Here is a 288,358-nt window from a genome sequence, read left to right as displayed (position 1 = left end):
TTTTAGAAGTTTTAAAATAGCATTTCCTCTATTGGCTAGATAAGTGCTTGTCCTTTGTTTGACAGATTGCGGTCACAGAATATCCACTGCCAATGGAGCTGATATAAAAAAATTTCTGCAAAATAGATTAAAAAAAATAAGAAAACAACATACCTGCCTACTGAAATATTAGGCTCGTTAGGTAGGAAATTGGAAAGTAAGGATAAATGCTTGGTTTGCGCTACAAAGTACAACCTTAGATGCTTGTAAGTAAGCCTACCGAGAAATAATGTTGAACAGGTGACTTGTATTGCATTTTTGCCCTTTGAATAAGCACGATAAGATTTTTGACAGGTACTTATTTGATAGAGGCTGATAGAACTCATACAGTGAATACAAACCAAAAAGAAAGGAGCTAGATATCGTCAAGTCTGAGGGCTGTGTAAGCTTGTTTTTGAGTTGATATTGCAAGACAAGTCTTAAAGAAACTCAAATAAAATACTAGTTAGCAATGACAAAACCAATGAAAGACTTTTCTCAACACTTAGTTTTTGTCATGAAAAAACTGCACTTCAGAGTTGAGTGCTATTGATAGAATAACTGGGGTCTATTGAGAATGTTTTCAAATAAGGACATCTTTCAAAGCTGTTGCATGTAGCTACTCCAAGCTGCTTACAATTTTCAAGTGTGTTAGATCATGTTTAGAAGCAGCTTTTCCTGCTGAGGAGGCTAATTCCCTGGCCAAAGCATTTCTATACTAGCAAGTATATATCCTTCCTGTGCTTTAAGCTGTACGGCTAATCTCCTAAAACATACCATATTTTGTTAGAATAGTAAATCAGATTTTGATTACCACAAAAAAACCCACCCAAAACCCATAGCTTCAGCTAGCAAAGGCTGCTATCTCTCAGATTTCAGCACGTCTAGTCTGTGTTGCTAAGGCAGTGACACAGCAGATATGTGAGTTGCCATTTTAAGGGTCAGCTATTAAAATATGCAGGGTGTATTTTATAGATCCTTAATGTGTCATCTAGTCTTGTTCCTTCTCAAAACTTCATTGTAGTATTTTACTAGGTCATTAACAATAACAGCCCAGTTTAGTTTTTGATGACATTATGCACAGAAACCTTGGAAATTAATTAGGGGATTTTTGGTTTTCTTGTATCTGGGAAGGTGGAGTCCAAATATGCTCTGTGCGTGTTGTAGGAACAGGCAGTGTTTCAGCAACAGTGATGATTGCTCTTTCAGAAGAAAATAATTTTAACTCTCCAAGTGCTTGGCATCTGTTTGCAATGCAATAGCTTTTTAAAGTAAACCTTCAAATAAATGGAGAGACTTGATTTTGTATTTCTGTGAATTATGCAGAAAACTTCTTACTATTCACTTTGTTCAGCTTCATTATGCTATTTTGAATTGGATTGGAACTTCAGTTTCATTTGCTGGTCCCACCTACGTGATCCCTTTTCTTTGTTGTAAAGCCACTTTGGTCATGAGGGATAAATGCCCCTCAAATCTCTGTTGTTCTCTCTTCTCATTGGGCAATACGGAGAAATGTTTGTCAGCACATTGAGGGCCTGAATGGTCAGTTATGTAGGACACTAGTACTAGATTAATATTTGTTTTGGTAAAGATCTTAGGTGTTCTCCCTCCTGTACTTGTCATGAAAATGCACTGAAACTAGTATGAGGACTTCCTGGGTTTAAATTTTAGTGTAAGATGATATAGAATAAGACCTGGTCAGAGAAGTGATAAGCTACAAGAAAGGTAGCCTTGTGCAGATCTGTGATACCTGAATTAAGGAGACCTGGAAACTGCTTCTGACTCTGATACTAAATGTGCCTCTTGCACATCGTCTCTGAACTTGTGCCTCTCGTTCATCACCTGTGGAATGGACATAATGATACTGATCCCCTTTGTAAAGCACTCTATATAAGTGCTAGGTGACGCTACTATCAGTTTAACTTTACACACACACACACATATATATAAACAGGCAAGACAGTAGCAGATGCCAGACAGAATGGTGGAAGGGAACATTGCTGAATAAAAGACAGATGTGGGTGCTGAAAATAAAATGTAAATATCCAAAGGAAGGAAACTAGCTTTTGGGATTTTTGTCCTGAGATAAAGGACTGCATAGTAGAAGACTTACCAATGTATGGAAAACTTTGTGGTTTTGGCAACACAAAAATTATATTTATAAGTAGTGCATGCCAAACAGTTGAGCCTGCTTAATTGAAAATAAAAGCTTAACTCCACAATTAAATTTGAAAAGACCGGGCAGATATCTCTACTGGCTGAGTCTAAGCAATTTGCACATAGACAGAGGCAGCAACACCTGGTCTGTAAAGCTTGAGGCAATATGTGCATGCCATTCTGCTGTAAAAGAAATTATTCCTTTTTTGGGGAAAGAAGGGGGACCCACCAGGCTTTTGCGTGACCTTCAAGGGCTCCTTTCCACAATTAGTGCTTGATAAGAATTATTCTGCAAAATGCTGTTTTCTCAGTCATTGCTGATTCATTAAAACACCTATCGTTGATCTTCATTAAACTTTTTTTGTCTAGGTTTTGTTCAGAGAGCAAACAACCCAAACCAGCTAATGACTGATGGATATGCATTAAAATAAGATGTAAGATACACAGGTCTAACATCTGTTCTGAATTAGGCAGACCCCTGGGTTCTGGTGATATCGCTCTTTCCAGTCTAATAAATATTTATTTATAGAAACGAAAATGTCTGTAAGTGTCAAGAGAGCTAAGGATGTATATTTCCAATTCATGTGCCAATAGCTCAGGTAAGAGGAGCATGGAAAGAAGGGCACCTTATGAGTGATTAAAAGTAGCCCCCACAATTAACCTGTATTGTTTTCTGACTCCCAGTATAATTTAGAATCCACTTCAGTTTAATCTTCCTTAGACCTATATGCTGGCATGTAACTTTGATTCCTGCATTCATCCTTTGAATGGTTAAAAAAAAAAAAAACCCACAAAAAAACCAAACCCAAACAACTAAGGATGCATGTAATATGTAAATAAAACAAGCTAGTATGCTAAACTCAGCACCTAAATTTAATGTTAGACATATTTGAATTCCAACAGCATATTTTCTTGACCTTTCTTGAATGGCTTATACAGTAAACTGTGTGTTTCTGTGTGTTCCTATTGGGTGTTAATTGCTGATGGAGTGTTAGTGGGTTTTTTGTATTATTCTTATAAACTGACTAGTACCTCATGGTTTTAACTAATCCTTAATAAGTTCAGACTCTGGACAGCAATTACCTAATCAAATGTATGAAGATAAAATAAGGTTCTGAGAAACATTCCTTGGTTTGTCTGGTGCTTTCGTTGGTACGGGAGAACCACAGGGAAGGCAGAGGTTGTAGAGAACCTGAACAAACCTTCAGTCTGTGAAATGGTATTTCCCCCCTCTACATTCGACCTGAAAATTATATGTTCTGATAGTGAAATTTGATAGCATTTGGAGACATGAAAAATGCTGGTCTGGCAGGACTCAGCATTTTAATTTTATTTTATTTTTTTAGCAATATTTTCCTAGACTGGAGAAGGCCTCAGGGATTATAATTAGCCTGTCTTGGGCTGATTAGTGTTGGGTACTTGAAGATCCTTGATCAACAAAATAACATATCCTGACAGCCTAGTGGAAGCAAGTCCAGCATTTCACTCCTCCCTGCAGGGAGCTGAGAAAAGAATCGGTTTGGTAGGTTAAATCCTTTTGTGAGGAAAAAATGCTGGATGTATTGAATACTTAGAGGTGGTTATCTCCTGGGCCAGGATGCACTGGAGGCTTTATTCCAGCCTTTCAAAGCATTTTCCTGAAAGTGAGGAAAGTATGATCTGTGCCATAAGACTCCGTTTAAGCCCTCTTTATCTTATTGATGCCCTCTTTATCTTATTGATGCTTCATAACTGTTAGCTGCGCCATAAGCAAAATTTAGCTTTTTCTAAAACAAAATCAGATATCTTTACCTCTGCAACTTAAACTATACACAGAAACGTACTGATGATTAAAAGGCTATATAGATCTTTTCTGCTGAATAGAGGCCATATAGATCTTTTCATAGCTCTATGATCGCACAAATTGTAAACAAGTATTTCAGTTTTAATTACATAGATTTTAAATCTAACTTCATAAATGAGTTTATATTATTTGCTAAAATAGAAATGCAGCTGTCTGTGTTCAACAAAGACTAGAGAATGAGTAATTAAATGGAATGTAGAATGTGTATATTAAAAATGGTTCAAATTTCTTTCTGAAATTTTTTCAAGTAATCCTAAAAGATCTTCACACAGAGAACTACAATACTCAGTAATGTACTATTGCAGCAAGACTATTTTTGCAAACTAAATCTCTATGAATAGTTGCATTGTTTGTAATCAAAAAACTTCAGAGTTGGTTATACTATCGGACATCATTTGATACAGTTTGCAGCATTTTAACAATATCTTCTAAGACATAAGTGTAAAATATCACAGAATCAAAGTTAGATTCAAATGGGATGAAACAGGCAATACTCCAATAACAAACAAAATTCCATTCAGTGACCCTTTAGAAGACTGGTAAAGATGTAGATATAGGTCAGATTACCAGCCATTTGACATAAAATTTATGAATCTAGCAGCAACTCTGTGGTGCTGAGAGTAGAAGAAAGTCCAATAATGTTTCCCCATCATTGTCAATTGTACTAGGGCCTAGTATTACACTTTTTGGGTGGTAATGAAATACAAATAATTTCCTTTTTTTAAGGGGAGGAAAAATATTGTTCTTTAAGATTAAAGAGATTAGAGTAGAAGAAGAACGGAGGTGGGAACGGAAATTGATATCTAAACATTCACTTCACTAGCTCAAGTGTGTGCACCAGGGACATTAACTTTGAATCCAAGAAACAAATCTAGAACATATTGAAACACAGCAGGGAAAACTTGATTAACAAATGCACAAATAAAATGTGAGCTTCTGAGAGTGAGTTTTTTGTTTTTAAATAAGAGTGAGGGAGCTAAAAGGGTATAATGGTACTTTAATGGCTCCCAGGCTTTGCAATGAGATAATTGCTGCTGCAGTGACAAGGAGGAAGACTGTCAGAGTTCCCTTGAGAGCAGTGCAGAGGCTGGGAGGAGCAGGGTCTGCAGCACAGCAGCAGTGGGTGCACTGCTGCTCAGAGTGGGGTTTAGTCTAGTTATTACCTGTAATGATCATGCATGCTTATAAATTATGTCTTGGAGCAGCCCAGAAACATCAGCACAAGGTTAGTCTTGAAGCTACCTTAAGACTTCTTTCTTTTCATGACCATGTCTCTCCTGCTATTAGAGGCATACCAGTGAAACTTGCCTCAGGAGGTGTTTAGATCTTGTTCAGGTCTGACTCTGTTACAACTGATTTCTCATGTTTCACTTCTAATGGAAATATAAACCTGTGGGTCTTATTCAAGGCTTACAGGAGTCATTAATAAGCTTCAGGCCCAGTATCTTCCCATGTTGTGGTTTATTTTATTATATCCACCCCACCCCCCCACCCCACCGTTTCTGTGATTTCCCCAAGGAAAGTGTCATGTGGTAAATTGAATGAAGCCAAGTAGAATACTTGGAAGCAGCAAAACCATTTGAAATGTGTGTGCCTCATTTGAGAATCAAAGGCTTGAAAAAAGGCTGTATGACTAAAGAGTTGGGAATAATCTTGCTCCTCAGTTTCCTGCCAAATAAAGAAAATGTTATTGGTATCATCTGTGAAATTCAGGTTGCTGTTAGAGTATTGTGGAGTGCTAAAGTATTTTTTTGTGTGCTGGAAAGCTGATTAAGATCGGAGCACGAGTAATATTAGGCAGGTGGGGTTTAGATTCATTTTTCAAGAAGCTAACATGAATTCTTTGCCTTCCTGAGTGGTGATAAAATATCTTGCCAAATTTGAAGGGTTTTATCCTGGCTACAATTTTCGAAATATAGTATCAAGCTTCAAAATGGTAAAGAAGCCAAAATTTTCAGGAATGCATCAAGAGCTTTAGAGATGTGTGGCTTTATTTTCTAAAAGGCCAAGTAAGATATCCATGGCCTGAAAGTAAAATTAAAAAATTCATTGATTTTTATGTCAGGAGGGCTACACTGCTTGATATTGGCTTATAGTTTCATTGGCTTTGCTCTTATCTGAAATGTGAAAAATTCCCAATACTGAATCTCAGAATAAAAGATTCTTGTTGTACAGGAAACAGTTTCAGGTAGTGATTTCTTTGAACTAAAGCATAATTGCAAACTTAAAACATGAATTTACAGGAATTATTTATGATAGCCCCAGGGAACAAAGTCCTATTTAATGAAAAAGCAGGGATCATAGTGACAAAGTGCATGAGCACTAAGAACATTAGTTTCAAGATCCACAACTCCATCCGCTAATGTAGTTCAATGCAATTTTGGAAAAATCAACAGTAGGTACAGTAGATGCCAGTTGTTTTTGTAGATTCTAAAAACAAGAAACCTAAGCACAGTACTGTGATCTGTTTTGGCATTAGTGTTATATTTCTATGGTTATTGTTGTTGTTATTGTTAATGTTGTCAGAAAGAGAGACTTAGCATGTGAAGTCATGCGCAGATGCACACACAAGTCCCGAGTATCTCCTCCCCACCCCAAAAACACATACTGTGTGAGTCTGAGAGCAGGCCTGCAAAGGAACGTACCAGGAACATGGCAAGTATGTGAGAAGATATTAAAGATTTTTGACATGAGCTCCTACATGACATATAACAACCCTGTTAGGTACTCCCTCCATCACTTATTGACAGGTCAGATTTTTTTTTTTTTAAGAAGTGATTCTTGCTGCTAAAAATATGTGGGGAGTGCTAAGCAAGAGAGTCAATAGTATCCTTTTGGGGTGCTTGGTCAGACAGGGAAGGGACTTGAGAGGAAGAAAAGAATATGCCCAGGGTGTGCTTGTGGTATCAGGGTGCACAAGGAGATACAGAGAGGCAGCCAGGACCAGCCCAGCTGGTGAGAGTCAGAGTCTGGAGAAAGCCCCTTAGAGAAGGGTCACAGAGCAGGAAGAAAGAGTTTGGTAAGAGCTACCTAAAGCAAAAGAGGGGAGAAATCTGGCTGCTACAGGCTGAATGAGTTTGCTGTGGGCTGTAACAAGCTGAGGGAGAATGAGGTAACAGCTGATATAAGCAGGCCAGAAGTTAACTGGTGTTTAAAGACTCCACAGGCTCCTACTCCTATGCAGCTCCTGTCAAAATAACATGAACGCTGCAAACTCCTCTGTGGCCATCTAATGGGTATGATGCACTATTTCTAGTCGTATTGGGAATAAGTCTAAGAAGTTTAAAGTACAATGTGCAACCAAATATATCTAATGGCATTATCCAGTATGGTTACAGCATGCAGAAAATGAATCAGCAGCAATTTAAGAACATAATAATAAATTTAACTTCGGCTAAGCAAGCTCATTTTTTAAATCCTTGGAGACTCTGCAGGATGTTTTAATGGGTCTTTTGTGATGTGGATATTTCCTTAGTTTAAAAACTGGACTAAATAGGTTCATTTTGCATAACTTGGGAAGGAGCCTTCATACGGTAATGATTTTAGGTCACTGCTAAGCTAGACCAGATGTGGATGAATGGCTTAACAGTGAAATGCTGCATATCCCATTACAAAGCTTTTTAGGCCTATATACTTACCCTCTTGGCAATAAGCTTGCAATTAATGAGTAAGTCCTTAATACTTAGTTATATGTCAAAAAAGGTAATAATAGTTCCACCACAGTTCTCGATGATTTTGGGGAACCTTTGAAGCCAGTTATTGGCAGAATAAATTGATGGAGCTATCTGTAATTAGGAAGAAGTTAATTTGTGTGTCATTGCCACCCAGAAAGATATTGTCTCCCTCTGTGTTATAGAGGTTAGCAAAGAACCATATTGAAACCATAAACAAAACCTATTTTCTGGGTGAAAAGACGGAAATGGTGTGATGTAGAAAGCTGCTAAATAAGGAATGAACTTTCTGAAGCACAAGCTGTAGTCTTTAAGATATGAACAGTTGTCTCCTAAAAAGAAGACATTATTGACTTGCAGAGATCCAGAAAAAGTTAACTTTCTGTTCTCTGAAATATCAAAAATAACAAAAGATAATTTACTGACCTTCCTTCGTGTTAATATTTAATATAGAATAGAATAGTTCAGATGGAAGGGACCTACAACAATCACCTAGTCCAATTGCCTGACCACTTCAGGGCTGACCAAAAGTTAGAGCATGTTATTAAGGCCAGTATCCAAATGCCTCTTAAACACTGACAGGCTTGGGGCATTGACCAACTCTCTAGGAAGCCTGTTCCAGTGTTTAACCACCCTCTTTGTAATGAAATGTTTCCTAATGTCAAGCCTGAACCTCCCGTGACACAGCTTTGAACTGTTCCCATGCGTCCTGTCACTGGATCCCAAGGAGAAGAGACCAGCACCTCCCTCTCTACTTCCCCCTCCTCAGGAAGCTGTAGAGAGCAATGAGGTCGCACCTTAGCCTCCTTTTCTCCAAAGTAGACAATCCCAAAGTCCTTAGCCGCTCCTTATAGGACATGCCTTCCAGTCCTTTCACCAGCTTTGTTGCCCTCCTCTGGATGCATTTAAGGATCTTCACATCCTTCTTAAATCGTGGGGCCCTGAACTGCACACAGTATTCAAGGTGAGCCTGCACCAACACTGAATACAGTGGGATAATCACCTCTTTCGACGGGCTGGTTATACTGTGTTTGATGCACCACAGGATGCGATTTGCCCTCTTGGCTGCCAGGGTACACTGTTGCCTTGTATTGAACCCACTGTTGACCAGCACCCCGGATCCCTTTCTGCAGGGCTGCTCTCCAGCCACTCCTCTCCCAATTTATACTTGTGTCCAGCATTACCCAGCTTTATATTATATTTTAATATAATATAAAGGTAGATGTGAAATGGTTAAAATGATTGGGCTCACAAGCTCAAATAGTGTTGAAAGCTTGGTTGCATTTGGTTCCTAGTCCTCTATTCTTGATTCAATTGTAGCTGTCCTCTTTTTTTTGTTTAGACAGGTGTTTTGCAGTCAGAAATGTCATCTGAACCCTTTGACAATGATGGATCTTCCACTAAGTGTTATGGAGGTCCTCAGTCAATTCACTAATGAAGCCTTTATTGCATCTGTTTTTTCCACCATTAATTTTGTCTATATGTCAATGCTTTGTCATAGAAGAATAAAATATTGTCATAGAAGAATAAAATAAAATTTAAGTAAAGAGATACAAATATAATTAAAATCCATGTTTCTGTAGAACCTTTATATCTTTACTTAAAAGTAATTATCAGTGTATTGGTCTATATCATGAGACAATAGATCTATCCTGCAGTTACTTCAGCATCAGTCCACATAGAAAAATGTTTTTTAAAGATGTGTGCTGTGATTTTAAAATGAAGAACTGAGGGCCGGATGGAGAGAAATGTGTTTACTGACTCTGCAATATCTGAAATATTAAAAGTAAAGAATAAGCTACTTCCCTCTGCAAAACAACAAACTATTAATACAAATAGTTTTGTTACTTTCTGAAAATAATAGCTACGTCCTTCTGGCATTGAGCTCAATTTAATCAATGCTGACTTTTCATCCAGAATTTGTTTCCCTGGACTAGTAGTTCACAATACTGAATGATGATTTGCTTAATAAATCCAAGCATAATAAAACTACATCTTTAAAACAGCAGTTGAGGACTTAAATTAAAATTCTGGCATACATGACATTTTCTGTGTGTGAAACTAAATGAGAGCCACAATTTTGTATTTTTTTTACATCTGGAGCATATAGGTTAGGCATATATTTTTCAGCAAATTTTGTAGGTGAGCTTAATAGGCAAGTGATTTTCTTTTGTCTGGGAAATAATGCATTTTCTTCAACAGTTTGAAGACTGCTCGTCATTTTAAAAGTGTCTAAGAGGACATGTACTGACCTAGTACCATAGGTCACTAGCAGAACTATCCAAAGACTGAAGTGAGACCCAGGAAATTTTTTTCAGTGCATTTATGTGGGCCAGAATTTAAAGTTCCTTATGCCTCCCAAGGTAAGAAAAATTGCTTGGAACAAGACTGAAAAACCCAGTTTGGTTCCCATCATTTAAATTTTTCTATGACGAGATTACTGCAGCTTGTTCATTAAGAAACATGTACCATAACTAAATTAACTTAGTGCATTTTATAGAATTTATTTTTTTCCTTTTGGAAGTAAGAGATGGAAGTGATTCATGATTCTTTTTGTTTTTCATGAAATTGATGGGAACAGGTATTTCCATTGAATTTCCTGTCTTGATGAGTTTATTCCTAAGACTTTTTAAAAGATATTTACTTTCATATATGTATATGAAATCACTAAGAATGATTACATTGTAAAGCATCATAAAAATTGTTGATAAAATAATAGGCAAATGAAAAAAAAGAATAATTTTGTTGTAGAGCTTTTCCTTGTTTCAAAATTTTACAACCTTTTAGAAACTGATTCTGAAAAGATATTTTGGTTCTAGAACTTCATCTACTTTATTCTGAGAAATGTAGGTACAAAGCTAATATAACATTTTGGAGCTGTTTTTTGAACAGTCTTGCTCCCCAGTACGCTGACTTACAGTTAAAAGTTTACAAATAGTTTTTAAAGAATGAGGGAGAAGAATTTGAAATTCCAGTGATGTTTTCTGACCTTCATGAGAGAAATTTCTGATTAGTGCTGAAAAGACTAAAACATTGTAACAAGTCAGAAGTTAATGGATGATGAGATATTAAGAACCTAAAAGCAGCAAAACCTGTGTAACACTGACAATATATTTACAACCCCTTTCACACATGTTTTCTAATCTTTCAGGAAAAAAAATCTCCCTAATCACATTAATTCAGAATCATCTGTGGTTCTAGGAGTATAAAGTTTTCAGAATAAAGATTTTTCAGATTAAAAAAATGAATAGTAATATTAAAAATAAAGGTAGTAGTAAAGCTGGTACCCATTCCAGTCTCTTTCACTGACCGTTTCCTAAAGAAAAATGTATTATATGTAATAATAGAATTAAAAGCTAAGTAAGAAATTGAAGTGCAGCTAAAAATAGATAGCTTTGAAGTCTGCAGCTTTAACATATAGCAAAAGATACTGGCCTTTCCAAACTATTTGGTCTTCTCAAGCTATTCGGCCTTCTCAAAAGGGAAAAGAAGCATTCCTGTGGCTAATATATGGATTAGCCTAAATGCTTGTTTGGGCCTCAAAACAATTTGCGATGTGAATTTCTGGGAGGTTTTGTCCTACTTTGCTCTCTGTTTACTTCTTTCTGCATTTGGAAATTCTGAAGTACTATGGGAACACATTCTTGTGGTGGTGTTTCTGACCTGATCCAAACACAAAATTAAATACTAGAAAACACTGTTACACTTGTGGTGTCTGCTGCTATCTATTGCCTCTGTGAGATTCACTACCATCATAACTTTCTAAGTCAATGAAACTAGTTACCTTAGGAAACATTATTCTGGCTACCGAGCATAAGAAGGAGTGTTTCTAATTTTATGCACACTCGAGGCTTAGATGAGACTCTGGTGTTCACTGAACTTCAATTCTGCTAAAATCTAAGTAGCAGACATAAATTCTGAAGTCTAAATCTGTAAGTCATCTAGAACTTGATAACTTTTGTTATTGTCAATGGAACAAATGCAAGTTTAGGTGCATTGCTTTTTATGAAGGTTTTATAAAGGGTGAAATCCTTTAGGAAAGTTGGAGAACTAGATCAGCAGGGACTGTCCTTTAATAGTTTGTTCCTAAATTGTACAAATGTTGAGCTTGATTCCTGCAAAATTGATAATGCTGACAACTCTGAACAGGCCCATATTCAAGCTTTGGCTGGTTAGAGCTTGGAAAATCTATATTGGACTAAAAAGGTGCTGGGTGTTTTAGCACACTTTTGAAAGATGCACGTCAGTGACTACCAGGCTATGAACAAGTAAAGTTACGATAATGCCCCACAATTCCTAAAAGCTGGAATGCATATATTAAATCTCTTTGCAAGAGTCCCAGGACAAGTCGGGCGCTGGCAGTTCTATAATGAAATGCACTATTTTGAAACACTGAGATAACAGTAAATGAACTTGATAGCTTTGCACCATATAGCACATTGATACAGAGAGCTCAGGCCACTAAAGCAGTAAGGCCACATTAGTGGAGTACTCTACCTGAGGCAGTAAATTTATCAATCAACTGGACTGATTACTAACAGAATATGGCTACTTTTCAAGTAATCAAATGCATAAGCTTGAGAAGCCCCTCACTGCATCCTGCTGTGTGGCAGGGATGATCACAGTGTCCACCTCACACACAGCCTTACCTAGTGTCACAAGCAACTAAAGTAATGATGAAAGGGAATCCTGAAAACTGGCTAATAACTTCAGGTGAATATTCACTGTGGAAGAATTGGCATTAACATAGCATGACTGATAGAAGACTTATATGAAACCCTAATGTATGCACGTACACATACATATGTATACACATCCATGTGTTACATAATGAGCTCTGGAATACTAACAAGCTTTCCTTTAAAAATCTTTGCTTGATGACTCAGTTCATCCTAATTTCAGGAGGTCTCTTTCTGTCTTCTCATAGAGGGGTGACGATTCTTCACCACCTGCAGTTTGGTCACTGGCAGATGGGAAATGGGTCAAACCCTCTCAGAAGCCATATGTTTACTCCCAGCGGGGAGGTGAAGGAAGAAAGGATTGATTTAATCCTTATTACTTCAAGAGCAGCCATGTGGAAAGTGGATTTCTCTTAGGACCTTAAAAATTAATTCTAATTAAGGTAGAAAGTGAATTGGAAGAGCAATAGAATAACTCTGTGTACATGCATTTCTGTTTCATTCTGTTTTCATGGGTGCTTTCTGCTGCTGCCTGTTTGCTGCCAAGCAGCTGCTTCAGCATTTTCCTGGCTTGCTGTTTCCTCAGCTGTTATCAGCAACCACCTTTCCTCCTCCCCTTCTCCTTACTGAGATAATGGGCAATGGAGTTTGCTATAACCTCCTGCAGCACCCGCTCAGCTGCAGACCAGCCCTGGCTGTTGTGCTACTCTAGAAGCTGGTTTGACTTGTTGGCAGTTCTCTTTGTAGCTCCTGCAGCAGCTTGCCTCCAGCCATTTCTCTTTTCTTAAAGGATTCTTGTTCCTTTTGCTGACACACATTCACTCCTTTGGACATGTCTTGTTTGGACTGGAGCAGAGTTTTGTGAAAAGCAGTGTAACAGTACTTTATTATTCTGTCTGGAGGTGGAGGAGAATTTTTTCCCCTTGATGTTACTGAGTCCCAGCAAAGAGGAAATGCTAGCTCTTTATTTACTTGAGGTACAGGCTTAGATTCTTTGCTCAGTTGGTAACCAGTTTAACCGCAGAACAGGATAAGAATTGATAAACAGAAATTAGGAACAACTAATCTGGCAGCAGGGCAGGGACCTTGCGGTAGCTATAGATGATCTTAGCAGTAACAGGCATCAATTGCACTAGAATGTGATCAAAGTGCCACATTCTGCAAGGTCCAGACTGGAAGAAGAAAGAGGCTTTTCAGGCATTTCTTTTGAAGTGTTCTGTATTTTCTGATGACTTATACAGCGATTAAGCTCTAAGAAGTCTTGTAATAAAAAAAAGCGTAAAAGAACCACAGATGAATCGTTCTGTCTTGTCCTGTCAACATTTGGTAGTTTTTCAGACCTGCAATACCGAGAAGATTTAAAAAATTCCTGATTTAAATAGTGACATAGATGATAGTGGCCTTTATAGGTTAGCTTTTTCTTAAAATTCCTCTGTGCTGGCATTGATGGCAGAAAGTGCACATAGTGAAAGCTTAGATAAACATGTATGCCTGTATTTGTACATTATGCTAGTTGTTGCACGTGGTGCTGCCGAACGGAATAGTCTGCTGTTTCTATGCTTTTTCTCCCAGCTTCAATTCAAGAGAGGAATGTCTGGGAGGCAAGAGTGGAAAACCACAATTCTTCAAGCTTTAATTTCAAGAGCAAAATGAGATTATAACAGAAGCATGATTTGCTTTAATTTATAATTTAACTCCTAATGTACTTACCTGCTTCTTCCCTTGCTGCAGTAATTAATGCTTTCTGATTTTTCTCCCTGCCACAGTATTCTTAAAAAATTCTGAGCCATGAATCTCTCAGCAGAGTGGGTGTGGGCACCAGCCCCACATCTTTGTCTTCACTTGTTCTTAGAGCTGCTATTTCTTTACTACCTCTCCTTTCTCACCCTCTTCCCTATAGCCAGTGAGAAAGGGAAAGGGTCAAACTCCTCTTAGTAAATCCATGTCATATTCCTTTGAATTTATGAGCCATAGCTTTTTCATGTGCATTCTCAAAAACTTTGATTTTTTTTTTTTTTTTTTCTTTTTTCTCCCCTTGGGCTCAAAGGGGCATCCTCTGATAACCATCTGCTGTTGCTTGAAATTTTTGTGGTGGAACTTCTGCATCCTGATGCCTCTCCAAAGTCAGGAGTTCTACTGGTATTCCCTTTACCAGATTCTCCCGAATCTTTATATAACTTTTTTTTTTTTGCTAGTGGGTGGCATGTCAGGATGAGGACTTGTTAGGTCAAGCCTTCCTGTTGAAATGCTGCGTATGCAGAAATATGGCTGAATAGCCCAGGAAGTGAAAATCAAGCCAGTGTAAGACATTTCTAATAAAAAAGGGCAGAAAGAGGAAAGAGGAGAATGTAGCTGAGCTGGAGGGAAGCCTCAGTGAATGCACTGAAGGGCTGTCAACTCCTATGCTTACATTCTCAGAGCTGAATCATGAACCTGTGCTGAAGTAAACTGAGGTCGAATTTCTGTCTTTCAGACTTACCTGTTGGTTGAAGTTTCCTAGGGCTTGGATCAGAGAGTTTTTGTGGGCTGGCAGAGAAGTTAGAGAGAAAACTTGTAAAAACCATAATTACCTTGCAGTGAAAATTTATTTTAGGGATACTAGACGTGTTCTTTATCCCAAGCTTTATTTATTTCACATTTTTTATTTTCCTCACTAATGCAGCTCTGATCATAATGACATTTATAGGAACATTGGTGTAGACCAGCTACTAGCGCTTTAATCACTGTGACATGTATGTACAACTTGCACTAGTCTAGAAACCAAACTGGTGAAAAAGCTGGCAGCATACATATATTTCTAGTCCTGTTTGATAGCTATGTGTACCACCATGGCAATCCCAGGATGCTTTTTCTATGCTTAAAATGTGCTGTAATTCCATAACGTTCAAATTGCAGGCTGGATACCACCCAAAGCAGTGATCTCTGACTTATCAAAAGAACCAAGTGCAGATGATTGTCTGTGTAGGGTTGAATTTGCAGCTAGAGCTGTGAGACAGAATTGAGAACCAGGTATATGTGAATATTATGATGGGATTGGAAAACTTAAAAGATCAGCACCACTAAGACTAAGAAATGAGATGAGGGTAATTCTTCACTGTACCGGGAGAAGTATCCAGAAGCATTCTAGCGGCAGCAGGGTGATGCATGTTCTTCACTGTAGATTTAACTAGGAATAAGGTACAATTAGGACCAAGGCTCAGCTAGGAACAAGGTTCAATATGTTTCTTTTGCATATTTGAACCCACAGACTTGAACCAGTTCTGCAAGTGGAGCAGATCAGTGTAACTCTATTAACCTAATTGGGTCTGAGGATCAACCTCAAGGGGCTTATGCTGTTTGTTTTGAGATTATTCCTTTTCTCCCACTCATAAGTTTTTCCCTCTACATTTAGTTTGTAGGCGTTGCAAAATTTGATGCAAAGACTGCTTAACTTTCCTTCATCCAGTGTCTATTTTGTGATTGTGAAGAGTAGGAATAAGCAGGTCACAGCAAAATACTTAGGATGCAGAAAGTATTGCAGCTATGTAAATTGTGCCCATTCAAGCAAAAATACAATCTATATACTAGACAAGGTAAGATATTGTCCTGTACAAGATCTATTTATTTGTGCCTGGATGGTCACATAAAGATATAAATGCATTTATATTTATATGCAGGCAATTTTTTTCTTTATATCTGTGTAAAGTGGTGTGTAAAACCTTGATGAATGTTTACCATTTGACATGAAGTTTTCCAGATGGATAAATCCCTCAGGCTGAATTTTCTTTGGATTTCTTTTAGGAGAGGGAGATGGCATTTTTGAAAAATATGAGAGAAAATACAGATTTGCTAGTATTAATAAAAAAAAAAAAAAAAGGAGCAAACAAACCATGAGAATTTCTTTAAGATGCTTTAGTATCTTTAAAATACTTAAAAATGACACTTAAAAAGCATACTGTAAAGCACTTGCTATTGGCAGGAGGCTTATCCTCAGGTCTTGCATGCTTTTTTGCTTCCACAGTCAGTCAGGCAATATGGTCTTGAAAAAACATTCTTCATGTGGGTGAGATTTACGGTTGCTTGCAGTTTACCATGCATTACTCCTTGATATTTCCAAGGGTAATTCTTGTACTCAGTATGAAAATGAGAGCAGGAACATAGTTTTCCTCTGTTTTTGATGATCTCTTTGCAGTTTTGCAAGCAGTGAAGAGCTAGAAGTGATCTACAGGGTCACAAAAACTGCAAGATTTCCCATATCACAAAACAGTGTTCTGGCTTCAGACTGCATGCATCTTGACAGAACATTTCTTTTTCAAGTATTTAACAAGTTCAAAATTATTTGTTAATTATAGAGTTAAAAACCCTCTTATGACTATAGATTGCTTAATTTCCCCAAAAGCACCTTAAATAGAAAATACAGCCAAAATGAGTTTTACGTGCTGTATTTCATTCTCTACTTCCAACAGATTTCCAAAATTCATATCCATTAAACATTAGTTAAGCATGACGTGTAGATATTCTAGGTAATCCTGTGTAGCCTGAGCACCAGCATCTATATTGCAATAAAACTGATTATATAATGGGTGTTGCTGGAGTTGCTCTGCGAGCAACTGCTCTTACTTGAGTAAGCTCCAGGAGTTTGGGCTAACTTCATTTGTTGGACCTTAACCGTTTCCCTTTTTCTTTACATCCTGTTATTAATATCATAATCTCTTTGCATTTCTTTCATGGGCTTACAGTAACTTGTACATGGTGCATAACTACAAATCCACTCCAGAAATTTTCCAAAACTGTGAAAGATAATCAGTAACTGTTAACTTGTTATACTTCATATGTTTTACTTTGTCTGAATCTGATGTTAAAATAACCAAGCCACAGAAACAATAAAGATAACTTTCTAGTACCAGTTTTTGGTAGATCTATAACCCCAGGGTAAATGATTTTCCACTTCTTTTTTTTTCATAATGATGTTTAGTTATTTAAAAAAAAAATAATAATCATGTCGCATCATGTCATTGGAGTTTATAGGTCTTTTAGAGGCACATGCATTTTGGAAAAAGCTGTAAGGCAAGGCATGAAAGAGATGAGAAAGGGAGGAGACTTCAAAACTGTAGCAATTTGGATTTTCAGTTTACATAGAGCTAATAACTGGAATATGAATATATTTAGAAAACTAAAAAGCCTGTAAAACTTTAGTTTCCTTGCCCATGATATTGTTCAAAACAAATGGTAGTTAATTTGGTTAATCATACTTACAGAAGTGGTCCCATTTTTTAGAATTATGCGGTGCCTACGAGAAGCCATGGAGATCTGTTCCTTTCTTTGTCATATTAAAGTGTATCAGAGAACTTCTTTGCCTACCAACTGTTATTTACCTAATTAACATTACAATGTAGTGTTCTAGTTCCATGTGCATTACATAAATCTTCCCCCAAAGACCCCAAATCAGTTCATTAGCCTTGTTTGGTTACTGCTCATTATGATGCTCATAGAAGGAGCCATCCTTATTATTGCTTTGAATTTAAGTTGCACATGTGCAGGTTTCTTCTCCTTGGTTTCATTTGACTCTGATTGCTGTAAACTACTTGAACACAAATTATAAAGATAAGGTGCAGTGGCATCAAAGCATGCCTTATTCATGCCTGAGTGAAGCCAAATGTTGCTCATTTGGGGGTTTGTTTTTTCTTTCTTCTTTGGTATGTTTACCATGTGTTATGGTGGCATATCATCATCTCTCATCTGACAGGAGTGCATTTCAAAGGAAGACAGCTGAGACTTTTAAGAGATCATGCGTTTTTGAAGAGCATGGTGTGCACAAAATTTACCAGCTATGCAAAGTCTCGTATGTTTTCTCCGTAAAGATTTACTGCAAACATAGTCCAGCGTGATGCTGGTTTTGTGTGCATTTGAATACACTTATGAAAAGTTTTGTCAAAACTATGTTAGTCAATCTTCTGTTAATCTAAACAAACAGGTTTGTCTTTTTATTTTTACTTGGAAAGAAACAATTTGGCATCTTTTAATGTGTTCTATATGAACAAACATTAAGTTAATGCATGCAAAATATTTGCACAGATGGCTCTTTTCTCCTTTTCCTTTCTTTGTGATATACCCCATCACTCATCGCTTGTAAAATTCTGTTACAGAGCAGCAAGACGCACTGCAGAGAATGCTCCATTCTGACGCACTGTGGCCTCGTGTTCAGCCTGTATTTCAGTTTCTTCCATGAATTTAGAAAAAAGCATATATGTATATTTAAGAGAGCATTCCCTATGCAGAAATATGAGGAACACAAAAATTCTTACCTGGCCTTCACAGCTGGGTTACAAGACCGAGGACCAACACCACATGTTATTACTTTTGAGACTTGTACTTGCAGGAAACAACTTCCAGCCGTTTCCTCCCTGCTCCCTGCGGACTTCTGCCTGCAGGCGGTCTGTCCCTGAGTTAGTGAGGGTCATGGTAGAGCAGTTAAAGCTACTCTTCTGTGCGATTGTGATCTCTTTTCCTTCTCCCCATGAAATCCTGATCTGTCCCAAACAGCGGCTCCTATGGTTCCTTATCTGCAGCTTGAGACAGCTGACAGCTGGGTTTTTATCCTTATCAGAAGAGAGCTTTCTGAACAGTGTCTGGCCCCGTTTCCAGGTTGCCTGCTATTACTATTCCTTTACAGATTTTTCCACAACAAATGAATGTCACCTTTGCTTCCATTGTGCTCTAGCCCATGCAGAATCTCTTGCATGTACTTAGTGTCAAAGGACGGCAGTTTAGTTTACATCAGGGTGTTACCTGCTGCAGGTTATAGCTGAAGCTGCAAGGCAATCTGGAGAAGTAACAATCCAGGAAGCTGTTGCAGTTTCTTATTTTTAGATGTAAAGGAGCTATATCATTTTGCCTTGAACCTCCTAGAAAATTCACTGTCTATGAGCAACTAGTCCAAGCTTTTAAAATCGGGTGCCTTTTTTTAACTTGTTTGTATTTATGTGGCCATTATGATTCTATTCAGAAAGAAAGATCTTTTTCTTCCACTGAAAATCATCTGTATGGTACACTGCTCTCTTCTATTTAGCCTTTCAGCTATTGCATTTTTACTGGTGTTTATGAGAGGATAAAAAAGAAGCAGACATCAAAATAAATAAATAAAAAAATCGGAGAAAATATTACCACCTGGTCTATACTGGTGGATATTCCTCTTGTAAACAAAAAGCCAGTGATTTTTAAAACAAATCAATCTGCAGGCAGATGCGTATAGTTATGGTACTTCTGCAGGATTAATGAGTAGTTAAGCAAGAAACCCTGACTGAGTAAAGATTACAAAACCGAACCTTTTACAGGGTCAGAGAACAGGCCAAAGAAGGCAGAGCTTCAGTTCAGGGAGGCTGTTGTGACTTGGCCAGGTCCCCAGATGCTGTCTGGGTTACCTGTTCTGGGGATTGAAGATGCCTTCCAGTGTAAGGACTCAGAAATGCAAAAGTAGATTAAAGTAATTTTTACTTCTTGTTCCTCCTGAGTTATGAGTTCTTGTGTTTATCTTGAGGACAGACAGCAGGTAGCTTCACCATATAGCCGTATGAAGGCAGACAGAAAACAGTTCCAGATAGTATTGTATTTGTTCAGATGTAACTAAAGTGGTATCCTTGGAGAGCTAGCTTATCTCATATTGTATTTCTCTTACTTTCCAATCTTTACCTTTTAAAAAAGCAACCACCCTTCACCCCACACTTGCATAAATCCTACACATGGAACTTCTGTTGATATAGGTGTATGTTAACTGTGGAGAGCAGAAATAAAAGATCACAAACCCAAGCCAGTTTTCTCACCAGACCATATCTCTGTTATAGTATATTTTTATTCTGTGAACAACCTGCGAAAAAATCTAGGCCTAACTCCTTGAAAACAAGCTGATAAGTCCAGTGAAATCTTTTAAAGGAGTAAGAGATTCTTTGGAAGGCCCATATGTTGGAGGGATAGGCTATAGCTGCAGCTTCGGAAAAGGTGGTGTGTTCAGGATTTTTATTTTTCCTTGCTGTGGACCAGTAAGTATTCTTTTCTTAAGATTTTGTGAAATGTGCATTTGTTGCCTTAGCAGCATGCTCATAATTAGGGTTGTCATCTCATCATATGAACTTTCTTAGTCATATTCACACCTGTCATGAGTTATTAACAGATTCTTCTCACTTATGTCCTTGTCTGCCTATGTTTAAAATGTACTCTTTCGTTTTACCCATTTCATAGAAAATCCTGAGATTTTTTTGTTTGTCTCCATACAAAGCAAGGTAAGTACTGTAGAGAAAGAAATTCTTGCCTTAGTCCACATTTATAACCTGAAAGTATAAAGAGAAGTCTCTTAGAGCCAAGTTCTAGCTTCAGAGTATTTGATTAAATAGTAATAATGACTGACTCTGGCCTTGAAAGGAGTGTTTAAATACGTATTTTTTCACCCTGGAAGTTTCACATTTTGTGCAAGGCACACAGAGTTCTGGCAGATATGAGCATCCTTGAATGTAACGTTGGGTGGGTTTTGGGAAAGACAAAATGTATCCACTGTTTTTGAAAAGGGTAATAGTAAACCAACGTAGCATTTTACAGCATTATCAGGAGCAAGGAAAGGAGCAGGGCAGTATTGCTCAAGTTCAGTATGCCACTTCTAAGGACTTCCTACCCTGTAGAATTACTTATTTCAAATTAAATTCCAGGCACATGGAGGAATAAAATGTATTTGATGGAGTCCACCATATTGAACAAGAAGCTTCTTAAACTAAAAAAAAAACCAAAAAAAACTTCAAAACAAACCCAATATGACATATAGCAAGCTATAATTTAAACATGACCTCAAACTCCTTCCCCCAGCTCAGAGTTAGATGTTTATCCCCTCAGAGACTCATGGCTTTGCATTTAAACAGAATTATTTTTCTGTCTTGGAATAAGGGGTGATGACTTCACGCCATGTGCAGATAGTCAGAGTGGAGAAATAGTTGGAGTCAGTCTCCCAGGAAAATGTCCTAAGCATGAAGCTGTAAGGAGTAAGCTAAAAGATTTCATGATGCAATCTACTCCTTTTTGTTTAAGGTATCAATTGCACCTTGGGAATGAAATACAAATCTTCAGTCTCCTATGAGAGTTGTTTAAACCTTTAGCTGGAGAGGTGTTCTTGTGCATTGTATAGCTCAGTGTGTATTTAATTATTACAGCCAGGTGAAACAGCTCAAGAAGAGGAATTCAGACTGCAAGCTTGGTAACTTAGAGGATAAGCTATCTCTTGGGAAGTTGGAGATCTGGTTTCAAATCCCTTCTCCATTGTAGGCATTTAAACCTGTCTCACTTCCCAAGAAAACAACTCGAATCAACTTTTCCTAACGCAAGCTTTGATTAAAATAGCCCTCAGTTAGGTCTCTGAAAGTTTGGCCATATTTTGACCACATCCACTGGAGTAGGTTCTGTATGGAGGACATTGGGAAATTTATGCATCCTGTTGGGGTCCAAGCATGAGATGACCAGTGACTCTTGTACAGATTTAGGTGGCTATATACACGGTCACAGACAGGAATGTAGCTGCCTCGGAGATTTTACTGGATGGTAAGATTCCAGACTTGTCTAGAGCTGGGTTAGTTTGATGATGGAAAGTAGCAGTTAGTTGTTAGAATTTGGCAACTGAATAAACATCCACCTCTAAACTAATGTATGCAAAGTACTTTGCTCTGAATCTTATAAACTTCCAAGGGATTTGGAATAGTTTTGGATAATGTTAATGATTGTGTGGTTTTCCTATAACTTCGTGGTCTCTGGCAATCACAAGCGAGTCATCAAAATGCTATTACAGCCAGAAGCAGGTATGATAATCTCATTTTATTGGCTTATTGACCTATCCTTTTTTGTCTATGTAGGTGATATCTAACCTCTTCTTATCACTGTCCAGGGACACAAACTGTTGTAAGGACATACTATTAATAATGCGCTGTCAGTATTGAAGTAAGATTGCATTGATAATCCATCTAGCACTACACAGTATGACAGCTTAGAATGTATTAACTTCTCTAAACTTACTGATGCCTCTGTATTTTGTTTTTGCTTCTGTGCTTTACATCCAATGGCATTCATGAATGAGCATTTAAATATGTAGTGGGACATTGATCCTAAACATTTTAGTGTAGAACACAGGTGGCATGATAATAAAAATTTGAAAGGAAACTGTTGAAACAGCAGAAGGTTAAAATACAAAATAGAGGAAAATATTACTATATAAAGATATTCAGATGTGATTTTGCCACAACAGGAGTTCCTGCAATAACTACATAAACAGTGGTTTGCAGGTAAGAACACAAACCTTAGTCTGTTTTTAAAAAAATAAAAAATACCAACTGTCCTGCCCCCCCATTCCCCTGCCCATGAACTTACTTTATATTGCAACATAAAGTTTAACTCTTTGTAATGATGTGGGTGATGAGATAAGCCACAAGAATAACATATGAATGATGGAGTTGGTAGCTGACAGAACCCACCTGTGAATGAGTTTAATCTGACCTCTGATTTTCTAATATAACTATATATAGTTATAAATATATAGTAATATAATGTTATTAAAAGTAACTGCTAAAGAAATGTACTGACTTTCAATTTTTTTTTTTGCAATTCTTTTCTACTGTGCAGTATGCCAGTGAACTTTTGAATGAAAGTTAAATTATTTCTCATAACTGCTGTTGCTTGTTTTACTCAGATTGTAGTATGTAGGCAAACTGAATTTCTGTTTTCTTTAGTTCATGTTATCATATAAGAACCCATTGATTCATTGTATTTTCTTAATAGCCAGAAATGGTTTGTTTGCAAAACTGAGCAAAATTAGACCTTTGGCATCTGTGTTTTTCTTCACATCTGTTGTAGCTAATCATTTATATAGCAACATTTGCTCTAGAACTTTAATGTTTGGTTAGGGAAAATCTCATTTGGTGAACTGTAGTCCAATGCATAAAAATATTTTGGCATATAAATTTCACCCACACTTTTAAAAATTGGATTTTTTTTATCTTAATCTGATAAGCTTTACAAATAAAAGTTGAGTGCAGGTCAAAATTTGTAGATGGATTTTGAACATAATGAAGTTCAGTCTTTGGATCTCCGTCTTCTTGAAAGACAGGAAACAGTGATATTCTCAAATGCCCAACTCAAATTACTGACATTGTTTCAAATATTCTGTAGTTTCATCTTTCCGCGTACAATATCTTTGTTCTAACCATGAGCAATCAAACAAGAATGTCACGTTCAAAACCAGGATAGTAGTTTGGCCCTTACCAGTATGGAAATCTCATGCAAATGCGGTTCTCTAGAATATGAACAAATGCCATCATTGTTAATACCTTCTGGGAAAGAGGAAAAAAAGCTGAGTGTTAATATCAGATTTTTAAATGAAAAGAATTAAAAAAAATTGAGCTCCTTATGTTTTTTGGAACAAGTACAAAATAAAATGAAAATCCATTTGAGAAGTGACTTGCCCCAAACTCATATCTTGGTTTATACACATGAAATGTATGCTGTACTATATGTTTTTCCCGATTGTGTTTATCATTACATACAGCTACTGTTATACAGAAAAAAGGGAAAACCACAGTTAAGTGTTTATGATGGCAAAGAAAATTATTAGCAGTCTGGAGGAAGGATGGAAGACCAACTTTTACTGTAGATCAAGGTATTGAACTGTGGAAATACTGAAAAGGTCATGTCTGAGGTAGAAGGAGTAAAGGGAAACAAAGAGAACTGTAACCTGGACACAAGAACAAACACAAATATGCACATATACACATTATAGAAGTGTACGCATATCTAGATGAATACATGAAAAAGAGACAGTCTAATTCATGTTGTTAGTATATAATACAAAGTAGCTTATGCTCACCCTATTCATGTGGCTTTTCTATCAGTTTCATCTTCAGACGTGTTATGTAGAACTATAGCTTGCTAGTTTACAATTTACTATTTTCGATACATCTGTTTTTATATACTGATTTTGCAAAATTACCTTGATATATACATTGCACTACAAATCAAACTATATAAGGTGGATAATTTACCTACCATATTATATCCTAAGGAATGGAGCTTATTCAGACCAGTACAGAAAATGGTTATTTTTTAGTATATGCAGCATCAATCTATCTATAGTGAGATTTATGCTAATTTTGTGAAGTACCAACTGCCGAATTAGTGCTTTCCCGATTTCCTTTTCAAACAAACTTTGTAGGAGTAACAATCTAGGGGAGAGTCCATAGATATCTGAGATGTACACAGATGAGCACCTGTCCAGATTTTCCAATTTTTCTGATGCTTTTTTAAATGAATATAAATGCAAATTTTCAAGACTGTTTGCAACATCTGTTTCTTAGAGGAGATGCATTTTTATGAATCTTTGCTTTACTAACAAGCCACATATGCAGACAGGAACTATTGCATAGATTTTTAGGAAAGACATTTTTTAAGAAAAACATTGGAGGGGAAAAAAGTAGTGATTAATAAGTTTGTGGCCTTAAGGGCAGTTTTTAGTTGAACATAGTAAAAATGGTTGCATTGTGCTAAAGAGGTATAATACATCATGAACTTTAAAATGTGCAAATGAGGTGATAAAGAGAACTCGTGTTAATGGCCCGTAACATAACGATGTAATAAAAGTGATAGCTGAAGAGCTGACAACTGTGATTATAAAGGACCTGCAAAGAAAATGATACTAATGCTGTAGAAAAACCCAGCAAATCTGTTATGCCGTTTCAAAGTAATGTGAGTTGGTGGAAAATTTAGGTTTTTGAAAGCAGAGTCTGCACTAGGCGTGCAATCTCAACTGCCAGGGCCTGCACAGGTGGAAGTGCGAAGAGTGCACCTCTGGAGTTAGGGAAGCCAGGTATTGGGTAGTAGTAGGTTTACATAGCCCTTGCCACATAGCTGTCCTCACTGGCAGCATTGTAGCTTGAGCTTTCAGCTTTGTACACAGTAACATCAGACTGCAAAACACCCACAATGCCCTCATCAGCCCACCTGCTGCCCAGCCTATGGACTATCCCATGTTTGTATGGCATAGGATGTACACAATTATTTTTTCCTAAACTGGACTGGAGAAGAGTTTTGTGAAATGCAGTGTAACAATACTTGATTGTTCTGTCTGGAGGTAAAGGAGAAATTTCCCCCCTTGTTGTTGCTGTGTTCTGGAGGAAATGCTGGAGCAGGGTTTCCAGCGGGCGAGCAGCCTGTGATCAGCTGTCCACTGGCTCCACCAGCTGCTCCCTGTCACTGTCCCTCCTAAAAGGATCTTGGACTTTGGGCTGCTGCTTTTGTGACTTGCTCAAGCAACTGACCGTATGGCCCCCAGGAGCCTCTCAGGCATGATGTATCAGTTCACAAGATCGTGAGGTATGTATGTGCAGCCAACTGTGTCACTGGCAAAAATTCAGTTGCACAATAGGGCACAGGTATGCGCACCCAGGTATGTGGCAGGAATGCCTGGGGAAGGCTGTGGCTCAGTGCCCTCAGGAGGGTGAGCAGCTCTGCTATGAAAAACTGCTGACAATATGAGATGCAAAACTTCTGAGCTTGGAATGCAAAATGCATCAGGACTGTTTATACCTACTGCAAACAGCCATTGACAGCTCCATATCACATATTATACAAACAAAAGCTGTGGTAAAGGCAGCTGATATAAATTCTTACTGTTTAGCCATGCCAATGTTCTCTTGCTTGGTGTCAGCTCAGATCTTGTAGAGATTATGTGTACTTTTTGCCCAAGACAGGGTCATATTTTTTTCAAGGCTATGAGTCATGCTTTGCTATTCTTTTACTCTGAAGCTCAATGGAAAAGATCCAATGTGCAGTTTGTGGAGTGCAGAAGTGAAGGTATAAATCCCTCATTCTGAAATGGATTAAAGTGAGTCTATGGTATACATGATGGCTGTGGTTTGACAACAATCACATGGCGTGTCATAGCAGTTTTACAGGAACTGCAGGCAGACTTGCTGTTCCTAGAATCGTATTTATATAAACAAGTCTGCAGCTCTTCAAAGATGGAGCAGTTCTGTGAGTCAGTGAATTTTCAGTTGCTTCGACGTCAAATGAAAAAACGTCTAGCAGAACGAAACCTTCAGTAATACAGACTACAGCTATATACAAGATTGCTGTAATTACAGAATATATTGCAATGCCTTTGAAATGATTATGAATGTAAGTACAGAACTTCCAGAGTCTGTTCAGGAATGTTCTGAATTAAACAGAAGCATTCCATGAGTATGTCTTATATGGGAGGAAAAAAAAAGAAAAGAAAAAAAGGATATACATTAAGTATAACTGTAGTTCCTTATTTACAGAATCATTGTTGAGGCTATGTTCTGCGAAGTTCAATACAAATGATTTTCCTCTCCTTTTATAGACCTGTTTCTTCACTCTTAAAGAAAGAGGTGAAAAGAAGCCAAAGAGGAGGTTTATTTCCCTCCTTCTGTCACACTGTGTTTGCAGGGGATGTAATATACAGACTAACTATTCCTGACTCTCTGACTCTGCACTTTTGGAAGCAGAGCTATTCTCTGCAATTTATAATAAACACCTCTTTTTTTTGAAACTTATTTTCAGTGTCAGAAACTTACATTACCGACAGGCTGAATCAAACCAGCATGATACACTGAGTAATACAGTCTAAATGAAGGCACCTAGAATAAGCTCACTGCATTATCAATCATGTTTCTTCAGCTCTGCTTCAGGAAAGAGTATTTCAAGGCTATCCTGAAGATGGTACTTTCATTGTCTATTTTCTGAAGTTCTGGAAAAAATAGTGTTTGGAAGTTTATTGGACTATTTTATTTACTGGATCCAAGGAAAATTCTTAATCCAAATTTGTGTTTTTTTAATTGGATTTGGCCACACAGCATTTTCTAACTGTACAAATATAGAAAGATACAGAGAAAGAAAAAAAAAAACATAAGTACTAAAAAGTGTTTTCAATGTAAATATTCTTTCATTTCAATCTCTTTTCCCTTCATAAATGCTTTGAAATGAAATTTTCTTTTTCCCACGAAAGAAAAGATTTCAGAAATGCTAGCAGATGGTAAAATCCATTATTTACAAACCAACATATGTTTACTAATGAAGCTTTTCACTTGGTGGGGGAGAAGGGTTATAGTGTTAGATATTCAGAACAATAATGACAATAAAACAAGAATTCCTTAGAGCATGATCAGAAGGAGTCAGATGCTTATTTTCGTGATAGTTCAGCAATCTTTACTATAGTGTTGTGAAATGTAGTATGGCCTAAGGGTCTGAATACTGACTACAGAAATCCTCATTTCTGTTCCAGCAGTCTTTTATGACAGTTTTCTTTCCTGAACAGTTTCTAGGTTTTCAAGTTGTTAGATTTTTGCATGTGTTTGGGCCCAGTAACTTTCATTTGGCCAACTGATATTTTCCTTTCATGATCAGCAACAGGCAGACAATCCATCTTTTTTTTTTTTTTTTTCTCAGCAATTTGATTATCATGATTAAGTGCCCTTATTGCTGGAGCCTTCTTTCATAATTTGAACTGGTCTGGCTTCAACTTTCACACCTGAGTTTTCCTCTGCTTTTCAATAGGAAACATATTCCTCTTTGGCGGTTCATGTGTTCTCCAGGGAAAATGTCCCTCAGTTTTCCTGTTGATACATTAGACAGATAAAGCTTTTTATGCCTTCCAGTATTAAGCATCTCTCTCTCATTATTTCAATGACTTTTGCCACACACATTCCAGTTTTTCAACATTTTTTTTGAATGTGTATACCGCACCTCCACACAGCATTCCATTCTTACTATTACTTATATTCAGAGGTAGTGCCAGTTTTTTTCCTACTGTTCCCAGCTCCTGGTTTGTTCCAGAAATCGTATTAACTCAGGTGATCACAATGTACCATGTAGCGCTCATTTTCAGTTTGCCCTTAACAATCCTTAATTTCTTTCCTGAGTCAGGATTCCCCCATATGTTAGTCACTGATTTCATTCCTTGATCTTTGATTTAGATTAAAATGCATTTTATTTATTGGCCTGGTTTTCAAAAAGCCACCAGTGGGGCTCCTCTGGAAAAGCAGGGGAGGCTTCTTGCTGTAGCAGACCTGGACTGATCATTCTTTAGCTTTTCACTAGTCTGTCTATCTGCAAACATTGCGAGCAGTGTTTTTATATTTGCTTCCAGATTACTGGTGAAAATGTCAAATAGCATTGGGCCTTGCTAATCCCTGTGGAATCTCACTCAAAACAGCCTTGTTTGATTCTCCACCAAATGCTTCTTTCCAAGATCCCTGAGCTAGCCAGCCACTTCTTAATTCTTTTTGGTATATGCTTTTTTTCTATTGAAAAAACACTGTGTTTTATCAGTGTCTACCTCTCCTCACTGTAAGCGTAATCTTGGGGTTAACAGGCCCTCATTCTTGCCATGGGAAACCCTGCCTATGTGCCTAAATAGAAGTAATCAGCTCAGAAAGTGGGTAAATTGTTATGGGAAAACTTGCATTATTTCAGCTTGTTTCTTTTTTCCTCGCTGGAGAAATGAATTTCCTATCTCCAAGCCTGTTTTACTTGTATCTTTTAAAGATGACTAGATTTGTTCAACCAGAAAGAAACTCGGGGCAGCAGAGGGATGGCAAAGACTGTCACTGCATATTACTCTAAAGAGCTACTGTTTCAATTAACTTTTTAAGTTAATATTCAGTGCTGTCCTCTATCTCTGTTCTCTGGTAGGCAAAAAGCTGGTTTCTATTCTGACTATAGCTGTTTGGTAACATCAGAATAAAGTGAGATCTTTAGTGTTACAGAATAGAATGCCGTTTGCTATCATGCTATGTTAATGCATAAGGATGCTTTCACAAACAAAGATGCTTGAAACAAGATAGGCATTAAAACTCCTACAGGGAGCACTAGCAAATGCCAAAGTTCACCTCTTCCTTTGGCATTGCTACATCCTTCTGATTGTTTAACGTCTATTTATATTTAAAGAATGAAAGTTACATGATGCTCATATAACACTGTTCATCCAGATACTCCTACACACACAAAAAAATTTTACTAGTTCATTATATCTTTTTATTTCATCTATGTGTTTCTGTTACATGGTGGCACATAAACTATGCGAGTGAATTATTCCAGATTTCAGAATATTCTGTGAGAATATTCACTCAGAAAGAATTGTGTGTCTTGAATATGTTGGCATTTGGAATTACTTTTTGATATATGGGATGAGACTCCATAGCACTGTATGACAGTTTCTTACTGATGAAGTAGTAAGATGAAACTTGGGGCATTTTTGTAGGGTAACTATTCAACTGTATTCAGTTAATGTTGTTATTTAATGAACAACCAGGAGGCAGTGAATCCGAACAGTTTGATATCACAAAATATTTGTAACTAAAATAATTTAAAAACTACTCCTGTAATTTATCAATTGGAAGATTTCATTGTCAAATGCTTTCACATTCTCCTTCCTGCCTTGTTTGTGTTTTTAACAGCAGCAGAATTAGTTCCCTCGCTTCTCTTTAACGTTCTTTCTTTCCACTGGTGACCCACTTTACCCCCAGGATCAGTGTGTAACTCATCTGGAAGCTTTTGCTATTCAAGGAAAAGATATTGAAGTCATCATGAAAATGGTCTTCACCGTACATTCAACAGCTTTGTAATATAAAGTAAATCTTCTCAAGTTTATTTTAAAATTTATTACTCAATTTCCAATGCATTCTACTGTACTTTTCATCTTTTTGAATAATATTTCAGACTGAATTTAGTTGAAAAGTGTTTCTGTGTTCATTTTGACCTTCTTTAATACTGTATGTGCAATCAGATATGCAATACTATGAACAGAATAGCATATCTATTTTGAAGAGGCAGCAAATCCCTTAACAAAAAGTGAAAGTAATGATAGAGAATAAGAAATTTAAGACTGACAGCTGAAATATGACAGAATTTCTCTACTGTGAACCTGTCCATTAGCGCAGAATATTTAATTGTTAATAAAGTAATATACATTATTTCAGAGGAATATGTATTTCTCATAGATTGCTGAAAAAATAGTCCTTCTAAGTTTTGAAGAAGATTTCCAGCTGGACTTAGAATTTACAAGGAAGATGCTTTTTTGTCCTGAGTAGAAAGAGACTCGGGACATAATGCTGTGGGGTCTTAGAGTGTGATTCTATTAGGGCATATACTTTGAACAAAATTAGAGACCAAAGGTAGATGAGCAGATGAAAACATGCTCTAATGAGAGGTGTTAGGAAGACAAGGTGAGCCAGCCATAACATGGACTGTTTGGCTTTGATTCGGTTGGCAATAAGTATTTGAGATGCCCCAAGGCAGTGGCAGGTCTAACACTTTTAGCTGGTGGGGATCTCAGCAGACAAGGCCACCATGCTTCCTCTCTTGGCATGTACTGCTGCTTCTGGTGAGCTGTGCAAGGCTTGATCCTGGCACGTGTGCAATTCCTACTTAGTGTGAGAGGGGAAATAGAGTTGTAATATGGATTGTAAAGGTCTGGTGGAGTGGGACTGTCTCCAAGGTAAGAGCTGCACCATTCTAGAATATTCTGCCTGGCCTCTGGCTGGAAGATCACAGTTTTCCCGTAGCTCCTGTGTCATAGCTACCAGTCCCGTGCAAATATCTTAGATATTGAGTCTTAGGTGCTGATGTTAGAACAAACGAGTTGAGATCTCTCGTATCTAATGGGTTGATACAGGTAGGGAAAATGGTTGGAACTTAAGAATTACTGGATATGACATTGTTTTGTAGGTGAGTTTAAGAAGAACCTGTGATAAACTACTTTTAGGAGTGAGAAGTTAATTCAAATAGAAATGAGCATCAAAACGAGGGAAGGGATAGAAGGCTATTTAGTCATAGATGTTTAATGACACTGCAAACTGTCTAAACAAATTGTTGATGTCACTGCTGCAAGCAATGCCTGAACTTGCGTGAAATCACATGGAGAATTCTCAAAATAATTACAAACAAAATAAATTTAAACTATGTATGTGGACTGAAACTTTACATATCTGGTATGCTTTCTAAATAAATACGGTATATAATTTATTGCTATGAAAACTAACTGATCAAAGTTACAAAGTTAACAAATTAATTTTTCTGATGAAAGAAAAAACGCTTTGTGAAGTAACTATTAGAGTCGCTTCTGAGACTCACTCAGGTTTTTACTTTTTTTTTTTTTTTATGCTTCTATGACTGACCCTTTTTTCAGTTACTTATTGTCATAATCTTACAGAATCTTACAGGCCTTCCCTTTATCTAGCAAGCAACTGTATAGAATCATTTCTCACTGCTGAGTTACTGAATAGCAGATTATAACTACTTTTTAGTTATGTACGTTTTCATGGCCTGTATAAAGGGATGTTAAACAAAGTAGCATATGATATCATTATTTACCTGATACCTAGTATCAAGTACAATCCTCTCTGAAGGATCGTAACACCATTATGTTATGTGCTCTTCAGAGGAACGGGGAGAGATAAAAATGCAGGATCATGGAATGGCTGAAAATGACAGAGCAGTGAACATGAATGAATTACAGTATCAAGCATATCTAGAAATGATTTTGCAGTTCTGGTACTTTCTTGACACTACAAAGAAGCAAACACCTAAATTTGCTTGTAACAAACTTGTAACAGGCCTGTGTGAGTTTTGGTACCGTGGATTTTTATTAGTCTTTGCATAAAGCAATATATACTACGTTTATTTAGCTCAGTTGCCCCAATCATGTCCATTATAATGAGTGGGATTGTCTTCAGAAATTGGCTAGAATGTCAAGCACAAACACTGAATGATTTGTATAATAAATCCTAGTGATCATTCTTTTTAATTCATTTGTGGGTATTGGATCATTCCGGGTATACCCATGGCTATAGAAAATGTGAGACAACATTCTTAAAAATACCCAATATGGGTCTAATTCTGCTCACCTGATAATAAAACCTTTTGAGTTTAACAGGCAGTGATGAGGCTAGTGCTGCCTACAGCTATAAAATGCTGCCTTTATCTACAAAAATGCTTTGACACAGCCAAGATCATGAACAGGTGTTGCATAGGACTTTAGCTGGACAATTTACATAATTCAGGTAAGTACATGATTTGGTATTTCTCTAGAATGGCTTTGATGTAGGCCAAAATTCTCAGTAAGCCAGATAAAGAAAATGATTAAAATATTGAAGGGAAAAGAACACAAAGAAAACTTGAGTCTAGGGCTGTTAAAATTATAGGGACTTGAAAATACTAATCTGAACACAGATGTGATCACACCTATGGGAAAACAGTTTGTGTTCAGGTTAGATGATGGTATGCTGTTTGTATAGGGGCTGTGCACTACTACGTTTCACAACTGGATCTAAGTGTGAGCCCGTGTGATGGTAAGGCAATGGAAGAGAGAAGAATCCTTTTTTTTTTTTTCCTCCAATTTCATTCTCTAAATCTTGATAAACTTGTAGCTGCTTTTCCCATGGTTTTCAGTTGTTACACTTATTGCAAGACAGTGATAGTATAGTTAATTTAAAAATACTTTGTATATGCATTTTTGGTCAAAATCTATCATTAATGATGGACTTGCAATTTACAAGCACATATAAATACAAATGTTTAGGTTGTAAATGAAATTAGTATTATTTTGTGATAAATTTAGGTAATTTTTATTTCTTTGAAATCCTAGCTACTTCCTCATAATGCAGATTTTAGCTAATTCCATCGGCAATCTTTCTCTGTTGTAATCAAATATAACATCTTGTATAAGAATATTAAAAGTGCTTAATAGCTATACTTCCCTCCTTTTAAAGCACTTCCCACAAATAATCTCTGAAGAACTGCATGCCATAAACATATATTTGAAAAACCTACATTGAATCTTAACACAGAGACTTTTTATAACATGCATAATACTACCATGTTTTAGCATATCCAAAACTGTCATGATTGATGAATAGTAAGTATTAATAATCTTATACTAACTGAAAAGGAAGAGACAATAAAATCACTATGGTTAATATGATAATCAAAATGGAATAAAATACCTTTGAAATTTGGCTTTCAAGATGACTTCCAGGAAAGAGTAAGTCCAGTTAACAAAATAGATGTAATTTATGACATGTACACAAGAGCGTTCATATTCCCAGTTTAGTTCAAACACATTGCTAAATGCATTACAGTAAAAAGAAAAAACCAATCCTGTTATAGGCAAGAAGGGTGGAATTAAGGTGGGAGGAGCTGTGCTAGTTTTTACTGTTTTTTTCATGGCTTCATGTTACTTCTTAAGCAAGTGATAAGGGATCATTTTCTCTCAGAAAAGAACCCTGGAAACAGTTGTCACTCAGCAAATATATGTCTTTGATTTTAATTATTTAACAGGAGCGAAACTGGGTTGCCCTTCATAAATAAGGTGATAAAATAAATAATACTTCTCTACTTAAAGTGTACCACCATGTCTCATTGTTACTAGAGAATGAACTGATGCTGCTTGGAGGGAAGATGGTAAGTCCTCTATGTTCAGAGTGGCTGTTACTTTGCTTTTCCTTTTTCTTCACAGCAAGTTATTGTTTACTAACTTTAGTGCTTAAAATTCCCGGATATTATTGGGCTCCATTTTGTTACTTCTGGTGCATACTGAAAAGAGTTATTGGCCTGGGGAACTTGCTCATCAAAGGATGGAAACAGAGGCACAGGGAGGAGATTTGCTTATTCAACAAAAGCAGAATTAACAGTGGAGTGAAGGTGTCTGACATGGCTTGTTCTTCATATATACAATGGAGAACATGAATGACAGCACTAGAGAGCAGGAAAGTATTTCCCATGTTACTGAAAGCCCTACCTTCCTATGATATGTTCCATATCATAGTATGGTTTTTTTCCTTCTGAAAATGTTTATCAGTGAATGAAAGAACAAGCTTGGGAAAGATAATTATCTTATTACACTGTCCATTATAAATTACTATTCTAAGCTTAGAGGATTTTTTTAAGCTGTCATAGAATAGCATAGTTTTCATTCCACAGAGAAGCATCTGTAATCCTTGTAAAATAATTTTTTCTCAACATAAAGGACAAACTGATACATTCATCCATGATGCAGTTTTCCTTTTGCTTTGCAAAATGAATTTGTTTCAGACAGAAGCATCTGTTCCTGTTTAAAATATCATCAAGGGGTGTAGTTACCAATTAGAAGAGGAGTGATGCAGAAAACATCCATGTCATCTTAATTGTATCAGATTTTGGCAACTGCAAAGAAAATTACCTTCCCAGGAGACTGTTCTTCTCTCCCTCCCTCTTAGCTTTTCACTGATTTCAAGATTTTTCTGGAAAAAATGTTATCATTTGTGGCAGGCTCTATAAATAGCATTTAATTCCACAGCTGCTGGAAACAGACATTTCCAGCATTTTCCACTGTTTCTGCTCGTAGCTTTCCAACAGCTGGAGTATCCCTGTCTGTTATTTTCTATTACTAGGCTTTAGAATAACTGAAGCTCATGACAGTCTTTTCTGAATTTATGAGGTAGACCACTTATCTTCTTTCTTTTTTTTTCTGTCCTGGAGCCCTGGTATCTGACCTAAAACAGGTAAATCTCAGGGACTTGTGAAGTGGCTGCCCTCAAATTTATTTCAGCTGCTTGTTTGAGCTTCCACTCCTACATACTGCTGAGTAAGTCAATTATTTGTCTCAGATGTTGCTCACGAATTTCCCAAACAGCAAAATGAATTTTCATGGGTAATGCAGAAAGAAAAACAATATAACCAGAATGTAGCTTAAGTAGGCCACAACTTTTGAATGAAAAGCACCTGGGAACTCTCCAGAGATAACTTACTTATTGCAGATTGTTTCCTTACTGCTTCTTTGCTCAAGCAGTTAACCAATGCTTGATGTCTTGGTTGTTTCTGTTTGGAGGGGACCTAGTCATAAAGCCAGAATTACTGAGTTGAAGCAGTTTTATCAAAACAGACTGAAATAGACACAAATGTTTTTCATGGGTTGTCTCTTCCCTTGTTCAAACTGTCAGACTGCTTTTTTACAACCTAGCGGTTTCAGTGCAAAAAATATGTTCCAATCAGTATTAAATGGTAGCTGTATTTAATAAATCAGTCACTGATTTTGACCGTTACATTGTCATATTATAATGCCAACATATATATTATATCCTTTGTATTTAGGTAGGATCTTGCACTAATGTGTTGAACGATAGTTATGGTATGGTTTTGAATCATACTACTGTTTCTTTGAAGTCTTGTCTCTAATTCTCAGAACTGTAAATGACCACAAGGAAAGAAAGAAAAAAAAAGTAGATCCAAATAAATTCCACTCTCCATAGATTGGTTAAATGATGGGATGACTGAAACGTACAAACCCTATGGTATTTAACAGCATCATTTTTGATACTGCTTTAGTTTCCTGTTAGTCCGTTTCTACGGACTTTTACTATACGATACCTGCAATGCTCTGAAGTGACTGTTTGGCATGAAAGAGGTACAGAAATAGGTACTGGTATAATGATTTATAAAGTATGTGCCATTTAGTAAGTGAAAGTGCACTTCTGTACTGTTAATTTTGAAGAAGCAGTGGATGTTTCAGCAGGAGAAAAGATGAGACTTTTAGTTCTGAGAAAGTAATTTAGTCCAATGCCATTTCATATACGTTATGGCTGGTCGAAACTAATCTCAAGTCAGTAGAGTCACATGAGTGTATATCATGAAGGTAGAATAAAACATGTAAATTGGAATTTGACAGCAGATTAAATAGAGCTGACTGTGTCATTAGATATTTTCACTGAAATGCATTCTTTCACAATTAAGTGGTTTTAAATTTGGAGAGATATTGTATTTTTTTTACCTGCAAAACTAGGTTCCTGAGAACCTGGCTTGGACTGCAGTTTACAATGCTGAGTGCTTGCAGCACCTACCTCTTGGTGGAACAGACTGGCTGTCAGAGTTAAGAACAGAACTCTCCTTGCAATGCGTGAGGCAAGAGATGCCTTAACTGTAATTCACCACGGCCTCAGTGTAGACCAGCATAAGCCAATGAAGGATGCTAGGGACAGGAATGTACCTTACATCTTGTCTTAATCAGATTAGTCACACATGTGCAATTCAGAATTCTGTGATATTTTTTTTTTCCTTCAGTCCCATGTTCTGTATGAAAAGCATGCAGAATATTGGTTTTCCCATATTTTCTGTGCACCTGATCAATTTTCTGAAGACTTGGCTACTTAACATGAATGAATAAATCATGTGTGCTAAATCTGAAGCCTTATGCCTGAGGGAGAATTACTTGCTTTTATTTGGTAAGAGAAAGTTGTGGTGGTGTTTTTTTCTCCATGCACAAATGGTTGCAGAAAACTTAAACCAAGTGAGAGCTCTAATTCCTGCTCCTTTTTAGAAATGGTATCCACTGTCAAAGAAAGCACCTTAAACAGAATTTTATGAGGTGCTTTGAGTCGAGCTTGCTCAGCCACTCCAGTTTAATTCTACTTTTTGTAAACTTTTGTTTTAATACAATGGCTGGAATCTAGGTCTGAGCCTTCCCAAGTGGTTATCTTAAAAGTTCAGGTTGTTGTAGGTTCTGTAAACTCATGTTTGTGTTTCCATCTCTCTGAACAAAAACTTAAGTTTTGAGGCGAAAAGCCAATATTCTAATTTATGCTGAAAACCAGTATTCTTCTGAAATACCACATTAGTATAATCGTCACAGTTGCATGGTTTAGTGTACCACAGGAGACTGGCAGCAGCAAGTAACTAAACTGAAACTCTCTGAAAACTATTTCAAAATAGGACTGTAAAATAATCAATACATGTAATCAATAAGTTAACTAATGATAAAATTTAAGGAGCCAATCCTGAACAACTCTGATAGGCCTTAAAGGAAGTCATAGACTGTCAGAACGTCTCAGAAAGAAGGCCTAAATAATAATATAAAAATAAATATTTAAAATTGCTCTCTGGTTTTTGAAATTATGTATTAGGAGTGGAGGAATTAGAGGCTAATGTTTATTAAATTTTTCATATGGCCTTGAGAAAAGTGTTTAACATGTATTGGTTTTTTTTTTTTTTTTTTGGTGGGTTTTTAAGTCTTTTATGTTCCTCTGAAAGTCTTGGTTTGGTTGAGGAACAAATAAGTGTCATAAAAGAAATTCCATTTTGTGAGCATTTCAAATCTAGAAAGTGGTGACAGTTGGTGAGGGGGAGTCTTAAGGAATTTCAATCTCAATTTCCATACTAAAAGCTACATATAACAAACATGCATAATCTTTTCAATAAAGAATTTGCTATTTAAGATTAGGAAAGCACATATAGAACCACATGACTTTGTATAAATTCAGTCATTGCACACTTAAAAATTATTCTTGTAAGTGCATCTGCAATCGCAGTCATCATTTATCTTCATGTAGAGTGCACACAATGCTGAAATGGCTACACGTTATTTTTCTACTTGTTAGTAGTTTTCCATTATAACGTTTTTCTGGATGTATGAAATATCAAACACATTCCTGCATGCGTATAGATCATAGCTGTATGTTTACCCAGCTTTCTGAACAAATTCTATCTATATAACTTGTTTTTGCTGAGTAAAAATGGTTGTTAATAAAAAAAGACATAAACTGAAGACATATGATTGACTTGTAGCAATATGTTCAAAACAATGATGAAAGTGTACTTTTTGAAGTAGGTACTATTCCATCATAGTAAACATTTTATACAAAATGTGAAGATCATACAGAATAAGAAAATCTAGAGTAAAACTGAAGAATAACACTGGAAACAATTGGTCTTACTTCTGGATAAGTGCATACTTCTCCATTCTGCCCATTTATATTCTTCCTTTTTCATGTACTGTACATGTATTTGGTAGTAGGATGAAAAATTCTCTGAACTGGAAATACCTGTAATTATATATACTGACTTGAAATTTAACCAAAGAAAAATGGTAGTTCATATCAGTATTTCAGTTCTTCAGAATGTGTTAAGATCCTACTCTTTCTGTAGGTGTTTGATCTAAAATTTAAATTGCATAGCAAATTGAATGGACCTCCTGTGGACTGTTTTATGGCGTCTCTGTTTATTGATTCATATTATTGAATTATTCCATACAACTCTGAAAATAATAAGAAAATTGTGTGAGTTGAACAGATTTACCAAAAGCGTACACCATATATGTGCAGAGAACAAGGAGTTTGCCGCTTGCTTATTCATAAAATGTGCTGGTGAAAACATCTCACTGCCTGCTGGTGGCAGCAGGCAGGGTAAGATCCATCATTCTCAAGCTACTCTTATGAAGCAAATTATACCTTAAGATCCTATTTGGGCTAGTACAATTATTTATGGCTCTGGAAAATTAAAATATAAATTGCTAGTCACATTTGTAGGAGAATACTCTGTGCTTGAAAGCATTGAGAGAAGTTTTGGAACATGATGCTACATGTGCCTTTTCTATCAGGAGAAAAATAATAAACCCAAATGTACAACCATAACTGTCTGTACATTCTCATTGTACAAAATGAGTGTAGCTCAGTCATAATGGGGCAGACAACAAAGACAACGCTTTCTGAGTTATTGGAGTCCAAGAATCTGAACCAGAAATATCCAAACCTGTTTATTCCCATGTAAAAGTAGCTTTCATTGCTGGAGACTGCCATCCTTCTCTTCCATGACAGCCCACAGATGACTATAAAAATCAAGTTGCAATCTACTGTGCAGGTGGTCTAGTTCTGTGATATCTTTTCTTCTAGCGCATGTTGGTCAGGACCCATTGTGCAAGGTCAGCTTTGATCTGGTCTTTTTGGAGTATTGTAAGGTCATCTCTGCACCATCATCATCTGTTGGGTCTCACTGAAAAATCTGTGTTTGGCTGACTCTTTGGTCCATCGCCATAGAACCACTTACACGAGTCAAAATCATCGGGGAAGGCAGGAAGAAAGAAAAAAGGTAACCAGAGTAAGTAGGACTTCTCTTCAGAGTCCTTGTTCCCTATAGTGGAACCCCCAGGCTTTAAATCAATATCCTTTCCTTTCCTTGCTGAACTAGAGTCCAGCTCCCACACTGATAGCATTGATGGTTCAACCCATGTCTTAAGTACAGTCGCAACAACATCTAGTCCACCTTATATAGTCTTAGAATATAGGCAGGTGCCTCCCATGATAACAAAATGCCATATATAAACAATGAAGACATCCTTATAATTATATAGATGATGCTGAATAGTATGGATTTTTTTCCCTGCTCTGCTTGCCTTTAGGAAGTAGAGAGTTCTGTCTCTCTTAACAATTTGTAATTACAGGTATAGTTCGGCTTTAAAACAAAATGTGTACCCACACCTATTTGCAGTTGGAGGGATTGCATAAGTATCTTACCATTTCATTGTGTGGGACATTGAGAAGTTTGTCTTGCAAGATTGAGAGGAATATTTTTCTCCTAAAGAAGTTCTGATTGGCAGAAAGCACGAGCATATTGCTTTTCATGGACAGTGACAAATGGCTGAGAGTTTTTCTTTGCTTTACAGTAAGGATGAATTGTTCATGGTAGAAAATACGTCAATAAACTGCTTGAGCTATGTGAGTGAAAACTCCTGCCTATTCATTTCTTTTTTGATGATATTCTGTTCTTTGCGGTGGTATGCTCTGAAGTCTGGATATATTGTCATGTGAATGTCGAATAAGAGAGTACCATCAGGCAGGACAATGAATGTTTATATTCTACTAAACTTTCATTCTGGTGTTACCCTCTTGCTGATTTTTTTCCAATACAATTGTTGTGCCACAATTTCTTCCTTCAGTATTTCTGTTACTATTGTCTACAGTTCAGGTAAGCTAAGCCTCTTCAGTTCACTGGGGGCAAATTGCCTCCTTTTGCCTTGGCATACTGTTAAGGGGCCATGGTTAAATGTGCTCAAGGTAGTGCAAGCTCTAATGTTCATATAGATGAATTTATGGGGTAAGGGCAGTGCAATGATACGCTAGTTCACACTGATAAGCAATGGTCTTAGTTCTTAACCTGCTGGAAGCTTTTTTCCTCTTAGAACTGACAGAAAAATAATAATAATTAAACCCCTCTTATTTCTGCTTGCATCTTTTCCTCTTGTTTTGCACTAGCTAAGCTGTATTTTAGGTTGAATTTCCTTTCTGTTACTTTACATTACTTGCTTTTTGAATCTATTCCCTAGCATCTTTTTGTCTTGCACCCATATTTAAGCTTCTCATTTTCTTGTAGCTCCTTCTGACCTTCTTTTATTTCTTTTTCCTCCAGTCTGTAGTCCTTGCACTTTTGCTTTACCTGTACTTCTTTTCTCAACACTGTCTGCTTTCTTCTATCTCCTGGTCAAATGCTTAGCTCTCAGAATTCAAAAGTCACCTTCAAAAACGGGTTTGGGTCCTTTATCCTGATTCTTCCAACATACATGTGTTCTTCAAGGACTGAGCTTCCTTGGAAGAATCTTGTGCAAGAATCTGTAGTTTTCTTGTGAAACATTTCAGTCACTTTTATAGCATCAAGACAATATCTGTCCAGATTGGAAAAAAAACTTACCAGAAGTACTTTTTCCATGAGTGCAGTCAAACTACAAGGTTTTGGGTTTGCCCTTAACACTATAAATAGCTTACTTATTGATATGCACCTACATAAAGGGGATAAAGAGGCAGGGCGATTCTGTCTTTCTGTCTTGCTTTTGTTGTCCTAGTTGTATCCTTCCATTGTAAAAGATTGTCCTGGGTGGACAAAGGTGCTTCCTTTTTGTGGTTGTGTTTTGTGTTTTTGTTTTTTTTTTTTTTTCTCCTTCAGGGATTATGCTTTGAACAACACATGTCAGAAATATAGTTTCTCTCCTGGGGTATGTATGATATCTAACATTTGTACAGAGCTACCCAAAGCATTAGTGTTAATGCTGAACTACTAATATTACAAATATTGTGTTAATATCTTACAGCTAGTTAAAGTTTTGAAGCAATGATTTTGTACCCTAAAGTTTCAGAACCATCAAAATTTGGATTCCTCTTCTAGCTTAACTTAATTTTGGTGTATCTGATCTAGTTTATGGTAAAAGAAAGCAATGCGAGGTAACAGAGAATGACTTAAAAAGGTAAAAACATTTATGCCTTAATTTTCCATGTTCAGCTTAAGAGCCCTTGAAAGGCTGGTTTCTTATTTCTTTAATTTTATTGACATCTATGAAGTTGGTCTCAGTTAAACAATAATAGAGAGATCAGAACCGGAGTTACTTATCTCAGGAGATGCAGTCTGTAACAGTGCTGGTGGATAGTCTTGGTGCATATTATGTACTTGCATACTCATAAAAGTGTATGGGATGAAAATATGAGAGAATTTGATACTGAAAAATTTCTTGGTCACTATCAGTGTTGTTGAAACTGATTTTAAATTTAAGAATGAAGTTCTGCAATTGCCAATATTTTTAAATTTGGCTAAAGTTCAGGTGCAAAATGAAGTTGGAAACATGCTTGAACCCTGTTTGGAGATGCCATTGATACTGTTTATCATATAGCTTTTCTTCCAAAATTTGTAAGGTACAATGAGATGAGAAAGTAATTTTTTGGATTGTATTCAGAAGATGGGTGATGGTGAAACTAGAAAGCTCTGAGTACAAAAATAGTATTGTATGTGGAGAAAATGGAGTTGTCTCTGTCATTTAGTATAATCCAGAAACAATAATTCTGCACCCGGGTTGGGGAAATACTTTTCTGATGCTTTGAGTCAATCGTAAATGACCTTGTAAAAGTGCACAATAGAAAGGAAGAGGATAAAGCGACTGTACTGATTATTTTGGGTGATGGCGTCAATCAAATGGTAACACAGCATGACTGGATATCTGGTTTTAGGTGACCAGTAAGTCAACATTAAGAGTCAGGATTTTATCCAAGTAGTGATCAAGATAAAGAGTTTGCAAAATAGTTACTGAAGTCATGGTTTATCCTTGTAGTACAGAAAGTGTCTTATTTTCGTGTATATTAAAAATTAATCCCCAAAATGAGGAAAACGTTTTACAGTGCACTATTACTGCAATAACCGAATATCTGAAAGAACTGAATGTACACATTTGATAATGTATTATTGATATTAGGTAGTACCAGGAACGAAAACAACAGAGCAGAACCCTTCAGTATGACTTAGTACAGAAAAACAATTTGTGCTCCAAAGAGCTTGGTCTACTTCTGTCAATCCCCAAATTGAGACAAAAAGCAAGGGCTGTGATGCTCTTCTAGATAAGGCCTGAAAATATTATATTTAACAGCTAAATTATTTATAGTTAAACTTTACATGACACTGAGAATTTGCAGAGTCAGCTAGCCACAGTGTGTTTTGTCTCATATAATACAGAATACTGATTTCCAAAATGGATCAGAGTCTCTGGTCTCAGCAGCTGCATTGTTCATCATTCCAAAAAGTAGCAGTTTCTTTATTATAATAAAATTATTAAAATCTAGTGTAACAAAGCAAGTTTCAGAAATTGCAGCATGTCTTATGGCTATTTTGATCTATTTTATCACTGGGATTGGGGCTGCGGCAGCTTAAACACCTGAAGTTGCGTTGTTGGGTCTGACATACTAATATTGTGTCCTGAAGAATTCTTCAGGTAGAATTTTTTTTTTTTTTTTTTTTTTTACTCTTTTTAATTATTATTATTATTATAATAACTTTTGTACTGAGAGACTGAGCATCCGGTGTTGTACTACCTATAACATATCTGTTACTGTCTTAATTTAAGGAAGAAGCCCAAGTGATGATCTTGAATGACTGCTAGAGAAAGATATGACTTGCCTTGTAGTTAGAGGTTGGCTATGACTGACATACTTTGTACAGTACATATGAGACGATAAGAAATAATAGAACTTGAAAATGGGCTAAAATAACCTTGCCCAGTTCTTTTTGTCTGATCCATTATGAGGTCATAGTGCTTGATACGAGTAATTAATTTCTCATAATCAACTTCCATAATAAAAACGAATAAGCTTGCTTAGCCTCTGGATAATTCTCCGTGAAATAATGTTAAGATTTCTCCTAAGTGCATGTGTTTATTATGAAACTGGAGTATGAAATTGCAGTGGAACATGTTATTTTTATTCTCTTTGGAGAAAAATTTTGGAACAAAGGGCCACCTTCTTGCTAGAATAATTATTTGGCATCCTTCACTATCTGACTTTTGTAGCTGGCGAAGGGAAAAATTATGTTATGATTGCAGATGCTTTGCTCACTACTGGCCACTAGAATGACAAAAATGGCTTTATCCACGGTGATTAAAAGAAAACCACCCAAAACCACAAACCAACAACCAATGCTCATGTGTATGTTGAAGAATCAGCATATGCAAGTTACCACTATGTATGTCTTTTGTGTACTGCTGACATGCTGGAGTGGAAATTAGGATAACAAAAGCCTAAGGTGGTGTAGGGCAGTTAGCTAATAAAGGATGCTGAAGTAATGATGAATTAGTATGAACCAGCTAATTTGTCTTTGTCCATTTTAATGCTAATCTCTTTGCATCACATCATCTCCCAGTCACTGTTTCTTACTGCAGGGCAAACCTGTGCTGAGTCAGAAATGGCCAGGAAACAAAACTACTCATCCCAATATGCTTGATTCTCTGAATACATTTCTCTGTCTGTACAAGTCTGGCGCTACGCATTTGTTTTCAATGTCTGTACACGTTGTAGTGTAGAATTTTTTCTGCTGTACCTCATAATGGTTGTCTAATGGGATCGTTTCCAGCTAGTCTTCCTGCTTTTTCATAAGTGAGAACATAAAATGATATAGGCTGGGAGTGTATAAATTTTATGCACTGTTTCAGGTGAGGCTTCACTATACAGCACAGTGGTTAGGTTTTTACACAAGCATGTATGGCGTATTTTCTTTAGTAGAGAAGTATTCCTTTCTCTCCATGGTGGCTTTCTAGGCTCAGTGTGACAATTCCAATACTCAATTTCAGAGGAATAGTTAAATATAGTGTATATAGGTTTTTTTCAGATTTTTTTTTTTCCTCCCAGCTGTTCTTTTTGAGGATAGTTGCAGTTAATGCTGGACTAGAACTGTTGGATATATTTTTAGATCAACTTGGTGCTTGTGCAAAGATGCACAGTTGGTACCTCTTAAGTCACCTGCTTTCAAGGCTGAGAGTCTCAGCCTGATCAGTTTTCATTTGAACAGAGGTGATTACATATTCCTGTTTGTCCTTCAAATTGCCTTTATTTGAACCCTTTTCCAGCTCCGCTGTATTCCCTTTGTGATGAGGGAGCCAGAATTGCACATAACATGCTGGATGTGTACCATTGATTTATATAGTGATGTAATGATCTTTTTTGTGCTTTATTTCCTATTCCTTTGCTAAATGTTCCTAAAGTTTGATTTCTTTTTGACTGCTATTGAGTGTTAAGCCAATGGTTTTTATGGAACTTTGATAGTTTTCCTTCCAAGACATTGCTTTTCAGTAGTAGCATTCATCTTGGATCCTATTCTATACATGCAATTAGGACTGTTTTTTTTCTCATACACATAACTTCATATTTGCCTATATTGTGTTTAATCTGATATTTTATTGATCAATTTTTCGGTCTTGTAAGGTCCTGCATTTACTCAGAGTTTAAATTTGTCCCAAGTATTTCCATACCTTCTGCAGATTTTTCACTTGATTGTTCACCCACTTTTCAGGTCATTTATCAGTTTATTGAGAAGAACAGTGCCTAGCAGAGGTTTATGTGAAACTCTGCTTGTGATCTCCATTTGTCTCCATCGGTTCTCCATTCCACTGTCCATTTATTGCTACTGTTTCCAGCCTTTTACTCAATTATCTGTTTATTCAATGGACCTTCCTCCTTATCCTGTGGCTATTTAAATTCCTTTAGCTTTTGGCATTGGGTCTTGTCAAAAGCATTTTGTGATCTGTTTGGAAAAATTCAATAGCATGGCTTTTCAAAAGTAGTGGGGGCTCTTTCTCTGAAAAACGGTACTTTTTCAGATGTTGCCTCATTCTGCTACAGTTTCTACTAATTTTCCTGGTATAAACATCAGGTGGAAAGGTCACACAGAACCTTTCTTTAAAAACTGGTATCCTAAGAACAAAAGAAGTTTCAAGTAAAAGGTCATGCACACTACAATCAGCAATTTGGCTATTTCACCCTTGATTTCTCGCAGATTGCCCAGGTATATAATGCCTGGACCTTGTGGTCTGTCAGTTTGTTTCATAGTTTCTCCTACTATCCCGTCAATTTCAGACAGATCCTTTACTAAATCCTCCAGTAGAATTTCCCCTTGCCCTGATTTGCCACAATAATTTCCAATTTCTAGCTAAACACTTGCCTTGTAAGTTCTACCTTTTCTTTCATCTTGTATTAGAAAGAGAAACAGCAGATACCAAAGAGCATGTTGGCTCATTGCTGTGTCTTAAATCCTAATTTATAGACATAATCAGGAACTCGGACATCTATGGTGGGATTTCTGCAGTTAATTATTGGTGGTCTGGCTTTGCTGCCATTAAAGCCTTGGGGGCAGACTTTTTAATGGACTTTAAGTCAGTCACATTAAAAATTTGAATCATGATTCACATTAATGTTCAGGCTTAATATTGGCATTACTATGCAAGGGTCTTTGGTCTGCATCCTGCAGGAGTTCAGGCATCATCATGTTCCCTATCAGATATACCTTCTAAGAGTCTACATACATCAAATAGGAGGCCCAGAAGTGCTAAAAGAAAGTTTTTTCCCTTCCTGTCCAACTTGGACATGTGTTCACAGGGAATGATACGAAGAGAAGAAACTAAATTGGTTCCCTTAGAATTCAGTTATTTGAAAGCTTTTTGAAATCGTTGTATTTCTTAAATCATGTAGGAAATCTGCAATAGGATCAGTTTAGCAGGATAGTGTTAATGTGATATTAAATTCAAGTTGCTCTATATGTAGTTACTGACATGATGTATTTCAGTTTTTTGGTGTACTGACACAGCTTATCTTTGCAGTAGATACAGTAGATTGCATTTTCAAGGAAAGATGTAATGAGTCTTATAACTTGGCAGAGAATTCCTGAGAATTACTGAAGTGGAAAAGAAATGGAAATATAACTTGGCTGTGTGAAATATTCATTTTGACTGTATCTATTTAAGAAAACTCAACATCAAGGAGCTTGTTAAATCCAATGTTAAAATTTATATCATTAGATTTCAAAGTCAGCAAGCAGACATAATTACTTAATGATGGATTTCTCTGGGTTTTTTGGGCTATTTTGGATAATGAAATGAATTGTTTACTTGACAGACAGGTGGCTGTATAGTGCTTATGGCTGATTTTAACAATATGTGACAGTAAGAAAAATTAGAGGCTATTAACATTCACTCAACCCAGTGTCTGCACCACTGATCAATGCTTGGACTACTGTATGGCTTAAAATGCTTAATGAATCTTTGTTTGACAGGAACCAACTGCTGTTGGAGGAAAACTTGGATGATCTGATAGCTGGCAGAGTGAATGTGGCCTTCACTTTATAAACAAGGAAGATGTGAATAATTGGGGAGCAGAATGAGTGAGAGAAGTCTTTCAAGGCTTGTAGTGATTGATGAACTATATTATGGTTGACACACACATTCTATGTTTTGCATAAAAGCGTTAGCATCTGATTGAGTGGAAAACCAGGGGAAAGCGAGATTGCCTATGTGATTAGTGAAAGGTAATCAGCCATCTGTTAGGCATAATGCCCTTAATAAAGATGAAGATAGAAAGCATATGTGTGCATGTGCTTACACAGGATCTCTCACCTTTTATACAAGTATCCATGAAAATATAGAACTGTATATAAAGAACTAACATGAGGAAAAAAAAATGCTCTCAATTAATCTATTTTTTTCTCCCACCAGAAACAGTAGACGCTTGTAGCTATGTTGTGTAGTTCATAAATGTGTCCTTTCAGTGGACTGAAATGGTAGCTTCAGAAGTGACAGAAACAAATACTTTGAGGTGTATTTTTTAAAATAATGGCATCCTAACTCTCTCTCACTCGGTTTTTGATGATGAAAATAAAGCTATGCCCTGAAAATATTGAGCGATGAACTTTTTATTGATCAGGACATTTGAAAATATATTTTCAGCTGTTCACCTGCAAATTTAAAATCATCTAGTTTATACAGCTATTCCAGGTACAGAAAGGATTTGCTTTAGAAGAAAGCTAGAATCTGATGTAGCATTGCTTTCCCACCTAAAATTGTCATCGATGCTACCAGGGTTTTGTGATGTAGAAAACAAGATGGCACTTAGCTTTGCATGTTTATAAAGAACTTTAGCAGTGATAGAGATCCTGCTTAGAAGGAAATGAACCAATTCTTTGCCTCTTTTCAAAAATTGTTTTTGCATTGTAGTGTATGAAGGGCAACTCTAAAAAATGTATTCAGTTTTAATATGTGTTGTAACACTTATTATAGTGTTTTACAATTCACTATCTGTACATCTCTCAAAATCTGGAAAAATAAAATACTCCAGAAATATAACAAACACTAAGGCTAGCATTTAAAATCAGTCACTTAAAATATCAAGCACTGCAATACACAACCCCAAAGTATTGTTTAACTTGATCATCCATTCATGTCTTTTTTTTTTTAGCAAATGTTTTAATCCACTAGATGACAGCTTGGTATATAGAATATTGTTCTTAAATACACTTTTTCAAATTTCAAATTAAAATTTGTTTTGCTGAAATTTATCATATGTCACCGATGGTACATTATACAAATACTGGAACGGCTGAAGGACTTCCATGCCCCATCTTGCTGTTTCTACCTTCCATGTTTCAGTATAAAAGTAATATCCTAAGTATTGGAGGGGAAGGGGTATAGCTGGAGGACAATAGATGCAAGAGTCCATTTGAGAATGGGGTGGAGAGTAGCTAATTTAGTCATCTTCAGTAGCTGGTGTCTTAACAAAACTTTATGAATGCAGTCCTCTGCAAGACCTAGTTAGAAATATGGAAGTCTAACTTGCACGTGGTCATTAATCCAAAAAGCAGAACCTACTTCTGCTCAGAAGTATTTTGGCAAGTTTTGTAACTCCTAAATTGTGATGTATCTGTGAGGCTTGCTGTTGTTGCTGGGCCTTGTTGTTTGCTATTTAGTATTTCAATATTAGAACTTGTAAAAACACCTCTGTGGCAGAGATTTTCCTATTTTCCTTTCATATCCAATGCATGAGGGTGACTGAAGCTTGCGCTCTCCGTGCCTTGCCAGCGTGTTTCATAGGTCAGTGCAGGCGTGACAGGGGAATTATGTTGCTTTGCCCCAGTTGCGGAGGAGCTGGGGGAGGGATAGCGGGGTGGAGCTTACTGTTTCTCCAGTGATTTTAGGAGCACTCCTGTGAACGCGCTCCTTCAGTGCCAGTTTTCTCGGAGAGAGCAGGAGAACCTTTCAGTTTTCCTTTCTCGCAGCGTAGTTGATGATGACTTTTTATTCTGCCGAGAAACAATTTAATGAATCTGTGTCCTAGTTTTCAGATTCAGTCATTTCTAGCTGCAACAGTTTCTCCTTTCAAGCATTTTAGGGCTTCTTAAAGCTTTCCCAGACCTTGCTAATTAGTATCCACAGTGTGTTTTATTACCTTTGTTGGAATTTTTTTCTTAAGAATGTGAAAAGAATCATCTGTTTTAAAGTTTCTCCACATATTCTCACTTGAAGTATTGCAACTTGTGATCTGGCAGAAAGAAAAGGATTCAAAGGACTTGACTTTAAGAGCAACTAGGATTAAGGAGGCATTAGCTGTAATGCTGGAGAGCCCAGTATATAGAGTCAAGCACATCGTAACAAAAACCAGGTCAGCAGGTTCCTAATGGTTGCTAATTGCAAATTCAGTGTATTAAAGCTAGAGCTATGCTTTGCATGCAGCATGGACTAGCTTTTGTTTGCTTCTGCAGGAGCATGTTTTAATTTCTGTTTGCTAATTGCTTTAATGTCCCTACTAGAGCTGAGTCATGTTGAAAACCTCTTGCAAAGTGCCAGGGTTTTTGTGGAAAAACTACTAAGCAAGTGCTGCACTTCCTGTGTTTCTGTATCCTTTAGTGATTCAGGAACAACTCTTTTGCTGGTAGACATGTTTAATTTGTTAATGACAAACATGCAGAAATAAGGACCACATGCACTTCACTAAAATTTCATTTTCAGGAGGAAATAATGTAAAGAATATGCTTGAAGTAATATAGTTTTGGCTGTTAGAATAGTTGATTTATATGCTTTAAAACTGGGGCTATGAGCAGCAGTGTCTAAGATAAAAATGTTTTCAAATTGAGTGGTATGTCTAACTGTATTTTGAGTATGTAGGGTAACAGAGTTCAGGTTGAAAAATGGGCAGTGAAAAGAGATGGATTTGAAAAATACTCAGCATCCTGAGATGTTAATTTTATACCATCTTGCCACAGAGCTTTTTATATAACACCATTTAGTTCTGAAGTCTTCAAAAATCTAACTCAAAAGACTTGGAAATTGTACAGCAGGCACTGAGAATGATTGGAATCTTCTTTCATTCCCTTTCCTTGATTGCGCTGATAGAAAAGTTTGTTCTGAAGTGTCAAATTAATATTTACTAGCTTAATATCAGTTCTAAATATTGTTTTGTGGGGGTGATAGATGTATAAAAGATAATTTACTAAGTAGTGGCAGGATAGAAAATAAAAATCAAATTAACATTAAATGTAATTTTTTTGTCCTTCTTGGCTACAAGAAGTAGGCTGGTGTTTGGATACTTCTTTGGAACTCTCATTGCCTGCAGCAGTAGTCTCTGGATGCTGAGACACCACTTGAAATATATAGAAATATAACTCAGTAGTCACAATGTAGTTGAGTTAACAGTGAAAGGCATTGGTTTCTTTTCTGCAATCTTATAGCTCTCATGCTAAAAGGTAAAATGCAGTTTTTATAGAAAAGAGAGTCAAACTGTGAAAACTTGGAAAGTTGCCCAAATTAATAGCTGCACAACTGAGTTACTTGCAGTTGCAGCACTATGGAAAAGGAATACAAACAAAAGTTATTAAAATGTATTTGAAGTATTTCTAATATACACTGGTTAAAACAAAGGAAAAACAGCTTTAAAAGGACCTAATCTTCCTAATTCTCTTAATGTAGACTTACTGAATATAGCTTAGGGTTGCAAAGTATTGAAGAAGCAAGTAAGTGCTGGTATAAGGTTTACTGAAGTTGTATGTCAAAGGCACGCATGTGTCAAATTTGAGTCTCTCCAAAATTAGGTAAAAAACACATCTCCTACTGAACAAAAGTTCTCATAATGCTTTAGGTACTTACCTCCAAACCAGGTGCATGCTGTTAAGTAGAGTGTTCTTTCTTGGGCATAGGGTTTACGGCAGCCTTCTGTATTACATACAGCTAGAGTGTACAGAGACAGAGGTACAAAGTAAAATGTTTTACTTCCTTTTTCCAGTGAACCTTGTAAGAGTATATTAATGACACACCTTTTTGGGCTTTAATAAAGCCACTCTTTTAAAATGATGGTTTCATTTTAGGTACATATTTTGACATTTGAAATTCTTATCTATAAGTTTTGATAGAGCTGTTGCTTATTGCAACAGTTCTTAATCTAACAAACCTACAAGAATTTAAACTTCAAAACTAAAATCTGCCTACAATAGATCAACCAAGTGTCCTCAATAGTTGCGTCAAATTTGCCTTCAAAATTTTTGTTGTACGTGATCGGTAGTCAAGTGGGCAGTTGGGAAATTTGAATAAAACTTGAGATATTTTGTGTTTAGTCATAAATTTCAGGCCAAGGAATATGTTCTAAAATGTTCTAGTTTACAAATACCAGTCCTACATTAACTTGTGGAGTTTAGTAAAGTTCTGCTAGCTTTGTCAATGCTTAGTTTATTTATGTTGCAGTTGTAGAATATCAGAATATATTTTTCATCAATGAAAACTGTCATTTCCAAGGTGACTGTCTACAATGAGAGAAATACAGTATATGTTATTTTTCTCAAACAAAGAAGTTGTTTGTTCAAATCAACAAAGTTAATTTGAAAAATCTATTTATTCTTGAACTTCTGGTGTAGATTTGCAGGGTGAAGAATTCATTTAGAAGTACAACACCTCTCAGATGTTACCATTTACTCCTTGTCTTGTGAACATTTTTGTTGCAAAATTTGGTCTCATAACAGCAGTCTCTTTTCTTTTTATTTTTACAGCTATTTTGGAAAGAATTATGGTTTAGACTTTCCCATGTTAGCCATGGATGTAGCACTTTCTCCCATGAGAACACAAGAACTGGATCCCATGCCAACTGATGCATCTCCCATGCTTATAAACATGACTCCTACAGTGGAACGAGATGGGGAAGAGGATGTCATGAAGGAGCTTGATTCTGGCCAGCAATATGAAAAGCCTCCTCCTCTACACACTGGGGCCGATTGGAAGATCGTTCTCCACTTGCCAGAAATTGAGACCTGGCTTCGGATGACGTCTGAAAGAGTCAGGGATCTGACCTACTCTGTCCAGCAGGACTCGGATAGCAAGCATGTGGATGTGCATCTAGTACAGCTGAAGGTAGGATGAATTTTATATTGCAAACTTTTTGGTGGAGGTGGTTCAATCAACTCTGCTACTGGTAACATAAAAAAAAGGGCTTTTCACAAGTGTCTGACAGCCTGTTTTAAAAAGTGAATAAATCCTTTTCAGGGAGATAATAGAAACCATATCATTCTCAGATTTTTTGCAACATTTACTCATCACTTAATTCAACAGTCATAACCATATTAATGCACCTGTTCACACTCCAAGAGCAGCTAATACAACACTAACAGTAACCTGACCGGATATCTCAGAAGTGCCCAGAAATATTCCCATTGATTTTAATGGGCTTCAGTACCTAAAACTCCCAAATTTGTGTCCCAATAATCATGGCCACTCATTTGAAAACTAAGCAAGTTTCAGGGGCAATAGGATAGAAAGGTGGTCTAATATCTGGCCTTTCAGTCACGTAAAGGTTACGTTGAAGATTGAACTCGGGTGGGACTACATACAAAGTGGTAAATGTGTAGAAATTTTTTTCAGATCTGAGTCTTGGTAAGAAATATGAAGTGATATGATTCGAACAGTCACAGTCAGTAAATCAACCTTTTTTTTTTTTTCTCTCAGCAAGAAAATGCATTAGGAAGACTGGACTTTGTCCCCCCAAAATCTGTGTTTTGTGTAAACTAAAAGAGCAACAATCTCCCTTCCCCCAACCCAACAACTGAACACAAGTATCTTCAAACAATTATCTCTCTCTTGGTCCCAGATTTAAATTTTGGTGTTGAATCTTTAAAGATATTAAGGAAATTCAAGGTGAAATTCAAATAAATACTGTCTGGGACTGTATGTGTATGTTCGTTTGCATGGTTTGGTTTACTGCGGCAGATGAAGCATGCTTTTGAAGGCAGCAAACAATTTCCAAAAATAGCAGGCAAATGTTATCTCTTTAGACTGAGCTGTCTTCAGAATTGCATTCTGAGGCCTGTTTATGTGAACATAGTCTTCCTTCATACTCAGCGCGATGGTATTTTATTTGTGTTTATTTTAGGACTGGAGCTCTAGGCTGTCTTAAAATACAACTCTGTGTACTAGCACTAACCATAGAGCAATTGTACTATAATCAGTCCTAACTAAATAGAGAGTTGATCTTGATTGTTTTATGGTCCTACCATTTTCCTGAAAAATTTGGGGTAGACATTGCCAGCTTTTGATGAGAAAAAGGACTATGTCCACAACGTGCTATAGGTTTTTAGCAAATATGCCTAAAAGGTATTTCTGCAGGCAGACATAATAAATCTTGCTGTACTAGGTGCCAGTTCTGATCTGGAATCGCTTGTGGCCATGTTAGTGCAGTGCTGAGCTGAAACTAAAGAGCTGTGGAGCTTGTGGATGGTATTTGCACACAGTTTTGGGCTGGCTCAGAGCACAAGCAGCACTGATTTGTGCCTGCTTACAAAATGAGAATATTCTGCATGTATAACGCACTCGCACACATCCACTAAAATGCTTTCTTTCCAAACGGATGTCAGTGAATGAATAGCATTCCTTACTGTTTTCTCCTTTTTAGAGTTTATTTGTGAAGCTGCAAGAGTCAACGGTAGTTCATAAAATACTTTCCTAATGGTTTTTTCCATGTAAGCAATTGCTGTAGCACCTAGGGATTGTTTGGGACTAGGAAGACATCTGGTTAATGCAACTGTAAAGAAAGACAAAAGAATAACATGAAGGACTCTCCATTATCTGCAATTATCTGGCCTGTCAGCCTGGGGGGGCCTGTCATTGAGGCTGTCAAATATTCTATGTACAGACCCTGGACTCACAGGGAAGTGCTCTTTTTCTGTGTGTTTATATATGTATGCATCTGTGTGCGTGCATGATAATGACTTGTATTTGAAGATATTTTTTAAAATATTTGATATATTTTTAAAGTTTTCACAAAGTAACATAAAAAGGAAAAGCTTTCAAAAAGATCTCTAGTAGTAGTAGTAAAAACTGCAGTAAAGTCCTAACACATCAGGAATACAGAACTTCTGTAACCTGCTTATCTTTAAACCTGTATACAGACAAAAAAGAAATAAGAATATAAAAGCAAGTGTTGTGGAAATTCTTTTATTCAGATTTTAGATATATTTTAAATTGTTTATCCTTGTATCTTCTTGCATCATATAACTTAATGAAAATCAGCTAAGCAAAAAAAAAAAAAAACAAAACCCATAGCCTCATACAGATCCTCTTTTCTTATTTGTTCTGTGCTCTGACAATTCTCCTTGAGGGGCTCCTTCCAACTGATCTGGGTCCTTCTGGAATTGTTGTGCCCAGGCTTGACACAGGGCTCAATGTGAAGCTTCACCATTGCCAGAAGACTGGAAAAAGTATTTCTCATGTCTTTCAAACAATACAAAGCAGTTAAGTATTTTCTTTTTTTTCACAACAGCAGGAGGTGGTTGATTCATGTTCAGCTTGTGATTCACTGTAACTCCCAAACTCTTTTGCTGCACTATGGGTTTTTCACATCTCTCTTATCCATTTTTTTTCTGTGAAATTTTACATGTAGGATTTTGCCTTTGTCTGTTATTGAACTTTTTTTTTTTTAATCTTCCATTTCTCAAGTGCCTCCGTGACTTTTTCAGTTCCGAATCTGTCCTCTGGTATGTTTAAAGTATCTCCCCCAAGCACACATGTTGTCGTCATCTGCAAATTTAAGAAGCCTTCTCTCCACTCCTTTGTCCAAATCATAAAGACAAAAATGAATGATACAGATTCAGGATAAAAGTCTATAACATAATAGTTTCTGAATATAATTTTTAAACTGCAAATGTAGCAGTAAAGCAAACAATTTTTCATTTTCTCATAGTCTGTTTTCCTCGGCCAGGAGAGGTCTAATTCCATTTTCAGGCAGCTTTCTATTCATTTTGGATGCTTAAAGTTGATTTCCTTCCTCTGGCTGTCAGTTGGCTCATGGTGATAGGGCTGGTTTGAGGATCTAGGCCATAGCATACTTTTTATGCTATTCCTTGGAAAAATTGCTCAGCAAACAGATCATCTCTTTGTCTTGTGAATATTTGCTCTGTATTCCTGTTGCAAATCTGTCTGTGCTTCTGCTCTTTCTGTAATCAAGAGCGTTGTTTCTTTTTTGTGGCTTGTTCCCTGGGGATTGTGGTGTTTGCTGCCAGTCTCTCTTCATGCTACGTGACTTAGGGCTTTACTAGCCAGCACTGATCCTTTGAAAATACTTGTTTCTCTCACTTTTGCAATGCCCTTTCTCAGAACTAGCCACGCAGCATGAGTGGGAGGCTTTTCTTATGTCGTCCCTTGGGAAATTACCTGGAAAGCTCAGCTTCACACGAATGCTTCAGTAAGCTAGATGCATGAATCATAACTCTCCAGGGTCTGGAATGCCTTATATTAGTCATTTATCTGGTCATCACTCTTAAAGTCAAGCTGTGCTAAGATACATTTACATCTCTCTCACGCATTCCATGTAGCTGTTGCCAATTGCAAATGTTTGTAAAAGACATGAAAAAAATTATATTTTAACTACAAGCAAAACTAAAAGTGCTCTTTCTGTCCTTGTATTGTGTTAACCTGCTGAGATGTTTTCATGATCCGTTTAGCTTTTTTAGTCTGAATAAAATATGCTTCATTTTACAGCAAATTCTTTCTTGGAATCCTCCTGAAGTCCATCTTGGCTTCAACTTCCATTCTTCTGCTTTACTTTATCTCTCTTAACCCTCTCAGGGAAGGGTCTAGTGTTTCAACTCCTTGTTACTTCTTTCTGTCTTTTTGAAAAAAACTGTCATTTTGGATGATCTCATATAATCTTCTGTTTTTTAGATGTCTGTTAACTTCTAACTTATTGTGGAGTAAAGCGCTCCACCACCACTTTGTGACTTAAATGTCTGAATCATATATTGTATATTGACATAGAAACAAACACATTTTATACTATGATAATGTCTTTAATTTTTTGCAGACCACTGATCTTTTCTCTTTTTCCAAGTAAAGAGACTTCAGTCATCTTTTTCCAGGATACCTGGGTCAGCCTCAAACATATCTTGACTGGATCTTTCATCTTTCCTTCTGACTCCTACAACAAGACTTTAATGAACTTTGGATAGAGGTCAAATATCATGTAATCATTATCCTTTTGCTATCTCTGTTTCTGCTTTTTTGGGGGGGGCAAAGAATTTTTAGTTGCTTTTCTCCTTGTATTCAAATCCTGGACAAGAGAAGAGTGTAACGAATTATCAAAGCAAGATATTCAAGGGTATTAGTTTCTAATCTATCTGCAGTTAGAGATACGTTATTCCTTTTTTCATTCCATTACAAGCATTTTGAAAAAACATAAACCCAGGGTACTGTAGGTGTCTTTCTTATCCCCTCCTCTTGAATTCAGTAGGCTTTTATTGAATAAATATTGCTAGTTTTATTGAATAAATACTGAAGGCTGGACCAAATGACTGTTCTGAGTACTTTTCAACTTTTTTCCCCCTATGTCAGTTCCTTTTGAGAGCAAAAATCAATCTTTTTTTTCCAGATGTTAAAATAAGTCACTCAAAATATGGCTGAGTCTGGAAGATAACTTCAGTAAGTTCAATTTCTTGTAATTTGGAACTCAGAACTGTCTTTATCATAATCTGTAAAAGGGCTTACTCAATGCTAGCAGCATTGCTACCATGTGTCTTTCTGTAACATTAGAAACAGGGCTATTCTTTCTTCTCACCTTTGGTTTGATGACTTTCAATGGCTCTATTGTTCTGAGGCTTGTGACAACATACCTTGCTTCTGCAGTTGTACAGCTTTTCAGCTGTGCTATCTAAACCACCTTTAACTAAGTGCGTGGATGAAGTTTTCCTAGAGTCTGAATCTCTAGACTGTACAGACAACTGTGTATTATAAGAGAACTTGGCGAAGAATTAAGCCTCACCATGTTACTATAACATAACTGATATTTTACAGATGATCACAAAAAATGTTAGTAACAGTCTTTACAGAAGGATGTATACGTGAAGCTCCTAATGCAAATAATGTGTGGACTGCTTTACCTTGACAGATGTTTGCCACAAGAGATAACTGTTACAATCAACAGGTGAAAATAAAACCTTAATGGGAGAGGTTAACTGCAACTTTGTTCAGCTGTTTTGCTTGCAGGCAAGATATAATCCTGATACTTCAAGTGAAAGGTTGCTATACACATTTATGAGAGTCGTTATTCAAAAGGAGTTGAAGGGAAATAATGACTCTTAAATTCACAGAGATATTTCTGAGAAGACTTCTGGGCATGTTTAACAGTTATGCTTCACGAAACAGATTTCTCTGACAAATAGTTTTATACCTTCCGTGTGTGGGTGTGAGTATGAGTGTCTATAAAAATAGACATTTGGTTATAAACTATGACCTATAGCTCAATGGAGACAACTTAAAGACATATTATTGTATTTAGGTCTGAGGATCAACAAGTTGTTGCACATAAATTTGTGGAAGTGTTGTTATTTGCAGAGAGTCTGAAGTCTAGCAAATAGGTTGAGAGTCAGTAATATGGTAATTTGGCACTATTAACAATCCTATACTAAGACATCACCTTAAGTTGCATATGAAACAAAATTAGTTTAAACATCATTGAAATGCAATTCAGTTAACAGAAATGAGCATTTAAGGGTTATCTGTGCAATAAGATACCTCTACTCCGAAATATGATTCTCGATTTTGGAGAACTAGTTTAGATTGTTTATAGCTAGAGGACAATATGCTCACACCAAAAACTCCTAAAATGAAAGTGGAATATAACTACAGGGAAAATGTAACTTCTTTCATACTGAACTAGTTAACATGCCCTAAATGTGTAAGACACTGCCTTTCAAAGGGATTCTCTTAAACTTTTGACATTTGATAAATTTCAGTCTCCTTAATCCTGTTAAAGCGTAAACTTCTCTGAGAAACTTGATCTGAAAATTTTAAAGTTTGAAGGAGCTTGAATGTTTCAGTTGAATGCTGAAGGGGAGGGGAAATATTGTCCATGCTATCAACAAGCATAAGTAAAACCAAATTTACTGAAGAATGTTTTAAAGAGCATTTTCTTGAAATAGTTGAGGTTTTGGTGTACACTGCAGATTTGAAGCAATTGAAAATTATTCAGAATCTTCAAACTCTTTATTAACTTCAAATGTAAAAAGGAAAATGCTAGCTGCAGCTGTATTGCAGACTCAGAGCTCTGAGTATCAGGATTTCTTTACTGCAAATTTGGTAGGAAAAATTTAGATCTTGGTTCTCTAGGTAACATATAAGATATTTCTGTGTTAGATTAATTATTTCAAGGAAAATATATACAAAATCACTTTGCTCTTATCTCTCATTCTCTTATTCTTTTTTTTTTTTTTTTTTTTTCCTTCCCCCCCATCCAAATCCAACCCAAACTCTCATCTGATGACAGGTCATATGTTTGTGAAGCACTTGAACACCAAATAAACAGTAATTTGACTATAAACATATCATGTATTACACAGCTTTTTATGCATAGCGATTCCAAAGATTTGACAGTCTTTGTGGATTACAACCTAAGTAACTGCAGATGTGCCTTTGTTGTTGTTGTTGTTTTTGAACTAGATGGCTTAATACAGCATAGGCAGAAATATGCTACCTGACTGGCTGCAAATCAAAACAAGTTTGCTTATGGAAGTATGGTGAAAGACTAGATAATAAATACATTTATCTATATGGAACATTGCCAGTGGAATATATTTATATAAACATGTAAAATATGTTTATATTACAATGGTATTGGTGAATTTTTTTTTTTGAAGAGGAAGGGTTAAGGTTAAGAGCACACTCTAGTTAAAGCTCTAGTCACACACTAAATTTATTGTACACTCATCCCAACAACCTCAGTGGGGCAACTTTATATGCCTTAATTCACCTAGCATTTAACCAATGGGTAATAGGCTTCATTTGGATAAAACCAGATTTGTTGTGAATATTTTTTTAAAACTGTTTGTAGGTTCCATCGTATTTCTTACATTCAAGTTATTTTTCAGGCGGAATATGTTATGTACTCCCAAAATGTCATGCACTCATAAATGTAACGCCACAGGAGCAGATGATATATAATAATATAGATCTATAATGATAGCTTGATTTGTCTATATGTTGGCAGAACATATCGGCTATATGTATTAGTTCTATGCTTTGTAAACACAAGATTTCATACACAATTTAAAGGAAGCAGTTGGTTAAAAAATTGTATTCTTATTTAGTTTGCCTCTGAACAGCTTGGTGGAATCACAGCATTCAGTAGGGCAGTCGAGTGTAAATGCTGGTAAATACAGATTAACTGTTCTGAAGTTGGGTTTTGCAGAGGCTACTCTTTACTTACAATTCAGGCTTAACTATCAAACAGATGGGTTTATTAGCTTTTCTTATTTTCTGAGTAGTTGAGTGTGCCAACATTTGTTTAATTTTTAAATTTTCCTCTGTGCCCTGAGCATACTCCCCTGTTTTGGAAAAGAGCCAGAATGGAAAACATGGAGTTACCAGAAATAAATCCTTGTTTCTCAAACTCTAGTTGGTCAAACAATCTCATTGTTTAGAAGGCTTCCAACTTGTATGGCATTTCTACAGTCTTGCTCAGATTGATGCTTTTAAGGAAAAAGACGTGACTTGTTTACCACATCTTAACATGCTTTACTACAATAACATCACACCTATAAAAGTCACCTTGGTTTTGTAGCTTTTACGCTAAATTCTCTTCTGCCTGAGGAGAGCAAAACCACTTTTTCCACATCCCTCAAAAATTATCCTAATCCCCTGGCTATACAGTATCAAAAATAAACAGAGGCTAATGCTCTGTTCTATATAGAGTGCAATCCTGGAGGTGTTAGGCATGCTGTTTGCTCACCTACCCAGGTCAGTGCCTTCAAGGATGAAAATGATGATCAAGTAAATATCAATTTTCTAGGTATTAATTAGGTTTAGAAATTAGGTGCAAAGTTGCTCAGACTTGTCAGGACTGGTGGTAGTCTGAGCTCAGAAATGCAAAATTTTAGGCAGCTGGATACTTTTAATTGAATAAGAAACAGAGGTGTACCTGTGGATTTAGATATTTACAAGCTAAATGGCAACTGAACAAGGTGATTCAGGACTGCATTGTTGCCTACCTTCTGTCCTAATGTTTCTTCTGCTCTGGTCATTAAAGTCTGTGAAGAAAGCATTCCTGCAGGCCCAATCATAAGTTCCTAATGGAAGAAAAAATATTGTCTGATTGCTTATAACATTTCTCAATAAATACATGAATGCATTGGATTACTGCTAGTTATATATTATTGTTAGTGCTGAAACCATTTTGGGTGTTACAAATACTTTATACTAAGTGAGTATCTGTTAAGCCTATGTAGGCACTTACATGTTTTTAACTTCAAGTACCTGAATATTGCTAGTGATTATATTGGTTTATTAATATTCAGACAATCTGTTTTTCAATGGCAACCTTAGAAAAAACAATAAACACCAACATCTGTAATCTAATTTTAAATTATGATCTAGTGCAGTTGTAGATAATACTGCAATTTTGAAGTGAAATTTTATACCTTTAATGTTTAGCTAATGCACACTTATAATTACAATTTTTTTAAAAAGCAAATAATGGCAGGTTAACACAATACTTTTTAAAAATTAGGTGGATTTAAACTGTGCCACTCAGCCTATTAGAAAAAAACTTTCCCCCTTTCCTGCCGGTATTGTTCAGTCTGGGTAGATACAATGAAGTTAAACTGATTTTCTTTCTCCTGTTAGAATTTCGTAAACAACTCTGTTGATATAACCCATATTTATGCAAACCCATTGCCTGCCTGGGTGCCATAGGAGACGTAACATGAACACAGAAAGAGCATACATACTTTACTGAAGATTTAGTTGCCTTTTAAAGAAAGCTGGTCATTATTTGAGGGACCAAATTAAGATGGAAGGCTGCTGGTTAGAATATAATAAGAGGATGAAGGAATTGGGAGCTAAAAAAAATGAATTAAAAATGGAGAAACAATAAGAAAATCCTGTCTGTTATGATATCATTTCGGAGTAGAAAAGTGAGAACTGCTTGGTTAGTCTGCTGTTATCTCTGTATCAAGGGAATGAAAGTACCTAAGAGCTGGAAAAGACTTAACTGGTAACCCCAGTGATAATGGAGGATTTGGCTTGCATAATTTATCAGGATAAATGAATAAATAATAAATGTTGCAGACAGTGTGCTGGACCCTTTTTAAGCTTGGACTTTCTTTCTAGAAGAGCAGGGAAAGGATACCAACAAAAATGATTGGAATTACTGCTTTTGTGACAAAGGGACTTGAATATTCCTTGGAATGGTAGAAGACACCAGCACTGGTATCCCTTCTGGGCTTGGGCAAAAGAGATTTTTAAAAATTAAAAAAAAGAAAAAAAGAAAAAAAAAAGGCATAGGTTACCTGACTCATTTGCATGAGTCTATATACATGGCATTTGGACAGGAATTGTGAACAATGTGTGGAGCATCTAAGCCCTCCCTTAGTGCAAGGGTACAATCTGAAGAGCTCCTTAAATCAGCTTGAGTTTCTTCAAAGAAAACCAGTAAGGATACACTGAGCAAAAATGCTGCAACCTGTGACGTTCCCCCCAAGGGAGTGCTGCTCTTAGGAGGGTAGAGATGCATTCATTAGTTTTTGAGCTAATTAGATTTGGACATAGAACAGTGATGTGTAATTCAGGGGGGTGTAGATATAAGAACACAGTAGCATCTGCAATGCTGTGGAGGTCTTAAGGTTGTCCTAAAATAGACATTTGGATTATTCAGCAGTCAGGAGACTCAGGAGAAGAAAGGTGAACCTTTGCCTGTGAAAAGGGAATTGGAACTCTAAGATGAGGAAAAAAGTGGGTGTTTTACCACTTTCAGTTTCTTCATCTAGTTCTAAAAATAAAAACTCTGCAAAATTTCACTCTCATTTGGATATCTACACTTTTGAAATATATACTTATTCCAGAATTTCTGGTTTAGATCTCAGCAATATGTGAATGCATGTAAGTGCACTTTGACCAAATATAATGATTATTTCTCCCTCTTCTCACTTCACATTGCTCCTATGTTAAAATATTGTAATACAAGCTTTAGAAAATGAGCTAATGTACTCTACTAATGGTCTCTGGAGAAATATTAAAGTAAATATCAAATTCCAGCACAGATGTTACCTATTACAGTCTTCTGTAGCCTGCATCCTAATCTGACTCAAACACAAATGTTTACTGGATATAATGATGTAATGATATAAATACTTTTCAGTATGATGAAAAAAATGTTGTATGTTAAGTCATTGTGCAAATTAATTAACCAGAACATTTGCTGAGGGAATGTATTTTGTTGTTTAGTATATGTATATGTGATGATAATAACACCTACTGATATCCAGATTTGTTGGAAAAAAATAAATACTATTTCAATGGTATGAGTAAGATTTAGCAATGTCAACTTTTAAAATTAAAGGTCATTGACACTATATTATTATTTTTATTTGAAAGTAAGGATGCCAGTGGGAATTTTTATTATGGTAGCTGTGACTTGGATGAAAGAATTTATTTTATAAATATATATGTATATATATATAAATATATATGGGTATATATAAGCAAATACATACACACAAAATGCAGTGCCACATAAATCCCCCTGGTGATTTTTTTCTTGAGGACTTGTGTGAGTCTATATGTAGTTTAGAAGGTAGGATATTATTATATTTTATAACAGTAATCTACTTCTGATCTGCATTGTGAACTATTATGTTTACAGACATTTTCTTGCTGTGCATGTTTCTGGGCTTTGTCGACATATTTCTTATTAGTCATTGTACTGGCAGGGTTTGTTGCTTTTTCAATTTATAATTACATCCACTTATAATAGATATCTAAAAACCGTAATATGGCATAAGGGAGCAGTCAAAGAACAGGCACAGAAAATTGCACAAAATGTAAGGAATTTTTTAGTTTGCTTCATTATTTTTAAAATTGCCTGATGGGCTTTTATTATGAGAGAGTTGACAGAAGAAATTTCAGGTTATAGGATGATTGCTGTCTGAATGCCAGAAATGCATCATGAATATTTCAGTAACATAATGCACTTGCATTTTAGTAAGAACAAGTTCCACAAGTTTGTGATTTTTTAAATATCTTTGGATATTTGCCTCTCGAATTATGAGTTCTTTCTCAGAATGAAATCCCTTTCTGTATAGTTAACCATTAAAAAGCCTCCTGTGAATTGATGCAATTCCTTCATAAATCAACTAAAATATCACAACTAACAAGCAAGTAGGCACAGCAAAAGGGTGGGTGTTGTGTATTTTCCTGTGGAGAACACAATGACGTGTCTGTATAGCTGTGTTTATACTTTTATTTGAAATGTTGCCCTATGCATAGAACCCATCCTGTGACTGAGGTGCGTGAGATGTTTTCTGGAGGATTGAGATGAAGTTCATGTGGCCTTGCCCGAGCCTGATCTGTCTTCTTGGGACAGTCTGGGAACTGTGCTGGACCCTGAGCTTTTCTTAAAGATTGCTCTGGAGCTTGGCCTCAGTGTTTGCATCTAACAAATATAGCTGGGTGGCAAGTCTGGGCAGGAGCCCAGGTTCAGGCTAATGTCTAACTGACATTGAAGGTGTAGTGATGTTGTCTTATTCAGAAAAGGTTATAAATACACATTAGATTTTTTTTTTTCTTGGATGATCTTATGCTTCCTTGAGTTGTGTGTAAAGAAGCATTAGCGGTATTACATACATACATCCAAAAGATTTAATCTGAAGGTTTTAACATGTTCCATGTAACTGTCTCTAGTGACATTGTGCAGAATCAGAGATGAACAAGTTTTCTCTTTGAACAGGAGCCGAACCATTTACAATGGACTGTGCAGAAAGAGGGAGGAAAAAGAGAATACATACCTACCAGTTCCATCTGTTAAAGCTTTATAAATGCTCTTTCCTCTTTCTCCCTGTAAACGATTCCCTGGAGGAAGATAATAGCTTTTGTGGAGTCAGCTATGATTCTAGGCTTTGCATTTTGAAAGATGGAGCACTTCTTTTTTTGGGAAATGTTTCCATTTCTTTTTGGAAAACACATGTAATTTAGAAGGTATAAAGCAGCACTGTATTAGCAATTGTAGTACTCCAAAATTCTGACAGACCTTTTATAAGTTTTCACAAAATATAAAATCTACTGAATCTAGTAATACATTGCAATTTCCATTTCCCATTGAGCAGTGTACTTACTGTTCATAATCTGTATTAGCTGAGAAAATGCATCTCATAAATTTCAGTAAACTATATTGCTTTTATTCTCCTCAGTTGGCCCTGCAACCATACCTGCCCTTAGCTGTGGTGACACACTTCAAAAGGGACTTGAAACAAGTTACAAGATACAGTCTTATCTTTTGGTGTGGCCATTAATCTCTTTGTGTTCTGACGAGTACATTTGCTTCTGATTCCAAATTATACAGACATTCAAAAGGCGAGAAAGCAAGTAATGTTTCTGCAGACTATGTTCTGTAGATTTAATCATAATTTATCTGGTAATATATAGGGAATAGATGATTTTATATGTGTATTTCCAACGTGATTGTGATCTGGCATTCTGAAGTATGTTCTTTTTAATAGCTGACATATATATATATATATATATGGGCATATATGTGCATAAATATATCCGTATGTGTATATATCATGTTTCTAATACCGTAAAAGAAATTCAGTGCCACTACTACGTCGGTATTTGTATATCTACTTATTTCTCATGCATTTCTGTTTTTTCTCCAAGATTCTTCTGAATTATCTACCCTAAAATATTTGAGCTACTATACTACAATTCACTGTAGTACATCATTTAATTTCTGTGTGTGTAAGATCTCTGTGTTTGCAGTTCACCTCGTTCTTCATAGTTATTGAGGGCTACTCTATGTCTATGTGTCTATTTAGTACCCTGACAGAATAAAAACTTCTGACATGACAGAATATTGCTAATGTCCTTTGGGAAACAGAAATTGTGCTCAAGGAGCAATGTTACATTGTAAATGGTACAAAGTATCTGTACTTTTGGATACAGTGAAGTATCCAAATGACCCCCAGAATAATAGAAACAGAATTGAATTTTTAAAGCTATCAAGCTATGTGGGGTGAGCGAAGTGGTTTATACACCACTCAGTCAGCTTGTGTGAAAGGTATGGCTGGAATTTATCACTACATGCCAGCACTGTTCAGCAGCTAGAAGACAAAATTGTCAAATGGAAGTCTGCAAAATCATTAGCTAACTATGCTCTAAAATCACGGAGCTGAAATACTAAACTTGAATATTCATATTTGCTCTTCAGCAGTTATTTTGAGGCTATATTTTTAAGAAGCAAGCAAGGCTAGAAACCTTTTAATTAGATCCAGGATTTTGAGGTAATAAATGAATTTCACAATCTGGACATTTAATAATATTATCAGGTATCATGAGACTCATGATAAAATAGAAGGAAGAGGGATATTTCCAAAGACAATACAGTAGGATGTGTATAGAGGTGGTACCATTTAAGCTATCCCATATTTTTTTTTTTTTTGCTGAGGTCATCTGAACTTCTTTCATACAGCGTTTATAGGGACTTCCTTGAAAGTTCAGATGCCTGGTTTAACTGTGAAGATGGGACAGTTTGTTATGCATTTGTTTGCCCATTATCAGGTACAGGGATCCCTTTACCTATTTTTCACATCGGGCTAGTATCTTAACTTGAAATGGCTAATTTTGATACATTGGATTAAAATAGCAAATATTAAGCAGTGCATTACCTATAAATGTGTGTAACTTCATATGGATTCTTGCATATGATGCACACAAATATAATCTCCTCTTCAAAGAGCAGTTTAAGTATCCACATTGTTTATGACTCTAGGCCAGCAGTTCAGTAAGAGAGATTAAGGCAGAAGTAAACAGGAAAAGTACACATGGGAAGGGAGCCAGTCTCTTTTCTCCGTAGGACCATTGCATCTCTGCTTACGAATAGCACTGTTTTCTTTCAAAGAAACACAAAATACCAACAATGCTGTATTTCTTTCAGACTTCAGGTAGAATAAGTAAGGAATGCTGAAAACATGCTTTTTTTACCACATTATAATTTAAATCATATGCTTTTGATTTTCAGCTGAGATCTGCATCTGTTCCAGGTTCTTTCTTGATCTTATTTATGAATGAAATACTTATAATATCTCTTTCTCAATGTGTACCTCTGTTTTCTCTTTCTATTTTTCTCATGCTAAGTAATAAATAAATACAGCATCAAACTAAGCGTTTAAGTGGCAAAGACTTCATGGTGATCACTGCAATTTAAACCACCGCTCTCCGTTTTGTAGTTACAGTATTTGGGATTGATTTGTGAATTTTGCACCAGTTTTTAATTGTCAGCTGGATTTTCATTGCTACTGTGTTGTCTTATATAGGAGATCTGAAAAAGATAGTAAATCAGAATGACAGGGCCACACCTGTAAGTTATTATAGAGGCTGCTTGAAAAAATACCAATGAAAACCCCATATTAGATAGGTATCTTACAAACTACTGAAAAAGAGATTTTTCCTCTATTCAAAAGAATACGCATGTTGGTGCAGACCAGGTCAGGAGTTTTATTTTGTCAGGTTGCAAACCAGTTTCTAGCTATCAGCTGCTAGCTTTATTTTCCAGCCTCTTTCCTCTGTTTCCTTTTCCTTTCTGCTCTTTTCGGGTTCTCTCTCTCTCACAATTTTTGTCTTTCAAAACTCCCGTCTGATTCTTGTCCTTTTTCATTTTCTTCTTCCTGTTTGTCCTTCACCAGAGCACATTGCCGAGTCATCTGCTGCCATGCTGAATTGCTACTTCAAAAAGCCGTTCTTTCGTTCCTAACCTGAACCGATGCCATGTTCTGTGGGGAGGGCAGGAGCCTGCCAGAGCACATGTTTAAGAAATACTTACTGCATTAGAAATGAAGGAGGGAAGTAGAAGACAATGCTATTCTGTACACATGGGCCTTATTTCATTTTCAGGCTTTTTTTTTTTTTTTTTTTAAGGCTGGTTTTGTGTAATTTGTTGACCATAGAAGAGTAAAGAGAAAGTTCAGTTTAAAATCCTTAATACTTTTTCTAGTATGCTCAAAACAATGAATGCATAGGTTCTTCGGGTGTAGGACTTCCTTCTGCTTCAAAGAGCTTCTAGTGTGGTCATGATATGCTCCTGCAGCAAATTAGCTGGTCAGCAGTTGGCTCTGTGTGTTCACACGTGGTCCTGTATTAGTAGAATCTGATTTTGCTGACTTTAATGGAGGTTTTATACTTAGTCTTGCATGTTCCCTTATTAAAGACCAAGATTCCGTTGTTATAATGGAACTGATACTGGTTTTGTTCCCTTGCTGTTTGAATAATCTGGCCTTGAATAAGAAATACAGCTACTAGCATTTACAGAAAGGAGGCAACTTAATTTTGGTAGTGAAAAACGGCAATTGAGAAGGAACCATAAATTAGACATCTACAAGAATTTCCAAGAATTCTCTATTAAGCTGCAATTATTAAATGCTTCGAGTCTACTTTGAAGGCCTCACTTCATCAAACTGTTCCAGGCAAGTGGACTTTAGTCTTTTGCAGAACCAGCTGCAATTGGGAAATTACCCAGTGCATAGAAGTCTACTTACCAGGGCCAAAATGAGCCAAAATAAAAAAAGCTACACAAAGTCAAAACCTCTGCATTTAGTAATATACAGAAAGATAGAGAACTAATGTACATTTAGGACATAGTTTTGCAAACGTGCATGATGGCAACTTTATGCTCCTAGGAAGCCCTTGAACTGCATGGAACCACTCAAATGTGCAGTTTAGTAACACAGCTGAGTTATTTTTTAGCATGTAAATAACATGTTTATAATGTTGTACATTCTTGAGTTGTTTTTATAAAGGATTAAAATGTCTTCATTGCATTGTACCCCTGTTAGAGAAATTACCTTCACAAGGTACAAGTTTTGTATCATGTAGTATTGCAGGAAAATCTTTGTAATTTATCTTCTTGGTTCACTGTATAAGAAGATAAAGGAGATAAATTATAAGTTTCACAAATATTGGCTTTGTGTGTAATTAATTGCATTTATTATGTACATTAATTTTCTTTTTGTTCATTATTTCTATTCGTAAAGCGTTTGTGAGAAAACTGTGCTAAATATAGTGTCCTAGAAAGCTAGAATTTCCGTTAAAAAAAAGGAAAAAAAAAAAAGCCCAACACGAAAATCCAGAGCATCTGTGCAATAGTCATCAGTAGTAATGCTTAGTAACTTCAATGTTAAAAAACGCACCGAGACCTTTCCGATGCGGTGTACTTGGCACCAGGCAGCCTTGGGTTGCGCTGGTGCTGCAGCACCACCTACTGCCCCGGGAGCCGCAGGAATTTCCCTGCGGGGGGGCGGGGGGGGCGGGCAGGAAAAGTTTGGTATCGCATGCACAGAGCTTTGGAGCATCAATAGTAATTTGCAAGGTTTTTTGAATGTTTATCTGAAAAAAATCGTTACTAATGTGTCAAATTTAGCATAATAAGACTTACAAAATGAAACGCTTGATCTTGCAATGGTGGAGCTGATATGGAGCCCTTAGGGAAATGTGTGAACATTTACATATATACTTATAAATATTTATACTCGTACTCTGTGAAACATTCAATTTCTACAGTGTTTTATATGAGAAAAATAGCAGCCTGGCAATGCTGCTAATGGGAGACAGTGTTTAACTTAAGGGTGTCCCTGAAGAGGGAGACACACATAACCCCAGAAGTTTCTCCTTGGATACTAAATTACAGCTTCTCCAGTTCTGCGTGGGTCACTGGAAAAATTAATGTTTTAGTTGTTTTTACCCACTATTTTAAAGTTGTTTACACAGTGCAAGTTAACATGATCACGCCCACCGTATACTTGATGTAATGCAGAGCAGACAGACACAATATGACTTGTACCGAAGTCCAAAATAAACTGGTAGCAAAATCAGGAGTAAGAACAAGTTCTTTCAGTTCCACCAATCCACAAGACCACTGCTGCTATCATCCCCTTGCTCCCTCGGGCAGTTCCTAAGGCAAGCTCTCTCTCTGTAATGGCATGGTTCTTTTACTGTTTTGTTTACACTTCACAATTTATTTTAATCAAAATGGGTTTTTGTATTGTGCAGTAAGCATTACAAAACAAGTTTTCTGGAAGAGATGCAGACATCAATGTAACAACATCCTAGATATGTAATGTATGCAGCATGATAAAGTTTGAGAAATGCCTTTATGTGTTAAGTAGACTAATGGATTTTGTTTACCTTCCTCTGATAAGTTAATGACCATCTAAATATCTAACATCTAAATATGTTTCTATTTAGAAATATGACAGACTCCTTTAATCCAAATGTACTCATATTTTCCTTCACTGAAAAAAACAAAACAATAACAGTGAAAAAGATGTAAGATAGGCTGAACTTGAAGCTCAGAAAGAGGCTGATTATATGAGCTGGCACATATTCTCAAAAGTATCTGTGCTCTGCCTTAAAAATCTGTGTGTGCTTTCCCTTCTTTTTTTCCTTCTATGAAGTCCTATACGAATTATTCACACATAACACATACAGCTGTGCACATTAAACCCTAGCAAGAAGCAATGTGAAATATGCAACAAAATACTGTACTGATTTTGCATGTGGGATGAATAAGGGGCTGACAGTCCACTGAAGCAGTGACAAGACCAAGATTTTTGTATGCCACGTTTCCCCTAAGCTCTGTTTTCTTTCTATTGCCTTGGAACAATATGTGCATTCATTTAACTATGGAATAAAACTGTTTGGTCTTTTGCACAGTTTCATTTCACTGCAACTCAGATGGACTGAAAGAACAGCTGAATAACTTGATATTAAAAACTTAAAGGTCATGAATATTGGATGTAACAGCTGTTTCCATTAAAAAAATTGAATGATGTAATCCTATTGCCTAGAAATGTCTGGAATGTGACAATCAGTCACTTGGAATAGGAGAAGGAAAACTAGTTTTAACCAGCCTTTCATTTCCTAGGAAAGACGATGTTTAGAGTTTTGCATGATTAAATCCTTAAGGGCAAAAGCTAAAACTGTCATTTGTCTAGCTATTTATTCTCTATGAAATATTAGAAATGCAATTTAGAAAAAGAATTCCTCTGCAGTAGCCTTACTCAGCTTTTGGTTTTTCAGGAGGATGATGAAATGTTATAACAGAGGACTCTGGCTCCACTTAGCGTCTTTCAATTACAATATATATTTCTGAATATGTCAGCTCATACTTTGTAACGATAACATGCTGAGTATTTCTTTAATAGGATACTAAGCTTGAAAAGTGTGGGTGAAATCTGCAGCTTCATCTGTTTTCAGTGCATTTGTTTGCTAGAATAAATAGGAAGCCAACATGTGTGCACTCCAAGCAGCCCTGTTTAATGCCTTATTTTCTGAAGGAAAGAATATGAAAACATAGGGAGGAGCAGATTAAACCTTCAGTCTCTGCTGTGTGCAAATGGAAGATACGCTGCGACAAAGGGATACATAATAGGTATGCAGCGAAAAAAATTATTTAGCTTCTCAATGATTCTCAGTTTAAATGCCAGTAATGAAAATGCCAAAGGCAGTATTCACTGATGTTTTCTTTATCGAAAAGACAAGTTAATGTCTACACTGCTTCTCTGTGCCTCACGTAGGTTCATTTCTTCACATATTTTTCTGAAGACATTAAATAAATGCAAATGTGTGCAGCAGGACCAGCACTTGGGACAGATTTGTTGTTAAATGTCATTTTTTAATTAAATTATGGTGATAGACATGCTGCAAAACCTGTCATGTTGGAATTTATCTGTTTTGCTTTCAATCTATTTGCTGCTTCTAACTGGTGTGTTTTACTTTTCTGTTTATTGTGACTTAGGGGGGTGCTTAGGGAAAATTTTAGGGGAAATTATGAAAATATCAGTTAATTTAAGCTTCATAAAGTTTGAACATCCCTACTCTTGTATTTAGACTTAGTTATACTACCTGTAAGAGAATAAAAACATCCTTCTATTCTGATATCTTCAACCCCTCAAATTGAATTTTATATAAAAACACACAGAACAACATAATGACATGCATCCAACATTTGTCTTGATATCCTTCTTGAATTATTGTGCATAAGTCTTTGATATACTCGGTGTATAGCGACAATAGTGTGAATTAGTAAATACCAAGTAGAAAAGAGATCTGAATTTTGGACTCTTGCATCCCACTTGAGAACCACAGAAACGTGATGGGCTGTAAAGCAATTTTTTTAGATCGTGCTTATTAAGTCACTTATACAAACTGGATATCATGGAGAGAAAGCTTATTCTGCTTTTGAGAAACTTTTCCAGTCAAATCATATACAAATTTCTTTGCAAAATTTTGATTTAAATTAATAGATATTTTTTCCAGTGAAGATTTATTTAACTCATAAAAGATCAGGTTGGTTGCAGATGAGGGCTGCATTCTTGGTCTATTATATAAAAAAATGTGAGTTTGTAACATAAATGATGTAGGCTGTCTGGTTCGTAAAGATAGCACAAGGGAAAAAACATAGGTATTAAACCCCCTGGAAAAGTATACCATTGAAAAGAGTTACAGTGATGTTACAAGTTTGAACTGAGAAACCTTTCATATCGTATTTCTGATATTTTTTTGCTAAAAATGCCAAAACCCTTACTATTAACAAATCAAAAAAATCCCACCCCATAATTCTATTTAGAGTGCATAAGTCAACCCACGAGTGATGAAACTGATCACAGGTGTTACTTCATTGAATGTTTGCATTTGACCTAACCCTTCTAAAAGTATTTGTATTTCAGGGAAAATACATGACTTGCCCATTAATTCTACCCCTGAGTTGTTTCCTGTGCTGCCTTCTCTCTTTCACATCTCCAGAACAATTAGCCAAAAACGTGCCCTGTTGTGCAGAGCTACTAGCAATAAAGATCTTTCAAAACATTTATGATGAAATGATCCAGCTCTGCTGAATTATCCTCCTACTATGTACTGTTTGTTTATTAAAAAGTTAGCTCATGTATATTATTCTGCTTACAATTCTTTCAGCAAGGATTTGTTCATGACCTTTATAGTTTTTCTGGTTAAGATGGTAGTCCATTTCCAACTCATCAGCAGACTACATGCCCTTTCTCACCCAACTTGACTCATTTATAGCTCCCTGGCACAAGGAGTACAATCAGCAAGTAAAATACTAGCTAGTAACACAAATGACATGCCGAGATGTGTTTTTTGGAGTTACCTGGTATTCAACCCGAAATGGATTTCCTGCTATTAGACAGGTATGACTCAAGTTTCAAAGAGAGAACTGAGCCGCTGATCCTCAGTTATACTTTCTCAGCATTTTACAAGTGAAGCCCCAAAACAGAGGAAGCCCTTGTGGATTCATGGCATCTCATGGTATCATGCCACTGTTGCATATAAATTAAATAAAGGTTTTAATTGAACTTGGAAAATATATTTTATATTGTAAAAAGGATATAAACCTACCGTAGTCTATGTATCTACCAGTTTAAGTACTAGCACTTCATGAAAACCGATATTTTTCCTATGAAATATATAATATTTCTGAACCAGGATTATTTGAAACTGGAACTGAAATAATTTGCAACTGAAATAATTTGAAATAATTTTGGGCTATGATATTTTTTAGATTTGGCCAGAGAGCTTCATATAAAATGGTTCTAAATTACCTGAGTAAAACCAGGTAATGCAGTGTAGGATATGATATTGGAGCACAGAGCAAACAACTGTGGCCAAACCTGGAAATGCTGCTTCAGTCAAATATTTCACCCCTCTACTCTGAAGTCAGTAGTCCTACTCTGCTTTTTTACTAAGCACTGAAACAAAACATTTGTCTTACTGGTATTTTTCCTGCCATTTTTAAATCAAATACTGTTACCCTCTTTTTTTAAAATTACTGCTTATTCCTACAGAAGTCAACTTATTTATATGTTCAGGAATTGATCTAAAATGGAAAACACATCTATTTTAATGCAGATTTTGTGATTTCCAGGTTTTAAAAAAGAGGATGTCTGAGAGAGGAAAAATATTTTTTATTAATTTCCTTCTTAGAGTTTTTGATGGCTGAGGCTATCCTGCATTAGCAAGCTAATGCTTTCATGATGTCTTCATGTGTATGCATTCAGGTACTGTACTATTTGTGGTGACTACAGTATCTTTCTGAGTGTAGACCATCTCAAAGGTATATGAATGGTCAGTTCACTCAAAAACTCTAGCTCTTGATCTTGTGATGTATTTGAAGACTCCGGTGTCTATATTGTATTTTAAATTTTGCTATTTGGGATACCTCTAACAGTCAACTTGTTGCTAATTGTTTTGAATGCTATCTCAAGTTTGTATGTAACTCAGGATACATTCAATATTTTTAAATGTGGACAAAATGAATTTATGTAGTTTTCACCATTGTTTTCTCAATATTCTTAATTCTCAAAATAATATTTTGCCTCAGGTAAATTTTGCTGCAAGATCAAGGGAGCAGTTTCATTGTGATTAGTGATGTGTAGAGGTTACTAATTCATTTGCAAAAGCAACAGCTTTTCTTCATGGGGATGTTTTTGTTGTTTGGTTTTTTTGGTTTTGTTTGGTTTGGGTTTTTGTTTTTCTTTCATAATTTGCACTCTCCTTTAAAACAAATACCTCTCTTTTAATGGTGTTTCTGATCGTGGTGCTTTCAGAAAAGCTTGTCTTGTATGTGTGCACACACAGGCTGGCTGACCATTATAGCTCTAATCTGGAGTGGTTGGAGGAGCTGTTTGTCATGGTTCCATCTGTGAGGTTAGATCTGCCACTACTGGAAGTATGAGGATGGGTGGGAACAAGAAAGCTGATCCACGAATAAAAAAGAAGAAAAGAGGGGGGGAGGAATGAGAATGAACAATGAATGAGGGTGTGGAGGTATGACTGAGCTTTTCGACATGACTTTGAAATAGTTAGACAGCCAGAGAATTCAGAAGGAATCCAGGCCAAAGGAGGGGTTACCAAAGGCCTGTACAGAAGAGGGAGCCCTTTTCAAGATAACTAATAAGAAACTAAAAGATACTATTAGAGTCCAGTTGTAATAAGTTGAGCTCCTTAAGTGATTTTTTCCTCCCATTCAGAATGTAATAGGTAATCATTACAAATGTGAACATCACAAAAGTAACAGTCTCTGTTTTGTAAGTGATGAATCACTCCATTGGGGAAGTCATAACTTCCTATTAATACATTTGTTCCAAGCATATGATCTGCTAGGTCCTAAAATAAATTCTAAGCTTCCTAATATTAACCCAGTAAATATTTCCATTCCATTTGAAACTTAAATGAAAATCAAAGTAAGTTGGGCATCAGATATTTACTTTTACGCTGTGAATTAGAGGGTCTCTCCTCTCCGAGATCAGCTTTACAGGGTTACCAAGTAACCAATAGTATACTAGATTCTTTCCTGTCATAATGCCATAAACATTCTGCTGGAACTTAGGTCAGTGCTTAAAATAACCTTGCTAATTGCAAGTCTACAAGTGTCGGCTGAAATTTCAGTTAGCTGCCATACAGCAGATCTGAATGCTGAGAAATCACTACTGTAGCTCTGAACGTGCAAGGGAAGAGCAGACAGGCCTAAACTTGATCTGCACAATAACACAGGTAGAGGCAGCAGACTATTTGCTATATTTCATGCAAAACAAAAACTGTTGACTCGGCACTGAAGATGGATTGGGTTACAGATCGTCTATGGCTTACTTGTCTGTCTTTTAAACAGACACTTATTTTCTGAATTACTGGTTGCATGTAACTACTTTAGCTGAGGAAAGGAAATGGGACAGTCTTTTTTTTTGCAAAGCTGATACCTGAAAACTCTTCTTCCAGTATAAATGAGGTAAGACACCATTAAAGTGAAATACTTTACAAAACATTAGAAGTGTCTAAAGCAATAAATTATTGGTGTTTACAAATTGTTTTTATCAATAAGGGCAAATTTTTTTTAATCAGCTGGTTTTCAACTTCTAAATAAGTATTGCGTGGCATAAATGTGTTTGGTTTGAAATAATACAATTCGGTTCCTGTGCACTGTAAATCTAGCTTGCAAAATTGACAGATCTTTTTCCCTGTGGATGGAGATTTCTGAATATTGAGAAAAGCTTCTTCAGTCTCTTTCGCTCCCTGTTCTACATAGTGTAAAGTTTCTGCAATCACAATCTTAGGCTTAAGCAATTAAAATCTTTCACTTCTGAAGGTAAAAAAGATGTTTGTCGTGTAAAGCTCTTAGTCCCACATTTCGATGGAGAGATTATAGCTTTTTTGTGTGTGTGGAGGTGAAACTTAATGCTCAGTCTTCTCTATTCCCTGAGACATTACTCAGCTAACTTTTTATAGGTCACAGTATAATTAGAAATAGACACTGTAAGATTATAATTACATTACTTTGGCTAAAACTTTGACCTATATTGTGAAGAGATGTGTTTAGTAAAGGCTCAGGAAAATAGTATAAGGAAAATAATGTAAGTAATGGAAAACGTGGAAATTCATCATTATATCTAGATTTTACTATCTTTATTAGAAACTTAATAAATTCTGTAGCTCTTCATAGGGAAACTGAATGCGACTTAAGAACACTCTGATGCTTGTCACAATTGCATTAATTTAGGAGACCGTTTTCAAAATATTGTGTGAGCTGTAACCTTTCCAAAGGCCCTTTGTTTTATTTTTGTTCTCAGCTCACAAAGTTGTATGTGTGCCATGTCCTGAGGAATATGCTCAGACTGCTCAAAAGTGTCTGTTCTCTCCGCAAAATTATTCATTCTTTTGAAATTTTATCTACAGGAAAGGTTCAGGAATTTTTGGTTAGCCAAGACTGTTTTCTTCAAAGATTTGCATTGGATTGAGACAATAAAGCCTTTTGACTTCCCTGAAGCAAAAGTTAGCACTGGATTGAAAATCATTGACTGATGTATAGTTTGTACAAGGTGCCCGAAGAATGGGAAATCAGCCATAGATCATGGCAGAAGTTACATCTGCTATTTGGGTAGGAATTTCTCATTGACTTTTAAAAAGTTTTTACTTTTGCTCTTCAGCTGCCCATGCATCAGTTGCCAATTGCTCTTGTTTAGACTGCTGGCTAAGCAAGTTAGGACCTTCATCTCTATAATGGCAGTCATTGCCCTATTCTTCTCCAAAGTGCTGTTCATGAAAGTTTCCTTTAAAGCTCATAACCATCAAGGAGTGGAAAATTCTGCTGCAGCTATACGTGCTTAGCCCTAGACTAAGTGTAGTAGGTGCTTATCACATAAATATTATTGCTCCATTTCTTATCCTTCTCTGAATGCTGTTTCAGATATTAAAATGCATCAGTAAAGTAGGAGTCTGAATTCTCTCTGCCCCATATAAGAACAACAAGAAAGGTCTTTTTGCTCTTCCATGGGTATGTCTATGTTACCATTTCAGTTTGGGTTGAAAGTGTGATTTTGAAGTGAATCTGCTATTTATCCCCATTCATCACTCTTTAGGTTCGTGCTGGAGAACAGTCTCCCTGTGTGCAAACTGCTTGCTATTGCTCACAGTCTTTGCCAACTAGTGGTTTCATTCTTTTTTTTTTATTTTTTTTTTCCCCAATCCTTTTGTCTCTCTTTATGTTTCATTTGTTGTCACATCTGTAGTGATATTTTCTTTTGCATTCCATCTGAGTTGATACTTTCTTGTGCAATTAGGTTTTACATTTACTGTATATGTGATTGCCTTGAATGAATTAGAGATAAACTTAGCTGGTATAGTATTTGCCTTTCCCATATCTACTGCCTGTACTGATAAGCAAAGAAACTTTCTCAGAAGTTAATGTTTTTGCCGGTTTACTTTGTTTTTGCAGTATGCTTACCTCAGAGACAAAATCAGAAAGTGTGGAGTGAAGTTCAGTTTTGATTATTACCTGAATTTTATTTTAGGTCTGCAAAACAGAGATTTCATACTGTGTTTTCTATAAATTCAAGTTCAAAATACCTTCAGGAGAGACTTTTGAATTATTTTGATGCTCCTAATCCCATTTGAAATTGTAAAATGAATATAAACAGTAATGGTAGATTTTAGAAATTCTTCACACTGTGAGTTTCAAAAGAAGGTATGGCTAATGTTTTGGGAACGGGTCATTACAATGGGCAATTTTGTCATCCTTCATGCTCATGCTTCAATCCCAGAGTGAAAGACTGCCCTATTCATTATGATCAATGAATTCCCCCAGCCCTTTATTAAGAGAGCTAAACAGTCGGCATGGGTTTTAGGATGGCTTCTTGCTGGAAGTTAATTTACAGTAATGGGTAAGAGGAGTCATAATGTTCTACTTAACATATTAGCATTTGGTTAATGTATTTTTGGAGGGCAGGATATTGAATTATAGGCAGTGCTAGAATTTTAAGAGAATGGATGTAGAGGGGATAGATATCTTAGGTTTGACAGACTTGCTGTTATCAATACTATTTCAAGAATTTTGCAGCTGGCCAAGTTTCCTATTGGCTCAGTGTGTCTCAGTTTCTCACAAAACTCTTGATGAAGTGCTGAAAAAGTCTCTGTGAAAAGACCTCAATATTTAAGAGTGTAATAAAAAGATTATTTAAAAATACCACTACTTCTTCCATTTTACTCAGATTTGCAGTTATTATGCCAGGATCGGCTGATATCCTACTGTGGCTTGTCAAGAAAGAGTAAACAGTTGCAGTTTTTGCTTTTTCTACAGCTTAATGGTTTTCCTGTTTTGGTAGATCACCTGTATAAAAATATATTGTACAGTTGAAATGCGTTGAAAATATAAAAGGTACAGAATCCCCTAAGAATGTAGGCTTTTGGGGTGTACGAGGGGGTGCTTCTTGTTATCAGTTCCAGACCAGAAATCATGGTTTTGCAGCCAGGGCTGCTGCAAGTGTTTTTCTTTCCAGGATTGTCATACAGTAACGCTGTCTTTAGCCTACCAGAGTTAGTCAGTCTGTCCTTGTTCATGGCCATTTTATATTACCTGTGCATAAGGTGGAGACTTAGTCCAGCTACCTCTGCTAGGCAGAGTGAGTCAGACTTTGGCAGGGATATTAGCTCAAGTGTGTGTGACACCATGAGAGTACAGTTACTGTATTTCCAGGGTTGCATGCAGTCCAGCAGCAGTATGGCCACTTTATCACAGAGGAAAGCCTGTGAGCAAAGCTAGGTCTCTGCAGACCCAGCTCAGTTGTTCCAAGAAGAATATGGAAATATGAACACTTGCAATTTGCCGTGTTTCTTACCTTTCCTTCTTCCCTGTCTGTACTTCAGGCTTCCACAATTCTGGGATCATGTGCCATTTCTTGTGAATCTTATTATCTGAGGAAAATGAAAGATTTGACTTTGTGCAAATGCAGGATTCAATTGATGATGACTATTTTTGCAGGAAATAAAAATATTTACAAGTGAATACAATACAAAAATATTGCATTTGAAGTTTGAAGTCACTTAGGTTCATTAACTTCCACACAGACAAGTTCAGGTATTGAATTTCAAAGCATTAGTTTACAAGCCCAGGCATGGCAACAGCCTTTCTTTTTCTCATTGCACCTGCACAATGGTAAGAGTTACACTCATCACTGAAAACTACAGTCTAGACAAAGATAATTTATAACTTATCTCTATATGGCTAGAAAATAAAATGGCATATAAAGAAATGCAAGGTTGTTGATAGATAAAACTGTTCTTTTCTCTGTCAGCGTAAGAAACAATTTATCTCAACCAAAAACACAGATCATGCTGCCTGGCTTTCTTAAAGATGTGAATGACACTGACTATTAAGTGCTTTATAAATCAAGGATCTTATTCCAGTTAGTAACATGTAATAAATATATTTGCCTATATATACATATGTGTGTATATATAAATGAATAAATATTTAAATTAGCACTGCTCATTTCCTGCTTCTTTCAAGGTACTTCAGTCCTACTGTGTAGTGCATGAGTACTTTCTCAAGCAGCATCAACATCTTAACTGCCATTAAGCTTGTCGGTGGTTCTCCAGAAAGTTCTCTTGTAAAGCTAAAACCGGCACTATTAGGAGAATTATCCTGCTCAGCACAAGCTGACTGCTCAGAATTGTCATGTTGGAATATGCTATGTATGAATATGCTGTTGGAATATGCTCTACAATCTCATAACATTTCTAAATTCCAATTACAATGTATTTAAGTAGTTCTATCTATAATATTATGTCTAATTTTAAAATTGAATATTTAGTTCTAAATACAGTATTAAAATACTAACGACTGGCACTCTCAATCTTATAAGCAGCCAGGACAAGCATCTATTATTAATGACACTGAATTTTATTTTCCTTAGAGCCAATTTAGTTGGAAATAAGTGCTTCATTGTGTCTATTGGATATGGCAATTTTTACTAGATTATGTTAGAAGTACTTGTGATTAAAGTACTGCAGATATGGTATAAAATCTGAGTTTTGATCATTTGCTATTTATACGGTATACTCTTTACATCTAAATAAAAAAATCAAGGATATTATGGACATAATTTTTTAAAAAAAGAAGATACCATACCCAAACCTCTACATATATATCTGTTTTAACCAAGAGCCACCTGTGGAATGACAGTGAGATTTGGAAATACTCAGATAGTACAAACTATTAGGTATGTATATTAATTGTTTTTATGTGCAAAGTCTCATGAAAGCATTTTGACACTTGCCAAAAGCCAATTAAAGTCATTTGGATGGTTCAGTTAGCTTTGGATGTCATGCCAGTCCCATAATTCCAAGTTGCCAAATTCTCCAAAGTCTCCATTATATTCCTTCTTAAAAAAGCCTGCAAAAAACCTACTGTATTCTTCCTTCTGTGGATGTAAGTTAGGCTTTTTGTTTAGTTTTGTCTTTATTACATTCGAGGCCAAAAAACACAGGAACATTCTCTGTGACCTACATTGTACCTATCACAAACTAATTAGGAATGATTTCTAACATATTATCTGATTAGGAATCATAATATGGGGTTTGATTTGCCTGCTAGAAGAGCTCTTTCCATAAGTAAATCAAGAAATTCCATGTGCACTTTCAGAAGTGAAATTAGAATAAAAATCTTGTACATTTTAGATGTCTTTAAGAGTCAATCTTCTAACTTTTAAAAATTTTTTCTAAACTTTGCTCTTTTATTTCTTTGTTCATTTAAGACTTTAAATTTGTAAAATGGTAATTTAAGCTTTCTACTGATCTTTCAAATTGTTCTTCCTGGATATAGCAAACTTAGGTGTGTTTGTTTGTTTGTTTGCTTTTTTACCTAGCACTGATATATATTCTAACCCTGACTCTTATAAGAGAGTGAGTGATATCCAGTGTGGAACAGGCCTCCTGGTACTGGGTAGGTGGTAGCTGTTTCAGACTAGTGGAAGTGCCTCCGCATGCTTGGAGTGCTTTGTAATCGTTACTAACTTATTGGAGGGTCTACAACAGCTTTCCAGCTGACTTGAACACTTCTCATTCTGGAGAGAGAGCAGGAAGGTCACGAACAGCAAGCAAGCATGCAAGATAGACTCTAAGGCTTCTTTTCCATGTTTCTGAACCAAGCAAAAAAATCTCAGTGATCCCCATAAGGGTTCATGGATTAAATGTTAGCTTTCATTGAACAACATAAAAGGGAAAAACAGGGCTAATAAAGCAAAGTCTGCTAATAAAGAACAAGAGAGTTTGTGTCCTTGTTGCTGTCCTCAACAATGACTGATGGAAAGTAACTTCAAAAACATGTCACAGAAGCTCTTGGAGGCTTAGCGGCACTGATATCAAACAGCCACTTATCTTGAAAACTTCCTGTCGTGCTATCAATTTTCATTATAGAAAACTTGGCACAGATGGTAGTTCTTCACTTCTGACCTGTTCCAGAAAAGAAAGGAGAGCACAGTCACCATATTGAGCATTTGACATAAGAGTAAAGAGTTTCACCATCCTTCATCAAATTCTGTTATAGCCGCTAAGCTTTAGTCAGTGTGAATGAGGTTAGAATTCTTTGGCTTGAGCAAGTCAAAACATTTTGATTAAAATTTTTCTTTTGTGTTCTGCATGTCTATGCAGAAGGACTGAATTTTTCTCCTGTGTGAACTTGCAGTTCCTTTTATTTATTTATTTTGATGTCTTATATTTCAGTAGTTCATTGATGCCTAAAATACTTTGTGCTATTTATGTGGGGTTACACTTTGTTTGTTATTTGAAACTTCATAATTTCAAGAATGAGACTTCTTTTTCTCCAAGAAATTTCTTTCATCTAAACTGTTCTCTTTAAGAGCAGCTGATCTCCACCAAAGACCCTAATTAAGTCTATTGAGTTTAATAAGAACAAGAGTCTTTCTGAAGAAGCCTATAATCTGAAAAATCTTTGAAGAGAAATGCACCTACTTTCTTGTACAAACAATAAAAAGAGATTGAAAGCTCATCAGAAAACAGAGCTCAGACAATGAAGAGCCTATGGCCCTGCAGAAGGCTCAAAGAACTGTTGAAATTTTCTTGTCCCGTGTCAAGAGTAATTCCAAATCTTCTTCAAACTAAGAATGAGGAGAGAACAAGAGTGGGACGTATTCAAAGCTGAGCTGTCAGAGTAATAGCTTGGCTCCATAAAGCTTTGAAAACTCAGTTTACTAAAGGATAACCATTTTGCTGAAAAATTACTGAACTATTAGTGCCTTAGTATTGAATTATGCCAGTTATTTTATATCGTAGATCAAATGATGAAAGCCCGGATCAAATAATAGGAGTGGTTTTCTTTCTGCTTCTTCATGTAGCTGACATGATTGTTTATCACATTCAATTTTTTTGTCTTGCATGAAATGATATCAGGGGTTTCCTCATAGCCAGTTAACCACTCTCTACACTAAGGTCAAAAACTGTCTAGTCCTGGCCCCAGGCTACCAAGAACTGATTATTTTAGCTACAGCAAAGTGCATATCACCGTGACTAAAATGTCCTTCCATTTGCATCCTCAATTTTCATTTGCATGTGGTAATTTGAACTTGTTAGAAATGGCTTTAATTTCCATTTAGTATATACGGCTTGAGAATGCAAGAAAGTGCTGAGAAAAGAGAGGAAAAAAAAGGCAGCACAGGGAGTTATCTAGATGTTTGCAAAATATTTCCTGCATATTTCCATTATTGCAGAAAAAGTAGAGAGTTGTGTGAAGAGATCTATAAGGTATTTGAAGGATGTTTTAATAAGTCTTCACTCTTCCATTTCAGTAAATATGAATATATAATACATGATGAGTATGCTTAGTATACAGCTACCTCATCATTTTTTCTCATTTCTTTGTGATCTTAAATGATCAGTGCAAGATAAATATACATATATTATCATCATCATTGTCCAATGAACAGGTATTTGAAAAATGCTTATTGTTTTTCAAAACTTGCCTCTGCTACCAGTTGCTTGACTAGGTTTTCATACAGGTTTCGGGTTTTGGTATTTTTTCCTTTTTGTCAGAAGTAGCTAGAATCAAAACCTGCTACTGTATTGCACAGTTCAGTACCATCTGTCTTCTTGCATGAAAAACTGCTCTAGAGTACCTGTGCAACACTGTCTTCCAGGATGCAGTACAAAACCAGATTTCAGTGAGCACAAATATGACTTTTTCTATCAAGTTTTAAATTTTTTTACAGACTTCTTTAAAATTTAGAAAGTTAGGCCTTTATAAAAATCAATGCGCTTTAACATGCTTAAAGTAAGCTAAATGTAAAGTTGTATGGTTACTCATTGAAAAAATGTTGTACAGTGGTAACTTTAATGGGCAAAGTCTCTGAACATTGTGGGCTTGGCTGATTATGGGGTGTACAAAAATATATTTCTTATTCTGAAGGTTTCAAAGGGTTTTCAGGTCGTAACTTTAGGCACATTGCACAGTGGAACCAGTGGAAGTTCAGGAATATGAAAGCATTGTTGAGCTGCATTTGTCACATTGCTTCTCACACCAAATTAGTTGCCATATTCAGTTCGTATATGTGGTTTCTTACACAAATGAAATTCCTGCATCAGTTTTATTGATGTCAGGAACATCCCGGAAAAGGCTAGCCCAAATTTACATGATACTCTCTCAGTACAGTTCTGAGGCGCCTCACTTTACTGCCATAACTTCTCCCGTGGTTCTTCAGTTCAATCCCGTCCCAGGCTTCATGGTAGAGTGTTTTTGTGCATCAGCTGTCTGAAGCTTCCTGGGTGGACTAAATACTTCCTTGCATTTAAGAATCTGGCCTGTGGTGAATGCTGTGACCAGAAAGTCTTTTTACATTAAAGTACTGATTAAACTTAATAAGGGAAAGAAATGTTTGAAAGCAGCCTGTCTTCTCTGCAGCCATCCCCTCCTGCAGAAAAGGTACAGGCTGACCTAGGTTTGTAAGGCACTGCAGCTGGTCCTAGAAGTGAGCTGGAATAGCTTCCAGCAGCAACTGCCCTGCTTCTGGACAAAAGGATCCTTTTGCTTCTTCCCAGTATATTTGATCCTTTGGGCCCAGAAATGGCCCATATGGCAAAACAAATGCAAGTTGCTGGAATGCTGAGACAGGAGCTTCACAATTAACATTTCAGGCATTGTTACTTAACAGCCTGAAGGGCTTAGCAAGCGATATCATATCTTACTCCCTTCTTCCTTTCTTCTTACTCATTTTCCTCGCAGACTGATAGTAAACCAGTATACTTGCACAAGAAACATCCTAATAAAACACGTCCCATAAGCTACTAATAAATTATTACAGAGCAGCTCCATGTCTGTAACAATCCCAGACAAACCATTACTATTTTAGCAACTCTGTCAAAGAAGTAGTGATTTGACATCTATCTCACATTGTTTTGAAGTACGGGGATATACCAATGTAACTCACTGAATCCTGAGATAACAGAATAGAGTAGAAACATGCCTACTTAGAGTTCACGAACCTGGATATTTATTTTCAAAACTTTTTTGAGCGATGTTTGCGCAACAGAAATTGGAGCATCTTTTCTTGCAAGTGTGTCACAATGATGAGTCTCCTGTAACACCTGAAAATTTCCATTGAAGAAATCTGTTTGAAAACAGGGCTCTCTTAAAGAGAGAAAAAAAAAAAAAGGCAAAATATTTTTCTACAGGGAAAACACATCTGTCAAATTAACAGCTTTCCCATATTCCAATAAGTTTCTGAGAATTTGAGCAAAAGGTGAAATGAATATTATTTACTGGAATTTTGCAATGATGAAAATGTCACTCACTTATAATAATGAGAGTAAATTAATCAAAATAAAAGCCAAGCTGGGAAAGAGAATAATGTGCAGAAAGAGATGGCGCACCAGAAACAGTTACTATCAGTAGTACGTGTATTATTATGAGGGAAGAAGAGAGAAGCTTCCTTTGAGGACCAACGTGTTTCCAAGCTGTCAATGTCACCAGACTGCAGGGTCAGTGATCTTAGAGCCCTCCTGGTAGCTCTTTTCCTGCTGCACTTTGCATTTTTCACCCAGTAAAATGTATTCGTTTCCCCTAGCCGCTGAATGCCATAGCAATACCAGCTACAGTACTTTAGTACTTCAGCTCACTTTCTGACAAACTTGTGACTTGCAGTGAGTCTAGAGCTTTCCATGGCAGTTGATTTTGCTCAGTCAAACTCTGGATTTTTCATGTATGGTCATTTTCTTTGACTTAATCGTTTACTTAAAAACAGCTGCAAAAAAAACGTGAGTAGCATTTGCTCTTAAGGTTTCACCAATAAGCCAAAATAGAAGAGAACAATTTTATCCTTATTATAACACTGGAGGTACATGCAGGCAGAGATGAAAAACTATTTCTCTTTGACAATTAGGGTGCATTTTAAAGAAAAAAATACTTTTCTGAAAGCTGCAAAGGTTAATTTGGTAAAAAGGTAAATTATTTGTTTAGCAATAAAAAAAGCTTTCTTTTGTGCTCTTTGTCTATATACAAGCATAAAAGGGCAGTGCAGAGAGTGAGTTTAATTCATAATTTTCAAGTACATTTAAAAAAAATGCATCTGAAAATTCTTTGTCAGATATTCTAGGCTTTTTTCTGAAGAGAATTTATACATTCTGATTGGAATATTTGTCTTATGAGGAATTAAAATGCACTTAAAAGGAAAGACCAAATAGATGTTTTCTTAAATCTTAATTTTGTTTTGCATGTACAGTAGTCGTAAGACTCAAAGGCAATCTGTTTTTACTACTGAAGTTATACTGCAAGATCAAAGAACAGAAGTCTGCAGTATAGCTTCTCTGTCACTGATATTAACTTTAAAGCAACATACTGCAACCTTTCATCTTTTTGTATTTTCATGTACATTTTAACAGAATTTCTTGAAGAGCAGAGAAAAAATATGTTTTAAAGTCAACATCAAAGGTTAGTTTTCATTGACTTTTGAGGGTTTGTTTATGCACTTTTTCTTTGTCTACTGCAGTGTTTGCAGTTCAGGCTATTTTAGTTGATGTGGAGGGCTATGAGCAGGCTGATGGATTCAGCAGCTGCAAATTACAGGGTCAGCTGTCTGGAAGACTGAGTGAAGTGGGCAGTTGGCAGCCAAATGGGTACAAGCCCTGTAGCCTAAGCTACAGTCAGTGCTACAGGATAGCCCATGAGAGGATGACAAAATCTTTTTCTTAACACCGCTATGAAACTGCTAAATAAAAATGCCTAGTGGATGTTTGAGATCAACGATTACAAAAAGTTGTTTTGGAAATGGTGCTTACTAAAAATCGGGCTATAACAGCTTCTGACGTGAAACTACATTCTGATAAAATGGGGAAGGATTTCTATGCTTGTATTTGTAGGCTATATATTATTGCATTGACCTGGAACTATGCATATTTAGAAATAGATGCCAATAGATAAATGCTATTTTCTTATTACTTAGAAGTACATGCTTTATTTTATCTACCTGCCACTTCTGGTAAGAGCAACTGGCACTCATGATGGCATTTAGGTACTATCTTGTGATAATGCTGTTCTTTCTTTATAAATATAAAGCGTAAAAATGGCACATGACATAGTTCTGCTGTTTTTGCTCTATCTAATGCTAAATCACCTACAAGGAGTTAGGAAGAATGAGGACAACGAGGCCATGTGGTACCAGGTCTTGATATTCAGCCTCAGCAAAATCGGGAACTTACATAACATGATATTTTTGTGCTGTATTTGAACTGTATTAATTATTACAGAAAATCATTAAATTCACAGCTGTGCTAGATATAATTATTTAATTTTGCTGAATTATATGTAAATCTAGACATCAGGTACAGTAGTAAGAAAATGTTGTACTAGATAATACCAGCTGGTTTTGACATTATATGTTTCCTCTCAATATGCTGTTTTGTGCCAGGCAAGTGTAAAAAAAAGATGTAAGTAAATAGGCTGCAGCTTTATTAATGCTTTTTCTGCCAAGGATTGATCAGCATTAACTTATATGACAAAACTGATCATTTCTTTGTAATCATGTTCTCTTGAAAAAGGGTTGGCATTAGCCTTTACACAGCTATTCTTCTGTCCCTTGTGCAGCCTTCACCTCCCTATCATCATATGATAGTTAAAAAACAAGGAAAGGGGATATCAATAGAGGCCTAAATTCTTTTTTCCAAACTTTATGTAAGATGGACTTCCCCCAAACCCAGGTCTAATCCATTTTATTCAGGAACCTGGCCCGTGGTGAAATGAAATCTGGTTCTTTTGACAATGGCTGCAGACTCAGATGAAATGTAAGTCACCCACCCAAACAATGTTATGTGATGCAGGAATGTCAACTTACGGCTCCCAAGATTTTTTTCAAGAAATACCCTATAGGCTGATATATGACTGTGTGCCATACGTGCAGAGTCTGGTGTATCGGGCACTGCTGATCAGCTACTAGCTATCACACAAGCGGTTAGTGCATGTTCAGTAAGATTGTTGCATTGGCACTCCTGCTCTTTTTTAAGCACACAGTGAACCCAGCCTACTCTTCTCTGTCTTCAGACTTAGACTGTATGTGTAGGTGGACTGCACAGCATATACGTAATATTGAACTGGACATATTGAACTTGTGCGTGCACTGTAGACATTTGTCCAGGACTTCTGGACATTGAATAGCTGGAACTATTAATAGGGGAGTTAAATCACTTTAAATCTATGCCTGGCCCTGTTGCAAATTAAATCAGACTTCCTGAATGTTTCAATCAGATTTTCATCTGATAGGAAGACAAGAAAAAAACCCCCAACATCCCAAAGGTCACATCATGCGAACATATTTATCAGCAAAGGAAAAAATCCTTTCTATTCTCCCATGAAAGTAAAGACAAGACTACAGCGAATGCTATACTAATTTCAGGCCAGAAGGGAGAGGGAGCTGATGATAAAGTCCAAAAATGGAGCTCAGAGTCTACATATTATGAAAAGGTATGCAGGGACTTGATTTCCTTCCTGGCTCATTCAGCCACTCAGAAAATAGCTTCGTGTCTTTTGGCTGCCCACTCTTTCTAAAACCTAAATCCTTTAAGAGCTGGTACTTCGTTTGTCTCTGACTGAGGTGGTAGTCTTATATGTTAAGGTCGGAGTATGTGACCTTTACTTGGATATGGATGAGGTCAGCCTTAGGTTCTTTCCATATTACTGAAACTGTCAAGAGTGGTTAATTATCTTGTTAGTAAATAAAGCATTTGGCTGCTGCTATGCTTGCAGTAGTCTGTAAGTACTTCAGACTCTGCTTTTTGAGGAAAATGAGCAACTTATAACAAGCCATGTAAAAATTAACAGCATCAGTCCTTGAATATGTGCTTCTTCCAAACCTCTAGTGGTGCTGGGATTTGCATTTCTGTGTTGTTGTGGAAAGTTTGTCTACTTCAGAAATTTGAGATGCTTTGGTAGCTAATGTAACAGTAGCTCAAGAGAAAGCTTGTCTGAAGTATGGGTCTGAACTCTTGATTTAGAGTATTGTCTAGATTAATTGGCCAACATTTTCAGTACATTATTTAACAATTGCCGGGAGACACTTGCTCATTGTTAATACTTTCTTCTTACAACTTCGTGTTTCCAACCTTTCTGAGACTTCTTATGGCAGTTGAATTCAGCATGTAGCTGTGTGTGTGTGAAGCTGGAAAATAATGAAAACTTGTTTTGCAGGTTGGCACAAACTTAAGCTTATTCACGTGAATAGTCTAACTAAAGATATTTAAGTATTTTTGTATAGATTGAGTCTAATTTAGAAAGTTACAGTTACTGGGCAACAACCTATTTTTTAATCCCTGAAATTAAAATTAAACTGCTTTGTGGCCAAGAGGAAAAAGTCATGAAGAACACTGGAGAAGTGAATGCAAATTGTCAAACTAATTCACTAAAAATATTCTTTAAAACATTTGCAACAACAGAGAAATACCACTGTGCTTTTCAGTCAAGTTTCAGTTGCATAAATGACTAATAATAACCTTTTCCAAAGCTTGGGAAAGATTTTTCTGAGAGTTTTAGCTTTGTCTGTGTGTCTGTAGAATTAGATTAGCACACTAATCTGGTAATTAGAGTGTCCATTTGCTCACCTGGAAGTGTGTGGATATTTGAAGCCCTGAGCACTTGCAGCCCTATGTGTTGCCAGGCGAGGCTGTGTGTTTTGTACTTGCAAATATAGATGCTGGTTGTCACAACAAGGGGACTGAGGATAGAGGGGAAGAGATACTGCCTCTCTCTCAAGGCAGCCCCAAAACTCTGCTCATTGAAACTCCAATGTTTTGTGCTCATCTCTGGCATTTCTGAGAGCTACTCCTGCAGGGGACTTGATTTAGCTGTCAGTGCTTTATTAAAATGAGTAACTACTGATACTGATAGTACTCAACCATAATAGTTTCTCAAGGGCTAATATTGTTCTATCTGTTGTACTAAAATTATTTAATTATTTAAGGATTTGATTTTCATTTAATTTGTTACATACATACAATTACATATTCAATAATTTGGCTTTACTTTCAGACTGAAGATGTCAAATCTGAACTGATAAAAATTACTGTGCTGTATTATTAATTTAGAATGAACCAGCTTTACTGAATTTTTTGTTATTCTGCTGCTGTACAAAACCACAAGAGTATCATCAGAGACATAAGGTTTCATTGTAATTGTCTGATAGAATTTTTTCAATAGCAAATTTGAAGTGTATCAGAATTATGTTGTTTTTTCTAATTTTTATTGATGTTATGCATGTACTACCCTTTACCTAAAAAGGACATTTCTGAAGGTTTGAATTAATATGATTTCTTTATGTTTTTTTTAAAAGAAATAAGTCTTGGATTTAAAATATGCTATTAACTCACCTTTAAATACGTGTCACGGATGTAGGAAAAAAACTTTCTAGGATCCAGTGTTAAATTTTTTTCAGTATTCTAATCACATTTCCTTACTTGTTTATAACATGCTTTTTACACATAGTTTTCAAACAGATTTGTTATCAAGCAATGTTTTTCATTCAGTAGTATATGCCTAAATATTCTTTAGTCTTGTAACTTACCTTTCACAAAGATAATTAAGACTAGATTGTAAAGATGTTACACTTTATGCAGCACAGATTAGAAATCTGGAACATTAATTGTTAAATTTGGAGAATACCATCCCATCAAAACCTTAGTTTTATAACCTGGTAACTTACATTTTCTTTTCTGCTTTCTCAACACAACTGTTCACAGCTTCTCTGCTTTCCCTCTTTCTCCTTCTCCACCCAACATCTTCTGTTCAATTTTGAGTCCAGAACAAGACTATGCAAAAGTTAGCGCCCTCTCATCACAGCAGTCAGCAATGGATCTCAGAAACAGCTTATCCACATTAAGTCTATGCCAGACTTTGGCCCTACTTGGCTATAAAGGCTAGATTAAAAGGTAAATTCTGTCCAAAAGAATTTTCTTAGTGATGGCACAGATCAGATTCTTTGCATTTTAACTGGGGGTGGGGGGAAGAGGCACAGAGGAAGACTGCTTGTGGCAATCTTATCACTTTCATTCCTATTGCCATCTTCTAGGATGTCCCTTTACAGTGTTAGTTTTCTGTTTCTGATTCATGTGATCTTTTTGTGCCATCCTTCTTTATTGCATGCTGTCTCTGCAGCTCTTACTGAGCAGTCCTGCCAAACAGGACAGCTGCTGGTTCAGTTGCTGTAGCATTGCCATAAATAAAAAAATAAAAAAATAAAAAAAAAAAAAAAGAAGAGAGAACCCTGGATGTATTAATTACATTATCTTTCCTCTCTGAAATAATCTATTCTGTGTTTAATAAAAAGTACATGAAAAGTAGAGCTGATCCATAAAAGGACCATGCCTGTAGCTAAATATCTATTTTATTTTTCCATTACAGGATATTTGTGAAGATATATCTGATCATGTTGAACAAATTCATGCTCTACTAGAGACTGAGTTTTCCCTGAAGCTTCTGTCTTACTCTGTCAATGTGATAGTCGATATCCATACAGTACAACTACTCTGGCACCAGCTACGTGTTTCTGTTCTGGTTCTGAGAGAGCGTATTCTCCAGGGACTACAAGACGCCAATGGAAACTACACCAGGCAGACTGATATTCTGCAAGCATTTTCCGAAGAGACTAAGGAGGTATAGTAACTAAATTCAACTTTGAGAATTTCATCTGTATTTGAAGTAGCTCATCTCTGTTGCACATTTAAAATTGCTAGGATGATAATTTTAAGGATGGCTTACTTGTCTTCTAGATATTTTGCTAATTTTGTGTTTTAAATATCTTCAGCTGATATCTGTTCTCGTTGAACCAAATTAAAGCAAATTAAGGTCAGCTTTCAGAATTGTCATGCTAGTGGTGAGCAATATTTTCTCCTGATTGAAATATTTTTCATAAAGGATCGAGAACACTTACAGAGGTGCATCTGGTCCAAAGCTCTTGGTCTGGTCGCTCGTGCATTTAAGGTTCATATCCAATTCATAGCTCAATTTTTATGTGCAATGAATTCTTTAATGAAAAGCTTAGACATTTCCCTTCTTGTATACACAAACCCGAAGCTTACACAATGTTTTCCAACACTTTCCAGACTAGGTCAATATTGCTTTAAAGCAGAGAGCATGGACTTTATTTTGTTTGAGTGGCAATTCTACCACATGCTTCTAAACAGTCACACATTTTGTCTGAGAAACAGTGACGCATGAATCATACATTTTTTACTCTAACGGGGTGTCAAATTCACACACATGTAAATGCTTTGTAAATCTGGATTCATTTGACTAAAATACCTTTTCCTTTGAATTTATCGTTACTAAATTAGCTTAGTTAGAAGGACACTACTGGCCCAATTTTTGAAACTGAAAGAAGATGCATATTTTTAATAGTTAGGGTAATTAATGGTTAATAAGAGATACCTTAACATGTAGAGGATTCTTCATTTGCTCAAAGTCCTAAGATTAGGATAAAATCCTTTTGTTAGGATTAGATACACTTACAGAAAGAGGCCCCTAGATCAGTGCAGTGAGATTCTGCGACCTGTGAAGAATTCAGAAGTCCCCTAAACATGTCCTGAATTTCAGATCACTCAAGTTTAAAGAGAATGTGCATATTTCTCTGCTCCCTGTTGGGTTTTATATTTGTCTTTGGCACAACAGAGTGGGTAGTCCTGAAATCAATACTCAGATATGCCCAGGCCCACCTTCCACACCCCTCTTCCTGATGTATACGTACCTGGTGCTTCAGATTCAGTTTCTGCTTTGCTGTTGCTGGTAAACCTCTGGCCAGTCTGAAGGAAATCCACATTTGTCTGAATATCCAGAGTCGTGAATTAGGGTGAAGTCACTATTTTATGACATGAGCGTGCTGATTTCAAGACATAAGACACTAAGAAACAGGAAATGTCCCATCTGGATCTGATTACAACTGCTGTAAAAAACATCCCTCCAATACAAGGGAGGACTGACTGGGGAAGGATAGATTATTTTTCAGGGGGGAAAAAACATGTTGCCAGATAGGCTTATATGGTAATAAAAAAGACAAAATATCCTGACACAAACCTTTTTTTCCACCCCAACTAAAACATAAATAATATTTGATGAAAATTAATGGTTAGCAATAGCAGGGACACAATATTAATATTAAGTTTCTGCTCTGTTGCTTGAATAGGTTCCCAGAAATTGCTCTACAGTTTTTAACCTTAGAGTATTTATTCAAGCTTTTCATCGGGTATAATGGCAGTGGCTTTATTGATGAAAATAAATAAATAAATAAAATGTAGTGTAGAGGCAATTGTATCTACTCTTATCTACCTTTTTTTTTGGTGTTTTCCCCATATCCTTTCCCAGACAGGACTACATTGTGGGACTAGCAAGTGCCTTGTGATACAAGTGTTATCTATTAGGGATTTTCATGCATAAGTGAATAGTGAGACTGTTTGAGCAAACCTAAGAACTTTTACCCATACAGATAACCGTCCCTTGGAGAATCATTGTCCTAATTTTCAGTACTCCTTGGGGATTATGAACTGAGAATGATAGCGTATTTTTTTCTCCTGAGATTGAGAAGTCATCTGGTTTGTAATGAATAGAAGGAAAACTTTCACACACAACAAAGACTTCTATTTTGGAATTCACTACCGTAGGACACTTAGAAGTGGAAAGAAGTTCAAAAAATAAACGTGAAAAGTAATCAAAGATAGGAGGAATTATAATCTCCAGATGAGGAAGTCCCTGTGCTGCTCATTGGTAGAAGCTGGGAGTGTGGGTAGAAATGTGTGTGGAAGGGCCATGTATGTATACCCATGTCTTATAGCTCAGCTAGCAGAAAATGTTTAGAACTGATGCAGAGACAGATACTGGGCTAGACGGAAATCTGATCTAAACCAGTACAGCAAATGCTATGCTTTTCTGTAGTCCATGAACCTATCACTTCACAAAATGTTTGGCTCACTCCTTGAGTCAGCTGTCTTCTGTGTAATGGTGAAGAGCAGTTTGGCTGCCGATGTTAACTGAGGAGCTCCATGGAAGAAGTGACCTGCCAAGGTTTCTTTCGTGTTCAGTGAGACAGTCTCATCTCGTTAATATTCACTACTCTCTCAGTTCATAGACTGCACAGTCAGTCACAGTGCCACTGTCCTGCCTGGGCTGTATTTACACTGTAGCTGTAACACACATAAATGTGCAAGCTAGCCTCAACATAAGGAACAGGGATAACACTGGTAGAGCAGCTACCAAAACATGAAAGTGTACAGCACAGGCTGTATTGGCTTTGTTAGGAACCCAGCTCATTAACTGGGCAGTCAGTGACTGTGCTTTTGGCTATCTCAGCAGTGCCATACTGAATAAGGTGCCAGCAGGAAAGGGCACACAAAGTTTCATGGCTTGGAGGAAATAGAGGAACCAGTGAGACAAGCTGCCTGCCATGATGGAGATGCCAAATTAAGAAAATACTTTTTTTAATAAAAATCTTTGGAAAGGTAAGATTTTGAAGGACCATTTCTCCTTCAGGAATTACACAGAGATAGATAAGAAGGAAAGAAAAATGAGTTCTGGGCAGCCAGAGTTCTGTCCAGATGAATCTAACCTGTGAGTTTTATTTCACAATTGATAAAGCCAGGAAAGGATCAATACAAGGCTATGCTAAATACAGTGAATCCTGATGTTCTCAAACAGCCGGTAAAGTCACAAAATATCTTACAAATTAAATTAGCTGATTTGAAAGAGTTAAAAAAAAAATGCAGAATTGTGCTGGTTTAAATATAAATACAAGAAGGTATTTGAAACAGCCTACAGAAGTTTACAGGAAGCATTACTATGTGAAAAGGGACAAATTTTTTGAACTAAGGTATTTCTATTGGTAGCCATGCAAATAACTAAATGTAATATTTTTCTGAAATAAAAACAATAATAAAAACATGGTAATACTGGCATTAAATAATGTTCCTCGGAAGCACACATTTAAGAGGCTGCTTGGAAAATGACGAAGCAAGATGGTTTAATGCATGTGATTGTAAATTTTATTTATGTTAATAAACACTTTTTTAAGAGATGAAGCAATGGAGCTCATTACTCAGGAGAAATGAAGGCCCTTAGGGCCTTGGAAAGGGTTTTGATTTATATATGGTTTTACAGTTTCTAATCTTTTCCTGAGATTAGAAGGAAAATGCAGCTGTAATACTGATCATTGTTTAGTCATTATTTTCCTTAATAAATGCAGCTCCAAAATATAAATTTGACAGATTTATAGAAACTTCCCCTTTTAATTCCAGACTATTGACAATGTACAATTTGTGGCATAGGTTCTACATCTGGATAGAAAGTGCTAAATAAAAGATATTTTCAGTGTCCAAGATTATGGTTGATAAATAACTTTCTAATCGATCTTTTCTATAAATAATATTTTTAGCTGGAGGATTTTTTATATTTTTATTTTGAGTAATGCAAGTGGTGTGGACAGAGTACAGGGCTCAAACATTATATGTTTATAGAAGATGGCAAACAATAGCTTTCTTTATTGAGACTATCCTTGTTCAGACCAAAATCCAAGTGGTTTATTGTGAGATGAAGAGGTTGGGGGGTTATTGCACCTTCTTCAAGCATGATGCCTAAGGTCCTTAAACTATGGGTTTAGGCAGTGTAGTGAGACAAGGTGCTCCAGAGGATAATTCAGACAGGAACCTATTGCAGATACGCAAGAGTTTCTTTAAAAAACTCTATTATGAAAACCAAACCTGGTAGAAGGACCAGTATACTGATTTAGGCACCTAAAGTTAGAATGCTAAAACATGAGTTTCTGCACTTTATGATGTTTTTAAAGTAGTTTCTGTAAGCATGTGAACTAAGGTTGGCTTTTTTATTTTTAATTCTGCTTTTCAGTTTCATTTGTCCAACTGACATGCTCTGCCAATTTCTCTTGTTCTAGATAGTTTCATTGAGTTACTTAAGATGTACACCAGTGTAAATAAGAACAGAAATTGTTTCAGAATTATTTGATCCTACATTCAGGTTTCAAATTACGTGCTGGGATCTGGAAATAGTTGAGGTCTGCCTAGATGTTAGAACATTAAATCATCTACTAAAAATACGCTTATAAACTGTTGACTAAACATAATTTCTCTGTGATTGTTATCTATCAGGCTGCTTTTGGATCTCAATGTAGTCAGATTTTTTTAGTGTCACCAAAATATTTATAAACATTAATTTGACTCTGATCTTAAAATCTTATTTGCCACCTGAGATGGTCTCCTCCGGATAGGTCTGTGTTTCTGAGAATGAAGGACTTCCATTGAGAAAATGCTGACAAGGGGACAGGGCAGGCCGGAGCTTTAGGGTTCCCGGCTACAGTTTTTTTTTTCCATGAGCTGTTCTCCATTTGTACTCCAAATATCCAGCAGATAAATCCTCAGCTGATAATGCTACAGAAAAGTGAAATGTAGTTAGCAACCTCTGTCTCATAAATATGAGAAGAAATGTCTGTCATTGCTAGATGTTTCTTGGAAAAAACATTCTGGCAACCAACTGAAAGACCATAGAGCAGCATGGGTTTCTGAGAACACAAGATTAACAAGGTGGCTGATATACTCAGCAGTCCCCAAGATCCCCTCCCTCCTGTTTGAGGTAGTTAACACAGGAAATACTACGAGTCTGTTGAATGGAATTTCTGAGTCCCCCCTACAGAGCAGGTAAAACTGAGAGCAGAATTTAAGGAGCAGAATACCAATACCAAAGTGAGCTGCTATTTTTAGGTAACTTGCTGCACCAGACTGAAACTAAGCATTTTTCAGTTTATTGCCATTTTTAATTCCCAAATACTTTAGAATGGTTTGCTCATCTCCAGGGTACTGCAAAAATGGGCAGGTCAGTGATGAATTCTTTTCTAGATGTTAGGCAGTGAAACATAGAAGCTGATAGTTCATTACTTTGTATGTGCTGTGTATGAAAATTAATCTCCTAAAAAAGTACCATTTCTTTGTCTATTTCAGGACCGTCTTGACTCTTTAACTGAAATTGATGATTCTGGACAGTTAACTATTAAATGTTCTCAAAATTACTTGTCACTGGATTGTGGTATTACTGCATTTGAACTATCTGACTACAGTCCTAGTGAGGATTTGCTTGGTGCTCTGGATGATATGACCTCCAGCCAAGGGAAAGCAAAATCATTTGAATCCTGGAACTACAGTGAGATGGATAAGGACTTTCCAGGACTTATCAGAAGTGTGGGTTTACTTGCAGTAGCAACTGATTCCATTGCTTCCCAGTGTAATGAAGCATTAAATGAGAAAGAAACCCATGTACCTCTTTCAGCAGAAGATGGAGAAGAAAGCAAAGACAGGGAAGCACCACATGAGCTCCCGCTATCTCCTTCTGCGAACTCCTCTCTTTCTAAAGGACCTTGTTCTGAAGATGGTGTTTTACCTGCTGACAGCAAACCAGTTTCCACATTAAAGAAACCAGAATGCAATCTTCCACAGCACACCGGTGAAAAAATCAAACACACTCACTGTGAAAACTCAACACCTAAGAGATCCATAAGAGACTGCTTTAACTATAATGAAGACTCGCCTACGCAGCCTACATTGCCAAAAAGAGGTCTATTTCTGAAAGACGATGTGTTTAAAGATTATATGGAAGCCAATGATTTAAAAAGGCAAATCTCTCAAATAGTTAAAAATGAAATGAGTAGAAGTACACCCTCATTGTTAGATCCACCAGACAGGTCCAAGCTTTGCCTAGCTTTACAGTCACCCTACACTAAAAGTCCATCTGCAGTTAGTCAGTCATATGATTGCTTAAATACAATAGGTGACAGAAATCTAGAGTACACAATAAATAATCACTTTAAGGATAGTCCCATAAGTCTAGGGAAGTCTACTTTCTACACCTGTAAAGAAAAATCAAAGCACAAGAAGTCTCATGATGCTCCAGAGAAAGTGAAAGCTGGCAGAACACCTGGAGGTATGTGTAAAATGGCTCCACCAATACAAGTCAAAAAAAGAGGACGTTCTTCTCTACAAAATGGAATTACTTGTCATAACTCTCAGTCTCTGGAGGAGACGGAAACAGATTCTTCTGTATCATCAGATTCTTGTAACCAGAGAGACCCAAATGGGCAATCACAAGGTAAAACTGAGCCTTTTAGTTCACCAACACGTACCCAAAAGAGTGCTTCCTCAGCTGGTTCTGAGCTTACCAACTCGTCACCTCTTCTACTGAGAAGAAAGAATAATAAAAGCTTCTCCTCAACACCAAGCTATACTCAAAAAAAAAGTGATGGTGAGGTCTGGTATGGATCTGATGAATATTTAGCACTTCCTTCACATCTCAAACAGACTGAAGTATTAGCTTTAAAACTAGAAAATTTGACAAAGTTGCTGCCCCAAAAGCCCAGAAGAGAAACCATTCAAAACATTGATGACTGGGAGCTGTCAGAAATGAACTCAGATTCAGAAATGTATCCAACGTACCAGACAAAAAAGCACAAAAAAATGGGTAGAATTTCACCAAGCTCTTCAAGTGATATAGTATCCTCCTTAGGTGACAGTATTGAATCTGGGCCTCTCAGTGATATTCTCTCTGATGAAGATCTTTGTATGCCTGTATCTTGCATTAAAAAGTACATCGAAGAAAAGTCAGAAAGGACTGCTGTCACTCAGCCCACTGAGAATGAGACTTCTGCCTCAAATAAATCAGCTTTAATTCATCAACTGATGCAAGACATACAACATCAAGAGAATTATGAAACCATATGGGAAAAAATTGAGGTAAGGCAATAATCCTATGTTCTTCTGCTGTGTCCTTGATAAGCCTACATAAGGAGATGGAGCTGTGGGCAGGGGTGGAGTTGCTTTCTTGTTTTCTTTTAATGATGAAAATAGTCTCATCTAGTGACTGCTAGAAGTAGAGAACAGCAGTGATCATTGTAATTATAATAGGCTGCAGTTAACTTTAACTAGCTATACAGAATTTGCCTACATTATTTTACTTACACCAATGCCTTTAAACTTGGCAAAACAGTATTTTAGCAATAGAGCTTCTTTTTGCCAAGATCAGGTACATTGTAAGTTATTTTTTGGATTAAGTGAAAGATAAACATTGGAAAATCAGGGATCTTTGTTGTATTTGAATGAAGTTATACTTAATATCATCTGCCTATTTTCTTTATAAAAAAGAATTGCTTTAGTCCAAGAATAGAGGAATCATTTTCTTGATTGTTGTCATATGATGTATAATAACTGCATTTCTTTTTAATCAACTCTCTTCCCTTGCAGTGATTATTTCCCCTCCAGTATTGGTGGAACTAAGCATAATATCTTATTTTCTTTTTCTCTCCTTTTTTTTTTTTTTTTTTTTAACTTAAATAATCCTTCCTAAATAATGACAATTTAATAGTGCAATATGCTGGAGCAATAATGGTAACATACTATCCCATTAAACTTCAGATGAGATAGGATTTCTTTCTTGGCTTCTGGCACCACTTCTTCAGAATTAACTATTCTTTATAAAGTGGAAATGTTTGCAGTAGTTAACACTATGAGAGATCTTTTTGAGAAAAAAGATAAACATTGGAAAGGGAGGTGAATTTGAAGGAATAATCAAATAAGGACCTAGCCATCTCAATCATATAATTATTAGCTTACATTCATAGCAAATTTTTGTTTCACTTTTCTGATTGGTTTGTCTTCCTGACCATTGTAGAGAACTCTTCTTCAGAAAATTTCATTACAGTCTTCAATATAGTTTAGTAAAATGGCTGTCAGAAAAGAAAGCTCCATCTCTACTAGATTTCAAAATCCTTTAAAATTCAGGAAATACGCATTAAAGGGTGATCTTGGCATCTAAATGCTAAATCTGGTATCTGCATTATCTTCTGTGTTACCAAGCTCCATAAGAGCTAAGAAAAAAGGAGGACTTAGTTTTATACCTTCAGTAAATGCTTCTTACGATGTGTAATTTCTTTAACTTTTGAAGACATTGGAAGTATTATGACTAGTAGAAAAGTAGTTGAGCTAGAGATATTTGAGTATAAAGTTAGGGTAGAAAACACAGAAAGAGAAATTTCTTCTTAAACAAAGAAGGGAGCAGCAGCTGTCAGCATTGAAACAGCTCTAAAGGGCAGCACTTAGTGATTCAAGTTGTTCCCTCCATCCTGATGGGGTTCATCTTCTGGACTCTGATGAAAAAAACGTCTTCATAAATGTAAGCTGTTTCTGTGCTTAAGTTTATGTAGTGTTGAAAATTAGTCCAGATGAAGCTGACAAATAGAGCCCTTCGTTCTGTGCAAGCAACAAATCCCATCAAAGCTGCGGCTTGTGAATACGCAAGATGCTGTCTTTCAAATGGTACTACAAGAGCCTGTTTAAGGAATGGAATTGTTGAGGGTCTAGGGACCAGCTCCCTCCACTAGACGCTGACTAGCATCCCTTTAGCAAGAAGCAGGTGGCAGAAAAACATTTTGCATCACCCTCTCAAATCATCATGTGTATTTTTCTCAAACTTTTTGAAAAGGTAATTCTCTTTTTGGGGGGTCATCTGTCTTTGTGTGATTCCCTGCAGCTGCAGTTCAGTCCTGACAGGATGGAGGAATAAGAACCAGCTGTAACAACTGGCTGCAGCTGTAAACACCCACTTCCTCTCCATACCCATCCTCTTCCCACCTCCTCTGGAGAGTGGATTGAGCTCCTGACAGCAATTAAAGATAGTTAGCTTTTCTCCGGCCAGAGTAAACCCTTCTAGCTAGTGATTACAGCTGCTGCTCCTGTCCTTGAGGAACTTTGCTACTGCTGACGCTGCTTTTTCTACAATTTCTTAGTGTTCCTGGTTGTGATGAATGTTTGGGAAGCGTTGATCATGGAGTTTGAAAATAATCTTATAAAGTATGTTGTGGGAAGGGCCTCAGAGTAGAAGGGATTTAAACAGGAAGAAGACCAGATGCAAAGAGCACTGCTAGGAAGAGAGAGAGCTCAGAGATCCATGCCCTTAAAAGCAGCACACAAGAAAGTTTCCTATTTATTTCATGCAGAAAGATCTATGCTAGCTACATTAAATGGCTTGAAAGTGTACTTCTTGAATGGTGAATAACAATAACTAAGAGAAAAGTTTTGAAATATTTTGCAAAGCAATTATAATACTTGGCAGTGCTAGGTTACGGTTGGACTTGATGATCTTAAAGGTCTTTTCCAACCTAAACGATTCTATGATTCTATTATAATATTTTACAGAAATATAAGGTTTTCCCAATCTGCTTATTTACCTGAGTTTTTCCATTGTTGCTAGTAATTATCTCTTCTGCTTGTAAGACTAGTAAAGAACCAATTTTTCAATACAAGAGCTCTTACCAAGGTAAATTCTGCCTCAGTAACACTATGGTGCCTTGCTGAGGTTCTTTAATTTGAGGTAAGTAATAGAAAAATAGAAAATTCCTCCCTTATGTGATGTTATGAAGTATTGTAAAAAAAAGACTAACTAAAAATACCATACCCGTGTCATAAGTGAGTCCTTTCTTTTGCTAGATCTCCTGTTTCATAATTCCCTAAGCAGAGTATCAAAAGTGTGCCATTGCTTTTTTAATTATCGTCATTTGGCATTTACATTAATCCTGTTATTTAATAAGAAATCTCCAACTCAAAAAGGACTTTCCTAATTGCATGAATACATGTCTTAGCAATAATTCAACACTACTTTTGTTAGCAGTAGTTTTGTGCTGAAGAAGTCAGATCTCAAAATGAGAACTTAATTAAGGACAGAAGAAGCATGCCTATGCCCATTAGTAATCTAGTTACACTGTTGAAGATGTCTAGCCTAATACATTTTATTTATTGAGATTGTAAAACAAAACTAAAATAACTCAGTTTTTCATTTTGGGATAACAACAGCTTAGAAATGACTGGCAGCCTCAAAATCATTGAAAGTCATATTTTAGCTAGGTAATAGGGCAAACAAGGATGTTTCAGGATTTTATTATGATGGGAATAATTTTGAATTATTATAAATCTGGTAATATCTTGATAGTAAGCAATTTGTTGAACATATGCTAAAGCATTTATTGGAAGCCTTATTCATTTCTCAGTTATATGGAGGACAGTCCTGTGAAGAAACTGATAAAATGTAGTTTTTCGTACTTGCAAATTATGCAGATGTCCTTGCATGGGTATTATCATGCTGTTAATCTATCTGTCTACCTACAAACAGAATTCTGCTTGACTGGTCTATTCGCTGTTACGTATGATCACTTTCTTGCTTTGCAATACATATTGCATTCCCTTGCCATATTTTGCCTTGCACTGCAGCTAATTCTTTGGCACGTGTTTCTTATGCCTTTAGTACCGGGTATCTCCATTCTGGGTACATAACAATTTCTGTGGCAGTTCCTTGTATGTTTCAGAAATTACTCTTTGGAGTTAAACGTGAGAACGAGTGGTACCAAATTCTGAATGTTCCTCTTATTGTTATGGTATAGTTCAGCTTTTAGTAGCTACCCCAACTGTATTTTTAGAATGCAGATTAAGGTCTGTAGTTTCTGTTATACTAACTGGAGGGGGAAAAAAGATATGACAACATCATTCTCACAGGTAAAGTCAATAGAGTTCTTTGCTGCAAGAAGATGGACGATTTCCACTTCTCATATGTAACGCTAGGACTCCATAGTATCAGTTTCAGAATGCTTTAAGGTTTACTTTCTGTAAGAAAACGACGTTTTCCTTAAAATTATCCTAATAATTTATTCCCCCCCCCCCCCCCCATTTGTATGTGCAAACTGAAAAATCAGAAGAAAAAACTGATCTTGGGCTGATCTAATGACAATACATTTTCAATCATCTTATGTGAAGAAAATAATAATAACAATAAAAAAACTTGTTCAGGCATTTTTATTTCCTTCTCTAGAAAGCAATACGAGACTGACTATACTGACATCCTTGTGCTGTAATCTGTGGTCACTGATAATCCTGGCTACTTGATTTTTAAGGGCATTATTACAAAGGGTAGAAATGTAACCATTTGCAAGACACTCCATTTAAATGAAGATGTGTTTGCTTTGCAGGCCCCAGGGTTAATTGTATGGAGCAAATTGCCGATTTTTTCCTGTTATACAGACTTATAGCTTGTTTTATGGCAGGTTCCATTTCTGTAAGAGGCAGCTGGATTTCCTCTGCAAGAAGTAATTTGGTATCTATCGATCCCATCTTTTTAGCTCATCACATTTCATGAATTTGCCCTCAACTCCATTGGCTCTCTATTTTGTCTTGGCACCGGTTACCCACCTTCTTGACGTGCTAAGGGAACAAAATAATGCTGCTCTGCATGTTTTTCTGCTGTGGTTTAGAGCATGCCTCAGGGATCCTACAGCAAAGAGCCGGATAAAAGATTTTGCTGCCTTCCAGGACCCAGTCAGGGACCCCCTCACCCTCATGCAACCATTTATCCCCTCTGAACCCAGGATGCCTCCATGGAGCAGAGATTAAAGACCCCTTTTCCAAATTATTGGAGTAATGGGAATAATTTTCCTGTCTTGGAGGAACTAAGCATCAGTGCAGTCTACAAAGGAGAGTGCAATATCAGAGCTAAACTTGTTAGTGGGACAAATAGCTTGTGTGTTTGGGTAGGAAAAATTTGCATTTTTAGAGGGTAGCCACAAAAGGTGACTAAACGGTAGGCTTCTGCAAATGGTTAATGGACTTGGTAGAGCAAGTTTGCATTGGAGATATGGCTGGGAGTCCATTTAGGCAGTGGAGAGCCAGTTGATTAGAAAATATTTGGAGAACTGACACAAAGGGGAAAGAATTTATATTGCTTAGATTGAAAGGGGACAGAGTTGCTTCTGGGCAGAGAATGGACTGAAAACATACCAGTACAGTTAAGGCAGAAGCTGGATTGCTTTAGGGGAAGCAAAGTTTATTTGTGTTTGGAGGTAGTTTTCATCATTAGGGGGAAAAGCATGCATAGAGGACAAATGAAGTTTGGGCTGTGGGGCTACGGTAGTGAACTACTGATAGGAACTGATAATGCTGATGGGGCTTGGTAACAAAGAAAAAACATAGAACTGAAATCAGTGATGACAGAACAGGTGGAAAAAGCAAAGATAATCAACAGGGAACATGACTGGCTTACTTTGGATTACCAGAGAAAGGATTTTTGAAGTGTTGTAGTGCTGCCCTCAGCCCTCTTGCTTTCAATGACTTGGTAACAGTGCTTCTAATACACTCTTAAAATAAATGGATTGCATATTTTTCCGAATAGATAGAGTGCTTGCCAAAAATTGTTCATCTCTGTATCTTACTTATACTGCTTCATACAATGTAGATTGAAATACTGCTCTTGGTTGATGACCAGTTTATAAAAAAACAATAAGTGAAAGAGGTATCAGATCCAGAAATTCCTTGGCAACTCTGCAGTTTTCTCAGCAGTCTTGCTGCTTTGCACAGCATAATTGAAAATGTCACTTCACATTTTGTACTGAGAGCCAAGTCTGTGCTTTGTTGTTTTGAGTCTGATGATACTCTCCTACTTTGAAAGCCCATCCCTCAGTTTTCAAGCTGGTTGAACTATTATTAAGCAGTAATGTAGTATACATATGGAACTCTCACTTTTACTCAAACCCTTCTTTACTAGAAGATGATACTGAAATATAGTGAACCCTCTGTTCCTCCAAAACACTTAGTTCCTAGCAGTTTGCTTGAATTTTAAACAGCTCCTCCAAGTACATTCACTTTTCTTTGGCATTTGCTTTACCGCAAATAATCTGAGCGAGTTTGTCACCAGCAATCTTCGCAAAAACAGCAACTTCTATGTATGCTGTGCAGATTCTGAATTTGTAACTTTACATCTAAAACTGACTGCAGGAATTATGCTTCTTTAATGAAACAGATCTATTGTGAAGCATGTGCTTGTTCAGAACTGTTTGAATTTCCAATGTAAAGACCTCAGAATGATTTGGCAGTAAGCAGTTTTAGATCAGGGTTTTTTTACATTCAGTATTTGGCAAGTCATTCCAAATAAGTTTTGGGAAAAAGAGAGAGAAGGAGAGAGAGAAATAGAAAAAAATCTGCTCACAAATAATCTTAGTAGCATTGATTTGAGGGTATGTCTTTACTAGTATTTAGAACCGATTGTAAGGGATATGTCTACATCCAATGCTTGGCTCACATCTGATGTGAGACCTTCGGCTGCAAAAAGGCTCCCAGTTCTCTCTTGTTGTGTACATAGTTGGATACCACATCTTAGCTCAGGGATGGCTACTAACAGCTTAGATGAACCAAGGAAGAGCTGCTTTTTCATACATGATTCTATGAGCCCTTCTCTTCTATTCTAATACAGTCACTCAGATCAGCTTTAAGTGACCATTGGCTTTACAACCCAGAGTCATGTCTTAATCAGCTGTATAAAAGACTAGCCACAAGCCTGCACCAGAGCCACCCGCATTATTTATTTGCGAACTGGAAACTTTCTAGAAATTGGTCAAGTATTATTTCTTACCTGCTGGATCTCTGCTAATAGGCAAAAGGGTGCAGCAGAGCTGAAGATGGAGAGAGGGAACGGGAAAACTGCAAGAGGTGGACTTCCTGCTCTCACTGTAGCAAAGGACAGGCTCGAAGGTGAGCAGTGGGTGCCAGGTGACCTACCTGGAAAGCCAATAGAGGCTCCAGATTTAAAAGGGACACAGCGATAACTTAGAGAGCTAATTAGTATCGACTTTAAGATGATCTTATGATTGACTCCTTTCTATCAATGCAGAGACAATCTTTACTGCCTGGGATTGTTCAGTGCTTTCAGTTCTCTGATGGAGGTAGAGAAGGGCACTCAGAAACCACTGAAATAGGTTTGGAAGCTTTCAGTGACAGCACTAGCTTTCAAAACACAGACAGAAAGACTCAAGTTGCTACTGGGAATTTACTTTAAGGTGCATATGGTGGTTTAAGAGGAATCTTCTTGTGTTGTTCAGGACTGAATCCTCTATAACTGCTGTCTTATAGGGGGCAGGTACTGGGGAGAGGGTTGTTTGTAAAGTTTGAGATAACATCTGAGCTACACTATTAACTAGTTACTGTATCGATGTTAGAGCTCCTTAAAGTGCCACCATTATTAAACAGAAAACTATTGTATTTACAATTGTGTTTTCTAATATTCCCTTAAATATGGTAAATATGGAGAGGTGAGAGAGAATGCTCATTGCTTTATATTTTCATAGTGATATGCCTTTCCCAATGTTTTAAGGTCTAGCTGTTCTGTTACATAATATACTTATGCTCTTGGATACTTATGTTTTATGCATCTTCTGCGTGGAAGTACAGGATATTCCAGAAAGATACAGTATACCAAAATCACCATGCTCTATTCTAAATATTTAATTATTTAAATAATACATTGCTACTAACTTCTACCTAAATCAAATTCCAGTCTATCTACTGTTGTTAACGCATCATTGCCTTAAAATGTGTACGTGCTGGAGATGAGTCAGAGCAAGAGAAATGTTCAAGGGTCTAGAGAGGATTAACCTGAGAAGAAAGATCAAGTCCACTTATGTAAGATTATTGTATAACTCCTCAAAATATGTTCACATCTTTTTCTTCTTGTGCATCTTTATATGTTTTGACAGCAACTGGTTTTCATTCCTTCATCCTTTCCAGTATGTTATGATCAGGAATGAAACATTAAATCATGCTGACTCTTAAATCATAGTTGTCATCATTAGGCATCAGAGTGAATATAATTTGTGGTAAACATGGACAGGAAACTGTCTCTCAGAGGCTTGTTTCAGACTGTCTGTATGCTTATGCAGGTATTTGAAAGTTATCTTGAAAGCAACCAGGAAGGCAAAAAGTTGTTTTCTCATCCTTGCTTTAGGTTTTGGAGCACAGGAGATAATCCTCACAAACAGCTGAGCTGTCCTTAGCAAATCGACCTGGAATCTTATCTGAGTCTTCCTTTATTGTTAGTAAAGAGTTATTTTGAATGTTGATTCTCATGCAGGTCAAGTGAGGTTACCAGAATGAGGGCTAGATTTGCCTCTGGTTTCCCTTGGACAATGTTTGGAAACTCTCCAGGCTGACAGAGGGAGAACCAACAAGCAAACAGATTTTTGGTAGCAGACAGTGTAGATGTTCAAGTCACAGTAACTTAATATTACTAATTGCTTTTTCCCTACTGATGCCAGCATCTGACTACATGAATGTTTCCTCATTGTGTTCAAGGTGATTTAAAATGTAAATACTGCTGCACTATTAGCTGCAACTGAACTATAGCAGCTAGCACAAAATTGGCTCAAGTAAGTCCAAACTAGGGTCAATCTCATCTATGCATTGCAGTGCAAATCTCCTACAGCTCTGCTGAGGTACAGAAAACCAGAAAAAAAAATAGTAAATTTGTTAGAAACAGTGAAGCTTCTGGGGTTAAAAATAAAGAATAAGACAATGAAAGAAAAAAGCCCAGGGATTGTTTTTATTTTATTCTGTAAACATATCCAAATTTGGGGGTGAAAAAGGTAACTCAGAATTAGGGTCTAAAGAGGGCCTAAAGGAATGCCCACTAGAGACCACTGAAAAAAGAATCTATTTAAAAGGGAGGGTAGATGAATTAGGAGGCAAAAGAAAAGCAATTAATGGAGGAACTAATAGTGACAGGATTTCTTTGGAGACTGCAGGTGAACAAGAATCAAGTGCATAACAGGAGGCTAAATTAGGAAACTAGAGGAATAATAATGGAGTAAAGAAAAAAGACGATGAATCTTAATCTCTCCTCACTGCTGCCATATTTAGCGAATAGTGGCAATCACCATTTTCCCTGTTTTTAAACTCAGAAATCTTAACTGCAAAACAAGTTCATAGGTCAAAGAATTATAATATCTCTTGTGAGGTGACAGACTTAACCTCTTCTATCCAATTAGCCTTGAATAATAGGAAATGCTGAATTAAACGTTTTGAGGGGGAATTGTGGTCATTATATCTTAAGTCATGTCAATGATATAGCAGAGGTCAATATATTTAGCAGTTACCCACAAGCAAACAGCATCTGTTCTATTTTAGTAAAAAGTGGTTTTTTCCTTCATTTTAGAAAACTTTTAGCCATAGTGATATATCGCCCTCTTGAGGCCAGAACTTGCTACTGCACCTATTTTACAGAAATTTCGTTTAATTTGCTTCTCAAATGAACGTGACTCACAACTTTACAAACGTAGTTGTTATAAGTTCAGAGATTAAATAAATCATAAGCTAGGATCTTTCCTTCTTATGAAGATCTGTTTTGCTTTAGTGTAGTCTCCAACAATTTTTTTCTGTATTTTATTCCAACAAATTTAATGTTGACATATTGTTCTGATTTTAAAAAGTAATAGCATGTGTATGCCAACTATTAAACTTTAAAAAAATATAACCTGCACGTGCACTTCTACAGATTTTGTGAAATATATTTAAAAAAATAAACCATATCCTTTGCAAAAAAAACCAGAGATGTTGTCTCCCTGCAAAAATAACTGCCATTTTTATTATTTAGAGAACTATAGTTATGGTATTTAAATAAGCAGTGTCTAATCCTGCTTTGTGACCATCAGGCCAATAATATAGTGGCTTTCTTCCTTTATGTATCACTTACTGGCTAACTTACTGAAAATATTATATAAAAACTAATTAATTTAGTTTTATTTAAAAGGCACTGAAAATCCTGTGGAATTAATTTTGTGCTATTGGATAAAGGTATACAACTTGGCTAATTTAATTCTTTTAACATGATTTGTTCTTTGTTTGGGAAAAGGTAAAATTTTTGGAAATGCAAAAATCCCCGTTTAACCGACTTCATGCCGTAGGGCCACTCTGATTTCAGGCTACAGGAGCAACCATGGTGTATGTATATCACATGTACCTTTCAAAGAATTAAATGCTGGGGAATGAGGTTCATTTCTAGCAACTATGAGATCAAAGAGTAAAGAAATGTTGCGACCAGTTAGGGGAGGTGCCAGCGCGGCTCCAATCGAGTGGCCTCCAGTGCTGCGGCGGGCGCGTGCGAGGTAGCAGCTGACCATCGGCAGAAATAACAGCTGCACAAGGGCGTTCCACCCCCAGTCCACTGCCTGAAGCCCAAATACTCAGGGTATGCAAACCAAGGAATGATGGTCATCCATAATTGTCTATTTTTCAGAGCAGAATAAAGCTGTATACTAATATATTACAGAGGCCATTATATGGAAAAATTGCAAATGAAGATTAGTTTGTCTTTTGGATGCAATTCAGCTCATAATCGATACATACGTTAGCTGTAAAACAATCTGAAAATAAGGTATGTTGCCAACACAACATTTAAAATAATTATATGAAGAGGCAATGCAGTACTTCCAAGTACTCTTACATCATTGTAAGTTGCTTCAACATCAATAGTTATATTGGCAGCATTTTTAGAAAAAGTGCATCAGACAACTAGCTTCACTGAAAATGAAGATACTGATTACAGACTCACATTATCCACAGAGTTGGGATCAAGGTTGCTGTATAACGAATATTTCATACTGAAAGAAAGGGGACAGTTCTGATCAGGAGATTTGATTTTAGGTTTGTGTGTAGAATAAATAATAAATTTGCGCTTACAAACAACAAGTCCTGAACTAACTTCTACATTTTCTATTCTAGTGTAGAGTTGCTCCGAGTGGACAAAAAAAGAAATTTAGGACTGTGAAATAGATGTGAATATACTGCAGCATTGTGCCACTATCCTTTAAACAGGACATAGCAACTCGTTGTGGTGCCTGGTATTTTTACCAAAGACAGGCCCCTCTCCTGTGCTGTGCTCAGGGTCCTTCCAGAGTCCAGACACTCCTTCCAGCTGCTGCTGCAGAGTTGAAGTCCCCCTTTCTGGGAGTTACTAGCATCGTCTTTCTTGGCTTGGGCAGATTTATTTGCTGTTCCTGTCCTTCCCTTGATACATCGCTGGCTACAAATTTCTGGAGACATTGTGTTTATAACTATTCCTTGGTTTACCAGCTGAGTGAAACAAGAGTATGTGACCTAAAAACATTCACATGTCTTAGCTGACCTCTAGATATGGCAAGTCGTTGACTTAGACAGGGTCACATGAGGGTATAATCTAAAAAAGCCTCAGTTTAGGATATTTGGTGCTGTGATACCTAAGAGAAACTTAAAACTTATCCTGTTCTAGAAGACGTTTTGGGCTCCTATCTTTATTCCCTAACTGCTGCTTAGGCCTCTTGGATATTAGGTAGAGCAGAAATGACTCAGAGTATTTTAAGAGTAGTGAGAGTTTCTGTGAGACATGACAAATAACAGGCTCTTTGTGAATAAATGTATTTTCAGAAACAACAAGTTCAGTCCTAGTAGTATGATGAACTTTGAAGACCAGATTTGTGTGATCATTCAGAAGTTTGTACATTACCCAGCTTACTCAAAATATCACAGTTGCTGACCGTTCCACTTTTAACTCTAAGAGATTTTGCCTGCCTGTTTTATTCCCAATGACCCAAAGAGCATCATATTTTTTTTTAAAAGTAAATAAAAAGAACTATCTTGTCCTTTGCTTATATTTCTTCCTCCTTTATTTTCCTCCCCGTTTATGCCCCATTTCCTTATTGTCTGTTCTTCCTTCCTGTTTCTGTCTCATTTTCAGGGCTCTTGGTACCCTTTAACTCCTGTGTTTCTCCTTTCTGCTGCTTATACTATTCACACCATAGTTTGAATATTGTTTCCTCGGGAACGCTTTCCCAGTCAAACTCAAAATTTCACACAGACTAGTGATGCTGAATGAGATGAGTGCTAGAAAGACGTGAATACAGATTTACACTGCAGTGGTTTTGTGATAAAAGCCAGTACTGATTAGAACAGTGGAAAATATTTACTTCTTTAACCATTATATTGGTGTTTGCATAACCCAGTGGCGATAAAACTTATTTGTGTAAAAGTGGTGGGATTTTGTCTATATTACTTTCATCAGTTTGAGAGGCTGCTTTAGCTAGCTTGCCCAGGAATGGTTTTCAGGCGGTATAAATTGTCTCCACGAGAGGGCTTGCGCACGCTGCATTCCAGCAAGAGCGTTCTTTCCCAGGCCAGGCTGCAGCTTCGCCTTTGCTGCTGCCAGCCGGCACTATGGCCTGACGTGGAACTTGAACAATTTGAAATACTGCCTTGAAAATAACTAAGATTCAAATTAATATGCATGATAACTTAGGAGACAGATAAGCAAAATTATTTTCTGTCATCTAGAACGTGAAGGCATACGTAAAATTTTTCCCTACAAAGAAGGATATGCTAATTTACTTATTTACTTGATTCCCAGCAGTGCTTTGAATCTCACACCACTTTTGAGATGCAACACTGGCCTCCCATATTTTCTCAGCATGAACTCTGTCCTCACCTGAATGAATGCAGGAGGACTAAAACCTTACCTAGCTTTGTGGCTGTTAACATTACATCTCAGGTAGGAAGCATGGCCACGTCAGTGTGAGAAGAGATCAGCAGCCATTTTGTGTGCCTGGCATTATTGCCATCAGAGCAGATGGCATCTCTGGAGGTTTACAACCAATCCATATTGCTGTTAAGTTCATAGCAGATGATTCTTTAAATGATGGATGAATCAGTCTTCCCTTTCCCCTCCCTTCTCTCCACTAGTCCTCTCTACTCTTGAACACTTGCACAGTCACAATGGCACTGGCCTTTCCCGTGCTGCTATATAACATTCATATGCATAGCTGTCTTGGCCTCAGGGCTACATGGATCTCTTCTCCCCAGCAGTGTCCTTCCAGCCCATGGATTTTGCTTCTGTGGTTCTAGGTGTTCACTGATCCTTCAAAAGGCTGGGGGAAATGTTACCAGTGGTGTTGGAAGCTTGTCCGCTATCTAAGAACATACCTCTCAGTAACAGGCTTTAGGAAGCATTTGGCTTACTTTTCCTGTATCTGTCTTTGCCCCACAGTCAATCTGCTGATACTAAGAATGTCCCTTTTTAGGTCTTCTAAGTTTCAAATAGCAGTGGAGGCCTTGTGGTAATTCTCTTAAATAGAAAGAAGATCTTCACCTTGAGCAAAAGGTAAGGCAAGGCATAGGGTAAAGAATAAATTATGTTTGTGGTACCATGGAAAGATTTAAGTAATCTACAGAGATACATTTAGGAATGATTCTTAATATTCAGATTACTGTAACCTGCTCTTTGTCTAGAAGCAGAAATGAAATCAACAGTCCCATGGGGGCAGTGAACTTTTTATTGCAGAATCAAATATCGTTATTTTTAATGGATTGAAAAGTAACACTTTGCATGCTTCTCTGTATCATGCTTTTTAAGCCTATCCTACCTTTATGGTTCTGGCTCTTTTACCTAGATGGCTTTAGGAAACTGAGAACTTGTTGGAAATCTTGTCTGCCATTCCTGCTTTAGTCAGAATACAGTATGGAAAAATAGCTTGGAAATGTTAGCAGAATCTGTTGATTTAGTAGTGGACCAAAAGGTACGCAAAAATTAAGATTAAGATTAAGAGTACTCTGTCATCAGCTTTTCGGGACGAAGCTAGAGCTGAGTTAATTTGTAGTAGTTTCCTAGGCTTGTAACAACTGTGCTTTGTTGTCCTCACTGTTCAAAGACTAGAAGTACTCTCAGCTCTCCACTGAAATCTCCCTGAAAAGTCGAGATATGTCTGACTGGCTCTGCTTGACATAACTTTATATTTTTATATATTAATCCTTCTTGTTTTCCAGTATCAAAATGCATCTCGGAGACTCTAAAACCAGGAAAAGTCATGAGCCAGTGAGCATCTTGTGCTACCACTTTCCATTCTGTAACTGTATAAATCATGCCCGATTAGATAGATGCCCATTAGGGAAAATACATTCAATAGTCATTTCTAATTCTGTGTGTGGTAGTTGGGCACAAAGCCTAGAGGTGGCATTCATGAAAGATTTGTGTAATTTAACAGCTGGTCTTCAAAATGCTTAACAAGACAGTATATAGTAGAAGACAGACATGTGTCTTTACACGGATGTCCACTAAGAAAAGTATGTGATCTTTATCTTTTCCCTGTTTGGAGGGAACATTTAAGTTGCACATTCGCATAGGCTGGGGTTATTGAGTAAACATGGCACATCTTTAGCAGACAGCTGCTAAGTTCTATTTCTGAAGTGTTTGTGAAAGAATGTATCCTGAACTTCATGTTAAGTATTGCCATCCTATTGATGCATTTAGTCAGTTTTATGTTTCTGTGAGGTCATTGTCTGCCACAGAATCTTGACGATATCACACAAAGAATATTTTCCATTGTGGCATCTTGGTTCCTTGGGGATCCCTAACATCTGTACTGCTAATGGTTTTATTGTTGCCTCTGGGTCTAACTCCAATTAAATTGACCATGGCAGTTTGTTGCAGCCTCATCCTCTTGAGTACCTGGATTTCTTTGACTTACCTTTGCCTGTGAAGAAAGTGCACTTTTATCCTTTTGAAAATAAAGTCCATGGGCAGGAATGTGTTCCTCCTGAGACTAATATGCAAGTCCTTTTGTGGTTAGACAAAGGGTTTTCTTAATGCATTCTGTGATAGAAGTGCCCTTAGAGCCAGCCCATCCTTGTACACAGACCCTTCTGTGAGCTCAGTCTTTTTGTAAACTGGGAACAAACTTTACAACACTGTCTGCTTGCAACAAAATTGGACATTCATTTTTAAGCACACAGCCTCATAACCAATTCTTTTAAGAAGAGAACTCTGTTTGTGTAATAAAAGGGAACGTGGAGAGAAAAAAGGTCTGGGGTAGTGATTTAACAAGCAGTGTTGTCTGGTGCTTCCACCCTGAGGTTTGTGGAATACAGTAGACTTTCCACTGTCACTCTTAACTACCACGGCAGATGATTTTAGTATGTTTGCATTTAATAGTTTGGCACGTCTCTTTTATTCTGATTTTAATCTTAGTTCAAGTCATTAGAAGGGCTTTGTACTTTCACAAATGCAATGACCAGAAGTGCCTTATGTATAAGCCAGCATGCATGTTAAATGGAAATGTTAGACTAATAAACTGAGCGGTGTTAACACTGCACAGCTTAAAATTACAAGCCAAAAGGTATTGAAATAATTTTGCTCCCTGTGCCATGTAGGCACAGTAACTCTGGGATTTTTTTTTTCCATAAAAAGCAAAACCAAAATTTGGTCTAGGATGAGGGCCATAAAACTTTTCATAATGGTGTTAACTGGATGCAGTTTCATCCTGTGTTTTATGGCATAATTTTGGCGATGTTAATGCTAGCTTCCTTAAGTGCACATATCCGGATTCCCCATCTAAAGGAATCTCACATCAAAAATATACTAAAAACATCTAAGATATTGCTGCTTTTAATGTACCAAAGAAAAAAAAGCAGTTGCATTTTTAATAGAGTAAAAATTCCACGTTTTCACTTTTCTTTTTGTTTTGCTGACAGCCCATAACATTTCTCTTGGGCTCTACTCTGTCCTTTTTTGACCATGAGCATTGGCTGTGCCACCAACTCCGGGGGAGCACGTAGCTAGGGTCAGTGGGTACCAAAAGTCCTTTGATTGACTCATTTGATGGTAGTAAGCAACAGCTTTGGATTTGCTGCCACAAACTAGGAAGTGGGAAGTTAATGGATATCTATTTCTAAAGGAGGTTGGTCTTTGGCCAGAGATGGGGTGAGCTTCTGAAGATCAACGGGAAAGCACAGGAGGGGACTGTGGAAGCTGGAGAGACACAGGAAGCGAGGGACTCCTGGGCCATGCCAAGAGGCAGTAGTGGGGTGCAGGTAGTGAGCACTGAGGTGTGCTGAACAGTCATCGTGAGTAGGGAAGAATATGCAAACAAGATCCAGCAAAACAGGAAAAAAGAATGGAGCCAGGCGCAAACTGTTTGGGGTGCCAAAGACTGCCTATTTCTGTGTTCATTTTAAGTATTTAATTTTTCTGACACACACTTGGGATAGGCAGAACACACACAGTCCTATTAAACGTAATGAATTGCATGTGAGACTTGTTCATCTGACCACCTCTGTAGGCCTTGCCGCCATGCTCCAGGGTTTCTTGTACTGGCAGCACACCACCACAGCTCCTCTCGCACTCTGTTATCCCACAAGCCAGACACAACCAGGCTGCCTAACCCAAGATCCTTTGACCAGCTGTACTGGGCGCAGGGAGCCCTGCAGCCCTGTGCAGCAGCTGGGGGATCTGTATCTTTTGTATGCCCTTATATTTAACAGAACAAGGGTGGGAGGCACACTTCCAGGTGCACCCTTCCTCGGCCCAATGTCCACGCATGCCTTTGGCCTCCGAGCTGATCCATCCCTGCTCTTTTTGGGTGACTCAGCAAGTGAATTCTCATGTCTTATGATTCAAAAAATTTCACTGTTCTGGTCATTAATGAGGAAGTCTCAGGATATTTAGTTAAATCCCATCAAATTTATTTTTAATTCTTCAGTTAATTAGTTAATTCCTTAATTCTATAGAACAATTGAATTAAGCATATTTTCATTCATAAGACACCAAAGCAGGCACACTGAGTTACAGCTTTTTTTTTTTCCTCTCAGTACTTAAAATTGTCTTTTTCATTCTTATCCATCCACAGCAAATAGAATTAGACCACAAAATATAACTTTGTACGTGCCAAATTTCAAATGAAGCCATTTTTGCTCTAGTTTTGTTCAGGGATGTGTGATTAGAACTTTCTTCCTCTCCCTAGGAAAATCTGTAAAATTGTCATAAAACAAAATGGAAAGCTGAATCTTTTAAAGGTGAATATTTGAAAATTTTCTGCATGGGGTATGGGAAGAGCTTTATCATTATTTGCAACCTTTACTATAGAAGTTGCTACAAATCATCCAGTAACAATCCAGAAGCATTTGTTTCTGTACTTAGCAGCATAGAATAAGAATAGCTATATGCTGTGTTATGTAGGGGCTTGAGATTTTTTCAGTAACATCTGGCTTGCTAGCACAGTACAAAACTATTACATTTGCAAAACTGAACCAGCTGGTCAAAAGGCAGAGACTGGATTATACTGGTGCTTCTTTTTTTCTGTTCTCTCCCCCTCTTTTCTCCCTGAGGAATTCTTGTACAGTAATTTTTAGCTTCAATGTGGCTGACTAGGGGCTTTCAACTTGCAAGAAGTTTGATGGGAACTACAATAGTTTAATTTCCCATTACCAAAGCATGAGTTGGGTAGATTTTACAGTATTTTCATTATAAGTGCAATACTGTCTAGATCAGACCCTTAACTAGCATAAATCTACATAGCTCCACTGAAGTTTATACCTGTTGAAACTCTTTCCCACCTTAAGAAGGATGAAGAAAAAAAAATCTAGAGAAAGGAAAACATAAGTTCAAACAGAAAAAAGCAGAAAGGTAAGAAGTGTCTAGGAAGGGGTGTAGAGTGCTTTCATATGCATCTGTACAAAATGAAGAAAAACACTGAAAAATATCCTGTCTTGGTTAAAATTTGTCATCCTATGAATTTATTTCTTTCACTGAGTACTCCTGGATTTGGATTTAGGACTGCATATTAAGCCTCTTCCTTTGTTTTGATATAATTTATGTTGTAATCTGTTTTTTTCAAAGCATGGTTTCATGCTGTGACAGAATCTCACAATAGATTTTATGTATTGTAAGAAAATGTCTTTTCCTATTATTTTTTTAGAACTTGTTTTGTCTGAAGCTTTATTTTAAAATGTATATTCTGGGAAATATCCTGAATGATGGGAAAAACAACTATAGTGATGCAGTTTGTGTCCCTGAGTATATGTACATCATTAATTGCATTCTGCTCCAACTAACCAGGCCATCTTGATTACGCAGAAATGACTCTGTGTTGGTCAGTCTGTGGAGAGGCAGTGGCCCTTCAGTCAGGGATAAGTTATGATTTGCACTTCCCCTCTGTTACGAGACTTGAGGAGATTAAGGACCCAGATTTATATTTGTGACGGGGCTCCCCGGACCGTCGATACTGCAGACGCTCTTCCTCTCAGTATGAGAGAGCGGGCGGCCTCCTGCCTGTGGCTGCCGGGCCCAGTGGGGTCAGCAGAGCAGAACGGTTCGTACCAGATCTGGGCTACAGCTGATGGCGAGAGCTGGCCTAGACCTCAGAGCCCGTTGATAACTACGCCTTGACAAAAAGTCAAAGGTGCGAAGGGAAGGCTGGGCGTCCAGAGCGAACTGTGGTCTCGTCAGTAACTCCGGAGACGCTGCAGTTGATTATATTTGCAGAGGTTTCAATTTCCAATCCGGAGCTGCCTCCCAGGCAGGGATGAGTCATGAAGCTGGTGGCTGGATGATAAAGGTGGCTCCTTCCTTGCCCACTGGCATCAGGGTATTAAAATAAATAGGATGGAATCTTAGGCGCTGCTAGGAAAAAAGAAAAAGGCATTGTTTTGATCATTGAGTTGGACGAATGAAGCAGGACCGGCATTGTTACAATGTAATCTTACATACAAGTTGAGATAAAAATAGTTTTCTATTTTGCGCGCCTTCTGACGGCTCAAAACGGGCCGCCGGCAACCGGCCACGCCGCGCGCAGCCGGGGGGGCGCCCGGGGCTGGTTTCCCCCGCGGCTCCCACCGCGAAGCGCGTGCCCGCCCGGCGGGGGCGGGGGCGGGGGCACCTCGCGGGCAGCGGCCGGGCGCCGCCGGGGGCGGCGCGGCGCCGGCAGGTGGCGCTGTGGGCCCAGGGACGGCGCGCGGCGCTGCCTCCGCCGGCGGCCCCGCGCTGCCCGGCCTTCCCTTCCCATCCCGTCCCTTCCTTTTCCCGTCCCCCCGCTGTTTTCGGTTTCTACAGATATGCTCTTCTGAATGGTTTCAATAAAATTTTATTGCCGTCATTTGAAAAATAGTAGGATTATTGTGATTTGTGCTGCCTGGCAGAAGAAAATCCGCCGGGGCTGGCGGCGGCCGGTGCTCCCCTCTGCTGCCGGGCTCCCCTCGGGCACCGTGTCCCAGCCGCCATCCTAACGTGCCAGGTGGCACTGGTGCTTGCAGCCTTACCTCTTTTTTCTCTGATAACTTGGCTCATGATGGCTCTGTGGGAGACTGTATCTATATATATTTTTTTTTTTTTGCCGGACCCCCTAACTAGCTCCCAGGTGCTCCCTGCACCCCACTGGGGCCTGTTCAGGCCTGCGGCCCGCCTCACCTGTGCAGCGAGGGGGTACACGCCAGGCTGCTGGAGCCTGCTGCTTGGCAGTTTCTAAGCACCGATGTGAAGTAGCAAACATTAAAACATGGGCACGTTTTGTGAGAGGGCAGAAGTAACTTGGTTGCTAGTAGTTGCTTTTTATACTGGCACAAGCCTGCAATGTTTCTGAGCACCCTTTTGAAGGCATACAGACATCGAGTACTGCAGGCAGATGTTATATGTGTCTGTCTCCGTAAAATACATGACGCATATACAAGAGAGAGCCTTTCCTCATTTTTTTGTGCTTACCATATCACCTTGTCTCTCAAGGACAGCACGTTGCTAAAATGCAGGCAGAGATTTATTGGAGGGACTAGAAGGACTTTACTCCTCCTGCTCCTCTCCCCCTCAGCTCACGTCTCCCACTCCTCTGCCAGTCTGGCATCTCTTATGCTCCACTGCGAGCTGGAGGAATGCAAGCAATGGAGCCAGGGGAACATCTTGCCCCCTTTGTGTCCCATGGCTTGACGTGGGGAACATAGCCCTTGTGGCACGGGCCTGCTGTGGGGGAGAGGAGATGCAGCTACCTTCATTACTTGCCCCAGAGCGGAGGCATGTCATCTCAGTCACTATAGCCATTGGGTTGTTTTTCCTGTCTTCCTTTCCCCTTTCTGGAATGTCCTGATAAACAGCCTACAGCGAAAGCCGCAGAATAACAGTTTTCTTCCTTATAATGCTTTGAGATACAGTGGATTCCATGAATAGACATGGTAATAGCCTTCTTCTCATTCTGAGGACTCATAGGGACTCATGTAAAAAATAATAATAATTAAAACTTAGTCTTCGGAGTGCCTCAGTGAGTGCTGTCATGCCTGCAGTATGCACTGAAGTGTCCTGCTAGAGGTTAGCTTCAGTTCAGAAGCACTGCGACTTCAGCTGGAAGCCAGGAGTTGATTATTGGACCCTGCTTCTGGGCACAGCATTGGACCAAAATGACTCTGCTACCGTGAAATTTGAAGGAAGCGTGGCTCTGCTTGGTCTGGGTTATTACCATTGCGCTTCTTTGCGTAACACAGCTGTGCGCCAACTGCTCAAACTCCTGTTTCTGTCTCATTTAGAATTCCAATTTCATGTGCCACTTTGGAGAAGGGGATTTGGGCTCCTGAGTCACCCAGGAATCTTTAAAAGTTTTGTGCTTAGCTTGCTTTTAGCTATCTGAATGGACTAATAATTACCACAAACCATTCCGTAAATGAAGTGGTGAGAGTGAGATACTGAGTGTGTATAATGAGTTGTTATACAACTGGAAATTGAAATTCTTACCATGCTGCAAAATTCATAGTTAATAACCGATAATATAACCCGTATTAGACCTAATTTACTCTAGTCTTATGATGCTTGTAATAGATGGACATTCCTCTTCAGAGTTAATTTTCAGTGTTCTTATAAACATCATGGTGAGTTTTATTCCATTTACTCTCTTGCTTTGTCGTGGATAAGACTTTGGTAAAATTATCTGTACTCAGTATGTGCCTATAGTATCATCAAATCATGTAAATTCAGGGGCACTATTTTTAATCAGACAATATAATTGGTACTAATCTTGAAATAAATGGTGCTCCTGAGAAGCGGGAGCTCCTGTCTTCTCGGGAGCACCATCTGTGTAGTTCATATGCAATCAGCAATATTTATATTAAATGCTATATATTCTGCCTCACCTACTGTTTAATTTCTTCTCTCTGAGTCTGATCCTACGAACCAAAACAGGAATCACAAGACCTAAGTTCTGACAAGTAGTTTCTTCCCTCAGCCTACTGATGTATACCTTGTTAATGCAGCTTTGTTCAGCACTTTTTTCAACCAACAGTGCTCATGCTACACCCAATCTGCCCAGTGCAAGGTCTTCAGCTCAGTTTTCACTGTAACCTATATGCAGCTTTTTATATATCCCCCTCCTATCTTCTAAAACTTTGCTGTTTTCTCCATTTCATCACAGTCATATGGATCTCACATTGTCCTGTCCCAAAATATCACCTTAGATTGTCTCCAGAAACACCGTTCTGCTTGTCATTTACTAAAAGGCCACTTGCTAATTGTTTTTTTTCTTTGCATCCTTGTAAAAGGCAAAATTTTACTGTACAATATTCTCCTGGCTTAAAAAAGAAATTGAGCATACATTTTTCAGATTGCCATTTTGCTAACAAATATGCTTTTCTTGTTCTTTCTTTTTTCTTATCTGGTAAGGGGTTTGTAAGCAAGCTGGATGAATTCATTCACTGGTTAAATGAAGCCATGGAAACAACAGAGAATTGGACTCCTCCTAAAGCAGAGACAGACAGCCTTAAACTGTACCTGGAGACACACTTGGTAGGACAAGATTATACTATGATTACTATCAGTAATTGAAGTGTTCTGCTGTGCTTTTTTTTTGATTATTATTTTTTAATTACTAGTGTGCATCTATATTTTAATGTAAGATTTGCAGCATTGCAGTTTATTTTAATGAAAATACCAACAGATTATTTTCCGTATTTGAAATATGTACTGGTAGCTTTTTAAAAATTAAATTAAAAGCCAGAATTACATTGCAATTCAGAAATTATTTCCCAAACTGAAAGAAAATGGCAGTAGCAAAAGGAGAAAGGATAATGGTTTTTCTGCTGATCATTCTAGGATTTTTACTACACTGTAACATTAACAAAACTCTTACTAGTAAGGAACTCTTATTCTCTCTCCTGCAGTTTTAACATAGTACAGAATCATTTAAATAAAATATCTGAAATAATTATTTCAATCATTTTACTTGATGTGCATTTCTGTTGTGTAATTAATAAAACTGTCACTATTCTTGTTCTTGTGCAAAAAGCTAAAAAATTGCATGGAAGTGGAAAACACTTGGACAAATAATCTTCTGAATATATTACAGGCTAGAATTATAGATTGAGAAATATTTGATAAAGCTCATGAGATTTTCACAGAATTCTTCCAAGAGCTGTTTCTGGTTATGAGGAGGTGAAACAAAGACCTGAATTAAACCAGGTATTGAGTTGTCAAAAGCAAAATTTTATGCTGTAGGTAGAGAATAGAGATCAATGTATGCTGTTCAATGGGTAGGTATCTTAATAGGTAAACTACTCTATCTGGTAAAAAGGAAAAAAAAAAGAATGGAAAATTAAGCTAAGAAAGTCTCTCTCCCTCTGCCAAAATCTTAGGTTCTTCCCAGTATGAATTGGAAGAAAACACGGTGATAGCACTGTTCTGAGCCAAAGAGCTAGACACCCCAGCTAGATAAAACAGTGCATTAGCTGAACCCACCTCAGACCATCAACCCCCAAATCTCAGTCTCATTTCCAGTCTCTGATAATCTGATGGTGAAAAATTATTTGATAGTCCCAGGAAGTCACACGATGCGTTACAGGAAAAAATGTCATCCTAATCCCTACTGTAATACTGGAGTGACCATTATTAAATTAATTAAGTATACATTAGCCACATATACAATTAGAACTGAACCAAAAACTGTTTTCATAATTTCAGCTGTACAGAAAACTCTTTTGTGTCTTTTGTTCTTAAACGTTTCTGTTGTAGTACTGCCTATGGGCAGCCACTAGATTAAGTGGCCGTTGTGGTAGTCTATCAAATGCAGTAGAAAGACACTGCATTTTTGCCTTTTGTTGCAGATTTTGTATTTTGTGGCAGAGTTTGGAGTTTTGCCTTGTGCTGCACGCACTCGGTCCCATGATTCCCATTATGTTTACAGGTGCTCTGAAGACACAGAGCACATTGTGAGATCAGACCTCAGAAAAGGCATTGGTCATTTCAATTTGTTTTCCTCTTACTCTGCAACATGAAACTTTTGGAGAGATGAGTTTTTATGAGTAGAATTGCAATTTTCACTCTCGACTGGATAAAAAGAAACATATTCCAGGAACAGAACAATCACCAGGCTGAGTCTCTGTCACAGTCAAATTTCTTTTTGCCCTTCTTCCATGAGGAGGAGCACAGTAGCTCCTTTGCAGGCAAATGACTTCCAGCTTTGCCTTGTGGTTTTGTGGGAGGTGAGGCCAAAACCATCTATCAGACTGGAATGTGGAGTAGTAGCCCAGAGGCAACTCCTTCATTGCCAGAGGTAGTCAGAATAAATGAGTATGTGGGCACCTGTACAACTTCACTTTCCCCTGTAAGTACTTTGGCTCCCAGCTGCACTCTGTGTATCTGCATATCTTTGGGGTAAGAAAATCTTTGTATGTTTCAGGATGACTATGTTATGAAACAATGTGGGTTTTTTTCTTTACTTCTGTAGAGAAGTAGAATGTCTAAAGAACAGTTCAGTTTCAATTCGATGATGATATAATTATTTTTATGGCATATATTGCCAGTGAAAAAATCATTGCACAACCTGAAAAAAATAACCGCGGCTTTTGTTTTTGGATTTCAGAAAACATATGCTATCATATTCGTTTCTACAAAGCAGAACTGAACTATTAAAATACAGAGCATTGCTATAGTGGGGAAGATAGTTATTTTGTATTAATTAGATTGTCAGCTTTTCAGTGGCATTTGTCTGTCAGAAATCCTAATCTGTGTTTAAACAGAAGTATATGAACTTCAATTCACGTTAAGCTCAATGTTAAGATTTCCCTTGGTTGAGCATTGTAAGACAATGGTGATCAAGGTCTTTGTGAGGGTACTTATGCTGCTCATTTTCTTCTTTTGCCAGTCAGGTTATACGTGCTGTCAGACTCACCTAAGATTTATTGAAGTAAAGGGGGCTTAGTACTTTATAAGTTTAGGATCCAGACTTCTGGGTTCATAGTACAGACGCCGGTAGCAAACTAACCTGGAAAACAAAGAAAATGTGTTGGTTCTTTTCTATATACTGCATCTGTGCTAGCAAACCTCATAACTATGATTCCTCACTGGTGCAGATTTTCTGGTTGTAGAAGGAGTGAAAACCCGGAGTAGATTAGTATTTTTATTTTTATTAGTAGAGACAAGGCCTTAGCCTTTGGCACAAATTATCAATTTCACCACCTGTGGTATTGTTTTGTTGGAAATATGTTTGTTGCAATAACAAAATTAGTGCCATAAAGAGAGAATATTTTGCATTCATGAATTAAGTCTCTGCTGTCAAAATCTAAGAAAAGAAAATACAGGAGCAGGAAAACAGAAAAATGTACTTATTCCCTTTATCATTATTGGCTGGGAAAAGTCTTGCAGAGGAGACAAGGACAACATCCTCCAAATTTTTCAGTATGTAAAATTCTTGACTGTCATTTTAGGGTCCCAATGTAAATTGTTGATAAAGGATTGAATTTTAAAGTCTCTCCTCACTCAGCCTTGCTTTTCTACATCTTTGACATTTTGAGAAATGGTGTGGCACAGACGCTTAAAGAGAATGTGTTTATTAAAAAAAAAAAACAAACACCACGAGAAACCTAGAACATCAACTTATTAGAATCTTTGCATAAGGTAATGCTCACATGAGGAATCAAATCTCTTGAACAGGATAGCAATGCAAGTCTCCATTACAAGCGTCCTTGCATGACATCTTCAGCTTAAATTGGTAGAACTCCACAAATTATTGTTCCAGTTAATTCTTACACCTGGTCTGGCAAGATTGTCCACCCAGGATGTTAATCAGCACTTTGAAGCACATGAGTAGTGTCTATCTATTGCTCTTGGCCCAGCAAGAGCTGCCTGTAGACATCTCTGTGACTGTCTGAAGGTCCCACCTGGACAGCTCCTGAAATAATTAGTGAAGCACTTTGTTGTGAAGGTGGAAGGCAGCCTCTCCTCAGGTTGGTCTGTTCCCAATTAGCCCATTATCTCATCTGTGCAGAGACTAGCTGGGACGTTCCTGGGCCACCCAGGGAATTCACAGCTACATGCACACACAGGCACAGCCCTGATACCCAAATACACCACAATTATAATTATTAACTGTAGGACAAATTGGAATTTCATTCTTAAAGCACAGTTACAACTTAAACTCCATAGATTTTGCCATGATGAGTAACCATATGGTTTGGTAAAGAGTATGAATTTTTTCTACAAATTGAAAGGTAGCCTGCATCTGGAATGCATGCCAAAATAGACAATCTTCAGCTTGGAGGACAGTTTTTTTGCAAATTTTAAAACTTGGTTCCCTGATTTTCTGCAGAACAGAAGTTGCTATATGCTTCATTTTAGATAACACCAAAGCACAAAGCTATCAATGGAAATGCTCTCAGAGGCCCCTGGAATAGTGACTGAAATTATTCTTTCAATTTTACGAGTCCTCACAACTGAGTAACATCAGTGAAACTGATTTGGGAGCTGTTTGCTTCCCATTCATATCGGAGGGCTGACATGGAGCTGCCACTCCTTGAACTTCTGGCACCCCTGCAGGCATCCACCCAAGCTGGCAAATGTTGAAAACATTTTCATAAAACAGGGGTGTTTTTCAGCAGAAATCTACTTTGCCACAAAGGCATCAGTCAGCCCTACTAGAGAAAAAAGTGAGGCAGGTTTTGAATTTTGTGAATGATTAGGCTTAAATCACTTCCTAATGAAAAGGTAGCTTCATTGGCCTTACCAAAAAGGACCTTCTGAGAACGGTTTCTAATTTGCTTTATCTTTTGTAGCTCTTCTTTTCTATTATGCTGATTCTTGCCCATTGGTACCTTGATCAAAATCAGGTACTAGCAGACTCTAAGCATAGACTTGGTGGTAGGCAAATCAGTTCTCATCAAAAATGGTATCCTGAAGGCAGCTTATGAGCTAAAAGCATCTGTCTAGATGGTACTGCTGTGCTCGTGAAACCAAACAGACTTTCTTACCAGCTCAACACATAAGAATGCACCATGTTGCTCTTGACCATTTTAGTCTGCTAAACATTTTACCGCTCTTTATCCCTGACCCGAAAAGATACATTGTTTTAGCACAGTAAAGTAGTAAGCTAGCAAATGAGGAAATGTGAAGAACCACGGAAGAAAAGGTTTAGATGAAAGGCACTATATATATTTGCTGAGGCCTGGGACTTTTAATTTTGTAGTCTTAACTTTTCCCTTTGTTGTTAACACAGTACTCTGTTTTCTTGTTGCTACACAACTCCTAGTTGTGCACCTTACTGTTGTGTGCTCTTAGGTCTTTTAGCCAAAGCCATTTCTGTGTCTAGTGTCATACTTAGAGCTAGATAATACAAGACTTTTAAATGGAAATGTACAAATGAAAAATATCTTATTTTAAATTTATTTGATGGAACTTTTTAAATCTTGCATTATTAGCAGATGTTGACAATATTGAGTGGAGATAAAATTAATTAAGGAAAGATCTTAGAAATTTGGAACTAGTAATCAGGCATTTTTGTCCTAACAATCTTACTCTTCAGAATTTCTGTAAGATTAAAATTCTGAAATCTTGAGTACAGGGAACATAGAAGAGAGAGTAGTGATAGATTTTGCATTTTTTCAAAACTAGGTAAAGAATAGTCAGAGGTTCCCATGATGATGTACTTTCTTTGAAAGTGGCTGTTGCCTTTTGCCCTTTTGAGTAAGACAGTGGCTGTAATCTGCTTACAGTTAAGTTTGCAATTTGGAGGAGAGGAAATCATAGAATCATAGAATGGTTTGGGTTGGAAGGGACCTTTAAAGGTCATCTAGTCCAACCCCCCTGCAACGAGCAGGGACATCTTCAACTAGATCAGGTTGCTCAGAGCCCCATCCAACCTGGCCTTGAGTGTTTCCGTGGACGGGGCATCTGCCACCTCTCTGGGCAACCTGTTCCAGTGTCTCACCACCCTCATTGTAAAAAATTTCTTCCTTATATCTAGTCTGAATCTACCCTCTTTTAATTTAAAACCATTACTGCTTGTCCTATCGCAACAGGCCCTCCTAAAACATCTGTCCCCATCTTTCTTCTAAGCCCCCTTTATTGAAAGGCTGCAATAAGGTCTCCCCGCAGCCTTCTCTTCTCCAGGCTGAACAAACCCAACTCTCTCAGCCATTCCTCATAGGAGAGGTGTTCCACCCCTCTGATCATTTTTGTGGCCCTCCTCTGGACCCGCTCCAAGAGGTCCATGTCTTTCTTGTGCTGGGGGCTCCAGAGCTGGACACACAACTCCAGGTGGGGTCTCACCAGAGCAGAGTAGAGGGGCAGAATCACCTCCCTCGAGCTGCTGGCCACACTTCTTTTGATGCAGCCCAGGATACAGTTGGCTTTCTGGGCTGCGAGAGCACATTGTCAGCTCATGTCCAGCCTTTCATCCACCAGTACCCTCAAGTCCTTCTCTGCAGGGCTGCTCTCAATGCTTCAGTTTCCTCTCATTGTAACTGGATATAAGATATCCTTAGAAAAGATGGCAGCCGGTGGTTTCCGGTTTCTCCAGATAGCACAAAAAGGAATTGTTTATCACTCATGGAAAGAATGGAGGAGGGTGGCTTCCTTGAAAATAATTAATTGTTCACACCAGGGTTATTTGTTTGTTGGGTTTTTTTTAGGCAAAAATATATGTTCTGTTTAGTTGAAACTAGAATAGCAAATATTGTTCTGTAGAAAGTACAAGTAGCTAGGACTGCATGGAGTCATTGCAGTACAAAGTGTTGTTTGGATGTGCTAAATGGTCATTTCCATGAATCAGAATTTCTTGATTTTCTTTTCTAATAAATTGTGTGATCCCTGCCTGTAATTTTTACCTCAATTTGATCACAAGCTTTGTGCCACATTAAAGTGCTGCATGGCCCAGAATTGTTCCATTATATTAACCTTCTTAGTCACCATATTTACTTTACATGCTACAGTCTTAAAAATATCGTAGAGAAAGTATCACTAGTATTTCAAAACAAATTATACAAGTTGATTCACACTAGCATTTACTTCTCTTCTGTATAGGAAGTTTAGATGTCAATCTCCATTCCAAACTCAAATTCTTCCTAAGATATGGGAGTTTTGAGAGTTTCATTATCTAAAGAGAAATGAAATAAGAGTTTTCCTGTGTCCACTATAAATGTTTTTGGCCACATAATGGCTCAGCACTTTCTTAGCTGTAAACAGCAAATGCTTTCATACAGAAAATAGATTGTACTTTCACGTTTAAGAAATTGTATTGGTGAAGTAATGATGCTTCTGTGATATCTCATGATAACTGATTGTCTGTTTGTAACAAGTCTGCTGTGTCTGACAAAAAAGTCTTTCCCATCTCCCTGGAAAATCTCGTTTTCTGAAAAATGTCAGTTTAGAGAAGCATTAAATACCTGTTCTCATTGAAAATAAGGTTAAATACACATGCCTTGGGCTAATCTACTGGCTGTCTTTGTAGTAGTGGTGGTAACAGTATTTTTATTAAAGGTATTAAAGCCTCTGAAATGGCAAAGTTATGTACTGTGCTTTTGCTATATGGGCATTTCCAATGTCCATGGCAGCCAATTTAGATTTTTTCCTCAAAATTACACAATAGTATCTGCAGGATGATGGTGCTAAAGAGTCTGAGCACCACAAGTGGACTAATCTCTTGCTTCTCTATGGACTTAGGTTTGAATCTGTTTAGCCTATTGTTAGTTTGAATTTCTGGATTTTATGCTGCTATCTTGAAATGTATTTTGGGTATTCATGGGCTCCTGAATGTATGTCCTTTTATACAGGAAGCAGTCTGCAAAACATACAGATTAACCCCAGCAGATTTCAAATAACACAGGCAAATAAAAGGACTTAATAGGAAGTAAGATATCAACCTTAAACAAAGGGAATGCATGTATATTGTCAGTTGTGACTATTATTCAGCTTTTAAAATCTGTAAACCCAATAATCTCTATGTAAGTTTTTCTGTTTCTTGAGTTAAAGTGCCCAAGAACATCAAAAGGAAATGTTGCTGTCATTTAATACATCTGGCTGTACCTGTGTTACACTCTGGAGCCAGAGACTGTACAGTTGCTGGCAGTGGGAAAAATAGAGGTTTCTAAACTGTTTGGGCTGTTCTTTTGAATTTCAGTGACTTTTTTTGTGACTAAGTAAGAGAAAAATCAGGTATATAAGAGAAAAACCAGGTATATATCCTGCTAATCACAGCACTGTTGTCCTGACCAATACAGAAATATTGCACTTGATCTAAAATTGTTTCCCCTAAGATCATGCAATAAAGAAGAGCTGACACATATCTTTTCTTTGTAAGGAGGAGTGGGCCATGTTTATGCTCCCAACATCACAGAAGTAGGAGATCTGTTGTGATGGAGATCTGTTATTACTATGTGTGTTTTTAATGAAGAAAGGGACTGTTCATTTACTGTCCTCTGATACTGTTGCTACCAGCTATTGCCATGCAGTCCCACTTGGGAGGTTTATTTTGTGCAAGCCTGTAGCATAAGCAATAATTTCTTAATAATTTTCCCAGAGACTGAATGTACAGCTGTGAAGAAAAACGATATTGCATTTACTTTGTTTTTTGATTGGTTCAGACCTTCCCAGGACTCCTTTTCTTCTCTTTGCTACCGTGCCAAATTTACATAGTTCTGCATAGGAAGAGGACAGGACCCCATAATAAAAGTTAGCACTGTAGGGCCTGCCTGTAACATACTAGTTGTTAACTAGCTCCACAGGAGGCTGTCCCAGCTTTTCTAGTTCGGAGAGCTGCAGCTATCTCTGAACAGAGGAGGCATTAAACCAGAAGCAAAGCATATTAGGGCGTCATCCTAAAGTAGCTCTGCGTCTTCCTCTGAAGGAGAAGGGAAAATTGTAGTGTCCAGAATCTAAACTGTATCACTTGTGAGGATTTTGAAGTGAGTGAACAAGTTTGATCGATGTCTCAAGAACAGCTGTATTGCTCTGTTGGTATTTTTTAATTCATGATGTTTGAGGTTTAAAAAAATTAGAATTTTATTTTCACTGATACCCAGGATGCTTTTAAGCTAATGTTTATTGCTTTGGAGGAGGGAGTGATGAGATCCTTAAAACACGGTGTTCTTTTACATGCAAGAATATAGAGGGTGGTATATCCTCTGAGTGTGTATTAAATACCTGATGTAGTTTCCTTAGAAAACAAGGCCAAACATTAGAGAACATTGAAACCCAGATTGTTCAGACTTTGAGAAATGTTTAAACTCATTTGCACTTGTGAGTGAAGCTGAACAAGGCAGGGTAACTTGATTTGGCAGTGTTGCAAATGTTCATCCCCTCGCAAGACTCACCAAACCAAAACTGTAAAACTCTTGGGTGCTGAGGTATCCCAAAACACAGATACTGTAAGTTTCAGTGGTGAAAGTTAGGGATTCCACTGGGTCCATCGTGTGCCTGGCCTGCAGAAGAAATTGTTTGCGTGCAGGGGATTCAGTGCCTATAATAATATAATGAAATCAAACTGCCATTATAAAATGTTTTGAACTAACTTGATCAGGAAATTTTGGTGGAAAAGTGTTTCACATAAGTTCTGACTTAGAAGCTTTATAGCAATTGCAGAATAATCACTCTTTGAATGACAGTTTGGTCATGCTCTTTACATTAATTTATCATTGTAACAACTTTTGAAAGACCTTTAAAATTTGATTTGAAAGTAATGTTTATTAATAAATTGCATAATGCTTATGTAGGAGCTCTGTTAATTGTAATTTTTATGTCTATTAAAATGTATGCTATTGCCTGAAATTTTAGTATGCTGGTATGATCAGTATAGATGTAGTCTGTAATTTGTTTTTGAAGGTGAAATGAAATTTATTTTTAAAAAATTCTGAGATTGGAAATCATTAAAAGAATATAATGGTAGGATCTCAAAGGACAAACAAGCGCACTCAGCAACATTTAAACTGTATTTGCTTTTACTCACCTGCCAAGAGCTATGGTCCACTCCCATGGGTTCTGTGCTATGTCTCTCAAAGGCATAATATCATTCACACTTTAAGTACAAGAAGTAATAGAATTGCTGTCTGTGTTTTGGTGTTTGGAATGCCAAAGCTTTCAGCAGAAATACAGAAAATTCAGGGCATGAATAGAGGTCTTGATTGGTAAGTGTTTTTCTTTGCATCTCCTATGATTTTTTTTTCCCATTTCTTAATTCTACAGATGAATTGGGTTAATAATTTGGGATCTCAATTTATTAGATATATTTTTCTAAGAAGGCATTTTAGTTCATCTTTAAATTGCATAAAACCTTATATCTGTACATATATAAAAAGCAAATTGCATCTCCCGCATATTCCCCTGAAGTTTTAATAGAATTAAAATCCTTCAAGGATCGCTCTAAAACTACGTAGTGTTATTTAGTGCCAGTGAGTGCTTTTTGGTCTGTAAGTTAGTAAATTTGTATTTAAATAATATATATTTATATGTTTTTTCTGCCTTAGTAACTCCATATTTGCTAAGGCTGCTCTGCCCAATGAATTTATCTTTGGATTGGAAAGCTCTTTTCTCTTGGTTGGCTTTTTCCTGCATGTTGTAGGACAATACAACTTAGGCGTATTTTGATGAAATAGCTTTTGAGCATGGTGGGTCTCCAGGTGGAAGAAATGTACCTGGAAATGTGTAAGATCAGCCAGACAGATGTGTCTTGATAGGTAAAGGAGTCAGAAGACTGTGACTTCTGGAGATTATTTCCTGAGTATCTCAATAAGACAAGAAATTATCAAGGACAGTTATATATGGTGGACTGGATGTGCAGTTCGCCATCCTTATGGCAACTTAGCAATTGTTTCATTGTATAGCCATTTTGCCAGTGTGCTTTTCTGCCTGTGTTCTTCCATCCCTTGTTCTCTCTTGATAATAAACAAACTGAGATTCAATTTAGGAAGCCTCATGTTAACTTTTTTTAACAATGTAAAATATTTAGAAAGACAAAAGCAAAGAGAAATTTATGTAGTGAAACACAAAATAGACATTAGAATTGGCAGCAGAAGAATTTACGTGAGTTTGAAATATGAAATATCTGCAAAAATAGCCTCTATGCCTTCTAAACTAAATCTGCAAAATAGACTTCCTGGAGAGTTGGGCTAATTATCCTTTTTCTCCACATCTAAAATTATGCATTCAAAACTTATCTAAATTACCTAAGAGATGACAAACACAACAAGAAATGAGAAACAGAAATTGGGAGACCCAAAGTATTTAATGTGAGGAAGATGGTGCTATTCATGTTTAAGAGGTAACAAAGGGAAAAAACATTGATTGCCTAATACTGGAATGGCAGAAGCTGTGACAGAGAAGAAAGGAGTGAGGTGGTTTTATAAAAGTATGAATTACTGTAGGACTACTAGGGTAGAGCCTGCCTCTTTGTATTTAGTTTTGCTGGCCCGTCACAAATTCCGTGGCATGTGAAAGACCTAGGCTGCTGCTCGTCAGCCCTTTGCAGCCCTTACATTGCAGTCCTTACTCCTACATTTTTATCCAGTTTAGATTTAAAGGTCTTAAGGGATCAGGGCTTTCACTGTTTCCCTTAGGAGATTATTACACAATCTAATAGATCTGACTTTCGGGGGGAAATTTCACTGGTATTTATCTTAATTTTTCTCTTTCTTAATTTAATTCCATTAGTCCCATCTACTATACCCTCTGACACTGTACTATGCTAATAAGTCTTCTTTCTGCTTGGTGTTCAGATTCACGGAATGTAAGTAGATAATAATGGCCCTTTCTCTTAATCATCATTTAGTCAGTCTTGTTTATTTCTTGTAATCTGCCACCATTTCCACCTTTAAACATATTTTGTTTGCTGTTCACTAAACTCCCACCAGTTTGTCTCTTCATGAATGTGCTTGGTCCTCCCAGGCAAAAAGTACATTCAGATCAAGTGAAAGGTGGAGAATGCGTATCAGTGGTCAGAAGGTAAAATCGTTCCCGGGGTTGCTATAACTATGTCATTACTAAACATTTTGAAGTCAGAATGTTCAGTTAATATTATGTTTAAATGAATGATAAACTTGCACAAAGAAATTGTCTGAGCAGTCAAACCATCTTACATCTGATCTACATCTACAGTGGCACAATGCCAGCATGAGATGATGATTATGGGATTTCAGTAGTGAGGTTCCCAGATCAGTTTTATGTCAATTTTAAAGGCATTTTGGAATATAATCTGGTATTATGAATCAACATAGACAGTGATATTGTTATTTTGCCCATTTTTATCTGCCTACAGATGCCAGTGGAAGGAATTACCCCCAGAGAAACCCCCAAAATTATTGTGTTTTGAAGCTTTCTCATTGTTGCAGGGGGTAGAAGACCACATCTTCTTTCCACTACCTAGTCAATCTTAAAAAATATCTGCCAGCTCCCATTGGTTACAGAAGGAAATAACGTGTGGTTCATCTAAGGAAATGATGGTCATATTATATTAGGCATTAAAGATTTGCTTAGCAGTTGGTGATGATTGGCCCCTTGGCCATCATTGCTATAGGGAGGGTATGTTCTCAGTCTCAGAGAGAGAAGAAAAGGACCCTTAGTGGGTGCTGCAGCTTCAGAGGAGGATTCACCATGTTCTCCTTAAAAAGCAAAGGTAGAATCCCTGCTATTGTGGTAAAAATCAGCCTTGACTATGGAGCTGCGTAAAGCGTTTCCATAGTGCTTGTGTTCTGTTTAACAGGTGGAGTGTCACTCAGATAGAAATACAGCTTAAAAGAAAAGAAGAAAATAAAATTCTTTATAGTCACCTAGGTTTTATGGAAAACAGGAACAAAGGAGACATTGACTGGAACCATTTCACATGTAACATTTAATTCCCAGGAGAACATATCGTAGTGACTTCTAATACTAACTAGGTTTTATATCCCTGATGAAAAATGGGAGGCTTTCCTAAGTAAGATATTTCCCAATTGTTAAAAAGTCAAATAGTTTGATATTTGTAGATGTAATGTGTGAAATGCACTATTTCACAGAAGACAGGATCTTTTTCCATGTACAAATTGCATATGAATGTCCATTTTATATAACCATTGAGCAATTAATTAGGTATTTAGTATTATGTCATTAGAATGCTAAATATGTGAGCATTTCCATGTTGCTATAAGGGCAGCTTACAGGTTAGTTATTTTTTTGATTTACTGAATGTCATTGGTAGGTAGGTGGTGTTCAGGAGTATCAAAATACCGCTACATTACTGCATGGCTTATTAGGTTATTACCTCGAATACGTAAACACTAGGCAGTGACCAAACAGAGACTTTCTGTGTGGTCAGAACTCCTCAACAAAAAAAAAAAAAAAAAAAAAAAAAAAAAAAAAAAAAAAAAAAAAAAAAAAGAAAAATAGACAACTGCCTTTCCATAACCAAAAGTTGAATTCATTACTTGATATCTTGGTATTTTGTCATAGCAAGCTATTGGGAGGTAACTGTGCCAGGACCAATACAGTTGCAAAAGTAACTGTATGTTAAGAATATGAGAACAAAATTTCAGAAACTGTTTTAAGTCATATTCTCTTTAAGACAAATGAAATGTGGTAATTTAAAAAAAATTAAAATCAAATTTTCAACTTTTTTTTTTCTTGAAGATTATTGGTATATAGTGTATATTTAATGAATAAATGACACACATTTGTTGTTCCATTTTCTTAGAACTTTACTGTGTGTTGAAACTGTCTCCCTGTCCAAAACATAACATTGCTGATAATATTTGTGGGAGTTTGGCTGTCCTTCCAGGATTGTCTCAGTCACAGAATCCCATTTCTTTTCTACCCGAAACTGTTCCCATTACTCTAAATTTCACAATTGAATTATATCTGTCACAATGAGTGTTATAATTAAAAGTGCTACATTCTTAGCCAAAATTTACATTCAACTCTACCTAAATATAGAAGTCCATATTTTAGTAATATTGTGGTTTTCTCCAAAAATGCAAATGACTATTAGGAAATTTTAAATTAAACTTTCTATTTCAAATTCTAAAGTCATAGGTAACTTAGATAATTTTAATTGTCTGTACCATTGCTCTAAAAAATAAATGCCCTAGAAGCAGTGATATTTTTCTCAAAGGTATTTAAAAACATCAAAAATGAACCTCAAGAAAATTAGGTCTCAGCGGTACCCCAGTACACCACACATGCTAATAGTATGATTGACTGAGAAAATGAAAATATTTCTTTTAATACAGTATCTTAATCTGGCAATAGGTGTAAGCTGCTGTGTCATTGAAACTAATCTATATTTATGTAGATTATATTATATATTACATGTATAATACATAATTATATGTATAATATACATTATATTATAGAATGTATATTATACATTATATTATATAGTGTATATCATATACATTGTAGATTCACATGATACATAGTTGCTTATTTGTGTTTCAGAGACACAAAGTACACTGGAAATAATTAGTTGGACACATCATGACTTAAAAAAAAATACATCCTTATACAAAGTCTGTGTGCCTCTGGAAACAAACATATTTAATAGTTGACTGTCCTTACTTGCAGATATGAGTAGGTCAAGACCTGGGTTGTGTTTTACCAAATTACAAGGATTTGCTAAGAACCGAGAGTTGCAAAACAGTGAAAGATTGCGTATCAGAGCTCGATATGTACATACTGCAGGATACCTACTCAATCGAAGTTTCCTAAATTTAAGTATCTATAGCCATAAAATAAATCCTCAGGGGAACTTCAAATAAATATTTTTTCAAATAATTTTTCTCATCTCCAGTTGTACAGACAAAGAAGCTGAGAGGGAGAGATTATTACGTGCTGGAAAAGCACTCTTATTTTCAGTGTGTTCAGAGCCCACTATAGATCAGGAGGTGCTGCTTTTTTCCCCATGGAGGTTCTGCAGTATTGTTGTCTGATGGATCAATCAGTTTCCTAAAAGTCAGGGGACAGCTTCATTTTGTGAAGACTGGGCTCCTTTGCCCCATGCAGTCAACAGAAGATAGCACTCCTGGGGCTTTGTACTTACACTTTTGGAGTCTTTACTCCTGTTTATTTACAGTTCTGTAGCTTTAATAAAACTGCATGATTCCTGCCTCACTTCTCACTTCTTGGTAAATAAGAACAGTTGATATTTATATATAGGTGCATGGTGACTGGGAAAAGTACAGAGAACTTCATAAGGAAATTTTGCTTGTTGCAGCTTGTAAACTACATTATATACACCGTAGTGCTAGGGATGACATTAATGTGTTGTCTAAAAAGCTGCTGTCAGGCCAACGCACATGCATTTTCCATAATGTATATGTGCTCATGTGTGATATTTAGACTGCTCCATAGCTGCAAATGTGTCTGGAAAAATGGCTTTGATTAATTGACTTCCCTCCTCTTCTCCCTTCCTCTCTTCAGATGCGAAGGCTCCATTCATTATCAGGGAAGATCAGAGGAGGAGGGGAGCAGAGTACCTGGGTCACACGCTGTTAGAGTTACAATTTTCCAAGTGCCATAAGTAAACAGTAGGGAACAGGAAATATCCAGGGTGGGAGAGGACCTCTTTTTTTGAAGGTCCTCCTCCATTCCAAATGTTTGGTCTGATTTTATCTTTAGCTGAGCAAATGTGCATCTCTCCATTGTATATACATGTAATACTTGTCACGTCTTCAACTCTGTCTGCCTTTTTTGTATGTCACATTTTCAGCCCCGCAGATATGAGGAACCACAAGCACTGATGCACTGACCGAGGGCTATTCTTTCCAGTGTCCCTTGTCCATTTGTTCCTTTTTCTTAGGAAATTAGCACCCCTAAGGAATCATATATACTTATATCATTCTAAAGCCAAAACTCATACTTCACTACATCAACTGACAATTTCCTTCACTTTTTTTTTTTGTATTTACACTTACATGAATGGTTCCCTCCTTTTGACGTCTCTCTGCTGATAAGCGTTTATTTCTGCTAAATTTCATGTATGTTCACGGTATTTGTGCCACGCATAATTTATCCATAAAATCAGAATTTTGCACAAGGAGAATATTGCTAGTCAAAACCCAAAAGTTTGGCCCCATCTTTATTCATCATATTTTGCTTCTTCAGTTTAACATTATTACTGGTTAATAGGTGCACCTGAAAATCAAGCTGTATTGTAGTACCTGGTGCGTTATGTTAAATGAATCTTTTCTAGGACAGCAAGTCTCTTTTTTTTCTCCTAATGAAAAAGAATACCTCATCTTTTCCAATTTTCCTATCAAACACATCCACATCGTCTCGAGACACTGCCACATCCAGCTGCATCTATACTCAACTTCAATTACATGAAATTACACGACCTACTCTCAGGTCCTTTAGGTTCTCTTTTGCTATGTGAGGCACACGCATAGTGCATTTCCTGTGAAGTGCATGATTACAAACTATTCAGTACAAGCCTGTTTTAAGTAAACAGTAAATTAAATATTGTCAGTGCTTGTTCAGACGTGCTCTTAGGAAGGAAAAAGAACTTCTGGATTTGGGTTCATAAAACTCTAGATTTAAGAAAGGGCTAGACATAAACTAGGCATCCTTTTTCCTTTTTAACTTCTCTTGGCTGACCCAATTGTTCAATAGCTGGCGCAAAATGATGTATTCAGATGCCCGTACGAGGAAAATTGGGCTAGACAAAATGCTGAAGGTAGCAAAATTCCTGTTTATTGCTCTTATTTGAATGGAGAATTCTCAAAAACATTTTGTCACTAACTGTCAGGTACACTGCTGCCTGAAAGACTGTTGAGAGTCTGTCTGAGCAACATGCCTCTTTCAACCATGACAAATACAGTAAAAGAACATCATTTTATTACAACTCTGGCAACATTATTTTCTGCTACGCCAATCAGCCTGACTACAGGAGTTAGGAAAGAAGGGAAATGGTTGCTTCACTAAGAAATGAGGGCTTTTGAGTATTTTGTGATGTCTGCTACTTCAGTACTAGCATGGTCACTAGTATTTGGAGAAGTATAAATAAGTTTTATAAAAACCAGAAGCTACAAATGTGCACTTGCAAAGTCTCCTTTCATCTCTGCCAGTTAAGTCATTCCCAAGAGAAAGCAAAACTCTCTTCTTCCAAAGGGTCAAATATTGTTTTCATTCATTCCATAGACATTTCAAAGAGAACAAGAGTTGCATATGTGTGTTCAGGGCTGCACATGATTTATGATTAAATACAGCAAGTACCGCTTTCTTTATTGTATTTTGTTTCTCTTTCTTACACGCAAGTATGAGTGAGAAGCTCTGGCAAATATTTCACAAATTTATCCAAGTTAGCAGTGGTGTATGAAATGTCATAACATGTTTCCAGTTCCTCTCTCTATTACTAGACTTTAATGCAATTTGTAAAAATTAAAAATAAATTTTAAAAAAGAAACAAAATATTTTAATCACTGTTAAAGCAGGGATCCTTTGTAAACTAGTAAAAATATTAGTGCAAAAAAGGATGAAAAATACTTGCTTTGCAAATTAAGAATGCAGAGATCTAAAGCAGTCTGATTTGTTCTTTGAAAACGGATATGAGAGTTAACTCAGAAACACAATATTAATAGATTTGTATGAGTGCACATAAGGCCAATATATTCAATGCTGTAATTTTTTTATGGTTTCATAAATAGTGCTATCACCAACATTTCAAAGAAATCGGAAAAAAACAGAGCTCATATGTGGTGGCATAAATTTAGTGTATTTTATAGAACACTGTTACTCCAGATATAGCCTACGGGTTGTGACTTTTCATAAAACCTAATGAATTTCTAGATTTGTCAGCTGTTTCAACAGAGATGCACTTTGCTGATCTAATGGAAACATTTTGAGCCCAGATCCAAAATATCAATAGCTTTTAGTATCGCAAATTAGTTTGGCTATTGGGTAAATGGGGATGTGGTTCTTGATAAAAAGCAGCAAGTAATTTTGTACGTGTGTTTTATGATAACTGCCTCTCCAATGTCTGATACTCAGTTTTTTTGTGCCTCTTTTTTTTTCTTTTCTTTTTTTGCAGAGTTTTAAGTTGAATGTAGATAGCCACTGTGCTTTAAAAGAAGCGGTGGTAGAAGAAGGACGTCAACTTCTTGAGCTTATTGTATCTCACAAATCAGGTAAATCCTTCTGAAATATTGCAAGTCTTTATGTCTCCAGACTATTAAAGAATGAAGAAGCATTGCTGTAAATTACTGCATATATTCACTTCCTTATGTATTATTAATATTTACATTATCAGATTGACCTTCAAGATTTATAAATGTTTCATATACTGCATACAATGCAGCCATACTTATAAAATGAAATACTGCCTGCAAATAGTCTGTTCATTTTATTTTGGTCTTGCTGCTCAGCTGAGTTTCAATTGAAATCACATCACTGAAAACTTCACACTGACACATTCTTTGATGTAGGTGCTATGGAAATAACATTAAGATAATGAATTAGGATTTCAAATATATATGTATTTTTACATACTCTGCATAGGTAATTGCATTGGTAAGGCTTTATTTTGCCACTTAAACTAATTCTTACATCAATTTTAATATATTTATGAGGAATAGATTAAAATTAAAAATACCTTTTTCCTTTGGTTAGGCTTGTCTTTTTCTGCAGGCCTTAAATCAAGAGGAGGGGGAGAGATATACTGATTTTCCTTTCTCTATCCCCACCACCCCCTACATTTTTAGATGTTTGCGTGACTTGTATAATAATAGTGTTTTAATCAGCATGTACTGCTACGGAATGCCATCTTAATTTTGGCCTACTTACCATGCTTTTTATCCAGGTTGAAGTTATCCGTTGGTCTACTGTTTTCTGATCATGTTATACATTGTGCCTCTATTGTTTCACAGCATCAGACAGATCTGTGTAATGTGAAAGCTATAGGAAATTAGTGACTTCTATGTATAGTTCCAAAAACGTATAGAAGCCATAGTAGAGAAGGGTAGTGCATGTCATCATATACTTAGAAAATGGTAATGTGTAAACTACGGAAAATATTTACAGGAGTTGGAGGTCAGAAAAATGTATTTGGAAGATTATTAAATGTTTTGAGATAAAGACTAGGTATTAGAGGGTGAGATTACCATAGTGTTCCCTACTGCATAGAAATCACAGTTTATGTGGAATTTTCCTTTTCTTGAAATTGTCAGCTGAAACATAATCAAAATTTAACATAATGGCTAAAAAAAATGTTTTGACCCTATAGCATTGTTTTGCAGAATGAACAATAGTAATGCTTGGATTTATTGCTGAGAAAATACATTAAAATTCTTGTTGCATTTATTCTTTTAAATATCCTGCTAATTCTTTGAATAAATAATGATATTTAAAGATGCAGTTGAGTTTACAGCTTTTACTTTTTTCCCCTTCATTTTGGAGAAGGACTGAAGGACATGCTGCAGATGATTGCAAGTCAATGGAAGGAACTACAGAGGCAAATCAAACGGCAACACAGCTGGATTCTTAGGGCTCTGGATATCATCAAAGCAGAGATACTGGCTACTGATGTGTCTGCAGAGAATGAGGAAGGGACTGGGAGCCCTAAGGTAAGTGGCTTGAAGTTTGCCTTATTTCCTCTTATTTCCGTCTTCTTTTGAACTAGGCACCACTGAAGTTTTCTTTCCACCCTAAGGCTTTTCATTTCTACTGGGTAGACTTTTTTTTTTATATAAACAAAATGAAATGCCTTACTCTGAAACAATAAAAAATCTTAGAACTTTCAAGTTTTCCAGGAAGACCTGTCTCATTGTATGTAGAGGGGCATGAGGGGGAACATAAAACATTTAGTAAACAAAACATAAAGCATCTTTAACATGAATAATCAGAATGGTTTTAAATTGTTTTGTTGCAACTATAAATCACTATAATCAGTGCAATCACTCAGCTCTGACATCCATTAGCCGCTTGGTTACAGCAAATTAACAAAGAAGAGAGAAAGTGATTCATTATCTCATTCCTGTTAATGACTATCAGATGCATTGCTTAATTAGGGGATGGCCATTGTAGTGGGAAGAAGGTCATATGGCTTTTCACAAATCTTTTTGCTCTGAGTTTAAGTCCTCCATAATAGTGCATGTGTTGAATACAAGTACTTTAAGAATAAGGTATTGACACCTATCATCATTTTCTGGATATTAATTATTAAAGAGGGCTATAGTACTTACCAGTTGCCAAACTTGATACTTGTAAGAGCATTTTAAATACTAAACATGCTTATTCAAATTGGTGCAAGCAGTGTAGGGACACTACACATAATAGAAACTTCTGGCATAGGGTCCATAACCTTTCATAACCATCAGTAGTAAGCAGAGGTGGTTGGGGGGAGGGTGCATTGGAAAGTGTTGATTTTTCCAGTGCATTCTAAGCAAAGAATACGCAGCAGAGCAATCCAATAACTCTTAACATCTTGGCATGCAGCAGGTTGGAATTTACAGAAAAATTCAAGATTCCTGTTTCTAGAAATAACAGAGAGGGTTGTACTGAGTAGATTTTCAGATTCTGATGCCAGACAATTCTTTGCATTGATATTCAGTGCTTCCTAGAGAGTAGTTTGTAGAGTGACTCTTGGCTAGGATTACATGAAATGTTCTGGTGTTTTCTTACCATAATTCTATATAGCAAGAATGATCTTAGAGATGGTGGAGGAAGAGTCAAGGATAACAATGAAACAAAGGTACAGGAAAAGACCTATATGCAGGAGACACAATTTGAACTGATATCCTTCATCACGTGCACGGTGGAAAATGCTCCTGTGCCGCATAGCTCTTACTTTAGGAAGTAGGTGGTGGAGCAACACTTGGTTTCATAGTTAGGTCTGTCAAAGTAAACAGACTAGCTCAAAGTTAAGTTTCTACCCCTCCAATAATGTGACCCTATATCCCTGAACAGCTTGACTCATCCATGGCCAAAAGTCTAACTGCTTAATCAGAATTATCACATAAAAAGTGTTCTAAAATCCAGCTTGATTTTGCTATGAAAATGACGGAATCCCTAGCTTGGAATAATTATATTCAAATATTTGCTTGAAAAGGGAGAAATGGAGGCATGGTTTATGTTGTAGTAAATTTTTCATATAGATAGGTGGGGTAGCTCCTTGCCCTGTGTTTTTATCATAGAGATAGGAACCTGAAGCAATGTTTTTTTTGTTCCTACAGTTAAATAAGAACACAAGCAGACAAAAGAATGACCAAACAAAAAGTATTTTCAGGTTATTTCATTCATTAAATCACATCCTTATATGATCCTTCTAAGTATGGGCAGTCAAATACCATCTACTTCTTCATGCTGAAAGATTAACTAAAATTAAAATACAGTTGGTAATGTAACTGTAGATTTCAGTTTGCATTTATTTCAAAAGCCAAAAGGAACCTGAGAAGTATAATAGGAAATCTAAAGATTATATCTAGAGGGTATTTTACTTTTTGCCTTGTTTGAGAAACTACAGGAACAGTGTTGGTGTTAGAAATCTGTAAAGAAATAGGAAAAGGAGGAATTTCAAAGACCCTAGGAAACTTTTCCCTTAGGACTTTTTAAACATGTTTTCATAGCGCTATGGCATCTTTTATGCAAGCAATGGAGAGCGGAAGGGAGAGAGGGACATTCTGCACTCTAGAAATACATTGTCAAAATTTGTATTCAATAATTCAGATTTTGCTTATGAAATTTTTCATTTTATTGTATATAAGTTTCATAGAGGTTTGTAGTGATTGCTACAGAAGACTTAAGGGATTTTAAATATTTCTGATGCCTAAGCTCTTCTAATGTATTGCATTCTCTGTACAAACTTAGAAGAACAATGAGATCTCTTCTTTAAGTAAGTATTTGTTAAACTATTATTCTGTCATTTTTATAAATAAACAAATGATGACTGTATTCAGCTTAAATTGAGGGATATAAGGTTTTGCCTTCTTACCCCCTTGAGAAGTACCTTTAAAAATAAATCTCAGAATTGCCATGATACGTTCCGACAAGTACTGATCTAACGTTATGAGTAGTAAACATGACGTATAATGCATCTGACTTTCTTTCACTTAGCTAACAGTAGGATTTTTCTGCTGATGGAAATAGTAAATAATGTTTTAAAATATCTGGCAAATAAGAGGAATGTTTGCATATACATGTGTATGTTGTGTTTTTTCACCTTCTGGAGATGTCCGAGACCACTTGTTTTGTAACTGATCTCTCTATAATTGGGCTACTTCTTCTCCATCAGGAAAGGCCTACTGGAACAGTATTGCTTTGAATAAACAGTAGAGAGTGGTATTGAAAAATAACATGATGTACTTATTATCTAGTGGCTGTGAGTGTTACTGACTGAATATTGCCCTGATGTATTTAACTCATAGTTTGGTGGAAAAGTTCATTACTTTTGGAAGAGCTTGTAAGTTAATTGTGTAACTAATGTCCTTGAAAAGTATACAAATCTTAATATCATTTGCCCATAGTAGACATTCTCCTCCATTCAAAATTGCATGGAATAGTATTCTTAGGGTCAGTTGTAAATTCTACTCCCAGCATGCATTTGGGCAGTTAGTTCATGACTAATTTTTGGATCTGGATATTTTTTTTCGCAAGTAAATGAATTAAGTTTTGTTTTTTTGTGTAACAGTTCAGAGTACAACATCAGAACATAAAGGCTGGTAGGTTAAAAGAATAATGGTGTACTCTAGAAATACATATGTAGTCTGCACTTCTGGACATTCGTTCCAGAATAATTTCTATATTACTGAAAAACATTTCTACTTTTCCATTCCTGCTTCAGAGAAATAAGCATGAAACTGGTTAAGGCATTGGGCCTAATGCTTAGAACAGTGAAATCTGACTTAGTTGTCTCAGGTAAAAAGCACTCTTGGGAAGATTGTCTTTACTCTGTAATGGACTTGTCTGTCAGTAGGTTAATGATAGAAGCAGTAAGGATTTGAAGAATATTAGAAGAAGAGGTAAAAATATGTTTAATAAAGTAAACCTAAAATCACAGAAATAGTAAATGGCTCAGGATAACAGAGTTTGAAGTGGTTAAACAAACCTTTGTATAAAGGGAAAGAGAAAACCAGTGTAATTTCCTCTTCATAGGTAATTAAGCATCCCACACTTCCAGGATCATCTCCCACTCAGTTGCACATAATTCTACAGTTTTTACAGCATTCTAAACAAACAGTCTTCAGTACACAGAAAAATGATTTTCATGAGAAAAACAAAAACTTGGTGCAGCTGTTTGTGATTCTGGGAACGCCCCTTGACAGACAGTTTTACAGTGACACTGGTCTTAGACCTAGTGGGTGGACTAAACATTGCAGTCCAGAACAATTACATCCTGCTCAGTGTTTTACCATGAGGATGAATTTGTGAAATGGACAACAAGACACAGGAAAGGTTAGAGAATGGTAACAGTCTTTTCTTTATTACTTCAGACTTGTAACTTCTGGCCATCCAATCATGCTGCTATGACTACAACATTTAGATTAATACTTTGGTACAAAAGGAATGTACAAATGAAATGTTTTGGCATCTTTGTGATCAGTGCAGAGAAATAGCATATTTGTGAGTAGCTATTTTGCTTTTCCTGGTGTCTTTTATCAGCTCGAGATTTCTGATCTGCAGACATCAGTATGACGCAGGTACTGTAATATTAAAGCCAACACACCGGTATTTTTTCTGATGTCTTCCATTATTTAAGAACCGGGAAGGTCTGTTACTGGGACAGTGTTAAATATTGTCAACAGGTAACAGAGAGCATGATTTCAGAATCTAGTGTTTTTACTTACATAACCACTTTGAAAACTGTGTTTCTGGTGTCCAATATATGCAACTGGAGTATTGCATATATTATTGTAGTGGTCAGTGCTTTGAAGTTGTCAAATGGCACGTGTGACTGGCCTTCATTCTCTTCTCCTTGAGTTAGTTGCTTCTAGTGAAAGGGCAGGAATAGCATATGCTAGAGGGGTCATTTTACTTGGGTTGCTGGAGTTTCTTAAGTCACAGGGGACTTTTAAACTTCACACCTCAAACTAAATTTATTTATTTAACTTACGGTCTCTCTTTCTCTGTCTTCCCCATGCACAAACTCAGGATCAGATGCATGCATTCAGTCCTGTGTCTCATGTTCTTAATATTGTGGAATAAAATGTCAAGTAAATAGCCATTACTTCATCAGTAACGATTTGAAAGATAATGAAATGGAAATCAGACTTCCATCTCTGGCATTGTACAGACATTTGGAAAGGGAATTTCATCTGGTGATACACATGCCATCCTGGTCCACGGTTATCTCATGGCTTAATCGAGTCTTTTCTTGGAAAAGAAATGTACAAGGAAAGTTGGTATTTGTGCTTTAGCAGAAGTAATTTTTTTCTCTAATGTGTCCATAATGAGCCACATTCCCATCTAGACACGAGAGAATTTTATGCCATGAATGCAACACCTTATAGATCAGACATGAAACTGAAGTTCCAACCACCTTTATCCAGGCTTACTTCCAGTTTCAGTAATTACCATCTGCCACCTTAATTCTTTGCAGTTTCAGCTGAACATATTAGTCTCTTCTGTTCAGAATGACTGGATAGTCTTGGGCACAGTTAAATAGCTACTACTTTTCACTGGTGAATAAAATACCTTATAATACCTTACTAAGTATTTCTGTGTCAAAAAGTATTACAGCAAGTCAGTAGCTCACCATTCACTACTTCAAAAGATGGTAATAGTGATTTCCTGTAATTAGAACAGAAGGTTCTGCTATGTGGCCATTGAGGCATAGTCTTAAATTGTTGAATATTTAAAATGCTGTCTGTACACAAATAGTATTACTGTGCCTAAGAGCCAAACAGTTTAAAATCATTCATGTGACATTTCAATTCCGTATCTTTTGGAAGTTTGGAAGTCTACACTAATGAGACTGTGATCTCACTCTTAAGTACAAACAATGCCATTAATTCTGCCCTACTAGGAAAAAATGCATCTACAGTTATTATTTTGCTTGGCTTTTAGGTATTTTAGTATGTGACGTTACAGTACTCTTGATCTGTCGGCTTCTATGGTGGGGGTTTGAACCACGAGTCAAATGGATAGAAATGGTAGTGGCATTTACAAAATCCTTCTATAAATCAATAGACAAAATTTTGGTTTTGAGAGGAATAAGCCTGTCTTTTAGTGTTTTTACTGGAGCATGTGAAACACAACTGAGTTTTTTTTATATTAGTTGTTATCCAAATATAGGGTTGAAAACAGATGTTAAGAATTTCCAAGCTAATCAAAACAAGCTATGTTGATGTAACAATGAAAAGAACCTAAGAAAGAAGCAAGAAGGAATATTTGTGTCTTTTAGTGCAGCTAGACACTTCAAGTTCCTCAGTTTGCTAGTTTTTAATACCTTGCCTTATAAGTTATCTATTTTTAGTCTTACAGACATCACCTAGGATGTGCACAGACCTAGCCATCATTATAACAAAAAGTATCTTCACGAAGGATTTGAGAGGCGAAATCATAATTTTACAGACCATTTTAGAGTGGATGAATAAAAGGAAACAGAAAGGTGTTTTAGAATAAGTGTAGTAGCAGAAGCTGGCATCGGTAGAAGATCGGCCTGAATATGGAAAATTGAATGGGACTGACTTAGAGTGAGTCTTAATTTTAGAAACAAGAAATATGTTAAAGAAACAAGATACAGATAAATGGGATCTACTGAAGGGTATCAGAGATGTGATCATGACAACTGGGCAGAAAAGTTTTGTTGAAGGTACTGTCCCAGACTCTGAGAATTAGTTGGAAAATTTTACATGAGAATTTTAGTATAGATAGAAAGAAAAATAGAATTTTAGTACCTTTTAGTACTTTTCTGGTACAGAGTTTTTTATCCAAAACCTGTGCCTTGCCATTAAAGTGCCTCTCTCTATCACACTTTGAAGCGGAACTTTCTTCAGATAAGCAGAAGCTTTCAAAAACCCATGCAAAGCCAAAGTAGCCATGTAATCTTCGATGTACGGAATGTTTCCTTTAAGTTTCTAAGTGAATGCAATCTTAAATTGATACATTGCATACAGAATAATATTCACAGACTACCTCCTCTTCATCATAAAATTGCTAAGATTCTTCTGTCTTGTATTTTGTATCTATCCTAGGGTAAAGGAATTATGTAGTTGAACAAGTTCTTGCTTAGTTAAAATGCTTTAATTGAGCACGTAATTTTATGGTGAAAAACTGTAAGTTTCCAAGCTTGTAAAATTTGAATTTTAGGGTCATTAGACCAAGGCCTTTTTCACAAACACAGGCATAAGCAAACTGAACCTTAAAACTTGCCTTTGGTCAGCTCTTTTACATGGGCTTTCTCTCCACCACACCCTGAGAGAGGCAGGTGTCAGAACTACTGCTCCTTTTCTGGAGGAACAATGTTGCATTCCATCTGGCTGTTCATAAGAATTTACACGGCTGAGATCTTCCAGGAAACGCTGTAAATCAAATCATGCCCTTGGTAGCCTCATCTTCTTGTGCCTCTGTGAGCCTGTTGTGGACCGTGCTGGTGGTGGGCTGCTTCATAGGGAAGGAGGCTGCACGGTTCTTCCCCACTGGCTGGAAGTCTACAGCCTGCGTTGCTGAGACCCCCTGGAATGAATCTCACCCATTGTTTTGGGGGTAATATGTTGTCATAATAAGCACGTTTTTAAATGGCTAAGGTGCAGCATTATGCAGATGTGCTTGTAAATGGATTAGCAACACTTTACTATTGCTTTTGGAAGTCGTTTTCAGCTGACAGAAGAATTTAAATGCTAGGTACCTGGGAGAGCTGTATTTTTAAAATGCTTCTTTTGTTTAAATAGATACAGAATTTTTCATGAATGATTGAAAGCAAAAACATCAGAGGTGCCCAAAAAAAGATTTAGGGCTGTTGGATGTACAGTCAGCTCCCACATGGTAGATTCACTGCAATTCACTGCTATATAATAAAGTGTATTATTATATAATACAAATATAATGCTATTCACTACAGAACAGCTATTCACATGCTATTCACTGCTATTTACTGGAAGCTGTTTCTCTTAAGTTGTTAATTGTGTGCCTTTTAGTGGACAGGAGGAACAATTTTGTGTTTAATTCAGAGCCTCCCTTCACGGAGAAAGGAATGAAGCTAAGCAGCCAGTGTTTGGACTGCAATAAGACAACTGAATATGAGCTCTGTCCTAAACCTCTTCTTTCATGTTATATGAGCCCTGTTAAAACTTCTCTATATCACAAGTTAACTAAATATTTTGCTAGTTTTTCATGAAATTGTGTCCCTGAAGTGTTAATTAAGCAAACCTGGGTCCCATTTTAGCTCACAGTGATTGTTTTCTCATACATCCATCAACCTCCTTGCATGTTTGCTGCAAATTCTGTATGACAGTATTATTTTCATGGTATCTAAAATAATTGTGATAATCTTTAACAAGCCAAATTTCTAAAACGGTAGCAGAGCTCCTCATTTTTTTCCATTGAATCTAAAAGTAACCTTATCTCTGGTTTATTAAGCTCACTACCAAGTATAAAATGTAGAGAGCCACACTTTAAAAGTCATATTTTTGCAGCTAAATTGCATCTGCTATTAAGCACAATATTCAATCCTGTTATAAAACATAGGTACATTTTTAAACCAACATATTCTAATATTTACTGCAAAAATAGCAGAAATTGTATTCTATTTGAAGATGTGAACAAGGACTCCAAGGTATCTGTGGTATTTATAGTATGCTTCTATAATTTTTACACCTTGGTGATTCTAGATACTGTATATTAATTACTTTTGGCAACTGTAGGCTCTTTAGCAGCCATCACTGTTAATAGAAACAGTTATGCTTAAACAGTTACCAAAGAAATTATGATTTTTGACTTTAATAATAAGGAAGGCTACTTTCTATTAAAACATAGATCAAGTTCAGTCTGAAAGATGTTTTAAATCTAAATCACTCCACAGAGAACAAGTGCAGACTGAGAACTTGATGAGAACAGATATTTAAACTGACATACGCCCAAGGGGCAAATTTTATCATAATGCTATTTGAATCTTTGAACACTATTATCTGAAACTCTGAAAGTATGTTAGGCTATTGTAACTTCACGTGCATAACTAGACCAACTTGACAAGTTTTATTTAGGCAAAAATCCCAGTTGGGTTTGGCCTGTATTTGAAAATATAAAAACAGAAGTGTATTTGTGCATGTGCTCATATGAACACATTTATCTTAAGTGACTTAAAACTAAGCATTAACCACTCAAAGGTCTTGATTTTCTATTTTGCCAGTATCTGTTCATTCTGCTTTCTCTATGCAATTGTATTGACACATTTTTGTTCCCTTATTTTTAATAGAACATGTTTTCAGCAGTGAATATTGGTGGAAGGCTTCTCTTATTCATGTTTGCCTCTTGTTTCATATGCTTCCCAGATTTCCAGAGAAATCCACATTTAATAAGCTTTTAGTAACACACACACACACACAAACACACAGATTCATTTTACTGAGAACTGGACATCTCCCACTCTAAAGCAGAGATTTCTAGGATAGCCTGTCAGAGCTATTACTTGTCTCCTTTTCTGTGTGGGCTCAGAATCCTGTGTGCCTATTCAAGGCCAAGTTTTTACAGCCACAGGAGAAACAGAGCTTTTGTCTTCATTTATTTTTTGAGTTTGAATTCAGAAGTTGATGGAACACACTAAAAGAAATTCATAAATAAACAAGTGAAACGAAGGAATCCTAGTTGACTGAAAATGTCTTGGTGGAACAAGCTTTATAGATAGTGATCACTAACGAAGCAAGTTATTTGAAATTCAGATCTTTTCAGTTAACTTTTCTTCCTTATTTCTTATTCTGGCTCCCTCGCCCTCCATGCCATCTGTTGCTCTTCAAAATAGTTCAGGATTTCACCAGGATCACAGCTGAAACAAAATACAGGAGTGTGTGGGGAGACTTCTCACAGGGTTCACTGCCTGGTCAGACCCAGGTGGAGGTGCAGTAGGACTGAAAGCTAGCGCCCTATAGACATCGTAGCTGATTTGCAGACAAAATTGGTTCTGATCAGCTCAAACAATAAAGTTTGAATGTGTATCCTACCCATGTGTTGTTTACCAGTCATCACACTGATAAATATTTTGGATTGTTCAGATAATGTGGCATAAGAGCTAGAGGCTGGGCTTACAAGGTTTTCTTCTACTTTCTCCATTAGCCTATTTTGTTTTTTCTCGCTCTAGTAGTAGCAATGCAGCATCACCTCATGCTTCTCATCCTGATTACCTCCGGTAGAACGGGCTTCAGTGGAGTAAACTTAGCTTGCCTCCTGTACTGAGTTGCTTTCTTTTTTCTTTGGTGCCAAACTGTTCCACCATGTTTTGCTTTTAAAAAAATCGTGTTTAAAAAGCTAGTTTTTCCCTTTTGATATAGTCTCCTAAAAATCCTGTACTTTAAAAATGGCAGCTTAATATGGATGCTATTGCCAATTGTCATTACTAAAGATTGGTGCTTCTGTTAATACCATTCTATCTTTGTCATTTTATTAAAATCATATTACTGCTCTGAAAACAAAAATTACTGCTTTATTCAATTGAAGAGTGACTGGCATGGCACTCCTCTGATCTTTAAAAAGAAATTTTACTTTCATTGTATTTGTGCATTAAATTAAGTGTTCATATCTACAGAATAAACTAACATCTTATAAATATTACTATGTTTAATTATCAGTTCAGTATTTGAGTTTTTGCTGTTATGGTTGATGTCTCAGAGTGATTAAATGTGTAATAGAGAACAAAAGGAACATTGATGTGAACAAAGATACTATTAGATAAAGGTAAATTTTATCTTCTGCATGTTTTTATTCTTTTTAAAGTATTTTAATTACTTTTACATTCAGCGTGATTGGGTGGCATTTCCTTTTTTTTCAATTTAGTTCCTATTTTAATCTTTCAGAACAACATCTTCTAGCAATGATTTAATCTATAGAATCTTTCAGTTCTAGTCTCAGCTGTATCCTTAAAGTAGCTATTCTTCGCTGGGGTGGTCACAAAAGGGAAATCAGGTAAAACAATGTTTGAAGAAAAAATCTACTTGGACATCCTGCATTTTAAATCTGACTTGTTCTTAAATGTCTTGTGGCATAGTACACTTGACTACACTTAAACTTTAGATTTAGAGTGATGTTACAGATTTTGGTAGTTTTTTAAGCTAGTCTGTTAGAAGGCAACAGAATACGGTGCTGAGCGTTGTGTGACCTGACTTCTTTATGTGTATCTACATTATGAAAAAAAATAAACAACCTTTTCAGTAGAGCACTTGGTGAAACATAGACTTATGTATTAAAAGACTGCAAGATGCTTATGGTAAAAGCATGTGAAAGTTTGTATGTCAGGTCTAGTAACTTGTGGGTAATATTTTTTTGTATCTTTTTTTTTTAGTATTTTGCCAGGATTTTTAATTAAGCCTTTCCTATAGTATCTCAGATGCTCCTAATTTATTGATAATTATACTTACCCAGGGTAGTGTAACTAATGTGGGAGATGCAATGGGGACTGCATCACATTTAGAAATTTAGATTTGTTCCTTAAACACCTGGAAGTAACTGCAGAAAAATGTGTGTGGTAGTAGTATACTTAGCCACATCCCATGGGCAGCTGTAAACATTAATGACAGTTAACCTAAGATGGCTTTAAATGTAAAATGGGATTTCTGACCAGGAGACAGGTGGTATGCCGTATTCTTTTATAATTGCCCCATAGCATGCTTTATGAACCATCATCAGGCCAGAGAGAAAGAATAGCTCATCTGGGCATGTACACTTCATTTCTTCATCCCCTTTTTGCTCTTTACAGTCGTGTTATAGAAAGGAGCCAGACATTTAGCACAGAATGCCTTAATCCTTGAGTTTATGAGCCCTAAGAACATCACAAGTATGGTTGATGCTGACAGGTCACATCACCCCTTCTGAAATGGAGAAAAATGGTGAGAAAGGAGAGATAAAATTGCAAAGGAAAAAGTTCATATCTCCTTAAGAGTTCGGCACCACGTGTTCTGAAATACTATGATTTAAAGCTGTGATATGCAACAGAAGTCCAGAACAGTGCATTTATAATTGCTTACATACGAGGACCGTCATTTCAGTTCAGAGGAAGAGGGCAAGAAGGAGGTGACTGAGGTCAGCTTGTCTTTTCTGTCCTTGCTGTTTGTTTGGTAAATTTTCTTGGAGACTGCAAGGGTGTTAAGTACAAGTATTAACTTGTACAGGCTGCCCTTCCTGTCTTAGGTTTGAGATGCAAGAGTTTAGAGCATTGTATAATAACTAAGTACTACTAGAACAGCAAAATATAAAGAGGAACGCAAGAAAATAGGATTAGTTTCTATTTTACAAACTCTGGGTGTAGCAAGATGAAGCAGCCCTGAAACAAGGAATGGAAGTATATGCCTAGCTTTTTTCTAAATATGGCAATTAATGGGTTGGTTTGCAAATCCATTACTTTTTGTTGTTAACTAGTCAACAACAATAAGGTTTAAAAGTTACTTTCACAGGTTTCTAGTCTAATAAAGTGTTTTTGAAATATGTTGTTTGTCTGTTGGACAGGAAATGTATTAAGGAAATAAATAGAATATATTTAAGTTCATGGTTTTGCTAGTTCATTCATTTGGGCCTTGATTCTTACTCTTTAGCATAGATATTGTATGAAGCATCCGTATTTATCTCAGTGGACTTATTCCTGACATGTATTGCTACAAAGACTTTTGTTTGTAGAGTATCAGCTAATTAAAATAAATCTAAAACTGAACATGAAAAATGTTGATTTCCAATTCAGTGAATCCTAGCAATATTATAATAAGTTTGTTTTTAATTTTTGAAAAATATATTAAAATTCACTTTTGTCGCATTTACGTAATGCGTATAACTAAACTTCCTTCCTACTGTGAGACAGTTTCATTTATTGTTATTTGTAAACAGCTTAGTCAAGATGCATAGTGGATTGGTCTAGAAACTCCTTGAACAGTTTCTTTTGAAATAACACTACATACGTTAAGCTCAATTACACATCCAAACAGCCACAGCACACTTTTGGTAATTTATTCATTGATTTAACATAGTACCCAGAAGAGTCATGCCTGCTGTCAATTTTGTAATATATTATGTTTTAAATATACTCATGCTCACCCATGCACGCCATTAAGGTGTGCATAAACCTGTGTTTTTCTCTCTTGACAGCTATAAATGTTTGTTATTATTACACAAAACATATGTTCATGTTGTTTTTGTCTAAATTATTCTATCTGGGGCTATAAAGTTTTAATGTTATTAGCTGCCCTTAGAATTTTAATGTTTCACTGCTGTAACCTTCTTAGGATTTCTCTGCAATTAAATAGAAACTATTTCACTACAGCCTGGAAGAACAATATATTTTATACAAATAATAAAAAAAGTCCTTCTTGCTCCATTTTCTTCCAGTGTAGTAAACTGTCTACTTGACAAGGTTCTATATACAACAATCCTACCTGTAGTATTTTCCAGAACTGAATAGAATATTACACTTTCCTACAGTCTTGTCATTAAGAAAAAAATCTAGCTTAACCCCTTTAAGACAGGAGGTGTGTCATAAGCAGTTTTCTTTGAAGGCCCTCTCCCTGTCGTTCTCTGTTGTCCCCTGACTCAGTAAAGTAGCTCCATTACAGAGGAAACCTCAATCAGTGTAACAGATATACTATGAAAAAAGCTGGGGTTTTAGGAGATAGTGTATTAGTGTAGAAAAATCATTTGAAGAAATGTCTCCTGTGTTGTCTTCTAAATAGCAGCAGTGTTGGCAATAGGAAAATGTATTACTTCCCCCCTTTCAGTTTTCAAGGCCTTTTTCTAAGGAAAGAGAGCAGATGGGAATCTGTCCAAGACATTAAAAGGTATTTACTGCTTTTAAATGAGCAAAGGACTCATTTAGGACATTCTTTTCTGTATACTAGGTTAAGGCATTATATGGACCTTTTTTCATGTATTTTGTGCCAAAACACCCTCTCATAGAGCAAGTAATGTATAACAGTGCCATGCAGATTTTAAATATCTGACTTTTATTATCTTATTTCTAAGTATAGCACACTGGTATTTCTACTAGATTCATCAGGCTTTGTTCCACAATCTGGCTATAGCTCCCTTCATGAGTAGAGGAGCAAGAGGGAGCAACAGTGATCAGAACATTCAAAATAAACTGATTAAAATATGCTTGCTCTCTTAAATTGATTAGGCAAGATTTCTTTTAGGAAAAAAAAAAAGTTATTTCTAACTGAATTTGAGCAAAATGCTTGAGATACTTCAACCTGAGCATTTGAAGTGGAAAGTGTTTCATGAATCTTATATTAAAAACTTGAAATCAAAATAACCTGCCTGACATCTTTAGGAAAGATACGAGGAAGAGGACGTAGTTAATGGCATTAGTAGCTACTAATGCTTGGTATTTTTCAAGCACAGCATATATAAACTTCAGAATGCCTTTTGAAAAAAGGTATTTTTTTACATTTTAAAGAGAAAGAAACTGAGGTGGAGGGGTGAAGAGCCTTCCCCATAGTTACAGGGAGAGTCATTAGGCCAGCTGGAATTAGAATTCAGTTTTGTCTTCCAGCCTCGTGTTGAGCTCACTGAACCAGTAATTCTCACACTTCTACAGTAACAAAGGTCCTTTAACATTTAATGCTTCCAGGACTCTGCCAAAAAGATTTCTTTCTTTATGAAAATGAATTCTGTCCACCCAAATTTAATTTGTCTGCCCTGCTTTCCTTGCTCTTCTTTATTTGTTCTTTCATTCACTTTTTCCTTTCACTTCCTTTATGCTCCTGAATCTTTCTGTCTTTTTTAAATTCATTTTTCTTTTTTCCTCCTTTTGTCCACATGCTGTTAGAGAATTGTGTCTTTTCATCCCCAACAATATTTCTTTTTTTGTTCCTCATTTTCCCTAGGTATCTCAAACCTGCTATCAGAACTACTCTGTCTTACAGGACCACAGTTGCTGCTCACAAACAGTGTTTCAGAGCACCCTAATTTTCAAGATTTTAATTATATCTGAAGCTTTGCCAATTACATGGTGAACTTCTGCATTGGAAAGAATAAGACCACAGCCTCCTATCCTCAGAACTGAAAAGCCTATAATAGAAAAAAATGTACCATTTGTTGAAGAATAGAGATAACAGGGAAAAAGCAGTGTGTCAAGGTACTTGGTTAAACAATAATCTCTTACAGAGCACTCATTACTGCTAAATAATTGACTGTGTTGGGAGAAAGGTTTCTATGTGAAGAGAGGTTCAAGAAGGTCAGTTATCTAGTGGTAATGACCGTAGCGGTCATTAGAGGGTATTAATGCTATTAAGAACAGAACTTTAACTTTTTATTGAAGTTTTTATTTAAATTATATTAACTTTGATTCAACTTTTAATTGAGGTGCAACCATCCAAATTCTATAGTCAGGAACCAAGAAGTAATGAACATAAAATTACATGTTCTTCTGATAGGCTGATGGGTCTTTAATATATTATAATTTCAAGAGTCTCTACAGAGCAGTTATTAGTATAAAACTATTCAGAGGTATTCTATTAGAATTAGGGTTGGGTGACTGATTCAGGAACAAATCCTGGCTTGACCCGTAGCAAATGCAGATGGTATATTTTCTGAGTCAAAAAGAACTTCTTGTCATAAATACAGTTGCATACGATCTCAAAACACTTGCGAAGTTAAAGCAAAAATCCTTTGATGCCTAAAATGATCTGTCTTACAAACCTGATGCATGGTGGCAGCAGCACTGAATTTATTCTGAATTGAGCTTATAGTTCCATACTAAGTTCAATCCTTGTTGTATAGAGAATCTCATGCTGAAAGGAAGTAGGGACAGTATTACTGTTGTTCTTCCAGCCACTACAAGACCAGTGAAACATGAACTACCAGGTGAAAGGACTGAGCTAATACATCAGTAGCCCTCCTGCTCCATCTTTCTATGTTGTCTTTTTCTCTAGGGCATTTCAGGAATAGACTGCTGAGTAAGTCTGAAGTGCTGGAGGGCTAGAGAAGAGGTATGAGACTGTAAAATGAACTCTCAGGGGACCAGGGGAATATTGCATGTCATGCCACCTTCTAGTCTTCTTGCCACAGAGTTTTTCGTCCTTGCGTTTCTAACCTGAGAACATAGTAACATGCTTTAAAATAACAGTAGCAAACCCAACATGCTACCAGGACAAAACGCTAAACACTGTTTCATTCATGCGGGAGAATGATGAGCAAAAGAATGGCTGATACATGATAGGAGTTAATCACATTGCCAAGTGCATGTCTGGGCAGGTGCTAAGAGACTTTGGTAAGAAAGGAACAGCATAGAATACAGAGGATTGCAAACTGAACAGAATCCTCCATGCTGTCATGGCAACTTTTCAAGGTACAATTTGAAAGCCAAAAGCTATATTGTGTTTATGAAAAACTGTGACATTAAAAGAGATGTAGCAGTCTTAAAAGTAGAAAGGTTAAAGGAATCTCAGGGTGCGTTATTTATAACAAGGGAGAACATGCTATCCAAAAGATCTTTTGCTGCTTTTATATTTATGCATTAAATAAAAACAATAAGGTTAAACAGTAGTTATTCATTGCATTATTATCTGGCAGGGGTTTTTTGCAGTGAGAAAAATCCAGTTACTAGTACGATTAGTGCCAATTGACCTTACTACAGAAAAAATATTCTGCGTTTTGGAAATGTTCTGGGTCTTTCCAGAACTTCCAGGAAGATGTTCAATTTGTGGTTCTGTTGTTCATTTTATATTTCTATAGTTTTATTGTATGTAGTGATGCGCAGTTCTATGAAAGCATCTTCTGCTTTTGAAATCCTTTGAACTTTTTTGTTTTCTCATAATTACAGACTTGGGGAATACTTTGCATTAAATTGGTCTGCTGCCATTTTCTTGCAGGGAAATTTGCTATATGAACTGATAATAGCTTTTTTCCCCGTGTAAAAAAAAAAGTAAACTGCTTTACATTTTTGGTAGGAAGCCAGGTTTTTGTCATTTAGACATGTCACATCGTTATGAAAACATCATGCATCATAACACAACATAACAATGTGATTTGCTGAGATGCTGACTCCTCTTGAAAAATTGTAAAGTGGTGTGTGCATATTTCCATGCAACTAACTGCTTGAGTATTTTAGTGTTTTCCTGGGGCTGCCCATTGCAGTGGTCTAATGTATTAGCCTTGTAACTGGGAGAAGATAGGTTCTGATAAGTGATGAGCAAGTCTTTGTAGTTCTACTTCATAGGTACATGACATTTTCATAAAATCATAGAGCAAAGTACTAAAACCTCTGCCCTGCCCAATGCACAAAATGTTAAAAATCACATCTGAACTGTTTCTGCTGTCTGCCTGTTTTCTTCAAAAACAGTCAGTGGTGGGTATTCTGTAACATCCAAAACAATTTATTCCAGTGCTTAGCAAACTTGAAAGCTTTTATTACTGTCTTAGCTAAATTTACCTCACAGCAGTTTATGCACAGTTGTTCTTGTCCTATCCCCAGAAGACACAGAGAATCATTACTTTGTTCTGTGTGGCAAGCTTTAACATATTTGAAGATCACCATCAATTTGCTATTCTGTTTCACATTGCATGGGCTAGTTCTGTCACATTATAAACCAAGTGTAAAACTAATAATAAATGAAAGTCAAGATAAATTATTTCCATGGTAAACACAAACAAACAAAAGAAGTGACATCCTCTTCTCTGCACCCCTTGAGATTCAGACATTATCCTAATATTCTTCAGCATGGCAGAGAGCCTTCACTGTATCAACAGTCACAGGACGACCCTTCCACCTCCCCTGGTCCTTTGGTGCCAGCTCTGTACACAGCTGTTGTTTCTCACAGTAAGACCAGTTCCACAATCCCTTATGCACAGTAGAAGATGGGCCTGGAAGGTGAGCTGCTGGAAGAGTGTCTAAAGGCAGATGACATTTAGTCATCTGCAACCCTTCCAGTCAGGAGTGCGGTATTGTTAACCTGCTTACCTGATATGACGTTTAAACTAGATTAAAGGAAAAAAGTAGGAACAAATATTCAAGACAGATGAAATCGTTAAGATGTTTAGAGAGGGCATAAATGAAGTAATAAAATAAATTATGTACCTAATCTTTAAAATGACATCAAAAATTCTCTCTCTCTCCTTCAGCCCAGTCAGTACTTGCCTTCTGTCAAGGTGGGAGATAGGGCCTTGTGCATGCTCTTCATCTCCCATTCAGATCTTCTAGAAGGTCTAGGCTGTTTTGATCCTTTACTCTTAAAAACTCCTATTTTCTTCTTCAGTAGGGCAGACTCTCTGGCCAATCTCTTTATTAGAACAAAGTATGTTTCCCTTTGGTAACTATGTAGAAATATTCCTTGATTGTACTAGGAATGATCTGCACTTAACTTGATAGTAAACAACTGTGTACTCAAGGAGATGTACACTTTCCCCCCCTACTCCTTTTGTTGCTACTTTAAATTCTCCTCAGTGTGTAATGTACCTTTTGCTGAACTTTATGTTCTATAGTAATATGTATGTTAAAAAAATGTAGGATAAGTCAGTTCTTAGTTTTTTACTGTCTCGACTAAGCCCAATGTCACTAGCAGTTAACAGCTTTGGGGTGTTTGATCCTCAAAGTTTTCCTTTTAAGGAGACCTTAATAGAAGACAAACAGATGAGTAGTTGGGGAGGTGTAGCACTGGCCAGGTAAAGGCAAAAGTACTTTGAAGTCCTCATCATTTAAGTATTAATGCATGTATTTATCCATGCGATGATCTTATTGAAGACAAAGGAACTGTTAACATGAGTAGAGTTAAGCATGTTCTCAAAGGTTGCCAGAATTGAGATGTCTGTAGGAACACACCATGATAAATGGTAACAAAAATTGGTGGTAGTAGGAGTTTGGAGAAATGGAAACAACAATAAGAGGGGTAGGCATGCCATGTATGCATCACGGTAGCTAAAAATTAGGAGTCAAAATCATGTTTGTTTAAGTTGTTAACAGTCCTTTCACATTTGCCTGCTGAAACTGTGTAGGCTGAAGTAAAGTATTTGTGGAGAAAGGAGGTGTCTGAAGCAGGCTGAATCTGATGAAAGACTGAAAAAGCAATGATAAAAAGATAATGAACTAAAGCAATGATAAGAAGATAATGAAATGAAGCAATACAAAGTATAATAATGGGGCAAGAAATAAGGTTACTGTCTTTTCCTGGTTACTGACTATCCTATGTAAGCAAGGGAGAGGGCAAATCTAAGCTTGCTGAGACCAGAGTTGTTGTGCACTACCTGTCACGAATGGGTATTCTTGTTTTTCAGAGGTGGTAAAACAATAGGGAACGGGAATGACACCACCAAATGATGCAGTTATGAACGATACTGAAGATGTATATGGAGAAGTTACACTTATGAGAAGATGGCAGGGGCGAACAGGCTAGGCAGACCTAAAACTTATTTCCTTTGCTTTTGGTGCAAGCTGATGGTGAGCTCAGAGCTCCCCTGGAAAAGCTGAGCTGTTCTCAGGAACTTTTCCCAGAGGAGTGCTAGAGATAGAGGCTATATATGCAGTCTGGAATGAGTATATGCCCGTCCAGGGGCAGTAGCAGGGCACATGGTGCATTTCCTGCTTCTCAAGGATTGCAGTCTCTTTAAAGTGTGCAATGCAAGATAAAATAAGGCCAATTTTCACACTGTCCAGTTTATTTTGGGAATTTTGTGCAAGGTGAACTTGAGTAGAGTTGCTTCCTTATAAGAGCGCTAATAATATTATCCCCAAAAGAATGGAAAAAATAACTTTAAAAATTTTTGACTATATGAATAAACATGCATCATCTTTTGACAACTCTCATATGAACTGCACCGTTAGGCTCACGTGTGTTGTGTGAGCAACATTTTGTCAGGAAAGTCAAATGACCACATCTATTGATTTTTAACTGTAATTGAAATAGCTTAGTGTCACATGGTATCTGGTTCCAATTTGTGACTTTGATTTGTAGGGATTGTGAACTAATCTCGCCATCACATGTTACATTTGTAAACCAAAGTTTTAAATTGTGCTGATCAGACATATGTAGAAAATTACAGCTGCACTGCAGGCTTGCACCTGTGCCTGGATTTCATCTTTTCTAGTCTCTACTCAGGGCACATATATACACTATGAGAAAATTTATGGTGTGGGAAACCTGTGTTAGTAGTATGTGTACCAGAAACAAGTGGATAGGAAGTAAGACATGGTTCTGGTTTATAGTTAGGGAATCAGAGGCAAAGAGATGGAAGCATTATTAAGAAGTTCACATAGCAGGTCAGAAACAAGGCAAAATCAGAATCCATATGTCCTTACTCTCAGTTCCTCTGTGTGTAGACTCAACTGTTAAGTCCAGCCTGCTTCATGTTTTGGTCCATTGGTTGCTACTTAAACGTGGCAGAATGTAATGCAATTATATCCTCAATTAGCAAAGGCAAGGAGTGGTGGAAGAGATCCCACACAGAGTGGTCAGCAGTGATACTATTTCCTTTGCGTCTAAAAGATGTCTGCATGGTGAGCACCTAGGAAATCTTACTAAATCAATGAAGTTATTGTGCAAAAGTTAAAGAGCATTAAACTCCCATATGGGTGTTCTTACTCAAAAGTAAAGTCACCATAGCTTGCTCTAGTTCCTTTGAGAAGGATTAAGCTACAGCAAATTAAGGCGACTTTAGTCCTGAATGAGTGTCCACGTGGGGGATTAATGCACTTTAACTTATGCACATTAGTTTGGAAGCATTAGTTAATTAATCATAGAAGTCCTGTCCCCATGCTTACAAGTTCACAGAGAGCTTCCAAAGTGCTAGTGAGTTAGTTCTTTTTGCATCTCTCCTAATATGACATTTCCTGAAGGGACATATTCTGATTAAAGTTCAGCATTTAAACACATAATTTCTAAACATGCAGTTCTATTCCTTTGCTCATTTAAACTTCGAAACCACCATCTCAAATAGATGATGTATGTTGACATCATAATGGTGTCAGAAAAGAACTCACTTCAGTTTAGTAAATCGCAACCATCTTTAAAAGGGGAAACATCACATAAAAATAAACGGGGTTCAGTATACAGTTTTCACACTATATACTATGATTTCAGATAAGTATAAAAGCTATTACACTTGTATTTGCCAGGTTAGGCTGTATCAATGAAAAGCAAAGCAGTAGGTGGAAATGTCCCTGAAATTTGATAGTTTCTCCTGGCAACACAGTTGAATTTGATTAAAATATTTACTTTCCAAAGCATTTTTACTAACTTCTGAAACAGACGTTTAAAAAGATACTGAACAAGACATATCTTGTATTTAGAACAGAAAACTAGTATTGCAAATAAGGAACGAATACTGGTAGGTAGAATTGTTATTACCCAAAATAAAAATAATTCCTCTAAAGCTGTTCAGAAGTTGGATGTTGAAAAATAGCCAAATGGACATTAATTTAAATGGAGGCACTTCAAGAAGAAAAAGATGACAGAAGTTACTGGTCTGACTTCGTTTATCTGCCATTATTTTCTTAAATGTTCATCTTGACTGCAGCTGTTTGAATAGGAAGCTGTCTAGCTATAAATAGGGAACATGGCAAATTCTGTTTTTTTTTTTTTTTTCCCTGTTGTCTAACCTTACATTGTGTAATTGATAAGAGTAGCCCTCAGATAAAACTGCCTGAAAAGATATGCTTGTTTTCTCCCATCCCAGGCCAAGACATATCCAAAACAGTACTTAAAAGAACTATTTATTTTATTAAGCAGATATTCATTTATCCCCTTGTATACTTTGTTGCTTAGATTGTGGATCATGCAAAAAAAAAAAAAACAAAAAACCCAACAGAATAAAACTCCGAAACAAAACCAAGATAAAGTCTGAAAGGGAAAAAGATAATTCTTTATTCATCATGCATGCAGAGTTGTCAGTTCATTAAAGTATACCTATAATTAAAAACTTAAGTTAATTAAGTTTTTAGTTTTTTATATTCTCGTTATCATAAAAGAGAAAAAAGAACAGTCTGGAGGGATCTTAATGTCTCACAACTATTGCGGGTTGGAAAACATCCCATCTTCTTTTTCTCTCCATGAAATACTCTTACTGAAAAAAACAGAACACGGTTTTTCAAGATGAAAACTAAGATGTTTTAGGCCATAATTTATACTAAGAACTAGTGTTATAAAAAAATTTGCTGTAAAGTACTTTTTGCAAAACAACAAAATATATTGTTAAACAACAACGCATGGAAAAAATGGTAGTGCTGGGAAATGTTCAACAAGCTTTACTCAGCACAGTAAAATTTTGCATGTAATTCATTTTAAGAAGTAAGTCTCATTGGCTTTGGCAATAACTGCTATTGGCAGTTTTGTATTTATCACTAGTAGCAGATTTGTTGGTTTTTGCAGTAAGCTTCTGCATCTGAAGTTTCATCAAAAAAATGTTGCTAATGAACTTACGAGCTCAGAGAAACTAACGAAGAAGGGACTCCTGCGGATCCTGTGGTAAAGACAGTGTTGAAAGGAAGTCTTAGTTTTACAAGATCTTATTTATATACTTTGTATCAATATTTAGATTGTGATAAATCAGGAAAGGCACCTAACTTTAAGTTTATATCCACTTTGAATTTTCTATTTGAATGTAATCTTCGCTTTTGTTTTGTGTGTTAGGTGTTCTCATCTTTCTGGTTTCCAAAAAGAAAAGAAAAAAATCTATTACACGTTGCAGAGTTTAAGTGCTCTCAAATTATTTCAAACCAAAATAGGGGTGGATGGAGAGGTTTGTTCTGTTTTGATCTGATTTTTTCTCTTCTTTTAAGTATAACTCACAGCTTTTCTGAGCACAGGTCATTCACCAGAAAAATGAAAGTATAATTTAAAGTGAACTGTTGGACATGTGGTTTTTTTCTTTCACTTTCTAAAATTAATCTCCAGTTTTCCTGGAAATCTGTAGCACAGACACTGAAAACTCAGTGAAAGGAACCCAACAGTACACACACACACACACCCACACCCCACTCCTAATTGGTTTTTTTTGGTATAGGCTAGGACTTCCATGAGGAATCAAATCTCTCAAACAAGATGACCGGTCATTTTGCAAGTGGCAATGGGTAAGGGTTCTGCAGTGGTGGCTTCAGCTGGATCATATGAGGCTCCCCAAAGTGCCGTTCAGCTGAATTCTTAAAATTAGCTGGCCCATGGTCCTATGTGACCAATACAGCATGTGAAGAAACCATTGCTAAAATTATTAGCAATTAGTTACTAAACATCTCTTTATTGTCTTAATTATGTACAAAGGAATGTCCTGCATAAGCATTTCTTCATCTGCAGAGACAGTTTCTACTGACTGTTTACAAGTATGTTATCCATGTCAGGTTTGGTCAGTTCTGCAGCAGGAACTGCCCTGGGGGGTCTCTGGTCCTGCCAGGTTGTCCACCCAGGATGTTAATCAGCACTTTGAAGCATACAAGTAGTGTCTGTCAGTTGGTCTAGGCACAGCAGGAGCTGCCTGCAGGAATCTCCAGGACTGAGAGTCCCACCTGGAGAGCTCCTGAAACAATTAGTGAAGCACTTTGTTGTGAAGGTGGTGAGGCAGTCCGGCAGTTGCCTCTTAAGTTGGTCCGTTGTCTCCAGTCAGCCTATTATCTCTGTTCAGAGACTAAGCAGGGTGTTCCTGGGCCACCCAGGGAATTAATGACTAGGTGCGCTGGATGTGCACACAGGCACATGATATCCTTGATTTCCAGCTGCACCACAATTACAACTTTAGCACAAACGTGAATTTCATCTTTATATTACACCTATAACTTATATTCCATAGCCCTTGCCACAAATCTCTGCTGTGAGAGACTCATTGAAGGCAGGAAGAAATGGAATATCTCTGGCAAAGCTATGTAACTGTGAAGAAAAAAGAATTAAAGAGGTGTTAATATGTAAGATACAAAATTCTCTGTTTTGGCATATTAAAATGTAAGCATGAAAGGGAGAGGATTTGTATTTGCGTATTTCATTGTCTATTTTTATTTGCGTATCTGTCACTCCAGAATCTGGACTGAGCGCACAATAGAGATTAATTAAAATCAGAGTTACTTCAGAAAGCACTTCCTGTAATAGAGCTGTATTAGTAAATTAGTTGTGACTAATAGTCTTTTGTAGATGGATTAGAGGAATGAATTAAAATGTAATCTGAAATAACATTGATAGAAATTATGTCTGATAAATCCAAGGTAACTTCTATCCTTGGCTGGCAATAGAATGCCATTATGCCATTGTGTGCTCCTACGGCAACACAGACTACAAAAAGTAGCTGTGCTCTAGGCTGTCCATTTTCAAAAAATTCATTAGTAAGAATAATCAAAAGCACAAATAATGCCCACTTATCAATTAGCTGAGTCTATCATTGGATTCTACCTACCTAATGCCCTCTGCTTGTGTATTTCTACCAAGGCATAAATTAGGCTAATGTTATAAGTATGTGTATGTATGAACGTATTTTCTATATACAATACATTTTTTATCAGTATCTAAGGGTTAGTATCATTTAATTTATTACTGTGACAATTTACTACTTCTCATCTGGTCAGAAAATTTCATCCCAAGGAATTTATTAGAGCGCACTCTGTTTTTTTCAGGTTTCAGATCCACCTAGAGGCAGATGAGGTGTCCCTCTTAAAAGTTACTAGTGTAGGCTGTTGACCACAGGATATTTTCCAGATTAGGTGCCATGTGAGAAATAGTGTATGACATAATAATTTTATAAACATTTTGGTGGAATACAATAAATCTAAGGCAATATTAATATACATCTCAAGCTGTTGCATTCCAGAAATACTTCCAAATTAAGGTACAGCATTTGTCTATAAGCAAAGATGACTAATAAAAGTATTCAGATTGTACATGTCGAGTTTCTGAAAGACCTATCACAAATTAGCATTGTTTTGGACTTCTCAAAGTCCATTTGCAAGCTTTCAAAGTCTATTTTGAAAGACAATTGTCAAAGTACTAAGCTCAAAGCAGCTCACATCATTAATTCACTATTTGAACACCAACACCAAAGTTTACTTTGGGACACATACAAAGTTTAGCAACACCTCTTCATTGTTTCCACAGAAAGCTTTTTTAGACTGAGCACTTTTCAAGTCCCAAAGCATCATGTATTTAGACATTGGAAGCAAGGGCAATTTCTTGAAAGAAGTAGGTTTAAAGGGAGATTTGTATGAGGATTCAGCAGTTGCTTGACACACAGGATTTGGGAAGCTGATGAAAGCATTAAGAAGTAGTACGAAGGAAGTATAAAGCTGGGAACGGGACTAGATAGAAGATGAAATTCACTGCTATGCAAAAGGCCAGCACAAAATCTATACATCACTTAGATCTTACTTAATCCCTCAACATAGGGGTTTATATAGCTATGAACTGTTTGAAGAAATTATGATGGAGCTTAAGTGGGACTCACGCAGAGCACTGATCTTGTGCCAACTCATTGCAAAATGAGCACTTACCGTATGGAGGAGGATTGTGGTGAGTCTTAGGAGCTATATGGAATATACATAAGGAAATGAGAGTACAGGTATAGAAGAGGTCAAATGATGACGACTTTGAAAGTATAACAGGATGAAAGGAATAATTATTAGGAAGTATAGAGCAAGTAATATTTCTAGATGTACATCCTTTAAGTAAATGGTAAGTTACGACTCTCCTCAGACTAACATAAAAATGAAATTAAAAGAAAAAGAAAAATAAGGTCTCTAACACCTATCTTGTTTATACTAATCAGGGTTAGCTTTATCCTAATCAACAATCTTAGATTCAATCTGAATAATATTTCATTAGCTTTTCAGATCTACCTTTCCTGTCTAGGTCTAATTATATCTAATGGAATGTAGCTCAACTCACTATATTAAATCATTAAAAAAACCCTCATCATTTTAAATGATTATGGGGCCTTGGGAAAGAATAGTCCCTCCTTCTTCTAAGACCTAAAGGGCTTGCCCCAGATACTTGTCATCATTTTTCTCCAGCCTGTTGTATGCTTGAAAAGAAACTTAATATATCCATTTTCATTTGTAACCATCTATAAACAGCTACATAACTACAAACATAAACATCTGTTCTAATCAATCCTCAGAGAAGGTTACTTATTCATAGAAGTCTGCATTCTCTTAGAGGGAGATATTCTTACAATTATAAGACTTTTGTATTATACTTTTTTGTCTGTTCAGTGTCTTGCATATTCTATTATGTATAAAAAGGTTAAAGCATGTATTGAACTGTATTCAAATGGACTATGTATGGAATTGCCAGAGTAGTCACTACCATTCACGCATGTTGCCAATATTAGAAATACAGACATATAACACTTAAAGGAAGTTTGCCAAAGCAAGACATATTAAAAAAGTAAATTCAAAGAAGAAATTAAAATTATTTTAGAAATAATTAGTCGCAAGCACATTAGATCTCTGAACAGTGATAAGGAGCCTTTACTGGAGAATCCACAGAAGAATGTAACATACTGGTTGATCCGAGGCTAGATCCTGGATTTTTAGGAGAGCAGTGGGGCAGAACTTGGTGAATGGTGAAAGGTGCTTGAACATAAGATAGGCTTGAGGAAATGTTACGTCTGTATTTCATCTCTTCGTGTTTTGAGTAGCTGTAAGATGTGTCACTTTTTAAGGGCTAAAAATACACTTCAAGAATTCCCAAGAATTTAAGGAATTCTGGGAAAGAGTTATAGTAATAATATTGCAGGTTTTATCACTGCTTATTTATCTTGCTGGCAACTATATTTCTGTATATGTTTGGCTGTGGTACCATTAGCCCCAAAGAATAAAGCAGTAAAACATAGTGATTCTGTGTTTTATGTAGTAAAGTTGGAGACCAGATGCACATATCTTAAGAAGGAAGGGAGAGACGCTACTGGGAAATTCTAGGGACTCTTTACATGCACTTAGATATTACATCTAGTTATGTGAAGAGATATGGTAGTCATGTTAAGGTATTTATGCTGAAAAATGTGTTTCCAGCTCTCTGACCATTGAACAATCCAGCTCTATCATTAAAGAAAAAAGTGGTTAACATTACATTTCTGGAAATATACTATCATTTGTAGAGAAGAACAAGAGATGATTAATGTAGTCTTTTTGTTTGAGGGAAACTATTCCACAAGATAAAAGGCTGTTAAGCTAATTAACTAGGTATCAGTATTATTTTATTTGCTTTTTTCATGCTTGCAAACTAACTTTATTGCTATTTTGTTCTTGTTATACTCAGCTACATATTGATGATAAGAAAACACAATTAACATGAAAAATTATACTGCAGTGGTTGGGTCTGTATTTTGTAACTTTAGCATTGCCCTTTTTGGAGTCTTATAGTTATTTCTCACTTGCATTCAATAATGGGCTGGCAGTCAGGAGCATTGTAGTTGCACAGTTTTGTCAAAACAGTTTTCTCTCTAAAAGATTTTTATCTGCATTGGTGGAAAAGTTCTGTTTCTGTTTAAAATTTTAATGTAATTTCTTGCCTCCCTATTTCAGGCAGTAGAAGATTTTTTTTTTTCACTGATACTTCCCTGTCTATTTTTCTCGTAGTATGTAGATTTTATTTAATAAAATGCAAAGAGAAGATCCTTGAAATTAGATATCTTCCTTTTAAATGGATGATGCGAATAGCAGCAAATTGGAACGACATCCATGTATAAAATTGTAGAAGTTACTGTTATGTTATGCTACATAAAAAGCTATTTCCTGGCTACATGTAAAAGTGAATTGTTAAAAAAAAGGTTAAATGCGCCCCAATAAATTTATTAACATAGGAATATATTCTTATCTTGATTCAGAAAGATTTATTTTCCTTACTAGCCTGTATAAGGCTATTTTAGAACAAATGTTAATACTTGTATAAATGAAGCCATAAGAATGTATTAATAGAGTATATCTGTGTGTACATTTCTCAGGGTAAATGCATGATGGTAGTACAATACATTGGAAAACGTTCAGCACAACAGAAAGCCCAGATTATGTTGGCAGTCTTCATTATTTCATTGTTTTTTGTTAAAACAACCACAGCTTGACACAGAATTAGCGTACATACAAAATTGCCAATACGGTAAAAGTATACACATATATATAACATGCACAGCAATATATAAAGAAAGGAAGGAGAAATAATAGAAAGAATACCCTGTCACTCTTGGAAAGGGGAAATTCTGAGCTTTTCTTTCTGCTTACAATATGTTTATATGTTTTATCCAATAATTCTTTGCTGAAAAAATTAGTGTTAGCTTCTAGGTTGGGGCCAGGATTAGGGCCAGGAACACAGGGTCTCCTTTTCTTTCTTTTCATTTACTCAGAAGATTGTCCTTCTTACTGCATGATAGGCAGATCCCTCTTGATTCTTCTCTGGCCTCAGGAATCTCGCATTTCTGATTCTCATTGCCCAGCTTCAGCAGGAAGAGCAGACAATACCTTGCATGCAGTCTAGCTGTCTGAGCAGTTACTATGAGAAATCAAATCTCTATTTTCAACTTCCCAAGAGAATGCTCTAATTACCAAGCTATCAAGAAACAGATTAATCGTAGCAGCTCCAATGCCCAGATTTTTTTAAGACAACAGTGATCTACTTTTCCTGTAGAGCTAACCTATAGGGATATCTTGTGTGCATTTGGTATGTTCAGGAGGCATTTTATGGTCTGAATTCCAGATTTCCGTGACACCTATTTTAGGCTTATAGGTGACAGTGTGAAATTTGGCCTTTCTTCATCATTTCCTATTGGTTCCTTATATAACGTTCTGCTCAGTGCACTCAGCGTCAGAAATCCCATTCTGACTACCCAGCTATCTCCATGCCTTGTAAAGAGAACCTGGCTACCTTGCCTGGACTGTGAATTCTATTTTTAAATTCCCTCCTATGTGTATGTCTTGATCTGGGTCTCGCATGTCTCTTTAATTTTACACACCTTTTAGGTACATACTATTCAGCTTGTGTATAAGTCATGGCAAATTCAGGATTTTAGTTGCAACTTCCATATTAAAAAAAAGATAGATTAAACAGCAGGGAGCCTAGTATTAAAGTGCTGAATTGAGTAGGTGTAAGTCAACAGATAGTTATGCATAAAATTTTTCCTGACCTTGGGAAGGTAACTTAAGTAAAAATATTCAAACCCAAGACTGCATACTTAAATCAACACTTCAATGTCTGAGTATCTTAGGTTTTCTTGGAAATAGCTAGGGCTGTGAGGCACCACTTCTGACAAGCAGACTATTTATTGTAATGTCCAGGTAATAGTTTAGCTATATAATTGTATACATGAATGTTTTTTGTCTTATTATCTGGTATCAGATTATCTTCTGGAAGAAAGATTTTCCCTTTGATGTTCTCCAGATCTCTTCACCGTTTGTTGGTCTGAGGTTTCCTTTCACCTCATTGAAGAGGAAAAGCACTTAAAGAATATGAATCTTAAGCATGCAAACAATATATAGGGACAACTATATATCATATGTATGTGCATATTGTCTACAGCCTTCTTAACTGTTATTAGCACGGACTTCTGCTGTCAACCACTGTATGAATAACCTATGGTTATTCAAAGTAATATACCCTTAAAGTTTACCTATTTTCCTGTAGATAGTCCTCGGGGTTATGGTATGAAAATGCTCCTGGACCTAACCTTCCATATCCTAATTTATAGCTGATGATTTTAAATTTCACTCCTGTTGCCTCACCAAATTGAAAAATTCAGTACATATAAACCATAGTGCCTGCTTCCAAGGTAATGTTCATTGCTTATCCATACCTTTTCCTGATAGTAAGTAGGAATTACTTTCTGTTTTCAGCTACACACCATCTGTCCATTTAGAAAAAGAGAATATCCTCCCTACAATGGTCTGGTCCTCAGGAGATCAGTAGTTCAATTTTATATTCTCTTTTCCTGTAGGAATATTCAAATGCGTACTAAGCTAGATGCTGATCTTCTTTTTTAATATACTTTTCACATCCTCAGAATTCCATTTTCCCTGATTTACTTAATTTTACCTTCACTCCCCTCTTTCTCATAATCTTATGGTGACATTTTCTTTGACAAGGAGCTGGATACTCCTTCACTTGGAGACCAGCTGAGAATGTCTAATGACAGGAAAGGTTTTCTAGGGGTTCTCATAAGGCTGCCAGCACTGAAGGGATGGTTAGCATAAGCACCACTGTATTCAGCTGAAGAAGTCACAAAACAGTCATCTCTGTTAAAGATTTATTTTGTGTGGTGAATACTGAAGCTAAATCCTTTGTTATTATCTTGATCATAAAATGTTCATGGGCACATTACTTATGTTTACACAGTTCCCCTATAAAAGAAGAATATCTGCTTTCCTAAAAGACCTTCCTTCTTTCTAAAGGTCAAAAGGAGTCACTACCATTCTGACACTGTGCCCTGAAAAAAATAGATCAGAAAAAGCTGTTATTAATTTCTATGCATAAATCTGTGCACATTTAAAAAAGTGCTAGTGGCTAAAGCTTATCTGTAGCAAGAGCCACAGTCATGTAAATGCTGAAAAAGTACCTTTCATTAAAATCACAGGAAGCAATCAAGAATATTGTTTATTTATCCTTTTGCAACAGTGCAAATGCCAAACTGCCAGTCTGAATCCAGGCAGTCCTACATTCTGGAATGAGTTTGGTTTTGCAGTTCAGTCTTGCTACACTTGTACAAAAGACTGCAGGAGATCTCAGCATCCAACTATCACTATTTTTTTTCCTGCTTTTTATATGTATTTTTAAAATTATGTTTCTTCTTAGTTGCTATCTCATGAATCACAAATTATGATGCAATGCCATAATCCTGTGCATTTGACCTTACAGTCATTTTTGGGAAGATGAATTGTCATGAAACAATGAGATGTAACAAAAAAATTCTGGCAGGCATAGTAGTGTCCTTAAAAGAAGAGTTACTTCTGTGGTATTTACAGGTATATGTTGTGGTAATTAGCAAGCATAAAAGAGGAATTCAGATAGGCAAAGAACATGTTATTTTCACGCTTCAAAAAAATACTATACTGCTGCAGTCACTTAGAGAGACATTTCCTGAGATGCTTTGGTGCCCAAACATCCCAGGGGTCTACAAACCTCTAGAAGCATTTTTAGAAGTGCCTATACAAATTAGGCATTGATGTCCCCCAGAAAATAATGGAAATTTGGATGCATGCATGCATACTTTTGAATTTAACTACCTAGTTGAATCCCTGAGAACTACAAACACCTTTGAAAAGTAGTCACTTTGAGCCTTCTCTATATTCGTTTGTTAAAATCTTCATCTTGCAACTCCTTATGCCTGAGCAGATACCTACAGTGGAGATTTCTACACTGGGGTCCACAAGGGTCTGTCAATGTGAAGCAGACTGCAGGAATTGAAGATATCGTTTAGAGACATTTGGTCTCTGGGAAGTTCTCACAAAGGAAATTAAATTGAGGGGGTAAAAATTTGGGCTGATTTAGTTCAACCATTTTAAATGTTATTAAATCAATATGGAGGAATAATAAATAAAACTTTGTGAGAATTATGCTCTTGCTTGGTTTATAAAAGCTAGTATGGGTATAACTAAGTCTTGAATGCTTGAAAATGAATTAGTAAAAAGAAAATGTTGCAGTGTAGAGAGCACATCAGAAAAGATGTGGAAACACCCAAGGAAACTTGACTGAGCAAGAGATTTTATTCATCCCCCACAATGAACAGGTAACTTTAACTGACACATTTTCTCCTACCTCTTGCATAAATGCTCAGAAGACGACCGTGGCATGAATGCAGTGAAATGCTTAAACATGCACTAAAACTTAAAGCATGTATGTTGCCTCATTGACCTTGCTGAAGCTGCTCATGAGTTTAGAGTTCCTCTCTCTATTGGGGCCAACAAACACTGCAGTCGAAGGACAGATTAAAGGTAAAGATTTGGGGAAGTGCAGTCTTCAGTTCTGGGGGTAGTGAAGATAACTATATTCATCAATAGTGGTTAAGCTCCTGAATGTTCCAATTTCTCCAAGCTGCTTTTTTTCAAAACAAGAATATTTAAGTCCCAGTAGTACAGCCGGAAGAGTGTGTAAGACCTCTGTGCCCAGTATTTCAAGATATATTTTTTTCTTTAAAACCTTTGCTTGAAATATTATTAAAAAAAAAAAAGATAATTGTTAATGCACCACCAAAATTATAAATAGAATAAATTATGAGATATAACTGTTGTAAGCATTAAATCCTCTTTGATATTATGCTCACATCTGTGTCTGATCATGAAACTGTTAAAATTAAACACAATTATCTGTAAGACAGCTAGGTTACTTTATAAAATTTAACCTCATTAGTGCATGCTTTTTGAATTGTATGTCTCTATATCTGCATTATGGACTGTCTCCAAATTCCTTGTGACTGTGTGTTCAGCAAGGACTACGAAGTGTTGAGGTGTTCTTGTTTGGAAAAACAAAACAAACCCCAAAAACAGAAGTATCACAACATTTTCCAGTGTTCTTTTTGATGGTGAAATAAATTGTAAAGCTTTACATTAGCATCATGTCCCATTAACAGCAATATAATACATTTTCCCATAATTGAAATAAAAAAGTCTTAAAATCTTCTAGCACGCAGTCCCTGAACACAGCTGGCCTAAAGGTCTCTCCTGAAGACTCAGCTTCTATGTGTTGGGCTCTGTGAGGAACAAAAGGCAGCCTATATTGCCTTGATAAGAAATGAACTACTCGGTGTTGGATTGCTACACATCTGTTATGGAAGGTGGCTGAGCCACTGTTTTGGTAAGACACACTTTCACCATTCTTACAGCTACTGTGGTTTTGGTTCAGTAAATTTAAAAAAAATAGGATACAGTCCTTTGGTTTTGAAAGCAAGCTAATCCTTTTTTGAAGGAGTAGTGAGTGTAAATTTTAACTTTCACCTAATCCTAACCACTTTTGAAATGTTTATGCACTGAAATCCAGAGCCCCAGTGAACATATATTATAAGCATTACCTGAGAAAACCAGTCTTTTAACAATTTTTAAATTAGGTGTCTTTTATTTCTGAAAAGCTAATATACAAACTAGCAACAGTAAAGATGTCCAGGTTTCAATGAAATATATTTCATAAATTAGCTTATCATTGCACTGATTTAGCATGCCTAGCAGGTGAAAGACAAAAACATGTGTTATCTTCCCTAGGGAACCTTCAATGAATGTCATTCTAGCTTCATATGTCTTTCTTCTCTCCCCTTCTTGAACTGATATAAAATTCTAATGTGTGCCCTCTGGTTCCATCTTCATTGAAATCTAGCAAAACCGCTGAAGGTAAGATAGTGGCAATGGTGCATGAAAAAAGGGAAAAGGAATACAGTGATTCATAGCATACTTGAAGAAAGTTGCAGTTGTTAACAGCACTACTTTTGTATGTAGACAGGTTAAAATGTGTCATATATCAGTGTTAAAAATAAACTTATTCATCTTGGCTATTTTCTCAAAGTTCAGGAAAAAAGGCAGTAAAACCTATGCCATGTGTATCTTTAAAAATTATTTCATGTGTCTCTGAAAACAAACTAATTCAATCGCTCCCAATGGTAGCAATAGTAAAGGCAGCATTTTTACATGGATTTGCTTGTGTAATCTCTGTAGTTTTGAATAATGATTGCTCTTTGTTGAAAAGCTTCCACATGTTTTCAATCCTCTTTCGTCCATGGACATCCAAGTTACTAACATAGAGTCACTTTTTTTATTTCGCATTTTCCTTGGAAACCATCATTGAAAGTAAACATGGAAAACACCCAATAGATCATCACTGTCACAATTTTAATTTATAGGCACCACATGGTCAAAGGTTCTTCTGTAATTTAATAAATTTGCACAATAAGATAGAAAATGTAACCAAATAAGGCAAGATGATCCTGTTAAATATTGAGCAAATCAATAGCAGAAAATTAAATGAAAAGAACATAATACTGTGTTTCCTCACATTCACAGTAATGAAAATGAAAGCAGCAATAAAAGGGTAACTCAGAAATAAAGTGCTGTGACCAAGTTCTTCAGTCCTTCTCTGAAAGGTGACAGGAATATGTTGAGGTACGTCAAAGAATCAGAATCTTGACCAAAAGATTTGACAGGCCTTCACTGGAACAGTACATAGTCTGTGAAAGTCTGTAGGTCCAACTTTACCATTCCCTTTCACAGCTAGAGTTGTAATAACAAAGCATTAAGAGCCTTACTCTGTAAACCTATATGTGTGGAAATGAGTAATCACTGGAGTAGCTGCCATGAATTCGGAAAGAGTGGTATATGAATAAAGTTCCTGGATGTGTACATGTTTGCAGGCAGGAGTCTGACTTGGTGTGCTGGCTACTGGACTTGCACTGACGTCATGGAAAGCTGCATGAGTAAAACCACGTGCAGCGCTTTGAAAATGTAACAATGAGCACATCAGGGGAGTAGAACATCCACTGACTTCAGATGGGCAGCATCATGCTGCACAATTCATCTTCTTCAATGCCTCAACTTCTTAAATCTGCAGCTCACAAATGCACAAGCTGGTTTTGTGGTTGGTTTTTTTTTTTTTGCTTGCTTTTTGCAGTTATTTGTTAAAAAGCAAGGATGACTTTTAGACAGTAAATCATTGGAAAGACCTTTAAGCCACCTTTTCCTAAATGACTCATGACTGTACACCAGCCACTGTCACCTACCCGTATTTCAAGCTCACATGATATCTTAAAATAACTGTAAAGAAATGGAGTTCTGGAGACAAATATTTTGATTAAGGATATTTTCATTGTTTTATTGGGCTTTGAATCAGGCTATGAAATTTTTCTTCATTAACCACTTGAAGAGGGGAGAAATATAAATTATACTGACTGCATAAAATAGATCATTAATGTCCTTTTGACAAGCCTGAGAGTCCATTGTCATATCTGTCTGCAGAGGAGAGCTTTCTTCTTTTTCTGACTCAAAGTGGAATAACCTACTGCAATTAGTCTTTCCATAACAGTAAGGTATTTCTTAGGTTTTTGACCCCAAATTTATGTAGCGTTCAATTCACAAGTAAATAACACAAAAGGAACAAATAGGTAGGTGTGAAGACCTTGAGTCACCAAAACCTTTAAGCAGGTCCACAACTTGTAGTGGTAACCATGGGATTAATCCTATTGCCCTTCAATGGGACAGATTATGTACTTGTAGTTAAGCATGTGTTTTACAGAATTAGGGCTTTAGTTATTGGTTTTGCATTTTTATTATCAAAGTACTGTCACTTTCCATACAAAATATTCTAGATCAAATGTTTTAGAGCTAGCAAGTGGTAACAAAATGTGTTCTTTATAAGACCACAACATATCCTTATTTGGTATTGAAAAGATACAAAACAGTTTGATTTAAATCTCCTTCATATTTAAGAAAAAAAGTTGGTTCTTCAGTGGATTAGTGGCTCATGTCGAAAGCAAATTTTAGATAGGTAAGACAATAGAGTATGAAAACAGTGAAATGCTCACACATGTTTATGTGAGCAAAACTAAGTAGATAAATTTTCAATTAATGTTTAAAATTAGTGTTCCTTTCTAATATTTGTTTGCTGATTATAAATGGAACTGAATGCCTTTTTTCAGTACTATGTACTGTATATTAAATCATTTGCAAAAGGATCCCAGCCCATACTGAAAGCATTTCTGGACACACTGCAGATAGTTTGGTTAATGTCAGTAACAATAAATCCAACATATTTGGAGACACACACTCCATATTTGTTAGATTAGAGATTCTAAATGACTGGTAATGGATTCAAGTGTACAGCCAAATAAAGCTGCATTACTCATAAGCATATGTATCCTCATATTCAAATGTAGAAAATCCAGTTAAGCTCCAGCCCTTCTTAGTTCTTCATTCATGAGATGATACCTTTACAGCAAAAGCAAATAAGTAAAAAGTTTCTTTTACCCCAAATTAAAAAAAAAAAACAACATATTTAAATATAAGTTCGAAGTTAGTCTTCCACAGATAGCCAATTAAATTATGCTAAAAATGACATTTTTAATTAAACACCAAGGTAAGCATAAATGGATTTCAAAATAATTAATCAAACATCAAAAAATTGAAACCTTTTTCTGCTTGAGCAGCAGAAATGAAAGAACCAGTCTTCAGGTCTCATAGAGATTCAATCTAATTTAATTCTCTGTCTTCTCTAAATAAACATTCCTAAAACCTTTTTTTCATCTGGGGGAATAAGGATGAGAGGGGTAATCAATATTTCTAGCATTTTAATTAAAACCGTTAGTGGAATAAATCCATTTAATTATCAGTTAATGAAATACAAGGTCATTTACCTGACAGGAACTTTGAAGGTGGATTACTAGCTGGAATAAAGTAGAAGAACCCAATGTCACAGCCATTTAGCTTCTGTCAAATTTAAGGTTAAAATCCTTTTAGACTGTTTAACCTATTCTCTACCATTTTCTATTATGTATGCCAATTGGCAAGAAGAAATACATGATCAAAACTTACCTACCTTTAATTTTTCTCCAAAGTTTCTGCTAAGTTTCTATATTTTTTTTTTCCATTTTTGTCTAAAGAGATGCAAAATGCAAATGAATCCTGGGGTATTTCCACTTATTGCAGAAGGTCTTCTCCTTGAATGAAGTTAGTGTACTGTGCTTGAACTTTGTTAGGAAACTATTGGCAATCAAACAAGCTAAACACAAATGTAGCCAGTAAATATATTTGTTGACAAGAAATATTGAGCTTTTCTATTTTTTATATGTAGTGAAGAAAAATACATAACTTGATTACAGAGGATTTTTAAGGCTGATGTTCTCATTACGCATGTAAGGAGGAAAACGGAAACAGAAAGCGTTCTCTGTGAGTACGGCAACAGACTTCCCATGCTCCTGGTAATGTCTCAATAGGACAGCAAATCAAGTGCTGAACAAAAGTTCTGCCAAAGACACAAATAGTGAATGTCAGTATTGGCAAGCAGCAAGATCAACAGAGAAAGAAAGAAATGCTCTTTCCAGGATTCCAGGACAACCATGCAAGCACAGGAAAAAAAATCAACATTTAAGTGGACTGTTCCTACTTTGTGGTAGGATTTTAAGTTCAGGGTTGATTTTATGCAATTAGAAATAGGTTATATCAAATTGGATACTAATTATAAGATCCCACTAAAAGTATATACTGCCATTTAGGATCGCTAAGGTGCACTGCTCTACTATCTTTAAAAAAAAAAAAAGTGGCTCTGTAAATGCGATGGTGGCTCTGTGATGTGCCATGTAATATAGTGCCTATCAGAGCGACTGTTTATAATGTTCCAGTGTCTTTTATATTATGGCATTTTAAATGTAGAAAAATAGAATGTAGGTTTCCAAAGCTGGTTTAGTGAATTGACTTCAAAGTTTCATTCTCATATTCCTTGTGACTGTTGTAAGTCACATTTGCCAAATTACTCATAAACCTCCACAAGACAAAAATAATAGTTATCATTCCAGTTCAGAAAGGATGTTTGCTATGTATTTTCATAGCCTAAGAAAAATCATTGTTCTTAACAAAAGGATATTGGGTGCTGTGTATCACGCACATTTTGCTTTTAGTATTTACAGAAGTGTTCCAGGAGTGTCTAAAGTAGTGCTTCAGAACTTGTCAAACTCTGTATGGTGCAAGACTACTCATAACTTTAGGGTGTAAGGACAAGTTATGAACTGTAGACAAGGGAGGCAAAGTCCTGAAACTTCTTTTACACAACTGTTTATTGAAGAAAAAAACTGCACTGAAGAAGGACATCATACCTACTACCCTGACCAGTTTGAGAAGTCGATTTTCATATTTTAAAACTGATGGTTTTAGCAGACTTGGAAGTTGCTTATTTATAATATTTTATGACAAGTGTGTGTTTTTACTATGTTAGGACTCTTTTAAGCCGTTCTTATTTAATAAGAGTCTGAACAAGTTTACATAAGGAAACTCAGAAATGGTGTCACAGAGGAATGAAGAACTGATTTTAATATGGTAGAATTTCTGGGCCAGTTATTCCCAGCTTTTAGTTTGATGTTAAAAAGGAAGCATGTCTATTTTAACTTTGTGGTATCAGGACTAATGAAGAGCCTAGTGTTTGTAAAATCCGTCACCCTGGCTTCAGGTTCATGTAGGTAGTACAGCCAGCTGTGAAAGCAATCAGAAACTCTTTGTCACCCAAACCCAACAACATTTGCAGAAGATTACTGCAATCAAAATTGAAGTTTCTCATTGTATCCTTCTGTTGTCCCCATTGCCCAACAAGAGGGAGGATTCCTCTGAAACAATGAAAGAGTGATAGGTAGAGCCAGCTATTTCATTTTGTTGCAATAATGGCCTGAGGATGATTTTCTGATGGAGCTATAGAGGAGCTGACCTTTTGCAGAGTTACTGAGTGTTCTACAGAGGAACAGGGGTTTCTGTGGCTCTTTGATCATTGTGTGGCCAATACACTGTGGGTTCTCCACCTCAGGATGAGACTACCTTGATTCTCAAGATGCTGCTTAGAATTTTTTTAAGCACTTCCTTTACATATTTTATTCTTGTTTCTTTGTTACTTCTCACGGGAAGAAAATATGTAGCTAAATTCAACCAAGTAAATAAGACAAAAACAAAAAAATTGTGCATTTGTTCAGTATTACATGTAAATCTGATAGGTACAGACCTCAACTCTGTATTGTGAAAATCGCTGTTTTAAAAGTATTGTCACATTGCTTTACAGAAAACAATAGTTTCCTGACCTCTCTGGGTTACTCAGATGCAAGTCAGGAGAGATTTTTGACTATTTATGTTGATTTCAGTCTAGCTGTGGTTTTACAGGATATAAAATATGGTGAATTCAACAGCATGCCATGAAAATCACTCAGCAAAGTATTCTTTTAGCTGTAATGCTCTTTTAATTTCAAAATGTCAAAAATGTCAAAATTCCACAATATATCTTGCAGAATCCCACAAAATCTGGCAAATTGCACCGAAGACATCTAGGGTTTTTTTAGCTGAAAGCATTGTAGATTCAGTGTCTGGAAAGCCTTACATTTGAGATGTGTGTATGCGTTACGAATATGAAACACAATGTAGGTTTTACTCCCATGGAGAAAAAGTGCTTAAAATTGATTAAGTGAATCTCCCCAGTTTTAAAGCATTTTTTTGTCTTCATGTTTCTTTCATGAAAGTTCTTTCCCGTTTAACAAAAAGAAACAAACAGAACCCTGATGTGATATTGATGTGGTCCTTCTAGGAGCTTCAGAAAGGACATACTCTTTTCTCTGCACATGTACATGCTGTCTTTGAGATCTGCAGATGTTTGGATGCAATATGAATAGAGTATACAGTCCTTTAAGATCGTCCATTCCTTTCACTGCCAAATGCAGTGGAGGTTCAGAAGGCGCAGAAATTGTAGAAATAGATTTAGGTTTCAACTGACTGTATTATTCAAGCCAACACATCCAGCATCTTATTATGAGAATTGTATAAGAATAATTAATACACGTTCCACCTCTACGTACTGAGAAAGGAAACACAGGGAATCTAAAAGTGAGCGGATCAGAAATCTTCTTTGTGGTAATAATGAGGTTGTAGAAATGGAACTTACCATATTTAAAGCAAAGCTGTCAGGATCATGTGGGTAAATGCATAACAGAAGGAAAGGATTAGGAAGATGAAGGTATCTTTGCATTGCTTGGAAAAGTATTTTGAAAGATACAGATGTTAAATTTTATTTAAAGAAGGATTTTTAAGCTGGAGCTCTGCACCATTTAATTTCGCCGGCTTGGATGGAGTTCCTTATGTTAGATATGTCTGGGAACATATTATGATTCTAAATAAGAATTTTAACTTCCGATGCAAAATAAAACAGTCTAGAGTCATAAAGACCTTGTCTGTATCATAAAAATATTCCTGTATTTGGTTTGAAAGCATGAGTGTAACTGTGCTTGTTCAAGTTCTCTCGCTTATAGAGCTTATACAACTGTGAATGGGACCTGCTGTGCAGAAAGGCTGATCTTGAACCAGCTCAGGCATATCACTACAGCTCCCCAGTGACTTGCACTCCCAGAGGTGACGATGCTCAGCGGTGGGGTTTGTGACACAGTAAGACAAAAAGTTTTGGAGGAACAGGCTAGTTCTTGAGGGTGTTGCTTAAGGCTCTGAGCAAACTCAAGAAGATGTTCAGTTAATGTTTGCAAATGTGTTTGCAGTCATAGGCTTACTTACTCTGGGGAGCAGCATGATGTTGAAATGTTATGTGTTAAAACAAGCATGATGGAAAACAAAGCTAGTAGTCTTGACAGGACATTTTTTTTTAAAATACCAGCGCTGGAAAATGCTGTCTTGGACTCTGCCATAGAATTAACAGTGAGCAGTGGATCTGATTACAACTGAATTATTTTCATTTATAAAGAGACTATTTAGATACACACACACATATATATAATATGCATATTTACAGATTTTAGATAGAAGTTTTGAAGTATTATGTGAGCTTTCTTCATATTTTAGATATTCTTAAGACATCTTTCACAGCATTTTAAATGTTCAGTTAAACAAGGATGTACATTTTATATGTATATTTCTCTTTTTAAAATATCTTGATGTGTTTAAAGAAAAAAAGAATTGATATGTTGTATGATTTACAGTCTTGGAAAAAAATAACATAGTCATAACTTTGCAGTTTTTGTGATGCATGAAGATCAGATTTTTTAATGTTGGTTAATGCTTTACTAATTAAAGTGTGCATGTTAATTAAAGCAGAGGCTAATGTTAATTACCTATATTAATGGAATCTCATGTAGCACCTGCCTGAAGCAATGGGTTCAATTTTCAAAATATCTCAATTAAGGCTGAAACTTTTGATTTGCATCTAGTAGGGTTTCAATTAACTGCATTGCAAACTTAAATAACACACTTAAAGGGATAATATCACCAATCACATGCAGCACAGTGGAATTGGTCGGTTCAATTATTGACTACGGCTATGAGAGCTTTCACAGTTGGCAGGTAAGTACTATGGTATTGGCAAGTGATTATTGTCTAGGGCTGTCATCACTTCTGTGGCTGTTGTAAGAGAGATGTTAAATTGCTGTACTTGGGTCTCACTGCAATTCCATTGCTGAGGGAGACAAAAATAGAATGATGTTTGCTCACATCCAGCATTTAATGGTGAAGATTCAGCTTGTTCCTCTGAAATAAATGACCACTGTTCCATGACATGGTAAGGCATTTTATCAAATGGGAAAGCAGCATTTGTGATAAAGTGCGCAATGTTGCAGTGTACTTCTCAGCCAAGCCAAGAGATGTGATTGTATTCCCAATCTCTGTTTCAGCCACCACAGCATTACGTGTTGACATAGGAGCTTTTAATGAGCAGCTTCAGGAAGCGATTAACAAAGCACTAGAAATAGATGCAATCATGCTGATTGGGAATCCTACCTAAGCTCCATAAACAAGACCGTAATGTCCTGCTACCATACAACTTTCTATGGTAATTATTCCTGATAGCTCCAAGACTTGAACTTGTAATCTGAGCCTACTCCAATAAGGCATTGATGGTTCAGTTAGAATGAAACCAAGATCCAAAAAAAAGCATGCTAACTTTTGTTGGTTTGGACACACAGTTGAAGAATGGATGTAGGGTTCTGTGGTAGGATCCAAATTTTGTTTGTACATGTAAAGCAAAAATATCTCCAGGCGTAATTCCTATGTGGCCTCTGTGGAAACAAAGCACTAGAGAGTCAGTTTTCAACCATGCTCAGCAAAGAACCTGGAGCACAAGGTTAGCCTGTGACTATATTATCAGGACCTCTCACGTTTACATATATATTATCCTGCTAAAAATGTGCTTAGGCCTTAGACCATCCCACTATACTGGATGCTGACTATCTGTATAATAGATTGCCTGTGCCTATTAATAAAAGCTGTAATATTCCATTGTAACACTCAGGCTTAATGCCTCCATTTTAATTAATGCTATGACAAAAGCAAAAACTCTTCGCAGTATCAATCAATCTGTTTAAGGAATTTATGAGATTAGAATAAAAACCTTTTACCAAACTCCATTTAAAATATTTGTTTTAAAATATTGTAACAACCCTTGACATACGAGTTGTCAGTATATGAACCTCTCTTGGGTCTAGATTAATCAGTGGTAATGATTTTTGTTGCTGTTTTCACTTCTGAGGAGCCTGTGTCCCATGTCATGTTGTACGGTCATAAGATGGTTTAGAACTCACACTTTTTTTGTCTCTGGAAACAGATTAAGGTCTATCATAATCTGAGCACCCAGGAACCCCACGTAGTAATACTCAACTTCTTTAATGGTATGATGTTTTTTACATGTACTCTATGGTGACAAAGTATTGTCTTATTTATCATTACTGGAAATGTGTGTCTTTTAGTTAAAGCTTTCCCTTGACAGATATTTTTTGTAGTAATTGAACTTCAGGTTCCTTGAGTCAATACACATCTTATTATAGCTGCAGAAAAGTTATATTTTCATGGGTCAGGTGTTAAACTAAAAAGATGCAGCAGGTATGCATATTATACTGTAATATGTTATTGTCATCTCAGTTATACTTCCTAATATTGTTTGAAGGAAAAAGATTAAATTATGCAATTGTATAGTCACATGAACATTTGTTACACACGTCATTTTTGCACATCTACATCTTGAGAGGGGTGATTTTGCTACTCTTTGCCAGTCTGCTTTGGACCTGGCTTCTTTTCCTAGTGAAATTAAAATGTTTGTTCGTATCCATTTATATATCTGTCTAAACTAAAGTAAAAATAGCTAAATGTCTCCTATTTGTTGAACTCTTGGTAGCACAGAATACTATAACAATAAATCTTGTATTAATTTGGCATTTTTAGCTACATTCTAAATGAGGAATAATACGGCACCAAACTGGCAGTATCTTGTGTAATGGTCATGTCTTTGATGAAAATCTGTTGAAATCATTGTATTTACAAGATTACTGAGTTTAGGTCTCCCTGGGTATTAGTTGGCCCAAAGGCACTTAGCCAATTAAGGCTATTGGAAAAAATGCAAGTAATCCAACCTGAAGCTTTCTGAAAGGAATCTTTAACACCATTTACTTCTTTTGCTGTATAGGGACTGTAATATAGCACTTTCAATATCTTGGGTATGCTTGGTTTGGTTTTATTTAGCTGGGGTGTTTTTGTTAGGTATGAGAGAGAGAAAGAAGTTTAATTCATTGTTCAAATTACAATATAATATTATATAAAAAGCATCCTGAATAAGTGATTCTACAGTATCATTTCATTAGGGAACAAGGAAGAAGAAGGCCATGCAAATTTCGATGGATTTTTATCAATGGTGATTTGAAAGGCATGCATGTAAAGTTCTTATTCTTACGTTTTGGCATATGTAGTCTTCCTGGAATGTTTGCTGCATGAGTAAGTCCAGACCTTAGGTGCTTTAGCCAAATCAGGTGTGCGGGTTTGGTCCTGGGGTCATGACAAGTTTGTAACGGAGGTCTTGGGGAAGAGTAAAACAACTACAAGTACACAGAAGTACATAGCATGTAGTCTGTTATACTGTGGTGTTTTCAACAAAAATGGAAGGAGCAAAGGAGTTGAGTCCCATTAGATAGTGATGGGCTAGAATGTATGGTATTTTTGTTAAAGGGTTCACATAAGACCCAATTGTGCAGTCTTTACTCTGGCAAAATTCCCTTTTATACTGTGGAAAGCTTTCCTAAATACAGTATCTAAAGAATGGGAGTGCTGGATATTGGCTTTTCTTTTAAAGTTATTTTTGGAGCTTTGACACACATAACATAGATGTGAATCAAAATCTACCTTAAAGCGCTGAGATAAAAGGTTTCCACTAAATTTTGTCTTGATAATGCAATAAAATGTTATCACATTAGAATCCTTGTCAAAGTAAGGTGTCTAACATGTTTCTGAAAAGGCAGCATTTGTAAAAAAAAAAAAGAAGTTTTTATTGTTAGAAGAGAGATGTCACTTTTATTATATTTTAGGGCTTTAATTGTTCTGTTACTTTGTCTTAGCCTTGAACAATCTCTCTACACAAGTGGATCATATCTTAATATTTTATATGTATATATAAACTGAGGTTTTTAAAAATAATTTTATATCACATCTGTTTTTACTGCATGTTGCTGCATGTCTCTAGAGACATACAGCATTTTTATTTTCATGTAAATTTATATTAGTTACAGTCTCCAGCTGTTTTAGATATAGGATCATTTCCTGTTGGTACAGTTTCCAGGACAATTCCCTTTTTTTCTTCTCAGAAGAATGAGAAATTTAATTTAACAAAGACATCCTATAATTGCCTTTGTATCTAGCAAGGTATCTAGCAATCTAAATATTTTATTTTATTTAAAACATCTGTCTACATAATATCATATGACTATACAAGCCTATATCAGCCTTCTGAAAGACAGCTGCTGCCACTTTTATTTAATTTATAAGAGACCAACAAAATTGCTCCTTAAGATAAAGCCCGTCTGCCACTGAGTCATATATAAAAAAATTTTGCAAGATGAAAATTGCTTGCATTTACAGTTCTTGTTAAACTAATCTAGGTCTTTTTCAAATTTAGAAGCATCGTTTTTCCTTTTCCCTCTGCGCGCCCCCCCCCCCCCCCCCCCGATCACTATGGAAACATAGGAGCTTTACATATACGTTTTTTAGAAGCTCATTTTATTAAGATTGAAGGTACATTTCTTTTTAAGATGAAATGCAAACTAGAGTCGCATCTTAATTGCTCGCTTGTGGGATCTATTTATCTCCTGCTATCTTCATTTGCACAAACATTTGGTGCAAATTATACTGGTCAGAATTTTCATGCAGTTTTTCAGAAAATATATAGGGGAAGTGGTAATGTCAATATAGATCTTTATCTGTTTTGTGTTGCTAAGCTTTCTTTGCACTGATTGTAAACTGTTTCTTTGTATGAAGCAGCTCATACTGAAAGGAAGACGTTTAATAGATAGTATCAATTTAGGCACAGCAGCCATCCTAGAAAAATAGACATAGGCATTCTACAGTATGTCTAAATAAGACAAGTTTACCTTTTCCAGGGAAGTAATCAAAGTATTCCTTTTTGGAGAACTAAGAGTATGAAAGGAAAATGTTTATGGTTCCCTACTGGCACACCGTTATGATTGACAGGAAAAACCAACATGTATGCCACATGAGACATCTTGTTCAGGAACTTTCAGGAGGGTAGTAAATTGGTGTTGGCACAAACACAAAAAAATAAAATGACTTGATTCAGCAGTTTTCAATTCTAAATCCCCAGGCTCCAAAGAAAGAAGTAAATATTCATCAAATGATCAAAATTTATATTGATTTTTATTCTACATTAGCAGCTCAAAGTCAAGATTCTTGACAGGGTGGATGTCGGTTTGAATGATTCTCTTTGAAATAAGGATACAGGCACTGGGCTGAGTGCTACTGTGCATTCCTGAGCCATAGGAAAAGACTATTAGAACCCTAGGAAGCTAAATTTTTTAAAGAATAGCATAAAGGCATGCTTGTTCTGTACTGTTTTGATAACTAAATTGTTGTTATTAGTATGTAAAGTAATTCTTGTTGTTCCTGCTTTACTCCATCCTTTCCATTATCATCTAAGGACAACTTTTCTGTAGTACTTCAAAGGGGAACAGTAGTTCACGTACTATAGTAACCGAGTTAATATCAGTACTTCCCAAAGTAAGTGTATTTTAGAGTGAAGTGCTAGCCTGGCAGAGCAAAGGAAGCAAAGATTGTATCTGCACATTATACATCTTTAATTTTGCAGTTTCTGCCAGGGAGTAAATAAAGATCTTGGGGGAGGGGGTGGGGGAAGGAGGATGGAAATCCAGAGGAAGAGAATGTGAGCATGAATGCAGCACTGAAACACAAATGTGATGACTGTGATTACCGAGCTGTGAGATTTAATGAGAAAGCCTGTATTAGAGTGAAGTAGAAAATCATAACCATCACCTCTAGTCTATAGGAGTATAATTGGATCCCAGCCTCCAGCAAAAAGTAAATAAATAAGTTAGTGATATTTTTAACAAACTTAAATATATTGAGAATAAAAGGGGAAGTTATCTCCATTACTGTACTGTTGCAATATACTTGGGTTTTTTTAAGTATCTCAGCTTGCATTAAAATGAGATTCATTGTTGTAAAATGGAAGAAGAGAATAGTAAGTGTGTGTTTGTGGAGGGGGTTAAATAAAAAGCAAAGTGAGGCAGAAATACTGTAACTATCAAAGTGTTAACAAATTTCCCAAATGTCCTAGGTGCTTACAATTCAGCAAACATCTTTAACAGCATAGCTTTAAAATTTAATTTTACAAACATTATGGGTAATGCTTTAATAGTATGCAAATTGCAATGAAGTCAGCAGCAGCAAAGCTGACCTCTCAGCAATACAAATATTTTATGTTTAAAACAGTTATCTTTTTACAGTTCCCTCTACTTCAGTAGTTGTCAGGCGCTTCAAGAGGCTCCTCATCTGAGGATCATAAATAAACTCAAAGGAGCAGCAGTCTGTACCTGCTTTTCATACAAGGCAAGGCAGTTGTAGAAATCAACATATTAAGCTATATGTTTTGCTGTTGCTACAATAATTACTAATATTTTTACTAATAATATTTTTTTTTAATTTCCTCCAAATTATTTTTTGAATTTTCTGTTTCTGATTTTCCTCAAAACCCATCTCTCTCTCTGTCTCACATATATATGGATAGGAAAAATAATGTACAGAGAAAAATACTTAGCCTGAATTTCCCTGCCGTTATTAAATAAATTAATTAAGTAACATGTAGTTTTTATCCTCCTTCATAGTCTGCCTATTCTTACTTAATCTTGCGGTGGAGACAGTCCTGTGTTCATATCTGGACAATTTTATATCATTAGTAGTTCAATATCTAAAAACTTGTTGAAAAAAAAAAAAAATTCTCCCTATAAGAGGAGAAAAAGTGATATTAATTTAAAAACAAAACAAAACACTTACATTGTATGGTAAGAAAACATTCCCATCTCTAGGGGTAATATACCATCAAATAGACTATCTAGGCATGGAAAGAATCTCCTTCAATTTCAGAACAAGTCAAATAAGCATTCAATGAGAGTCTTTGAGGTACACTCAGTGTAGGAGTTTGGACTTGAAAATGTTTGACACTGTTGAGCCTCTCAAGATTTTTGACTGAAAATATTGAATCGAAAGGAGGCTTTAGCTCAAAACTTCTGCAATTTTGTAAGTTGGTATGTATAGGAAATTGTGGAACTAGTTGTTAAACATATACATATATATTTGTAATGATTAGGTTAATAGATATGAAACATTTCTCAAGCATATAAAAGTTTAAAATGGAGCTACTCAGAAAAAAAGTTTATGCGCTAATAATTACTATGTAACATGCTCACAAATTATGTAATATTATAGAAAACAAATTTCATATTTTTTCTGTAATATGGCATCATCTTAGTAGTCATTTCTACATTTTATGTCGGTTCCTTTCAGCATAAGTAATAGAATGATACAAAAATCTCTGTTCATGAAAAAATATCAAAACATAAACCAGGAATACTATTACAGTATGGTAAAATCAATTAGAAGTCAATGCGTATTACCAAAGTAACTTCAGATTCATACATTGCAAGTTTAAAGCAGTAAATAATTACCTTATATTTACTTCCAAATGAGATTTTTCAATATAATAAATTCAGATAACTTGGAAGCCACTTTCTACAAGTAAGTCATCAGGTTTCACTTCACTGTAAGGCAGTACAGCTCCCAACGGTGAGAAAAGAGATTTCTCCAAAATATGCACAAAGTAGATCTCTGAGCAAAATTTCCAAGCAAAAGGCCGTAACATTTTTATATTAGCTCAGTCATGCCTTCCTGGAATGTGTTGGGTAGTTTTCCCTAGGAGGTATTGGTTTTGCAAGACCTACCTTCCCTTATTATTTTCAAATAGAAACATACATGTCAATCTGCTGCAGTGATGGGGGCGGAGAAATGTGCACTGTCACTCTGGAATTGCTCTTGCACGTGGGTGCTGTCCTGAATTCTGAACACTGGTACCCTCAACCGTAAGGGCATGGCCATTTTGAATGCCCAGCCCTACAGATCGAGTTAGGTGCATTGCCTGTCCACGTAGTTTGGTACACAGCCTTTTAGAGGAGCATGACTTTTAGAAGTATCAGTGCTTTGGATCATAGGCAGACTCTTTAACAATCTCTTTTTAAGCCACTTCATTGCTCTAAAAGTGCAAACAGAGGGAATGGTAGGAACAATCAGAACTGTGCAAATAGTGGAGGTTTTAATTAAGTAAGATTAAGTTTACAATTTTAGCACATTGAGGAAAGACTTTCTATGTCTGACTAGTCTTTCCTCTTCCTGACTACTTGGGGATCTTGAGGCTGGCCCAGAAACGTATTCAACCTTGTGTTTAAGTACAACAGATCTGTGTCCTGACCTCCTATAACAAATTGTTTTCTTTGCCAAACAGGAAAGAAACCAAGGCAAAAAGTTGTGCTGATGAATTGCTGCTTTAATAAGACAAATTCTTCTGGGCTTGTAAGAACGGGACTGTTTGGGCTTACAGTTCTTGTGGCATGTGAAGAGGTGTCACTGAAGGAGCTGGAAAGCATGTGGCAGTTTTGATGAAATGCACTCTAACCATTATGTTGATGGGTTCAGCTGGATCTGCATCCTTGTTAATTTGTATACTCTGCCTGGTTTTAGCAAGCGCTACTCTGTCATCCCAGCCCTTTCTGTTGTCAGTGCAAGCCTGTTCTCCATCTGGCCCCCGGTTATTACAAACCCTTCTTTTGCATCCTGCCTGTCACTCTCTTGTTCTGCGGGCTAGAGATGCAGACCTGCAAGACAAGAGAAGTAGCAAAAGATACTGGCCATTGTTCAGTTCCCATTCTTACAAGGACTTTTTTTCACCTCACAATTTTGGGATGCTATTGTGAGAAACTATTCAGAGTCTTGGAAGTCTCTGGAGAGGTTAATCCTTTCATACTTCTCTTCAATGCTTTTTGGTATTTGTGATATAGGGAACTTCTCTGGGTACATAGCTGAGATCTGTTTGATGCACAGGGCATGCCACATTCTTGTGTTGTATTTAATGTTACACTGAGCAGAACCAAAGGCAGAGGGACAGTCAGGAATTAGTCACCAGAGTTCCAGATTTTAAATTAAGAGCATGATCAGGACACCTCCATGGATTTGGGCAGACAATGCTGCTGAGGCCATGCTACTGATTGCATTTGCACTCCACAGTCCTGAAGTCACAGGTCATGTTCCTAATCTTTATAACAAAACAGCAAAAAACCTATGTATTTCTGAAAGCCGAGGGAAACCCTTGAAAAAGGTATTGCTGTTATTTACTGGCTTTTTTTTTCTTTTTTTCCCCCTGTTATTTCTGATGGCTCTGGGAACTGCCTGAATTTCTGTCTTGCTATAACACAGCCCTACTTTATCTAAAATTTCATTTTATGGTTCCTGTGGACAGGCTTAAAATTCACTGTGCTGTTACTACTGTTAGTTTAACTCTATGATGAGTTTAAGTACCTTGATAAGTAAGAATGTCGTTGCCTTGTAATTTTGCTCATTCTATGTGGAAGTTTCACATTGTTGTGATGGTTTTAGTACACTGAAAAACAAAGTGATAAAGTTATTACCAATATAAAAGCATTTCTGAGATTGATGATGATAAAAACACTTTGCTAAGATTTTAACTGGTAACAAGCATGCCCTGATTAACAGAATTAATTTCCTGCATGATCAAAACACAGCGTGTCCTTTGTAATAGGACTATCAAATATTCAGCTCTCAGTAAACACATTTTATGATATAGGATTATTTTTTAATCTGATTCAGTCCTGAAGAGAGTGTGCAAGATGAAGGATGGAAGAGGCAGGGGAGCCAAAAACAGGAAGGGTAACAGACTAAGAAAGAAGTCAACTGCAGCAAGGTCTGTTTTAATTATGCAGAGGCGGGGGGGGGGGGAGGGAGGAAAGAAAAAAAACAACAGAAGATAAGAGTTACTATCCCGCTTCAAGAACAAAACCAAATGCCTACACATAAGGTAGAAGCAGTACTTCCAAGAAGTCACTTGAAGTCCAAGAAGCCTGACACTGCCAAGTGATGGACTTGATGATCTTAAAAGTCTTTTGCAACCTAAATGTTTCTTTTCCAACCTAAACGTTTCTATGATTCTGTTGTACAATGCCATTTAAAATGCCAGGGTGACTTCTTGGAAGTACTGCTTCTACCCTAAGTGTTTTCAGCAACAGATCTGTTGGCTGGCTATGGGGATGGAGTGGTGGATGGTCAAGTCTGTCTGTATAGAGTCTTTGCTCAAACTCTTGCCTGCCAAAGAACTCTTTCTGTAAGCTACATCTCCATGGAAGATATTTTGAACTGTGTACTCCTCAACATCATTTTGTTCAGTAGCTGCATCTGTAACACAGCCAGGGTCTGTTTCATGTCGTGTAATAAAGCCTTCTCCACAACTTTATAATGTGGAGAAATAGACAGACTATTGTGACAGAAAACAATAAAAAATGCTTGAGGGCACAGATATGACCACATAAATGCTACTGTGATCAACTTAATTCTGGTAAGAAATTACTCCCAAATTTATCTCTCAAAAAATTCACCACTTACAAAGATATAAAGATTGCCAAGCTGGGATGTGCATCCTTTTAGAATGGTGCAGCTGAGTTTGCACGTCTATAAAATATATATATAGGTGAGTCTTCTAAGTCTACATTCTGCATAATGCCATCTGACAACCTCCTTGTTTGGTGGAAACTGGAATTTGTGCTTTAATTTAAGAGACAATGTTTTTATCCAGCTTAAGTTCAACTAATGGCAGAGGAACTGAACTGTCTGTATTTCATATGCAATTCTATAGTAATTACAGTCTAGTGTGGCAGTGGTATAGCTTCTCTACAGCACTGTAGAGAAAGGATAATGCAAGATAGGATACTTTCATAATTCATATTCAACTGAATGTATTATAATTTGTATATTTAAAACACAGAATAGTTTGCTTACAGTAACATAGTTCATAACAAAAGACTTGTGCTCCCTAGGAAACAGTGTCTGAAAATACTTTCAACACCAATTCAGTGATATTTATTCTAGTACATTCCAATATAAAAAAATTTTACAGCAGAACAACACTAGCACTGAGTTCTAATCTCCCATTTACATTGGTGTAAATTTTGAGAATCTCATTTGACACTCTATACAATATAACCTTTCAATCTCCTTCCTCCCACAGTAACAACTACTATCCCTTGTCTTGTCTTTCTCCACTTCAGAATGAGGTCATTCTAACATGTAGGTCTAACAAGAAATACAATGTATTTTCATTGATTTGTATTGTCACTGATTACCCCTTCGTGTTATGTAGTGATCTGTATAGTAAAGGACATTCTATGTTGTCATGCAAAGCCAGTCTTAAGGAACAGATTCTGTACGCCAGGCTCCCTCAGTTTATTTATTAGGTCTTGCTTTTTAGAAAATGAGCTTTCTGACAGTAGCCTTGAAAATATTTACCATTATTAATCGATCACTAGAACTGAATATTTGGCAGTAGTATAGAATTTTTTCACTGTTTTTCCCAGAGACTACTGTTTTTTCATAGTCTTGTTTAGAGATTGGATCCTTCAGGCTCAGGAAAATGAGAGCATTTTGTCATTTGATTATTGGAAATGTCTCAGTTTAATTTACAATGGAATATTGTAAACTCATTCCATCCTGGTAGGACAGTGACTGTTAGAGAATCTGTACAAGTGTGTAACCAGACCATCACCAGCATCTTTATTGTGTTTTTACTGCGAAAATGGTCACTTAGAAGAGGACCATGAAGTGGAAAACAACTGCTGGGTGTCATTCCTTGGCATTTTTTTCCATGTTCAATTTTTCACTGATTCTGACTTGCTACATCCTCTGAAAAAAAAGAAGAAACTGAATTCCACTTCTAAGATGGGGCACTAAGAGTAAATGAATGATTGCCTCCCACCCAATTTCTGTTACATATATTTGGGATGATGTGTATCTCAGTGGACTTTCTCAGGACTTGCTAGATTTCCATATCAGTAGAGGTGTGTTTGTGATAGAGAGTAAATTCTTATAGTTGCGTTAAGTAGCAAGAAAGCATATGTAGGGCAATCTGAAAATGGACACTTAAAATAAGCTAGAAGGTAAAGCAAGTAGCTTTTCTATATTTGATTAGCAAATAATAAAGATGCTACTTTATTCTGCCAGAATACTGCAAAACTAGTCCTTCATTATTATTAAAGATTTTAAGTTGAAAATAAATTGCAGTAGATTTATTGCATATCTGTGCTGTATACTATTTTCTAGATTGTGCCTTGTGCCTGTTAGTTCAGCTTCTGCAGAATGTAGCTTTTGAGACTTAAACTGATCAATACCTACTTGAGGTCTTCAAAGCCTCTTTGGATTTGCAGTTGATATCAGTAGAACAGGGACAAAAAAATGCTGAAGTACAACAGTGAGATAGATGAATTCATACAGAAAAGAAATCAGAGAGATCCATCTGAAACTCTACGGTGCCTGAGTTTGAGTTACTGTAAGTATTTGGAATAGTTGAAGACAGAAATTGGGTTTAAAAACAAAAATAGTTGATTTATAGAGGGATCATTTCTGAAGTACAAGAACTGGGACACAATTGCTTGTATTCAGGATTCATAGAGTATGATGTTGATGGAGTTCATAATCCTCAGTACAAGAGGGTCTTATAGCTGTGAGGCAGAAATAGTGGATTCTCATTCATCCCTTTCCATATATTCACTTACTCTTTCTATCCTGCTTTTCCATTCACCCCCTATTCTATTTCATCCTCCTTTTTCTTCTCCCATTTTCCGTATACATTAATGATTTGCCTGTTTACAAATATTTTTGCAAGTGAACAGAGAATGAAAGTTCTGTGAAAAGCTGCTTTCTTTATTTTTTCCATTTGTTATTTCAAAATACAGAGGAAATTATAGGGAGGGGAATTAGAAAATGCCAAAAAAAAGTGTATATCAAGTATTGGGATAGTTGTGCTATTTGAGAAATAGCATGTGTTCATACAGTTCAGAGCTGAGTTTTAATTCATATGTGTGAGGATCCAGAGTTTAGGCTACATATGAATTCCCTCCTTTTGGAGTAGTGGGGTAGGGGGGAGGATGGGGAAGAGCGGGTTGTATACATAATTTCAACAACAGCCAACCCACCCCCAAAGCAAAAAACTCACCCAAAAAACCACCTAAAACCCATAGGAAAAAAGCAAGAATTACTTATCTTGATTTCCAAACCCATCCTGAAAATCAGGGAAATTATTTGCTTAAAGTTTTCCACAAGATTTCACCTCTAGGCTTAAAACAATCACAGAAGATTTTAATTGATAATGTAGTTGGTTTAGAAAGTTACTGGTCATTCATAACAGGGCTTTTGACTGGAACTGTCACGTCAACCATAACTAAAATAAAAATAACCAGTGAATAACTGCTTTCTGGTAAGAATAAATTACAAGAACAAATTCATAGCCTTATGTGCACTATTCAAAATATTCAGCTGGAAGATTATCCTTACTGAGGAAGAATCCTTCCAAAAAAAAAATTTGATGAGGAACCCCTGTATACTATGGAAAAGGATTGTTTATCAACTTAAAGAAAAATGCTCTTAGAATCATAGAATCACAGAATCGTTAAGGTTGGAAAAGACCCTTAAGATCACCGAGTCCAACCGTTAACCTATCACTGCCAAGTTCACCGCTAAACCATGTTCTCAAGCACCGCATCTACCCTTCTTTTAAATACCTCCAGGGATGGAGACTCAACCACTTCCCTGGGCAGCCTGTTCCAATGCCTGACTAGCCTTTCGGTGAAGAAGTTTTTCCTAATATCCAACCTAAACTTCCCCTGGCGCAGCTTGAGGCCATTTCCTCTCATCCTATCGCTTGTTACTAGGGAGAAGAGACCGACCCCCACCTCACTACAACCTCCTTTCAGGTAGTTGTAGAAAGCAATAAGGTCGCCCCTCAGCCTCCTCTTCTCCAGACTAAACAACCCCAGCTCCTTCAGCCGCTCCTCATGAGACTTGTGCTCTAGACCCTTCACCAGCTTCGTTGCCCTCCTCTGGACACGCTCCAGCACCTCGGTGTCCTTCTTGTAGTGAGAGGCCCAAAACTGAACACAGTACTCGAGGTGCGGCCTCACCAGTGCCGAGTACAGGGGCACTATCACCTCCCTGGTCCTGCTGGCCACACTATTCCTGATACAAGCCAGGATGCCATTGGCCCTCTTGGCCACCTGAGCACACTGCTGGCTCACGTTCAGGCGGCTGTCAACCAACACCCCCAGGTCCTTTTCTGCCAGGCAGCTCTCCAGCCACTCCTCCCCCAGCCTGTAGCATTGCATGGGGTTGTTGTGACCCAAGTGCAGGACTCGGCACTGAGCCTTGTTGAATCTCATACAGTTGGCCCCGGCCCAATGACCCAGCCTGTCCAGGTCCCTCTGCAGGGCCTTCCTACCCTCCAGCAGATCAACACTTCCACCCAGCTTGGTGTCATCTGCAAACTTACTGAGGGTGCACTCGATCCCCTCATCCAGATCATCAGTGAAGATATTGAACAGGACCGGCCCCAACACTGAGCCCTGGGGAACACCACTCGTGACCGGCCGCCAACTGGATTTGACTCCATTCACCACCACTCTCTGGGCTCGGCCATCCAGCCAGTTTTTAACCCAGTGCAGAGTGCACTTATCCAAGCCGCGAGCAGCCAGCTTCTCCAGGAGAATGCTGTGGGAGACAGTGTCAAAGGCCTTACTAAAGTCCAGGTAGACAACATCCACAGCCTTCCCCTCATCCACTAAGCGGGTCACCTTGTCATAGAAGGAGATCAGGTTAGTGAAGCAGGACCTCCCTTTCATAAACCCATGCTGGCTGGGCCTGATCCCCCGGTTGTCCCGCACGTGCCGCGTAACGGCACTAAGGATGATCTGCTCCATGACCTTTCCCGGCACCGAGGTCAGGCTGACAGGCCTGTAGTTCCCCGGATCCTCCTTCCGACCCTTGGATTGGAAATGGAACAGGAAGGTGATGACCTTTGACCCTTGGGAATGGAAGGGGAACAGGAAGGTGATGATGTCTGTTTATCTGCTGCTTTTGTTCATTTCTGAGTTATATAAACAGCAGTTTTAATTACAGTTTCTGAAAGAGCATGTTTTATAGCTCTCTCAAACCTTAATGTTTTACTCTAACTGGACAGTCCTAACTAATTAGTCTTGTATTCAGGTAATGTTTCTTCATTGGTAACCCTGTGTGGTTTAATTTTCCACTATTTCAGACTAGGTGTGAAAGCCTTGTATTTCGTTTATGTGCACACTGAAAGACCTGCATGGTTTACTTTGAATTTTTATCTTCTGTGTCCTTGGAAAATTGCTAGTATTTTTTGTTGTTGGTTTTTTTTTTTTAATTTCTCAAAAACATATTGGGGTTTACTGCCAAACATAACAAATCTCACTGTAAGAAGCAACTGAAAGAGAAAGCTGTAAATGTTTGAAAGACAAATTTTAAAAGGAAGTGGAATTTCCAAATCATCTACATTATTACTCAGCAAAAATTGCATGAAGGCAAGGCATAAGCAAATATACGTAACTGTTATTACCACAAGCTTATAAAGACATTCCAACCTTCCTTCAGCCTTTCCCTACTGACATTCTTCAGCGCCTATTTCCCTTCACTTGCCTGCATTTTTCCTAGATTTTGCAGATTTCCCTTCTCCTCTCTGGCCCTTTCACTGCTTTCTCTTTACAGCTGCCGTTGTTCCACAGATTGGAAACGCTGTCGTGCTGTCAGCAGCGAAGCAAACCCTTCACTTCCCTGCCTCCCACAGTAGAAAATGCAAGAGAGTCCTTATACAAAATTTCCTCCATGCTTGTTGCATTTACTTGCCATGGCACCAAATAGTTAAGCAGGCATTCCGCTCCTAATGGAAATAAGAGTATGTCGTTACACAGAAGTAGCAGTTTTTGAAGCATTATCAGAATTTGCAATGCATTTTTCTTTCAATGAAGCATATTAAAAGAAAACAATAGCATATTGGTCCCAAAGTGCTTTTGAACTTACTCTACCCTCTGTTCTTTGTCCTGTTTCTAGGGGCAAGTGTGGCAAACAGCAGATTTCATCCTTTTATCATCTGGTTCTCTGAGCCCCAGAATCAAACTGATCACCACAGCTGCAATAAATAAAGTGTCTATTCAATAAGTTATGATGCCAAATATTATTCAACATTCTTCTGGCCAGGCACAGAGTCTGATGGAAAACAGCACATCTCACTTATTGCCTTTTTCCTTGCAATTAAAACTGCTGAGTAATCAGTGGACAACGCCAGATATGGGAAAGCAGAATATGAATAATGCCAATTTGCTTGGTTTTGTTTAGACTTGCTATTTAAAACAAAAATACCTATAGCAATATAGCTTTCATTAATTATGAAGCACAGGCAATGTGTTAACAATATCAGTCTTGAAGACTGTAAGAAATGTAATTTTATGTATCTACTTGTTCTGACATAGTGCGTGATTTCTAATATCTTTTTCATCCATGTCCAGACATTTTTATGCGGCATTTGATTGGATATACATCTCATGGAATATATAGCACATTCTCTGATAGAAACTTCAATAGTTCGGTTCTAGCATTTGGGAATACACTGTACTTTTCTCTGACTTAATGGTTCTTCCTTTTTTGCTATCATGCAAGGAGACAAATGATGGTGTGAATCATTTGGTTTAAATTGTTGCAGTCCAAAAGTATTTGTTTTAAATGCATTCTTTCTGAATTTTTTTTTTTAAAAATTCTGTTGTGTTTTTTTTTTCTCTTTGTTTTCTTTTTCTAGGCTGAGGTTCAGCTATGCTATCTGGAAGCACAAAGAGATGCTGTTGAACAGATGTCCTTAAAGCTGTACAGTGAGCAGTACAACAGTAGTAGCAAGCGAAAGGAAGAGTTTGCTGATATGTCAAAAGTTCACACAGTGGGAAGTAATGGGTAGGGAACTATTCTTTTTGTTGTTTTATTCTCACTGATCTGTATTTTTTTTTACATGATATACTTTCTCTTACTTCTGGTTAACCAGGATTTTTCTTCCTAGGCCAAGAGGCAGGGGAAAACTCTATATTATTTTTTTTTCCATATATGAATGCAAAAAATAATGGCTTCTGGATAATTTATCCAAATCATGGTTTGTTCATAGGATTACCTAACATTATCTAATAGCAATCCATTATTTTGATTTTTAAAAATGTAATGTGTCCTTTTGCTTCAAGCTTTTCTCCTCCAATGACTTCGTATCTTTTGATTTCTTAGCATCTTCCAAGGCAGCATCTTTACGATGTATTAATATTTCTGCAAGACAATTCTCTATAATCATTATTCTACTTGTGACTCGGAAATATGAATGTGAAGCCATTCACTTATAGTCCACCAGTTCAAACATCCCAGTTTTGTACTTCTAGAAAACTTTAATTTTTACTCTTTCCCCTTGACTTGGTCTTCTCAGTCTGTTTTTTAATAAATGTAAACACACCCCCCCCGATATTATATATGTAAGTGTATATATAAAAGCACTCTTTCTTAATAGTTTGAGCAAACCAAGAAAACTGGTTGTTCTGGCTTAAGACTTTTTCTTGAAGGTCTTTTGAAAACCATATCTTCTAACTGCTAGCTCCCCTAAATGAACATAAGAATATACCTGTGAGTTCATAATAGTGTGGAGCAAAAGCTGTTCAAAGGAGCCAGCTGGTGCTCATTGCTTGGGTACACCTTCATCCTGATAGAATTTTTCTTGTAACCAGTAAATACAGTAGAACTTTTGCCTGCAGTTTCCTATGCAAGGAAAGTCATTGACCGAGGTGTTCATGAGTTCTTTATCTCCCGAACTTCCTTTTCCAATTGTTAACTCAATGTTGCGGTCTTGGAAACACAGTTTTATTAAATTACCGACTGTAAAGATAAATGAGCCTTGTAAACATCCCCTCTTATTATACGGAAAGATGACTGTTTTAGAAAAGTTGATGTGGGCTAATTATGTAGGATTACTGAGATCTTGATTACATATGCAGAAATCTGTCAGATTCTCAAACACGCCAGTGCAGCTAGTGCCAACCATAAAAATAATTTGTTCAGAATTGGTGTGTATATGTATATAAATGTGTACTGGGGTCTACACGTTCAAAAACAGCTTCTAATTTTGCAGCCACAGTTGAATGTGAGCAAGACTTAAGGGTGGAATTTTGTGTGGGACTTAAGACAGTAAGACTTCAACAAATGTTTGATTTTATTGAGGATAGGGGATATAAAGCTTTCAGCCTCATGGAAAAATCCAGTTTGTAGCTCTACATACCACATGTGTAAAGCAAATAGGCTCCTAAACATACTTGTTTGCACTTGTCATTACATGCTTGTTACTGGGAACAGTAACCTACTAGTGTTCCCTGCCTTTTCTGTGCTGTGGCCACCTTTCTGGGCCCTTATGGCCACCCCAGCCCTTAGAGGCTCAACAGTGGCTTAAGGGGCCAAAGGACCAGAGGGAGACAAATACAATACCATGTGTTCAGCCATTGTAGAAACTAGCGTGGGCTGAATTCAGATGGAAAACTTCCAGTTGAACCAGTCTGAGGTATTGTATTGAACACAATGGAGATGCCTTTCAGCTCTTTGAAAATACAGTTGATACAACATTTCCCTACTGCATAAAAACTGTGGACAAAAAAAACTGTGGACAGAAATTCCACAGTAGGATGACCTAGCTAGAGACTGAGATCTCTACAGAGAAGGGGCCATTTGCATAACTGGGAAAATTAGGATATCTATCCATTAGCTGTTGTGGAAGTTTGACCTAGGAGAAAGAAGAGTGTCTACAGGGAGAACAAGAGTTATTGTAGATGGAGAATCATTTACATAGTGGGGGGAAAGATCTGGGAGGTGACTTTGTGTAGGAAATAGCTAAACTGAGATAGGTAAGGTAGTATCTGCAGAATAGGGTGATGCTAGTGCGTGTGTAAAGAACAGGAGATTTCCTGCAGAACAGCGATCTTGTTACAACAGCGACAGAAAGGATTTACATGTATGTGCATGGAAATGGCTAAAGTGACAATGAAAGAGAAGAGAATGAATATCCACTGCAGAAGAACACCAGCTAGCAGGTAGCAAGAGGTAACCAAGAGTAGTTGAGAGCAGCTGCAAAATTTTATAGCAAATCTGGCTGGAAATATTGCATCCCCTCAAAACTGGGGAGGAGTTTATACAGGTACTATTGGGAGATACGGATACGATATTTACAGCACCATTGCACAACCTGAAGGCCAGATCCTGGGATCCTGTCATCACCGAGTATTGGGCCTTCATGGATGAGGCCTTGAGAGAAATGCATTAGAGGGGGCTTCAAGTATGCACAGAATATAAGGCAATTTTAAAGCTGTTAAGGTCAGAACTCTGATTTCTCCTGTATCCTCCTAATAAAAATATGTGTATGGAAAGGAGTTCCAAAAAACGATGACCCAGAAACTTGGAAAAACTTTTTGTCTGGCTGGATTTTTTTTTGGTAGGCGTACGAGTGTGTTTACAGTACTTCTAAATACTATGGGAGTTATGCCATCAAAGAAATAATACAAACTGGAAGTGTGTGTTAAACATGGGGAAAAAGGCTGATGGAAATAGCTTCACATTCCTTTTTATTTATTAATGCCACAGACGAACTGGTTTTCTCATGAGAAAGGTGCTCATGAATTTTCATTCAAAATAATAAATTGATGTCCACATTTTAAGAAATATGTTTAGGGTTCAAGGGATTAGACATGCAACTCTGCATATCTGATTCCCTGTTTACCAAAATAAAATATACTTCTTAATGTCATTTTAGTTATTATGTAGCTAATGGTTTTAGCTTATTAACCAACAAACCTATATTAAGGAAGCTTTAGTTACCTGTCCTTTAACTAATAGTATAGCATTCTTCTTGGCAATGTTTGAGTACTTTTAATGGAGGAATATTTTTTTGCAATAAACAGATGACCTAATTTAATCTTTTTTTAGTGATTGGTGGATTTGGGTAATCAACCGAAATTAGATCTTTTCTATAGTTCTTGCATCTGTAACATACATCAGTATTTGAGAAGTTATGCTTTCCCTGATTCTGCCTGTGGCAATATGAAAAAAAGGTCTGCTAAGCCCAGAAAAAATAGATTCTGAATAAAAAAGAAATATTCAATATACCACAGAAATACTGACAGGTACATTTTAATCTTAACCTGTCACTGATCCTACAATTGCTGGATTTTCTGAATATATTTTTAGCGGCTTAGTAACTCAGATCCTTTTCCAAATAGTAATTTAATAGTAATCAGTAGATCCATCCATTCAGATGTGAGGCATTCATTTTAAAAACAAAACTTTTTGCCTGTTTTTTTTTTTTTTAATATCAGAGTTACTTTAGAATTATTAAAAATATTGCAATCAAATCTTAAAAAAAATATTGATGATGCTTTGTAGACTGACTTCACTATCTTTAGGCTCAGGCAAATAACTGCCATAGGCAGTTTGCTTAAAAATGCTTCCAGATGGCTTTATTTTACAGCAGAAAACCAAAAAAGAGAATAGGCACAGTATGTAAACTATGGGGGGGGGAAAAATCCCCATTACATCTTCGACCCCTTCCTGGGCTTTTTCCTGTGAATCCTGTTTCTCTCAGTCTTAGTTTTGGGTTGAGTTCCTGTTTAGAACTTAACTAGAAATCAAAGTGTTCAACTGTTTCCTCGTGCTTAACTGAGTTTTATAAAGGTCAGGGGAAAGTGCTTTTGTGTGTATTTAAAGGATCGATTCATCCTATTAAACCAATAAATAGACCAATTTGGACTGTAACTAAGATGTGATTCTATAGATGCAAAGCAGGTGTTCGGATCCAGTGCATCTTCTGCCTGTTACAGTAAAATCCCAGTCCACTTACTGGTGCAGTTTCCAAAGGCATCCCATCCCATTCTGGCAGCAGCAGGTCATGAACGTTGGATGTAGGCTTTGTTTCCTGCCATCTTCCTATCTTAATTTAGATTTTTCACTGGTACAAACTGTCCAAGTCCAACTGAATCTGTACCAATTTATATGAGATGAAGTCTAGCCTCTTATATCATAAAACATATGTTTTAATAACTGTCTGTCAGTTTTATGACTTTGGATAATATTTGGATAAGATGGAAGAGAAAAAAAGGACAGTAGATACTGAAGATACAGAATGGTTATACTGCTTTCTGAGGAAGGGATAAAGATTCAGTATCACTGCAAATATACCATTCAAAATGGAGTTTAGTTTTATTGTAGTTTCAAAATGATATCTGAGTGAAATACCTCCTGAAACAGGAGAAAAGCCCTGAACTCCAAATGAAACTATTATATTTCAACAATAGTAACTTGCCCTTTTATGCTTGCTCTTCTTTATAATAGCATCATTGCTTACCTTCTCAGGGCAGCAGGCAATTTTAAGTAAGTGCACCTCATAAATTATTGAGTAAAAGTATACTAAGTACAGTGGATTAAACTAGAGAGTTACTTCAGAAGCAGGAATCAACACTTGTGCATTATACAAGACTTCCTTTGTTGTCAACTCATTGAAAATAATACCGCAGAAGGCATATGCTTTCTTCTCTCTTGCTTGCTTTCTTGCAGAAAGACAATTCTACTTGTCACAACTTTATCTATAAGCTTTCAAAATTACCATGCATATGGTATTCTAGTTAATAACAACTGAAACTGCGATAGCATTAATAACATTAAAAACATATTTAGTTTATTGTTTCTCTGTTGAAATACTGCTCATTTTTTAATGGGGTTGTTAAAAAAAGTTGTTAATAATTGGAGAAATTAGCTTTAGTGGAACATGCACTATTGTTTGATCAATATGGGAGTTTTTTGATACTACTGACAAGGCTTTTGTTAGTTCCAGTTTTGCAAGTTTGAAGATTCCTTTTTAAGGGGTATCTTTTTGACGAATGTGCAGTTTTTCAGCATGTACCTTCTGTCTTGTATCACAGTGTTTTAGAAGAATCTATGCTTTACTTATTCACTAGGCTTTCAATAGAGAATCACATTAATCCTTTTAAGCTCCTTATTCTAATGATTTATTTTGTTGAAAACCGTAGTGATCCTCCTTTGAATTTTAATGATTGCTGGCTATTCAAGGATTCATTGTTTTGACTTCCTGTCCTTACCTTTGTTTCTTACATGTCTGTAGGGAACACCTGTCTAATACTGTATCTGGCCTTAGTTCTCACTGGCTTACCATATTCACTCAAGCCTATCTTAAGGCGTTAAGTTGAAATGCTAGCTACTCATCCATGAAAATAAATGTAGGATATTTACAGAGATAGGCAGATAGACAGCAGAGGGATGGCTGAATGGATTGAGTCATTTTTCAATGAAAATAATATTTTTATATAAATTCTATCAATATGATTGTTGCAAAGTTTGCTCAATATAAAGTCAGCACTTTAAAACCATTAAATAACAACATGTAGGGGGGATTTCTACTTCAAAATTTTTGAAGCAAATGCAGTATGCCAACAGTTGTCAGGATTTGGCATCAGCTGCTGAATTTGGGTCATGGCACTGGCTTAAATTGGACTTCAGTTTTCATTTTCATCCACTCTGTATAAATACAGAATGTCTCTTTAGAAATATAACTAGGAACATCATGAGTTTTCAAGAATATATTATTCTAATACAAGATTTTAACAACTACACAGTATTTATGCATAATACATTTTGTTCCTTATCTACAGCCTTTTGGACTTTGATTCAGAATACCAGGAGCTCTGGGATTGGCTGATTGACATGGAATCCATCGTGATGGACAGCCATGACCTGATGATGTCAGAGGAGCAGCAGCAGCATCTTTACAAGGTTAGCGCTACCGTTACTGCCTTTACCTAGCTATAGAAGATCTGATTAGCTTGACAAGTCTTTCTCTCACAGGATATCGCTGCGTTCATTGTATGTATCATGGTGTCTATTAGAATTCCCTTCCCTGTCCCCAACCTCATTTCCATCCCCTGTGCGCTGACAGGCTGCACCGACATCATAATTGCAAGAAAGTTCCCTTTATCACATTCTATTTGGTGTAATTCTATAGAAGGACAAAGATTTGTCTTCAAGATGAATAGAAATAAATGAAACTGCATTAATAAATAGACTGAAACAAAATGAAGGAAAAAAATGAAATGGTAGCATTTAACAAAACGTGTTTTGATTGGAGCTTTCAGCTGGATTTTTATCCACCTTTCAGACCTCTTCTGGGAAGAAAGAAATTTGCCTTGATTTTGGTTTGCTGCTACCAGGATACAGGACTCTTCCAATTTAATTTTTATTAGTTATACATAAAGCAGACATTGTCATGTTAAGTCATCACACTTGCTTGTGATTTCAGCAAAAGGATTTTGAACTTGCATATTGATCTTCAATATGATTGCATATTGGTCTTCATCTAACACACATCTCTATATATAAAAAAATATATATACACACACACACATGGTTTCTCTTATTTCTCATAGCAGCCTTAGCCCAGAAGCTTTATCACTTCTTTTAGATAGACAGCACTTTTAAGAAGTTCCCCCAAAAGTGTGATTTGGTCCTAAAATTGATTCAGGCTTTGCTGTGTGTCTGAGAAGCTGTAGTCTACAGGTCTGAGGGGTGGGGGGGGAAAGAAAGGAGGGGCTTTCGACAGAAATATCAGGCTGCAGTAAATCTTCCTCATTTAGGCAATTTTTATTGGAGTAATTCTGACAGTTGTCATCCTTGAATTGCTTTGAGCATATGGCATATTTCAAAGAGCAGATTGTGAATCATAAAAAATAAAATTAATAACTAACCACAGAATCAGCAACAGTATAATGACAAGAAACAACTACCCTCTAGCTTTTTTTTATTTCTTATCAAGTAAATGGTACATTCAAGGTCAAATAGAAGTTGTTTTCTTTCTTTTATGATTGCATGATTTGATAATATCTTGAATAGAATTTATTTTTTCTTGCTTTGGCATCCTAACTTCTTGATGGTCTTCTTGCATTTTATTCTTTCTAATCTTAGTCGTTTTATTTAAAATACCCAGTGAGAAGGGGTTGTCACATCAGTTAAAATATGTTTATAAATGGAAATATGGTTCAGGTCCAAACTATTTTAGGCTGCGAGTTTAGTTCAGTGGCCTCCATTTCTTGCTTTGACAATCATTTCTTATTTTTGCTAATGTTCTTTTTCCTAACTTTCTAAATACTTAATCAGACTTAATCATATATTAACAGCTCTGGCCCTGGCTAGGCTCAGAAATAAACAATGTCAGAAATGGGTAAAAAGTTTCTTGCGAATCTAAAATAAGGTGTTTTGGTAGAGCCTGTCCATATAAGACCAGCTTGTGCCATGCCTAATCTAACCACTAGTTTTAATCCTATACTAAAAAGAGAAATAAACATAAATTTTAAGGAAACAATCCATCCATCAATATGAAAAGGAACAAAGCTTAAGCAGCCAGCCCAAGTATTTTAGGTGCTATTTAGGATACTTCCCTTTCTGGTATCCAAATGTAACCATTAAGAATAATTATAGATAGTAAGACTGGTATAATGATGCATGGTGAGAAGAATAAGAGAGGGCAATAATTTAAGAATTAGTTTGCAGTACAGTATGGTAGGAAAAAGAGGAACATTGTATATTCAAAATGGGAAGTAATAGTCTCTTAATGTTATGAAATTCTATATTGTGATAGGCATGACACTTCCGAAAGCAGAAAGTTTGTGCCAAAGAGAGTAGCTGAGTCTGTAGTCTGTGCAGCACAGACAAACCAGCACTGCTTCCAAAGCACAGGCAGCTTATTTGCTCTGAAGTTTCTGCAGGGAGGGCATCTGCTAATTAATAGAGCCCCCATCTCAAAAGTACCTACCTGGTAACTGCAAAACCACTTGAAGAAGGGTAGAAACAGACTGCCTGCCTTCCCGCGCTGAATATTCTCTGCATATACCTTTCCAGTGAAAGCAGCAAGCAAATTGTTAAGGATTAAAAGAAAGACTTAACTAGAAATGTGGAGTTTGATTAAGACATGACTAAGGAGTGTCCATAAAGCAGGAGTATTTGCAGGTAATGTAAAAAGCCTGAGTGCATAGCATTAAGATCTATTAGTCTTTCAAAAAAAAAAAAAAAAACCAACCACCTCCCGAAGAAGTGTTGAAAGCCCCATAATTTCAGACGTTTAAAAGTAGACAAAAGAAAACATTAGCAAATGTAATTGAGGGAACAATTCTGCACTTGCAGAGGAGAGATCAGATAAATCACTAGATCTTTATCATCCTTAATTTCAGAGACTCGTGTAACAATAAATCATGCCCTCAAAACCAGTATTAATAGTTTTATAAAACTAGCATAGTAAACCTCTGTTCTAATCAGCAGTGACACCCGTTTTATTTGGAGGCTTTTGTACAGAGTCGTGGATGGTCTAGTGCTCACAGCAAAGGAGCAGGAGCACTGCCTACACTTCACAGCGAACACAGCCATTCTGATCTGTAGGGAAAGAAATCTGCAAAGAGAAATTCAGGCAACTATTATTATCAGGATTCCTCAACGATGTGGGGAGTTATGAAAACAGCGATCTTGCTTCAGTCATCCTTTATCAGTTACAGCTTCAAATGTGAACCTGCTAATTGCACTCTCTGCGTTTTGGTGGATTTTCCTAAACCCACAGATGCCTCTTCTCAGTTATTGAGCTGACAAGTAATTGCACCTCTGAGCCAGCTCAGCAAGCTGCCTCTGCCAGGGAACCTGCTGTGGTATCACTGTTACCAAAAGTAATCATTGCCCCTAAGGAGTCTATGTATGGGAAGGAGCAATGGTAAAACAGGTAAATCGGAAGGGAAAAGCATACATTAAAGCAGCATAACATAATATATAAATGCTAAAATTGGATATGGGAAAATAAAATGTATTTTCATGGTTAGACCATTTTCCCAGTACTCTATTTTCAGATTTAATATAGATTTAAGTCAACTCTCAGCTTAATTTGTTTTGTAATATTCCAGGAGCTTCATAGTTTTTTATTAGGATCCTTATTATCTCTCTTTAACTAGGTTTTATTTTGCCCTTAATATAATAGGAGCAGCACAGCCATATTTTTTTTAACTCTAAATATGTATGTATGACTTCCTTTAGATTTCCTAGATTTTAGTGCAAAGATTTACCAAAAAAGAAAACTATTCATCCTCACTATGCTCCCCCATAGCCCTAAATGATTTCAGCTTTTCAGTCTTAAACGAGCTAATGATTTTGAAAATCAACTAGTGTTTGATAAAATGGCAGTCACGGAATGAATTGCTGACAGTTTATTTGTCCTCTAATGCTTTATCTATTAACTAAGAAAAAATTAAAAGGAGCATTTACATGTTTTTGGACTCTCACTTCCTTGTACTGCTGTAATAGCTCAGTGTAATGCCAAATGTATCATGTTTATTTCATTTTAATCTACTGCATGTGAGCCTGATCTCATAAGCTCTAAGTACACAGAACTTGCATTGACTTCAGCTTTATTCATATGCCGTTACTGGAGGATCAAACCCAAAGAATTTAAACTCTGCTAATTAGCCCTTTAGTGGGAACTTGAGTAATTCGCTACCTTGAATGTTCAAAAATGAAGCAAATCGGTATTTACTGGAACTGTGGAGGTTAGAAATGAGTATACTAGGCAGAAAAGTTAATGATAATTCTTCCATTTTCCTCAGGAGATTAATTGCAAAACTTAATTGTGTTAGATTAAAACCCCATTTAAATAAGTACAGTATGATTGTTAAAATTGTTAGTATGTTCAGAAGAAAATTAACTGAAAATAAAAAAATAAAAAATAAATATCAAATAAAAGAAATTATATTTTTCTGTCTGATTACAAGTAATGTGTGGTGGTTGTACTACAAACTGCATAAGCCATAAGTCTTGCACTAGTAAGTCTTCAGCAACGATGTTCATGGTAGATGGAAAACGACCCTTATGTAGTAGTGCAAAGATTTTGAAAACATTTAGTTGACACGGCTTTTGAACAGGTTAACTGCTAACCTCTTTCACCAAAGGGAAGCAGTGCACTGCATTAAATAACAGGAAAATGCACATCAAAAGCTAAGGATACCTTTCAAAAAAAGTTGAGGGGAAAAAAATCTCCCAGCAGTTTTTGTTTCCCTACTGGAAGCTATCCCTCCTCGGAAGGTGCAGTTCCTTCTCTCCTCTGGGTGTGCTGCTGCTCCATTGTGCCTTTCTCTCTGGCGCAGTGTGCTGTGGCCCGGAGTGGATCAAACAAACCGTGCTGAAAGTTTCCCTCATTTGCATCACTTCTAGACAGCCCTGTCGTACTCTTTGCTGACAGGAAATCACTGTCTTTGTCACCTTTTTTCAGTGATCTTTTGGCAGAGATTGGCCATGTGACCAGGATTAATCACAACAACAGTTCTGGCTCAGAACTCAATGACATGTTTTCCTCAGCACTTCAATAATGGTGTAGAGGAGTCAGTAGGAAATGAGTACATTAATTTCAGAGTGAAAAGATAATTAACACTTAAGGACTAGTGCTATAACCTATGGAGCTATTATTCAAATTAAAACTAATTTATTGCAAACTTGTGAAAAAGAAAAAAAAAACCCCTGTCCTTTAATGCAACTGTTAAAATAATCTTCCAAGAGTACCCGAGTTTAACGAGAAGCACAAACTATATTTAACGCAGTAATATAAATACATAAAAACTTAAACATTTGAAACTGGAGGCTGAAGTATGTAAAGTGCTTACTTAGATGATATGAATAGGATACTGGCAAACAAAAGCAGCAGTGTGCTCCTAGAATGCTGTGCTTCAAGGAGTTTCCTTGGCAACAGAAATGCAGTTCCAAAAGTAGACAGAACTTTCCTCAGAAAACATACTATTAATAACAACCTTCCGGAACAACTTGGAACAATTTGACTACTTGGCAATAATAATGCCAAGTGTTCTGCAAATTAATCTAACACATAACAGTTATATGTTTCTCTTGCCCATAATTCTCCTGAACTGGAGGACTGAGTTCTCTGCTGTTAGAGGATACAAATGTGCAAAGCGGTTCCAAATGCTGCGCAAACAGAGAAAGGGCTCAAATAGCAGCAGCCTATAAGGATCAATTAATGTGCTTCGTATCATTTTAACTTGTAAAACAGATTAGTTTAATTGGATTACTTTGTTGCATTTAAAACGAGTCCTGCGTACCTATTGAAGACACATTGTAGTTCAGTCCTTATTTCAAAGCAGATTTTCTGTATAAAGAAAACTTATTAAAAGATTAACAGCCTGTAGAGTGATATATTTGGACAATATGCTTAGAGGATTGGTTATAAACTAGGAAACATGAAGATTTTTGATCCTACACTGCATATTCTGCACAGTCCAGGATGCCTTCTGTCTGTCTGGTAATCTATCAGTGCCTGCACGAAGCCGCTAAAACAGTCAGTGGGAGACGATGATGATCATCACTTCGGAGGAAGCTCTCAGCACACTGCAGGATTGAGCCCCTTGTAGGTAGTAACTACAAATCTGCTATGCATGCAGTATTTTTAGAAATGTCATCATTTCTGTATGAGCCAAGAGAATAAACTAATTTCAGATCTGCCTTGCCAATAGGAATCATTAGAATTCCACTAAAGGCCATAAGTTTACCAGACAGGAAAGGTAGGCTGTGCTACTACCTCGACTTTTCCTGAATTCTTAGATCTAAAGGTTAAAAGTAATCAATACCTCATTGTGCAGCCTGATAATAAGTAATAACCATGATGTTAAAATCTAAATGATTGCAGATAGCACTTAGGTGTGTTGACCCATTTGGGAGGGCTTTTTAATTGGAATCAGAATAGTCATTATAGTTTGCTAATAAACTTTTAGGCTACCTTGCAAAAATCACCACCTTTTTGAAATATGGCTTTAATGCTATTAGCGAATTATGTCCGAAAGTGAAAGCTTTTATTTTATCTGACAAAGCATATGTAACACTTTAAAAAACAAAAGAGAAAGATTATTCTGCTAAATAATATCAATGGAGATATTCATTAGCAATAGTAAATTACAGCCCTTACTTATGTCTGCGTACATGGATTGATACATGCCTCAATGGAAGTTATTCTTTGCCTTTGACATTGTAGTATGCTTTTAACTGTCACGTATAGTAAAATGACTGAGCTAAGTTTTGCAGAAAACTTGGACTTCAGTTACTGTTCTTCACGAAGTTCAGTAATTTCCATGTGCTAGGCTGTTTTTTTTTCCCTCAACAGATTAAGAACCTCTGTGACTTTCCACACTAGGTAGGAAAATCAACAGTTTTGTATGAGAGGTCTCAAAAAAGCTTGATACCCCAAGCGGCAGTAAAAATCTGACTGCTATTAGAACATCAACTAAATGAGTTCAGGACCTGGCACAGCAAAGTTCCCTAGTCTCTTATTGCAGGGGGTGATGAAATTGGTTAACTTTTTCTAGACAAGTATTTTCACTTCAGTTGCACTGGAGAACAGAGTGAAAACTCCTTTGTGACACATACTATAACAACCAGCTCATTTTTCAGTGGTCCATATGTTTAACTTTGTAATATGATTAAATTCCTTGCTACTTCTGGCAAATTCTATATTTTAAAAAGTAGAAAAGAAAATTATTGTTGGCAAAAAGTCTTACTTAAAGGAGATAAATGTTAAGTTTTAATGTCTTATATAATTACAACAGGAAAACACTGATTACCATGTCTGTGGAATTACAAAGTAAGTCTAGAGAATGGATAAAGAAAGAATATGAAAAATATTTTTACATTTTCTTGGTTGCTTCCATAATATATTTCAAACGTAAACATGCATTTTTAAAAGCCGTGTTGTAATTTCTATGGAGCAGACTCCCTGTATTTCCGCAAGAAGTGGCTTTATGCATTTCACAACAGTAAGCGGGTTTCTCCCATTTCTTCCCAGCATGACATTGAAGATGAACTTCACATTGTAGCAAAGCAGTATTTACTGAGCTTGTAGCAAAAGCCAGCACAGCTTTTGGGAGATTAAAGCAGTGTGTCTAGAATGAAAGAGGCATTCGACTTCAAACAAAAGTAAATGTGTACCACATAGCTGTCATCACCATTCCTTACTACAGCTGCAAAACGTGGACAATTTACAGTCATCACGTCAAGCATCTTAGTCAACTCCACATGCTCTGTCTTTGTGCCCTTGATGGTATAAAATGGTAGGATAAGGTCCCAAGCAGTGAAACCTTAAAGCATTGTCAAATATTCAGCACTGAAGCAATGGTCTGGCACACTCGGCTATGGTGGTTTGAGTGCATACGTCCAGCAGTAAATTACCCAAAGCCATTTTCTGTTCATCAAGCATTTTTAGTTTTTAAAAAATGGAAATAGCACCTTAATTCACCCCAAAGGGTGATGAAAATTACAACCTTCACTGCTTTCTATACGCTAGGACTGCCTAGTGTCCAAACAGGGTAGAAAGGGCTCAAGATTAGTCTCAGATATACAAACTATTCACATTCTTTAAAGAACAAGTAAGAATAGCTGAAGTATAGCAGCACTCTGGCCTACTCATTGGACCAAGAGCCTCTAAGAAAAGGAGTTACACTTGTGCTGTTATACATGCAGTCAAACGCTGAGGACAGCAATACCAGTGCTGCAATGTTCTTCAATGCCCTGAACCAAGTAAAGAGGCCATATAAGGCTCCAAAACATGGGTGTGTTCTGATTTACATTGTTCTTAGCCCAACCTTTCAAAACTTCATCCAATCGTCTAAAGGAGTTTAGGTTATCTGTATTTTCTTGTTTCCTGACACACTGGATCACATGCAGACCACATGTAAGCAGTACAGAGTCCTGGGAGCTGCCCGTTCTGAGGTTAGTATTTAATGTATTACGGCAGATTTTATGAAAGTTCATATGAATCAGCTGACTAAAAACACTTCATGAAGTGATTTGTGAATTTGCACTCACATTTCACTCGTAAAGTCTCATATGCAATGATGCCAAATAATAGGGATAGTGTGTCCTATGCAGTTCTCCAGATATGTTTATTACATGAGGTTGTCCAGTAATCCTGCACCCACATAACCTTACAGAAGCCATAGCATCCTGCCTCAAGGAGTCCCACAGGTTTAGCCCCACGCTGTGATGAACCACCTGTGCACCGTGTCTGTGCACATGTCTGCTCTAAAGCTGCCTTCTGCTGGTCTCACCTTGATGCCCCATTTTTGTTTCCCTTTTGTTGGAAGAAGCAGCAAATAATATATTGAAGTAAGATAAAATTAGGAGTTTTGATAACACAATGACAGCATAATTTTTGAAGTTGTGTGTGGACTTTTTTTTTTTTTTTTTTAGCAGCTTGGTTGTTTAGGCTTTCTTAGAGGGACGCAGATGAAAACATCACTAGCAAAAAATATATGGGGCAATAGTATTACCCTATTCCTCAAACTGGTTGTCAATTTTTAATTCACTTTCCTATTTTTTCACCTCATACTCCAGGAGAAAATATATTTTTTTCTAAACTCATAGGAAATGATGTTTTGCTTCATAAACATAATACAGGAAATACTATTTTCTTTCCCAATTACTCCTCATCAGTATACCTCATAAATAATTGATACTGTGATGTTTCTTTTTAAAAAATAAACAAAACCCAAATGACCACAGAAAACCTTTTTAGCAGGTTTTCTATAAGAAACCCAAATTCACTAAATCTCAATAAACTTGCAGTGGCAATACATTCAATGCATACATACCTAAATTATAAAAACTAAGTTGCAGTGAACTATACCAGTTCATAATCTCCTGAATTTTTATTTGTATGTATATTTCATTTGTATTTTTATTTTTATAAATTTATATTACATATTATATTTATATATTGAAAATACGTAAAATATCAACATAAAATATTTATTTGTGTATATATTTTAACCTTTTTACATACTTAGGGTTAGGTGATGTTTTTACATTGTGTGTATACATTTTTGATACGTTGTACTAAAAATAGCTACAGCATTTTGTGCTAACTTCTCCTTCTAACAAGGTAAAATAAATGATCACTACAATTTCATTCATAGTTATTGCAGTTGCAGTTGCATCAGGCCCAATGGGGCCCTAGGGTAGGCTCCAGCCAACTCCTGCAGCCAGTAAGAAATGCCTGTGGTTCTTAACTTCTTGTGGGTGCTGATATTTTAGCATTGCAGATGACATGGTTGCTATAGAATTGCAGTGATCATGAACTATAAATGTTAAAGTTGGCTCTATGGAGAGATGCTTTTGGGGAAAGACAGCAGTTGTACCCTTCACATCCCGTTGTTGCAGAATGACGGGTGCTGTTACTGATGTGCAGGACATCTTCCAGCCGTGTCACAGAGCAGACCAGCAACAGGCTGTCACAGGCTCCAGGGAAGGCTATGGAGAAGCTGTAGTTCCCCCAGTGATACACTGAGAGAAGGGGTCATCTGTGACAACTAATTTAGACTACTGAGGGAGCTAAGTAGACTAGCCTCTCCGTGAGGAGGTTCCTCTAATGGGTGATTCAGAGCACAAGCTTAAGTTAAGCACTCTGAAATAGTTTCAGAAGAAACCTTTTCTCTCTTATCTCTCTCTCCACTGATTGTATAAAGAGGTTATGAAGATCAGCCTCACTCGGCCGTTACCTCTCACTGACTCTCAGTTATCATGAAAAGAAGGGTTTTTAGTACCATTGTGTCATGCCTATGCAATATTCCTGTTTGAAACCCTGCTGTGATGCATCCAGATTTTGACAGACATTGCACTGGAGTTTGATCATCTCTGCTTTACCAATTGATTTTTCTTAGAAATGGGAGATGATAGCTACAGAATTGCCGTTAGAGTTTTTCAGGTAGTAACTTTCTAAAGATGAACATTAGCCTTTTTGAATGATGTATTGAGACTGACATACATGGTTTTTGCTGGCCTTCATCAAGGAGGACTATGTGCCTGCTATGCAGGTGGAAGAACAATAAGTCCCCGAATCTCTTAGTTTGTTATCATGTGTGGAGAGATCAAATAAACACCATCAGAGGTGAGAAGTAGTTACTCATGTGATCCCACATTGTTGTCTCAAAAAGTTCATTTCTATTGTTTTGGGTTTTCAGTAAGCGTATGTAATTTATAATCAGGGTTCATTTTTCTCCAGCAAGTCAATAGTCAAATGCCTCACAGTGTGAGTGTGGAAGATTCTTGCCTTTTTCCCCCCAGGTCTCAGAAAAAAAAATAGAAAAGCTTTCTTTCTGAAGATATTTAGTTTCCTTATTACTTCAGCTTGGGTCAAAGAAAAATTCTACTCTTAGAACTTCAACCCGATTTAATTTTCACTTATGGTTTTTAGGTGTCTGTTTTTGTTAGCTATCTACTAGAATATGTAAAGTGTTTACGCCAGAGGCTGAAACATGTAATAGTTAAATAAATTTTAAAAAAGAGAGAGAATAAAGCAGGTGATGAAGATCACCCCTCTTTTCCACCCTACCCTCTGTGTTGAGCTAGGGACTTTTCTGTCCATTCCTCTTTCTAACCATAATGGTTAAACGCTATGGCCATTGTGCTGTATAAGCCTTACAGTGTCGTTGTGCAGTTAGTTTCCTTGCTAAGTAGAGAGTAAAATTCACAAGATACCTACTAAAAATTAGAATGGGTATGAAGATAGGTACTTGATTCAGTTTTAATAAACATATGGGATGATTTTTTTTTAATATGTCCTAACAGCAGTTCATCATCAAGTCATGAATACACACGGTAGATTGGTAGCTAACTCATGGTGCCCAGAGGATTAGACACAAGGGACCAGGTTTCATTGCAGATGAAGACTATTGGTCTGGGCTCCCTGGGCCTGCCAAAGTTCAAGAGCCGATCAAGGGAGTGAATAAAGAGCCAGTTTAAGACTAGAAATATTAAATTCTTCCATCTTTTTTCCCCAAATGCAGCATATGAGATCTGAGGCAACAGTCACATTAGAAAGGAAGGAACTATCTGTGATTACCCCAGTACAAAACACCTAAAAATCATAAGACATAGATAGCAGTGACTCTGAGCACCAGGAAAACTGGAACTCCAGACAAAAAAGGCTTAGCTTTGAGGCAATAGAAACAATGTTTTAGTCTCTAAAAAGAATTGATCAGAATGATACAAATAATTCTAAGTAAATTTAAAGTTATAAAAAGGTTTTCTTAACCAGTACCAGAAGCAAAAGAGGATATGGTATGGTGCCAGGAACTAGGGCACCCATGTGTAACTGGAGACATAAAACATTTGTTAATTGTGTCTCTTCCCCAGGATCGCTTGTGAAATACCCAGTTGCCATTCACAGGGAAGACATTAGAGTAAAGCCAATCTAATATATGCCTCCAAACAGCATCCGAACTATCCAGAGAAGTGCCAAAACAGAAACAGCAGAACACACACATAGATGTAAGTCAGAAGAACTCATGAAGCAGGGCAGATGCAGACTGGCTGAAAATTTAGGCATTTTAGTGCAACATATGTAGTGTAACAGGCAACATGAAAAATAGAAGGAAAAATGTTCTTGAGAAAAAGAGCCAGGCAGACAGATTGAATATTACAGTTACGTTTGAAATTAAAATATAGTGTCTGAAACTATTGAGAATTTAAGGTTTTAATGAAGAAGGAGATATCTGTAATGTGACATAAGCAGATCTAAAGATTCTCAGTGTTCTGGCAATGCAGAAGGCTGCCAGGCATTCAATTGCTATATTTGCAACTATGCTATTAGATCAATGACTAATTTGATACCAGCTGGATTGTGGAGCCAGCTGCAGTGCAACACTGATAAGGAGAGAAATTAGACTGGAGATGCAACCAAGCACTGCAGATGTGCAATGAAATCACTATGAGACCAGTGGATAAATGCAGTCAGTCAACAAGGAACCCCTGAAATAAAGGGTGTCATCACTTAAAGTTTGCTATAGTTGCTTTACAAGAGTTCTACCCACCTGTGGCCACAGGTCTGTACAAGCTCTGGTTTCAATTGGAAGGCAATATTCAAAGCAGTACCTCAAAGAAACAGGAGAGTCACTGTGATTGCTCCCTAGCATTCTAGCTGAATATAACATATTTGAAGAAGACAAGCACTTAGATGTTAAATTGAAGTTAGCACAAAACCCCACAAATCACGCTAGAGTCCACCAAAACGGAATTCTGTTAGTCTAGTAAAACTGTTGAAAAAGGCAATGTGGCAAAGCAGAGACCATGCACCCACATAAAGTAATGCAGAGTGGATAAACGATCTACTAATGGTCAGAAAATCTTGGAGTAAACTGACCCCAAAATCATTGAACAAAATGCTGGAAGCCTGGGACATGTTACAGATTTTTTTCAGGGCAACAGAGTTCACTGTGATGTCAAAAACATGTTTTGGTGTATTGATCTGAATGAACAACATAGCCACTGTTTTGCTGCATATTTTGTCAGTATCTGTAGGCTTTTATGCTCATCAGTCTGAGCTTCTAGAGGTATTCCAGTTAATATGGACTAGGCACCCTTCCGCTAGTGAGTAGCTAGCTGATGGCAATCTAAACATAGGAAACAGAAATGTCAAAGAAGAGGCAATGCATAAGCAACTCCTAAATGGAAACCTGGACAGGAGTATTAATCTAAATGCAGAAAACTTGAAAGAATCTGAGTCACCTCTGGGTGGCATCTGTTGATTTTTGAAGGACTTCACTGCTGGCCATAAGAAACCAGGAGCCCCTCAGGAAACAGGCAGAACTCTCGACAAAAGGACAGTCCAGTCTTTCACAGAGAGGAACAACCGTTTATACAAATGTTTTGCACACTTGGCAAAAGCCTATGGATTTTTGCCATGGTCAATACAGAGCGACTCAGAAAAAGAAGTTAAAGGACCAAGGGCAAATAAAAGAGGAGAGGAGGAAAAAAAAGATACCAGTCCTTAAATAGGAAGACTATTTCAAGGGACTGAGCTATGGTCTTCCACTTTAAAGAAGTGGAGTATCCCCATTGCAGAATTGCAGAGCTTTAGGAGAATGTCCTGGTGATATAGAGCTCCTGTAGCAGCTCCTCTATCATTTTTCCCCACACCGTGGTAGAAGTAGTGAATGAGTGTAAGGGTAAGTAAGAATGAAAACACCATTTCTTCCAACAGTGGTCCCCAGAGAGCCCTGGTTTCGGAAATCAGTGAAACTAGGAATTTCTATCTTGCCCAGAAGCAACAGTGCATCTTGCTCCCTTCACATGCACAATGCACTTGTCTTCCAGAAGTAATGTACCACGAGTTACCTGACGGGCAGTATCTCACCTTTCAGACACCACTTGCTGCCTCCAGCTGTAGGCAGACCGGCACCCCACCTTTTTTTTAAACTCAGTTCAAGTGCTGGATGTATCTCTACAAAATAATGAACGGTACTGAGTCCTCCATAAAAGCAGATTAACATAGTTAGGAACTTAGTATAGATGCAAAGAGAATATAGTTATTTAAAGACACATATCTTCATTTAGTTCAGTTGTCTGTAAGATACATATCTATATACATGTATTTTGTCTAACAGTACAAATGCTAAATCAGTGAGCTTTGCTATTCCTGGCACATTTCAGAGCTACTCAGAGTATTAAAATGTTAAGCAATAAAATGTGTATTTCATGGAAAATGTTTCTGTTTGGCTCACATTAATTAAAATTCAACTCTTCCTGTTAGAAGCTAGATTAAAAGGGAGGTAGAATATTGCTGGCGAACTGCAACAGGCAACAGCAAGCAGAATTGCTTATTGGGGGGGATAGGTGGGATACATGTGAGGAGCTTTTTGCATCTCTTTTAAAAACCATGTGTCCCACAAGGTATTTCTTAACTGAATGACAGGATATTCTTTCTCTGTGTACTAACCATTTCCACAGACAGTACTCTTCATTGCCATGGTAAACCAGCAGGTAGGAAATCCTGACCTTGGTGCTGAGACATGCTCACCTCCGTAGCTAAAATTTTCCGGTTTGTCCCTGCATGTTTAAACAGTGAGGAACTATATTTCCTTCACTTTACCCAAGGGAATTCATGCCAGAAAATGAATTTTCTACCAATTTCCCCTGTTTCCTTCCCTTCAAACCAGTCACTAGAAATATACTACTATAATAACTTGCACATCATTTAAAAGCTGTTGTGCTCATGGGTGCCTATATGTATTCTGAACATTTCTTCACTGTCTGGGTAACCTCCAAACAGGGAGACACAGAGTGATGGGAGATCTAATGGTTTAGGCATTTGGTTTCATTAAAATCAGCATAGACCATTTGGATCATGCATATGATTTCTTTGAGAACTTAATGTGGAGGTCTTATGAGAAAAGGCCTTTATATTGATATTTATGGTTTTATAAGGCTAAAAATAGCACAGAACACCCACCATTTCCAGTCAACTGCATACTGCTTTGCTCTCTGGCGCTTTCTAAATTCTTCCCTCCTGAAGCATATGGTCCTTTTTCCAGGTTCTTCAGACTGCTGCATCTTTGAATTCTTTTTTTAGCTATATCTTTTAGCTTGCTTAGTTAATCTGCCGGGGCCAGAATTTGCTACCCCAGCACTACAGATTTTAACACCAGCAGATTCTGATTGAGTAAATCTCAAAACCAGGCACTCTCCCATGTTCTGATCCCTCGTTGTCAGGTCATCCAACAGTTGAGGATCTTTCTGAAGTTTTGACCTTAACTCATCTGTTCAGGCATCTCAGCTCCTTGTCACTAGTCAGCAGTGACCTTACAATTCATATCCACTTCTTTTGTGAGTTTGAATGTACAGCATCAACAATAGCTTGCACTGATGCCTGTTGTCATTGCTTTGTATGGCTATAAGATATTTGGATCCAGATCTGTGGGCATGGTAGTCTTAGTTCCTACATCCTTTTAAGTAGTGGTGCTGACCAGCATATTTTTTGCACCCTGTGTTCAAGCTTCCCAGGGAAGCTCCTGGAAACCAGTTATGTCTTCTGGTCTTTCCTAGGGAGCTGAGGGGTATAGTGTGATAGACTGACCTGTTATGGAACCTTATTGTATCAAGTGGCATGGAAAAGCCTAGGAATTTAGCTACTGTTCATTTTTAACAGAAGAAAACATGACTCAATCAACCTTGGTATCCTGCCTCAAGCAGTGACCGCTCCTGGAAAACCTAAGATAAGATGAAGAAACACTCTCTTTTATGTATACTTACATTAGTTCCAATAGACTTTAGTTGGTGAGGTTTTATGCATTTCTTTCATATTTATCTTTTCTTTGCATGGTCCTCTAATTTTGTATTCGCTTAAAATGGATAATTAGCTGATTTGACCACCAGGTGGCCTACTACACTGTGTTGTTAGGATATACCCTAACTCACGTCTGGAGAAGGGTGCACAATAATATTTATTAAAACTTCTGTTGTTAGATGGCGTTATTCTGGGAGTGCAGGTGTGGCATTCGTAATCTTAACTTGGTCTTTTTTGTTGTACCGATCAAATGCAAATGTATTCATACTAGTGGGACTTTTTCAGGCCTATGAAATGTTTCAAAATTAAAAACATATATAATGCCCCTAAAGATTTTTGCATGGTTTAAATATTCAGACCTTTTTCTTAAGTGCTTAATGGCTTTACCAAAGGACAGTTAACTTCTGCCTCTGCCATTTCTTCCACACTTTATTAAAAGAGGCAAAGAATAAAATCAATGCAATGACAATTCTTCAAACATCAGTACCAAATGCCAATCACCAATGAGCTGGAAAAATTACCTTTAATAGGGTTAATGTAGTGCTAGTGTAGCCGCTTAATGTACAAAAGCTCTATGGCCTGTTCTAAAATATGTATTCATTACTTTAATTTCTTTAAACTTCAGTTCTATAGCAACATATTATACCTCAAGCATAATAGCTAATGAAATGACCTCAAATAGTTGACTCAGATGTAGATTTGAAAAAAGTAACCTAGTACTGTTAGGAACGTGGAGTATCCAACAAGGTATACTTTTTTTTATTTTTATATTTCTCACTAATTATTATAAAATGATTGTTAAGCTAAGAAGTACAGCCACTTAAACTAGGAAGTGAAACCACTTTATGTCATTGAAGTGCAGATACCATTCACAAAGGTTCTGTCACCATAAAAATTGGAGTCACTTATTTTTCCTGATATCTTCAATAGAATGTATTCCTTCAAAAATCTGAAAAACACAGAATAAGCAATGGGATCTCATTCTTTCCTCCTCATCCTTTTCTCAGTTTTTTTCTTACATTTTTTCCATCTTCATTTGGAAGTACTAAAATCCCTACATATACACCATAGCATAACAAACACCTATTAACCAGGCAGACAACAGTTAAAGTTGAAGACATCGATACACATTACTTTAAGCATATATCTTGTCTTAACGGGCACAGATCTTTCCAATTCGTATTTGAACTGCCAGACAGCTACGCATGGTTACCAGGATAGGCTTTCCAGAAAGCAAGACCAGAATGTCTATAGAGAATGCCAGAAAGACAAAAGTTCATGTGTTCCCTAGTGTTCGCTATAGCTGAAGTAGATTCAAAATATCCTGAATCTGTTTCATATTACTTCACTTCTGGTTTTGTGTCCTAATATTTGCTGCTACTGCGGTCCTTTGAAGCATTTCTTTCCTTCTCAGATACATGCATATCTTTTCCAGTTTTCAAGACATGATTTTTTCATCTTCTTTACATAGAATTCAGACATGAAAATAGCAATAACTTACCAGTCTCTAAATCCACTGACATTGCAACTGTTATATAGATTTGAATATCGATGCTATAGTCACCAGTTTATCAGTCTGCTTAGAGCATAGAGATTAGCATTTCAGTGAGGCAACATAAGTCAACAAAAACTTGTGCGTTTTTTTTCTAAAATCCATTTCTACGGTTTCATTGCAGTATCTCTACAGAACTACTCTTTTTTTAATTGCTGAAAGACAGGTTCTATTAATATACAGGTGTTATGCTGTGTGCTGGTTTCAGAGAAGCTCATTACAAAATGCTAAACACAAAGGGGCAGATTCCCTGGTCTGTCAAGATTACTTCACATTGAACTTTCCAATTTCCAAAGTGAATCTAGAGCAGTCAGTGGTAGGCACTAGAAAATACTCTCCTTGTGGGTGAAATTCTCATTGATGTCATCCACTTCATCTGCTACTATGGTCTTTTTCTCCTGCTCCCCATCATCCTTTCCAGCATGAACAGAAGCAGGAAAAAATCTCTAAGTGAACCAGGAGAACCTAACAAGTAAAAGCCAAAACATGAGTACAGGCAATATTGTCCATAAGCACAAATTCTTTTTCATTTGTATCAGTGCCAAGTTATTGGAAATTGGCTTTCTGACAGCCCTAGGAAGAATCAAGCCTTAAGAATGCCCAAAGTATGTGTATTTGAGTTCACCAGCCTCTGCAAAAATTGTTTGTCTTCTCTATGTTTTGGTTCTATAAATTGTAATCCCAGGAACACCAAACAGAGTTAACCTGAGATCAGTGCAAGTCATCTGGTTTCATGTTTGATTCTTGTAGCAACGTCATGCTTTCACAGGCATTCAAGCTATTGGCAAAGGCATAAGACAATAAACATCTGGAAGTTAAAATTAAACAAATTCAAACTAGAAACAAGCCATGCAGTTTCTAACAGTGAAGGAAGCTGGTTATTTATCATCTTACCAAGGAATGCTATGAATTTTTCATCGTTTGCATCTTTAAATCAGGGCTGGATGCAATACCAAAAGATTTTCTCTAAGCCAGAAAGTTGAGAGCTTAATATAGGAAGAAAAGGTAAGAGTATGGCACATTTTATACAAGTGGTGAGGTTAGATTATGACAATTTCTTGAACTTCAGATCTGTGAATCGGCCCAAGTTTTGTCAGAGAATATTTTGGCAGAATGCCATTAGAGATGAGAAGACGCTTTCAGCTTTCATCATGCCAGCAAATAACAGAGTTCACATTTAGCAGCAGCATAAATCCTTGAAAACAGACACCTGAAATCAGGGAAATGGAAAGAAACCGAAGAAAAGTTTCTTTTGTTTCTGTCTCGCTAGTTGTTCAGTAGATAAAATGAGTTCAGTGTCACTGCATTCATGTATTCTTTTAAAGGTAACTATTAGTGTTGGTTCCTAAATGTCTTGTAGAAATCAAGATTTATTGAGTTTAGAGCTGAGGTATTTTCTACAATGACTAAAATATATCGTAAGTACAATAATTGATTTTTTTTTTTTTTCAGTCTAGTGTGCAGCAAACAATGTTAAGTAGTTCTGAGCTCAGACAATATATTGTGTTGGGCAGAATGCTGGAGCAGATCTCAAAAGGCTTGTGTTCCCACATCAGAGATCTTCCCTGACAACAGACATGGTGTCTTTCTGTATCTCAGTTTCCCATTTTAAATGGAGAATAATATTTCTCCACTTCACAAGACTCTTGCAAGTCTGCAACTATTTGGAGCATAGGAATGGCAAGCTTGAGCCTGCCTGTAAAAGGCTGCGTTAGGGATATCCTTGCTGGTGGCCATTTGGAAAGAGGCTAAGTATCTCTCCTAGGCACAGCAGCTGTTGGAGATACAGAGAGACTGGCTTTCAGCATGTCCTGCATTGTTTAATTTCCAACATTTCTGGGCAGAACTGAAGTTCATAGTAACATCTCACTCCATCACATCACATCACAGAATGCATCACATCACAGAGTGCATATTTCTGTTCCTGGTGGTTCATCATCACACTGGACATACTCCTCAGAAGTTACAAGGCTCTTAAAGAACAAACCCAATGTCACACGCAGGTGGCAGAAGCAGGATTTCTTTGTCTTTTTCCCTTTTCTTTTCCCATTATATGTGTGATAGTTCCTCTCATTTTTATTGCTTAGGTTTTGTCTGTCTTAAATTATTTAAAATATTAAGATATTATTACATTCAGAAAGTCCATTTTTAGAAATTGACTCAGAGTCTAATTTTCTAAGACTCTGGAGGTTAAAGAAAATCTTATAATTTATCATATATGTTAGTTTTTAGAAACAATGACCACACTGATACAGTCCTTTAAATATCATTCAGCAAATATAGTGGTGTTAAGTGTTCTGGAATTGAAATACATCTTGGAAGAAGTTTTTCTACCTTCAAGGTAGTCTGGCTTTTGAAGAAGCTGCTTGGGCTTCTTCATAGTAGCATTATGCTGTTTCGATCACCAGTGAGGAAGACACAAAGCATCTGTGTTAAACACCCATAGGTCCGTCAGCGTGTTACCAGTCTCAGATATTCTGAAGAAGGCTAGTTGCTAGTTCTTGCTATTCAGTCATCTTTATACACTTAGTTAGTTTCAGGGACTATTGAGCTTCCTATCGATAAGGCAAAAAATGATCATTGCTGTAGAATTTGCTAGCAAAGCTGTTAATACTGTAAAAATTAAATATTTTCTTCCATGTTAAAATAATTCAATGACATTTGTGAGGTGTACAACTTCTTGCCAACTCTTCTAATTTAAAACATTATCTGTTTGAGGAAAACATATGTTAGAAATTTTTAATTCAGTGATAGGAAAGGCACTAATGAAATATGCATGTATGAATTTTGTATTGCATGAGTTTCCTCTTTCTTGAAATATGATTAAAAGCCAAACATCTGGATTATGTTTAAAAAGCTTGAATTTCCAGTTTTCAGAGAGATTCAATCTATTTTGACACTGTACACTTAGCCTTAACATTTTCAGCATGCTCTTAACATTACTTGCTATTGTAAAAAAATAAGTTCAGGTTTAAACAAAGTTGGACTTCTCGTAATGTAAAAATGTTTTCTGAAATAGCTGTTTCTGCAGCATTCACACAGCCATAGTTTAGGCTGTGTCAGCAGTTCCTTTATAAATTTGCTATTGAAAGCGGTTTGTAGTTGATCATAAAAATAACTTTTCGACTTGAGAGTATTTTTTCCTTTATTATAAAAGTACTATGGTTTTCCTAGAATAATATTAAAAATGAAATATTGAGTTCTTAAGAATTTATAAAATTCAATATAAAATGAGATTAGCCTACTGTTAACAGATAATGGCACTGGGATGCCAAATTTTTCCTTTTGTTTTAATAACATTAATGTGTACTGGAAAAGTGAACAGCTATTATCTGCTATGTCTTTTGAATGGTTCAGGATATGTCTGTCTGGAGATGATAATAAGTAGTTAACTATATAACTTTCTTTTTAACATGTTTTAACAATAGTTTTGATGCAGTACCTTGTAGTGGTATTTGTATAAGAGGAATTACGGTGATTGCCAGTGTTTTAGATAGTCAGTGGAGATGTTTTAGCACTCCTAGTGGACCTGCTGCATGTGCCAACTTTGACATAACTCAAGGGAAATTATAAGGAACAAATCAAATAGCACATTATAAAACCTATTAGCTTTCACTTTACTTAATACAGTACAAGATGTGCATTTAAAATAAAAATGACATTTTTCATTATAACTTTGGGGCAGATTGAGAAATCTGCTGTCAACACCCTTTCTGATCAGCACCTGGATGGGCCCTCAAACAGGTATAAGTTCTGTCATGTAGAAAAAAGTTCAAATACTTTAAAGAACATGTTGTCCCCCTAGATACTGCAGGTCATGAGAACTCACATCCACATGTTCTGAGGTTAGAGACTGAGCAAGCTAAATGCAGATTCTGTCTGGTCTTGACTTGAGGTCTCTCACCAGCCTGCAGAGATTGCAGGGGTATCACCACAGGCCAGGGATCATTTTCTTTTCTGACAGTTGACAAGGTCTAGTGACGTGGATTACTAAAGCCACCATGCCTTAAATGGTGGATGTACTGATCTTTGTGGATTTTCCTGTCCTTTGGTGGAGACTTTGAGTTCTGCCTCTGTTGGTCTGTGGAACTTAGATTTCCACTTGGCTCTTTTTGCAGTGGGGAACCTCTTCTTCCATGAAACAGTATAGCAAATAGGTAAGAAGAAGAAGGATCCAGAGATATTCTACCCTCAAACATATCCCAGTAGGTATTGCTAGAAGGGAGGATAATTTATTTGTCGATTTTCAGTCAGACTTCACTCATGGGAGGCTATTACTGACCACCATTAGCATTCTGGCTGAGTAACAATGGAGTAAGGACTTCAGAAGAGCCAGTCTGTGAAAGATAAATGGGCAGGAACATCCATTTCAAAATAGAATGATGCCTGTAACACACGGCCTGACAATAGTTGGTGCATTTGGAATTAGATCTTTGTGTAGAGGAGTTCCAATTTTATGTTTCGTGCATACTGCAGAAGCAGGCACAGCTTAGCAGAAGGGAGGATAACAGGTTATAAATTACTTTCTTTGATTATCTTCTTCAAAAAATCTCCATAATCTTACATTGCTGTATTTTATTTTGTAAAAATGTAAATGTAAAAATGTAGCTATATGAGATTTGGTACATGTAGGGTCAGCATTTCAGAATACCCAGCCAAGGATGGAGCTGCAACTTTTTTTTCCAGGCCAAACAGTTTCCCTGCCTTCAAATACATTTTCTGCTCAGTAATGGGTTAACTGCAATCTACACCAGTATTTTGGAATCTCCCTTACTCTGTGGTTTTTTCCTCAATAAATATACCTGAACACTAACCCAAAGGTATAGTAGTTATTAATTCCTAAAGAGCACTATTTTTTATTTATTTAATATCAATTATTCTCCAGACAAATAAATACATGTAAATTAATCTAAATCCACATGTGATATGTTAAGCATGTCTGTAGGTTGTATCTGTATTAGTCTGTGCCAAAAGTCACACCTCTGGTGCAAGGTGTGAAAAAGCCCTCAAAGCTCTAACAGCATTGTTGCGAGCAATACAAGACAAATCTCAGAAATTCCTTCGTATATCAGCCAAAGATCCCAGTAAAACTCATAGTTTATGAGATCAATAGGTTGTTATAACATGAAGTGCACCAACTCTGTGGCCTTACCTGAACTGCGCTATAACCTGTGTTGTGGGACCATGTTCCACCATCATCTGCTAGGGTTTGTCTTTATTTGTAGATGGGCGGCAGTTTCTAGACCTAGTGGAATCTCATGCACCTGATACTTGATTACCCTTGCTATATGAATTCAAACTGCTGTATTTTGGCTATATGTTCTTAGAAATTTAATTATATTTAAAATCTGGTTAATAGTGTAGTAAATAACTGGTATTGCTACAAAATTGCATTCTGAAGGTACTGGGATTGAATTTCAACACAAGTTGACACTCAATTAAAATTTCCATATATCTAGTGAATTAGTCAGTTCTTGGCTGCTATATTAAGGTGGATGTCTTCCTGCTTAACTGAACATTGAGCAAGACAGGCAAAATGCATAATAAAGCCAAATCAAGACTTAATATACCCACTCAAATTTTTATTGTTTGTATCAAGTAGTAAGCTTGCAGAACAAACCCAGGCATGTGGATCAAAAAAAAATTAAATACTCAGTATTTAAACAAAATTCCTCTATATTTAGAGTAACGAAGCTGAAAAAAAAAGAGAAACCCTTAAAACTTCTTACTGAATTACTGCCATCAGCCAGTAGATCCATGGGGCTTGTTCGGCTAAAAGCCACAACAGACTTTGTAATGCAATGATGTAATCTTGGCTTTGTGTCATTTATATTCAACCTAAAAAAACAATTTTCCTGAATAGACAGGCTGACAACAATATTGTTCAGTGTTGGTTTTTATTTGGATTGTTTCCAAATGGTTCATATGCCTCCACAGCAACACCCCATGCCCGCTTAAGTTTTCACTCTGAATTCCGAAGTTTCCCCTTTTTCCTCGCATTTTATTTTGCTTTTAGAGTCCCAGTTATGTTTGTGAAACTAACCAGCTCGGCCACAAAATTAGGATGTATCTTGCAGAGTGCATTCATTTTACTTTTTGCATATTTTTCCCGAGGTCATGTCAAGGTTAGTTTGAATTCCATCCTACATTAAGACTTCTTTCACAGCTATTTAGCTCTGCAGCCTACTCCCCGCTGGGGTCTGCCCCTTGGGCACGTCAAAGCTTCAGACCTGACAAATCACACACAGATGAAGCTGTACAGTTTTTTAAACAGTTTCATCAGTAACGTGGTGGGGTTTTTTTGGTTTTGGGTTTTTTTTTTGCCTTTACACTATACTTTTTTTTTTTTTTCCACTGGAGTTTATTCTCTGAATTGCAATATCCTGAAGACTGATCTCCGTATGGAAAATTCCCTTGCACAGGCGAGTTGTAAAATAGAAACGGCGTTGTACAGTACGTGCCACTCACAGCCTCCCAGAAACTGAAAGTACTGCAGATCCTCTTAATTAGTAACAAGCTATAGCTCCTTGTCTAATAACTGTAATCGTATTGTTAACATATATTTGCACAGAAGAGCCTAAAACTATAAAGGCTGATAAATATTCAAAATTTATCGTCCATTTTGCAAACCCGTTAGTTATCCAGGAGAGCTGTTAGTTGTTCACAGGAATAAACTTCTGTCATCCTTGGGATTACTCAGATGAGTAAATGTTCATCGGTGTCAAGAAACGATGCTGTGCTTTAGCAGCAATCCTTATGGGACTTGGGAAATTTTAAGTGGGTGTATATGTGTATATATATAATTAGCTTCACAACTATATGCAGGGCTTTCACCACCTACATTCATGCACAGACACACCCCCCCATGTATATGTCGCTGCACAAAAACCGGCTTGAAGTGTATAATGCAGCTTGCGGGTGAAAATAAATTTTCTAAAATTCTTAGCTGTAGACTGCTATCTGTATTTTAGCATTTTGTGAAACTAATGGTGCAACACCATTTCCCGTTTAATTGATGAAGTTAAAATGCTTGGCTGCTAATGAGTGTATTAGCAAACAATATACCCTTAACAAGCTTAAGCAGCTCAGGATTTTAAAAAGCAGCTTACTGTCCTCCTCATTTTTATAAGACAAAATGTACTGCCTTCTACAAATTGCTTGATCGACTGATGAAGTACTATAATTATAGTTGTATTGCAGTTTTGACAAAGCCACAATAACAGATTGTAGTTTAGTCCCCACTCTAGGCACACAACTCTTTGCATTACAAAACCCAGTTTTACTGGTCTAATTCTTACCGAGAACAAAAGGCACCTGGAGATGTTAACTATATACTAAAAGAAAACTTGGAATCTAGGAAATAATAATATTGAAGCATGACTTTTCTTCTCGCGGTTCGTTCATTGGGAATGGTATCTAATGAAGAGCTGTCTAAAGGCTTGCTTGTTTGGAACTAATTAAAGACAGATATCCTAAATAGAAAAAGGATCATGGGAATTACATTAGGTGTCTGGAGACTTGTTATTCTTTTGGTACTCTGAGTAGATTGTGGAAGTTGTTAGGGATTCAAGAAATAAGGCAAGCTAATAAAAAGTTCTATTTTTCTGGTTATTGGCCAACTATTGTATTTTTGTTTGCAATAAGATTTGTGCCAACAGGCTAGGGGCTTGAATAAAACATTTAAACATTTGTGCATTAACACATTATGGTGAAAAGAGAGTCTTGTGCTTTCACTCAGTGCATTTCAGCCTTCAATTAATGTGAAAGCACTACAATGCCTATGCAACTTCTCTTGCCTAGTGGTGCACCATTTATCATTGCAGTTTTACATTGACCTTGACACCCACTTCATTAGAATAAAGATTGTCTACCATTTAGGTTACATTGTTCCTCTGCACAGAGACCCCATGCAAATTTCTGTTCAGATAGAAGAGCTGTGAGCCTGTCAGAGGTCATCTGCATTAAATGATTGCAGCTATTTTCCAACTGCTTCTTTTCATTCTACTCAATTCAGGCTAGGAGGATCAATCAAGCCCTCTGCCTGAAACAGTGGGACTGCTGGGAATATAACTGTTTTTGGTAGTAGTGGATATGCCCTAAACAGTATTAAATATTTAATATAAATTCATTAAAGGGCATACAAAGTCTTCAAAAAGATATTACATTTATAGTAAAATTTAAAGGGTTGGGATCACCTTCCTTAAAAAAAAAGGCAGAACAATGGGTACCGACTGCATAATTTTTTAATGTAGGCAAAATTTAGTTCATGAAGTTACTTAATATTTCTTTCAATGTGTTTATTTCTCTAGCTGCCACAGAAAGGAAAGCATAGCAGAGGTGTAATCCACATTTGCTACTTTCTGAAACAAAAAAGCAAGGTGTCTGCAGGGGTTTAAGATGAAAGTGCTAAGATTTGTTTTGTTTTACAGGCATGCACCCATACGCACATGCACTCTCGCACAAATACATATTGTACTATTGTGCTTATTTGTAGGGGAAAAAAGCAAATGGAAATAAGCTAGCACTCTCCTTGAGTTTTCTGAGTGATATAATTGGAATTAAATTATTAATGGGAGATACTTAAAAAAGATTGTTTTATGATCTTCTATTAGAGAATTTGCAATTCATTTTAATATTTGTAGGTTGATTTATATTAAAGATAATGCAATCTATGTCCAATTAACAATACATAGCCAATGTAATATGATTTCCAGATCATGCAAATGGAATAAACTAGAAGAGGAAAAACTGATTCTTAACCTCAGATGTAATTTGCTGTGTGAGTTCTGGCAATTTTAAATGACATTGCACTTTTTAATTTTTCCAAAGGCTCAGCAGCAAATTTATCCCAATCAAGAAAGCCTATTATTAATTTACAAGGACAATTGTAGGAGTCTTTATAATTTCCCTGTGCAATTATTTGCCATAAATTGCTAATAGTGAAATACATGAAGTTTGCAAGAAACAGCAACTGCTATTTATCTAGACAGATCGCTCAGCCCAGATCTTGAATGTTGTCCAGAGGTTCTAGTGCTATTGACAGCGTAAGAAATATAACCAAGCTTCTGGACGGTTTCTAAAATGTTTCACACTGATAGTACCAAAAAGGTAGAAGCATTAAGAGCTATTGTGAAGGGTAGGCTGGCCTCTAGCAGATTCCTTCACTTTGCTTGTATACAGCTGAGCTTTGGACCCTGGACTTTGGAATAAAAAGAGTCTTTGTTCATCACTGAATGGCATTAGGCATGGGCTTCCTAAGGGGCCACCATGAAGCCTAGCATGAAGAGTGCAAACATTATCCAGAAAGCAAAGTGAGAATGTGTGTGAAGAGATGATGGACAAATATTGCTATATGTGCATTACTATACGTTTATGTATATTTATATTACTTATTTGGTGAATTTGCTTGCAGAGTGTTCTTTATTCAATTTTATGCATGCAGTATATTTTGCAAATGTGTGCCAACGCTGACTATGCATGCACATACAGACGCTGAACATGCATGTGTATGTATTTGTGTCTGCAGCAGTCAAAACAGCCCTAAAGGCAAGTTTTTAAAATTTAAAGATCCAAACCAGGAAAAACTAAAATTGCAGGTCACTCAGTTCTGATTTCAGTTGTATATCATACAGTGCCATTTGACTGAAGATACTTTGTTAGTATGTGAATGATGGAATGCAGAACATCTACAAATAGCACACCCTTATTCCAATAATGGAGAAAGTTCACTGGCTTAATTCTTCTGTACTTCGTAGCCATAGCTCCACTGTGTGTTCAGTATGTCTAGTCTCTTTTCACTATAACCAACAGAAGCACCATACAAAAGTCTTACAATGGATGTCTTAATCTCTCTGTGTGCTTTTAGAGCATTATTTTGAATTCCATCATGCAGGCTTTTTTTTTTCTTTCCTCTTCTGAAGTTTTATTACAACAACAGAATTCCCAGGGAGCTTTAGGGGCAAGGTTCGCATAATATTGCCCTAAAGTTTTGCTCGAGGGGTAGAATCCGCACCCCAGTCCTGATCATCTTTTTGTGGTGTTTCTCTTTCTGAAAGATGCAGTGCGCAGCCTTACCGAGTTGTTAACTGTGTACAGATTTTTTTATTGTTTACCAGACAGTGCACATCTACGAACCTTTCATGATGATTTCTTTCTCTGACCTCTCAGTGACTAGGCATCTTGTTCCTTAACACTGAGGGAGGCTGAAAAATGCTTGAGTTGCTCAATGTGTGCCTTCTATACCAGTTTCAAAATGGCTTATTCTTCTGGTTTCCATGGTGACAATTAACACTGTTACAAGGCATTGTTCCAGTCTCCATTTGGGCAGAATTTTCGGGTGTGATTTTTCACACAAAAAATGTTTTATATAATTTTTTAAAGAAAAAAAAAAAAAAAAAGAAAAAAAAGAAAAAAAAAAAAAGCACAGTTTAGTATAAAGTGTCAAAAAATGTGTCTCAATCAAGCCTGCCTGGATTTCTTAAAACATTTTTATCAGGGGAAGTAAGGTTTTAACTTGCTTCGTTTTGAAATTCAACTTCTCGTGCTTTAAATATTTTTGCCAAACTTATTCACGGATAACTGCTACTGCCTTTTTTTAAACTCCACTCTTTGTCCTTTGAGAAATATTGATCGTATTGAGTGAGAAGGACCAACAAGCCAAAATTCTTTAACTTACATAACAATGTTTTGGATTTCTTTTGAGTGGCTTCAGGAACACAAAACCAGCCAAGCATGCACACAGCTAATCACGCTGTAAATATTTTGCAGTTTTTACAGTGTGGTGCTGTTTGGGGTTTTTTTCCCAGTTTTTTAATATGACAGGTGTTGTTGGAAATTAAATATTATTCATTTATTTATTATTGTGGCTGTTGCGTGAAACCTGTGACTTTAACTTTCTTAATCTCATTTTTGTCTATTAAACAGTAATCTGTATCATAGCATCCGCAGACTGTCACAATGGAGCAGCCTTTGCTCACTTAAAGCTGAGGGAAGAATGAATCTGAAGATTAAATTATCTTCTCACCACAGGATTAAGTAGTCCTACCAGACTAGGGTTGTGCAGCACTGATAGAGCTGGTAGCTAATTTTTCCATGCAACTGCTTAGAGTGTAGGTGTTTAATGGATTAAAAAATAGCATTAGCAATAGCATCTCGTGCTACCCGTTCTCAAACCGTACCTCTGAACGTACATTAAGCTCTTCCCTTAACTTAAAATACACACTGCACGTTAAATATCCAGGAGTGGAACAATACTGACTCTCAGTCACATACCAATACATCTACTAATGAACTGAATTCTTTCATCTTTTACAGTTACAGTATAATGCATTTTCTATCAATCAGCACTTTCATCATGCTTGTTTATACAGTAGGTTACACGATGACAAGGATAGACCGTGTACATAAAATCTAGCTTATTTATTTTTTAATGTAATAACCTCTTATAACATCTGTCACACTATTTGGATTATGCTGCACTGAATTATTTTATCTAGTCCAAAATTAAATGAAACGTCTTCTGTTTCTGTGTTAACAAGAGTATTCAAGTTATGAAACACGCAATGTATTTTATTTCCTCATCAGTCCTGCACTGCCCAGGGACATACCCAGCCCCAGTCCAGGCGGCAGCGACTGCCAGCCTAGAACAGGTGATGAGCATTAACTAGCCGTGCCTGCACCAGTGTCACACAGCTAGAGGACTCCCTCAGTCTATTAATTCACTTGACAAAAGAAAGGGAGTAGCACGAACTGGATTTCAGTGCCTAGCAAATTGGACTCTGGATTCCCCTTGATATTACATGTACTTATGGAAATAATTATGCAAATCCTTTTCAGCTATATCATCTTTAAATAGAAATCAGATTACATAAAGAAGATTGTAATCTCCTCCAGTAACCATTCTAGCTGAAAAGGCAATATACAGGACCAAGAAACATACTTGTTGAACATTTTAGTCCAATAAAATGGTGTTGCCTCTTGGCGAATCCAGTTCCCTAGTGCCAAACCTGGTTGATAGCTACTGTCATACATTTCTAAAACCTCAGCCACAGTACACCAAGTATCAAAAGGCAAGTTCTTTATAAACAATCCTTGTTTTTTACTATGCATATTCATGTAATTTTGGATATGCAGACACCTGATCAGTGTTCATTAATAATGAGAAATGGTTTAAATCACCTCATTTAAAACATTTGCTCTATGATCCACAAATGACTAATATTTGCTGAAGTTTACATAATACAAATGATGTGCATGTGTTGTGTAAATGAGAGATTAAAATATGAAACTAACAATATGCAAACATATGCATGGAAATGCTGAGGACCTGTTAGCTGAAACAGTGATTTCACACCTTTATTATTTTCTTTAAGCTGTCTCCAATTGTATTTTTGCTTTGTTTTCCTACAGAGCATGTTCTTGGATCTGGCAAAAGCACCCATGTTTTAAACATTCCTTATTCTAGTTTAATTTTTTATACTTAGCCCAGTTATTAACATTTTCAATATGAGCTGCTATAGCAGTTTTCTTGGCTGAATATAAAGCAAAGAAAGCTTAATGTTTAGGATGCGATTTGCTAATAGCTATGCGTAATTAATGTATGCCTTGTAAACACCTTTGTAAGAATATGTGTTGAACTCTCCTCTTTCAGCAAAAGGTGCATTTTTGGCCGTATCAGAAGCTCTATTTCTATGAGTGTTTTATACATAAGAGTGAGAGGGAATTAGCTTAACTATATGTAGGGTATGCATATGACTGGATGCCTGTGTGTTAAATTTTATTTTTTTATTTACTGTACCAGCTACTAAAACATAATTAATCACTATAGTAACTATTACATTTAATACCTAATCCAGGTTTTCAGAGAATACAAATTTTAAAGAGATTTATTTGCCAATGTGTCTGTAGATTAGAATACATTTGTATAGAGTATATAAGTAATATACAGCTAAAATATTTAGAAAGTCATATTAAAGTAATTTTGAAAGAAGCTTCTGGGTTTATTCCTGTTTTCTCTGTCCTTTTTTTGAGGGGGCAATAAATAACAGTGCAGGAAATAAACGGTAGTTTCAGCTTGAAGAAACTCTTGGACTGTATGAGCATTGTGGCTGTTCTCGTTTGTGTGCTGTTTCACTGCTCCTGTTGGTTGAAGCAATAAGAATCAAGTTACTGGTATTGTGTTGTAAGGGAGTTATGTCTAATTGTTTTTCTAAGGTGACACTCTCACATTTTCACGTGTAACAGCATTTCAGGCCCGGATATGAGGCAGAATCCACAATGAGAGAAGAAATAAACTGTACAGAAATCATAATTATGTCATTATTTCCTTGTTGGTTTTTTTTTCAATGGAGAGACTCAGTGTTACTTGCTGAAGTAACATATTTGAAAAATAAGATACCACTGACTTGAAAGAGACAAAGGCAGATCAAGCTTCAGATGACAGTGTTAGTGAATATTACTGTACAAGTGGATATTGTGAGTGAGTGAATATTACTGTATGTAATGAATTGCTATCTGCCTGCATAGATACGTCACCCAGAAGGCTACGTGTTTGGTACCTAAATCTCTTATGATATGTCATGAGAAGGTTGTGTGCTTAAAAAAAAAATAAAATTAAAAAATGTTATAGTGAGAATGATCCTAACTGGGAATATAGAATTAAAGTTTAATTTTTTGTAGAGAAAACTCTTTCCAGTAGCTAATATTATCTATTTTTTTTTTCATTTTAGAGATACAATGTAGAAATGTCGATCAGGCACCCAAAAAAGATGGAACTGCTTAGTAAGGTTGAAGCTCTGAAGAAAAGTGGTGTTTTACTACCAAATGATCTCCTTGAAAAAGTGGATTCAATTAATGAAAAATGGGAACTGCTTGGGGTATTTGCATTTTTATTACTGTTTGTGGGTTATGTGTACATTTTTGTGTGTTGAAGTACGCTGTCTGTCTGATTTCTAATTTGAGGCACAAATATCTCTCTCTTTCAATTCACCACGTACATTTCAAACAAGCTACTCATGCTATTATAAAAACTCCATAGTATTTTCCTCTTCTGTTGATTTTTTTTATTCCATGCTTGTCTCCTGTCTGACTTTAATAATTTTAGTTCTTTAATACATAAAAAAATGTAAGTAAAATATGCCATGTATTACGGGTATGCACCAAGTCAACTATAATGCAGTATATCTGATATACACTGACTGTCATGCTTGAGTGAATGTTAATAGAATTTATTCTGAAGGTACATGTTAGAGACATCTACTGTTTAACTATTTACTATACCCTTAAGATGAAAAGTGGGGTTGTCACTGCATATTTCAGGTCACACTGATGGCTCAAAAACAAATATGCAGATTCAGTACAAATCGGAATACCTGAAGCTAAGAATACAGCCAGGATATGTTTCATGCTGCTGTATTCAGCTCACTTTTGACAAAAGCCAAAAAAGTTTCATGTAATTCATTTCACGCTATGATGGGCTGGGTCTCAGCCAAAGAGTGAGATACAAGAATCTGGCAAAAAAAGCAATATAGTGATTCTGTTACTCAGAGACCAGTGATGGCACCGTGCAGGAGACACTATTGTCCTATTGTTGTAAAACAGCTGAGAGAGAGAGAGGTCAAACTATATATTTTTCCATCCACTTCTCTCCTTAATTGCCTTCACTTCAAATCAAGGGTAAGATAAATTTATAAATTACTTTAAATGATTAATTATAGATGTGTGATATTAGCAATACAGTTACATTGCATAATTTTGCATGCTATTATCTCAGTTTAAAAAACATTTCTAATATATTACGAATAAGCTATACATGCAACCTGCCAACAGCATTTTAAATACGGACTTGTGTCACTTTAGCTTATTTGGTAATGCAATAGCCATTTTACAGAGGGTGGGGCTTTTTTAGTTCAGCACAGTTGTTTCTAATTTCTTGATTCTCTAAATGTGCAAATTGTCAGAAAATGTTAAAAGTTGCCTTATGACTAGTGAGTTTATTACTTTCTAATTTTAATCTGCAGCATCACCACAAGCATTTTAAAACTATTTGAAAATTAATAAATCTACTGATAAAAATGGGACTTATTAACCTATGCTCTTACATCTGATCTTGATAAAATAATTTCAGTTGGAAGCCTTACATTTGTAACTTTCAACGTATTTAATCCAGTTAATTCAGTGGCACTGATTAGAGCTGGTAGGATATAAAACTATGAGATAAGTAACTGATCATAATTCTAAAAATCTAGAAAAACACTGTCTTAAAAAAGATTGAAGCCCTTCACTTCTCAGTATGTTAAAATCAAAATATACCTCTGAGTTAAGTTTTGCCATTAATTTCAGCATTTACAGAAAAATAAAATGTAACTATTACAGTTTTCCTGCTAAACGCAATTTCATGAATAATAAGCAGAGTTTGATAGAGTTTTGTTTAATTTAATAAAAACCTCTGCAGAAACTAACGGCACTAGGCACACTGTTTTAATTGGCATGATTACGTTTTAATTGGCATGAAAAAAATTAAAGACAAGGATTTTAACTTCTAACAATGGTAAAATAGAGGGATATGGTTTTTAATATTACTTTCATCTAAGGTGAACAGTGTGGAATGGAAATACATTAGAATGAAATGTCAGTGGTGCGTACAGTTTAATCTGTGAAATTTTGTCCCCTGTGCTGAATATTACTCTGTCTCAATTGCATATTAAACAACCCTATCAAGGCAGGCATTGGCATCTGCTGTGCTGACACAAATTGTGAATTAAATGAAATTGATGTCCTCTGTCGTATATTTATGAAGACGGACCATTCTCTGAAGTATTCTGTTTATGAAGAATTTATGATTGCAAACTGTTCCAGAACAAAAAAGTGGCAATAAATTCTTTTTTGTGACCCTACCCTCCAAGGGCATTGATTTCACCTCCTGCTGCTACTTTTGTTACAGCATAAAAACAATAGCTAGCGCTGGATTCCACTGAGGGTCTTCAAATTATCAATATTTGCACCATGAAAATGGAAGGGTGTTGCCAAGAAAGCATGTTTTTCAGTTATGATCTCCTAAAGACGTTATTTACAGAATGTCACAGAGTAGATTAATGTCTGTTGGTCTAATTTTATTTGTGTTTTAAAGCTTATTTTTGGAAGCTAACTTCAGTGTTATAAATTATATGCCAGTAACTTTCTAAAGCATGTATTTTCAACAGACAGCCATACTGGGTCACCTAAAACTGTATCTTCATGTTACAACAATTAACCACTGCTAATTATCAGTTTAAAAGGTTATTGGATGTGATTGTCAGTGTATATTCAATATTCTACAATCAGTAACACAGATCTAGTGCTTATAATAAGTGTCAGCCTGACAGCCTCTTATAGGTCAGATAAAATACTGCTTGGCATAGAAGAAACAGGCAACAGCGTATCTCCCTTGTGATGTTAAAGGATTGCCTTTCAAAATACTGAAAAGGAAGGTAACTTTCCATCCCTGGCCTCTTCAGAATATTCATTATGCTCACAGCGTCCACTATCAAAATGTTATTCAGTGGTTCTTTTATTAGAAATACTACTTTGAAAAGCTGTCGTAAATTAGTTTCATTAGTGATCAGAGGTGAATGTTTATTCTGGTCCATTATTTTTAAAGTGGATGCTTAACATGGAGAACTTAAATCTGAATTTAGTTGCCTAAATAATTGGCCTGATATTCAGGAACATTGAGGCTTTGCAATTTCTAGCTTATTGGCATCTGAATGAGTTCATCCACTTTTAAAAGCAAACCAGCTGTTTTGTGACCTAACTGCTCCTGTATACAACCTCAGGGCTGCAAGTTCGGAAACTGTAATCTGACAGTTCATACCTCAAAAAATATTACAGTATTTCAGTGTTTCCCCCAAAACTTAGACAGTACCTTGGATAAAAGTTTGGTGAACTCAGTGCTTATCATATTTTCTGTTGCTGCCTAGAAAACCGTAATTCTCATGGTCATAAGCATCTAAAGCTGCAGACAAATTCTCTAGAGTAACTACTTTAAAAAGTTATGTGCCATTTTGTCTCCTCTGTCCATAGTTACTCTTAATATACATTGATTTATCATGGTTCCAGCAAAGTCAGTGACCCAGAGAGAACAACATAAGTGAGAAACAAGGATACAAAAAATGAAATTGATTGAAACAAGGAAACAATGAATGAAATTCATTGATATTAGTAGTAATTATTAAAAACCCCACATCTCTAGTCATCTAACAGATGCTTCTTGTTGCACATTAACCTGTAGATGTTTTGGTACATAAGACTAATCTATGTTTTCTTTATCCGATGCATTAGAAAACCCTAGGAGAGAAGATCCAAGACACAATGGTAGGGCACAGTGGGTTAGGTCCACGTGACCTGCTCTCGCCTGAAAGCGGCAGCCTGGTAAGGCAGCTGGAGGTCAGGATCAAAGAGCTGAAAGGGTGGCTGAGAGATACAGAGCTTTTCATCTTCAATTCCTGTCTGAGACAAGAAAATGAAGGAACAATGAATGCTGAGAAACAACTGCAATATTTTAAGGTAATAAAAAAACAATCATAGTTTTCATAGAGAGACTCCTCTTTATGGTAGGATAAAATATTTATCTTATGCATAACATAATGCAATGTATGTACATATGTGATCATATATTCATATTTTCACCTTCATTTATGTAGTATGTGTTCATTCATGTTGATTTTATTGAATCTTTACAATAATATTTATTCCTTAGACTTTTTGCAAAAGAGAGCTTTAGAGGGCTAATCACACCGCAACTGGAAAAGCAATAGTGTTCTGTCATTCTACTTCACTATAAAGCTGAGTTTTGGCATGAAAAGCTTCACTCTGAATTTCACTCCCTACATCAGTTAAATTAATTAATGTGTTGCGTGACCATCAGTTTGATAGCCTATTCCTCTGCACATATGAGTCAGGAATAGCCTATTTGAGGTCACATTTACAGAGATAGAAATTTAGCATACACGAGAAAGCATTCAAGTTTGTGGTGAATAGATATGTGGAAAAAGACATGTACGCTATGAGATTTGCATTAATCTAGGCCGCATCTTAAGCCTAAGCCTGAAGATTTATGGAAAGGAGGGAAAAGAATTGTAGTCACAATGCTATATTCAGATGGATAAGCTCCTTCAACTGAAGGCCAGCATTCAGCTTTGCAACTGACTTAATGGAAGTTGTATGTTTTGTTCCATTCCCCAAAAGTAGTGGGACCGTTTAGGAAAGAGGGCTATTAAGTTAGCAAACAAACCTGGTAGAACCATGCAATTTTCTTCTGTTCATAGCTACCACTTCTAAATAAACCCTCACCTGAATCATCATTACAGGTCACTTTACTCTGCAAGTGATCTTTGACCAAAGAATGAGAAAGGAATCAGGAGTAATTGTTGAGCTTTAGAGGTAAAGAGGTTTTTCTCTTCTACTAGTACATCAGGGTGTCTAGGGCAACAGCGCTCTTAAGGTGATGGGCAATTTATTAAATACTCACCTCAAAGGGCATGTTGCAAACACTTCTAAACGTACTTTTTTATACAAAGGTTCAAGAGAACAACAGCAGAAAAATGACTGTCTTCCCAATTAGTCATTCCTTAACTCTTCCTTTTCCAATCACGAGGATTAGTCAGGAGGTTGTGTCAATGTAGAGAAGTTGGTAAGGTTTTTTTCAGATTCCTGAGCATGTCCATTTGAATGAAATTTTAAGTTTTCTTATGACATCTATTTTTTTTTAATGATTTGTGGTCGTCTGCTAAGGGGGAAAAAATCATGCTGATTCTGTTTGTTCTATCAGCAAACTTCAAAGCTAGTGATTATGAAGGACTGTTGATAGACCTGCAGAACTTCAGAGCAATAGATCCATGTTTTCCATAGGAAATGCTGCATGATTTTTATTTTTCTGGAAAATTATGGCATTTATTTAAGTGCATAACTATGGATTTAAAAATCTAATTTAAGACAAACTTGTTTTCAAATATACATTTTTATATATATGGCTAAGACTTTTATATACATATATATATGAACAGAAATACCATAGCAATGTTACTTATGTGTTTGAAATGTGCATAAATCTCTCAAATGAAATCTTCTATTATATATACGACATGATGTCATGCCAAGAGCTCTAGAGACGTTAAACAGGATAGTACCACCCACCATGATGTAACTAGAGTATTTCATTACTCGGTTGATTATCTATTAATTACATAAATAATACATTAATTATTTTCAAAATGGTAGCCATTAGAGTATAAAAAATAATTACCTATCAAATATGGTGAGAGCACATCACTTTGTCATATATATTAAACCATCTTTGTGTCATTAAATCTGAAATCCACTATAAGTAAGTTTTCCATTCTTCACTGATCTCCTGGGGAAGTGTATAAAAGAGAAAATGGATATAATTAACAATACTGCAAAGTATAATACATATATTTGAGAAAGAACATGTAGAACATTTTCAAAAACATTAGCTATGCCACTAGTAGGAAACCTGCTGGGGTTTAGTTTGACTTACTTTCCACTTAACTTAAGAGTTTAACCTTATTACTGCTTTCACTGTGGTAAGTGAATCATTGTTTCTTAATGGGAATTTATTGTGCTGCACCATCCCGATTATACACATAGCCACTGTACACAGAGAAACATTTTTAATAAAATAAACTCAACAACGTCATTGATTTTCATTCCATAATGTTATGTTTTAAATTATGCTTATGCCTTAGGAAAAACAGTTATTTCATTTTTCAGGTGTTTTTGTTTCATTTTGCAATTGGAGGATGAATTGAACATATAGTTCACATGTAGTTGGGACCCAAGATGAGAACAATGTGCTGGGAGGAGGGGCTGTTAAATTCACTAGTAGGAAATTAGTTTTGACTTCTTTGTTTTCTTTTATAAAAAATCATGCGGTATTAATTTGAGTGTTCTTTTTAGTAGAGAGTGTACTACTGCGTTACTTTTCTTTTGGCATATTGCTGTGCAATAATAATACTTAGCATTTCTATAGTACTGTCCAGTCAAGGAGCTGTACATGCTGTACAAACATTAATGAACCAAGTCCCGCTAAACCTTTAAGGTAGGTATTATTATCCCCTTTTTAGAAATGAGGGAAATAAAATGCATGGAGATTAAGTGACTTTTCCAGGTTTTTACAGAAAGTCAATGGCTGTGTTAGGGTAGAACCCAGCTATGGTGACTCTAATCTGGCGCTAACCACGAGGCAGCCCTTCCTTCCCTCTGCTAGGTTACTTCTCAGTATATTCCATTTTCATATGTGATGAAAAGAGACTGCTTCCTTGCATTTACCACTGTTTCTTGTTTATATTCAAAGTACAAATCCTGCTAAGTATGTTTGGCTGATTTTTTTCACATTATTATTAGCATATTTAGATATTATAATTACCAGAATATTATTAGTTAAGGTCATTACCCAGCTTATGTAAGGTCCTGTATTTCTTGGTTTTGTGGAAACTACGTGGTATACTCTGGTCAGCCCAGTGATCTCTGTGCAACACAACGTGCAGCCGGTCTGCAGAGCCATTTTGTTACTCATTCCACCAGCTTTCAGTGCTCCTGGCTGCCTCAAACATTTTCATATTTAGTTACGAAGGAGAGGCATGAAATTTGCTTCAGTCTGTAGTGACACTTGCTGGCCATTCCACAGCAACATTAAGCAAGATTCCAAGCGTAGCCTAACCTGAGCTCCTGTTGAAAAGGGGGAAAGAGGGAACATAAGTTGCCCAGCTGTAAAGGGAGAAGCATGGGTGTCTTACTCCTGGTTTGTTTTCTTCTGTTGCAACATGAAAAACCCATGAATCTGGACTAAGAAAATAAAGAAATTGACTTAAAATTCATGAGATCTTCATAACTACAAACATACATTTATTTTATTTATTCATCCTTTTTATTTCTGTTCTGCTTTTTGAGTCCCTCGAGTTCATGTTTTCTAGCTTTTCACTGAAATGATGAGGACCAGAACCAGAAACATACTTTTTAAATAAAACACAAGATTCTCAGGTAAACACATAATTCTAGCAGCTGAAAGACCTAATGTCATGAGACTAATAATTGGCACAACTGATTTCCTAACCTAATGATGTATGGCAATTTTGTGGGTCAGGAGAGACTTGGAGCAGGAAAGAATGAGGAGCAATAATAAAAAGAATTCACATTCTTTCATGAAAGTTTTAGTAAATTTCATTTGAGTAAGGTGTAGCCAGAAATGTGCGTGCTTGTTGGCTTGTAAGTAGAAGTGTTCTGCCACATTTGCTTTTATGTGTCTGGGACTTCAAAAAGCATGCTGTTTTCTCTGAAAAATGCCCTCCAAAAGACAGCAAGGGAGCCTAAATAATTAGTCATATATTTCTGTCACTTGCAATAAAACTTATTACTTTAAGTGTTCGATATAGAGAAATGACCCATCAGCATCAAAAAAGCAGTTGTTATGGCTTTGGCTCACAGACCAAGTCAAGAACAAGCTTAGACTTGCGAGTATCTGTCCATTTCAGGATCCCTTCTCAATCATGTAGAACTGGGAGAGCTTCTGTTGCTTTTGGTAGCAAGATTTATAAAGGATCCTGTTCTCCTTCCTCTCCAAACTTGGTTTGGAGGGGGAGCAGGATTTTCCTGTTCAGAACAGGATTTTAGCAGAGGTTTTCTGCTAAATGGTGTTCTTTGGCAACAATAATGTTGCATTTCATGTAGTTTTCTGATCTGGTTTTATTTGAAGCAATAAGCAACATGCTATATATATTGTCATACCTGTCTCCTAAATCTGTATTTGGGCCTTTAAAAAAGAGAGACCTGATTTGCCAGCAGTACTGAAAGCTTGTGGTTCTCATTGACTTTAGTCAATGTATTCATTAAAGAAATCAGACTGCTTATTCATACAAAAAAATGTTGGAAATGTTTTCTCATGTAATATTTCTAGAATTCAATGGTCTATTGAATTCCATAGCTAGTAGTATTTGTAGCTATTTCTGTTTGCCTTGTAAACAGTGTAAATTATCTGATGCTTGTCACCATTTCTAATGACTAGACTCACTCAGAAGTGTATGTTTTCATCTTCCACTGAATTTGTGACCGAGCATACCAGATGATGCAATGTCATTTAAAAAAAAAAGTATTTCTCGGCACCATCTTTTATTTCTCCAGTGCCTGAAGCAACTGAACTTTTTGATTAAACAATGTAGGTTGCATTGGTAATTAATAACCAATCAGTTAATCAGTACTTCTTACGATGCTTTTCATTTTAACTGAAAAGTTTGCATAAGAATCAGCACTGCACGTCTTACAAACAATTCAGTTAAACATAATTCATAGAATCATAGAATCATTGAATACCAGGTTGGAAGGGACCTCAAGGATCACCTGGTCCAACCTTTCTAGGCAAGAGCACAGTCTAGACGAGGTGGCCCAGCACATGTCCAGCTGAGCCTTAAACGTGTTCAGCGTAGTGGAGTCAACCACTTCCCTGGGGAGATTATTCCAATGATTGACTGTTCTCATTGTGAAAAATTCACCTCTCGTGTCCAATCGGAATCTCCCCGGGAGTAACCTGTACCCATTACCCCTTGTCCTCACCATGTGACTCCTTGTAAAAAAGGAGTCTCCCTCTTCTTTGTAGCTCCCCTTTAAGTACTGGTACATGGTGATGAGATCACCTCAGCCTCCTTTTCTCAAGGCTGAAGAAGCCCAGCTCTCTCAGCCTATCCTCATACGGCAGGCTTCTCACCTGACCCTTGATCATCTTGGTGGCCCTTCTCTGGACCCCCTCTGGCCTGTCCACATCTTTTTTGTATACCAGGGACCAGAACTGTACACAGTATTCCAGGTGTGGCCTGACAAGCGCTGAGTAGAGTGGGATAATGACTTCTTTGTGAAGTGATGCCCTTTTTGGTGCAACCCAGTATCCTATTGGCCTTCTTGGCCACAGCAGCACACTGTTCACTCATATTGAGCTTGTCGTCCACCAGGACCCCCAGGTCCCTTTCCACAGAGCTGCTTTCTGGCCAGGTGGATCCCAGTCTGAGCTGCACTCCTGGATTATGTTTTCCCAGGAGCAGTTCTATCAAATAAAACACAAATGAGTTTGGGAGCATATAAGATTATGGCCAAACTGAAATCAAAGAAAAGTATTAACTTTCAGTAAAGGTTTGGAGACTCAAAGATTGGAGAAAAGCACTGGCTGTTCCTACAGGTGCCAGGAATCACTTTCACTACGGCATTTTGGATCCTTTACAGTTTCTGGAATGATGTTCCTGGCAGAGCTGCAATCAAAGAATTACAGAAATTCAATGTGCATGTAACAAAAGTATGCAAAACAGTTTCCAAGAGAAAGTCCAAAAGAAGTCAAGCAGGATTTAATCCTTTTTATACCTCTAAGATGATTTTTAAAAGTTGTAATAATTTTAATAAATTTCTCAAAAAGAGTGTGACTTCAGAGGCCTAAATCTTTTCACAAATAAAGAAATGTTTACCCAAATTTTGTTTGGATTAAATTTTAACGAACAGGAAGGCATACAGTATTAAATCTTATGAAAAACAGGTAGGATTCCAAAGTTAAATGTAGCCTCATGCCACTTACAATGGTTTGAAGCAAACTCAGACTGAATTTACATGACCCACCATCCCAAAGCAGCACTTCTGTAGACCACTTAAATGAGAAGACACTTCTTTATAGTAAAGCAGCTCTACATATTTTTTGCCAAAAAATTGGTATTTTGGCCCTAATAAAATACGTGGGTTTATAGCTCTAATTTGATTTTAATATACTCAAATATCAGTGCTCAATACTATACACACACACACACACGGTACTCAAATACTTAACATACTCCGATGTATCCCAAATTTTGATTTAATATACTTATTACTTACTTACTGAAAGTTCAGTTTGTGTTTCAATAAGCTCTTCCTATTTAATGCAACACTAATACAATTTACAGTTCCCATTTAGGGCTAAATATCCCATCTGAGATAGCAGCTTTCATTCCATATCCCATTTGGACTGTGAAGCTTGAACTATGAATTTTCTGTGTTTTTTTACATTGTTACTTAGTTTTTAATTAACCAAAATCTCAAAATTAATCATAAACACTATCTGGTTGTCTAAAACCATTTTGCCCCACAAGTACTCCCGTTGCTGGGGGAAAGAAAGGGACACAGATCTAGCCAGCAGCGATGGTTAGATCTGACATGCTGCAGGGTTCCACAGAGGTATCATAAAGTATCTACATGCAGTTCTAATTCAGCAGTGGCAATGGGCTTTTGGACTAAGATCGGGGTGTGGGATGGAGGTTACTGTAGTAACAGGAAGAACCCTGAGTTCAACAGAGCTCAGATACAGCAATACACTGAATGCTTTGGTGGAGGAGAGAATAGCCTAGTGGCTATTTTTAGGCTACTAATTCATATTTTGCTTCCTTCCTAGCTCTATTTTATGTAGTGTCCCCTTATTTCTGCTATACCAAAATGACTACCCTGCAGACAGCATAGCCGTATGGTAGAGGTATGTTAAAACAGGCTAGCTTTAGATACCTACAGTGAGAGATCTTGTTTGAGCTTCTTTTATAGTAATTAGGGGGGAAAAAAGCACTTTTGGGATACAGTTAATCTGTCCTGTTTTAGGCATCTGGCTACGGAGAAGATGTACTGTACTTCAGAATACGTGCTTCTAAATGACTAGCTCAGGCATCAAGTTCTCCATTAGCTCAGATGAATCCCACTCAAGGAATCATCGGGAATGTCTTTAAGACTTGAGGAACTTGAAGATGTAGAGGCAACTGTAATCCCAGCTCAGAAAGATTTACTGCTAATATTTGTGAGGTCCTCCCACACTAAATATAAGCTTATTTATTTTCCAGAAAAGTTGAGCCCAAATTTCTTTCTCAGCCCTCCTGAATGTGCAATAGGGTGCTTATTTGAACCAGTGCCTTCTTGTTAACTGGAGCTGGTGAGAAGGAGGCAATGGGGCTCTTGTCCCTGTCATTCTTACTGTACTGGGATAGTCTGCATTTAATTCTCATGTCGTGAGTAGACTTGTAAGACTTGAGGTCTGACTCAAGCTGACTAACACAGAAGACACCCTGGCTTACAAAGAAAGCTGTCCCAAACTGGCCATTACAAAGTAAAACTAGCAATTTCATAGTGACAAACGGCTTACAGTTCCTTTCCCAAACCTTTTGCATCAATGACATCTCCAGACTTTGGGCTATATTTCCCCTCTCAGTCATGGTCTCCTGAAGAATCAGATATGTAAAAGTGAAAATAGCTGACTTGGCTTCTTTCGAGAGAACATTCTCAGTTCCATCACTTATTATTGTCATTATCATTGAAGATATAATTGATTTTCTTCTTTTGACCCACCCAAATGACTCCTTGAAAACGTGACTGCTTATTGTCCTGTTATTGCCTTGAAGATGTGTTTACTACAAAACCAGAATATTTCTCTTCTGTTACTATCAACCTAGAAAAGGAAAAGGAAAATGAGAAGAAAGCAAAAGATAACATGAGAAAGAAATATTTCCCCTAAAAATAAGCCAAGATTGACTTGCACTAATTTACAGTGAGGGTTGGTACTTTGGTTAGCCTCTAAGCTTTATTTCCTTTGTTAGTGATAACATATAGAAAAACAAGTACAGTGTGTACTGGAAATATAAGAGAGTTAACAAAAATTCACTGTACTGTCTCCATTAAGGTCCACTTTGTACTGCTGCATGTGATTGTACAATTTATTTGATTGTCTATAACTGCCCCTTTGGAGCCATAGCATTGCATTTTCAGGTGCAAATCTCTCCGATATTAGTGGATTATTGATTGAATAGTGTTCTCTGGAACCATTAAATCCTAGTAACGAGGTTTTTCCTTAATTGGTGGATCATTGACCTAGTAGACCGTTGCCTAATTTTGGTTTCAGTACTGGACAGGTTTCCCAAGTTTCATCTTTGCATGTAAGTTAATAGATCATAGTCCCAATAGGGAATAGTGTTATAGACTGTATTAGTACCGTTACTCACATTATAATTTCATACTGCCAGGAAACCCATTGATTTTAGTAGAATTATTTGCAGGGTAAAGTGTAATTCAGTATGAGTAAGAATATGAGTGTAAAAAGAACAGGCTTTCAGTATACATTCTGAAGTGTTATTGCAATCCTTATCAGGTATATTATGTATCACAAGTATGAGATGTCAGTCAGGAATGGGATTTGCAGACTGGCAACATATTACTAGAGGCAGCAGAGTGGCTTAGATTATGTTTGCTGCATAAAGTCAATGGAAAGAAAAAAGGTGTATATAGATTCTTGTCCTTTGCAGGTTGATTCCCTTACTGGTCTGTTAGGAAAGTGCTGCATTTCTTCACCTCAGAATAAAACTGAAGGCCTGGCCTCTAATCTGATGGATTTTCTGTGCGTTTTGCCAATGGCTGATGATGCAATGTGATTTGTATTGCACCACCTTTCCCTTTATCACAGTGATGCTTATTTTCATGTTTTAGGCACAATAAGAGGAACCTTGTTATGTTCTCTAGTCTAAGATTTAGTGAAGGAAAGAAAGCCTGTTTCATGCCCTCTTTGCTTTCATCCTATCTAGTCCTCTTCCCCCAGTCGTGTTGTCCAGGCAATGGAAGAATGGCAGTTGAAGGTGCAATATGAGTAACGCTGAACCTCTAAGGCCATCATACACAAACAGGCACCTCATCCAGACATTTGGCTTTTGACAACCCTAAGCTTTTTGACTGCCATTCACAGTTCATCTTGACCACATCACCTGCTTCTGTCCTCACCTCTAATTCTGGCCTTCTCATAGCCCTGGGGCTAAACTGTGCATGTCAAAATCATCTCTGCCTAACTTGTACAAAAGGCAAGTTAATGTCAAGTTAAAATTTAACATATTCATGCAAATACTTGCCTAAAACTTATTTATACGAGTAAAGATATCAAGGTAGGCCAGCCTACTTCAGATATGAGTGAACTTACCTCATCTCAGTGCTGCCTGGCTCTGGTTGATGCTACGGCAAGTAACTTCTCTTGTTGGAGACTTTTAGTTTTGTCTTGAGCTGAAACTGAAAAGTGTGTGTCTGTGTGTATATTTATGATTAAGGTACGGCAAAAGAATGAAAATAATGTTTTCATGTTTTAATGATATATCCATTCTGAGGATGCGTTGCTTTTTTGAAATAAGATGAGGAATGCTATTTCTAGAAAAACCTGCTTGTTGTCCCTGTGAATATACAGATACACATGAAAGCACCATAATATATTTTCCTCTGTTTACCCCAGAGCAGCTCAAGCTGTACATTTTTGAATCCTGGCTAAATTTGCTTCACCGACACGAGAAAAAAGCTAAAGGAAATCTTTTTTTCCTTACTCATTAGATGTGTTGATTTTCCCTTTCCTATCACCCTGCCTGTCCTGAAGTCTCCAAAAGATTAGTCTAATTTATTTTATGTTCACTGCTTTACCATAAAATGCTAATACCAATGCACTGCAGGATGGTTTTTTCCTGTAATTCAGAGTAGAGTAAATTCTCACTACATTTTGGAACATACCAGGCCCATTGCACAGTGATAGCAAAAATGCATATCTACCATCTGTGGGGGAACTAGATTAAGAAAGGGAGTAAGTATGATATTAACATCTGAACTTCAGCCTGAGGCGTACAGGTATTGATGTACATCCATGCAAGGAAGTTTTTCCTTTAAAGCCTCTTATATAGCTCTGAGGCAGGATGCAAAGTTTTAACAGTTGTAACCATTCATTAAAGATGGCTGAAATTCTGATATCTAAGTTTTTATGCAATTGGAGGGCATTTCTTGACATCTAATGTGCGATGTATGTTGAGAAACATCTTGATTTCTTTTAAGCTGTAATTCTAAGTGAATTCCAACAACTGGACGTAAAATTGAGCCTAACTTATGTCTCACTTGATTTTGTAAATTTTCCACCTGTACCTTAAGTCATTTAATCTCTTGAATTTCCACACATATTCATTTGAAACTCTGTCCAGTGTGGTGATCTACCAAAAATTTCAAGTTTGTAATGTCCACTACAGGCAAATGAATTTTTGGGTAGTGTCGTTCAGGATTCATTACAAAAGCAAAACATAGCACTGATATTTATGCTACCTGTCTTATTCTTTCCCTATTTTTATTTTAGCACTTTTGAGGGGCAAAAAAGAAACCCTAGCAAATTATGCCACTTCTTTCAACATTTCTCTGTTGAATCTGTTTCTCTGGAAAGAGAACTCCTCAAATTGAATGAAAAGAGGGCATGAACCGAAGGCATTTATAAACACAAACAGTGCCAGACTAGAAAAATGGATCCTCCTGCCATCACATCTGGCTCCTCTGTCTGAATGACTTGGCTTATCCTCTGGAACCAAGTTAACCACAACTTTGCAGTATGTAGTAAATAGCTCTAAAATATTTCAGTGTGAAAATGAATCTAATTAATCCCCTGTATGAAACACGAGAAAAATAAGGCTTGGAAAAGCTATGTTGTATTTCAGTAGGGAAGATGCGTTTATATCCAACACTATTTTTCTTCTATTTTTAAAAGTTACCTTCCTGTAATTGCACGCTAGTTTAGAGCTAAGATAGGAGCATCTTAACAATAATGGGCACTTTTTTAACAGATTATTGCCAAAAGTGCATTCTTTATTCCAGGGAGACACTGTAATAGATACCAGTGCTTTAGTAATGATACAAGCAATCTGTAAGCTATTATAGTTTCTTTTATAGTAACTCAATCTTCATATTGTTTTATATGTCTGGAATTTTAATAGTGTTTTTAATTTATGAAAGGAAGTATATTACATAGTACTAGTTACATGGGAATATGAGCTAAATATCAGACCATTGAACTATATTCTTCCAAACAAATATTTTGAAGTACTTAAATGAGCATAAGGAATAGAACAAAGAAATTAGAGAATGTCGTACAAATATAATAGCAGCTTTTATGGAATGAGCCCAGAAGCATCCATTCTGGATTGTTACTGTTTTTAATGCATATATTTTACTTCTGCAGAAAAATGGGAAAGAATGCAAGTACTTTTAGAATGCTATCTAAAAATAAATATTTTATTTTAAATAAGTGTATTTACCTAATTTATAAATTTATTTGCATTATTGATTGCAAATAAACACAAATTCCCATGTAATTTTTTAATGCTAATGAAATGAATGAATTAATATAAGCACTTGATTATATGTAGAATGTAAGCGCCTATGTAGATTCTTGAAGCCAATGCAAAAATGAAGTATTTTTTCCAATTAGTTCATCACCATTTTTAACATGTATAGAAAGAGACACAGTTCACAAAGAATATAGTGAACGGTGTTCAGACTTATAAGAGCGATATTGTAACACTTTGCTAAGCAGTGAGTTACAGAGAGATATGATCAGCGTAGCAATTTAGTGGTTGTAATGCTATTAAAAGTAGAGCTTTTAAATAAAAAGAACCAGTGCGCTGTTTTGAAAGAAGTCATATTCTACTTTAAACTGTCATTCTGTATTTCTGACTTGCAATTAGATGATATTTCTAAAATGTCAGTCCCAGATTCTGTTGTGACCGTCATCATAATAAAATGTGACAGCAAAGATATTATATCAATACTTTTTCCATAATTAGCATTAAAGATCTCTCAAGGGTTAAGTACAAAGGTTTTCCACTGAATGGTCTGCAAGCCTTGTGCCTTTAACATCTTTTAATACAGCCAAGACTGGTGACAACCAGGAGACAAATCTATGAACAAACCCGTTTGGAGAGAATAGTTTTGTGGTGTGTGATGTATGTTACGTAAATGAGCTTATTAGGACTCTCATCTATTTTATTATTGGTGCCCAATTTAATAGAGGCATTTAAAAAACAATATTTCTGCCTGACTCCTTGAAATGAAGAAGATACATTGATATAATTGAGAGCAAATGATTGCATGTTGTGCCATTTAATCATGTCATTTTTCAATTGCTGTTTTTTGCACTTCACTGCATACTTATAGAATATTTAGCTTCAGTATAGATTAAGTCCCACAGTATGCAACTGAGTAGAGTTCCCATATTAGGTGACATTTTCTTTTAACCTTGAAATCAGCAAAAGCACACAGGTTTGGCAGTATTTTTCTAAAAGATGACAAGTCATCATTCATTTCCTATCTTTGTCATTTAGCTTTTTTATTTTGAGGAATTACTTTCTTACTAATATTTTTTTAGGAATTATTGGGTTTCTTTTTCATTCAGAAACAGAAACTCTTATTTTTATCATGTGTCCTGTAAAGATGGAATTTGAAATACAGGGGTGCATCACCCCAGACAAGAGCACTTCCAACTGGCACTGCCATTTCACAGAAAACACTGAAAACTACATTTGACCCAGCATTTGGGACCGTATTGTTTCCTGTTTTCCCTTTGTTGGTGTATTAGTGATGTTAGCCATGATTCTTAAAATTTTACATGAGCACTTTTGAAAACCGAAGTGCTTCATTAGCCAAAAATCAGATGTAAAGAGGCAATTTACATTTTTTTAAGAGTTGCAGTTTGGGTGTTGTAGTCAGAAGGGTAGCTTCCAGTCTCAGATTTCGCCTTGATTTCTGCATATGGCTGTTGTACTAAATAACAACAGTTCCATCTTAATTTTGTCTTCCATCAGGCAACAACCGATGCAATATGAAGGGTATCATTCCCTCCCTCACACACCCGCATCCTGCAATAAGGAGAGAGTAAGCCTTTAACAGACCAAGGTTAGACAGAAACTTCCCCTTGGATCTGGTCATTCCGGATTTATTTGCAGTCGAGCTTCTTTTGTTTTCCTAAAAACACCTAGTATTGCCCATATACAGAAACACAACATAAGCATAGAAATAGCTTTTGTCTTAGTATAGCTTAGCATTTCTTCTGAACCTGAAACACAAAGAAAATCCATCTGTGTAAGTTACTATTTGTCATCTTCTAACCATTTTCAAAGCTCTGGGCACCTCTACATGGACCTTTACTAGTCCTAATTGTAAAGTGAAAGCAAGAAAGATGGAAATGGTTGAAAGAACTTCAGATCACATAAAAATGAATTCCCCAAACAACACGTAGTAAATGATGCTAGAAAAATCATATCTCAACATTTCATGTAGTGATTATATGTGGATTATGTGGATTTCAGTGAACTAAACTCATCTTAAACTGACTTCTAAACTATTTTTAAGCACAAGTCGTCCCACTGAATTCACTGAGAACCTTAGTACTTTTAAATGATTAATATTAAACACCTGCTCAAGAACCTTGATGTAATAGTGCTTCAGTAGCCAACTCGTCTACCGTGTCGTGTGAGAAAGCCGACTTCCCATCCATGTCCTTCAGTCAGAAGCAGAGCAGGCTGTGCAGCACAGCTCAGGCGTTGATACTCTGCAAGAAAGCTGAGGGATGGAGGGGGATTGAGGTTTGAGGGGCTCTAATATTCCTCAACTTCCCACCTTTCTATGCCTCCCACGCTCTCTGGCACTGCTTAAAGCTGCACACGTGTTTCTGGTCCTATGCCGTTCATTTAGGAGTCACGCAGCTATGCAGAGCACCTTCTGTTCAGATCATGGCTACTGCCATCCCCATAGATAGTGCCATTAGCCCATGGCTTGGAAAGAGTGTTTGATGTCATTCGACTCAGCAGGGGCTTTTCCAGATGATTTAAGGCATGGTATTAACAAGCTGTGAAAGTAGTTTCAGCTAGCCCTTTTTAGCTATGCGGGTGATAACTTCAAAGCACTGAAAGTAGGAGTAGGTAGAGGGAAGAAAAATCTTCCAAGATTCTAACAGCACAGACAGGAATCCTCAGTATGGGAAAATATGACTCGTAATAACATTATAATGAATAACACCTCAATGTTATCAGGGTATCTGTTGCGAAGCAAAGGACTCAGACGCAAAGTCAAGTTCATACACAGCAGCTACAGTTACTGTGCATACTCTTAGCCTGAAGCAAAAAAGTCAAATACATTAATTTAAGTCTCACTGCAAATGATTTAAGTGAATGTGTTTCTCTCACATTTGCAAAGGTTTGGATTGTATTTACAGTTACCACAGCTCAACAGACACAGACACATGATAGTGTGAGGAGTCACAATCGAAAGCGTCTGATCTCTTAATCTATACTTCAGCAAATCTTCTGCACACACAGGAGACTAAGCGAGCCTAAGTGATGCTCCTCAGTCTACTGTTAGATCATTTCTTAATTTTCTCAACTGTCAAGTACCCAGTAGCTTACTGTAGCAGCTGTAGACCATCATCAGGCCCAAGCCTCAGTAGAGATACTCATCATCTTTCTTTTCCTTTTTTTTATTAATCATGAATTATAGCTGTTAATTCACAATGTAGAATGTACCTTGCAAGTAATTAAAGTAACCGTGGTCCTGGAAGCATACTTTGCATCTACAATTGCCCTATTGACAGGTTTTTATAGAAGCATGCCATTTTAACAATAGCAGAACATGGATGGATATACAATGCTGTGAGATGTCATATCATAGGATACAGGCAATTATTGTGTCCCTTTAAGACATTGTATACCAGCCCCTAATACTGCTTAGATTCATTATTGCTAGTGCTGTTATATAGGGTTTAAAGATGTCTTTACATGATTAAGTTCTCTGGCTTTTAAAGTATTGTTGCTATAGCCAACTCTTTCAACACGCTGTTAGATACAAGCACTTCATTCTTCTCCTGTTTAATATTAACCATAATATCATGTAATAAAATTGAAACAAAAGTGCCATAGGCCTAATTGTACTGTCACAGCCATGTAAATCAGAAATCGCTTCGGTAAAGCTACTGTTATTATGCTGGCGTAAAACTGATGTAAATTAGAAATGACTTGGATGCTGTAGCTCTGCTTGCAGATAACACAATGTAAAGGCCTCACTTAAACTCCCACATAATGGCTTATGAATGAAAGACTCCTTACCTCATCATATTATATGGTATTGTATCAAAAATGAACAATATTTATAAGGGATGACATAATCAGGTAGATCAAGGTAAGTTAATGTTATGGGGCCAACTTCTGAGCTGTATTGACTTCTGTGAAGTTAATGCATAGATTTGACTGCCATCAGTATATAACTTACCACCACTTCCATAAAACTGAATTGCTTAGCTGTTATACAACGTAAGATAAGAACCCTGACTTTATCTTTAGGTAGATTTTTTGGCTTGGTTTGGTTGGGATCTTTTCTGATATGACGTTAGCTAATGAACAGCATGCGGAAGGAAATGTGCCAGGCATGGTGGTTACATCAAGAGCTATGTAGGAAACTAGTAATGAACTCTAGGAAAATAAATAAGGGCAAGTTCAGGAAACATAAGTGAAAATGCAGCTCTGGTATAAATTGAATAATAAAATTCCTGGTCATATTTTGCCATAAATAGTGGTTTGGGAATTTGTCATTCACCTTATTTAAAATTCAGAAATATTAAAGGTACAGGGTTCTCTCATTATAGAAGTAATAGAATTCTAGCTATTACAGAGTTAGGGTAATTTAAATAGCTATAGAGTGCATTATATCAATAAGTGGAACATCTGTATGAAATGTCCACCTGCTGATATACTACTCAGTGTACTTTACAATGAAATGTACTTAATCATTTTAAGACATCTTCTAATGAAGCCTTATCGGGATTAACATTTTGAACACAAATACTTTTAGGCATTAAAACTTCCACTTTAAATGAGATTGCATTGTCTTGTTTACCCTTGTTGATTAATAAGCAATCTGTTAACTGTTAGAATGGCCCAGTTGTGCCAGTGAAAGTAGATTAGTAATTCAGCTATGTTTGTGGGTTTAATAATTTCTCTTGAAGGCTTTGAATAAAAAAAAATTGCTTGCACACTATCCGTAGGCAAAGAAAAGATATATATTTTTAGATGTGTATACCAATGTTTTGCTTCAGACTTTCAGCTTAGTATTATTGATCAAGCACATACTTCCAGCAGCAAAGTATTCCTTTGAGGTACAACATTTCTAAGTATAAATTCCAATTTTTAAAGAAAAAGTGATATGAAAACCTGGAACTTGAATTCACTTTCTATAGAATGTTATTGTTTTGCTAATAAAATTCAGGAGGGCAGGTCCTGATTTTTTATCGGGTAACACTTGTGAACAGCTTTGAGAGATGCAGTGGCTTTTTTTGTTTGCTTACTATGATTAACTGGAAGCTTAAAGGCAAATACCCTGTCTTCAAAAAGGATGATAGTTCAGATTTTCTCATGGGGTCATGCACTTTCATCTGTGGCATCCCACAGAGGGAAACAGATGTTGGCAAGTTACAGTTTAAATTATCTGGAAAGCTCCCACGTGTGGAGCACAGTCCTGTTAAATTCAGGAGCAGCACAGGCCTATGATAATAGCTGAATACTTGAACCATGCAATGCTATAAAAGTATAGGGTCTCAGAAGCTGGGCTGAAGCCGTCATCCTCAGATGCGTTTGTGCCTTGTGTACCCCAGCTTCATCGATATTATTATTAAAACACATTATGAGTTAATAAAACCCTGATTTGATGTTGAATGACGGTGGAGTATGATTGTAGATAAAACCACGCTCGAAAGCACCCCATGCCATTAGCTGCTTCCGGGTGGTAGATCTCTCTTTAGTTTTGGCATGTAGGATGCATTATTTATACTGCTATTCAATGAGATTCTCAGTGTAGTTACTTAGGTTTCTGGTGTAGAACCAACATATCCTGGCTTCCATCAATATTGAGCAATATTAGGGCTTAGCAATTGTCTCCCATCATGCAGTTCACATCAGACTGCATTCTTGGTAACACCGGAATCGGTATGATGAAATAAATGCAGTGAATAACTCATCTTTAAGAAGGATACAGTTATCATAGTGTTCCCACATTTACTTGAATATGGAACTACCCTGGAAATATTTTATGATAACAAAAAACATCTGTAAAGAATTTTATACTGAATTTTCTCCTTCCTTAAGGTTTCTCCTCTGGCAGGGTACATATGACCCATAATTTCTATTGTTTTTTTCTAAAAATATATATATTCTCATTGCACGAATAAGATTTCCCCTCCCCATTTTTTCCTGAAGAATTTCTGAAGCTGATTACTGTCAGGGTAACTCATTTCAGATGTGCCCCAGTTGAATGAAAAAAGAGGAAGAATAAACCAGTCTACACCGTAAAACTTTCAACATTATTGAGACAGTTAGCTATGTATGGCATTTGTTTGAAGGAGTCTTGAAAGTAGCTTTACTCCTTCTGTGCTATTAAGATTAAGACTATGTTTATCTGAAAAGAAAACATTGAGCTTTGACACTAAGTATGGGAATTTATGGAAGAGCTGAAAAAACTACTGTAAGGCAGAAATTGGGCACTATTGAATATCAGATAATAGTAAATGTTTTAATTTGCAAAGTATTCCACACTGACATCTGTTGTTTGTCTGTCCTGCAGTCTCTATGCTGTGAGATCAAACAGAGACGTCGTGGGGTAGCCTCTGTGCTGCGATTATGCCAGCACCTCCTGGATGACCAGGAGACCTGCAACCTAAATGCAGATCACCAGTCCATGCAGTTGATAATTGTAAACCTTGAGAGGAGGTGGGAAGCCATTGTCATGCAAGCTGTCCAGTGGCAAACAAGGCTACAGAAGAGGTTGGAAGAAGACTCGGTGAGTGATGCTTGCTTTAAAAAGATCTCATGTGGTTTCATTCTTCATGAGAGACACTTTTTCAGTGCAAGACAAACACATTCATCTCAGAGTGTTTTCTTCTGACTGAAGATGCCATTCCTAATATTAACTGCCAACAAGTGAAGTTCTAGGTTTTCACGAAACATTGTATTCTATGGGCAAAACTGATTAATAAGATAAACTCACAATATACATGTTCTGTTTGCTGGATATTTAATCTCATCACATCTGATCCTGTCAAGTAATGAAAACAATCTTCTCCTGTTGCCAAGTACCTAACAGAACTGGGCCCAGAGACATATTTCACTGATTGTAAATATATTTCAGAAAAAGTATTTTCTGTGTAAGTAAGGATGGTTTTAATTAGCATCCCAGCAGTAGATGTGTATTTCACATAGAATGCCATGGGTATGTGATTAATATACAATTCTGTGTTATTTGAATATAAGTAAAATGCATTAATTTGCTTTTATCTCAAGGAAATGATTCCTAAGAGGCAAAATAGTACTCTGCTTAAACCATCCATTAAGTGGCATAAATTAGACAGGTTTTCTACAGCATAAACTGTATCACAAAGCAGTATCTACATTTAAACAATAAACCACAGGGGGAACAAAATAATCCCTACTGTAACACCATTGACTGTAATGGATGAATTGGCTCAGCATGTTTTGTGCTACTATCATAATGCTGAAGTCTGTATACTGCAGCTACATTGACAGCAATGATAACCCTAGGTAGTGCATACACTAAAGAGCCTTGATGAGATTTGAGAACAAGTGTCATATATTTAGCTTACACAATTTTTTAGGTTTATATCAAGCAAATAAAAGAAAAAAATATTTGACACTTACATGCTTCCTAACAATTATCTGACTAACAGTGAAATACTACTTTTGACTTCTTTTTGTTAAAGTTCCTTTACAAAAATAACAGAAGTTGTAATTCTCTTGATCAGTTATGGTAGCGTAGTAGGAAGATATACAAGACATTGTTCAGAAACACTAGCAGTTCCTGAGTGAAGATACTATCAGGCTAAACGGGCCAAGAAATGGTGAGTTAGTGAGGAGGATGCTCTGGAGAAGTGCACTGTTGAAGGTAATAATAATCTGTTGCCTGCCTACCTTTATCAAATGTTATAAAGTAGGAGTGCTCCTCTGCCTGTTTGGTTTATTGGTTGCTTTGCTTTAGGTATTGAGATAGAAATGGGACTTGAGGAAGGAATAAGGTTTTAACAGACTTTCAGGACAAGTCAAAAGGGGCATGTCTCTGTATCAGGCAACATGGAAGGAAGACATCATTGAAAAGCAGGCGGAGTGTCAACGTTGCTGTTATAAGCATGGGAGTAGTCAACTGGCAATGTAAGAAGTGCAGATAATTGGGGAGAGCCAGTTAAGGCCTCAAAAATTTGATCTGGTTGGAAGACATGTAAAAATGATGAAGCTGTATGTGATTGTTCAAGGGTATAGAGAAAAGATGATTTTTCAGCCTTTCCTTACACATATATGTGCAGAGAGGGAAGTATCAGCCAAAGAGGAATGCTATTGGAAACAACCAAGGAGATCAACTAAGAGCTTTCACTATATGACCAGCAGAAAAAGCTCAAACCTTAATGATGCTAAGATTCCTCTCATAGAGCTAGTGAGAGCTGTAGACATCACAGCTGATGCAGATTACCAGAGGGAGAACAGTCATACTGACAGAGCATGAAGAAAAGAGGACATTTGGGGATGACAGAGCAAGAGTTCCATTTTGTCTGTGCTTAGTTTATGTTAATGAACACTAAGGAGATATTTAACAGACAGGTAGAGGAGCGGGGTTAGATGCAAAGGAGTTTACCTGAGCCCTCAGTCCAGAAATGGGACCTGCAAGTTTCTGAATGTATATTATAATCTAAAAAGGAGAAAGGGAAGCAGGTAAGGAAAAAGGCTTGTTCAAGTCCAGCATAAAGCAGACGATGAAGGAGGTATGATTAGCAAAAAAAAAAACCAAAAAACCAAACCACAGAGAAGATAGAAAAAGAATCTAAAGAGCAGAAAAATCTAAGGCAGTAATTTGCTGAGAATCTGATCAAGTGGAGTAAAAAGTAAAACAGAAGCTGGTAAAATAAAGGTCATGAGAAAATGTTACAGAAATTTCAGTGGAATTAAAGGAAGAAACAGAATTAGTGAAGATCCAGAATGAAGCTGAATAGAAAATGGAGGTAGGAGTTTTAAACAATATATTCACATTTAAATGAGAAGAAAGTCAAGAAATAAAAGAAGACAAATGCCATCTCACCAGTGGCAGAGAGACAACATTCTTGAGTTTTGATGGTAATGAATCTGGGAGAGCAAGAAATGAGAACAGAAGAGAAGTCAGCAGTGAAATGAAAAGCAACTGAATGGGTTAGAATATAAATATGAGACTGAGGAATAGAAAAGATTGTTAAACAAAGAAAGTAAATATAATAGTAAAGCTTTTTAATTCTCTTGAGAAATATATTTTTGTGATAGTTCCATCTTCAGAATATTTTTAGTCATATTACTAATATATTACGTCAATAGCTTTAGTAAACTGTTGGTTAGTGCTACACAAAATGTTTCATGAGCTGACTAGCAGTAGAAAAAATGGTTGCATTCTGGAGCTTCAAGAACAAGTGTGTGCAGTATTAGGCAACAGCCAAACCAAAATAGGTCTCAGAATCCTGAATTTTAGTTGCTAGAGGCTGAGTATCTGTTAGGTCTATAACTGCCCAAGAGAGATTGGACTGTGTTTCTACTGTATTTCTCTAAAAGGTAAAGTACCACAAAGATGATGAACTGACTTTTTCATCTACAAAACTTATGATTTTGTTGCAGTAAATCTATATCTTCTAGTTAACTTGGAACAGAAACAAGTTGCATTTGTGAGACAACTTAGAGTGCTGAACAGAGGTCCAAGTTACTGTAGTGAAAGTATATTATCTCCTTTTGCATGTGGGCAGCTGCTGTGTGGAAGCAGTTTGCTGTTTGTAGCTGCAGTTACTCTAAACAAACTGTTATGAGCTAATGAGAGATTGGCACTGCTCTTGCAGGAGGAGTGAAGTAAGTCTTGTTTTTCTGTTTGGGATTTCAATCGATCAGGAGTTGAGGCATGGTGAGGGTATGAGTACTGCACCTTGCTTGATACCCAGATGCTTGGAACTTCACAAGGTGCATGCTGCTTTGTTCCCACTTGGCCTGAGGTAGTCTGGAGTTATTTGCTGGGCTGAGTTGACTTTCAGCAGGCAGGGGGTGTACCATTCTTTCTGCTGAGAAATGGCAGCCATTTAGAGCTATCATGATGCTCATCTAATTTTCACTGTGGACTGTTTTGTTTTGGAACCTCTCATCCTAGGCTTGTTTATAATAATATGAGTCTTTGAAGTATGTCAGTACCTACAAGCTTCTCATGTTGGTAAAACTATCTGTATTCTCAACATTTAAAGATGCCCCAGTCACTGCAGGATTCAAGTTTCTTTGTCTTCCCTGGCCTGAGTTGGCATGTTCTAGCCTTCCTTTTCACTCAGTTCCTGTGTAGTCATTTCTTGGGTAGGTACCAGGGCTGTTTCTTCTGCTTCCCTATCTCTCTGTATTTGATGGTGTGCCAGTCTTGGCACATAAACAGTATCCCTTGGTAACAAGTCTTTATTTGTGGTTGCCCACAAAATACAGTAATTTATGAAAACAAATGAGATGTTTTTATACCCTGATGGCATCTGACTCATTCAGGGCATCTGACTTGCTGACAGTAAATAAGATAGCCCAAATGATTATATTGCCTCATATAAGTACAGGAGTCACTTGCATCTTCTACTGTCTTCTTAATTTGTGTACTGGGATCTTCCTTTGTCCTGTTTCTGCTCCTTGTTACATTCAGTCACTTATCTGGGCCACTTATAGCATTACAAAGGTATGCTGGAATTAACCACAAAAGGCTTTTAGGTTTCTTTTGAATTGTTTGCCTTCATTCATGGTTTTCAGCAGTGTTTAATTTTGCTCAACTTTTGCGATAGCGGGCACCATAAGTTTACAAGTAACAAGAAGATATTAGCATGTACTACAAGCACCTAAAGTCTGGTAAAAGATGTCCTTCTCATAAACCAAAAGTTATGTCTAAAATGTGAAATTATCAATAAGAATCGCTCCAGAAGGATGAAATGTAGTTAGATTCAGTAGGTTAATTAGCTATAAAGAATGAAGTATTCATACAATGAAAAAAACAAAGATTACTTTTAAAAAACAGTAGGACACTTGTCTGTTACTGGAAGCAGTCCTAATCTGTTTTAGCAAAAGAGGTTTTTATTTTCCCCATCTGTTTTTTTGCGGTAAATTCTTTTCCCCCCAGATTTATCATTCCATAGTTTGCTGATATAATGTTATTTGTCACCTAAATTTTAGCTTCAGAATTACACAGATGCCTTATAGTTTGCCTAACAAGACCCTGCTGGCAATCATCTTAAAAGAAAAAGGAGTCTGTCTGGCAATTGCAACAGCAATAGCAACAATCTTTAGTCAACTAAACCCAAAATTGCCATCTAAAATCCCTGCTCAACAGCTGGAGAATCTTTAATTCACTATGCACTTTCCTTTAGAGGGTCTAGACTGCTTGAAAGACTGAACAGTTAAAAAAGGACTTGGGACAGACTCAGTCATGGTCATGCCCACAAGTTTACAACAGTTAAGTCAGAGGGAGAATATGTGAGCTGTTTGATGCAATGATCTTTTTGCTCAGCCAGTGGTATACCCAGTGTAAGTTTTGTGTTTAGCCTCAGTGGATTATTCCAGCAGCTACCTATGTTCACAGTTTGGGGATGTCCTGTCCAGGTCAGATATGTCTCTGTATAGAAAGCTACAGTGAGATGACCATGGAAATTCACTTTTCTGGGACTGTTTTACCAATACTGGAGTACATAAAACTGTTGTACTGCTATGGCTGAGAGAGACACAAAACTGTGGTTTCCAATGGATTTTACTTCTTAAGTTGTAATTCAATATTCCTGCCTTTTTGGTGGCTGGAGAAACTGCTTTTTCTCCAGACTGCTCATTCATTGAATGAGGAACATATCTGTTTTATGGAGCAGACAATCTCTTTTCTTATTCAACAGAGAGGGCTAATTATTGAAGGGACAGTATTAATCATGCATTTAAAATGGAGATTTTGAGCTAAGGCAATTTGGGTTAAGGTGCTGTAACTCTCACATTGTCCTGAAAATATTTGAAATATTCATTTGTCTGATCACTAAGTTCACTACTATGCTTCACGAAAAAAAAATTATTTTTATTTCTCTTGTTCTCCTGAGTCATCCCATGTGTACACTGTATGTCCAGCAAAACCCCCATCTGTATTGGCTTGAAAGTATGCTGTACATCCAGCCACATAATTGAAAATAATAAGGCCACAATAAATGGGATGGCCTTGGGGTATAACACCCAAGGGATTCAATTGGTGTCGCTTTGCATGAATGTCCATGCATCATGGTAATTGAGGTAACATAACCAATTACCACATTTTAATTAGAGTTGTAAGGACTTGGGAAAATCTGCAATGGTGAGACAGCTCACTAAAAAAAAAAAGAAGGCACCTCTCTCTTTTCCACAAGCTTGTTTCTTAGGAGGTAAAGAGCCTGCTTAAAGCTCTGTTTAGGATTTTTTCCAACTTCCTCTTGGTTTCATTCTTTATACTGCACTTTGAAAAACAAGTTGTTTAAAAATACTATATTGCTTCTGATTTGGTATCTTTACCCCTTTTCTCTATTTATCTGTTTCTGTGAAGCTTTCTGGAAAAGAAAACAGTTTTTAATAATGCTAGGCATGGTGTCTCCCCTTCACGTCTCTATATTTAATTCACTGGTGCAATATTTTTTCAAGCCATGAAATGACACTTGTTCTAAGCTTAAAAAAAACCATGACAAAATCCTGCCTTCAGAGGTAAAAAATGATTTCATCATTGTTCAGTTATTTGTTAGATAGCTTCTCTAAACAAAAACTTGATTTCTAAAAGATTCTTATGTTATCATAAGCCATTATTTTGTAAGGTAGGACCTAGCTAAAAATCTTGCATAAAATTTAGAAGTTTACTAGAAGTGCCTAGTACAGGAAAGTACTGAGTGATGATTAACTTCATTGGCTGAGGAGGGCACACTACATGTTGTAAAGTGTTGAACACCTATCACGTGACCAAGCCCTCACAAAGTAATTATTTAATGACTTATGTTTGAAGCTTTACAAATTGTTTTTTTCATTATCTATCACAAGTTATTTTTGTTTTGATATTGGACCTCTTCATAGTGTAGTGTATGTCAGTACAATCTTGATTGCTTGTATTTGTTTCTGTCAGTCTTCTTGTTTTACTCATATTGCAACACTGAAGACTGCGCACTTTGGCACTTCCTTAAAATATGTATTTTTTAAGTGAATGGATATTTGATTGTAGAGTCCGTGATGTGATGCACCATCCTTGTACTTGAGGGGTGCGTGTTTTTGAGCTTCTGGGTTGCATTACATGCCTGATTGGTGACATGAAACAATTATCTGTAGGATCTAAAAGAAAGTTACATAAATGGTGAACATAGGTCTAAATTTTTCTTCGGCTTTACTTGAAGATAGGTGATATGCCCCACATTCTTGCAAAAAATTCTGTATTTCTCATAATGTTCTTGAGGACAAGCCATAGTTATGATGGCAGCCACCACAGCAATACGCAGAGTCTGGACGATCTGGCAAAACTAAAGCTGGTAAAATCCTTCTTGCTGAGCAGATCTTGGTAAAAAATTGCACACTCAGTTTAGTCAAAATTAATTAAATATTCAGATAAATGCTGTGTTATATTCTTGAGAAAATCTCCTGAGTGGTCAGCTGCAGTGGTAGCTTTTTAGAGTAAACAGAAAGAAAAAAGAATACATTTAAGTCTTTCCACAGAGGTGTCTTCTCCATCCTCACAGACTGAAAAACTTTCTGTCACAACTAACTAGCAGTCTAGGGAAACAATCCAGAGGTAAAATACTCCATGCGACATTACCAATCTGCTAAATTATTCAAATGTTTCCCTCACCTCTGGCAGATGTTGTCATGTTTTGCCATGGCTTTGTAAAATGATAGGAAGCCTATCATGATGAAAAAGTATATTCAAACTCATAACCCCAGCCAAACCAGAAAAAATTCCAGTCCTCTGAGGGAGCAAACCCTCAGAGGTTATCATGTGAGTTTACTGCCACCAAGTCATACTTTTAGCTGTTGGTCTAATTTTAACCACTTTATGGGACTCTCTAGTTGTTGGTTGGATTAGGCAAGGAGAGGCTAATGGTTAATCCACACTCCAGAGACTAAGGCAGCCCTATTTCACTATTTCACAATCTCTGTTAAGCCATAGTAAGCCTGAGCTCTCCCCCTGGAGAGGATGGAAAGTAAAGGTACGTACTCCTGACATTCTCTAGAGTCCCAGAAGATGATTTGGGAGTAGGATGAACAGTTAAGGTTGAGAGCAAATGTACTCACCAATTCTACCTTGTTGCTTGTGTGACCTTTGTTCTTTTCTGTTAATGAAAAGGCAGCACTGCATAGAAAGTCTTTGTGTGTAGCAGTTTCAGTACGGACAATGCTAGGAATAGGCTTTCCTGTGGACCCTCTTCCAGTGCTCCATAAGGTGAACCACCTGGAGCAGAAAGAGTAGTTCAGCATTCTTGCTCTTTCAGTCCTTTTCTCTGCACTGAAATTTCCAGGCATACAACAATTCCTGGTAGTGTTGGTGGTGTCGATTACATGTGAATTTGTAGTTTCCAGTATAATGAAACCTACAAGAACATTTCTTGTAGCCTGCTCAACCACAATCCTACCGTAGCAGGTTTCAATCACCACCCACCTCAGCTGGAATGAATACACTTCTTTGAGATGCATGTTTCTCTTCTGTGACTCCCTGCTAATTCTGCAGACACATTTAGTTTCTTTGCCCTCTCCAGGGTACCCAGCAAACTTTGAAAATGAGAGGTGAAAGTTACTTTTTTGTTGTTGACGTGAGCACAGGAAGATAAATGAAATTACATTAAAAGTAAAGAGTTATTTTAATGAGAAAATCAATTGCTGCAATGCTTAATTACCCCAAGCCCCCTTTGATTTTTTTTTTCCTTGACAAAGCACACAACATTTCTGTGCAGTATTTGAAATTTACTTCCTTTTTTAGAAGACAGGTTTCTTTATGAGACTGGGAATGCTCCGTAATGGCTGACCATGGTCTTAAACAAAAACGCTACAAAAGCAAAATAAATAAAGCATGTATTTCCCAGTATTATTTTTAAACCAAATGTAGTTGCTTGATCATGTATAACTACTGTGCACAGCTCATACTACAGTGAAAATCTGGCTTCAGGCATTCAAGGCAGAAAATATCATGATGACAGTGTTACAGGACTATGTTCCTGGTGTTATAATTAGCTCAAAGCATAGTGTCTGAATTGGGTATAAAATAATGTGTCTGTACTAATGTTTTCTAGTAGTATCCTGTGAGCAGTCTGTTTCAGCGACTGACAAGTCTTTAAGTCACAGATACTTGAATTTTTTTCTCTATTATGCTCTATTATACTAGGGGAAGAATTACATAAACTTGCTGGCTCAGTACTACAGTGTTTTGCATGTACATCTCTATATATTTATATTTAAAAAGGAGTGCTTCTTTGGACTGCTTTTGTATTCCTTTTCTGTTTAATACAGTTTTAATCTGCTCGAATGTGTAAATTCAGAGAGAGGGAAAAGTTGCTTAAACACTGTAAACTTTCAAGGCTGGTCAGTGGTGCTGTGTTACCCAGTGAGAAGCTGGAAATCCTTTCTTTTGGGGATATACAAAGCTTCTGTGTTCATCCATGCAGCCGGAAGATAGTTCTGTTTCTCAGCTATCTACTGGCACTCTGTGTTTCAGACTGGTGTTGTTCTGGAGTTGGGTGAGGGAATTTCATAGCTGGTAGAAAGCTAGTAATACTTCTCTGCTGATCTGATTTTTTTAAATGGTTGGTGTTTACAAACCCTCAAGAGATTTTGAATGCCAGTGAAGCCTTCAAAAGTGCCAGTTTATCACACGGCTTTCTAATTCAACATGTGATCATGAAAATATTGTCCTCTCTCTCATGGGTAATAGCATTTGACCCTCATTGGTGGTGTATCTAACATTCTTAATTTCTTTGCATTTGTAGATAACTGCAATATTAGTAAATCAACTTGCCACAATTCTTTAAAATAAATATTCAACAAGTAATTACAAAAATTCATGTTTTGGGACAGCAGAATTCAATCCTATAAAATCTAGAAATGTGAGCTTTGTAACTTTATAATGGGAAAAGTCAACATCACAGTAGCAGGTTTAGGTTTTTATAGCATGGTGGCATATATTCTACCAACCCGCTGTCAATCTATTCATCTTTTTTCCTGTGCTACAAATTAAATAATGGTCGAAAGAGTGTGAGTAAAGCTCTTTCCACAGCTTTGATAAAAAGATATTCCCTGCTCCTGAAACATTCATTAGAACTGTAAGATGTGTAAAATCTTGAAGTGAATTCTCAGGAATAATCAGTTTTAGTAGGAAAATACGTAATATTCAGAAATTGGAAATCTGATGTTTCCAATGCATGCAGATTCTGCAAGAGTCAAACACCATTTAAATGGCAAAAATAACTCATTAATAAAGAAAGAGAAAAAATGGCTAGGTGTTTATTTTCAAGGACAGAGGTCTTATTTCAAAAGAACTCACTTCCTATTTCGGCACTTAAGTATAGGGCCAGATATTTAAAAGTGCTCAGCAAATAGAGATTCTCATTGCAGTGCATTGTTTTCAGATTACAGGATGAAGTCAGTGTTTTATTCAGATGCCTAAGATCTACTAATCATAAGATCATGACTCAGGCCAGCATTGTTTAAAAAATTAGAGTCAAGGGAAATACAAAAGTCACAAACTTGGGATTTTTAAATTAATTTAACGACTTGTTGCACTGCATCTCTAATGACCCCAGTTCTGCAAGGAATGATATGTGAGTGTAACTGAAGCTAATTTTCTGATATTTTGTTTCAAGAGTTCTCAAATAAATAAACTTTAGAAAGAGAGGAATAAACCTTATTTTCTAACAGCTTGTACAGCAGTTATTTCCATTTTACAAGGGTCTTCCATATTGGATGGTAGGGTCCCAATCCTCCAGCCATTATGGAAATGTATTTGCAGGATCTTCAGTAAATATATGCATAATCAGTGTTTCATTGTTCAATATTATAGGATGTTCTAGGAGCTGCATCAGCTGTAAGCAGACAGGAATACAATAAAAAACTATTTAAAAAATGCATGAAAATAAATAAGGTACAATTATTGACTCTTTTTCTTAACACACAAAGTATAAGGTACCCCATGAAATTATCAGGCAGGAGATTTAAAACAATCAAAAGGGAACAGTATTTTCATGCAGTGCATAATAAAACTGAAACTTCTTTCTACAGGATGTTGTGGATAGCAAAAACACAAATGAGTTCAGTAAGTAATTAGACAAATTAATGGAGGAGACATCAATTAATGCTTATTAAATTCCAAATCTGAAAGTCCCCACAGACTGGCTTCTCAAATTTGGGATGGCAGCTTCTTTACCATTCTATGTGTTTGAGGATTTTTTAACTTTTCCATAAACATTCACTACCGGCCGCTGCAGGAGATGGACTCAGCTGAATGGACTGTTCATCTCACCCAAAATGACTGATGCTTTTTGAAAGCACATGAACTTGCAGATTTGAAGGCCTACCTATACTATATTTTTATGTATAGCAAAGAAGCTTTAAGGAATGCCTAGAGGATTTTCATTGTATTTGTTTTTTTCACTATTTCCAAAGCCTAGGATGCGGTCATTTAGATAGTCTGCTTTCACCAAAAGAAAACTATGAAAAATGTACCCATTTAAAAGTTTTTCAAGATATTTCTAGCACATTTTTCTGTAAAATATACAGAAAATGTAATACATACATCTACTTAATATTTAAATATGTACATACATTTATGTGTCGGGGTACTATAATATACATTAAATAATAAAATGTAAATCGTTAGCAATAATGATCTGAATTTCATTTCTTCTTACATATAAGACATTCATGTCATCGTTGTAGCTCTAATCCATATTCAGGTTTTCATGTTTGGTGTGCAGCAATATGTAAATTATCTCGCCAGCTGCATTAAGCAGTGTTTGTTTATTCTATTTCTTTTGGCATAGCATATAACTGAATTTCTGCCAAAAATGTGGCCGCTTCAGGGAACACTGTTCGAGTAGAAGGAAGTTTTGAAAGGAAACACACATCATAAGTCTTTACTTTGTGAAACAGTAAAATCAAAATGAACTTTTGTTCATAAAAATATCTGTCTTAATGTAAAATAATGGGCTTGTAAAATACAATGAATGAACTGAATCTTTTTTGAACGCTCTGTTTACATTGGCTTTGTAAACAAGAATACAATACTAAGAGGCAGCGATTTTTTCATACATAGGAACGGTGACTAAAACTGGTGAAACATGAAAATGGAAAGTTTAAGAGAAATTATTTTAAAGTGGCATATTAATCTCCCCTAACACATAGCATTTAAATGCATTTAAATTTAGAAAGCGGTGAAGTTTAAATGTTAAAAAAATTGCATTAATGATGCATAGAGCTATCTACTTATGCTGGCAGTCCTTTCAGTCTTCCAGTCTGACACTTCCTTTTTTATCCAGCCAGCTAATTTCCCCTCTTTTGTGAGGAGTAACTGTTTTCACACTAGTGCTTACCCAGCAAGCCTCCTCATTGTTTCATGGTTAATTATCTTCTTGAGCTTCACCTTCTCGAGTGAAGGGATAAAGACTGGGCCTCCCCACAGCTCTAATGAAAGCTAGGTTTTAGAGATGCACTGTGTGAATAAATGCAGTGTCTGATCTACCAACATAATAAATGAGTTCCTAAACTTTATGGAGTCACAGCTCATCCAGCAGGTTTACTGAACAATGCAGAAAGACGCTTTATTTTAAAAATCCTTTTTTATTTTTAAAAGGGGGGAGGAATATTGCTTCAGTGTGAAACCAAATACCATAAACTGTTCCAAAATCTCTAAGCATTACACAAAAGGTGCGTGCCAAACATTCAGTTTCACTACAAACCTGAGCTGCTGCATGAAAGACTTTGAGCTCTATACTTTAAAGTTGTATATTAACACCACTTATACTAATAATGTTAATACTAACAGCCCTGTGCCCCTCAGTTATTACACCACTTTGTAAACTCTTGGTACTCACTGGACTTTTTGTGCCTCATCAGCACTGAAAATAGCCATTGTGGATAGACTTAAATCTTCAGTTTATGTTCCAACTCGATCCCAAGTTTAAACTATGTAACATTTAAAATAAACTCTCCTGTAAGAAAAGAAAGTTGAACAATGGCAGTAGTGGTTTTGTAACAAGGTACTCCCCATTGTAATTTTGTACTCAGCCAAACTAAGGCAGGTGAATATAAATGTTTCACCATAACAAGATACAGTTGTCCATTACTTTGTCTTCCTCTAAGTGAATTTCTACAAAGTATGCTTCTATTAAATCATTTCTAAAGTGACCAAACCAAAATGTGCATATAACACTGGTACTTGAGACATTGCACAGGATCTATTTGACCTACTAGATTAGACTGAAAATTCCAATCCTTTTTTTAGAGCCAGCTCCAGGGCTGTGTTGGCATCTGTTATGTACAGGGAAAACTGCAAACATCATCACTTACCGGTGATAGAGACAAGAAAAAAAATCTGGAAGTTCAAGGATGAGATGATCTTAGTGAAAGAGCTCTGCTTAGGGACCTCTTATACTTGGACATAAGGCCAGTGTTTCTATTTTGCGACATTTGAAAAGCAGCTCTTCTTAGATATAGGCTGTGTAATGGCAAGGAGCAGTTGTATTGTTGTAGCCTCAAGGTGCTTACCATTGTAATTTTGATTCATCACCAGGAGAACTCTCTACCACTTACTGACAGCTATGGTGTTTAACTTAACACTTGGAAATCCACAGGTGGGCAGACTGTGCAAGTACTTATAATATAAAGCATTCTTCTAGCCTTTGACTTCACAATATTTGCTTATTGACTCCCCTCTAGTCAATATCCCAAATTTACAGATGGTGAATCAATGACTTCAGGAAGTGCCTCGACTGAGATTATAAAGAAATTGTGTCGAAAATTTAAATAGGGGGAAAAAAAGAGTCCGTTCTCTTTGATAGCATGAATTAGGCTAACTTTGGTAGTCTCTCAACTGTTTCATCAGGAGGAGAAACTGTTGATAGAGCCAGATATTCTTCATGCAGTCCCGTTATTCATAAATATGTATACAGGAAGAATTTTTACTTAGAAATTCAAGCCTTTCTCCTCCAGCTCTCAGTGAGAAAACTTTCTTTCTAGGTTTCTCCTAAGGTCAAGCTCCCAAGGGCTTATGTCCTATTCTTTTGTACCTTATATCTATCTGTTTTTACAGTGATTCTCACTCTTTAGTGTTTGTCACAAACACTCATTTCTGCTGAAACAAAGCTCTTAAAAACTCTGTGATTCCAGGTGTCCCGATGTGCCTGTTGTAGGTTGGAGATGGCTATTGTGTCTACTGAGTCCATTCATTTTGTCCACCGAGTTTTTCTGGTTTAACTGAGAGTACACCATTAAAAGAGTACCAGTTCCAATGTGAATGATACTAAATTGAAAATATTCTTAACCAGTATGCAGACCTCAACTAGTACACGGACAAAACAATAGTGATTTTATTATGCCACTGTAGCTTTGCTAGTACAACTTTGTACATGAGCATCTGAATGCAGAATGCAACTGGTTTGCCATCAATATAGGCATACCAGTGAAAAATAGTGCTGTTCTGCAGTGTAGGCAAGCAATATTTAAACCTGCTAAGCATGGTCGGTTCTACAGATTTCCTGGTTTTGGTGGAATTTTTTGTCTTAACCATAAAGACTGATCTTTGATTGGGTCAAATTCTGAGACTTGGCATGGATGAACTCCTACCAGCTTGCATGGGTGTGTATCTGAGGTAGAGTGCCAGGATTTGCTCTTTTCTGAACTAGGTGTTCATGGCAACATTTTGGGTTTGGGTAAAGCTAGGAATGTTTTTCTAAGAGTTTCATAAAGGGCTTGTGTTGGATTCTTGTGCAAAGAAAATCATATATTCCTCTGAAGTAAAGGTGAGACCAAAATGACATTCAAGGGCAAAAAATCCTGTCATGTAACCTCTTGACAGATGAAAAGAAAACTACAAAGCAGCAAAAACAACAGTCAGTAAAATATGCCATGTAGCCAGGTTTTCTCCTCACAAAAAAAGCAAAAAAAAAAGCCCAAATACACAACTTGGAATATAGGTCTGAGATTGTAAACCTATTTGGATGACAATATGATTCGATATAAAAATGTTATAGATGTTCTTCTACTCTCTAGTAACATTTAAAGGGCTTCTTCAGCAAATGAGAACCAGAGATTTTAGAAAGCCATATGAGGATATGGTGGCAAAAAAAGGAGGCCACTGCTTCCATAGAGGCTGGAAAACGGATAATGGGTAGTGTGTTAGCAGTGATGCTCTGGGCACAGCGCAGGGACTAAACAAGTTGAGTCCCTGCTTTTGCCTTGATCTGTGATAGAAGTTACTTCCTGCAGGCCTTCTGCTGACACGGCTCACCTTCTGTTCCAGCCTGGCTTCTCTGCACCAGCCGGTGTGTGGTGGAGGGGCTGGAGGCTTTCACTCTTTCTTTTGGCCATCTGGTACTGCAGGCAGCTTACCAAGATAGTCAGAAGACCCTCACAGGACTCATGTGCAGGCATGACTGACCCCAGAGTGTTATCTAGCATCATCAAATGACATTTGAATAGCAGAATAATGGTTAGAAAATGGGCAATTTCTCTGACTTTTTAAAACACTTCTACTACTAGTAGGGACTGATAGTTTTCAGCTGGGCATCCTCTTAAAATGTCACTGCAGTTATTTCAGCTGTTGCTTAGAACATGTGCTCACAAAACTGCTATCATGATAAAGAAAATGATCAGTTTTAAAACCTGGATATGATAATCCTATCCTCTAGACTTTTATTTCTGGGCATTATCAGAGAACTTCAGACATCGTCATAAAGACAGGTACCTGAGCAATGGTGGAACCTCGCTTGTTCCCATAAGACCCACCTTTCACCGAGACCCTTGCATGTGACATCTGTGACTGCAGAGAGCAGAGGTGAAGTTAGTGTCCTTCCTGTGGTACAGGAGTCTGTACATACAACCACCGATGTACGACCCTGGCAATACCTGTAAGCATCCATAACGCCTAGCAGAAAAGCATGTGCAGGGTTGAGCTTATTATTTTATTGAGGGAGGCAATAATAACTGTAAAATGAAGCAAGAGAAAGTATGAACCACAGTTTTGGATCTTATTTTCTGAGGAAATAAATATGTACCTTCTTATTTAATTGCAATTATAACAAATATGTATGTTCATGATCAGTTTCTCTAGTGTTCTGTGATAAAACATACTGCTCCCATATATTTTGAGACCATATTGTAATGTGCAGGTCACTTCAGCATTTTGCACGTGGAATATTATGCATATGCTTATGCATATTAAAACATTGGTACTGGGAAACGGGGACAGTTTTCTTGTTGGCTACGGTATAGAGAACCCCATTTAGAAAATGAACTTAAGTGAAGCAGAGGTGAAGTGGGTACTGTACACATGACTATTTCCCTCAGCAGAAGTACTTGGCATGGTTGCATTTTTCAAAAGACAAAATCATGTTTGTCTTCCTTGAATGTGCACACATTCCTGGAGATGGGGGATGGTTTTCTTTCTTTCTTTTTCTTTTTCCCCTGGCCCCTAAGTGCAGTTGAGTTTGGATAATTTGTCCACAGCAACTGAAGGATATGTTGCAGGGGAGGGAGGAACAGAGTTTGTATTTATTATTGTAAAAGCTCTTTTTTTCATGTTAATTCCTTTAAAAAAATATAATGGTACGTAGGGGTTACATTACAGGCCTGTTTCACCAACACAAAGTATCTGTACTGGAGTAGCACATGCAAATGAAGCCGAAACAGAGAATCATTGTTTAATAAAATTTGCTGCAGAAAAAGCAAAACTATCCGTGTTTTAGTAAAGGAAACAAATGAAAAAATGCATTTTTGAGACTTTTCCTTAAAGAGCACTGGGGTTGAGGAAATGTCTTTATTTGACTTAATAATCTTGTTTCTTCCCATTAACATTTTCAGCAGATTAACTGTTTAACCATTAAACACGAACTCTACAAGCATTTAAGTGCACACCTAACTTTGCTCACATGAGTTATCCCACTGAAATGGGAATCCTGTCCTGAGCAAAATAGTTCAGGGTTCAAATTAGGAATAGCCAAACTCCTTAAAGCAGCACTTTCAAATATACTAGAATTAGTTCAAACTTTCACTCTTCTGAGTCTGTAATTTAATTGATTCTTGACTTAATTATATTAGAAACTCTTCATGCAACAGTAAATGTTTCCTAAATGTTGTTTATCTAGTGGTAATATTTTAAAAATAGGAATATGCATAATATTGTGCATCTTTTTGTTCTTATTGCATTGTTATTTTTCACTTCCTTGGTCAAAAACATTTACCTTCTTTTACTGTGAACCACGTGACCATCAAGATCTACTCTAGACATAGTGGTATTTAGTGACTTTATAATGATAAAGTCCCTCTGAGCTTCTCTAAAGATACCCATTTTTTTGGAAAGATGACATATACCCACACATACACACGTGTATATATGTGTGTGTCTATTTATACACACACGCTCTTGCACACATAAAAAACAAGTTTCTAAATTCCGGGAAGTTTGGTGCAATCAGTTACACCAGCTGGTATCCAAAGGATTTTTGCCAGACAGAATGGTACCTTTGCAGCATGTTTTGTCACAGACTTCAGCAAGGCCAGGACTTAAGAGTAAACCTCCAGGGCTCACCCCGCTGTAATCTGGAGCTCTGTAGCACACTCAAAGCTCCTCTTTAATTGTAGACTGTCTCACATGTGGAGATCATCATGTCTGTCTGTGACAGACCCTTTTCTTTCTGGGTATTTGTGGTTCGAGGAGCGATACCTTGAACCGAGCTAGGTAGAACATCTTTTAGAGTATGTAAGTGCAAACTCTGTAGGAAAGCCCTATTCCTAATTAACTGAGATTGGATAAAAAATATGGTGCGGTTCTCACACTAGTAAAGTTTTCCCAATTGCAAATGGCAATAGAAGATTTGTCTGCTTTGTGTAAAAGATACATTTTGCAATATGATACAGTTCTTTGGAGTGAAAAACAAAGACAGGAGAAGAAACAATAGCATTTTTTCCCAGTAAAGTGAGCAATCAGAATTTAGCTCTGACACCAGCTGACACTTATGGTGTTGTGCCTCCCATCCTCTGTACAACACCAAGTAAAGGATCAGTTTGGGGAATTGTAAATGTTCTGTTGGCAAGACCTAATAATCTATTACTATCATGATAATTGTAATCCTCCAGCACCCTACCTATACACTGAGCAGCCTGATAAAGAGACATCTGACACAATAAAAATAGTCCTCAGAGGTTCCTGGGTTTTACCTTGCTACTGCTGTCAGTGCAAATATAGGCTAGAGTGACACCACCTTCCATTCTTCACTCCAGAGCTTTATTCAAGAGTCTGTATGGTGCTGCTCTCTCCAACAACTACCTCAATGTCTAAAGTCTCTTTCTTGTTTGAGCAGCTTTGCTAAATTTTGTAGAAAAGAAATGGAAAATATATACTGCTGAAAATGCCAAATACAAAATGTTTGTGACTTAAGCTGAGTGGTTTGTTTCAAACTTAAAACTTGGTCTGTACTTGGTAAGGGCTGCCCCATGTAGCTGATAACTGCTAAAGTTGTACTGGTAGGTTTCTTCAAGAGAAGTGATGCTTATAAGAAAGGTAGTAATTCACTAATATCAATTCAGTCAGTTCCCTGGACAGAGAAAGCTACGCTGGTAAAATGACCATATCTACGTAAGGGCCTTTGGAATTATAGCTGTGACAATCAGAATTAAAAAAAAAAAAAAGATAAAATCTCTTACTGTCATAGCTATGCCTGCAAAACTTCTGAGTATATACCAGGTCTCAGAAAAGCATGTGCACTTGAAGAATAAAAAATAGGCTTTGAAGTAAGGAGCACTCACTGAAGATGGATGGGCTGAGGTCACAACTCTACATGTTTTATTGTTTTAGTCCATCTGACTTGCAGAACAAACAAGGCAGCCAAGTGCTGATTTACAGGGGGGAAGGTTATCTTCCTGACCAATAAGGACCAAATGTTTTGGTTTTGAGAAACAAAATCAGATTTTATGGAACATAAAATCCTTGGAACCTGCTGCTGATTTCCTGCCTTCAGGAATTTCTTTTTGCATCTGGCAGAAGCTTAAAACAGTAAAATTGTGCAGTTTAGGAAGCTTTTCACAGCAATGACTTCCTAATGCTAAGTACGACAGAGTCGTAAAACATGCCACAGAGAAAATGAGTAATTGTAGCTGATTTCTTGTTTAATCTAACACGTTTACAAACTAACTTAATTTGATTATTGTCATTCTCTTGCACCAGTTTTTACTTGCACGTTGGTTAAGGGTCAGCTCCAGGTGGGAAACTGGGTTGAACTAAGTACCAGCCAGAAGCCATTATGAAAACATGGCAAACTGGCAAATCCAGATATGGACTTCTGAACTCCACGATGCACAGAACTGATCTGATAGCCTTAGCTGTCTAGCAAATGGGAGTTTTCATGGAAATCTAACATTTAAGCTATCACTAGCCAGTATCTCACAGGGAAAAAAAAGACTGTAATAAATTTACTCCATAAAAGCTTTGGGGTAGGTAGATTCACAAAGAGACTCTAGTCTGCAACATTAGACATGACAGATTCTCAAAATCCCCAAAGCCTCCTAACCTGCCAAGGAGGAAAAAATTCTTTGGCACCTATATTTCTGCCCATGATTATTTGCGATATCTTAACACAGCTGCAGTACTCAGGGACCTACTTTACAACTAAGCCCAATGAAGCATGAGGACAACTTACATGGAGAATGTCTTGGTTTATCAAATATATTAATAGTCATATCACCCTGCTGAATGGTGGATAGCTACTCTGCCCAATTTGGAGAAAATAATTCTTCCTTATGTCTGCTGAGGGTTTTAGCCATTGGTCTACTGGACATACTGGGATGGGATAGCCTTGTGTCTTGCACAGAAACAGTGCCACCTATATCCATAATTAAATAGACACTGGAGCAGGGATTTGGACCTATCCGTGCCTCTTGCCAGTCAAATGTGCTGAAGACTGCACTGCAGGATAAAATTCTCCTTGTCTATCTATGACCCAATTAATATTTAATTGTTTTATGCAAAATGAAACAGGATAAGCAAGCTTCTTTTCAGGACAGCATGTAGGTAGGACTTCTCCTGAGAGAATGGGAACCTGGTTCATGTCTCTTATGCTCAGTCTGACAGTGTCCCATGCACAAAATCAGTGCCCTAGCTATTGAGCTGTTGGGGAACACCCCATGATTTCTCACAAAAGGGCTGAGTAGCTTTAGTTCCTACTTCAAAAAGAAAGTTCCCAGCTGAGAATCGCAGTCAGAGATACATGCCTTCCCCTTCACAATTAACCTTGGCCAAGTCTTGATGAATCTAAGTCGGGAACTAAGTTCTGTACAACTGCACTTCATTGGACTACAGCCTCATTTTATCTCCTTGTATTTCTGTAACTTTGTAAGTTTGTTGTGATTTAGATTGCCGTTTGGCGCATGATCAATGCTGTATTTGAAAAACAAAACTTGCTCCAAGAAAGCTCGAGAGAGTGAGAGATCATAGTTGAAAGTTTTTTTGAAAAAAGTGCTTGTTTTTCTGGATAGAGTGATCATTGTTCAACTGTTATGATGATTTTAACTAAACAATTCTAGATTAGTTAACTGTTCTATTACAAGACTTATTGTATAAGCAAAGCCTTTCCTAAAATGGAGGCCTCTCAATAAATAGAAAAATAAAAGTAAAATTAACTTATGCTCAGAGAACCAGCACCAAAATCAGGGACCACTTCTGTCTTATTTTGAGGGGTTTAAAGTGATTCCGTACTGTTGGCCCCTTGACACATCGCATTTGAGTGACGAAAGTTGTCAAGGTGTTCTTCCTCTCCCACACATGGTTCTAGAAGGAACAATTCTTGATACTGTATGTTGTGAGTCATAATAGCAAATATTACCAGAAAGTTACAAAAGTCTTAAAAAAAGCAAACTAAGTTTAGCTCAATTATTTATCAGCCCTTTCCCAGAGAAAGGTGTCAGCACAGACAATATTTGAAATTCATGTAGTATTTGATTAGACTGATTGATTGTTCTTACAGGTGAAGATATTAACATTCATTAGTCTTACTTACTGGTCATTAGTATTGCCTTTATTATCAAGTAAAGAATAAATAGAAATTCTAATAAAAATTCATCAAGTCTTGTGGTTTCCAGTGCATTAGATCTGTATTTTTAAGGCTGATAACACAAAAGTTTGTTATAAACATATCAAAAATCCTCTAATAAATCTGTTGTATCTTAACTCTTTGAAACTTAAACAGGCTAAGAGAGATTCCCATATATCCAACATAAAGCGCTAATCACGTATTTTTTACTAACACACTAATACACTCCTGTGTGATTCTGCAGAATGGTTAAAACTTGTTACATATAAAATGACTAATCACAATTAATCTCTATTAAAGAAAAGTCAAATTTCTGTATTATATTTTGACAGCAAATAAGAAAAAACCCTAAGACGACTAAGAAATCATGCAAAATTTAATAGGTTTCATTTTAATTGATCATTGTAATGGTACACAAAACGTAACAAAATTAAAAGCCTATTAGTGATCATTGTTCCAAAAATGCACTTTACTCCCATTAATTTACTTATACGATTTCAGTGGAAGCACATTTAAAGTGCAGCTGTAAATATTTTTAATCTTTGACATTTTTTTTCCAGGAGCCTCTGAACGTTATTGATCCCAGTTTGATGGATCTAAATGGTCCAAGTGAAGATGCGCTAGAATGGGATGAAACTGACATAAGTAATAAGCTGATCAGTATTCATGAAGACTTAAGTGATCCTGATCAGGAACTCAAGAAGGATGATCTAAGCCAGAAACCTGCTTTGGGAGAAAGTGGTGATAACGATGTGAATGAAGACGAAAGTATCAGTGATCGTGGAAGTCCTCTTTATTGTCCCAGCATTACTTCCCCTCCAAATCCTCACATCTATCAGGTCTATAGTCTTCATAATATTGAATTATCAGAAAAAAAACACATGCCTTTTTTGAAAAAAGCATCCAAACTCTCCAGTGTAACAGAGTCTAACATTTTAAACAAAAGTCTAAGTAAAGACTCGTCATTTTCATCTACCAAATCCCTGCCAGACCTAATAGGGGGGACCACACTGGCAAAACCATATAACTATATGTATCAGAGTGGAAACATAAGCAGGCATTCTGAGAGTGAGAGTGGGATAGTGAGTGAATGTGACACAGAAACTACAAATAATTCAGAAATTTTTTTGCTAAATGATATTGAAAGCACTCAGAGTAATCCTGAAATTGGGCATGCAGAAACTCAAGTGGATGACATAGTCGATGTAATAAAACAAAAACTAAAACAAGATGAAGAAGACCATGCTAATCTCTCAAGCGATTTCCAGTTGGCACCTTCCGCATGTTGTGGAAGTGAAAATGATGAGGATTTGGACAGCATTACCATGGGTAACCCTGTTTGTCTAGAAGAATTGCAAGGAAAACATGACGTGTTTACATTTTATGATTACTCATATCTTCAAGGCTCCAAATTCAAATTACCAGTGTTAATGAAACAATCACAAATTGAAAAAATGCATACAGAGGGCAGTTTGTTTCATGGGTTTTGTTTTGATAAAATACCTGGCAAATCTGAACATAAGCCTGGAGAGTCACAACCAGATGCGTTTATTCACGAGCATACTCTGGCAAGTATCCCTGGAGAATCAGTTCCCAATTCCTGTAAATCTGCAGAAACCGTAAGAAAATTAACTGTTACAGAGAATACAAGACAGGTTTCAACTTTGTCTCGTAGTTCTTCACTAGAATCTCTCTCTGTAGTAGGCGATTTGTTCAGCTCAGGTATTTTTAAAAGTGGAGACGGTCTTCAGCGAAGCACCTCTTTGGAGAGCTGGCTGACTTCCTACAAAAGCAATGAAGATCTTTTTAGTCATCATGGCTCAGGAGACATAAGCGCAAGCAGTGATTCTGTTGGAGAGCTCAGCAAAAGGACATTAGATCTTTTAAATCGCTTAGAGAATATCCAGAGTCCTTTAGATCAAAAGATAAAGCGCAGCATCTCTGATATAACACTCCAAAGTAGCTCCCAAAAAATGTCTTTTACTGGACAGCTGTCTCTAGATATTGCATCCTCAATCAACGAAGACTCAGCAGCTTCTCTTACTGAACTCAGCAGCAGTGAGGATCTTTCTCTCTGCTCTGAAGACATTGTACTGCACAGAAATAAAATACCAGATTCAAATGCATCATTTAGAAAACATCTTAATAGATCTGTAGCTGATGAAAGCGATGTCAATGTCAGCATGATTGTTAATGTCTCCTGCACTTCTGCTTGTACTGATGATGAAGATGACAGTGATTTGCTTTCAAGTTCCACCCTTACTTTAACTGAGGAAGAGCTAGGTATCAAAGATGAAGATGATGACTCCAGTATAGCAACTGATGAGGATATTTATGAAGAATGCAATTTAATTTCAGGACTTGATTATATAAAAAATGAACTCCAAACTTGGATTAGACCAAAATTTTCTTTGACAAGGGAGAAGAGAAAAAGTAACCTCAGTGATGAAATTCAGCGCAGTAAAGAAGTTAGTAACGAGACATCGAAAGGCACAGATACACTAAGCATTGAAACACTATTGAATGGTTCAGTACAGAAGATATCAGAAAATAATGGCAATAGTAAGAATGTACCACGTGATCGTGAAAAAGGGACAAAGAGTCACCTGATGAAAGATATCTCTCAGGCTGTGAAGGATCAGCTTGTGGATGATATGGAGAATGGCAATGTTGAAAACACTCTTGGCAGTCAAAAGGAAGGTCTTGTTAGAACATCAGCAACTCTCAAAACTCATGCATCACTTGATGTCAGAGAAGCTGAAAATGAATGTTGTGTCTGTGAAGCATTTACAGACAGTTCAGATGATTCACATATGGATGGCAAGGAGACCGTTCTGTCATCAGATGGATCCAGAAACCCTCCAAAAGAATGTCAAAGCCATCTTCAGCCTGATTGTCACTCTGTTGCTTCCTCTCCTGCTAAAAAGCCTTGTCTTGAATCTTCCTCAGAAATGAATTGTGTAGACATACAAGATACAGCTTTACAAACATCCTTACCTAATGGTCAACAACATGGAATAAGCATTACTGAAAAATCTACTGATTGCTGTACAGCCTTGAAATCCAATGAAGCAGAATGTGACTCCTCAGCCAATGGTCTTGAGTCATGCTGTAACTGTGAATCTGTTGCTTTTGATAAAAAAAACATAGAAGATGGCTCAGTACACAATTTTGTGAGGGAGATAATAGACATGGCATCAACAGCTTTGAAAAGTAAGTCACAACCTGAATGTGAGTCATCTGCTCCAGCTTCATTAGCACAGATCAAGGAAAAAGTATTAGAACACTCTCACAGACCCATTCAGCTAAGAAAAGGGGACTTCTATTCTTATCTTTCACTTTCTTCTCATGATAGTGACTGTGGAGAGGTAATCAAATACATAGAGGAAAAAAGCAGCACTCCTGTGCCACTGGACTTCACAGATGAGAGAGAAAATATTGAATGCTTTTTTGAAGCCTGTCCTGAGGAAGAACGGGTTGAGCAGCAGCAATCCATTTCTAATGGTACTCCCGAAGCACGAGTTGAGCAGCAGCAACCTATTTCTAACACTATTTCTGAAACATCTCCAGAGTCAGTAGAAGTGACTCTAGAGTCATTAGAAGAAGTTAAAACTTCATCTGAAGGTAGGGATTTATCTTTCTTATGTGATGATGACAATGATATAAAGGTCCCCAATCCTAAGAAACAAAGTGCATCAAACAATTTGAAAAATGCTGCTGATGATTCGCTGCTTTCAGACGAGCAAACTGAAGGTTTGGAAAAGAATTCTCCAGGGCTTAGCACTAAAAAGAGTAGTACAGGAAAATCACCTGGAACTAAAGAGCCCAAAGGATGTGTTGCTGCTTCTGAAGAGGCTTCAGCTACAGAGTTTCAGTTAAAGCCTGGCCATTCACAGAAACAGGATGTTTTGCATCAGAACAGTAAAACTCTTACTTGTGAAGAAAATCTCCTGAATCTTCATAAGGAAAGACATATAAATATGCACAGATAAAATGTAACCCTCTCCAGGCACGTACATTATCCTAAAAACAGGTATGTACTCTACAAGTTGCACATTCATTTTTTTTACTTTTTTTTTGCCTTTTTTTTCACATTTTTGTACAATGAAAGGAGATGAATCACCATCCAGGGCTTCTGTTTTATGATAGTGCTATATCATTTGTTTTAATTACACTCTAACCCCAATTCACATGCCACTGGTCAACAATGCAGTGAATACTAACTGCTTCTTGCCCTTTGGCTTTGCACTGACTGGAGCTGCTCCCTTCTGGAACAAATCTGCTATCTTGCAGAACTTGGGAATTCTTCAAACGTAATATTTCTATATCAGTCTCCTCTTCCCTCCTCAACTGAGCTGTGGAACCAGAAACCAGCTCTACTCATTGATCCCCTTCTCCACGGTCAGCTGGCCTTATGAGGTGTTCAAAAGCACTTGATGAAGCTGAACTTCCAGTTTTACAAGAATTTTGGGTTACTAGTGAGTTGAAGTTCTACAATATTTCCAGACAAGCCATGAAGAATGGCTAAGCAGACTGGAGAATAAGTAGAGACATAAGAAGTCATCTCTTGATGTCAGTTTACCATGATTTAAGTTCAGTAAGCCATTATAAAGAAAACAATTATTACAACACAGTGATAGGCCAAAAGTTGAGGTTACCAAAATAAGAAATCTTTGCAACATCATTAAAGAGTATAATGTGAGGGTAATGTAGAATAAAGACCTGAATATCAAAGCAGATGGAAACTCATAGCCACACAGCAGTACTGGAAGCTTCAGTTCTATTTTGTGGTAAGCATTTTGAAACATAAGTAAGATGGTGGAACCTAAGATGAAAAAGTGTCTCTGATCTCTTCCAAAGTTTGAAAGTGGTTCAGATCTGGAGTTTATGACCTCACATAAATGTCTAAGTCTAAGAATAACTGCACATTTAACAACAAAAGATCTACAAAGCAACTTGTGGATCAGATCCTAGCTAGTTGTTTGGTGACCCCAAAGCCAGCATAGCTGTACAGAATTCCATTAGTCTTTGGAAACACTCCTGCAGTAGACCAGAGCCAGCATGGCATCTCCAAATGCCACTCCAATTCCAAATGCTGCTGCTTGCCAGAAGCTGTAGCAAGGGAATTTCCAATAAAACACAAGGCTAAGCACGGGACCAGGTTTCCCCAGGAAGTTCTGGAATCTCCATCCTTGGAGATTTTCAAAATTCAAGTGGACATGGCCCTGAATAACCTGATCTACCTTTGAAAACAGACTTCCTTTGAGCAGGAGGTTGGACCAGATGACGTTCAGGTTTCCTTCCAACTTAAGTTATGGTATGATTCCATGATGTTGCTAGGAGAAAAGGTTGTTATTCATCACTGCCCATGAAAACCACTATTCTCTCCTATTGCAAACTATGTAGCTGTAGCAGAGGATCTGGACCTATTTATACGAAATAGATTGCTTTGCTGCTATCAGGTATCTAACTTCTGTGTTTCCTGATTTTGCTATATTATATTTCTATGCTTTGGGCTTTTCTTTTGCACATATTGGTGGTTTACCCAGTATTCTCACATTCACATATGTATAAATATGTCCAGCAAAGTCTTTAGGTTATGAGAGAAATAGTCTACAGCTTGCCACTATCTCTTTCAACACATATTTGAATAATGCATTATCTTGGAACCATCATAGCAAAGAGGATATTTCTTGAACGGCTTTGAAATAGGCTATCATGACCTGTTGATTGCCAATTAGGTGAATACTTGGACACATCCAAAGAACTGGAGAAGCAATGGAAATCAACTGGGAATTACAAAACTCACAGATGATACTATATATCCTAGAATTACATTAAAAGGATTATGTGTATATGGAAGCCTCTATTTGGAAATTGAGATGATGACAAAAGTCTGAGGTTGATAAATGATAATTATGTAAACATAAGCTTGTCCTAAATTACTGTTTTGTTAGTTTTCTCATTTTTTTCACTCATTTTTATAATTTAATTTGAGGAAGGATTCTTACAATAGTGAGTGTGACTTTATTCTTGTTCTCATTCTTTCACTGATAAAGATAATAACATGTCTTTTCAATTCATTAATACTTTTCCTCTGAGGATCTCAAAATACTGTATAAACTTTCCCTCACTCTTCAGAACTTCATAGTTACTTACATGGTAGCCAGCTGTGTTTTTCATAAGACTGGGATGTGACAATATGCAGTTGGTGTAAGGACTAAGATTGAGATATTAATAAATGCCCCACAATGCAATCAAACGTAATGCAGAGTCTGTATGCAACACCTTGATAGGGTTATGTTATAGTTTTAATTTTTGCCCAGGGGTTGACAAATATTTTTAAGGTAACGAAGCCCTTCACACTACCTCCCAGTTTTTAACATTTGGGAAGATACACTGGTTCTTGACTGATACATATAGCATTGCTTCCATGGAAATTATATACTGTATTATTCCCAGTAGTAAAGCCCTAGGATACATGTAGTTTGGCATACCAAAAAATGAAAATATGATCTGCTAGATTTGGTTTCACTAAAGTCTGAGCTCCCTTCCCCCATTCACAAGCTTGGTGCTTTAACTTCATCTCTCATGCTATGGGGAATGAATTACAGAAGCAATCTATCCTAATTTGTTAACTTATTCAAATAACAGTTATTATACTTAACTATGCTAAAGATTATCTTTTTGGTGGCAGATTGTTTATTTTTTGATGAGGCTAATTACTGATTTTCCAAAGGTAATTTACATTTATTACTAATACATCTTTTAAAATGTGACAGATAAATGTTGTTCCCATAAGTGTATTATGAAAAAAGTTACTATTTAAAAACACATTATTTAATTTGAAAGATAAATGGCAAACACCATTATTTTTCCTGTAGCACCTGTGCTGTAAGCTCATTTAAATGTGTAATTCCCCATGTAGCTGCAATACTTAGAAAAAAATAACCTATACTATATGTGTACCTTAAAAGCATACTGAGAATTCAAAGCTGAAAAAGGCATAGTTTCAAATGTAGTTTGATTTTATACTGTTTTAGTATGTACCTTGGCTGTACAGGAGAATAAAAGTAATAGTGAAGAAAATATTTTTGTCAAATGTTGCAATCCTGTTATTTAGCAGCGTGCTACAAAAAAATGACCATTATGGGAAAATAATAACAATTCTATAAGCAGGCTTAAAAATATCTCTGTCAGCACTGACTAGTCTCTCATATGAGCCAACATGAAGTTCTTCAACAGAGGTGCTCATAAAGCTATGCTGATTTTATTTCTCAAGTAGGGGACAGCTTGAAAGAACTATCTGTATATGAGATCATGCGATCTTCTGCTCTCATTGTGGCCCATGACTCAGCAACAGGATGGGAATTTTTAGTCACATATTCAATATGCATAGAGATCAATACATTAAGGAGGTTTATGTAATGTGTCCAAAGTCTTTTTTAGAGGATACGTTAGAATTCTGTGTGTCATCTTTTAGTTCTTACAAGTAAGTCCAAAAGCTATTTCCTTCCTTTTGTGCAGAATTTGGAATTTAAACTTCAGTTTTAATTTAGGGGAAAAAATATTTTACTTGGGCTTAAGAAAATTAAATTAGTTTTATCTGACAGTGCTGCAATGTTAGCCAGAATATCCTGCCACTTACTATAGCCAGGAGAAACCCGGGACTGCTGCTCAGAAGGCCTGACTGTTATCTGCTGCTCAGCAATAGATTTTTTTTTAATGACTTATTCCTTCCTTGCCTCAGTTTCTTTAGCAACAAAATAATGAGAATAATGATCAATGGGACCTGTGAAGCATGATTTATTCACTGAAAAGTATTTTGAGATCCACAGATAAAAGATGACAAATAAATGCAAAGGACTGTTAGTTAATTATTTATTACAGGAGAAAAATAATATACAGGTTTACACAATTGTTAATATGTAACAATTTACTTTTAGAGACTGGAACTACAAGAATAATCTAAATCTTTGCTTACCATTTTTTTCCTAGAGGCTTTTATAGGCAGGTAGACACTATAATGTTTCTTTATAGAGTTTAAAACAGTCTGACTTTTTAGCTCCTTACAGTAGCTGACTTTAAAAAAATTAAATAGAATAAACAGATAATCTTGTATTGTCTGTGAATTACAAATTTTTGAAAAACGTGACATAATCCATCAGTGAGACTTTTGTTACTATAGATATGTGAAACTCATGCCAGAGTTGTAGAAACCTTTTGATGCAATCTTCCCCTTTATTCAGATCAGTTCTTCATTAATTTCTAAACAAACTGTTGAGCTTTTCACTAATTTCATGTAAGTATATTTACTCTATAAAGGGGGGGGGGGGGGGCAGTCAGTTGCAGCAAATAAGATCAAAGGAGAAGGTAACTGGATAGATCCAGATATTCCTGCTTAATTTGGAAGGCAGATAATGCATGTCTGGAGTGCCTCCTAGGAAATGCCTATGAGATGCACTTTGCACTAATCTTTGAGCTGTATTCTGACAGTTATTTCTTCATAATCCTCATCATAAGCCTGTGCTCCTTGATGAATAGTTTAACCCTAAACTCTGAGCCGGATAATACTATAGTATGAAAATTTAACTCATTGCTGGTACTAGAAGTGTCTAAATAACTATTTACAATTTAAAAATACAGTGATGACACTGACAATTCTATTCATGGACCACTTCTGTGACAATCCTTTCCTCCTCTCCATTGAAATCTCAATCCATATGTTTACCTAAATATTAAAATAAGTGATGGGTAGATCTTTTTGTTCCTTGGCTTTTGAAAATCCCTATGTTTTCATTGATTGGTGCACTTTTGAGTGCGCTGAAGGTAAGTTCGCAGGTAGGGATGAGGACAAGATCCAGGGAAAAGGTCAGATTAGATGACTTCCCTTGTTTCTTAGAAACAGTCTTTACAAAAATCAATGCGTTTTCTACATCAGTACAATTTTTTACACTAACTTGTACCTCAGGCTGTTAAAAGTCATTGTTCGCCTACTGTATGCTTCTGCTTTAAAGGCTCTGGCATGTGATCATTTAATGACTATCTATGGTTGTTCTGGAAGAGCTATGTTTTGCAAATAAAACTTCATTTTCTGTAACCTACTATTACTTTTTTGTTTCCTTTTAGAAACTTGGCTGCAATTCAGGTGCAGGTTCATCCTGTAAACCCTGGGATGACCTCCAATTCCATTGTATCACTGCCTTTCATTACACTGACTCCCAAGATAAATTTTCTTTCCAAATGTGATTGGTCCATGTTGGCTTTGTGATCAGGCTGCATATGCTAGTCCTATTTCAGTGATCATTTTGTATTGTAGCAAGGCCATTTGCTTTCATAGGGATTCCTCTCCCAAGCTACCTCTAATGACCTCCCCTTCCTAAATTGGATGCTCCTGTACTACTTATCACTGGTTCTGTTCTTTAAAGTTTTGAAGTTCCAAGAATTCATGATCAGTCTGCTTCATCTTTTCAGAACTGTACCTGTCAGTACTCTTCTATTTTATGTATCAAATTTAATATTTATGTGTATAATGCATAAGTTTATTGAAACTATTTTACTTTTAAAGTGACAATTTTGTTGGATTGCAGCAAAAAGAAGTCATTAGCCCTCCTGATTCAGTACATCTAAAAATTAAGCAATTAAAATAAATGGCATTTTATTTATTTAATTTTAAAATTTAATCTATGCAACACTTCAAGAAACAACTACATGGTGTTGTATATTAGGAACTGTTGACATTCTACTGAATTAAGTACAACATTTTGGTTTTTTATGCTTCTTGAGGTGGTAATGAGAAAAAAAGTTTTTAAAAAATGTGTGCCTTGCTGTATTTCTTATACCATTTATTAAAAAGCTGCTTTCACAGTAAAATTATGTTGGTTTGAAAGGAGGAAATAGCAAGGTTAAGATGTGTGAATAATTTCTGTATATATGTATAACCAAGTGCAAACATTGATGTATAATGACAGTATAAAATGCTTTAATGTTTGTGATGTCCAGTGATGTGGAAAATATAAGCCTTAAAACCATTAGATTGCATGGTAATTAGAATTGGCATAATAAACATAGTTTATTGGGGAAAAAAAACAGAACTGGTGATCTGTTTTACCTGCGTTCCAAGAACAGAATGCTTTATCAAGATACAGAAGAATACGTTTTCGTTTGCAAATATTCCCTAGAGATATGCGATTCCATAGCTGGTGAAGAGTTGTGTTACCTGGCTCAGAGGTAAAGAACCTTTTCATTAAAGATTCCGCAGGTCTTTTGGGCCAAACAAGGAGACACAAATATTTAGTAGCTAAAACTAGTACACTGCCAACTGCAGTGGTGGCAATGATCAAGTGCACTTTTACAGCAGATATTTTCTTTGTTTAACAGTTAACAGTTTGTTGTCTGATTCTTAAAATGTCATTCATTTACATAATTATATTGAATAAGCTTTATATATATTTATATAGACCCTTTTACAGTTGACTATTTCGATGACTAAGACGGTACATTGTAAATGTTTTTATCTTGTGCTAAAACTATACTGAGTGGCCAAAACAAGCCAGACAGCTTTATAACGAATATCTGCAAACATGGCATTCATCTCCTAAAAACACTATTGGGAAGGGATGTCAGGAAAGTTAAAAGGCAAGGAATGCTCTCCCATACCACCTTTTATCGTTATTTTTCCAAGTATATAAAGGTTTTTACGAAAAGCTTCAACATTCTTCTTCCTTTAAAAAATGGGCATCAGTTTGACAAGCTTAGCTAGTAGCTTAGAGGAACTATACTGATCAGCTGATATATTCATACAACACTGAAGGAACGGGTATTTAAAAAAAAAACCCTCATGTTTTCCAAATTATTAACAGCTTTCTATTACTGCAAGAGACAAATTATTTCTTTCTCAATTTAAATTTCCACTGTGTAGCCTTGAGTAGGCTATGAGGTGGGTAGGGCAGCAGAAACAACTCTTAGCTTAAAGAAAAGTGTAAATAATAAGACGCAATTTTTAAGAGAGCCTTTTGAATCCACAAAGTTTTCTGCTCTTGCATATCTTGTATCATGTACAAATTTAATAGGTTAACCTATAATTACCTGAAATGTATAACTATATAGCTAAAGATCACTTTAATATATTTTAAATAGTTTCTTGAATTATATATAAAGTAATTTGGAATATAACTCGTAATTTTAGTATAATTTTTACAGTGATAATCATGTTCATCTATGAATTATTTCAAACATGATTTTTAAAATGGTCTTGGCATGGGAATTGAGTTTGGAGTCATTCTTTCTTCCTCCCTAGCATTTTCTGATTTATATTGGGTTTTTTTAAACTTACTTTGACTATAGTCATACCTTACACTATGATGACAGGAAAACTAATAAGTCAGAGGCTTTTCAGATCTGTCACCTCACCCAACAGACTGTGCAGAAGTCCATCAATTACTTATACCATTCTATTAAGCCATTTGCCACAAATTCGCTTTTTTCCTGGGGGAAAATGTTAGTACTTGTCAAATCAATAAACCACATATTCATCATACAATATCTGGAATATTATATGGTCACAACTCAAATTTCTGTGGTTCCTTTCTGAGAGATGCTGAACATTTTAATTTAACCAGTATTCCCAGATCTATATTATTTCATCTCGTGACATAAAGTCATCATTTTTATGACTGTGACACAAGACCCATCATTACCAACTATTCCTTTTTTGGCATGATTAGAAGATTTACCTTTTTTATTTTTCTTCTCAGAATATATTGGACTTTGTTGTCAATAAAAATTGATTTCTAAAGGAAAAGAAATCTCTGATATATACTCTACAGGATTTGTTCATGTCTTAGTATAAGTCATATGCTTGTGGCCACATTGTGCTTGAAGTTGCAAGAAGTTCTAGTGTTAACTCCCTAAAGAAAAATATTGGTATAGTGTAAAATTAATGTTGATGTACCAATATTACCTCTAAGATCACCCCATACATAGATTCCTGTATAGATCCTGTTCCCTGCTGGTGAAATTCTCTTGTGGTGTAGAAGCATGCTGTAAGCTTTCTGCAGCATTTATCCCCACCTAAAGTTTCCATAGGCTGCTTTTTATTCCACACACTCCCTGGCTCATGCTTGAACAACATCTGCAATGTGTGAGGAGGCCATTTGACAGCTATGGCCCTGACACGTGGATCTGCCTTGCCTGCCTGCTTCACATTCCTTCCACGGAGAGCCAGAGCTCTCCAGCTCTAAGCAAAGGGAATGCACACTAACACTGGTGGTAAAACACATGCCTGGGACTACGGTTTAAAAGGTGTTTTGTAATCACAGTAGTTTTATATATGGATAGCCTTGTAAACCATGTCCCCAGTCTTTCTCCCTTAATGGTTTGCCTTTTTGCCAAGGTAAGTCAAAGAGTTTTCATGGAACAGTGCCTCTGCACCTTTGTTACAGTAAGAGAAATTTAGGTGGCATCTCTATGTCCTTGTGATTAGTTGTGCTGTTCTTTGTATATATGTGTACACGTAAGCCTACAAACACATGCACACAAGCAAAGATACTGAAATTGTTCCGTTTGTTTCACAAACAAATAAAGAGTTGCTGTCAGTTAGATGGCATCGCGACCTTCCTCCTTCAGAACAGTGACGGGATCCACAAATGACTTAGCCTCCTGCATCATGTATTTTAGAATTTTATTCCACTTCCACTGTGTTGAGCAAAACAACATATTTTGACTAAAATGTATCTGGTAAAAGGTCTGCTTTTTTTTTTTTTTTTTTGGCTTGAAGACATCAGGAACAATGTTGTAAAGGTTTCTGTGCTGCAGTCCACAGAAAAGGGGTTATTAACGTTTAGGCCAAACCGTACTCATACTTAGCTTGAGAGGATTAACGGGGATGTCAAGTTCTTAGCCAAGTCAATCTCCTTCACTGACAAGTTTCTACAAACTTATTCCTAATAATAGCATCACTTTGAGAGGGATTTTGGCCAACAAATGACATCTGATCTATTGCTTTCAGTGTTGTGCTTCTAATTTTTCAGACTTGCCCTGTCTTTTATAACTTTTCTACCAACCTGGATCACTTACATTTTTCATGTGACTACTGTTTGCTTAGTAAATGCATGTTCATCGCTGATTTTAGAAATGTTTTGTGATGGGTTGACCTTGGCTGGATGCCGGGTGCCCACCAAAGCCACTCTATCACTCCCCCTCCTCAGCTGGACAGGGGAGAGAAAATATAACGAAAGGCTCGTGGGTCGAGATAAGGGCAGGGAGATCATTCACCATTTACTGTCACAGGCAAAACAGACTCAACTTGGGGAGATTAGTTTAATTTATTACCAGTCAAATTAGAGTAAGGTAATGAGAAAATAAAACCTAAATCTTAAAACACCTTCTCCCCACCCCCCCTTCTTCCCAGGCTCAACTTCACTCCCAAGTTCTCTACCTCCTCCCCTCCAGCAGCGCAGGGGGACGGGGAATGGAGCTTGGGATCAGTTCACCACGTGCTGTCTCTGCCAGTCCTTCCTCCTCAGGGAGAGGACTCCTCACACTCTTCCCCTGCTCCAGCGTGGGGTCCCTCCCATGGGAGACAGTCCTCCACGAACTTCTCTAACGTGAGTCGTCCCATGGGCTGCAGTTCTTCATGAACTGCTCCAGTGTGGGTCCCTTCCACGGGGTGCAGTCCTTCAGGAACAGAATGCTCCAGCATGGGTCCCCCATGGGGTCACAAGTCCTGCCACCAAAGCTGCTCCAGCGTGAACTCTTCTCCCCACGGGTCCACAGGTCCTGCCAGGAGCCTGCTCCAGCATGGGCTTCCCAGGGGGTCCCAGCCTCCTTTGGGTATCTACCTGCTCCGGCATGGGGTCCTCCATGGGCTGCAGGTGGGTATCTGCTCCACCGTTAACCCCCATGGGCTGCAGGGGGACAGCCTGCCTCACCATGGTCTTCACCACGGGCTGCAGGGGAATCTCTGCTGGGGCACCTGGAGCACCTCCTCCCCCTCCTTCTTCACTGACCTTGGTGTCTGCAGAGTTGCTCCTCTCACAGAGTCTCACTCCTCTCTTTGGCTGCAGTTGTGCAGGTTTCCCCCCTCCCCCCTCTTCTTAAATACGTTATCCCAGAAGTGCTACCACCATTGCTGATGGGCTTGGCCTTGGCCAGCAGTGGGTCCATCTTGGAGCCGGCTGGCATTGGCTCTATCAGACACAGGGGAAGCTTCTTGCAGCTCCTCACAGAAGGCACCCCTGTAGCCCCCCCACTACCAAAACCTTGCCATGCAAATCCAATACATGTTTTTAAGGATTAGACCATAAATGAACTTGGCATCACTTAGGTCTGTGCACTGGATGAATTCTAAGTGCTTCAGTGCTTTAAAAACGGAATTTCCTATGCTATAGCAAGTAGTATTACTTTATTTCTGGGCCGTGGGGAAATAAGCTAAGTTAAAAGTGAAGTTAGATTTGTATAAATCAGTAATTTCAGTGTACAAATATTACTGGGATATTGTAGTTATTGTCAAACTAATCACTAAAAGTACAAGAAGTACAGAATTACGTCATACTTAAAATGAAATGCTA

At 36.7% G+C, this 288,358-nt stretch overlaps 1 protein-coding gene across 2 annotated transcripts; it reads left to right on the top strand.

Annotated features, from left to right (window-relative positions):
* Positions 1-51,540: 51,540 nt before the first annotated feature.
* Positions 51,541-277,780, top strand: AKAP6 (A-kinase anchoring protein 6; the record flags this gene model as incomplete). Of its 2 annotated transcripts, XM_082318955.1 has the most annotated exons (13): positions 51,541-51,864; positions 90,212-90,463; positions 95,803-97,584; positions 119,141-119,263; positions 136,734-136,830; positions 138,101-138,264; positions 194,626-194,774; positions 200,555-200,675; positions 231,319-231,465; positions 234,908-235,132; positions 253,064-253,279; positions 274,349-277,412; positions 277,527-277,780. In XM_082318955.1, 13 exons carry the CDS (start codon positions 51,541-51,543, stop codon positions 277,778-277,780), a joined length of 6,918 nt encoding a protein of 2,305 aa, XP_082175081.1. The 2 variants fall into 2 exon arrangements, with proteins under 2 accessions (XP_082175081.1, XP_082175080.1); XM_082318954.1 differs by having other exon boundaries at positions 274,349-277,780.
* Positions 277,781-288,358: the final 10,578 nt, after the last annotated feature.

The sequence above is a fragment of the Platalea leucorodia genome, assembly GCF_965183815.1.
Source record: "Platalea leucorodia genome assembly, chromosome: 7".
NCBI classification, from domain to species: domain Eukaryota; kingdom Metazoa; phylum Chordata; class Aves; order Pelecaniformes; family Threskiornithidae; genus Platalea; species Platalea leucorodia.
This window is presented reverse-complemented; position numbering and strand designations above follow the sequence as displayed.